General features: G+C 40.1%; 1 protein-coding gene across 3 annotated transcripts; it reads left to right on the forward strand.

Moving 5' to 3' along the window:
• Positions 1 to 20,644: 20,644 nt before the first annotated feature.
• Positions 20,645 to 179,318, forward strand: NOL4 (nucleolar protein 4; the record flags this gene model as incomplete). Of its 3 annotated transcripts, XM_082045154.1 has the most annotated exons (11): positions 20,645 to 20,731; positions 32,392 to 32,503; positions 33,007 to 33,119; positions 37,095 to 37,227; positions 98,366 to 98,649; positions 132,473 to 132,652; positions 133,395 to 133,586; positions 147,761 to 147,874; positions 168,012 to 168,192; positions 172,247 to 172,327; positions 178,546 to 179,318. In XM_082045154.1, the coding sequence occupies 11 exons, from the start codon at positions 20,660 to 20,662 to the stop codon at positions 178,737 to 178,739; spliced, it is 1,656 nt and encodes a 551-aa protein (XP_081901280.1). In that variant the 3' UTR covers positions 178,740 to 179,318. The 3 variants fall into 3 exon arrangements, with proteins under 3 accessions (XP_081901280.1, XP_081901281.1, XP_081901282.1); XM_082045155.1 differs by lacking the exon at positions 172,247 to 172,327; XM_082045156.1 differs by lacking the exons at positions 133,395 to 133,586; positions 172,247 to 172,327 and having other exon boundaries at positions 20,660 to 20,731.
• Between the last annotated feature and the right edge of the window lie 46,930 nt (positions 179,319 to 226,248).

A 226,248-nucleotide genomic window follows, 5' to 3' on the forward strand; every position in this document is an offset into this window, starting at 1 on the left:
TGTAGGCACACGCACACCCGCTCCTCGCTCCCACTCGCGGAAGGGAGCGGGGGATGGCGGGGGGGCTCGGCCGGCCACGGCCACCGCGCCCTCGGCACCGTCCCCCCCCCGCCGCGCCGTTCCCATGGCGACGGGGCTGCGGCAGCACCTGTGCGGCTCCCGCCCGGCCAGCGCCCCCTCGCCCGCCGCCACCCCCCGCCGCAGCCCGGGCTGCCCCCCGCGGGGGCCGGCTGCCTGCGAGCCTGCGCCAGCCCTCCAGAGAAAGGGCTGCTGGCGGAGGGGGACCCGCCCCGGCCCGCAGCCGCCATCCCGCGGGCCGCCGGTTAAACGTGCGTGCGGCTGGTAGCGTGGGGTGAAATGGCAGCTCCGGTGGGTTTTCAGCGCAGCGAAGGCCCTGTGCCTGCCCAGCGTGGTTGCCCCTGGCACTGGTAGCACCCAGAATAACGCTGGCGCTGAAGGCAGGTGGGTGATCTCCTTCTCTGCCCGGAGCAGCCGTGTGGGTGGGTTCCTACACCATCCTGCCCTCTCCCTGCAGAGTGTGGGTGCTGCCGTGGAGATGCAGCAGTATGGCTGGTACCCATTTAATCAGGGCGGGCCCGGACACCCGCAGCGTGCTTGTGCTATGGCCGTTCAACCCGTGGACATCACAAGCCTCCTGGTTTGGCTCAGGGAAACCCTTGTCTTTGGAAACAAGCTTCGAGTCTCTTCTAAGTAAATTCACCGTACCGTGACGTGATGCCACATGAGACCCTGCTGGCAGATGTAGGGCTGCCCAGCGGCACCGCAGCTACAAATACTTGCTGTGAATAGTGACATGTTGTGGTTGGTGTGACTCGAGGTGGAGGGAATGGAAATAAAACCCCGTGCTGCTGTCACTGCTGGTGTTCACCCTCTATTTCTGCTTTTGCCAGACCCCAGCACTTGAGACACCTCTTGCTTACCAGCCCTGGTGCTCTCTTACCGTGTGTACGTAGCTATACGGTATGTAGCATAGTGTATAGCTACAGCTATCTCTGAAAAGTAGCATTGCTCAACTTTTGGCCCTCAAGGTGCTGAAGTCGCTACTAGAGGCAATAAAAATGTTTGCATATGGTTATGAAGTGAAAATGTGGTCTTGGGTCCCTGGTGTGCAAATATCAAGCTGATACGTTTTGAAGCCAGGTCTGTCCCTCTGAAGGAGACCTGTAAGTCTCCTGTGTAGCTGAATGTGGCAGCCCAGGAATTGGGAAGAGGGGGTGGGTAGGAGGAATGTCCATAGCCTCAGGTACTAGAAGAAGTTTCTCCTTCAGCCATAATATGAGAAAAGTATTTTTTATAAGCTTCATTAAATGCTGGCTTGTGTGTAATTGAATATAGCTGGAGGACTCCTGTTGTCTTCAACAGAACACAGCTGAGACCTAAAAAGATAGTAATATACCTGATCGATAATAAGATCATCCATGAAAATAAAAATTGAATTCCTTTGTGAAGAACTAACCACAAAAACCGCATCTGTATTCTAAAGATATTAATGTAGAAAAGAGCAGGAAGGTTTATTTTTCCTTATAGAAGTTGAAATAGCTTAAAAATAGAGTGTTATCAACTGTTACAGTTTCATTGTGAGTCCCATGGTGTTTGTCATTTTTTCTTGAAAAAATCCATCTTCAGTCAAATGTTTATGAAAATTCTACTTCTGTGTTAAAAAAATAAAACAAAAATAACTAATAAACTCTATAGCTGTATATAAGAGATTGTCAGTCTTAGCAAAAACTCCTTGTCAGTTCTCAAAGTCTCTCAAGGACTAGGGGTATTTCATTATCAGCCTTTTGACTGATAAGTATATAAAATACTAGTGGTTAGTGTGGTTCTGGAGACTGATACTGTTGATTTATAAACAAGGAATGGTCTTGCAGGCTGCTGTCTGAGAACTTTCAATTTAAACTCTGCAAATGTCCCAAGTGGACCTGTAGACTTAGTTAGAAACCAGGAAACTGCGGTTTTTTTCCTCGATCATAAGTTTTTTCAGACTGATTTAGTGATTTACCATACACTATTTCATTAATTCAAATATCAGTTGAATAATTCTTAAAGGGATCAATATAAAAGAGGAGAAAACAAAGGATATAAATTCAGCAGAATCCTTTCAACATCATGCTTCATAAGCTCTTTGAAGAAAATTTCAGAAGGTGCTCAAAATAACAAAAACAGACTAAAATTTAATTACAGAGATAGGAACACTGAATATGTCTTCAAATATATAAAGCTTGGCTGCATAATAGGGGAGTCTAGAAGCTTCAGTTTCTGAAGTTCAGAAATCAGATTGTAAAAGCTTAATATGAAAAAACCCTGCATGAGTGTGCTGTACCATAAAGCATCTGGAGAAGGAGAGCATTCTAGTGAATGGCTTGCTGAAGATCATATTTCCCAGGTGACATCTCACCACAACCACGAGGCATTCCTTCTGCTGCAACACAGGAGCATGGGGAGCATCAAATGTGAAAGCGACATCAATGCCATTATTTCTTGGCCCTATAATTCTAAAAGGTTGACTTCCGTGGGGACAAAATGCAAAATAAGTTGTTGCAATACCTACAGCATCAATAACTCACAAGAAATAATTCAGAGAGTTTCTGTAGCTTGAGTATACATAGTTGTCCTGGTTTTGTTAAAAACAAGTTTCTCTTTCAGTGAATTTTGCCTGTCAGCTAAAGCCTTCATATTAACTGCATTTTCCTGGAGAACCAGACCCATGTTTTGGTAAACCTAGCAATGGAATGCAAACTTACTGATAAGCATGGATGGACATCTCGCGAGAGGGGTGACGAGAAACAACTGACTAAGAAACTGACCAACTGTGTATAACATTCCATTCACGTGAATACTTCATATAAAAGTGGGAGATCACAAGGATCTCGGCCCTTTTGCCCTTTTTCCCTTCTGCTTATGGCCGACCTTAGGAGAGGATCTTGCTGGTCGTCCCTGCGAACTGAGGCCTAGTGACAGACTGAATCCAGCTCCGCTTGGCTGCAGAGTCTAATCCAGGACTTTGGGTGCCGGCTCTGCAGTTGCTGAGACTTTCAAGATTGGTTTTGTATATTTTGTATTATTTTCTCTATTCTTATTAGTAGCATTAGTAAAACATCTTTAATTTTTCCAACTCTCTTCTCTCTGTCCTTCTTTCCCTCCCGATCGCCTGTGCTGAGTGGAAGGGAGGGAGATGGAGGGGCAAAGAGGGGGAACTGGGGGTGGAGAGGAGGTTAACAATACATCTGCCAGGGTTTTATTGTCACCCCGCAATCTTAACCCTCGACAATAGTGTAGGTTGAGTTGATCATAATGGTTCTTTCTAAACCATTATGATCATCACCACCATTGAAAGCAGCATGACCAGCAGCTCAAGTGAGGTGATTCTGCCTCTCTGCTCTGCTCTGGTGAGACCCCACCTGGAGTTCTGTGTCCAGCTCTGGAGCCCTCAGCACAGGAAAGACATGGACCTGTTAGAGATGATCCAGAGAAGGCCACCAAGATGATCAGAGGGATGGAACACCTCTCCCGTGAGGACAGCCTGAGAGCTGGGGTTGTTCAGCCTGGAGAAGAGGAGGCTCCGAGAAGACCTTATTATGGACTTTCAATATATTATATAAAGGAGGCTTATAAGAAAGATGGAGAGAGACTTTTTTATCAAGGCATGTAGTGACAGGATAAGGGGCAGTGATTTTAAACTGAGAGTAGATTTAGACTGGACATAGGAAAGAAATTTTTTATTATGAGAGTGATGAAATACTGGAACAGGTTGCCCAGAGAAGTTGTGGATGCTCTGGGAGTGTTCAAGGCCAGGTTTGATGGGGCTTTGAGCAATCTGGTCTAGTGGAAGGTGTCCCTGACCATGGCAGGGGAGTTGGAACTAGATGATCTCTAAGGTCCTTTCCAACCCAAAACATTCTGTCATTTTATGATTCTATGATTCTGTCTTTGTAACTCACAGTACCCAATATAACTGAGGTCTGGGAAGGATGAATGCAAACAATAGGATGCTGGACTGGATGCTGTCATCTTAATAGATTACTTTATTTCAGTGAATATTACTTTATTTCAGTGAAGATGTAGCTTGTAGACACTCCTTCTCCAGTGTAAGTGGAAACAAAAAGGAAAACCAAAAAAGACAAAATAAAAAGGAGGAGCTGAGGAGAAGATCTAATAGGAAAAAATGGAATGGAGCAATGCTTTTTGATTTAACATCCCAAATCTGAAGGAATTTCAGGAGGATTTTTTTTTTTTAATGTATTATCAGAAATAATAAAATGTGTTTGTCAAAAAGCCTGAAGAAAAAGTATTCCTGACCCCTGAAGAAGGAGAGTACAATTATGGCATTGTGTTGTGAAGTACCCTCAGATGGCAGGTTGCAGTTAAAAATAGCCGAGCAAGATGGGAAGTGGGCTGCAGTGATGAATAGATAGATGGGATAAAACCCCAGATACAGAATGAAGCCCCATCCTAAATGCATTGTACCAGCTGGTGAGAGCTACCTCAATGGTCTGTTCATTTTTCTTAGGCAATGTTTAGCCAGCTTTTCATGCCAGTAATGTATTATTGAATCAAATTGAATTTAATTTCACACACACTCATATGTAAAAACAAACACACATATTTACCAGACATGCAGCTGTGCCTGATGTCTTCCCAGAAACCAAATTCCAGGATACATGCAGAATATCCACAATGAAAAGTTATGCTAGAAATTATTTGATTTGATGGGAAATTACTGTGTCATTTCCTTCTGAGGACTGTAGCACTCAAAATATAGTACTGTAATAGGCTATTTGCACAGAACAGAACAGAGCTTGTCTGCGTGGTCTTTTTAATATCTTCTAGGTGATCTATGCTGATTTGGCACTTGTCAATGCAGGATTTTGAATTTAGAGCTTTCCTAGTGAAGGAGAACCAGCCTTATATGTGGCTTGGGTAGCAGGTATGATTCATCAATAAAGTAACAGCATAGTTCTCTTAGAGCAGGCAGGGCTCAAATGGTGTAGATTAAGTGCATATTCAGGCCCTGTAGCTGACTGTATCTGTTGGGGCAAGTGCTGCAAAGCCTTTTAGGTTATTTGGAGTTAGCGTTGCTATGAAGTACAAGCAAATGAGTGGGTGCAATGTATTTACAAATAGACAGATGTAATACAAGAATTCCTACTACACTGGCATCCTTGATTTTACTGAATGTTTCATGATACACGTGATCTCCTCCTGCAGTGTGCCTTGGGAAACGTAGTCCAGGAAAAATCAAGCCTGATGTGAGGAAGAGGTGAAGGTTTGGGAAAAGCAAATTGTGGCTTCCTGCAGGCACAGCAGCATCTCAGAAGATGTAGTTTAATGTTGAATTGATGCATAAAGAAACAAAGTATTGCATTTTCAAATTCAGTCCTTTTTAATGCCTTGTTCAGCAGAATTAAAATGCTGTCATTCATGCTGTCAGTAGGATGAAAATACATGTTGGCTCTCCTTGTAGCGTAGATTTGAAGCTTTATACCCTTAGCCATCTCTGACATGTATGTGAAACTATGATGTCTGTATCAGTTTTGCTGAGGAACTAAAACTGATGGTGATATGTCCCTAGTCCTTTGCAGGCACAGCATCATTTTTGAGAGAGAGCAGGACAATTTTGGAGCCTGAGACATAGTTTATTAAAATAAATGTGAGTCTTCAATGGGATTTTAAATTATGTTATTATTCATGAAGAAAGAATTCTCTGGAGGTCTTGGAAGGAAGCTGTTTCAGGCAGGAAGCGAGCAGGAACTGAGAGCTGTGCTGGAAACAACGTGGTGATCTGGCAGAGCCTGAGGGAGGTGATCACCCATCCCTCACTGCCACTAAGCGGCCCTTGCTAACTCTCTCTCAGCAGATACAATCTAGTGTGGCAGAGAGACTCTGTTCCCCAGATGAGTCCTAGTGAGTGTTAGTATCGTGTGTGTCTTCCAGGTGAGCATAACTGAGGAACGGCAGCACAGCAGCCTGCAAAGCTTGTGTGGCAGGCGGTTGGCAAGGGTTCAGCCAAAGATGCTGCTCTTACCTATACTAGTTGTAAAATAGTCTCTCAGAGGCAGTGATGGAAGCTGCCTCAGAAGAGTCATTTAAGAAAAGACAGAAGAAAGTACCTCATGAGGAACAGAAGACAGTCACTATACTGTCAGTGGATGGCCTGAGTGACCATTTGATTTTTCTTGCATCCCTGATTTTGCCATCCATTTCAAGAGACCCCATAGCACATTGCAAGCTGAACGGTGAATTATAGCTGGCTCTGGGATGGGTGGCTGTATCCATCAGCCAAACTGCACACTACATGTGTATGTAACGAGAGGAAGAGAAACATTATTGACGTTACTATTACTGAAGACATCCGAGTGCTATGTCCCATTATCTTAATATAGCCAGTATACACAGAGGAGTGAGAAAATGGGTGGGTCACTTAATATTGGTGAATTATGGTTTTGCTACTGTTCAAGAAGGACAGGAAACTGCTTAAGAGTGTCCAGCATAGAGCAATGAAGATGATTAAGGGAGTGGAGCATCTCTCTTATGAGGAAAGGCTGAGGGAGCTGGGGCTCTTTAGCTTGGAGGAGACTGAGGGGTGACCTCATTAATGTTTATAAATATATAAAGGGTGAGTGTCACGAGGATGGAACCAGGCTCTTCCCAGTGGCAACCAATGACAGGACAAGGGGCAAGGGGTATGCACTGCAACACAAGAGTTTACACTTATGAGAAGAAACTTCTCAGTGAGGGTGACAGAACACTGGAACAGGCAGCCCAGGGAGGTTGTGGAGTCTCCTACTCTGGAGACATTCAAAACCCACCTGGACACCTTCCTGTGTAACCTCACCTAGGTGTTCCTGCTCTGGCAGGGGGATTGGACTGGATGATCTTTTGAGGTCCCTTCCAATCCCTGACATTCTGTCATTCTGTGATTATGTGAATGCACTAGTTTAAACTAAGATATTAGGAGACACATCACTGAATTCTGATGAATCTGATGAAAAATATAGTCTTTATATTGTATGTAATAAACAATTGGATTCTAATGCTATGTTTCAACTTTTCTTCCTGTTCTGGTAAACAGCTGAGAAATTTAAAACTTTATCCTTTTAATGTAAAGAGAGAAAGTGCAAGTAAGGATACACATTCAAAGAAAAAAAATGTTAATAGAATGCTTGGTTCATGTTTTGAGCACAGAATTGTACTGATATTTATGAAGATTCGTATAGTTGGCGTATTAACTTTTGCAGATATGAAAGAATAATCATGAACTTTAATTATACAGAGCAGAATATTTCATCTGCATCTTTCCCTTTCTTTCATCAACTATTCTTTATGTATACTAATATTAGCATGCAAAGCAGTACTGTGTAGTGGTAAATTCATGGACATGCCTAGATTAAGGCAGAGACTTGCAAACATTGAACTAATAAGGAACCTTTAACTTGCAAATACTCTGATTTCCTATCTTCTATCATGCATTAGATGTTGGGTAAATCTGTTTACCTGCTTCTTCAGAACACCTATTTTTGCAGTAATGGTGAGGAAATAATATGTTTTCCGTCATTTGGCTGTTTCTTTAATTCTGTTAAAAAAAAGAAAAGGCATGGTGCACAGTGTTGCTAGTGATCAGAATTGGGGTGTACCTCTTCACTAAAAAAATTAACAAGCTGATATTTGTAAAAATTAATAAGCCAAATTCACCTGATAAAACAGCATTTGTGAAGTCAGTATTGTTATTTGTAACTACCATTGTTTTGAACTGTTAGCTGTTTAGGGTGTGCTTCAGAGTTGGTGCAGGGAATGTTTTGAGTACCATTTGTGTAACTGAAGATCTAACCTCTTTCTACTATGAATTTACAATCCAGACATCTATATCCATTTCAGTTTCAAAGCAACATAAAAAAGGAAAATTTTTTCTTTCACTCTGCTGTTTTATAATTATAATAATAATTTCGTGTGCACATTAGATAAAACTGCAAAACATTTAAAAGAAAATCAATATATCTTTTAAGTATAGGCTTTAAGTACACGGAAATATTTTAAGTGTAGGGTTTTGAAGAAGGGGATTGCTATGGAGTAAAGGTTTGAACAAAGGACACAACCAGCACAAACCCACTGAATTTCATTGCCAGTGGTAGAACAGACGCAGATTTTGATTCCCAGTGCTGGGTGGCGGTGCCTGAGCATGCCTGAGAGAACATGCAAACAGTCCCGGTGGAAATTACTAACCATAAATCCGTTTAAGCCTGGAAAAAAGTGTTTGGACTGAATCAGGAGCTGCAGGTAGACTGAGAGAGGAACAAGGGGAAGAAAAAGTAAAAAGTAGCAGGAAAGAAATGCATTTTATCTTACTGCTTCTGTAAGAAGAACCAATATCACTCCCACAAACAGTTGAGTATTCTCACTACTTTCAGAAGGGCATTAGGTAAGGTAAATGACACATACATTCTTATAGTGCTTATTGAAAGATTGATAGAGTTTATTTAGAGAAAAATTGGGTCTACTGGGTCCTCAGAGAACTTCAGAAGACTGTTTTAGATGGTTGTATAGTGTATAATGAATAGAGCTTGGTGCGCTTTCATGAAGGTTCATCATGTGTAACATTAGCAAGGGTTTTCTATTACACCAACAGCTTCATTTTTTTATTTGATACAGAAGTATTTTCCTTCTAAAGGAGATAACTGAAAGGGCTGGTAAAGGATTCTTTTTTCAATTGCCACCCCCAGTTTTCTCTTAGTTATTTAGATATATATTTTTATAGATAGATTTTTAGATATATATTTTGTTTACATCACTGCAGCAAAAATTAATTGGCAAGGCGAAACTGTAGAACAGTGTTGAAAATTTCTCCTAAGCAAAGTCTGGCTAATATTGACTTTAGTGTACAGTAGCAGCATGTTTGTGCTGAATAGTGACATGAACTCTCCATCTGCAGATGTCAGCCTCCCAACTATCACGCTGGTCAGGACTGAACATATGGTTGAGCAGTGTTTTTCAAAACTTGGTTCTGCTGGCAAGGATTGGCCTCTTCATGCTGTTGACTTTGTTTACGGTTGGGGAAGGGAGGAAGAAGAAGAAAGAAATAAAAAATGGTGTAAATGATCTGACTGTCTGCAGCAGTGCGTCCTCACAGAGACACAGGTTTGTGCATCTGGCACTTGTTCTTGCCTAGGTTACCCAGGACAGAGAAGTGCTCTTGTAGGACTGAAAAAAAGAAAAACCAAAACCAAACTAAAAAAAAAAAACAAACAAGCCCAGAATTAGGGAAATATAATTTAATTGAAGAAAAAGCCAACAAATAAGTTGTTAAAGAGCCCCACGTAAATCTGCTGAGGTCATGTCATTTTGTAAAACCTGGTATGTGCACACACATATTAACAAAATCAGTACCAAAAAAGCAAAATTCTTTCTTTACCAACTAATTTAGTTTGATGATACTTTTAAGTGTACAAGCCATCCCTCAGGTCTGAGATAGGATAAAATAACTTGTGTTTTTTAATGTGTTTTTGGAAGGGTAACTTTTGCACCCCTCATAATTCATTTTCCTGAAGAACATGGTTAGATATTTGGTTCATGGCGTTTGCTGGCTACACTGAAAATTTATTGCCAATATCTGACATGACATTTGCTGCTTCTGTTTCAGACCCGGTGGAGAGATTGTGTGTCCAATGTTTTGCCTGATTTTTCTAGGTAGCGTATTGCTTCATCTGAGGGCAGACACTTGTTCTCTCTATGGTCCTCACTTTGCTTATGTTCATAGATCATCAGGGCTGTAACACCACTGCTGCCAACACTGCCTGCAGGCAGAAGCACAGACCCATGAATTCAGTTTTGTACAAATCTGATTGCTGCATCCCCAGTGGCCTCTGTCCCTGGTCAGGTAACATTACCTGGTGCAATTACAGCTGGCCCCTTTGGAATCCCTGCCCATTTGTCCTTGCTGAAGTCTGAGGGACCTCCAATAGAGGCTGTTCATCATAGAGTCATAGAATGTCCTGAGTTGGAAGTGACCCTCAGGGATCATCGAGTCCAACTCCTGTCCCTGCATATGACAACCCCACAGTTCACACCATGTGTCTGAGGGTGTTGTCCAGTCTCTTCTTGAACACTGTCAGGCTTGGGGCCATGACAGCTCCCTGGGGAGCCTGTTCCAGTGCTCCAGCACCCTCTGGGTGAAGAACCTTTTCCTAATGTCCAACCTGAACCTTCCCTGGCACATCTTCCTGCCATTCCCTCGGGTTTATATGTATATGCTAGTTTTCACTCCAGGAATATTTAGTCGTGGAAGCAGCTCACTACTCCCTGCAGCGAACAGCTTTCTTCCAGCGTGGGAAGTATACTGGTAATGTGGTCAGAGAACCAGGCCACGTGTGGAGAATGGGGTGCCTTGGAGACTCCTGTCCCCTTTGGCACTGGAGCTGGGGACAGTTGTGCATTTGCCTTGCAAGTGAGGTTGCTGAACCTGCATGTGGGTTATATCAGCACCAAGGTTTTGTACGGGTGATGCCAAGCCGCTAATGTTTTCTCATCTGTTCCTACTGTAAGCTGCCTGCAAAGCACCAGTGCAGCTTAAAATATGATCCCCAGTGTCTTTACTGATGTTGCTAATGAGGTTACCAATTAATGGCACCTAATGGTCCATTGTAGCAGTGGTTTTGGTGATGGAGACAGCTGTCCTCTGGGAACGGTGCTGAGACCGTGAACTCATTTTGTATAAGCAAGTGAGCAGCTGTCGCAGGAACATCGATGGGAGAGATTAGGTCACACACTTCATCTCCTGCTGACCCCAGGGCTGGTCCTTGCAGGATGTGGCAGGTGGAAGCAACTTTAAAGGACAAAAGCCATGCTGGATTTGGACCCAGAGATCTAGACACAAAAGCTTTATAACCCTGATACATCCTGTTCACCTAACTTTTTGAAATATTTTATGAGTGAACTAGGATTTTGAAGCAATTTTTTATTTTTTTTTAGAAGTTTTCTCATTGAACTGTGTTGGTCTGTGGTGTGGTATCTTCCTGGCACCTGATTGCAGTATGTAACTCTTGACACTTGTATATCACATTTTTTATTAAAAAAAACTCCCTCTAAGAATACCCTTGCATCAGAGGCTTATGAGTATTTGGAATATAATTAAAAATATATATTTAAGTTCACAGGCAGCACTTTAAGGTAATTAATTCTCATTATTTAAGCTTCACTTTAGTGTTAAGTTACTTTTGGCGTACAGTAGTTGCATTTCATCAGTCTGAAAAAAGGTGGCATTATAGATCTACATTGCATTCCCCTAGTATGAGAGTTCCCGTAAAGTATAGCACACTTTAAAATATAATTGTGTAATTGTTTGTTTTTGGAACATGACAAGAATCTTAAGAGTTAATATTTAGTTAGTAGCTTTCCCATTTATTTTTACTGAACTTATAAAAATACCAGATACTATAATTTAGAAGACATTCCAAAACATGCGAAAGAGGTCTGCTCTAGGATTCACATTCATTCATTTTAAAATCCCCTACAGTCAAAAATATTTAAGGAGAATTAGTTGTTTTATCCTGGTAACCTTATTTGGGAAAAGTGAATCTTTTCATGCTCACCAAAGTGCTGTATAGATACAAAGAACTGTCTATTTTGAGATGAAAGTAAAACTAAGTTTTGTAGGTATAGTCATTGCTAGTAACTTTTAGAAACAAAGTTTCATGGAAATTAATGCCCCCTGCGCTGAGCTGTCAGAGTGGGGAGCTGAGGTTGCTCTGAAATACTCTCCAGGAGTAGCTGACCCTTCCCAATCACCTGTGAGACTGAACAGGCAGTTCCCTGGCTAAGCCTTCTGCTTATTATTGCAGTCTTTTCTGGGAAAGTCTTGGAGAAACTGCTTACAGCTTGGCAAATATCATTATCAGATAAAATGTTGGAAGTGTAAAAAGATGTGGAAACGTGTTTAAAGGGAATGTAATTTCAGTATTTGTACACTTAGTGGTCACTTGTGCTTCACTGAGTTGTTATCCTTCTGTTTTTTGTCTTATCCTGATGGTGTATTTACAATTTTTTGAACAAGTAAAGAAATCTGTAGGCAGAAAGGTTACCACCTCAGAATTGCTTCTTTGAACTTCTGTTCAGCATCTCTTAGTTAGGAGAAATCTTATTTTGTAGCTATCCTAATACTTACCTTTAGGTCAGTTTTACTTTCAGTAAAAGAATAACAAGTTACTTTAATGGGATGAATTTTCACACATTTTCTTCCTGTTTCATGGTAGGCCTGAAGTCTTGGCAGTTTTTTAAGCTTAGAATTCAGACAATTACAGAAAATTCTGGTACAAGTTCCTCATATCTAGATGAATCCTCTAATGAGTCATCAAGGAGGAATAAATGCAGTAAAACTTTGATCATGAAAGTGAGCTCAAACAAAAACTTCAGTGAAATCTGGCTATGTCACACTTTTCTGTCAGTGTCCTATCTGGGGTGATTAGCTCTCAACCGCTTACCAAACTGTGAGTTTGAAGCGGGCAAGTGAAATGTGCTGGATATTTTCAGAACTGTAGTGAGTATTTTCAGAAAATAGACTTCAAAGTCAGAACTTAATTATTTCTAATAGAAAACTAACCCACTAGAAAAGAGACAGTATCCTTCTGGGAATAAGAAATAACACAATCTGGTTATATAAAAAAAAATGATAGTGCTGCTTTTTTAAAATATAGACTTCTGAACAAACTATTAAAAATGGTGTAAGATCAGATATTATTTTTCCAGATGTTTTTCTAAAATGAATCTAGATTTTTTTTTTTTTGGTGTTGAAAACTGACCAAAATTGTTCACTTTTGAAGTGCAAGCTGCCATCTCCTCACAGGTGTTACATGTGCTCTTCGTCTATGTCTAATATAGCTTTGCTTTAATTGGAATTGTCACATGCTTTTCACTGAGTATCATAGAATCGAAGAATCATAGAAAGGTTTAGGTTGGAATGGACCTTAAAAATCATCCAGTTCCAACTCCCTGCCATGGGCAGGGACACCTTCCACTAGACCAGGTTGCTCAGAGCCCCATCCAGCCTGGCCTGGAACATTTCCAGGGATGGGGCATCCACAGCTTCTCTGGGCAGCCTGTTCCAGTGCCTCACCACCCTTGTGGTGAAGAATTTCTTCCTTATATTTAATCTAAATCTTCCTTCTTTCAGTTTAAAGCCATTACCCCTTGTTGTATGACTACATGCCCTTGTAAAAAGTCCTCCAGCTTTCTTGTATGTCCCCTTTAAGTACTGAAGGGCTGCTATAAGGTCTTCCCAGTGCATTCTCTTCTCCAGGATGAACAACCCAAACTCTCCCAGCCTATCTTCAGAGGAGAGGTGCTCCAGCCCTGTGCACATTTCTGTGGCCTCCTCTGGACTTGCTCCAACAGGCCCATATTCTTCTTATGTTGGGGCCACAGAGTTAGATACTTAAGTATCTTTCTTCATAGGTTTGGGTAATTTTCATCACAGTGTGCATGTGTGAGAATTCTGTCTTGTCATCTTCCTTAGTAAGTTATGGCTGCATGCACACTGACATTTTAGTTTGGAGAAGGAACTTGCCTTTGAAACATAACTCCTGTCCATACTGTTGTTTTTTCACACTGCTGTGTTTTTTTTCAATGCAGGAACTGGATTCCTTTCAGTAAAAGAAAACTGGCATTTGCTTTTGCTCTACCAGGTTGCAAACAGAAGTGGGTGTCCAGTGCAGGGGCCCAGGTTAGAGCTAGCCTGAAATACCTACGGTGTGGCATCAGCTCCTTGGTATCAACTGCTTTGCTGTGCAGATCCGCTGCTCCTGGCTGCTCCGCTTGCTCACACAGGTGCAGCTCATGGTGTTTGGTTTGTGTGCAGCAACAGACTTTACAAATGGTAAAATGTGGACTGTCTTGTGACCCATTTTTGTTCAAAATGGTTGTGTAAATGTTTAAACGCCTAAGGAATAAAAAATGTTCAGGTATTAGTGCACTGAGGGAAGACAGTATTCAGACCTCAGTTAAGAAGTAACTCTTAACTATGAGGAGTAAACTGCAAGTAGGGCTCTGCCTGTGCTGTACTTCTCACTGGGGTCTTCTTTGTCATTCCTTCAGGGCTCTGAGTGCATTTGATCTTTAGCTGACTTTTCAAAATTGCCCGTGGCCTTACGTACCCATGCTTATTTTCTTTCACAAGAGTCCATAGACACGCTCCACATTTCATTTCAAAGCTCTTCTCGTGCACTAACACTGATTATGATAGGTCTGCCTATCCATTCACACTTCTGAAGAAAGATGAAGAGAAGTTTCTGCCTATCTCCAATATGGAGAGAGCTTTAAATATTTATGTCAGAGACCACTAGCCAGTTCATTATACTTTTCACATCAATGGGGCCTTTGAAGGTATCTTGTCTATTGTGAAATAATTTCCAGGCCCATTTTACTGCACTTCAAGGAAAGAAAAGTGACAAACCTTCCCCTTGCAGCTTGGAGAGTTGGGTTTTACAAACCGTTATTTCTAATTGCCAGAGCTTAATTTAATAGATGTAGTGATTCACACCAGATGATGGCCTCACCTGAAATGGCTTAGTAGGATCGTTGTTGTAGGTTACTTAAGTGTCAGTCAGCATTCACCCCTTTATTGTTTGTGGACAGAGATTTGCTTCAGTGCTTTCCTGTCATCTGGACTAGTCCAAGAGATAAAGGAGAAAGGGACTTCTGATCAGTGTTGAAAAGGTGTTTATTTTCTTTACTGGGTATCTTGATCTCCCTCATCAAGACAGAGGACTTCTCACCTACAGCTTTCATAAAATCCCCAAATTATGTGTGTGTTGTTTAGTTTTAGTCTTTCATCTCAAATGGCATATTAATTTGCTGTTTTAATTAACTTTATTTTTTTTTTTATTTTCATTATCTATTTGCACAATTAGTTTGCCTTGTTGAAGCCATATCCCACCTTAGTGGTTTAGTCTTTGTAGGGTTTATTGCTCTAAAGGTTCCAGAGAGAGGACAGCTGGAAATGGTTCTGGTGTGTATCTGCCTCAATGCAACTCTGATTTTTCCTGTCTCCATCTGCTGGTAAAAGATGAGATTTGCTGCTCAAACAGATCCTATAACGAGCAACAGAAACTATAAATTTCAAATGATTAATACCCCTTTTGCTGTTATAGACACTTTCCATTAGGAACTGGATAGAAATGAACAATTTATTTGTTTTTAGGCTGCTTAATAATACCTATCGAATACTTATAACTTTTAATCTGCTGTGGATTTATATTGTACTGACAGGAATGAGTTAGATATTCAAATAGATATACTAATAACCTGGGAATTCAAATCAGTGTGCTGATGAAGCTAGATTTGTTCATTTTTATGTTAGTAAGAGACATTCTAAAATGGTAATCCCTCATTTAAAATATTAATATTTTTTACAGTTACTGAGCAAGAAGGTAAAGGAAATGCTGTATAACAGGATCTTCGAGCTGATAACTTACTTTTATCTTATTTCTGCGGACAGGTGTTTAAGGCTTGTGTTATACATAAACTACCACTGGTTCCTCCTAACAGTTACAAAACAAAGGGAGTAAAACACCTACATACAATCACATCAGAAGCTCATTACATAGAGGCTAAGCAGGTGGGGTTTATGTGCAAAACTTTCTGTGTGGATATAGTTAATTCAGGGCATGGTATTTTACTCAGCAAAAGACTTTGCTTCCCAGCCAGTGGAAACGCATTGGCAGGACTGCAGAAGGCAACAGGAGTCAGCAGAGGTGTGATGACACAAATGTGCTGCAACTCTGCTGTCACCTGAACTTGTATATGTCAGAAAAATGTTACATATTGTATTTCTGCATTCAAAACAGTCTAAAATCTGTATATGATTTATGTTATGTAATGAAACGTTTAGGGTGATTGTTATTTCGATCTACTCCTAGTGTTTTCTAGATGCTTCTGGCTTCGATGCTTTTACAACAGAGGTTTTTATAGACCTATAAAACCACCAACCAAGCCTTTACTTTTATTTTCTATTTCAGTCTATCGTGTAGTTGTAGGAATATTTTTCAAACACTGCATAGTTCTGATAGTTATATTCATTCGTGAAGCAAGAGGGTGTTTTATGAGACCTATTTCCCCCCAGAAATTTCAACATAAGGTAGCGTGGGTATTCTCAAGCAAGAAATTGCAAGCACTTTTGTTTCAGAGGCTTTAATTTTAAAGACTTGTATTAAATGTTGTTCTCCTCTGCAAAGTGACTGTAAAAATGACAGCCTTTCATTTAATAGATCTTTTTGCTGTCTTGGCTAAGAGTTTTATCTGTTCACTTGACTGGCAAACTTTTTTCTCTTTACTCCCACTAGCCCTGTAGGTTCCACCTCAATAAAAGAGACTGGCTCTCTTCTCAAGCATCCTTGTTCCAAGGGCTCCTTAGCACTTTCCTAGAGGTGCACAACTCTCTGAAAAAGTCATTTCTGTCCAGAAATTTATTCTTTGTGCAGATATCTAAAAGCAAACAAACAAGCAGCTTCAATGTCAGAGTACAAATGGAATTTGTAGGGCTGAAAATGAAAAGAAACATCTATTTCTTTTTATACTAAGAACACAGGAAGATCGCTGAATAAATGTAAAAACAAGAATAAACAGGAAACCCTGCAATGCAAAGGGTAAAATTAAGTAACTTCTCACCGGTAGACATTGAAACCGATCCAGCAGCTCTAAGCATGAATTGTATTTTGGCTGTGCCTGTCATGCTGTTGGCCAGAGAGGAGTCTGAGACAACTGGTTTAGAATAGGGGCATACCTGTGTGATGGCTGGAACCAGTGGGATGAAACTCAGCCTGAAAGATTGAAGAGTTTAAGTGCCATTCTTGAAGAGAAACATTTGGTGAGGCTTCCATTCTTAAGTCATTTTAGAAAGCGGGGCTTGGACTCTTGCCATGATGAATAAAAGTCCTGAAAATACCTCAGTGATTTATAAATATCCTCCTTGCTGTTCTAGAGTTGTTAGTACCAAATCACTTTGAAAGTGGCGTTTAAGCTTCTCAGTCATAAGAGTTATCAAGAAGGAACTTGATATCTAGTCTGTCCAAGACAGGATTTACTCAAACTGACAGATATTTGTCTAACCTGGTCCCAAAATCCTGCTGTGACAGAGATGCTACAGCCTCCCCAGGCAGACTGTTACTGTGCTTGACTATCCACATCAATAAGAAGTTTTTCCAAATGTCTAATGTAAATCTCCTGTGCTGTGGTTTAAGCCTATTACTTGTCCTGTCCCTTGTGGACATTTCATAGCCTTTCAGACATCTGAATAGCATTATCACATAGTCCCTCATTCATCTCTTTTTAGCCTTAGCTGAGGCTAAAAAAATGTCCCCTTAGGCACCGTGAACATTTTTACCCAAAGCCAGCTTATAAAGCTGTTTTGTTAATGCCTTTATCAGATAGCAATTTCAGGATAAAAGTGGAGTGTAATGGCATATGGCAGGAAATCCTGATACAACTGCATCCACTTCAGAGACTTTATGGTTTAATTGGAGATTTGGGGTTGTATCACTTGCCCAGGTTTTTTCTTGTTGGGATGTCAGTACTGGGATATCAAATTCTCTGTAAGCAGCTACCTTATTCTCATTCAAGTTCCTCATCTGGTGCCTTGCTTCCACAGCTGAGACTTAGGTCTCAGTGCAGCATCGCCTGTTGCCAGATGGGCAGATCAGTTCACTCGCAACAACTCGGCAACTTGTGCAGCGCTGCTGGGTTTCCGAAACAAGGTCTTCCCCACTGCCTGATGTGACACCAAGCAGAATGAAGGCTAGCCTAGTCATGTCCAGGCCCACAGACAAACTCATGATAATGTTACAGATGTAGATGCTAAGGAATAGTACTGTCTTCCCCTGAAGCAGTTTCTGCTCAGTGTAAACCATTTTTTCCCTACCTTTTTTGGCTGGCAAGATTTGGCAAGTTTGTATTGATTTTCTGGCACTTCAGTTAGGAGGGGTGTCAGGGAGTTTGTGCAGATCTTAATTCCCTGTATTTTTAGAAGTAGTAGCAATGCTTAATGTTTTTTTCAGCTGGATGGCAAAGTGCAGCTTCAAGAGCACACTCACATCATGCCTACCTACTTTTGGGTGTCAGTGTCCAGAGAAGGTAGAAGGACCATGACAAAAGAGCACTGCACACTGTGGCCACCGAAAGCTGCAGAATGAGTTTCTTTTTTGAGTTTCTTCTTTGAATATAGCCTTAATGTTTGCATGTGTCAGCTCCACTGAGGTGGCATCTCAGGTTTTAAATTAACATTGTTGTAATGCATTTGTCTTTAATTTAAAAAGAGAGCTCCCCCGTAGGAAATTTCCTAAACCAAAACTCATTAATAATACACAGATTAAATCTTTATCAGTTAATCAACACTATAAACTTCTGAGTGTTCAGAGAGCGGCGTGAGATAACACTGTCGTCATAGTAAGGGTTTTTGAAATCATTAAGGATCCCACCGTGCCGTTTGGGTGGTGAGAAAATAATGATTGAAGATAGGCCCCCCTACAGCGCTCACATGTGAATTCCTCTAAAGATTAAAGCTGCAAATATCTGGATTTTATGTTGGCCTCATCTCTAAAGTATTTTTTAAAAAATATTGGGCAATAGTGGTGGGCAATACCAAGTAAATTCTTAATGAATTAATTAACTCTTAATACCAGAACCTGTCACAATGCCACAAAATTTCTGAGCTGCTGGTTAGTGAAATCTTAGGGAGTGTTCATGGGATGAGAGCCTCACCACCTCCTCAGGACAGCTGTTCCCAGCTGATCTCTCTAAGGCTTTAGCTTGTGGTGGACACTGCACTGCAAATTCCTCATCTTCCCCCACCTTGAATCCTCAGCATGGTCACTTCCATCAGGCTCATGGCAATCCTCTCATCAAGCATGTGCAGTTCTGCTCCGCTCCAGCTGTGCCCTGGGGTTAAAGAGCACAACCTGCTGTGCAGATGGAAGGGACCACGTAGCTTTGGGCAGCTACCTCTGAAGAAGGTTGGGCATAGTGGAGCAGGACAGGACAAAACTTGTCTGGCTGGTAGCGTATCAACACCTCTTAACCCGATATTATTTGGAGTGATGCATATTTAGAAAGTTATGCTATAGAGGCACTGACATTTTCTCCATCAGTACTGAGAATGTGTCAGACCTCCTCTGTGTCACCCTGGGGAGTTCTTTGGAGCCATTTGGATTATTTGGGTTTTTTCAATGAACTCTATGAAAAATAAAAGTAAGTGGGCTGGAATTAAAATAGGAGCAGTGAGAAAGATAAATCATGTTTGTGCACTTCCAGCAAACTTACTGAAATGAGTTAGCAAGAAGTTAGGAGCAGGGGGATAGTGTCTGGGAGTCATACATAATTATTGCCTTTTTGTTTCTCATCTTTCATCTTTATTTGGTCACCGCATCAAGAATTGCATGCTTTTTATCACAAGAGGGTAAATATAAATCAGGTTTGTTGTGGCACTAATTACAGCAGCAGTAATGGCATGAATTACAGCAGCAGTATTATCAAATGAGTTAAGTTTGGAGCACTCTTTTCACCTAAAATACACATTGAAGGTCAGGTGACTCTGCTGCCCCCAGAGGTCTGAATTCAAATGCTGTCTTGGAGTACAAGTGACTTGGCCATTCTTATTTTATTCTTCATATATTGATGTTGTATTACAAAACACAGCCCGCTTGATAGATGCCTGCCCTGGAAAAACGAGAGTCCCAGTTCCTGCCCTTTCTTTAGGATTGAATCCATAGACACCTGTCAAATAAACAAACCTTGTATGGATGTTCCTGTTAAAAAGATGGGAAGTGAACTGCACTGATTAATTTCAGAGACATTGGGGACTGTTTCTCTTTAGAAGTCTTTAGCTACTATGGCACTATCACTTTTGAAAATCAGATGGTAGGTGTCCTCAGTTTTCTGTCACTTGTTCCAACTGGACATCTGTGTGCAAAAATCACAAATATTAAAAAGATCCCTTTTCCTCATATTGTGATATGTCTTCATGTAGTGTATCTTCAAGCAGGTTTTGCAAGGGTAAGTTGTTTGTAACAACTTCCTTCGTATTCATAATTACAGTCAGCTCTGTCACCTGTGAATTAAAACCTTTTATTAAATATGTTTATGAAATGCTAGGTACAGAATTACCGGGAGGGGAATGAGGGGATAAAAGTGCTGTTATGTTCTTATTAACAGTTGCATGATGCATTCCTGTGCCACGTGTTTGGGAACGCTTCTGCCTTGTTTGTGCGTTTGGAGAAAGAAACACAAATACTTTTTGTTTTGTTTTTTAAATTACTGGAGTGAGTGAAAAATCACTTGCTACCAAGAGACCAAATGCCCTGGTTTGGCAAAATGGACTGCTTGCAAGGGTCTGTATGATCCTTCTAATCATACAGCTTTCCTGCAACAGTGTTTCTGTCATTCACAGAGTGGGTGACCTTCAGATCTCTGTGGAAGGGTCTTTAACTCCCTGCTAAAAACGGAGAATGTGTCCCATGATTATAATAATTTATCTGTTCATCCCATCCTCCTTACTTTTTCTTTTCTCTTTTATTTTTCTTTTCAGGATGGAGTAGGTGTAGATGAGAAGCTGTCCTTACGGCGGGTAGCCGTCGTAGAAGATTTCTTTGACATTATTTATTCCATGCATGTGGAAACTGGGCCTAATGGAGAACAAATCAGAAAACATGCTGGACAAAAGAGAACATATAAAGCAGTAAGTAACAACTACAAGTGAGCATCAGTCTCTAAAAGTGTGAATTGAAATTTGTAGTGTATTTTTTTCTTTCAGAGATCTTTCAATAATGCATGAAAACATGCAGCTTAGAAATCACGAGGTCCACATTTTCTGTGTAATAAAGGGCCAGATCCGTTGACTTCAGTAGCGATTTCCTCATTGGTGCAAGCAGGGAATTAATTATTTCTATAATAGTTTGACAATTTCTCTAATAACTCTATCTTAATTAATTGTCATTAAATGGATGAAGTCTTAAAGAAGACTTGGAAGGTATTGCCACAACTTTGCTAAATGAGGTGCTGTACTTCAGCATATGAATGAAGCTGCCTTATAGTTTATGGCTGCAGACTAAGTATACTTAATGGTTTAATGGCATGAAAACTTGTAAATATCCTGGATTCAAAAGGCTGGAAAGCTAAGTACAGTGAAAGAAGTATTGAGAGGGCAGCTCTCACATCTGTATAAACCAGTTGAGTACAGAGAAATTATTATTCTAACAGTTTTAATTGCATGTTGTTGCTTGACCTAAGCAGTTCAGCCACTGCCTTAAAACAGCTATAAATAGCTTTTGTGGTTAGTGGTGCAAATATGACACTTTATTTTTGTACAGAGAACTAATGAAACATTTACTGTACCTTCCCAAGGTGTTGATCCACCTGCCCAGCTGTTTCCAGCTGCTGAAGCACTGGGGGCTCCCAGGGCGGCAGGACAGGGTCTCCCAACTAGGGCCCATCCCACCGCCCTGGCTGGGGTGCAGGGCACCCGAAGCTTCTCTCCCCATGGGCTCAGTGGGAAGAGGGTGGTGGGGGGCTGCGCACAGCACCCCGAGGTGACCTGTCACCCTGAACACAGTGTTCTTCACCTTAAAAAAAACCTGCAGTTGTGTCAGGCGTTTTTCTTCAAAGGTCACCAAAATGTGTGGGAACTCCAGGCTTCTGATACCCACGTCTTCAATTTTTGCCATAAGAAATAGCTCTTTTTCCATTACTGTTTTTTTCAGGTACATAACAATCTCTACTCTGTATCTATGAATCCCTTCACAGATGTTTTATTTATAGGCTATTTCAGACAGTTTGTTGTGGGATAAGCTCTTGGCAAGATTTCTTATAATTTGTTCCCAGTGGTATTGACCTTAAGATAGCTGTATGAAGAAAGGCACCAGTCATCTGGGTATGCTTTGGAAGGCTTGGGGTGATATTTCAGGGTGAACAAACACAAACTGTCTAAATTAATTTTAACCTGTCACCTTGGCTATTTTGATACTTGGTTTTCTCTTTTAGAAAGCATTAGAAAAGTAATATGTTCACTGACCTCTTTCTATTTTGTTTTACTTCAATATGCTCTTAAACAGTGTAGCTCACAAACATTGTAGAATATTATACCAGTATAAGGAATGCTGCCAACTATAAATACAATACTTCAAGTCAGCATCCTACAAATACATGCCAAGTACAATATTTACTGCTGTAAGAATCCCATGATTACAAGTCAGATAATAAATTTGTTTATTGTGAACAGCATGAAAGACAACTAGTGTCTCTTCTGTGAGAACTATTTGTGCAGATTCAATAGCTTACACAGTAGTTTCATTTGATGTTAACTTTTATCGTAACTGAGACCTGAGCTTATTATGTTGTTATGAGCAGAGGATAAAGATGCTCAAAGGTACGTTTGTGTTATTACTGGAGTCTGCAATATCTGTACATTCATTTCATTGCATATTTGTTTAGTAAGGGCATTGAGTCATATTTCCCAAGGACAGGATTCACGTATATAATTCTTAAAGATTTCCATAGATTAAAAAAAGGAAAAAGATTCCAGAACAAACTAATATCAACTCTCGCTTTCTGTCCCAACATGAGAATTAGGTTAAATAAACAGGCCTCAAACTCTAGCAGACTAACTGGGGAAATGCATTCTCCTTTACTGGACCTGTCCATGAAAACACCTTCACTAAAAATGGTGAGCTGTATTGTTGGTCTGTTCCAGCAAGCCATGCAGTGTCTGTCCCCTCTGTGGCTCTGCAGGAGGAAAGAGATAGTGTCTTGTGTAACTGCCTCACAAAATGTTATACCCTAAAAGCTTTATAAATCAAACTGATGTACTTTGGCGTGGTTTAATTTTATTAAGTGAATTGGCAACAAGATTAATTTAGTCTTGTTTCTTTATTCACATGTCAGAAGTGAATCATCCTTGAGATCTGCGAATGTATTTATCATGCATAAATATCCTCCAAATAGTTTGAATGAAGAATTTTTACAGGAAGAATGGTTCACAAACTGTGTGCTACAACTGCTATTTGTTATTCATAATTCATGGAATGTGATGATCACATTTCCTTGGCTCTCTGACTGGATAACTGAAACATTTTAACAGAGAAATGATGGGGAGAAAACCACCACTATTTCAGTGCAAAATGGCTAAACTTCTGAAGTTCATAAATATTGTCATGGATTTTCAGTACCTGAGTATTTCTAAAAAAACAATGCTGTAGCCCTGAGAATTGTAACATATTGATTTCAAGTAATTTATTTGCTTATGTATGTGATTTGCTTATGTATGTGTTAATACCTGTTTTCAATAGTGAACCTGCTTCACTCAAAATTTTTAATAGCATTCAAGCGTGATTAGGAGGGGAATGAAATTGTCAAAGATGGCTTAATTAACTGCTGTTTGCATTTATATGGAGTGACGAACTTGGAGTAGGTATGGCATTTTAAGTTTTTGATAGAGTCACCCCAGATGTTGGAGTGCTAAAATACATCAGTATGTTTCTCTGAAAGCATGTCCAGAACAGCTTACAGACTCAATTAGTGAACATGTAGTCTGCACTGACTTGTTTATGTTAACTGTGTGGAAATTAATAGGATTTTTACAACTGACTTCTGTGGGACTTCCTACAGCAGTGCTGCACAGCAAGATAAATAGGATGTGGTGCTTGGTACCTCAAAAGAGCAGTGTATTGGAAGGGGGCCTTTATATTTTAGTTGGGGCAGCAATGTACCAAACTCAAACTTTATGATTCCTTGGCACAAATCCTATAGATTAATGAGGAAAGCATCTGTGCGTCAAAATTTAAGCTTAGATAAGGTCCCATTTTCTTCTTCTCTGCACACTAACAAATGAGAAGGGAGTTGTACAAAGTCTGTGTAGATGATATGGGAGAGTAACCTTGAAAATGCTCAAAAAAGAGTGAGCTTCCAATTTAACTGGCAGGTTTTGTGCTCATTTCAAGTGCCCGACTTGTAGACAGTGTAAGATTGATGGGCTGGGTTCCTTGCCAGCATAACTGTAGGTAGATCTAAATCAGCAAAAAAAAAAAAGGACCTGACACATATATATAAAATGAAAACAAGAACTTTAAACCATATCTGGAGTATGCCAGACTGAAGGAATACGTAAGACGATGTTTATAATGTCAGCTAGTTCCCTGGTTCCCGGGCAGTTTACAAACAGGGAAAACGTTGAGGGCCTTGATATGAGAGATAATTCTGTGACAAAGGCAGGATATGTGACACAAGGCCTGGCCAAGGCGGTTGCTCAGCAGGGGGACTGGTGACTAGGAAGGTATAGAAGGTGAAAAGAGCATGTTCTTTGGTGCCAAGGAAAGCAGTGGTGCCCAAACAGGTTCCTGCTTGTTCTGCATTTCCTGTGGGTCCTCTGCCGGGCTCCAGAGGAGATGGGGTGAAATGTGCTGATGGAAGGAATAGGTTAATATAACAGAAAGGAATTAGGTTGCCCAGAGTGGTGGTAGATGCCCCATCCCTGGAGACATTCAAGGCCAGGCTGGACGGAGGTCTGAGCAATCTGATCTAATTGAAGGTGTCCCTGCTTATCACAGGGGGTTGGACTAGGTGGCCTTTGAAGGTCCCTTCCAACCCAAACTATTCTATGATTCTATAATTAAGGAGTTGGGAGAAAGTACAGAGGATCCTCCTTGTACGGGCGACTCTGCTTGCACTTGCTGCTGCAGCTCAGTATTCTAGAGGAACCACATTGCTTTGGGATAGCGCTTTTCACTCTCTGTCCTAAAGGACTTATTTTTGTATCAGCATCCCACCCTGAAAGGAGAACTGCGACGTCAAAGTGGAGATGGGGACACACAGAAGTGTTCAGGAAAAGAATCCGTCTGGTGTATTGGGAAATGCGTGTAACAAGTGCACAGCAGACTTTCTGTGCCTTTGGAGAGCTGAATTTCTTGATTCAAAATATTCAGCTGTGTCTAAAATTTAGATTCAAGTGCTGAGGGGGTATATCAGAGGTGGGAGTAACTGGGAAAAGTTGTGACTACAGTGGCAGCATAATGCAACAGGCTCAAGCTGTCAGAACAATTCTTGGTGATTCAGTGCAAACCAGGAAAAAAAATAGCCTTGTTACATTTTTTTCAAGAGACTCAAATGGTCTGTGATGAGTCTGGAGATGGAAAACATCTCTGCCTCCTCTCAGGCCCTGCTATGAGTACAGGTGGGCCAGGTTTAGTCACCAGGCCCCATATTTCAGAGTAGGTCTTCTTTACTTTCTTTAATATTCTTAAAAAAAGATGTTAGATTTTCATTCACTTTAATAACAGAGTAAGTGCCTCACCTCTGTATATTTTATCTAGACAAACTTTCCAAAACTAAGTGCATCATCTACCCAAGAACGGTTTGTGTGAGTCTCACAGTCACCTTAAGCACCTTAGATTCTATGTGCATATTCTACTTTAATATTCGTACCAGTAATGGATGATCTAGTATCTGCCTGTTGAGACTGTGTAGGCACCGTGCAAAGCCTTGAAACTTTACGGCAGTGAACTTGAGTTGTGAGTGAGGGTTGTGATGTCTGAGCAGGAGAAATGGCTCAGGTAATAAAACTCCCAACCCATGAATGAAAAAAGAGCACTGGGCTGATGAACTGGAAGAGAAGCAGGCTTGTAAAACATGGAGGACATATTGATGTGTCAAGGGAAAGCAGCTTGAGGCCAGACTCTGATCAGATAGGTAGTACATAAATATATAACATCTGAGGCACAAGAGGAGTCTGTTAGGTGTGGGGCAATGTCTGAGGTCCTGTGCGTCATCCAGGTGTTGCAGTAACCAGTGTTTCTTGGTTTGGGATCAGGCTGTTGAGTAGCCTCCCTCTTTTTTCTTGTCCTAAGAAAAACCTTACTCAGATTGTGAAATGTGCCATGTGTCTCTTCTCCTCCCAAAACACGAATGTGCTTGTGAGTCCCCTCTGAGCATCACAGTGAACGTGTTTTCCTCAGGGAAGAATTTTCTGACAGTTCTCACTGTGAAATAACATCGTGTCCTTCCAGTACAACTTCCCGGATCAAACAGGGTTAAAGCAGCTTTGGGGCCTGGCTGGTTTCCATCCAGGGCAGGCCTTGTCCTTGGGGAAGCAGAAGAAGGCAAGGTTTGTGCAGGGCCTTAACACGCTTAAATCCTTGCATTCGCACTGTTCCTGTGTGCATGATGAAACAGCTGAGTCCCGTGTGCTTTACTCTATGGACTTGTTCTTGCTTCTGTGCAAAGGGCAAGTGTTGGGTGTCCTGGCAGCGGTCCTGCTAGCAGGTGCTCCCCATTGTTTCAACTCACAGAATTAGTCTTTTGCTACGTGGGGAGAGCAGGGAAGGGAAGGGAGCTGTGAAGCACAAGTTTAACACAAGAAGGAACAGCGTTTTCCCCAATATAGCAGGGTAGCGAGCTCTTGATAAAACTCCCAGCAGTAATATATGTGCTTTCCTATGTCAGCCTTCTATTCTGACTTCTTGCTGAGTAAAGGAGAGGACTTTCCTTGGCTGGTTTGCCCTCCTGTCATCAAGAAACCAATTTCAACCAATTTCTACCACCTGGTTTGATGGCTGTGGGCCCAGGACAGATTATCATCTATCTCCCTCCCTCTCTCCTTCTCTCTCCCTCCCTCTCTCCCTCCCTCTCTCTCCCTCCCTCTCTCTCCCTCCCTCTCTCTCTCTCCCTCTCTCTCTCTCCCTCTCTCTCTCTCCCTCTCTCTCCCTCCCTCTCTCCCTCCCTCTCTCCCTCTCTCTCTCTCTCTCTCTCCCTCTCTCTCTCTCTCTCTCCTCTTGGAAGTCTTCTTTGGATCATCTTCCCCCTCATACTCTCCTTAATTAAAAAAAATATACACACATAACAAAAAACCTCTCTCTATTCTGACACATCGTATCTTCCAGACTACACAGACATTCTCCGTGTTAATGCTTGAGGGGTTAATAGGTTCACTTGTAAGATTTCACTCATGCTCCTCACACTTGTCTTTCCCGCTCTGCCATATGTGTCCTGAAATCTGCTTTCAGTTTGGAGCTTGTTAATTTTCCAAATAAAAATGTAGCTCTGAAAGCTACATCATCACAACATTCTGCACTTAAATCATCTGAATATTGGAGAGTATAAAGGAGCCCTTGCCCATTTTCTCTGCCTGCAGTGATGCAGTGGGAATGCAATATGCTTCTTATAGACAGGGCATGTATCACTTAGCACAAATGTAAACCAGATTACATGCTTAGGTACTGGATTACTTGCCTTGTGGTAGTTGTGCTCTTCATGGGATCCAGTAAACAGGATGAGGGTAAATTATGGGTCTAGAAGGCCTTTGTTGTTGGGCAATGTTTTGGATGAGTTGATATATGTAAAAATCTATTATATCAGGGTCTTTTTGTGAATGGTGAGATAAGATCATAAAAGTTTTGACTCTGAAGCTGCTGAAGTCAACTTTTTATTTTCCTCTGAGTTCAGACTTGAAATATGTGTAGGTGCACATGGACTGTATTGTTAGGAAATTTTTGCTACTTATTCTGTAACTTCTGAAGCTAAAACAAACCTGTGATTTTTGCACTCTTTGTTTAATGCTTCAGATGTCTAGTTTCTTCTTCATGTATTTTTTTCCCTTTACAATGTAAAAAGCATTCAGCTGTAAGAGCTATGCTTAGTACACAATACCTAAACACCAACCTGCTAGAATCTGCTTATTTTCTGCTTTGTCCATGATACAGAATACATCCAAATACAAGGTAACACATTTCTACAAGCAATGTGAGATTAATACTAAAGTGCAATAAAACCACTAGTAGGAATAAGGAATCACGTAAGGATACTTCTAAAGCTTAATTTTTGAAAAAAGTATACCCCCAATTTTATCGAGTAATTTTATCAATATGGTAAATCAGCACTGATTGTTCTTTGATGGGTACAGGCGCATGCATGAGCAGTTTCTTGGAAGTCATGCCAAAAATGTGCCTGTGTGCATTGACAGTGTGTGGATGTAAATAATGTGATATCCCCCACTTCAATTTTCTGGCTTTATTTTTACTTCAGATGTAGAATTGTGTGCGTTTTTGTGTGTGTGTAAATGCAAGAAACCAATATTGTTGTAGCACATCACTGAAAGATGAGTTTTTGTTAGCTAATGGCCTTGAGAAGAGAGCTAGGTGCAGGGCCACTGAAGGCAGTGAGAGCATAGAGTATCAGTGAGGACTGCGTCATTATTGCTTGCTTTCAGATGGCATAGAGGACAGAAATGATTTTTCCTGATGAAGTCAGGCCACTGTCTAAAGTATTTCTGTATAGTTACTTAGAAAGTGTCATAGGCCTCCAGGTTGTGCTCTGAAATACTCACATGAAAGCCAGCTCCAGGAACTACATCAGCTCGACCTTTTGCACAAGCTGGTAAGCTCCACTGAGGGGTGAAATACAGAATTTTGTGTTCGGCCTTGTGCTAATTTGATCAGAGATCTTCCTGGCTACAGCTGGTGCTAAGCCAGTTGGTTGGGAGCATGGCCAGAGCAAGCAAGGCAAACAGGAGTCTGCACTGTTGGGGGTCATGAGGTTGTGGGGTTTTTTTTGTAAGCTTTCTGGCATTGTAAATTGGAAAGAGCTTTTTGCCCATATTCAAGCAGCAAGAATAAGGAACTGTGGGTTATGTCCTCTGTGTATCTCTTTTAATGCCATAGTTATTGTGTTAGGCCAATTTATACAGGCTGAAGTCTTGGACTGTGATTGATTCAAATTGCAAAGTAAACAGGAAGAAATTGGTGAAAACTGGTGTTATTTAGGGAAGGGCATCCTTAAAATTGTGTTGCAGTGGGAGGCTGGAGACACAAGCATCTGCCACGTGGACAAATTTAGTTATAAAACCAGGTTCCCTTATAGTCAGTGGAGCATACCTATCAAATCTGGGACTTAGCTCACTTGCTTTCCATAGAGGATTTTCATCTTATTTGAGCAGGACTGGAATTTTGTCAGAGATGCTTGATTAGAATAAATGGAACATTCTTATCAAATGCAGGCTACTAATGAACCTATGGGTAAGCTCCATTAGTTTCAATACAGTGCTAAATGTGTTAAATGTTACGAGAGGTTTCTGCGTATGTACATGTAACAATTTTCTTAATGCTAAATTCTAGCGGATTTTAAGTTCTTGTTTAGATTTCATAAAGCATGCACATAACCAATGTTTTCATATTTAGAAAGGTAAATAGGCATCTGTTCCATGTTAAAAAACAGGAAAAATAATCTGAAAATATTTTTGGGGTAGGACTGTCCATTCAAAAATGTCTTTGTTTAGTGCCTTCATTTTCAGATAAATTTTTTCAGGCCCAGAGAAAATTTTTGCCAATTTTCATTGCAGAACGAATTTTGCTTTTATACTAATTCCCCTCTATGCCCTCAAAATCAGATTTTTTGTTATACAAATCAACAACAACAATAAACAGCCCAAGCAACAATACTATAAACAGGATGGCATAATTTGCATCTTGCATCATTTCTATGTATTTCCATGACTCATGTCACATCAACAAACAATAATTTAAACTCCACCTGTTTTCAAAAATACTGTCACTGATAAATTTGGTCCATGGAGTTTTAGGAAACATAGTTTCAACACAGCTTAAGTAGGTGACAAGCCAAGGAGAAGAGTGTAAGAGAGTTAAAACTGTCCAGTCCTCCTCCTCTTAGCACCCTTGAGAGGAACACGAGTGATTTGCACGGTATACAATCCCATTTACATCCAGTTAAAGAAAGTTATCTTGTCCTTTCTGTATCCACACTTTCATACATGCCACCTCCATTCTTCTGCACTTGCTATAGAGACTTGCATTGATGTAGTGCTTGATAGGAAATCAAATCCTGCTGTAGGTTTTACAATAAGAGAATACAAGCAGATATCAGTTGACTGTTCTTTTAATCTCTGTTGTGGCACTTTGTCAGTCTTTGGGGATTTTCTCCATTGCAAGACAATCACCTTGGCTGGTAAAAGAAGGGCTGGAGATTCCTTACAACACTTGCACTGTTCAGTGTACATACATCAACATATATAATGAATCACAGAAAAGCCATGGCTTTGCCTGGTAATGTCTTAAAAAGATCCAAGTGTGGAGATTCTTCCACCCATCTGGTAAACTTGCTCCAGTACATTGGCCTCCTAGAGAAGATGTTTTTCCTGATATCCAGTTTGAATGTCCCAAGCTGCAGCAGGTGGCTGCTGTCCCTGGTTACACCCTCTGAAGAGTTTCCACAGGTTTTGTAAGTCCTGGTCAGGCAGTGGCAGGCTGCAATTACATCTTTCTCAGCCTCTGTCACAGAGGCACCCCGAGGTTAGTTTAAGGGGCAACAGGGTCCAAAACAACTTTTATTAAACCGGTGAGAAACACGGTCTTAGCACTCCAAAAGTGACTTGAATACAGGTTCGGATATCAGTTGAGGAAAATTATTAAGGGGTAGCAACTAATACAACAGGAGGTCCACAGTGTGCATGCACGTGGCTTCACCAAAAACAATACTGGAGCCGTCTCTGAGTCCGGGAAGAGTACACGCTTGCCTGAACACGGTATGGGATTACTTTAAAGGGCTACATGTACTCGTGTTGAGTACGGAAAGTGTACCACTCGCAATCCTGCAAGGGTAAATTTATAATACACTCGCAATCCTGCGAGGAGAAATACACATGCAAATGTGCACGGAATATTACACGTGGTTATGTGGAAGCACGGGAGGAAAATACCCTCGCGATTATGTGAGGAAGTAATTTATACACGTGCCCGTATTGAGCACAGAAAGCACACGTGCAAATGTGCACAGAAAGTATAAATATATGTGCAAAAGTGCATGGAAAGTAAATACACTTGTAATCCTGCGAGGAGAAATTTTACTCACACGCAAGGCAAGCGGAGTTTCCATCCCTGGGGGAGCTCTCGGCGGCAGCATCTGGTTCGTGCTCCAAGAGATCCGCGCAAGAGGCGGAGTCTCGTCAAGAATCCCATTTCTATAGCCTGATCAGATCTGACTGTAGGCATTCCAGAAACTTCTCTGCACCCCCACACTGGCTGTGGGGCGCCCCTGAAGCTTCCAAACATCCCCCACACTGGCCATGGGTGCCCAGTGGTTCCCTGGCGCCTCAGCGCTCCCTTCTTAACAGCCCTGGCCAGGGGCTCTGGGGCCAAACAAAAGAAGCTGTTGGCCTCAAGCAGCAGAGAGAGAGGGAGATGTGTCTACTCCTTCCATATCGAAGGAGGGAGGGGGAGAGAGGGGGCTTGCATTCTGCCACAGCCTCATAATCTACTTTTGTCACATAGAACAAATCCAACACTCTCAACCTTTCCTTCAAGTCACCTGCTTTAGGCTCCAGCCACCGTGGTGGTCGGCCACAGATCCCTCTCCTGCTTCTTAGCAGCATTCTTGACCTGTGGAGGGGCAAACAGGACACATCGTTGCAGCTGCTGCCTTGCCAGCACTGAGTAGAACAGGGTAATAACTTTTCTTGGTCTGTTTGCCATACGCTTAATGTTGCCAGTATGAGATTTGCTTTATCTGTGATCGGAGAGTACACTGTTGGCTTGTTTTCAGCTTGGCACTGGCCAGCACCTCCAGGTCCTTTTCAGCAAGGCAAAATGTCTATAAAGACAAATGCGTCCTTGGGGGAGGCTGGAGGGAATGTAATCTTTAAAAGCAGCAACAACTGCTTCCTCCTCTCCCCTTTTGAAAAAGAAGAGAAATCCCTCTGATGCCTGCTTGTGTGTATGTGGTTGGAAAGAATGGTAGTGATGAAAGGAGGAAACAACCAAAAACCTGTCATTTAAAGATATCTCCAGATGAAGATCTCTAAGATCAAGTGGCCCCTAAACTCTGTAACTGTTACTAAAAATAACTTTTTTACCCTGTAGTATTAAATCACAAGCTTTCCAAGCATATTTTCCCAAACCATTCAAATACAAAGTTAAACTTAGCAAGGAGACTGTCATCACTGCTAGGGCATGTAAGCCAAGCATTTTCTTTTTTGGGATTAATTATAAGAAAAAAATTGCTTTTCATTTTTCTTTTTAGAAACATCCCACAGTCAGTTGCCTGTTACATACGAATCTTTTTGCTGAAAGCAAATTGGAAAAAACTGTAAACAGAAAACCAAACCCCTTTTGATATAAGTGGATTTTTTTTTTCCAGTATCGACTTTTACTAGCCATTAGATGGTAAGTACGCAGATTGGAGAGATGTTTCTTGGAAATCCTACATATTATGCAGAACGTGCTTTCATTGTGCTTCCTGGCATCATAAGGTAATATGCCTTATTTGGAAATCTAATGATCAGTTCTGTTAAATTATGTTCAATCGGTGTATGTAATAACACCTATATATTGTTATTAATTTCAGATTTCAGAGACCTATGCCTTCCTACCGAGAGAAGCGGTGACACGATTTCTAATGAGCTGCTCAGAGTGCCAGAAAAGAATGCATTTAAACCCAGATGGAGCGGATCATAAAGGTAGTTTTAGTGTCAAATAGTGGAATGTAAAGTCATTTTATTCCTAATACCCATTTATATTTTCCTAGCTTAAGAGAGAGTTCATAAAAATTTGGTAGACTGGAACAGTTCAATAAGTCAGATCATCTCATTTACTTAAGCTGGAAGGTAGTGAATCTTCTGCTTTCACTTAAGGATGGAGTGTGATACCATAGGCATCCTCAGTAGAAAGATGATTTTATCTGGAGGAGATAATTTATTTTGCTATGGAAGGGTTTATATGGGGGCTTAAACGAAAGGAACAGATAGGAGGTATGTGTTGTAGGATAGAAGAATGTATCACTTTTCATGATTTGAACTTGATTTTAATTTTTATTCAGGAGACTTCTGTCTGTGCAGCCTACAAGCAATTGAAAATGCCAAAGTTAGAACTAAATGATGTAACTGTCTGACTTTGACTGCAGAGTAGGCTGAAGTGGCCTCCACAATTAACATATAATGCATAATAAATATTTTTATTGCAGATAATGGAAAACCTCCAACTTTGGTGACCAGTATGATTGATTACAATATGCCAATTACTATGGCCTATATGAAGCACATGAAGCTGCAGCTACTAAACTCACAACAAGATGAGGTAAAACCTGAAATATTCCAAGTTTCTTTTTCTCTTCTCCCATGTTCTTAGGTGCTTGCCTTTGTGGTAGCCAGGGAAATGAACACAGATTTTGATCCCATCTTAATCAGTGCTAAAATAGTGAGTCTGAAACCAAACCAAGGCTGTGTGCAAGTAATCAGGTTGAGAGAAAATGTCGTGGCGTACCACCCTTACATGGTTGGGGGTAATATGCTTTACTGCCTCAAATTACCTACAGGTGCCCTTTTACTGTCTGGACCAGTGGGAAGGTTAAGGCGGGCAGTATGTTCACCTGAGGCTTGGTGCTGTGCTCAGCAGTGACTTCCATTGTCTGCTACCAGAAAGCAATACCTTCAACAGCTGAAATGAAAGCCATAGTGGTGTTCCGAGGGTTAGCAGCCAGGATACAACACATTATAGTCAGATAGATTGAAACCCTGACAACATCAGTTTAAATCTTCAAGGCAAATACCTTGATAAATAAGAATAAGGGTTGCTTTTGAAACTTCGAATAAAAATACAGAAAAAAATAAAGGAAGAGAAGTGGGGTGATACTCTGGCTTGTTCAGAGAGAACTGGAGTTGAATTGCATTTATTTTTTCCCCCAAATTATTTTATTTCTGTGTTTCATTCAGAGCGCTTAAGAAGTGCTTCAACAATTGGATGGCACCTACCAAATTACTTGTAATAAACTCATTTTGCTAGAAGTGTGTTCATTTACCATTTGAGCTGCCAAGTAGTTAGAAGCCCAGCTATGTGCTGGCAAAAAGCAGTTCTGCATGCTGTGTCCTTCTGCCTGACTACAATATACTTTTTTTTTTTTTAATAAAGAAAACCTTCAAAAGCAACCTTAGCAGCTGGGTTATGTTAAAGACCTTGACCAACTCCTGACTTCTGTGGAGTCAGTCAGATTTAGTTTCATAAGAAGGAGATATGGGCTATTGGTGGAGATTTCTAAATTATTCAACACCTCATGGAATGGGGATTTCATCACTTTTGTAGAAATGTCAGGATTCTTGTTTCACTTGTGCCTTTATTTTTTTTAAATTGTGGAGGATGTGGGGGGAGACTCTGCATTCCTCACACACAAATACATCCTGGTCATCTTTTTCACCTGTTGAGTCTCCCCTCTGCACGCTGCCCCTTTTCAGGAATGTGACAACAGGATTTTAACAGTGGGAGAGAAGAGGCTTTGTGCCTGAAGTAGCCTTAGGAGTTAAAGGATTCTTTAGTTTTTCCACTGCTTCCCTTTGAGAATTATTCAGAACAGGGTGAAGCACTCATGCAGGATCAGGGCCACCTGCCACAGTGCTTCTACAGCCTGAATGTTTTGGTGCAGTCTTTCTGGTCTGATGACTGTAATTTTTGTTCAACCAGTTTTTCATCTGCATGAACCAGTGGCAATGACACGGTGGCAGCAGGAAGCACCATTGCTTAGTATCTCCCTGTCTAGGTCGCTTTCGTCACCCTAATTTTACTGTGTATGAAATATTTGCAGCACTGGATTTAGGAACAGAAGCATAATTTTTGGTATGTTTTAGTAATCATGTGTTTGCCAGTGGCCACAATGAAATTTCTCAAGATAATCTTTATGTCTTTTCTCAAAGCAGCGTTTTGGTAAGAACTTGCTTTTCTCTGTGCTGTACATTTGCTGAACTGAGAAAAAAATGGCAGTGAAAACATAGTACAAAGCAGGAAGATTCCTGCTGCATGCATTTCACACACGTAAAAAACATGCTTGGGTTTGTAGGAAGGCTCTGTTTCCAAGGTTTCATCAATCATATCTGTATTCTTGTGGAGGGGGTGGAATGGAGACAGGAGTAAACTTGGATCCCACAACTAGCTTGCACAGTGACTGAAAGGCTCCTAATTCTCTGATCCTCATTTCATCATTTTTAAGCTGAGGTCATTGATGAAAGGGAAGAACAGGAGAACTAATACTGTGTGGGAATTTCCAGCTGTGCTGCAACCAGTGTAAAGATGCCAGTGGCTTCCACTCCTCTCCCCATGCCTGGGTGTCCACACACATTCAGAGAAATGGTTACACATCTTGGTGAGTGAGGTGGAGATATTCAGCAGAGTGCCATAGACAAACACAGGCATCCCATGTGTGCAAGCACTGGATAGCCAAAGCTCCCTTTCTGGGAGTCCATACAGGTTGCCTAACCTCAGAATTGGAAAATACAAGCTGCTGCTTGTTGGTTCCTGCAGGGATCAATGAGAAATACCACTGTGCCTTAACAGAGGCGCAGCCGTCCAGAAGTTCTGGGGGAGTCTGCGTTCTGACCTTGCTCTTTGAGAAAGCAGCATGTGTTTTCCCAAAACCTCAAAACCAGCTTGATGAGTGCCTTGGCCCTGTCTGTCTGGGGCAGGAGGCTAGTGGGCACCATGTCCCATGGTTCTTGTGCGAGGGCAGCGTTTGGGTTTTTGCTGCTCCTCTAGCTGGGGTTCTCCTGACTTATCTGGGCAGGGCAAAGAGGTGCCCACTAGAGAAGCCCTCACTCCTCCATTTCATTTTTTTTACAAAACTTTGATAACAAGGTATGTTTCTTTCATTATTTTTCATTGTCCTGGTGTGACAGTACAGAATAGCATCAACTTGTGTGTTGTCCCACCTTCACTCCTGAAATGCATTTGTCAGCACTTCATCATGGTTCAACAGGAGCTGTGACCACAGTGAACTTCCCTTCTGAAAACGAAAGAAACACCCATACAAGCTGGAAACATCACTGACACCCAAGAGAGGAATTGATTCAAGGGCCAAGTGCTCAGAAAGAAGAAAGCAGCTGTGTTAGCATCTGTAGAAACCAGTTCACAACAGATACACAGTGAATCATATTCTAAAGATTACTATTTTTCTAAGTAATTTCTGGTGAACAATCCAGAAAAATTAATCAGAATCCTGTCAGTTAAAGTTCAGTTTTTGTTTAAAAAAACCCAGTATATTAATTGGAAAAGTATTTTGAAATAATCTTTAGCGGATACAAAGCTATCTGGCTTATTTTTCTGTATGTTCTTTAAATGGCTTTTCTTCATAACAGGAGTAGTTATCTCAGAAAAATTGTCTCTAAAAAAATATCACCATAGGTTTTTGTGCTGCCTCAGCAGCTTACAGAGCAAGACTTGTCAATGCTTGATTTTTAATTCACAAGTGCAAGCATGAACTTCAGTGGGACTGAAAAAAGTAAAGTTAAACACGTATGTGAACATTTGCTGGACTAGGTCCAAAACTGGTTTGCTTTTGTAACTGGGGACAAAATATTTGATCAGGACTTTTTCTTTTTGCCTTCTGCTGTCATCCCTAGTAGAAACTCTGTAATTAGACTTGATGGATAATTCACAGTATCACATACAAAAGATGTATGAAGTAAAATAAATCTCAAGTTATTCTCAAATTATTATATTGCTTTGGTTTGCCATTGACTGCCGTATGATCATGCTCAGAACTTTTATAAGCTTTATCATTTAAATAGACGCTTCTTTAAACACAGTAGCAGTGTAAGGGTGACATCTTGTCAAGGAAATTTGGTGATGGTTAGGTCAAGTTTTCATTTGGAAACACCTTACCATGAGTGGTCGTCACGGGGTTATCAACCTTGCTTGAGGAAGGTAGAGGATTCAGGCAGGGAATGTGGGGAGCTCTCCTCAACCAAATTTAAATGACAAGAACTTGGTATGGGGTCTCCGGTTACTAACCCTCTTTTGCAAAATACTTCGGGAACAGGTAAGAGCGCAGTAATGGAGTATCCTCATAGCTGAACAAATTGCATTTGTCAGATGATCATATTACATCAATGCTGTGCTTTCCTGGCTCTTCTTTATGTGCTCTGCTTGTTTGCTTATATACACAAAGATTGAGCATGATTACACTCCACACCAGGTGTGAGTGAAAGGAACAAGGATGAGTAAACTGCACATGTAATGTGAACGGTATATGATGTTTTCTGACGCGACTCTGCAACTTTCAATTTGCAGGATGAAAGCTCTATAGAAAGTGATGAGTTTGATATGAGTGACTCAACTAGGATGTCAGCTGTGAACTCTGACCTCAGCTCAAATCTGGAAGAGAGAATGCAAAGTCCTCAGAACCTCCAGGGCCAGCAGGATGGTAAGGCTCTCGTTTCATCCAGAAAATGTGGTATTGCCTTGTCTTTTTCCTGTTCTGTGCCTTCATTTAGTACCTGCTGTGTCCTTTTCTTCATAGTGTGTAATTTGAAGTATATGTTCCCTATGTCTCAGCATGAAGACAATGAAGTTGGATTTTTTTTCAGGTTAATTTATTTGTTGCTTAGGCAACAGGTGAATGTTTAGACCACTATATGTGAAGTATTATTATTTTACTGTTTTTATATATGTAGCGTGACCATACACAGGCATAAAGAGAAATGAAACTCAAACCTTTCTGAGGCAGCACAGAAGGCTGAGAAAGTTGTTTACGTTGGATGAAATGAAGGAGAGGGGTGTGACAGAAGCATGGTTGTTTGAGAGCTAGGAATTGGCATGTGATATTGAGAAAAAAAAAAAAAAGGATAGAAAAGACAAATTCTAATAGGAAAATAGAGGTAAAAGAAGAGAAAACAGAAAGAGCAGCATTGTAAACCTGAATGTTAATTATTTCTGTGTCAGGTACAACACAAAGGTAATTTGCTGGTGAAAGAGGTGGAAGAAGATGCATAAAAGATGCATAGATGTGTACTCTGTGATTTCAGCACTTCTTATAGAATGAGTTAGATGGGCCTGGTTTGGCTGTGAAGCTCACACAGTCTGTCCACTATGGATTGTGACAGTGGCTCATGGAAGGCACACAAATGCACAATATCCAAAGTGCAGGTCTATTCTATCACTATTAGATACACCATAATGGTATTCTGCGTTTGTTACTCTGTAATTTTCAGATCTTGTGTGTCAATTCAGAATTGCTTCTTAAATTTATCCTGAACACTAAATATATAGAATGTGACAGTTAATCTGGATTCTTTCCACTTTCTGCGTCATGGTCAGTTGTAGGCTGGTGAGCTATTTGTGTGAGAGAGGATGTGCTGATAGGATCTGGTGATGGGTAGGACCTCCCGCTGTGTTGCTTTCTGCACAAATGAAGGAGGAGGAAGAGTGTGATGGTTTGGTAGGTCAGATTCTAACCACAGCTGCCTTTTGTCTGACTGTCCTCAAGCTATCACAAAATTTGTTTTGACTTAATTTCTCTGTACATATGTTCACTAAAGTTCTGATGCACAAGATGTAGGAAAGGTCAGTTCACTTTCCTGTTGACGTTTGACTTTTCAGGGCTAATATACGATAATAATACTCCTCAGAGTTTTCAGGGATACTTAGGAAGGTGCCATTTTCGTATATCTGGCTTTCAATGCAAAACTGTGCTTTAGGGCTTTTTCCTTACCTATATACTTAATCTGTTTCACATATATAGAGTAGTAATTGTATGCATGCATATGTCTGAACTAAAAATTATGGCTCAGTGTAGTAACCTGTGAAGAAATACCTGTCATACGTGTCTTAATACCTGCCACAACCAGATTCATGTGCCGCATCTAATCGTATTAGAACATTAGTACCAAAGATAAGATGCTGGAAAACTGTCACTTGCTATTTAACATGTATGGGAAAAAATGCACTGTGGTTTTTGAACTACAGGTAGCGTGATCTTACAGAATTGCTTTGAATTTCTCAGCTTTCTTTTCCTTCCTCCCAGATGGTACTTGCTCACCTTCCTAAGGCAATCCTATTTTTTGCTGCATCTTCTGGCTAAAGCAACTACTGATAGATCTGAAATAGCAGCTCTTTGTGCTTTACAGGTTTCCTGTGGTAGCTGTCGTCAGGTAGTGAACCTGAGTGTGGCTACTCATAGCAACACTGCTTTTTCAGATGTGGGAGAAGAGGCTGAAGGAGGAAATGAAAGGCATTAGAGAAAGAGGAAGAAAGAAGAATGATAAGAGAAAGCAGGAAAAAAGAAGGCTGAAAGAAATTAATGAGCACAGGGATAGGGGAGTGGAAGTGGGAACAGAGAGAAAGGGAGACAATAAGGAACTTAAATGAACTTAGTAATACAATCCCTTTTGCCGTCACAGCCTTTGCTGTAAAATTTTACAAATGTAATACTTAATTATCGTGCACATACACCAAAATAATCACCAAAATGTGAATTCATGTGTCTAAGGTGATTCCTGCCCACTTCCCTCTAGCCACCCTATATGTCCATGGGAGTTTATGTCAGTCACCACATTCAGTCTACAGATGAAGACACTTGGCATTTGGCTCGTCTGAAATGTCTTTGCTGTGTTCTGGCAGGTGAAAACTTACTGCTGTGTAAGGTTGTCTGTGCACATGCGGTTGGGAGTGGTATCTGTGGTGGAATGCTCTGCTGCACAGGTCTTCTGCTGCCCCAAGGATGCCATCACTGGGAGAATGATTTGATCATTAGGAAAACTGCTGCCTTGGGTGGATTAGTGACCGCTCTAGTGTACCTAAAGGTGATCCATTCTGTCACTTTGCCTACCTGGCTTTCCATGCCAGGTGGCATGAGAATATTTAGGGACATCTGTTGTTTTTTTCCATGGATTTCAACTGATTTGATACTAGGATATAAACAGAGTCCATGTACCCTCAAGGAGCATAAAAGTGAGCTGGGCCACACCACGGAGATATAGATGGAGCCTCTTCCAGTTCAGTTTATGAGAGCATAGTGGAGTGCTGATGCTGTCTGCATCAAAGGAATAAGATGCTTGCTTACTCTCTTCCCTTGGGGCTATATCTGCATCGTATTCAGATGGGAATTTGGCTTTGGGACTCCACTGCAGAGCTCATACTAGGAAGATTTGACTTGAGGTTTCTCATTGTCCTCCAGTCTAGTACTCTGTGTTTTTTATTTCTCATGGTTAGGTTGTTTGACCCTAAATAGAATAAAGGCAAATATGAGGCCCACAGTATGAGCTGAAAGCAGTAGACTCTTCACCCAGAAATGTCATGGTAGGTAGAAAAACTACTGAGAAGGAGAATACGGAGAGTGGATGTGTGTGTTTGCTCACAGTAGATGGCTGCTGGTACTGCACTGGGCTCTACAAATGTGCTGAGGCTTCCTGAGACTCCTTGTGTAAAGCATATAAGCTTGAAAAATAATGTGGATTTGAGGAAGAAATGAAAAGTGGGGAGAGCTGGTGAATTGTATCTGCAGTACTGAAGCTGCTACAATACTACGAAGGACAGTTCCCACTTTACATTATCCTTTGTATGCTTTTAAATAACAGGACCTTGAGTCACACCTGCCAGTGGTGAATAGCTGAAAATAGCATCCTGAGCACCTGCAGGGCTGCTGCAACGATGGGGGAGGAGTTGGAAAAGAGCTGCTACTCTTCCCTGGGGAGTTAGGAAAGGAAAGCAGCTCTAATTTGCAATCGGTTCACTCCCCAGCTGGGAATGGGGTAGGGCTATCTGGTTGCCAGTGCCTCAGAGCTGCTTTCCCTAGCAGCCAGCTGGATAATAGGGCTGCAAATTGCTGGTATATTCCTTTCTGTTTTGCTCCCTCTCCCGTTGCTTGCCCTTGTTTTCTTGCTTCCCTATACATGCTACATCTCCCTTGTCCTAAGCTGGTTCTTTGGAGCGAGCCCTGCATACCATTCATCTGTGGGCAAAGCTTCCACTCAAGAGCTGTCACTCATTCTCCATCCTCCTAATAATGCTCTAGGGACTCTGATGTTGCTGTATCAAACCCTTTTGCCCTTGTCTCAGACCACAGGCAGCAGGCAAGGTTAGCAAACTGAGTTGGAAGTAGGGGAGCTTGTCTTTTTTTAAAAAAAAAAAAAAATTAATGCTTCAACCTGCAAAGAAATGATTTTTCTAGTGAAAACTGACCTTTAGGTAGGTCTGTCAGAGGGGCAACAAGAGCTTCTGCCCTGAGGGAAAATGGGATTCTAGTTGCCATTGCCTGTTAGCTGGAGCCCTGTGCAGAGCAGCCGAATGCGTTTTCTCCCTCGCTGTGGTGGTTCATTAGTTACTAAGACGTGCGAGAGGTGTAGGGGGATGCTCTGATTAGAGGAAATTAAGAATACGCACAACTCTAGAAGTAACAAGAGTTAAGTGTAAATTTTATGATATTTTTTTTTTTGGGATTTCACTATGTGAGCTATCAAATAAAAATCAGGGATGAGACTATTTGACTGTAACTCAGTGCAAGATGCAGAACTCATTTATTTTCAGTATTTCTCATTGTACTGAGGTACACCAAAACATATCAGTGCTTTGCATGGGTTTGGTGGAGAGACTATGTTCTCTTCAATCTAGTTCTTAGAAAACGATAGTTGCATGTTTATACATATTTATATAGAACTCCCTCTCACAGGCACTGTATGGAGACTGTGTTTATAGCAGCTAGCTATGACAAAATATGTCACACTTCAACCTTTGACAGGAGTTGTGCTATCATCTTAACTGTGGAGATTAATAATAACCTTTTCATGGTTGTATTTTTTTCAATTTATAGAAAATTGAGCAATAGTAGTGTAATACAATGGAGGATTATTCATCCAGGTAGTTTGTGGTCATCTGGATGGTGCCAATTCTCTTTCTCCAGCATGTTCAATTTGCCAGGCTTTCCGTGATATAGACATAGGAGATGTGGCTGGTCACATTAACTGTTCCCTTCACTGATTTTGTGTTTGTGGTAGGTACAAGTGTTGGAGTCAGTAATCTAAATACCTGTTTTCTGCATCAAAGTTCTAATCTTTACTCAACAGCTTCACCTGAAAAAAGTAACATTAGCTGATTAAGTTAGTCAAAACTGTGCGTCTGTGCAGGGGTGCAGAGTTTGCTGTACCCGTGCTTGCTGTTGGTTTGTTTTCTATGAACTGAGTCCAAGCCAAGTGTTTAATCCATTTTCCCAATCTCAACTGGCTGTACTGTCATACTTCTTTCTGCCTTTGTCTTTATCCCACTAAAACGTAGACTCCCTGCCTTAAAACATTGACTTTTCTTTCTCCACAAAGCTGTGTAAGATGTATGAGTTGGACCATCAACTGCAGACCAAAGTGAGGACAGGTTGGTGGAGGAGCATACTGGAGTAAACAGTCTCTGCTGTGGCCTGTGTTTTGGCCCTGCTCTTCATATTGAGTGAAGCGAGTGGTAACAAAGGCAACATGAGAGCAGACGATTCCCAGCACTAAACCCACAGCAACCTTTTTGCTGCTTGTTAAAGATTTTCGGTGGAAACATTATTAATTTACAAAATTAATTTGCGTTGGTGGGTGTTGTGCCTTTAATTTCTGTTCATGCACTGAAAGGTTTTACAAATACATTTGTTCTCTGTGAGGTCTAAGTCCACTTGACCTCAGTAAAGGCCCACTGACGATTAGCTGAAATGTTGCAGAGTTTGGGTGTCTTTTACTTAAAAGCTTGACTTCTTTAGGCTTCAAAACAAAGCAGTGACATTTCTTTGATATACTGGAGTTAAATTACTACATGGAGTTGTAAAGCTTTAATATCAATATAAAAGTAAAATAAAAATCAGCCTGCCAGTTTTCCTACATGCAACCTCATATACTTTTAGAAAGCCTCTTCATTTTAGGGATTTTCTGTGGCTTGACTGGTTTTATTTGTAGTTTGTAGATCCATGCTAACACAGCTGTAATGCTATAAAAGTTGCAAGCCATTGCACATGCAAAGTTAATAAGTATTTTACTCTAAAGCAAAAGGTAATTTTTGCTTAATAGTGAGAGTTCGGGCTGATTAAGAATGAAGGAGTAAAGCTGTTAGCTTATAGAGAGTATAGAAAAACAATTTCAAACAATTTCTACCTTTTTTATTTTTTTTTGTGAAATAGCAGACCATTTAAAATGACATTTGAGATAAGGCCAGGAGAGCTGACTGAATTTTTTCATGTATTCAGATCTTCCAGTCTTGCTCGAGACAGTGAAACTTGCAGCATTTTGGGCAATAATCTCACTTCTTGTGACTAAGGATGGAAGAGTGAACAAGAGTCTTCTGAAAGAGATCTCAGATACCTGGTTGCCTCATGGCAGTGGAAAAGACAGGAGCGTAGTAACGTTCAGGCAATGCTGTAATAGCAATACAGCACCTTATGCATAGTCTTTTATGATCTTGCTCTAATTTGGCTGTCCATTTGCCACCCTTTGCAAGCACCAGCTTCATTACTGAATAAAGCAAAAGCCAGCACAGTCACATATACATGTTTCTGAGTAAGTCTATGGGCTGCACTGAAGCCCATCTTGCCCTTGCCAAAATCGCAAAGGTTTCTTTAGACAAAGGGTTAGTTATAATATATTGTTCTGTCTGAGAAAATTAGTATCATCTTCACCTTAGCACAGTTTAAGTGAACCTGACAACCTGGCATACAGTACTAGTATTATTTTGCTTCAGTGGAGCTACACCTGCGGTGATTTGGCCCATCAGATTTGCTTTGATGTAATATTATTTGCATAAACCGATAGACTTAAGGAGGAAGAAGGTTGTGAAACAATAGCAGAGAGACAGAGAGTTGTGGAAATCTAGTTTCAGTGGTGTTTTAATGGCTTCTTTAGAGGTGACAGTGCAAAAGGCACTACGAGTGACGTTGTACAGACACCTGAGCAGCAGCATGATGTCCGTGTTATGATGTCAGTGATAATGCATTGTACCCAGCCTGGGCAAAAGTTCGAAATGTTGGTGCAGCTGTGTTAGAAACTTTCAGTCCGTAACATCACTAAGGAGACCTGGGTGGAATTTTCAGCAAATCAAGTATTTTAATGTACTGGCTGCTGATGAGGCAGTGGGTATGGGCATTTTCATCAGAATATTGAGCTGATGTATAAGGAAGTTCTATTGTACCATAGATGAAAATCTTCCTTCAACTCTCTGTACAACTCAAATTCGTTAAGAATTATGTGTCGCTGTCTCTCTGTGGAGAGCACTCTTTCCTTCCTCCAGATTAGTGGAAAGAACTTCTAGAGCTTCACTAACTCTGCGGACTTGCCTAATCAGACAAGGGTCTCAAGCCAGGAATTGGACATACGCATCCCTCTCACTGAAGTGTAGCAAATGGATTACTTTTACAATTGACTTTTAAAACATGTAGTTACTGTATTTTCATTTGCAAGCATCTTGTGAGTTGGCTGTGCTGAATGTCTCCCCCCTGCTCCATTTTACTTGTGTGTGTCTTCTCTCTTAACAACTTGTGGGTTTTTTTTTTTTTTTTTTGTGACTTGGCTTTATTTTTTATCTTATACTTTAATTTGCTTTAGAGACTAAAATATTATTAGACATGAATTATGCATTGAGCAGACTCTCTGCTAGAGTCTGACTGGTCTGTTGCAACCAGAGAACAATCCCATTTCCCGCGTTGCCCTTCCAGCTGCACAACTGTCACTTGCTATTACTCTTGCCCTGAACAATCGAGTGTGGCTTGTAATGACAATAATTGCCTCAAAATTGTTTGTCATGTTTGCCTTGTTAGTAACAAACTATTGACTGTTGGTTACAATCAAGTTCTCAGCTATTACTCCTTAATTGCATCAGGGAATACTTGTGGCCAATAATAGCTGAGAAATTAGAATTCTCTTTTCACAAGTAATGCTAAAATGCTTGCAGACCATTCACTCTATTCACAACCATTCTTTGTTACATCAGCAATCTAGTGGTAAGTGAAGCCTACCCCAGTGTAAAATGCTAGCCACAGACCTCTACCTATTTGCACCTTCAAAACAGGTCTGTGGGTTGCATCGGTGTTGTCCAGGTCCTCTGTCAACAGACATTTCACTTTGACAATGATACTAACCAGCCACGCTATCTATTCCATACACAGGTAGTGAAGGGAGCCAATTTGCTTTTTATTTCAGTATGCAAGCCCTAATGTAACTAATCTTAGTGGGATTTCTGAAAACAATAGTTTGGTTTTGGTTGATTTTCTTTGCTCTTTTTCATTATCTTAGCATCTCTCAGGCTTTTACCTCCCATTTCTCTGTAACATCAAAATTAAGAAAGGGGCATTCTGGTATAGGGATTTAGTTTTGCTTCCCAATACAGGCGCTTTACCCAGTTTATTCTTTCATATGTACCAGTTGATTCTAGCAGGGTTATGTGCTCAGATTGCTTGATTTAATTTGATCTACTTCCTTATGGTATAGATTGATTTTTTTTTTCATAACTACTGTTAAAATGCATGCTAGACATTGACTACTTTTTTTTTCTTGTTTCTTATTACATTTAACATAGAATAATATAATAGAGCATTTTTATTTCAGTAAAAGGAATGTAAAATAATGTGCTTTAAAGAAAATTGAAATTAGCCATTAATTCTTCACTGTGTGATATTTTAATTAAGGAAGCAATTAATTTCTTTTTTTTTTTTTTTTTTTTTCTGAGCAGGAAATTCCCTGGAGACATTGAGCTGTCTCGTGAAAGATATTTTTTTAAATGGAAATTTCTTTAAAATGTTTCGTGTTTGATAAAATATTTGTAATGCTGAATGTCTAAAATTGGTTGTAAGTTTTTAACCAAATGCAAATATTTGATTACAAAAAGAGAGTAGTACTTTTTCAGCACTAGAGAACTTTCTAATATTTAACACATAGGAAGTGGTTATATGTATTTTCCTGAGATCTGTGAGGCAGTGTTTTTAAATATCTGTTTTAAAGTTGCCAAGTAGTAACAATATTTGTTATTCAGAGGCAGAGGGACATGCAATCTCTGGCACTTCCTAATAACAGAATGGAAGAAATGATATAATGATTCTGGAAGGTTCAGGATATGCTGGACTCCAGTGGTGTCCTCCAAGTATTCATGAATGCTGATATCTTCATTATTGTGAGAAAGATAGAAGTGATGGTTTCCAGGTTGACTGGAGACAGAAAGATAAAAGAATGATTACATTTAGCATGGACACATGGCATTTTTTACAGATTTATTTAGCACTTGGTAACTGGTTAACAGCTTGGGAGATGTGTGAGGCTCAAGCAGTCCCTCCACTGCTGCCTGCCAGGTGGACACTGACCAGTCCTGGTCACTGAAGGAACGCCCTTCCAGACAGACAGACTTCAGTAGCTACTCAAACCCACTCTGGGAGAAGGTGTGCAGGAGAACACCCTATTTAGTTGCCTTTGTGGGCTGGACTGTGTGTGATGCTGAGAAACCAATGCAGAGCCTCAGTTGTAGGGTTTGGCATTACCGTTAGAATAAATTCAGATACAAGCTAACATAAAGGAAGAATCCAAATTTTATATAATACACAATTTTCAGACTTAGGTGAACAGAAATGAAGAGAAATTGATGCCTCAGGACAGCTCCAAGAAGCTTTTCTCCATTTCCATTGGAAAACAACTCATTAGTGCACTGGTCTTGCAGCTGGAATGTGGTTTTCCAGCAGAAATATTGACCTGAGATCAGTCTCTACTACAGAAGTTCCTGGTCGTGGGGACAGTTGCATCTTTGTATCTTAAGTCCTTCCTCAGTACCTTAGATTTTACAAACCTGCTTGCTTGTGAAATCAAGCAAGGAGTCAGCTTAATGCATCTCCGAGAGAACTAGTGAGTGCTGTGGCACTAAACCATGTCCCTAAGAACCTCATCTACATGTCTTTTAAACACCTCCAGGGATGGTGACTCAACCACTTCCCTGGGCAGCCTGTTCTAATGCCTGACAACCCTTTCTGTGAAGAAATTTTTCCTAATATCCAATCTGAAACCTCTCCTGGCACAACTTGAGGCCATTTTCTCTCTTCCTATCACTTGCTACTTGGGAGAAGAGACCAACCCCCTCCATGCTACAACCTCCTTTCAGGTAGTTGTAGACAGCGATAAGGTCTCCCCTCAGCCTCCTTTTCTCCAGGCTAAACAGCCCCAGCTCCCTCAGCCGCTCCTCATCAGACTTGTGCTCCAGATGCTTCACCAGCTTTGTTGCCTTTCTCTGCACTCTCTCCTGCACCTCAATGTCTTTCTTATGATGAGGGGCCCAAAACTGAACACAGTATTTGAGGTGGGACCTCAACAGTGTGGAGTACAGGGTGACAATCACTGTCCTAGTCCTTCTTGCCACACTATTCCTGGTACAAGCCAAGATGCTGTTGGCCTTTTTGGCCACCTGGGCACACGGCTGGCTCATGTTCAGCTGGCTGTCAGTCAGCACTCCCAGGTCCTTTTCTCCCAGGCAGCTTTCCAGCCACTCTTCCCCAAGCCTGTAGCATTGCCTGGGATTGTTGTGACCCAAGTGCAGGACCCGGCACTTGGCCTTGTTAAACCTCATACAATTGGCCTCAGCCCAATGATCCAGCTGATCCAGATCCCTCTGTATGGCCTTCCTACCCTCCAGCAGATCAACGCTCACATCCAACTTCATGTCATCTGCAAACTTACTAAGGGTGCACTCAATCTCTTAATCCGTATCATTGATAAAGAGATCAAACAGATCTGGCCCCAATACTGAACCCTGGGGAACACCACTTGTGACCGGCCGCCAACTGGATTTGACTCCGTTCCCTGCAGGTCTCTGGACCTGACCAGCCAGCCAGTTCTTTACCCAGTGAAGAGTGTGCCTGTTCAAACCATAAGCTGCCAGTTGCTCCAGGAGAATGCTGTGGGAAACTGTGTCAAAGGCTTTACTGAAGTCTAACTTTTAGCAGTCCTGATGTCCTGTGTGCTTCATTGGGTAGAGGTGCTCCCAAAGCAGAAGGTTGAGTGATCCTGGTTAATAACCACCCTGGATCCCTGCTATAAATAGCTAAAACTTGTGTAAAACAAGTAAGTACTTCTGACTTTAAGGTGGAGTTCAAACCTCTGTGTTAGCTTTTCATATTCTGGAAATTTGGATTTCACATGACCTTAGACATTGGCAAGCGGTTGTAGATGAGATCATAAACCAGAATAAAGCATGTGGTTCAGTAGGAGCTTTTAAATAAGGCAACAGTAATAGGTCCTGTGGAGCAAAAATTGATTAGAAAATTTGATTTTGTACTTTGAGAAACACTGTCATAAACCCATGATATCAGCAGACTGGTCTAAATTCTTAGGAGTGATAATTGCTATTACTGGTTTCATGGGGAAAGAAATTAGGAGATACAGACAGGGAATAATTTTTGTTATTGTGGTTTTGTTTTGTTTTTTCCTCTGCAATAACAAAATAGAGAGATAACATTTCAGTTACATGAAGTTCCTCTTCCAGCAAGAACCAAAGTATGAAGCGCACTAAAACTTGAATCACTTAATTGGCAAAGACATGCAGTGATTTTGTTACGTCACACTGCTTAAGTGTCTGTTGGATGGTTATTCTGAAGGGAGCTGATGCTGCAGCCTGTCAATGAGAGGATGAAGAGACAGAACTCTTAAGATATGGAAACTCTTAATATGAATTATATGCAATGGGAGAAATAGGCTTCCTTCAAAAGGAGGTGGTATAAATAGCAAGACCAGCCAGGTGGTCTTGAGAGGTAAAAAGTAAATGGAAGCTGTCAATTCTCTTTTAAAAAAAGACTCCCTGTATGTTTACAGAGGATCTATTAAAAAATCTTGGAATAATTTACAGGCTGGCAAACATCTTCTAGGATTTCTGTCCATCTAAAAGCAATTGGTAACTTTTAAAAATATCCCTCTGAGTTAACTATCCAAGAACTGTATTTTTATCAAAAGTTTGAAAGAACCTTGACTTTTAGTGACTTGGTTTTTAGAAAGTGTGTCCGGCATGATCATGCCCCAAATTATATGGCTGCAGTTAAAATCTTACTAAATAAATGATAAGAATTTCTGCAGACTCCAGTGAAGACAAGATTTCATCCTACATGTTTTCATAATAGTTTCTGGGCAGTTGAACAGATCTTGCAGTAGTTAATGTGGGAGCTGAAATTCCTACTGGTTCTTTAATTACACCATCAATGCAGTTTATGCGGAGATGATAAGCTTTAATTCAGTGAGTTCCTCTATTTTCCTTCTTTCCACTACATTTCTGCAATTCTGTACTAGTTACGTGTGCTATCTAGGAACTGTGTGTCTTCCTGGAGCAGACTATTATCCCTGGTTATTCCTGTACATCTGTAGTCACAGACTTGCAGTTGCACATATTGTTAAATCTTCTGCAAATATGCCCTATTTTAATTAAAAGTTTGGATGTTACAAAGTCTGTTAGCAAGGACAAATATTTTTCTGTTCTCTGAATCAGCTACTCAGCAGTGTGCTTCCATTCACTCCCTTGGAAAAAAAGGCCAAAAATGATTGCTTGCTCAAGGAGATGGGAAAATGGTGGTGACGGCGTTAAAAGGCATGTGGGATGGATTGACTTCAAAGAGTAAGATGACAGCCTGGCCAAGATTTCCACAGTAATTTAAGAAAGAGAGTTCCATGGTGATTATTGAACTTAATTCTCTCTGTTGACATTGCAAAGTATAGATTTCATTGGAAGTTTACTTAAATGTAGCTTTACAAAGGAGAGGGTAGACATGATAAAAGTATTATTTTTCTGAGAAAGAATTTCTTCTCCACCTAGGAAACAGCATACACTCCTGTCCTTCTAGCCTTTTACAGGCAGCTCTGACTGACCATCATGGCCATGCAGAAGTACGGATTTTTTTTTGGAAGAGTTTCTACTGTATGGAAAATTTACTTGGGTGGGTGGTAGTAGCCTATTAATCTTTTTTGTTTTTTGGACCCCCTTCCAGTGTACCACCTGGTTTTGAGTAGTCCACTTGGTAGTCTGTGGGGCAATTCTGTTCAATCTATGGCTTTTTTTTTTTGTTGTTAGAATGGCTTTGATGCCTTCTAGGGAATATGCTGCTTTTTGTAGGTGCTTGATATGAGCCTCTGTGAATAGGAGAGGATGCTGCAATATGGCTACAGGGAGGACGACAACAGGGGTGTCCCAAGTCAGGCATGTGGCCCACCAAACCAGCATACTGTAATAGAACAATAGCCCATCGCTTCTTAGCTGAAGTAGGTTGTAGGACTGTGAGTTACCTGTGATCTGGCTGACACCTGGGCATGAACAGACTGCCTGGTAAGACCCCAGACCTAACTGATCATCAAGTACACACGTATGATGGAGAAAGCAGATGTTTGCAGTATCAGTATCTGAGGTTTTTAATTTGTGTAGAGATACAAGGGAAATAACTATTTGGTTTTTAAAGTGTTCCTGCCCAGCAGAACGATTTTCTCTCAATGAGTTTCTTTAAAGGTATTCCTGTCTTGTGGGTCGGGAAGAAATCTAGTCTCCCATGCTTTCTGACTGCCTCGTGGGAATACTGCAATTACACAGAATCACAGAATTACAGAATGTTAGGGATTGGAAGGGACCTCTAAAGATCATCTAGTCCAATCCCCCTGCTGGAGCAGGAACACCTAGATGAGGTTACACAGGAAGCTGTCCATGCGGGTTTTGAATGTCTCCAGGGAAGGAGACTCCACAACTCCCTGGGCAGCCTGTTCCAGTGTTCTGTCACCCTCACTGTGAAGAAGTTTCTTCTCAAATTTAAGTGGAAGCTCTTGTGTTCCAGTTGGAACCCATTACTCCTTGTTCTATCATTGGTTGTCTCTGAGAAGAGCCTGGCTCCATCCTCGTGACACTCACCCTTTATATATTTGTAAACATGAATGAGGTCACCCCTCAGTCTCCTCCAAGCTAAAGAGCCCCAGCTCCCTCAGCCTTTCCTCATAAGGGAGATGCTCCACTCCCTTAATCATCTTTGTTGCCCTGCGCTGGACTCTCTCCAGCGGTTCCCTGTCCTTCTGGAACTTAGCTACACTTTGAACCTGAATGAGAAAATGAGGAGAGTATCACTCTCCTGACTCCTCCATATTCCTGCTCCGAGTGACAACTGTCATTCTTCAGCACCCTTCGAGGCAGGAAGATTATTTGAAACTTTTTTGGCTTTCCTATGTGAGTATGTGGTGGATGCTCCCTGACTGTACACACAGATGTGAACAGAAATCAGTTCTGAGGAAAAAAACAGAGAGCAGAGGGTTAGGAAGGCTGCTTGGGGAGCAGCAGAGATTGAGCTTGCCAGCTTGACAAGATTATTTTTCCAGCAGCAGTTATTAAAAATAATGTTAGCATTGAGTTGTATGTTGGCCCTGTTTTATATTTCATTACACAATATGGAACAAGCACAAAGCTAATTCAAGTATACACAGAAGTATCTGTTACTATGAATAGATTTGCTATTTGCAGGTTTTCTAACAATATTTATAAATCTATATTTCTCTTATCACATATATGTCTCTTTCTATAGTCATCTGTTTATAAGTAAAATGAACTGAACACTGAAAAGAGGTAGAACTTTATGGCACGGGAATCTGTGATGAAGCAGATGATACAGTTTCCTGTGCTCTAGTTAGAGACCATCTTATAGAGTTCAGAAATACCATGGGCCTGAATTTGTACAGAGTCAATTCTGTGAAGGGTAAATCCAACCAAAGCAGGATACATTCCAATACCTCTTGAAGCTCCAGGGCAAAAAAAAGTTTGCGTCTCTTGCCTTCTTGTTGTCTTGGTCTGGGTGGAAAAGGTTTTGTTTGAATGTGTTTCAAACAAATCACAAGGTGTGTGCCATCAGAGCTACCTTGTGTTTTCTTCCTGTTCAACAGAAACAACAGCAAGGAGCCGTGGTTGTCAGTGTCTGTAGGTCCTATCTGAGGGGCAGCAGTGGCTACAACAGCTTAGCAGCATGTTCTTCTTCCAGGGAAGCAACAGCAAAAATAAATTTGGATGGCTGTCTCTTGTAGAAATAGGTTCTGTATATATACATCTGTGAAATCATAGTGAAGCTCTTTCCATCCTTCAAAGTATTTTCTTGATACAGGACAGAACCAATTTTAGGGGCTTCCTCTCAGAGCCATTTCTAGTGGTGCTTTGCAGGGCAGGTCAAAGATTTAGTGCAGAACATAAGGCTGGTGTGGACTTGACCATTGCTATTGATGAGTAAATGATCTCCTTCATTAGGTGGTTTCATTCTTAAGTACAATGATTGGCCATATCCAAAGAGTTACAGTCAGTGGCTGAATGTCCAAGTGGAACCAGTAAAAAGTAGTGTCCCTCAAGGGTCCATACTGGGACCAATACTATTTAATATCTTTACCAGCAGTATAGTGGGACTGAGTGGACCCTCACTAAGTTTGCAGATGACATCAAGCTGAGTGGTGCAGTTGATTCAGTAGAGGGAAGGGCTTGAGAAGTGGTCCTGTAGAAGCCTCATGAAGTTCAAGATCATCACGTGCAAGGTCCTGCCCCTGGGTCAGGACAATTTCCAACATCAATACAGACTGGAGGATGAATGAATTGAGAATGGAAAAGAACTTGGCGATACTGGTGAATGAAAAATCAGACATGAGCTGACAATTTGTGGTGGCAGCCCAGAAAGCCAATCGTATTCTTGTTGTATAAAAGGAAGCATGGCTAGCAGGTCGAAGGGAGTGATTCTCCCCCTCTATTCCACTCTTGTGACAACCCACCTGGAGTACTGCATCCAGCTCTAGAGGCCCCAGTACAAGAAAGACAGGGACCTCTTTAGAGTGGGTCCAGAGAAGGCCACAGAAATAATCAGAGGGCTGGGAACACCTCTGCTATGAGGACAGGCTGAGAGAGTTGGGGTTGTTCAGCCCAGGGAAGAGAAGACTTTGGGGAGATCTTAATGCAGCCTTTCAATATATAAAAGGGACTTACAGGGAGGATGGAGAGAGACTTTTTACCAAGGCCTGTAGTGACTGGACAAGGGTGAGTGACTGAAAGAGGGTGAGTTTTAGATTGGACATAAGCAATTTTTTACAATGAGAGTGGTGAGGCACTGGACCAGGCTGCCCAGAGAAGCTGTGGATGCCGCATCCCTGTAAATGTTCCAGGCCAGGCTGGATACAGCTTTGAGCAACCTGGTCTAGTGGAAGGTGTTCCTGCCCATAGCAGGGGGTTGGAACTAGATGATCTTTAAAGGTCCCTTCCAACCCAAACCACCCTATGATTCTCTGATTGCAATAATCATTAGGAGAACTCATACACTCCAGTTTATAAGGCTTTTTTTTTTTTTTACAAAAAAAGGGTCATTACAGGTGGAAGATTATTTTTATGGCCATAGCTGTTTGGGCAGCCAATAATGTAGCACCTTGAAAGGTCTCAAAATGGAAGAATGGAGTGAATAATTTAAAGCTGGATGTTCTTGTTATTGGAAGATGATCAGGAGGCACTTCCTTCCTCCTACAAACTTTCTGTTGTCTGCCTACATTGTTAAAATACTTTTTTTTTTCCCTGTTGTCACCTAAACATCAGGATGACTGGAGAATGACATGGACTGTGGAGTGACAAGCTTTTTGCATGGGTTTCAAGGTGATAAGGAACAGTTTTTTCCACAGGTTCATGTAGTTACTGGGAAAGAACACCGAGGCTTTTTTGTCTCTAAGGTGTGGGTTTTGTCAGGAGAGAAACAGCTTTTGTAATAATCCTTCATTCTCAGTCTAAAGAAGTCTGAAATATTGCTCCTCAATACTTCATATTTGGTTATTTGCCAGCTGAATCTATGTCATATCAGAGGAGAGTGGTAGTAAGGAAAGCGGTGCTGGTGGTTGAGAGGCATGTACTTCAATGAGAGTAGACTGGAGTAGCGTAAATAAAATGGTAAGCTATCTTCGTGCTGCTTTGTGGCTTGGATTCTGAGTATGAGTATAGAAAGTCAGTCTTAACAGCAAAGAAAAACAGTTTTCCAAGGAGTTGTCTGGCAGACAGGCAGAGAGGGAGCAGTGAGGGCCTGGCAGAGGCATAAGTGGTAGTTAGACCTCTAACTCCTGCAGAGAGGCAGCAGGAGAGAGGGCACTCTTCTGCCATTACTGCCTTTGAAAGTGCTGCTCTTGGTGAAGGTTTGCAAGTTCTCTTCTAGTCATTCCACAAAGAAGCTGCTTAAAAGAGCATTACTTGCCAGTGTGTGAAAGAAAAATGTCAGTGCAGGCAAATTTAGATGTCTTGCATCATATTCTCAATGGGCCTCCACTGGTTTATAGCAAATGAGGTTCTGACCTTGTTTAAAAGCAGCTGTTATTTTCTGTCTACAATATTGATTTCTGTGATAGTTGATAGTTGTCAGTGCATCCCTGGAAGTATGAAAAATATGATCTTAACTTCATTAATTATTAGGCACAATTTATAAGTCCAAAGGATACCTTCTGATGTCCACCCTCCCTCCAGTCTCATTTTCAAATGGTGAGGTAACCACATAGATATTTGTGATAAACACATGCCTGATCTTAATACAACAAACCTGTTTTGGAATACCAGCGAGTCAGTAACACAGCATAAGTGGTGTGTTGAATTATGTTGTCTACGTTCCAGAAGAGATGTTGTCACCTCCTCCACCCACCCTCTGCATGCAGAGTATCTTTTCAAAGCAATCTGAAGGTGTTTGCCTGTGCATTTAAATGGAAGGCCTGATTCAGTAGTTTTATTGTTCTAAGTAGTAACACTAAAGGAAGCATTTTCAATTGGGAACATTTGGGGGAATATTACCATCTTTGTTAAATGTACTCATCCATACAACAGGAATGACAACCGTTTCCAGTGACTCAGAGCATCATTAATCCAGAATGTTTAGAATTATTAGCAGGGATAGCAAAGCTCAGAAAGGTGACTCTCTCATCTCCCTATTTAAAGGCCAGTGGACCTGAGGAAATGAGGTGGGGATGGGTCTTTGACAGAAGGAGAATGTCTGTTGCCTTGAGTCACAGCAATATATATAATTTAGAAGCTGGAGGTATCAGAATTTGCCAGCAATATGAATGAAGGCCAGAATACAGCTTGCAGACTGTGAAATAAAGAAAACAAAATATTCCAAAAGATATGGTTTAATAAATTGAGTTACCAATTTGGTGATGCTAGAATTTATTGACAGCTGTAAATAATGTATCCAGGAACTCTGGTGAATGGGTAAAGAAGACAGAGGACATTACTGTCATATTCCTCCCATGAGCATGAACAGTGGTGATGGAGTTTTTTGGCAACTACAAGCTCTAGTGGGAGGGAGCTGTAGATTTAGTGGAAAAAATTCCACCTTAAGTTAAATCTGCAGTACTCTTTAATAAAATGTTACCAGCTTTTGGAAGGAAAGGATGGGTTTTTGGCTCTAAACACTGAAAATTATTTGTATTTTTTTTTTTTCCTGGATGTTCACACTGATTCAGCACTGACTATATATAGATCTTTTTTTCTTTCACCAATTCCACTCCTTTGATATTAAAGAGGAGCAGCTTTTACACTAAGCCAGAAATCTGGAGAGTATTTTAAGATCCACCTACATCTTGTGAGATAGTCTTTACTATGCTAAATTAGTTTCCCTAAACATGCCAGATATGAGAAAGAGTAGAGTGTATGGATTGGCCAAAGGTATCTGAAGTAAGAGCCCTTTCTTTCTGCGTGCTACATCTCAGCTCAGCCTGAAGTGTGACGGGCACTTTTAGTGACATGTTCGTGCAGGAAAGGAGAGGACAGCTGTGAAGATAGACCACAAGCATTCTCTCTCTTAAGAGCTCTGCTGGCTGCATGACGTGATTACATAAAAAGCCGCAGGGAAGCCGTGAGATGTTAAGGTTTTCAAGTTAGGGCCTTGCTTCTGGATTTTGGATCATGATGTATTTCTCCTTACACCTGTATAGATCCCATGAAGGCAAGCTTCGGCAACAACACATAACACCAGTGAGTTCCTTTGTTCTTTGCTTTAAACATGGTCATAAATGAACCCTTTAAAGTTTTTGTTTAAAAAAACCAAAGGTCTGTGATGTTTAAGTTTGAACCCAGGATTCAGGTCTTTGTGTTGGAGTCTCATGGATCACAGATTCACATCTTTAGCCCAAATGAGTTTTATATAATTGAAAAGTACTGGTGAACCTTGCAAAACACAGAGAATTTTGGTAGCAGAATTGGTAGTTTCAGTGGTTACTCTTATTCCAGATTTTCATTCTACTGCAGGGTGTGCCTTGGGCTGGAGTCCCCTCAGGATCAGCTAAGCCCAGAAAATGCCTTGAAAACACAGATTTTTCTTATAAGCTCTCAAATGTGAGCTGCGGACACTCTAACCTTTCTTGTTCCATTTCAGGACAAAATCAAACACATATGGAAGGGCGTTCAAACTTCATTCCCATTCAGTTTGCCACTCCATATTGACTTCACTCTAAGGTAGAGGCACTCATGTGCTTACTTACAATGAGAACTCAGTTAAATGAAGCTGTTCCCTATTTTGTGGCTTCCCACTGCTCTTTTTCCAAAGAGCTGGTACCCAGGAGCATATGGAAGAGCCAAGGTGGGCGAGAAGGTCTGGTTCTTCCCAGCTTCAGGCTCTGAGGAAGCTTCAGAGGAGCAGGGTAAGGAACAGGAATTTTAGCTGTTTGGATGAACATTTGTCTTGGCAAGATGTGTCAAGAATCATCTGAGCTTTAAGCTTATCTCATTTACACACAGTATACTTCCTGGGTTTGGACAAGAAAGAAAAATATCGTTTTAGTAGTAATTAAACAATAAGAAACAGTGCACTTTCATGGTATGTTTAGATGCAGAGAGGTGTTAAAAACTGGGAACTAACACACTTTTTCATTTCCAATTTGTAGCTGTTTGCTCAGCAATGCAAAGAATCCTCATAAATAAATCAACCAAATCACTTGGGGCTCTTTTTATATTAAAAAAAAATACATATCACTTTTTATTGCTCAACCAACCTTGCAGTGGCAGGTTATCTCTGCTGGCACATGGCAGAAAGTTTCTGCAGAGTAATATTGCTTTCAGTGTTATCCAGGTTGCTCAGCCAAACTTATCATTAACAAGTTTGGCAACACCCTTAGGCAAAGAGATTATTTGATAATGAACAGCCGTCATCCTATCTGAATAGACAGCTATTGGACATAGACTGCCAAGAGATCATCTGCTGAGCTCTTTGAAAGTATGAATGCCTAGCTGCAAATGTTTTAAACTCTTTCTTTTTGAATTTGAACTGCTCAGCCTACGATAATCAGTCAAGAATATCTTCAATGAGTGGGTGCTGGCAGTTTTTCCTAGAGGGAGAGATTTCTGCTCTGGTACACACATTTTACATCACTTCACTTCCCTGTGTGTGCTCAGCTCTCTTTACACTCATTTCCACAGTGTTTCTTTCATTCAAATGATCTGTCCTTGATGATGTAGGCCTTCAATTCTTTTTTTCAGATCTTGTGGCACAGTAAAGGTTCAACCTTTTGAGTGTGTTGTGTGTTCTGTCCTTATATACGCAAATATGTGTAAGGTTATGTACAGAAGATACTTTATAGTACAATTTATGTTCTAAACCTACATAGGTGGTGCAGAATTACATTTTTATGACCATTTTAGGTTGTGAAAATAACGTTGGTGCAAAGGTCCATCAGAAGGCAGTAGATTTCATGCATAGGGGCACATGATTGTCCTTGAAATAAGAATTGACTTTTCTGATTATACATATGATTCAGCATTTTTTTTACCAGCATATGAAGGAGGTCACACGAAAAATCTATTGAACAATTTTGATTTAGAAGAGATATAGTAGCTTTGTAAAGATGCAACACTATGTGGGGAAGACAAAATGATAGCTACTCTGAATTTAAAATATATCTGAAAGAAGTAGTATGTGCAAACTAACAAAAATGAAGCCTCTTAAATGGGCAAATGGGAGGCCCTTGGGCAATGAGAATTTAATTTTCCTACTGCTTTCTTACTAATCCTGTATGATTCTAAGTGTATCTCCTTAGGAGATAAAACCTTCCAATTTCTCTTGGATTCCCTGAGAGAAAATGATAGTTAATACCATCTGAAAAAGCCATTAAGTGTTTGTTAGGCCTAAATATCATGAAAGCCTTTTAGCTAGTCACATGGCAACAGTAAGATGGCCAATATTCAGACGTGTTCGTACAGATTGTCCTCTTATTCTCTGTGCCTTTCTGCATTTTGTTGAAAATACAACCCTTTCAGTCTGAGAAGTGTGAGAAAGATAAAAATTTTAAGTGTCTACCCAGGCCCCTGTACCACATTACAGATAATGGAGGGAGAAGTCATGTCACAACAAAAACTCTAAATAAGCAAACTAAATTAACAAAGGCTTAAACTTTTAGGGTTGAGTGTCCTATATTCAGGCATCCAATCCACATCTGATATAGCCAATCCAGACTAAGGTAACCTGATTTTTCAAAGGTCATCAAGACCTGGCCTTTACTGGTTCCTTTACTAAATCTTTGCAGCGAATCCTATTTGTTTTATAGCGGCTGTTAGGCACTGAAATGCGACCATTTAGCCAAAATGAATCATTAAATGAATCATTAAAATGGATATTTTCCCAAATACTGACAGTGGCTGACTCTAGCTATGGCTAGCACCATGTGTTCTCCTATCCCACAGCTCCCAGTCCACGCTGGGGATAGTCCCCAGCCCTCTGCAGGCCAGTTCTGACTTGCAGATCTGAGATCTGTCCCAACAATGAGGAGGGTGAGGAGGGACGGTGCCTGGGCAGGGTGAGGACATGTCCCCTGGCTGGGGAGCAAGGAAGGGCTTTCCCTTTTAAGACTCAACCTGTAAATAGCTTCTCCAGGGTGTTTGGCAAATATTTTTGAGTTAATCTCTGGAAATTTTAAAACATCCACTGCTGACTCAGATTTGGGTTTTGATGACTAGATTTGTAAAGGTATTTAGCTGTGTAGTTTTATTAAAAACAAGGAGAACTGGGCCTCTAAATACTTGCTGGATAACAGTTGTGAAATAAAGCCTTTGTTATGGTATTTGTATTCTAATAACATTTCGTTGCACTTTTGCTTCTGTGTTTTTTTTTCCCTGTTTTACTTTCTGAAGAGAGTTTTTTTAAAGTAACGTAGTAATCAATTACTGTAATAGCCACTAGAGGTCTACTGATATCAAAATTCTGCCAACATCAATTATTTCTGCAAGTATTAAAAATGCTTCATCCAAAAGAAAGTGCTTCTTATTAAACATTAATTGTTTGCTTTGTGAGGTGTATAATTTTAGTTATCTGAATTTTTAACCTCTTAGTGTTGTTTTTAATTAAGTAGCATTTAACTGAAATAGAGAAGAGTTACAATGTAAAATTCACAACTGAAAAGAAAAGTGACTAAAATATTGCCAACTATCTTCCCCAAATAAGTATATTATAATGTAATTCACTGGATAGAAAATATTTCTTAGTGGTTCACCTTTCAGCAAACAATGTTTTAATGAAATTGTTCTACAATAATGGCTTCTAATGGCATTATTGAGTTCCACCTGCCTTTGAGGATTATTTTTATTTCTCAAAAAAGAAAACAATTTTCAAACCCTCTTTTAAGTGACCTTAGTATGATGCTTTTTAAATTTCTAACAACAAGTGGGAAATAGATTACTGTATTTCCTGTAGGCCTAGTTATGCATCACAAGAACAGGAATATATTCATTGGGACAAAAAGGGGGACATGGTACATGAATGACTTTTTTTCCAGAAACTTCTCTGCAGTCAGGTGACAAATACTGCTTCTTGGTTGGAACAAACACAAAAACTAACCAACCAAAATGTGCAACTCACAGTTGCCTTGTGATTCATGAGCTCCTTACCTAGAGTTTGTAGGGAATCAGGCTGGGGCATGAGAAAATCCATTTGAGACCTGGCTGATGGTTAAACATGGCTTTATCTGTTCCTGCTCAGCAAAGTGTTTTTACATCCTCTTTGATGTGGCCTCGCAAGTCATGAAACAGTAGCCTGTCAGTCTCAGAAGAAGTGTCAGACTCCTCAGATTTCAGCTGACAGTGCTTCTTATTTGGTGTCTGACAAGCGGGGATACTTTTTTAAAATAATTTTTTGAAAGAAGGTGGTGTCACAAGTAGTTTAACAAGGGCAAGTGCCAGATTTTGCACCTGGGACATGGCAGCCCTGGCTGTACATACACTCTGAGGAACGAGATGCTGGAGAACAGCTCTGTGGAGAGGGATCTGGGGATTCTGGTTGACAACAAGTTGAAGATGAGCCAGCATTGTGCCCTGGCAGCCCAGAGGGCCAACTGTGTCCTGAGTGCATCCAGCACAGCATTGCCAGCCAGGCCAGGGTGGTGATTGTCGTGCTCTGCTCTGCACTGGTGCGGCCTCACCTGGAGCACTGGGTGCAGTTCTGGGCACCACAGAATAAAAAGGATGTTAAGCTACTGGAGGGTGTCCAGAAGAGGGCTATGAAGTTGGTGAAGGGTTTGGAGATGAAGCTATATGAGGGGCAGCTAAAGTCACTTGGTTTGTTTAGTCTGGAGAAGACTGAGAGGGGACCTCATCGCAGCTACAGCTTCCTCAGAAAGGGATGAGGAAGGACAGGTGCTGATCTCTTCTCTCTGGCAATCAATGACAGAACCCGAGGGAATGGCAGGAAAGTGTGCCAGGAGAGGTTCAGGTTGGACATTAGGAAAAGGTTCTTCACCCAGAGGATGGTGGAGCACTGGAACAGGCTCCCCAGGGAGGTGTCACAGGCCCAAGCCTGACAGTGTTCAAGAAGAGACTGGACAACACCCTCAGACACATGGTGTGAACTGTGGGGTTGTCATATACAGGGGCAGGAGTTGGACTCTATGATCCTTGTGGGTCCCTTCCAAACCAGGACATTCTATCATTCTAGTATCACTGAAATCAGCTGTTGTGCTGAGGATGCAAGTTCAGCACACTTGCAAAACTTCCCTGTGTACATAGCTGAATTGGGTGCTTTGTGGAACTGGGATGAATCTCAGTAGAAATATTGTGTATTTTGTCTTGTAATGAAATATTGTCTGAGTACTGACTGTATTGTGACTGCTGTACTCCCCCTGTCCTTAGCCTAGCACTAGCTGTTAACTTGTGCCTCGTTTTCTTCCCTCACTGAAGGATGAGGTCAGTGATAGTTTGATGACTTCAATTAATTGTGTGTGTAAAGTTAGAAGCTGATGTCTGTCTGCTTAAGAAAAGGAAAATCTATAAAGTCTGTCTTTTTTTCAGACTGTTTATTAAAATAGCAAAAATTCTGATGGCCACATCTGCCAACCTTAATATTTATGAAGGTGTCCAGACAAGCCCCTTTCTGGTCAGAGTGCTTGGTATGAGTATACCTCTTTAATAAGAGGGGAAATCATTAGTGTGATAGCAAAACAACTCTGGGTAAATCATTAGACAAAGGGATTTGGTAAACCCATGTCTAAATGGCCACTGTGTACACAAGTCATGCCCAAGATAGTTCTCACTCGTTGCCTCTTACGGAAATATTTTGTTTTTCTCCTTCTTCACTTTGAAGAGGAAATGCCGCGTGAAGAGGGCAGTGCTTTCCTTAAGAAAGACCTGTGAAATTAGTTCTTTTAAGAATATCTTTGCTTTCTTCATTGAACAGTTTGAGAATTGCTCAGGTCCTTTGTGTGAAAAGCAAAAGAGCAGATTCAGTCTTGAAAGTGCTGGGAGGTGTAATCACATCTTCCTGCGCTTGTCTGGATCCAGCAACCCAACAGGGATTCCCCTCTACGGGGCAGGAAGCTGCTCTGTCCTCCCTGGGGTTACAAGGAAAGGGTAATTTTAAGTTGCTGTCAGGGCTCCAAAGGAGCCTTGCCAGTGAAGCTGGATAGAGCAAAACAGATACAGCCAGAGTAGCTGACAAAAGCAAGGGCAAGGGCTGCGTTCTCCAGGCATTTGTCTGTCCTATTCATTAGTGTCCATTCACCACCTTATATCTCAGCTCCTGAATGAAGAATTATTTTATCTGTTTTCATCTAGTGTTGAGAGTTTTGGCTGAAAAAAAGCTATAGATTATTATTATTATTATTATTGTTGTTGTTAATCGTTATCATCATCATCATCATCTGTCTCTTAATAGTCTGTCGAGGGTTAAGATTGCGGGGTGACAATAAAACCCTGGCAGATGTATTGCTAACCCTCTCCCCCCCACACTTCCCCTTTTTTGCCCCTCCATCTCCCCCCTTCCCACTCAGCACAGGTGATCGGGAGGAAAAGAAGGACAGAGAGAAGAGAGTTGGAAAAATTAAAGATGTTTTACTAATGCTACTAATAAGAATAGAGAAAATAATACAAAATATACAAAACCAATCTTGAAAGTCTCAGCAACTGCAGAGCTGGCACCCAAAGTCCTGGATTAGACTCTGCAGCCAAGCGGAGCTGGATTCAGTCTCTCACTAGGCCTCAGTTCGCAGGGACGACCAGCCAGATCCTCTCCTAAGGTCGGCCATAAGCAGAAGGGAAAAGGGAAAAGGGATGAGATCCTCGTGTTCTCCCACTTTTATATGAAGTATTCACGTGAATGGAATGTTATACACAGTTGGTCAGTTTCTTAGTCACTTGTTTCTCCTCGCCCCTCTCGCGAGATGTCCATCCATGCTTATCAATAAGTTTGCATTCCATTGCTAGGTTTACCAAAACATGGGTCTGGTTCTCCAGGAAAATGCAGTTAATATGAAGGCTTTAGCTGACAGGCAAAATTCACTGAAAGAGAAACTTGTTTTTAACAAAACCAGGACATAGTCCCTACAAATTTTCTTGGTGCTAGGTCCCCTGTAGAGACCTCGTGATGACTGTAGCTTCTGTACAACCCTGAGTAGTTCTTAAAGTGCTGGGCAACAGGCAAAATATTGGGACTGTCTGGCTTTCCTCCTGAACATCCCATACTTGAGAGAAGCGAATGCTGAAAATGATTAGTGTGAGGGACAGAAAGATACAAGACATACCATGAGCATGGGCTATCATGTTTTTCATATTTAAGTAAAAACAGATGTAAACTATGTGAGGCTAATGGGGCATTACTTACAGAATCTCAATGTAGCAAGACTAATGGAAGCATTTTTTTTTTTTTAGCTCTGAAATACAGTGTTTAAATTATATGGCAGAAGGGGTGGAGACAGCATGGCATTTTTTCCAGATGTTTGATTCCTAGTTATCCTTGCCCCAGAAGTGGCAATTCACCTCTTCAGAGCTTTGTTCCCTGTATCTATTTATATGTCAGCATTATGTGAACACCTTCACAGCTTCTTTTTATTGTTTCTGCAATTAGTAAGTTTGAGGGGAAAAGGAATATCTAGACTTGGAAAAGGCACCTTATTTCATTTTTCCCTTCAGTAGAATACGGCAAATTTCTGTCCCCCGCCTTCCTTTCCCTGTGAGGAGAGGATGAGAGTCAAATGATAGTTTATTAGCACTTGCTTTGCTCACCACTGTCTTGGGCTGGGACCTCTGCCAGAAACACAATTCAGGCATTAGGAGTAAATGAGAGGGATATTGTTCACTACAAGATTCCCAGCCCTTTCTCAGGCTCACAGATATAGCCATCACATTTGACTGAATTCACAATGAAAGCATCCTCAGGACCATAAAAGCATTTTTTGTTTCATTTTTTGTTTCAGTTCTCCAGAAAATGTGGTTGATTTTTAGGAGAACTGTAAGCAGAAATGCTTATTCAAGCAAGACCCAGGGAAACACATAAATGAAATGCAAAAATCCATTTTGCTAAACAAAATGCAAATTTCAGGATATATCTATACCTATGTATATATGTATGATTTCTCTAATAATGTTGAGAATTTAGGGCTTCTAATTTGGGGCGCTTGATATAATGAATGCGAACCTTATGGATAAATAACTCAAGTTTCTGGAGTTCTTGTCACTTTATGTGTGAGATCAGAAGCCTTGGCAACTTAAAGCATTTAGATGCTGTATTCATATTAAATGCATTAATTAAGTACCAGAGACTCAGTGAACTGGATATGGGTAATACGCTGGAGAAAGCCATCTATGGTGCTGGTTTTATTAACTGAGTCAACATACTGTGTATTTTACTCAAGGCTAGGGTGTCTATAAATAGAATGGCCTCAGGCCTGTGGCTTAGAGATGGGACTGGGGTTTGTGTGCTGCAAGTTGGATGAAAAAAAGCCTTGGAAAGAGTTTCCTTCTGGTATTGAGTAATATACATTTAAATATGTGCAAGGAAAATGTGGCTTTTATATGTACCATAGATTCAGTGGCTGGAATACCAATATCCCTGTATCTGAAGCCTTTGCTTCCCACGACAGCCTAACGAGACACTGACAATGGCTGTCTGCTTGTCCTGAGTCAATGTCCTGCATGATGTTGTTTGTGTTGTGCTGAAGGATGCTGAAGTGAGGTTGTCTGACTGCTGTCCCCTTGGGAAGCTCCGGAAGAGATAGACTGGATCTCCCGTGAAGCTATCCTCAGAAACAGTTTCCTACCGAAATAAATACAGTCTCCTGGGGATCTTCTAGAATAGTAACCACTGCATGACTGCCAGTACCTTTTCATACTGTGAAAATCTAAAGCCTGAAGTATAACATCTGTAATATGGAAGCACAGTTAAGATGCATCCCATTTTTGATGCCTTATCATTTACTGACTGAACAACATTGGCTTCCTACCTGTTTCTGTGTGTAACTTCAGTTGTATACACTCCATACTGTTTGAGACCGAGTTTTCCTAGGGACCTTTGTTGTACCATACAAAAGCTGAGGTCATCTGTGATGTGTTCTCTGATACTTCTTATAGATGTGTGCTAAAAAGGGGAGGGAAGAGTTTAATGCATACTGCTGTATTCCTGAGTGGGATTTCTTAGCTGGAAATAAATATGTGTATCCTAAAAGCCTGTAGTGAGAGTCCAGCCCATCAGACCCACTGATCTGAGCTTTACAAACAGGTTGTATGTTCCTCTGCAGAAGAGTCTTCACAGAAACCCCTTGTGTTTGATGGCTTTATATGGGAGAGTAGCAGATTTGAACTTGCCAATCTGTAGTTCCTAATCTTTTATACATAAATGGATCACATATTTGTACACTTATAGAGGAATGTTAGCTGAAAATCTTTACTGCTTCTTCAAACTCTGTTTAAACACTATAAAGTATTTTACATACAAAGTACAAATTCATTATCATATGTTCTGTGTGCTTCCTTTAACTTTATTGCATTATTGCACCTTGAAAACTGACGTTATAAAACAGATACTAGCACAAGATGCTGTAGGCTTAGAGAAGATACCATGAAGAAAGATAGAAATAGAAAGTAACATGGAATGAAAAGACATTAAATAAACTCTTGGACTCTTTGGTTTGGAAAAAAGAAGATGTCTGAGTAAAGGATATGACAGGGGTCTGTACAGTTGTTACCAGTGTATAGCGGTAAACATGGTATTATTCTACACTGTTTCTCATGCTGTAGAAAGTTGGGACACTAAATAAAATGACCAAACAGTGTGATAATAAGAATCAAAAGACATTTTTTGCACACAGGATAACATTAAGTTTTGTTATTATTGTCACAGAATGTTGCAGAAGATGAAAAAAATGAACAATTCAAAAGTGGGGTGAACATAGTCCTGAAGCATAGGTCAACTGACGGCTATTTGAAAGAGTTTTTTAAAATCTTTACTCAGAGAAGATCATTAAGTATTGATTGCTGAAAGCTGCGAGGTTGTACTAGAAGGATCATCATATTTTACTGTTCTGATGCTCTTTTGCTCAGCATCTGCTTAGAATTGGGTTACTTGGCAAGATGAACCTTTGCTCAACCCACTGTGATTATTTGTGCTTGTTTTTAGAGTTCCAGGCATCACTTCTATATGTCAAATACTTGATGGTATGCACTTCATAGTGTCAGTCAAGCCAGTGCTGCAGATAGAGGCCGTGAGGGGTTTCCCTTCACTTAACAAAGCATCAGGGAGACAATCTGTAGCAAAACAGGAAGAAAAGGCAGTGTTCAGTTGGATGCTATATTGCAAACCTGCTGTTTGATTTTCAGTCTGCTTTCTGCTAATTGTTGTAATGAGCCAACAAAAAGGCTGACTGTAACCTGAATTTCTGTCATACATCCTCCAGTTGCCTGTTCCACTGGTTACACAAAGAAACAAATAGGCCAGATGAAGATGAAGTCTCTGAAAAATTTAATCTTTTTGGGGCTGTAGAAGAAAATGTCTTGGCAGCAAAAGTATCACTGTGGAAGTGACCAGAGTGCAAGACCTGCTCTGGTCATGAAAGGAGGGGATGCAGAACTGGGATTCAGTGGGTTTGCATTTCTTTCCTACTTACCCCTGCCCTGGTCAAGTTGCTTGATTTCTCTTTGTCTGGTTTCCTGTCTGGAGAATGGTGGTGATAATATTGCTTTAAATCCATTTATTTTTGTCTTGCTTAATTAAGCATTAGGCTAGGGAGTTTATTACTATGTGTGGGTACAATGCCTGGCATAATGGTGACCTGATACAAGTCAGGGCATGTAAGTGCTAAGGCACTTGCATGTGTGCATATATTAAGCACAAATACTTCAAAAAGAAACTAACCAACCAAACAATTCAAAGAAAATCTACTTGAGGGCAAAAAATAGGCAAGTTCTTGGCTCTTCACTTCTGCCTTTTTTTCTCTCTACTTTCCTTCTTGTCTCTGCCAACACTTTCTCACTTTCTTTTCACAGAATGTCACAGAATCACAGAATGTCAGGGATTGGAAGGGACCTCAAAAGATCATCTAGTCCAATCCCCCTGCCGGAGCAGGAACACCTAGATGAGGTTACACAGGAAGGTGTCCAGGCAGGTTTTGAATGTCTCCAGGGAAGCAGACTCCACAACCCCCCTGGGCAGCCTGTTCCAGTGTTCTGTCACCCTCACTGTGAAGAAGTTTCTTCTCATATTTAAGTGGAACCTCCTGTATTCCAGTTTGAACCCATTACCCCTTGTCCTATCGTTGGTGGTCACTGAGAAGAGCCTGGCTCCATCCTCGTGACGCTCACCCTTTACATATTTGTAAACATTAATGAAGTCACCCCTCAGTCTCCTCCAGGCTTAAGAGCCCCAGCTCCCTCAGCCTTTCCTCATAAGGGAGATGCTCCACTCCCTTCATCATCTTTGTTGCCCTGTGCTGGACTCTCTCCAGCAGTTCCGTGTCCTTCTGGAACTGAGGGGCCCAGAACTGGACACAATATTCCAGATGCAGTCTTCCTTCACTTTTCTCAGATGGCAAGAAGAATATCTCTAAAAGAAAACCTGACTCTGTTTGATTGTGTTCCTGAAAATAAAAAAGTAAACTGTAAGGGACTCACTATCTGAGTTGCATGTGTCTGCCTCCTCCAAACACGCGCTTGGACGCGATGCTCGGGCGTGCTTCTTAGTGGCTGCTCTGTGCTGCTGCTGGACCCATCAGCTTGGCTGCTGGTGCCACACTCATCTCTTCTGTGGCAAGAGTGATGCACTCGTACACACCTGGGAGGCAAAGCTCAGTGGAGACACAGGTGTCATAGACAGCCCTGAGAGACAAGCCTACTGGCAACATCCTTCCAGTTTTGCAAGGAAAAAAACCAGAAGCACACGTCCATCCTTCTGACTGAGGAACCAATACCGCAGGGTGCTGGCTTTAGAAAGTGGTTCCTTGCATCCGTGACCTTTAATGATATGTTGTCAGGAAATGTGAACAAGAATTAAAAAATAAAATAAAAGGTACTTCGTTCTTTCAGTCAAAACCTTCAAGCCTGAGATGTAAGGGAAAAAAGTTGTCATTCTCATTTCGATGTAATCAAAGCCTTTATGTAATCTGAGCGTTGGTGGGGAACAGTCTTCCTGAATTGTGCGTAGGTGGGAACTAACAATAATACTCCACTCATCTCAGTGCTGCGCTACATGGCTGGGGCAAGGCTGGTACCAAGACTAGCCATCAATATTAGCCTCACCAATTTTGACTCACGGTAGACTTGTTAGCATTTCTGTTTCAGAGGCACCAGCCATGGGATGGAGGATTGGGAAGGAAATGGCACTTGACTTCCTTAAGATGTAGTATAACTTTGCATATTCTTCATGTCTTAAATTAGAAGGTCTTTTGCACCGTGGGACCCTCAAAAGGTTTTGTCGCTGCTTGTCCCTATTGTTTGTAGTGAATGTCACATCATCCTCCCCATCTGTATCTGAAGTGCTTGGGCCCCGATGCAAACCTTCACGTCATCAGTGGACTAGATCTTCAGTAAGCAAGGTTAATCAAGGTATTCAGAGGTCACATACACAGAATTTATTTATGTTGTTGTGACTAGAGAATACATTTAAAAGCATGTCTTTGCTGTGAACAAACTGTTACCAGGTAGAGTACCGATGTTGCAAGATGTACCATTTCTCAAGACTGCTGAAGTCACAGCAGTAATTCCCACAGATTTTAATGGATTTTGCTGTAGGCCTTTTCCTTATTATAAAAGTAGTGCTTTATCTGGTAGTGTACTGCAGACCAGTTGTGCACCATCATTGGGAAGAAGCAACAGGGAAAGTTTTCACTTCAGCTGGGACTTAAAGACTATTTAATTTTTTTTATTTGATATTTTGGGGTAGACAGTCCATAGAAGTTTATTCAGGTAGTACTATTCATTCAGGTAGTACTTTTGTGCAGCCTATTGGAGTTTATTTTTCACAAAATCACTGATTAAATGTTTGTTTTTCTCAAAGCAGGAGAGGAAGAAAATATTAATCACCGTCTTGACATAGTCTTTTTTTTTTTTTCTGCTATCTTACTATCCATGTGGAGAATACTTTGCTTTGAGCATTAGAATACCCTGTGGATGTGATATCTCTTTTCCCCCACTTTCCTCCTCTACAATGAATGCTCTTAGATCAGTTTTATGGTGCCATCTCTGTTCTGTCCCTATTAGATGTTCCTCAGCTTTAATGTCTATCTGTGAGAATTAGCTAGCAGATGAAGTAAGCAACCAAGGTTATGACCCAGGTAATGCTCTCATGTCTCAGCTTTTGTTTATTTATCTGCAATATAAAAATAATTTACTGCAGGGTAGGTGTTCTTGGAATATTTTCTTCATATAATTCTTTGAGTCTAATGCCAGCTGAGATACTGAATCAGTCAACTGCTGTCTCTTCTGGTGAGAATTTAAATGACAGTTTCGTAATTGCCCTCTGGAAATTGAGTTTAGCTGTTGCTCCTACCAGGGCCAAAGAATTATTCTTTATGTACCTGCTGAGGAAACTTAGCAGAGCTTGAGAACTAGGTGGAAACAGTGAGAGGAAGTTTTCTTCATAGTCTTCCTCATGTCCTCTTAACATGCTATTTCTGCAGGATCTTGTGTAAGTTTTCCAGAGATGCACCTCATAGCAAAGCAAAGAACTGATGCAGGTATTCCAGTACAGATCAGCGATGCTTAGAATGCCTTAGATCTACCTGTCTAACTGGGTGTTTGAAAAACAGCTGGTTCACAGCTTGCACATTCCTTAGCTCCACCTTATTCTCTTCCACATTTTTCTTTCTAGCAGCCATGGGATAATATGGATAAATTTCTTACAAATATAGCAACATATACTGAACCAGAATGAAAACTTGAGCATTCAACTCTTTTCCCAAACTGTATGATCCTTGATTATGATGGTTTGTAAAGCCAGAGCTGGCTAACATATCTTTCTTACCTCTTTTTATAGTTATGAAAGAAAACATAAACTGCTTCACTTTTGATTTTGATTCTTTTGGTCTTATATAAAATATTCATCTGTAGATTTTAGGAGATAAATAGTTGGGATGCTTTTTTGTGACTTTGCTGGGCCATTAACATGGTGTCACTTTTCTTGTTCCTTCATCTTGATATCTCTGTGTGTCTGCCATAAATGGGAGCTCCTAGAGAAACATCATCAGCCAATATGGTTTATGTAAACTCCATTATTTTCTTTGATCTTTAAGAAAGAAATTACTTAAAACATGTTAGCCTGCTCTGAATTCGTAAAGCTCTTCAGGGAGCATTAAATAGAACTTCCTGCCTGGCATGACTGGTCTTTCAAAGCTTTCTGTTTACAGACCTTTCATTCATCATGTCTTGTTACATCGTATTTCCAGCATTTTAAAAAATATCAGTATCTTTCTCTTTGACAGTAACTTAAATTGCTATATGTAAAAAAGGGCTGTTAAATTCTAGAAACACCAAATACTATATAAGGGGAAATCAGACTTCATGTTACATTGAAAACAGACCTAAACACATTCAAACACAGAAATGCACGGTAGGTCATCCAAAGTACTGTAGTGACATGATTTGGAGTAATAAGAAGGAAATTTGATGCATCTTCTAAAATTAATTTAATTTGAAACCATGAGCACTATAAAAAGCATTTATCATACTGATAATATCTATTGCAATTGCATTATGCTGTGGGTTGGTGTGGTTTTTTGTTTTGTTTTGTCTTAGGTAATGGGAAATTATTTATGTATTTAGAAGACATATTCCAGTAGAGCTATTTCTGCTCCTAGATAGGAAATAAACAGGTGGGAAATAAGCACAGAAGACTGAGAGAGGAAAAGTAAGCCCTAGCATATTTACTGATTGTCCTTAAAATTAATCAATATCTCATAATATCATAAATAGCAGCAATGAAGCATAAATTACTTCTATAAAGCTAATTTAGACTAGGTTTTCTTTTCATGACTAAAGGTTGTATATTAATTTATTCAATGCTGGAACAATAAACACTTGGATTTCACTAAAACAAGAAAGCAATAATTACACTGGTCATCTTAATATTTTTTTTTTGTCTGATGCCAGCCTGCTCCATTTGGGTAGATTATGCACAAAGACACAAGTCTAAAGAGCAAAATTCACATGAATAAATCTAAATAAAAATCAATGAGCTTCTTTAATAGAGTTAAATGTATATATTAGAAGTAACAGATGTAGAAGAGAAATAAATTAAGAGCATATACTTTACCATTGTGTAACAGGAATAGCATTGAACTTGGAAAAACATCAGTTTGGAAATTGGCTCTGTTATCTCAGAGTGTGAATAGGTTTTACGTTGCTGAACATTTTCATTTGTCCAAATTTACATGGTGCTAAAGGCAACCTTTTTGTGATAGCACCCATATCATATTTAATTTAAGTATTTTAAGTGCCTGTTCCTTAAATTTTCTATTTGAGAATTTATAGTTTAATGCTCACACTTATATTTAGGTAGATAGAAATGATCTGACCTTTAAAGCATCTTGTATTGAAATGGAAGATAGAGAATGTGAATCTTTCAGTGTTGCAGCTGGTATCCAGGGAACTGCAAATGAAAAAAATCAGAGGTCTTCACTGGTCACAGTGGTAGAAACTGCCCTGAAGAACAGGGTTTCTATGCAGGAGCAAAATTCTAATTGTAGAAATACAGTGTACTGAGGAAGAATCAGGAGCTCAAACCCATTAAGGGTCGAAAGTATTAGCATGTTAAAGAGTCCCTGATCTTGTGACTGGTGTAGGGTACATCTGTGTGCTGAACAGAAGAGGGTCGGGGTCTGCAAGCTGGAGTACTGGAACGGCCAAACACCCCTCAGCTGAACTGTTAGCTCTCTGCATGGCCTGTGCGGGGCTATTCCCACTTGCTCCAGTGCAGATCTGGTGTGAAGGAGGGTAGGCCTCAGCAACAGGGATGCAGACTTAGTCCCTCTGGGTCTCCTAAAGGCTTTTAACAAGGCCCCTCCTAAAGGTTCTATAGTATCTGAGTGGCTGAAAAAAACAGAAATGGAGAATATGAATAAATATTATGTTTTCTCAGTGGAGGGAGGTAGCAGTGGAGTCTAAATGGATTTGCAGGAGCGTTTTTACTGTGCAAAATATTCATAAATATTTTGGAAAAAGACTGGAGAGCAAGCTGACACATGTTGTTGACAAGACTATAGTACTCAGTATCATAAAATGAATCCTGATTGTAAAGAGTTACAGAAGAATCTCATGGTACTGGATGATAAAATGACATAAATTCAGTTGTGGTGAATATGAAGTAATGAAGAAGTACAGTCCACAGTTTATGTAAGTGTACAGTAGCATCAAATGGCTGTTACCATCTTGGAAAATATTATCGGGGGGATAGTAAAAAGATCTAGGAAAACATCAGATCTATGCTCTGTAATGGTTGACAAACAGGTGGAGTGTTGCCAATTGTTAGAAATAGCACTAAAGATACAGGTTAAACAGAGTTTGTAGACAGATATTAGACCAGCTAGTGCAGTTGGAAAAAATAGTGTTATGAATTGGTAGAAGTAGCACTAGAGATATGGGTTAAATGTGATTTGTAGGTAGATGTCAAATCAGTTAGTGCAGTTGGAAAAAGTAGACAAGCTTTCTGGCACACAAACCTTGATAAGGTTGGAGATAGAAGGACACTTAATATAGATGAACAACAATTGGATCTGCTAAGAAAAAAGTGGACAGCAAAATAGGGAACAGTAGCATCTCCTTTTTCACCACCATCAAAGACAGGATATTGGGCTAAATGGACTTTCTCTGGCCCAGCATAGCAATTCTTATATTCCTGTCACATCCCTGTGTAAATTTATGTACCTACGGTGCCATTCTGCCCTCCCTTTTCTAAAAAGCATATAGAATAAAAGGTATGGGGAAAAGTGATAAGGAAGACCAAACATACAAAATTGTCTCTATGAGAGAAGGAACTACATTGTCTATGACTCTTTAACCCAGAAAAAGATAATTCAAGAGGACATGACTGATATTTGTAAAGTTGTGAACAGCATGAAGAAGATTAGGATGGACAAATTATTTGTTGTCTCTCATAATACAAAATGTGTGGGCCATCAGATGGAATTGACAGAGGTCAGGACCAGAATAAGTAAAAGAAGATACTTTTTTGTGCATTACAAAAGGATGTTGTAGATGCCAAAGTTTACCTAGGCTCAAAGAACAAAAAAAAAAAAAAAGAAAATAATGGAGCTCCTTGAAGAGCTTTAAAAGGCAAGAATGAGTCTTTAAGCTATTAATTGGCTTTTTGCGTTTTTCAGAACCAGGTCTGATGCCCAGATCATGCAATCCATGTCCATGGAGTGCACATTCCAGCTACTCTTGGGAACATGACAACCAAGTCCCTCCAAGGACTTGGACATTACAATGCAGGGTCATTGTTGTACTTTTACAACCGCTGCTGTGGAGGACTGTGATAGTCTGTCTCATGATTTGGTTACTTTGGGGTTACCAGGAGGATCATAGAATCGTTTAGGTTGGAAAAGACCTTTAACATCATCGAGTCCAACCATTAACCTTAGCACTGTCAAGCCAACCTCTAAACCATGTCCCTAAGAACCTCATCTACACATCTTTTAAACACCTCCAGGGATGGCGACTCCACCACTTCCCTGGGCAGCCTGTTCTAATGCCTGACAACCCTTTCTGTGAAGAAATTTTTCCTAATATCCAATCTAAACCTCCCATGGCACAACTTGAGTCTGTTTATTCTTATCCAATTGCTTGTTGCTTGGGAGAAGAGACCAACCCCCTCCATGCTACAACCTCCTTTCAGGCAGTTGTAGAGCCTGATAAGGTCTTCCCTCAGTCTCCTTTTCTCCCGGCTAAACAGCTGCAGTTCCCTCAGCTGCTTCTCATCAGACTTGTGCTCCAGATGCTTCACCATCTTGATTGCTCTTCTTTCAACACACTCCGGACCCTCATTGTCTTTCTTGTAGCGAGGAGCAGATGAGACAGACAGGTTAAGGGTTCTGCAGTGTGGACAAAGTTTGTCCTGCCCCGAGCAGCATGGACACAAGTCAGTCTGCTCTAGCTGTCCAAAAGTCAGAACCTACTTCCAAGTGTGGCCCATTATGTAGGCAACATATAGAAGGCCAGGTTTAGGAAATGTGGAACCTAAAGATAGCTGGGTGGTGGGAGGGTAAGCCAGGGAAACATGCTCACGCTGTTATCAGGCACACCTCTAGCTGTTGCCTGGTGTCAGGGGAGTCTATGTGTTCCTACCCTCTTGCAGGAGAGTGGTAAAAGCTTATTGCTGGAAATAACAACATGTATTTCAAAGTAATTGTTATTTTTTGTATATGGTCTTTTTGAATAAGAATGTCTATCAGACCTAAGTATGGTGTAATCTTTTCCTGTTGGTCTCACTCAACAGAGACTATACGGCCACAAAGTAGCCCATGTAACTCACAGAATCACAGAGCAGTTCAATTTGGAAGGGACCTCTAGAGATTTCTCATTCCAACCTCATTGCCTGTTTAAGACAGTTATAAAATTCAGTTTTTAGAAGATATATAAGCAGCAGACATTTGAAAGAGCATTTTTATCTTTGCTGTGCCTCTCCACCACTCTCAGTCTGATAAACTAATCTTACAGGTCTAGAAAAAAGAACATTTTACTGAGAACATCTGACCTAATCTTGCATTTATTATTTCAGTGTAGAAATAATTTTGTTTAACGTTGTTTAATATCTCCCATATCTCACAATGGGGTAGCTTATCCCGTCAATGAGTATTTCTATATTTGGCACTACATTCCCAAAATGCAAAGCATTTGCCTAAGAAGACAAAATGATATTTCAATTTTCCAAGTATAAGCTGGTTTAGTTTTTGTGTATGAATTACTTTGGCTGCTAGAATGAAATCACAGTAATTTTCATCATTTTGATTATTAAAAAAAATTGTATGTTCTGAAATGTGTCATTACTTAAAAATCATTTGATTAAAAGTTCCTGGACACTGATTCTGCTAATACCTACTCATATTTGTAAACCTTGAGTAAAGTCAGTGAATTGAGAGGAACCACAGGTAGAGAAAAACAGTCTAAGAGGTACCAGAAATAGGTCTTGATTGCCTATATGATCCAGTGGACAAAATTACAGGAGGAAAATGCTTAATTATGTCACACATTTCCAAAAATAAAATAAGATTATGTTGAAGAATAGTTTTATTACACTCTCGAAGTGCAAAAGCAAAAATTTTCTTTTTCATTTGCGTATTTAGGTGCATTCTAATTATTAGCTCTGCGCCATTAGTTTTGTGCTTAGAATGTGAAAACTGAGTGTTTGCTGTCAGAAGGTGGTGGTACAGCTTGTGCTGGTGTGGGCTTCTTGATTTACCTTTAGGACTGAAGGTCACTCAGTGTTTTGTACAAGGAATTAATCTGACAAAAGCAGCATCTGAGTTACCAAGATATATTTAAAAGAGAAAGGTAAAGATAGAGAATTAGGGGTTTTAAACCCCCAAATCACAGGTTTGATCCTATAAAGTACTGGGCACTGTTGCTCTATTGCAGCAAGACTTACATGTGCTTAAAGCTTTTGTTCAGGGCTCAGCATTTAGCACTGTTTAATCTCAAATGAATAGTTCTGAAAAAGAAGATTGATATTTCCTTTCATCCACCAATTTCAAAGGACTCTGTGAACAGCTATGTACAGAAACTATATAATAAAATGAGAATTCAATGGTGATTTCACAGGTAAGCATAGTAAAGAAAAAGATGGGAAATCAAAACAGAAACCTTCACTTTCTCATGTCAGCTTTTTGTGTTGAACTTATATGTAGTTTCATTTTTCTGTCTTTTTCCCTCCTTATTTTCAACATGAAATCCTCAGACTCCTCATTTGTGGCCAAAGGTGTGAATTCATGCAGAAACACAGGAGAGGATGTGTCTTCTGAGCTCCCACGCCTTGTCTTTAAGCTGTGGGTGTCCTGTTGAGCGGAAAAGTGGCTGTTGTGTATTCACCTCTCATCCCCCTCCCAAGCAAGAGAGTAGACAAAAGGCTAAATTCAGACTCCACCCTTCATAAAGGTAGAGTCTACCTTTGGAAAAGATAGAGCAGGCTTATAAGAGCAGTGGGAGCAGCTTGTTTCTGCTGAGGACCTGGAGCTGGTTTCTACTTGAGCCTTAGAAGTGTACATCTTTGCTTGCAGTATGTTACTTGTACATTGCTTAAGTAGACTGCTTAAATACATATCATCACCTTTCATTTTCTCTTATTCCTTGTTGTGGCAAGCTCCACCTGGGTACACCAAAACTGTTACCTGTCCCTGTGTATACCCAGGGATATATGTTTGCAGTAGGGATACCTGTGAGCTCTTGGATGTTCCAGCAGATCTCTGAACTTTGCACATTTAAAGTGCTTCTGTTTTTCCACATGTGTGTGGGAGAGTGTGTTGCTGCTGAAGGAATTATTTAGGTATTCATCTGAAATAAAACCCAAGAAGTGTCAGCCAGAAATGGGAAGGAGATAGTCAGGGTTAATTTGGACCCATTTTAGTAACTGGGTGCTACTTGTTTAGGGTGCTGGTATGGGAGTTCATTCCCGGTCAAACAACTAAGGAACGTAGAACTTATGTTTTGCATTTGGCTGAAAGACTGAATTTCCAGAAACACAAGATTCAGTATTATTAAGTGGAAGTTCTGCACATGAGCATTAGGAAATGAAAGTTTGCATTCTAAGGGCAACATTTACTGTTTTCTACAGTTGTAGTTTGTGAAACAAAAAAGAAACAGAACTTCACTTTGATTAACCATAATGGTAGTTTAGCTATTTTCACCGCATTAATCTTGCTGTTAACTGTTCTTTTCACATTATGAGGAGACAGCATATGACAGGAAAAATCTGTAACATCATTCAGCATCTGATTATATGCCCTTTTTCCTCAAAACCAATTTGCATGCCTACAAATATCAGTGTTTCCCAGTGGAACTGAAGGTGTAAAATATTGTCTCTCAAGCTGAAAATTATTTAGCCAAAGATTTTTCAGTATTTGGGAATTCTGGTTGGATGATTTCAAAAGCGAAACCATATGTCACTTACATGATTTGGCATTTCTCCAGTTGGATAGAACATGAGTGGAAAAGTGGAAAAAAATAATAGAAACCTAACATTGATTAGATGGTAATAAATACAGGTGCTATACTGTGTGGTGTTATTCATCTACATAGCAATCTGTGGGATGAGTCAGAACCAGCAGATTCGGAGGGACCCTGTTTTCTGCCTTTATATGCCCCGCACATGCTAAGACCCAAATTAAGGTAAAACCGTAAGGGTTGTGTAACACTGAGATACTTTTCAAAGCTACAGAAGTGCAATATTGCCTAGCCATGGAAAATAAATTGTATGGTTTTTGTTTGACTGGGTTTCATCTGGGGGCTTCTCGCTGTAAATGCAATTAGTGTAGTACCAGGAAAAAACAGTGATTTGGTGACAATTAGGAGACCCAGCCAAGACTTCCCCATTGCCCTGTTGCCCCACACTTCCTAACAATTTCCTTACCCCTTCCAGGCAGTGAGGTGCCTCCCTGAAATGGCACCTTCCCGCTCCAACCAAGGCCTTATTCCCAGCATTCTGGGGTTTAATGAGACTGTTAGTTGGGACTAACCTTCCAGCTCTACTGTATAACTTACTTTATAGGGAAAGCTGTTATATATATATATAAACTGCCCACTGTTTCAGCTGCCCCACCCCTCCCCATACCCACAGGAGTTCTGCCTAAGTGCAGCCACCAGGCTCTTTCATGTATTAGAGAGTGTAATGGAGGTTCTTTTCTTTTATGATTTCCAGAGAGAGAGGTGGATTCAGAGGGTGTAGATTTGTCTCATCTCTCGCTCTTGTAGTACTGAGACAGGGCAAACCATTACAGGTGCTGAGGGGACGGGTGTATCTTGCTGGCTGATGGGGTGTCCTGTGTGTAGCCATATGTTATATGCTCCAAAGTGAAGGCACTAAGGAGGAAGAAATCTATTCTGTGCAAATGGATGGTAAAAACATAATTAGAAACTGGCTTTACATTCTCAGTTGCTGCTGCTTTAATGTGGAAGCTCGCTGAGACATGCTTGTGTCTGAAATAACAGGAGACAGTCATGCTTCAGCCTCTGAGAATTCACCACAATACCATGTTGTGTGGTTTTGTAAGAGAAACTAAAACACAAAGAAACCCCTTTGCATTAACATTTGATTGAGCAATTAAAAATGTGTAAATTGTTGAAATGCAGAGACTGTAAAAGCTTTCTGTTATCTAGAAAAAAATATTTAAAGCATAGGAGCCAGACATTATTCTGGGGCCGTAAATAGCTGATATTTACAGTATGGATGACTCAATTTTCTTTTGCCTGATGAACAGGGCTCCCAAAGCTCATTATGGCTGTTTTGTCGTTTATATAAGACACGTGGCCACTGTGATTTGCTTTTTTCGGTGTCCCTTCCCCCATCGGCAGAAACCTTTGAGCTTCAAACACAGATGTTATACTGTGCTCTTTGTGTGCTCGTGTGTGTCTGAGTGTAAAGCCATTAAAGAAAGAGCACGTGCCTAATATGCTGGAAAACCAAAGCTGAAGCGCAAGACTTGGCTTGTGACTTTGCTTCTTTTTCTTATTACAGTGAGATGTTAGCATGGGCTAAGTGTAGGACTAATGTGTATGAACAAGTAGTGGTTTAAAAGCAGCCACGCTGCTTATAAAAATCAGCAATTTAACATAAGCGCGAATGGCAGCTTCATTAAATAACGCTATGATCTCTCAACCATATCCTTAACTAGTAATCTCCTCGTGGCAAAATACATAGCTAATCAGCCTCCCAGCCTGCCAGTAAACTTACAGGGGAATTAAATCCTGAAGGAAGAAGCCCGTAGTCCCGGAGGAAGGCTGAGTGCATGTTTCACTGTCGTCTTTTCAGCTCATCTCAGTGGTCTCACTGCTAGAATGTGCTCTGTTGTCATGGCAACCCCGTCTCCTGCTTCCTACAGGAAAGATTAGCTCGTACTGTGCACTGGAGAGAATTTAGGGGAAGTCAAGCTAATCCCTGGGTGCACTGCGAGAGAAAGGTTGGACCTCGCCTGAGGGATGCTGTATCTGCAATGATAGAATTGGCCTGCCACAGACACTGGTATTTAAGTTGAAGAGCAGAATTCACAGTAAGTGTCAGATCCTCCAGAGAGGAATATTGAATGAGGTTTTCTAAGTCTTGGTGAAGACTGTCCCATGCCAACAGTGGTATGACAGCAGGAGGCTGTGTGGAATACCAATAAGTTTCACCCGTTCAGGTGGTATTTCCAATATAGATTCAAAGCCTCAGTTCCATGGAAACTAGGAGATCAAATTTTAAAACATCGTTGTGAGATGCGCACCTAGAAACCTGAAGCATGTCTCATTTGATGCATAAAGCTGAGCAACTGATGATGAGCATGGCTTACAAATTGTGTGTGCACTGTGCAGTGTGCTCAGGAATTCCTGTGTGCTGAAAAATAAGCGGGAAAGCATGAGGAAACTGATCTGTGTGTGCTGCAAACTCAACTGCAAAAGTGCTGAGCTATCAAATTAAGCACGAAAATTTACAGCTACTGATTCAACCTTGTTTTTTCTTCATATTAAAGCCCAAACAGAGAAAACACGAGCTTTTTAAAGGTATAGTCATAATACAAGCTTTTCTTTGAGAAAAACTCATTTTAATGTAGCTAAATTAAGGTGGTGTGTGGCATGATGCAGCGTGTGAATTGTGTGTTTGTTTTCTTGCTGGTAGAGTTAAACAGAGGGTATTCTAGCTATTCCATTTCTGCTATGTTAATGCTCTGGCTTTCTTTGACATGGTCCTGTATTTCACTTTAATAGATACTCAAGGCTCCCAGCTTTAAACTAGACTGTTTGCAGTAAGATTTTCACTGTCTGCTTTTGATTACTGTGAGCTTTTCCTAAACTTATTTTTTTCAGCAGAGTTTATAGGTTCAGCCTATGTATTTTTCCATCTTTACTATGCATGCTTTTTCTGTTGAGTTTTAAATAAAAAATAACTTCATCATTATTTAATGGCTATTTAATATATAACAGTATTATCTTAGATATGTTTATGCATATATGTGTTTTATATGTATAAAATGCATGTATGCATGTGTTTCTGCAATACATACTTGCATATTCATATGCAGACAAATAGACTCTTTGTTTTAATGGGGCCCATTAGTGATTCATGCTAATACAATACCGAGGAAGTAAAAAATCTGTTTTCACCTTGAAGGATAGGTGTTTTTCTCATATCTAAAATGTTTATCGTTGCAAAAAACTAATAAACACGGTCCACTAAAAGAAGCAGCATATGTTGCATTTCTGTGTGTGTTTATAGAGTAAAAAGGGAAAGCATCTTGACTGATTTGATGAGAGAGCCCTGTGTTGCATTCCCAGAGACCTGGGTCCATGGAACAGGCAGTGAAGGGACAGTTGGTTTCTTCTCTGCCCTCCCAGGGCAGCACAGAAAGAGTCACACACAAGCTCCAGATTGGTTAGTACAAGAACGGTCTTCCCTGATTCTTTTGTTTGGCTGGTCTACCAAATAGTAACAGAACTGATAAACAAAGATAATGTCTATCTTCTTTGTATTGATACTTAAAAAACTCAGTAGCCAGTGTACATCTATTATGTGGAGGACTATAGAAATAAGCACAAAAGGTATGGAAGCTTTTAAGTCATTATTCAGGCTTGAGTCTGTGGTGGACATATGGGTGACAGGGAATACACACAAATGCCAAGCAAAGAGGGGGTCAGGGTAAGAAAAAATTCATCAAATGTTCTTCTTTAGAGTGAGCACTAAGAAATCAGTATATATTATCTGTCAAATTAAATTACTAATTAAAAATCAGTGATAAAATAACACAAGGACACATTAGTCAGAGAATTCATTGTTTATTTTCACCACCACTGGGAGGCTATGTTTTAGAGTGACACCTTTTAACATAGTTGTTTACACCTTTTAAAAACTTTTAAACAGTTAACTGCACAATTTTTATACCTTGTGTGTCCTTTTATTAAATTAATTATCTAAGAAGGTGGATTTTTTTATCTCAAGGTCATGATGTGTTTACTTTTTTTTTTTTCTCCAGCATTTAACTTGTGTATGGAATGATGCTGGCTGGTCAAATGTCTCAGCTTTTTCTTGTCTTCTGCAAAATGTTTGATTTTAGGAAGTGGGTCCAAGTTTTATTAGGCCTGAGTTTTCACAAAGAGACTTGAATTCCTCATCTGCATTTCTAGACAACTTTAAGCACCAACTGTAAACAGGACTAACTGAATGTGAGGAAGCACAGTGAGGTTCCAAGCAGGCACCCAAACCCATGACCTGTATTCCATTCTCCTCTGAGAAACAATGGGAATGCACCTGGTAGCAGTGGGACTGTATCACATCAGGGCAGGTACAACTGGTAGAGAGTGCTCACATCAAGGCCTCCAAACTTCAGGTAATTCCTGTATAAAATCTGTTTCAATTCAATAAAATTGATTTTCTTGAGTTATCAGTAACTAAAAAGCAGAGGTGACTCTGCTTGCTGTATAGAAAAACGTCAGAGTCCCTATACTCTTAAGAATAATAGACCTGGCATATTCTGCCAGGGCTCCTCCACGGCACCCTCCTGCTGGGAGAGCTGTTGGCTTCCCCATAGCAGTGGGTCACTCCTCTGCCCAGGCTTTTCTCCTCATTCCCTTTCTGACTAACATTCCTGCTCCCTACAGGTATTGTCCTCTCCTTGAACTGCCTTCTTCCTGTGTCCCTGAACTGCCTTCTAGCGTTCAGGCTGTCTGCTGGCTAGATGGTGAACTGGCTGACATTATACTCTCCGATGCATCTAAGTGTGACCAGCAGGTCGAGGGAGGTTTTCCTGCCCCTCTTCTACTCTGCCCTGGTGAGGCCACATCTGGAGTACTGTGCCCGGTTCTGGGCTCCCCAGTTTCAGAAGGATAAGGAATTACTGAAGGGAGTCCAGTGGCAAGATACAAAGATTATTAGGGACCCAGACAACCTTTCTCCTGAAGAGAAACTAAGAGTGTTGGGTCTGTTCAGCCTGGAGAAGAGAAGGCTGAGAGGGGATCTCATCAATGTTTATAAATATCTCAAGGCTGGGTGTCAAGAGGATGGGACCAGACTCCTTTCAGAGTTCAGAGGTGTCCAACAATAGGATGAGGGGCAAGGGGAAAAAACTGAAGCATAGGAGGTTTCACCTAAACATGAGGAGAAACTTCTTTACTTTGAGGGTGCCAGAGCACTGGAACAGGCTGCCCAGAGAGGCTGTGGAGTCTCCTTCTCTGAAGACATGCAAGACCCACCTGGACACATTTCTGTGCAATCTGCTCTGGTGAACCTGCTTTGGCAGGTGGGTTGGACTAGATGATCTCCAGAGGCACCTTCCAACTCCAATGATTCTGTGATTCTGTAAAAGTAAATGGAATGATTTAATGTATATACTGTTTCATCAGATCAAGGTTCTGAATTATGACACCAATCAGAAAAATATTGTTGATAGTGTGTCACTCTCTTTCCTTGAAACATTTGTCACTATTGCAAAACACTCTCCCCACCAACTTGTACAGCATCGCTTCTGTCTACAACCTCCCTTTGGAATTCGTGACTAAAAATTTGTCCCTCTTTCACTGAGATACTCATTCAGGAAAAAATACGTAAGGTGTTCAGCACTTCCTGGGTGGTATGCTGTACCTTACGGAACTTGGCTGTCTTTTTGCATCCACAAATATGATAAAATCACAAACCCAATTCTGTCCCAGCAGTGATCTTGCTGCTGGTGTTCTCATTAAATCAATAACAGAAATAACAAGTTCATACTATAGAATCATAGAATCATTTCAGTTGTAAAAGTCCCTCAGGATCATCGGATCCAAACATAACCTAACATAACTCTACCACTAAACCATGCCCCTAAGACCTCATCTAAATGCCTTTTAAACACCTCCAGGGATGGTGACTCCACCACTTCCCTGGGCAGCCTGTTCCAATGCCTGACAACCCGTTCCATGAAGAATTTTTTTCTACTCCTCATCAGACTTGTGCTCCAGACCCCTTACCAGCTTCGTCACCCTCCTCTGCACTCTCTCCAGTACCTCAATGTTCTTCTTATGATGAGGGGCCCAAAGCTGAACACATACAATGTATATGTCTGTCCATATCAGAGATTTATCTGTCACATTTTAGTAAGAAAAAAGTAATAGTGATGACATTTTTTATTGGTTGCAAGGCATTTTTTTTCCTGAGGTATCTCTGCCTCTGTAATTCCTTTGAAATGTTCCCTGTTTCCCTGAAAATAAGCCCTAGCATGATTTTTCAGGATTCTCCAAATATAAGCCCTACCCAGAAAATTAGGCCTAGTTACAGTTCCTAAAAGAAGTCAATGTAAATAGTGTCCAGGCAGCTATACATGTAAAAAAGTAAAATTAATTGGCAATAGAATGCAGCAGGACAGATAGACTCTTCACCAAGAAAAGCAGACACCTGACAGACACCTGACAGTTGTGTTGCCAATGCGCTACAAGCAGGCTCCATGGACAAGAGGTTCTCATTTAAGGAAAGCGCCATTGCTAGACATGAGAAATTGGGACCCATGGTTCTAAAGGAAATAGAGTCATAAGAAATTCATGATGGAATTAGGGGTTTGGAGAGTTATGTTGATGTTCCAGAATGTGAAGACATGATTATATTTGAATAAATGTTGATTTTTTTGTTGAAGAATAAATGTAGATTGTTGCTGATGGGAAAACAAGATATCCCCTGAATATAAGCCCTAATGCATCTTTTGGAGCAAAAATTAATATAAGACCCTGTCTTATTTTTGGGGAAACAGGGTAGGTATATATGTTGTGTTTCCAAAGAGACTATAAACGACCAATTTGAAGGTGGCAGAAGTGGCCCTCAGTGAAAGAAGTGTATCCTCAGCTGAAACAAGAAGTTTAAGTCTATTAAGCTCAAATATTTTGATTAATATTTGTATTTTTCTTCTGTTTAGACAAATAGCAAGGATTGAAAAAATGTCTTTTCAGATGACAGTTTCCCCTAATTTGGAACAGTAACAGCCAACCACATGGGAGTATTTTCATTATTTAAAACCTCTTTATCTTCCTTTTCTCCTCAAAAGTAAAACTCTGAAGCCACTAATTGTATGTAAATTTCATTAATGGAATAAATTATTCCCCAGGCTGCACACACTGGCTTCTGTTGACTCTAATGAGATTAAGATCATATGCATCTAGAGGTAGATTTCAGCCCTCTGAATGGTGTTCTTCTGGCCAGCTTTGTATGAGTTAATTAAAAAGTGCTTTCTCAGTGCTGTGCTGCTGGCATTTTGGCTTTCTGCGCCCTAAGTTTTTTATATTAGCTGAAGAGCTAAGCAAAACAGCAATGTGGTTTTTCAGCAGGGCCAAATACAAAGAGAGAGAAACCAAGATTTCCTGGAGCAAGCTCTCTGGTTCTAGTGGTAGTTGAGATACCACACGCTGTCTGGCTGACAGCCCAAATACTAAAAGAAGTGGAATTGTTCTTGTTGTAGCTCCATTATTCTAGTTTTGTATGCTTCTAGCCACAGCAAACTGAATTTTTCAGTCTTCTCCAGAGGTCATTTGTGAGACCATAAGAGAGGTGGCTACTAGGAGCATGAGGGATATACCTGCATCCTCTAGAACAATGCTGAGGTTTATTTTAGATTCCAAATATCAAATTATAACATCAGTAGTATCAAAAAAACTCTGCCAGGGGAAATTTAGGCTGGATATTAGAAAGAAATTCTTTACAGAGAGAGTGGTCAGGCATTGGAATGGCCTGCCCAGGGAGGTGGTGGACTCGCCGTCCCTGGAGGTTTTTAAACTGAGATTGGACATGGCACTTAGTGCCATGATCTAATAAACGGACTAGAGTTGGACCAAGGGTTGGACTCGATGATCTCTGAGGTCTTTTCCAACCCAGTCGATTCTGTGATTCTGTGATTCTGTGAAAATTGCACTTGTGGTAGGAAGTTATACAATGGGAATCCAGGGTTTCTGTCATTCTGTTGCCAGAAGAGTCCACTTGGAGTTTTACAGGGGCTATGAGAATGAACGTGAGCTGAAGATTTCAGTGATCAGTCTTTTCATGCATAGTGCATTTTAATTTCTCACCGCAACTTTATTACTGACAATAGTTTAGTTATTATATCTTGGTGTGGGCCCCTTTAATGGTCTGTCTTTAGGTGGATAATCAGTCATTTTGAGTTTGTCATTTCTCTAGCCATTATGGTTGAAATTGTTTTCTGAAACATGCTGAGGAGAAGAAGACAGCTGGATATGTGGGTTGATGGCAACAGCAGCAGCAGTCCTGATTGCATCTGTGATTTGTGAACACTTCCAGACAGCAGCAAACCAAATGTGATCTCATCAAAACTATGTTTTGGGTATCAAGTCCAAGGGCCAGAGTGCCATGTTATTCACTAATGTCCTTCTATTCTGCCCTTTGCTACTGCATAAACTACTGAAGATTTGTTTTGATGGCTCATATTGTGGTTACCACATGATGTAGAAATTGCATTAACACTACCAGTCCTTTTAATGTCTGCAAATGTGCTGTCATCCTAAGTCCACTTCCAAAACAAAAGCTCAGCCTTTACTCCCTGTATTTTACCTCAATCTTTTACAGCAGCATATGTGGTGTTGAGTTTGGCAGGGACTCCAAGTGTAGGAAACTCCAGAAACTGCAGATTTCAGTGCTGAAGTTAAAAAGAAGTGCATTTTGGGAAAACAGACTGCTTGAGAATTGGGTAATGACATCTACATAAGAAGGACTCCACACCAGTGATTTTCACCACACTTGTCAAGTGGTTTTTGCCATCTGTTGGAGATATTTCAAATTAGAGCTGTCTCAGGTATTCTTCAAGAATATGATGTTGACATTAAAGCAAAAATCTGCCAAATTTTTCAAGCACAAAGAGTTTTCAAGTTTTCCCATCTTTCATTTACACTTTTGTTCAATTGCAGTGGGAGGGAAAGTTCAAAACAAGAGATGCAGTGCTTATTCAGGTGGTTGGACAGTGAAAATTTCAAGTCCACAGCTCAACTGAGGAATAACAGTGGATATGCCAGGACTATCTGTCAGGTACTTGGGGCTTTGAGAAGTTTCCGGGCATTGAATCGTACTTACTTGGTTTGCCAGAGGTATTGTGCTGACAGACCATCTAGCAAAATCATTCTTTTTTGTCTTCCGATACCTCTTATTCCAGCCCATTTTTAGATGACGTGTGACCAAATGCTCAGCTATATTTTGGGAATTGTAAAACAAAAAAAATAAATTCATGTCTGTGACAAAAATAATTTCTGAAAAAAAAAAAAGTTTTATTTTTGCCAAAAATAATTTCTGAAAAGAGCATTTTTTAATTTTGCCAGTCACATTGGAAGTCAACATGTCTATTTGTAGTGTTATGAGGCAGTTGGGATTTAAGTGATGACTTGAATGAAGGCAGAAGAGGCCTTGCTGTAGTATTAATACTTCATGGGAAGTCTGCTATCTTATTCCTGATATCACCCAGTTGGTGGAAAAACCTCAAATCATGGCTGTTTGTGGACAGAGTTTCCAAATCTGTCATTTTTCAACCAAAGTTATATTACAGGATTAGGGATTCTTCTGTCTTGGGCCATGCAATTTTTTAGTAGGAAAAAGTAATAACTATTGTAAACTCCCAAGCTAATTCTAATGCCTGGTGTATGATAACACATGTACATTTCTCATGGCAGTTTTGACATTTGCTATGTGTGAGAGATTTTTCGAACTGATCAAAGGAAGACCAGTCATCATCACTATCTACTTTTCTCCCTTTTGTTTGATGCCTATAATTGTAATCAACATGTTAGGGAGACTCCCAATAGGCTCATTTCCTTCACATCAGTGGCAACATTTTTGTGTTCAGGTAAAGCTTCCTTAGCATTGATGACTGTTGCTACCTTTTGCATTCTTTTGCTGGTGTTTGGGCTGGTGCTTAGCCTTTGTAGATGCTGAATATTTTAAACTTTCACTAGATACAGTGAAAAATAAAATTAGGAAAGCATAATGGATAAAACATTCAAAAGTGATTGCTTGCCAGATGGAGAAAGGCCATCAAGTTTGTTATGGAGTGTTGCCCTGCGTGACCAGAATACTGTTTTCACTCAAGCAGTGAGGAGACACTGTAGTTACCCAAGGCATGTTCAAATCAGGAAACAGTAATGTATTATACATGCTGCCATGGACATCCATAAGCATTTTAAAGTGACAGAATAAAAAGCAAACTGAATTGGAAAGGGACATGCAATTTATATCCCTTAAAAATGTTGATTTGCTCAAGTTTATAAGAGCAGCGTTTCAAGCTCTGGAATTCTTCACTGAATTGCTAAACCCACAGTCTGTCTGTAACACAATCCTACACTTGACTCACTGAGATTCTGTCTCAGCAAAAACATTAATTACATCACAGTCATTAAATAAGGAAACAGCAACCCTAATGGAGTCCTAAACTTGGATATTTAGTGTTCTGACCTCTTAGATTCACTACCATCCACATTCCTAATGTATCAAGGAAATTTTAGGACACTGTTGATAATGCTAAAATTATGATGAAGTACAAAGGCTGTAAGTTCCTACTTCATAATTCATGTACTTTTCTTCTAGTTATTCTCAATTACATGTTTATTACCTATTTTTAAACTGAATTTCAGTATGTGAATGTTAGAGGCACTTACTTTACTCTCTGCTGAGTTCGGAAATTTTCCTGAAAGCCTTAATGTTAGTGTGAGTGGAGAGAACTGATTGGAAAGGATGTGACAGGATTGTTCTAGAGTGAAAACCAAACCTTTTGCAAAAAAAACCAGTTGATTTTACCAACATTATCAAATGAAAACTGGAAAAAAATTACAAAAATGGCAGGAAATGTCTTCACTTCTAATTATGAAGGATTTTTCATGTCCTAGCTTTTAATATACAGTTGCAAATAACAAAATGACTTTAATTTACTTGATACAAGTGTTTAAAGTATACTTTTCTGTGTAAAAAAATTTTAAAAATTAAATTGTCATTTGAAATCCCAAACTACAGAGCTACAAAATCGATGATTAAAGGTCTAATGAGTCCAAACTATTTGTAGAAATATTGTTACTGAGAGTTATGCTGTCAACTCGGATAAACTGTTTTCGTTATTACAGAGGTATCCAGAATATTGGTCTGACAGGGCATTTTGAACTTAAAGTTACTCTTTCTTTTATGCACCTAAATAGCTACTTTGTAGCCACTGAGATGGTGTATACATTACAAATATAAAGCAAAGAATGCTTGCAAGTCTTCTTCAGAATGGTTCTGAAATAAAACTTTAAATATAATAAGAGCATCTGTTGAACTTCAGCAGAACTCTTGGTTTTCTTACAATTGGGCATAGATTTTCCCAGTGTTGTTGTTGTTGTTGTTCTTTGGCGAGGGGGGCGTGTAATGTAAGATTTTTTCTTATTTCTAGTTCATTGTAGTCTTCTAGTGATAGGCAAAATATTAACAGACATATTATTTTTTTCATATTTCAAGGGGAACCTTCTGCTTCTTTTTCTAGTAGGACTATAACAGACAAGCAAACCCAGCAATTTGTACTAGGAGGCCCATGTAGGAGTTTGGGTGGAATGTTGGGAAGGATGTATGAAGCACAAAGCAGTAATTTTTGTTTGCTCTTAAGGCTTCTCCTTTCTTTCTCTCCCAGTTTTACTGATGGAGAGGGTCTAATGAGCCTGAGGTCATCTTCCCCAATATCCTTGCTGCCTTTGCTGACGGGGTGCAGAGCTGCTAAATGATCATTTGTCTTGGTTGTGTTTGGGGCTTCACCCTTCAAGAAGGAGAGACCCACTCAACACACCAAAGCTGGTAGGCTAAATTTTAGGCTTTAAAGGATTTTATTAAAAATGCCAGTATTTGGGGCATCCAGTCTGCAGCGAATTTCCTCTCCTGACTCCAACTTGACCTTTCCTCTTTGTTTTTATTTTCTGGCAGATCCTGATGAAGTAAAATATGACATCACACACATGCAGTAGGTTTGAGTGGCAGATAAGTTGAATATGATTCCTTTCAGCCCTGTTGGGGTTGACGCTTAGGCACCAAACATGAACCTACATGTTACTTTTTTGTCTATTGCTGGCATAGCACCAGATCCTTCTTGCTGCCAGGAATGGCAGCAGCTGCTGCTGCTCTCAGCAGCCTTTAGCTAGAGCAGCATAAGCCTCTTCCAGGCTGGGCAAGAAAGAGGAGTGGGTGAGATCTCTTAGGTTACCTCTTTTCACTTAAGGAAAAGACTTCACATTTCTCCTTAGCGTGTTGCCATCTCAAGCATCTTTGTCGCATATGTGTTCTGTCCATGGTTGGAATTTCAGTGAATCTCAAAACTTGGAGTTAGTCTGTCCTGAGCCCTGCTTTCCTGCCTGTCTGCCAGCCTTCCTCAGTTCCCAGCTTCATATCAACAAACTGTTCTGGTGTCCTGTTTGGGGTGAGCTGAAGGCAATACCTCTGGCATCACTGATACATTATCAGAGTGAGAAGTTGCTCCTGCAATGCTTGTCCAGAGACGGAGCTCTAAGCCACAATTCTCAAGGCCGGCCGACATGCAAACATTTAAATATGATCCCATATGTGACATAAAAACTTTTAGAAGAATTCCAGGTTTTCTGTATTGAGATCTGCTTGATAAAGCCTTTGCCACACAAAGTGCCCTAGAGGTTTCTCCAGAGTAAAGAGAAAGACAGAGATTTTTCTCCCCAGAGGCAGTGAGGGCTATGTCTGTTGAAGTGGAAATGCCAAAGCACAACTACAAACTAGAGACACAGTGATAATAAGATGATTGTGCACCCAGTGAGCTATTCAACTGGTTATTTCCATGTGCAGTACCCTCCTAATAGCCATTCTGCTTCAACTCCTTGTTGTATTATATATATGCAGGGACAGTAGCTCTGCAGGCAAAGTAAGCATGCAATCACTCATGAAACTTTATAAATGAGCCCTTCTATAACACTGTGACTGACAGCTCAGGATTATTTTTCTGATAGTTGCTGATGTCATGGAGTGGCAGTTGTTCACTGTTCTGTTATTTAATGTTATAATTGAATAAAATATCTGCCTGTTTTGTGCCTCCAACAAGAAGAGACATTTATCCATGGAAAAAACTGTGAATCGCCGGGGGTTTTGTTTAATAATGAAATAGGATTTACAGCGTGGCTAATACAGATTCCACTGTATATGTGCATGTGTATATCATGTTTACTGTACTCTTGTTGACAATGCTAAGGATTAGTTTTGTAGTTTACTTTGTTCTTTTTTCTTTTCACAAACACATGCAGTGATTGATCATATGAAGGAGCTCCTGACCTATTCCTCAACCACTGCAAACAACAGTGAGAGATTAATTTATTGGCATCACACTAAAACTGATAGACATGTCAGGTTCAAATTTCAGCGCAGCAAGGTCCATAGCTGAATTTTCAGAAGCCAACCAGGTCAGGAAAGCTACATGTATCAAAAGGAGAACAAGCATTGTTAATGTTAGTGAGGTTAGCTGAAGAGGACATTTAATGCATATTCTTGTAATGGAGCAAAGGCAGTCTCACTGTGAATTGAAGGGACTGAGCTCTGTGCACATCACCCTGCTTCTGTCCTCTGCAAAAACTCTTGCCCACCTCTTAGTTCCTGTTCCTGTTTCCTCGACACAGTACTGACTTTCTAGTGGGAACAGAAACAGTGGTGGTAACTTTTTGGAGGAGCAGAGAAGGGTGCTTGATGTTTACGCAGGTTCAAGGAGAGACGGAATATTTACATGGAAAAGAAATCTGTTGAGTGTCAGTGTGTTGCTGGAAACCACATCCAGCTAAGAAAGACCTTGAGCTGGAAATTATTAAGGGCTCAGCAAGCCACAGGAGGAAGAATTGTATGTGCTTGCCTTATTCTCTTCCCCAGACATCTCCTAATAGCCCCTGCTGGAGATAAAATATTGGACTAAATGGATTTTTAATCTGACCAACTATGGCCATTCTTATGCTTTACAGAATGGGAATAATAGAGGGTCTGAAATCACCTTTGTACCTCCATTAATTCAACCCCTGCTCTTTGTCATAATATGAAAGGGAATGGAGAAGATGAATAGATATAGTTGATTTTGACTGGCTTTTAAGTTATGTATTGAACTTTTGCTTGAAGCATCACTTGTGATGTAAATGAAGCATAACTGAATACATAACTGTGACAAATTGGGATTAAATGGTCATAGTGAAAAGTGGTGGGAGTGAAATGTGACCTCACCTTTTTACCAGTTCTTTTAGAAAAGTCTCCGTAGTTATTTCATACTACAGAAGTTTCTGTGAGTCGGCACTCTACATCACCTTGACAGCCTGCACTTGCACAGCCAGCAGCTTCAGTCTCACTCATCCCACTCAAGTCATTCACATCCAGCCTCCTCCTTTTAGAAAGAACAGTTACCCATCCTACAGTAGCTGCAGCTCTGAGAGATGCTCTGTCAACAGGCAACCCACTCAAAGTGTTCATTTAACCCTTGTGCATGCTGCCTTGGAGTCTGCAAACATCAGTGTCTGTTCGGGCTGCATATGTGCTCCTCTCCCATCTTCACCTCTTAGATCAGCACGAACAAAGTGGCCCCAACAATTGCCTCGTTCACTTGGTGTGATTAATTGGATTTATTATCACCAGGAATAGTTTTGGCTTGTGGGACACTCTCATGTGGTCAGAACATCTCAAAAGAGATGCTCAAAAGGTGCTGTAAGTTTAATTGCCTTTCCTTTGTTTCTTTTGTCTGCTTCCTGAGTAGACTATCTGCCTTGCTTCATGGCAAAATGGAAGCTATGTTAGAGTTGCTTCCATGTCATGGGGCTCTTACTTCATTCTTAATGTTAATGAGAGGGTTCCTTATCTCCCTGACCTGTCATCACGGCTGTCCTTTCAGATCTGAGCTTCCATGTGGCTGTAAGGCTGTTGGACTGAGCCACACTACTGCTGTTATAGCTGATGGCCAACATTATGGGTTACTGACTAGTAAAATATGCAGCACCTTTCAGGTAGCTGAAATCTCAGCTGTGTAAACTATTTAAGCATGCTCTAAATATTAATTGAATTCTAGCCTGAGAACTAGTTTGAGAGAGGGAGAGGATTTATTCACAGATCTGTCTTTATGTAGAATGGCTTGTTGATTCCTTCCTGATTTACCTGCAAGGAATATGAAAAGTCTAGGTTATCTGGATTATTTATAGTATGAAATAGATGGCTAACAGTAATGCAAGAGATCCTTTAAAACATCTGGAGATTTTTCTCTCAAGGAGACAAGTGAGAGTTGTATGTATGTACCTTGGTTTGAGATTCACTGTACTTCAGTGATCCTTATATCAAAGTTTAGATCTTATATTTGTGCTCTCAGAAAACTGATGTTTGAAGGACTTGTTATTCCAGCTAGATTTGATGCACACTTCAATTTGCTTTACTTTCAAAAAGCACTCTTACTGAAAACAGTGTTGAGCATTTGGCATATCTGGCCTGAAGTCAATTTTCTCTGGGTGGAAGAACTGTATTTTAATATATAACAGGAGAATCTCTAATTCTAGCAATATATGCTGTTTGCCTATTCATAAATCTAGATATTGTTTGCTAGGAGAATATAATCCTATAAATTAAAACTTTGTTTCCTGCTCTAAATCAGAGTGCCCTTAAACTATCAGCTGTCATGGAAATCACCTTGTAGAGTCCAAGGTGCTAAATACAGAGAAACTGGGTTTTGGCAGAAGTTTAGGCCATGATAATGTGAAATTCTGTGCAGATAATTGAAGTGAAGGATGCAGAATTTCTGAAAATCCAAATTCATACTCAGAGCATCTGTGTGCTTGGGCTTTCTTTGGCACTGTCTTCCACCATTTCACAGTTTCCTTCAAAAGCAGGAGGATAAGTTAACACTGTGGTGACTGCAGTGAGCCTGGAGAGTTCTCAGGCAGGAGCCTGGATTTCTCAAGTGTGCAAAAACAAAGCTGGTGTAACTTTGTGTCTGGTTGGCCTCAAGGTGATCTAGAACAATGAGCTGGAAGCTTTAATGCAGTGTAATGAATAATAAATGAACTTCAAGTAGGACAATCACTGCAGTTCCTGTTTTGAGAATTACCCCTAACACAGAGAATACTTGGACTAAAGTTGCCCAGAGGGCGTTGGTCAGAGCAGAGGATCAGTGCGGAGCTCTGTGCAAGGTGATAGAAAGAGGTCTTGGCATCAGATTTAAGAAGTACCGGTCCATGAGTGAGAAGTCCATGCCTAAGCCTAGACAGTGATCCCTGCTTCAGCAAGGAGGCTGCTGCCCAATCCAGAGATACCCTCAGTCTGCTCTTGGAGTGTTTCTCTGATGAGTGATCCCTTGAGAAGGATCTCTGTGTAGGTAAGGCACCAGCTGGGTGGTTTTTAGAAGTGAAACGCATATAAGTTTTGCAGTCAGAATCACTCTCCCTTTTCAGGTTTAAGTAACACAAACGGTTGTAGATGCACTTCTAGTCTTCCAGAGTGCCGGGGTAAGGGTTTGAAAACTGCACAGTTCCTGAGCATGTGGCCTCCCCGAAGCAAGTAGGCCATCACTCACTGTCATGGCTGATGCCTGTGGATAGTGGTGACCCTGGGAGATGATGACGATGCAAACTCATCCCACAGCCTCTTTTGTGACTGCCCTGACACGCAGTGAGGGGCAGGGAAGCCTTCTGCTCCCTCCCCTCACAGCTCCCAGCACCTGTGGTGTGCTCCGTAGAACCATAGAATCATAGAATAATTTCAGTGGGAAGAGACTCTCAGGATCATCAAGTCCAACCATAACCTAACCAAACTCTAGCACTAAACCATGTCCCTAAAAACCTCATCTAAACGCCTTTTAAACACCTCCAGGGATGGTGACTCCACCACTTCCCTGGGCAGCCTGTTCCAATTCCTGACAACCCTTTCTGTGAAGAAATTTTTCCTAATATCCAATCTAAACCTCCCTTGGCGCAACTTGAGGCCATTTCTTCTTGTCCTATCACTTGCTATGTTGGGGAAAAGACCAACCGCCTCCATGCTACCACCTCCTTTCAGGTAGTTGCAGACAGCGATAAGGTCTCCCCTCAGCCTCCTTTTCTCCAGGCTGAACAGCCCCAGCTCCCTCAACTGCTCCTCATCAGACTTGTGCTCCAGACCCCTCACCAGCTTCGTCGCCTCCTCTGCACTCTCTCTAGTACTTCAATGTTCTTGTGATGGGGGCCCCAAAACTGAATACAATAGTCAAGGTGTGGCCTCACCAGTGCTTCCCTGAAGGTCTTCCCATAAAACCCAACCTGTGGCAGTGGTTCAGACAAGAGGCATGTTTTGAAGATACGCTGTCCTTGCATCAGTGATGCGATTGGTACCAAGCACCCAGATATAAGCTGATCATGGTGAAGTTTGATTTTTCCCGCTCATCAGCCAGCTGTGGGCAGGGAGCCTGGGGTAACCATCAGACCGCGGTGATGCCAATGCGAGTCCAGGGAGGGCTGCTGTGGTTTGCTCAGCCTCCTGCGGGAGAGCAGCCCTGCATCAGGTTAATAGCTGCTGCTGATACTGAAAAGTCAGCAAAAAGGCTCCTTAACACTGTTTTGAAAGTGTTAAAAAGCAGGCACTTTTATTACAGCGCGCCGGACGCTCAGAGGATTGCTCCTCTAATTGAGCGTGCGTGTGATTTGCACTTCTTGGTATTTGTTACATATACCTATTGCATATTCATTTGTTTTTACTCCTTAGTTAATGCATTAAACATAAATTATTTCCATAACCCCGCCCTTTGCTGCAAGTCCATCTTTGGTATTTGAGAGTCTTCATCAGTGGTCTTTAGTGGTCTTCGCAGCCTGGTGCCCCCCCGGTGTTGGCTTCTTGACCTAATTTCTTGAGCATGGATATTGTCATGTTGTGCTGCTACTCAGCAAAAGTCATGTAGCTTTCTTCATTTAGTGGAACATTCCGCTTTCCCAGCTTGCAAGCCAAGGACATCCCTCTTTGCCTCATGTCCAGTCTCTACAGAGCTATTGTTTCTCTGTTAGGTTTCTGTTACATTATGCTTAGTCTTGCTACGTTAGACCTAGGAGTTTCTAAAATATTGTTGCTTCTCTTATCACTGCCCCATGTTAATGGCTGCATGCCCGGGCTGGGCCTGGCCTCCGCAGGGACTCTGGCGAGGGGCAGGGGCCGGGCCCAGGCAGCCCCAACTGCCACCATGACGTCAGCAGGTCCCAGGGGTGCCACTGTGTTCCCCAACTGCACTCCCACAGCCTTCTCTGCCCCAGGGATGGGTCCCCGGCCTCTCCCCCTCAGTGCCTACCATTAGTGGTGTCCCTGTCCTGACAGAAGAGCTGTTGGCAAGCTGCCCTGAGTGACCCTCGCCAGCAGCCATAGCTGGGCCAAGCCTTGGCTCCCCAAGGCTTGCACACAGCTCTCCCCAAACCGCCTCTGCAGAATGGAGGAAAAAAATTCTGGTAAGAGAGCAAGTTTTCTGTGTTAGCAGTTTGTTGTTGCTGAGATGTGATAAATAAAGGTGAGAAAACCGTATCTGAGGGTGAACATGCCTTTCCTCTCCTGGGCCAGACCCTCCTGCCTTTTTCCCCAAAACCAGTTGTTCCTGATGTGGTCCATGTTTCTGATACTTCAGAAACTCTTGCATTAGAGTAGCCTTATGCTTGACGAAAATAGACCAGCTGCCCAGGGATGAGAAATGTACTAAACCTTGTCGTTTAGTTACCTTGGTAACATCTGTAAGGAACTACCAGTGAAAAACCACTATTTTTCTCTCGATCTCTTTTATGGTAATACATATTTATGTTTACTTTGCAAAAGTGTGATTTATAGCCATTGTAGCCATTCTCCTGAACATTATCCTGACAGACAATAGTTCCCATTTCTAACAAGCAAGGTTAAATGACTACAAAAGCAGGTATTTGACTTTATAGTAGAAACTAAGATTTACCATCAAGTAACTAAGCTTTTGTTAAGCAAAGCTAAAATCATGTAAATACTGTGTTCTTTTTTCAAAGTATTATAATGCTTGTTCACATTTACTCATGTGAGGATTTTTTTCAATGGTTGTTTTAACATCTGTTTAATTATTTTTTTTCTTTTGCATTGTAGCAGTCTCACACACCTAAGTTTTTGTTGTCAACCATTCAACATACAGGGAAAAAAAACCAAAAGAAAACAACAAAACCAACCAACATTATTGCTTATGATTGCAAGCCAAAACCAACATCCTTGCTTTGGACTTGGTTTTTCCTGGATCTGGCTCTAGGCACAACTCTCTTCCTACTCCCTCGCTCTCGTTTAGCCCTCTGTGTCCTGGCAGTGGCTCCTCTGCACTGGCACGACCCGGGTGCCAGCACACAGAAGTTCCCAAAGGATCAGACTTGTGTGCTGCAGAGTAACCAGTGCCCCCAGATTTTAGGTGGCTCTTTGCATCCTCTGGTTCCTCACTTGTTTCTCTATGCTCCCAGCAGCAGGGAATTTCCTGAGCCCTTCAAAGGGAGGAGCATCTCTCACTCAGTGACTGATTTAGTAATTGATTTAATTAATTTGAAACTAACTGTCACTTGTTAAACTGATAATCAAGAAGCCAGTTATCCGTTAACAGTCCTAAACACAAATCAGCAGTAACCAAAGGATTTCTCTCTTAAATAAAGAAATCTGGATTTCTTTCTGGTATCCTAGAATTTTTAAAATTAATCGTAAATATGGCTATTTTTTAAAGACTCTATATTAGAATGCTATTTTCTAGTTCAGAATAATAAAATTTCATATTTTTTTCTGAAACTGCATTTACAATTTTAACCTTTTTAATGTGTTATGCCCTGTAACACATAACTCTCAGGGCATGACAGAAAATTTATTATGGATAAATCCTGCTCACCTTATTAATTTACGTAACTGAAATCCCTAAGTAGCCCCAGGTTTTTAAATCAGAACGTTTCAATTGTTGCAAGTTGGATTAGTGTACACATATAAAAGTCTTATTCTAGGAATGTTATGCCTTTTATTGTATATACCTTTGTATTTGTGAGAGGTAACGTGAAAGTGGTACATACCAAAACATAGCTTTATTTTTTATTGCAGCCATTAATTATAAAGCATTTTGTAAACAAAAAAAAACCCTGTTCCTTAAGTAAAAGCATTTAAATTATGATTTTTATTATGTGTTTTCGTGCAACTAGATTTTTTTTGCAGGTTTACAAAACAAAGAAGTTTTAAAAAATGCTCAGAATGTGTGCTCAGTTGTGTATACTTTATGACATAAAAGTGTTGAATGCATATAGCAAGTAAGCCACTGATGTATGATGGCTTGTCCATGGCTCTCTAAGTACTTAATTGAATTAGACCATTACCCATTTAAACAATATTTTCTTCACTTTTAAAATTCAGATCTGAGGGTGGTAAATAATTGGGTTGTTTACTGTATTAATGATGGAGAGTCAACAATTTGATTGATCATGTAGTTTCAAGCAGGAGTGTTTCTGAGCACATCCTTTAAAGAATGTGTCCTGGTGTTTTTGAAATTCCATGTGTATGTAAATGTGTTTGTTTCTTTTCCGTGGAAGTTGTTTAGAAGGGCCCAAAAGCAGATGGTACATTAAGGTACTAATATATTAAGGTCCATCTCATCATGTATCTCCAGTTTCAATCTGTACACTTTTCTGGTTGCTAACCCCCTGGTTTTGTTTCCAGCTTCACACTCTGCGATAAGCATAGGCTTGCAGAGCCCTGGGCAGGTGTTCGCACCACTGGCAAAACCATGTAAGCCAGCAAAGAAGAGGTGTTTTAGAGAACAAGAAGTAAGCAAATTGAGGGCCAAATTCTGCTGCCATTTAATCTATTGAAGGATGAATTATTTTACTAGGTGGCCTGTTGGCCAAAGGATTGTTTAGAAGTAAAGAAGGGCTGAGTAGAAGCACAGGTGGCAAATTGCAGTGCTGGCAAACACAGGATACACAAAACCATAAGCATTTGAAGACACGGTAATCATACATTTCAGCTGTAAAATCTTAGGGGTAACAACACCACATCCAGAGTTTTCAGATGTAGCTTTCAGGTTGACAATTTAGTCCTTTATTGAGCAGTATTTTTAAATATATTAAGACACACAATGAATGAGTAAGAAGTAGATGAAAACCTGAACGAAACAAAGATAAGATCTTAGTTTCTGGAGTCAGCTTTTCCAGTATAATCTCTACTGCCAGCAGTGAATACATCAGATGTATTTACATTGTATGTATGTGCAAGAGGATGTTTATGAATATGACATATGCTGCTCTGTACCCTTAGAACCTGAGAATTAGATTCTCTCACAGTACCATGTGCATCTCTGTTGATTTCAGAAATATGCAATACTGAAGTGATGAGCATGGTCTAAGAATCTAAATAGATCTATAGACATATGGACAGGCAGATGGATTAAGGAAGACTTTAACACTTTGTCCCTAAAATTCCTTTGTCATAATTATCTTTTGGTGTACAGAGTGACACTAAGGTGTCAGCCCAGATAATTTCCTTTAACTTAGTAATATTTTATGGATTTACATAAAGTTTTTGCTTTCAAACACGCAGGAATGTGTGTGTACATTTTGCAGAAATGTACTGGTGTTAGTAATATAAACCATTTTCATTCTATTTTGAAAAACATTGTGAAGGTTTAAATTATGTTTGAACTGGACAGAGGTGATGATGTGGCATGTGACTGAAAATATATATTTTTTAATAGATGATTCAGCCGCAGAGAGTTTTAATGGCAATGAGACCGTGGGACACAGTTCCAATGCTTCAGGGGGAACACACTGCAGGGAGATGGCAGAAACCAACAGTAATGGCAAAACAAATCTGGAGCAGGATGAGCAGCCTCTGAACCTGAGTGACAGTCCCCTCTCTGCTCAGCTGACTTCAGAATACAGACTAGATGATCACAGCAGTAATGGAAAGAACAAATACAAGACTCTCCTAATTTCTGATCTCAAGATGGAACGGGAGGCAAGAGAAAATGGAAGCAAGGTAAGATGCTTCCACATGCTCCAGATATGAAGTGTGTAGCTTAGAAAAGGAAAAGATTTGTGAGGCCAAACAAAAGGTTATTCCCAGCTAAGCACTTAATGCAATGTGTCTAATGTTTGTCACATCATTACTCAAATGCTATGCATAGATTTGTATGCTCTGTTACACATATATGATGCATACATACATTAAGTCTTTGTGGATGTACATGGGTGAATACATATATATAGGCATATATATTCTGCTGACACACTGACAAAAACCAGTGCAGTTCTCCATCATGCATGAATTTTATTGGTCCATTTATTGAGAACTGTCTGCATTATCCATTTGAAATATATATATTAAGATATGTATATAATGTAATACATAGATATATGTATGTATAGTAGGATACATATATCTATGTATATTTAGAGATGACCATCTCATTACATGTATTATGTATCTGTAGAACGAATCTGTATGAATGTTAAGTGTGTATGCCTAAACAAATTACTATGTGTGAATTACCAGTGTCTGAAAGGAACTGATTTGGTTCCTTCTTGATTATTTGTGTTATGCAGGCACCTAACCTGAATTAAAACTGGCAAGTTTGCTTTAAGATGCTGTAATCCCCCTAAAGGCTTTTCTCTGTAGTTTCCATTATGTGAGTAAGGAGAAGCAAGGATGGTTATATTGTAGATAAAGACAGATCATATAGATTAGATAGCTAGCTTTCTAGGAAGGTGTTTTTCATGAGAGTGGACTGAAGAAATGGCCTGACTTATCCACTGATCTTATTGGTGACAAGTTCTTGTTTTTTATCCGTTAACTCCCAACTGGATTACCACTTTTACAGTGGCAATAATAGGATGTTAATACTGGATCCAAATACTATTAATGCTAGCCACTAGCTTTCAGTAGCCCACTACAAAATAATCGGACAACATAGTTATACTTCAAATGGCCACATTTTTTTCAGGGCTTTGAAATAGGAGTGATACGGAAAATCACTTTTTCTAGGTATATCCAGAAAGGGATTGTACATGACTGATGTCTAGAGAACAACATTTATTTATGTTAAAGTTTTAACTCCTGTCTTCATTGCCTGCAGAGGAAAAATAAAAACTTGAAACATTTTTTTAACTCTAGTGTCTGGTTTTGATGGGTAGAAGGGAGACCAAATGGGAGATTGTTAGGCTTTCTCTTTCTTGGCCATCCCAGTTTAGCAAATCATGTGTCCCAAAACCTTCTCCATAAAATCTTTATGAAATCTGCATGGCATATTTTTGTTTCCACAAATTTTAGTTTTATTGGAAATGTTTTGAACAGCTCTGGTCTCAGAGTGTGTACACACTCCAGTGCTGGATTTACTCAGTACTTTAACTCTTGTACAGCGAGTCCCAAATTGGCTAATATGAACAGTATCTTCATTTGCTCCAGGGCACATTGTTCCAATGAACCTTTCATAAGCCAGTCACCCAAATACTTATAGACACACAGGCTCTTTTGCCTGAGGTACATTGCAGCTTCTGCCATTACTCTTGCAAATACACAAATAAGCTTGGTGAAGGAGGGGAGGAGTCTTAAAGTGGAACTCATTTATAGCTAAGACAAGAACATAACCTAATGTTACATTTCCAATTTTAATCAGTTACAACTCAGATGCAAAAAAAAAGGTATCAAAAAGTGTTAAAAATCTGTTTGTAATGAATGGAGATGACAATGAAAGCCACCTCATTCTTTATTTTTTCTGCAGATTCTAAGAGACCCGAATCATCCCCCACATTCATATATTCTTTCATCACTCACTGTCATCCTACCCACTCCATACTGCCAACAATATGCAGATTTGTCTCCCCTTTTTGTCCTGGTGAAATTCATGTTGATGTTTATAGTTCATTTAAGTATACCATTTATTAGGTATGCAGTAAAGATTGTTAAATGTGGAGTGAAGACCTCAGGAAGAAAACACTCATGGGATAAACGAGAAATTGTCAGAGATTTGTAAGCTGAGTACAGAGAAAAAGACTGTTTTTGTGGCCAATTTCATATTTTACAGATGAATTCTACTCTTTTTAAATTTTAAAAAGTTATAGAATATTTTTAGAAGGAACAAAAACCATCAATGTATTTGGGACTGTGCAGCATCTCAGTGTTTCATATACATACATATACACTCACATAAGTAATTACTGCTGTTTTACCTTAAGCGTTATCTTACATGCTAAAGAAATAATGTTTTACAAGCCCTAGGCCTGATTAAGAAGATACTCTTGCCTTCCCCTGGCAATTCAGGGCCTCTCCAGAAAAGTGTTCTGGCCATTACTGAGCTAATTAACTTTGAAAAATGCAGAAGGCCTAACTACCAGTTGGGTGCAGCACTCAGAAGATGCACTTGGGCTAGAGTACCACAAAGAACTAGCCAGAACTCTAATTCTCTGTCAAAGAGGAAACAAAATAAAGAATGAGTAAGGTTAACAAAGTTATTAGGAGGTAGCTCTCACATATCCTTTTTACTCAGAGTACACCAAGTATGTGGACTGTTTATAAAGTTGTCTACGGATTCTCCCAGTGCTCTTGGAGCATCTAACCTCCAGCCGTTCACTGTTTCACAGTTATCAGACACGATTAGACCTGGATAGTGGCATCATTGGTAGTGATGGGTAAGCAACAGTGTTTAGCGTAACCTCTAATCATGTTTTCATGAGAAAAATCAGCTGCAGTGTTCACTAAATATCAAACTGATATGCCACTTCTTATAATGTAGTATTCTTATGGTATCTTTATGTGGCAAGGAATTGAGAAAAGTTATGCGAGAAGTTAGTGAAGAAAATATCTGGTTTCTAAATGAAGGGAAAGATATTTTAACTGTTGGGCTAGCATTGCAGGAAGTAACATATTATACTTCCTTCAGTTTCTACAATGGCCCATTCAGTCTGCAGAAGATGTTACTTGCTTGAAATGGCCAGAACTCTGAAACGCACAGGCAAAGGGCTGGAGCTGGGAAGATCTATTGGCTGACATGTTCCATATGTACTCTATCTGGCTCTCCTTTTTGGGTATTGCATCAAAGATGTTTAATTAAATTTGAAACCCTACTTTCTCTGATGAACTTGCATCCATTCTGACCTGTCGCTAGATTTAAAGATAACACATCAGAGCTCAATCTACCCGGAGAGAGCCAAAAGATTTTTTTTTTTTTTTTTTTTTTTTTTTTTTTTTTTTTTTTTAGAAAATAATTAATGCATTATACCTCCTCCACAAAAGCAAAGATTTTTTGAGGGAGTTTTATTTTTTTTCTGGAAATAAGCAGTTTTGTTAAACTATGTTGTAGGTATTTGCCTGCACAACGCTGTTTACAAGAATGATATTTCCTTCACCTGTGTAGTGATGGGCTCCACCATTTGGGAATACACTTCTGATTGATAATTTTGTACATGCTGTAGAAATATGATCAGAAGAAGCAGTTGGGAAAGGATGATAATTTTTCCATCATATTTTCTTGTAAATCTGACAGCTAATAGGAAAATGGGGTGGTTTTTTTGTTTTTTTTGTTTTTTTGTTTTTTTAAATAGTTACTCCTTTGTGGAAGTTTGATTTTTAAAATATTCATCTTATCAATATCTATTTGAAGCAATTGTATGCTTATGCTATATGGAAAGTTTGCTGGATAGTGACCTCATTCTGTGAAAGAGCCTTGGATGTTGAAACAGGGATACTTAACACTTTCCCAAAATCAGGTCTCTCTAATGTACACAGAGGGAGTCATTAGTGATTTGTAAGAAATGTAGTTTTTTTAAAGAATAATAAAATAAGTTTTCTTGCCTGAGAAGACTCATGAATAACTGGAGATTAGGTAACCCTGTGAATAAATTTAATTTGACTTTTCAAACTATCAGAGTATTCTATTTAAATAATGCTCTGTTCAGTCACTTCAGAATATGACTTTTAAAACTGATGTTGATAACACTCTTTAAACAAGAATCACATTTCAGTCGACAATGTAACTTTACTCTCTGAATCCTCGTTTTCAGGCAGTGAGTATATGTGGTAACGTCTTATTTGTCTGAAAAGACCACATGCTGAGTGCAGTGGAGGGAGTTGCCAAATTGGAACATAACCTTAAAACCTGGTCCAAAATGTTTTCCCATTCACTGAAACAAATGTTTTGCAAGAAAGAAATGGGTTTTCATAGTCTTAAATATATATATGTAAGTATCTGTCTATATAAGTATGTATATGTGTATATATATAGTTTATATGTATGCTTTTGTTAAACTGATATTAGGAAACTGATGCGGCAGTAAGACTCATATGTTCATGGCAGTAGAACTTTCTGCAACCATTTAAGGCTAAACTGAAGGCAGTGAAATTTTTTATAGCTGCAAAAATTTGTGCATGAATTTACCTTAACAGGGCTAGGTCTTTGGACTACAAAAGACTATCTGTAAATTCTCTGCAAATGAAATTCTATGTATTCAAATAGTTAAGTGCACATATAAATTATTTTAGATCATTATATGCTTACGTGTGAGATTGCTGGGTTTCTGTATGACCATAAGTCTCTGTAGTACTGAGATTTTTGATTTCTGATTCTTGTGTTATTGCTTTTTCCTAGACCATATATTTTATTTTGGAAGATCATTATATAGTGTTATCTCTTCCACGTCATTTATTTCATGAAATATAGCAAGCCTACTTCTTTTAAATGAATTTATCTCTTCTGCATTTGGATGAGAAGGTTAATGTGATACAGTATGGGAAAGCGGGTTTTTGAGCTAACCAGCCATACTTATATTGCGCCATGTATTTTACCTGGTTTTACAAATACTTCATTTTGTCTGTATTGCAAAGGATGTTCCTAATATGCAAAACTTCTCTTTGGGTTTTCCCAGATAGAAACATGTGCTAGTGACCATGAATACCTAGGAGATGCATTAAAATGAGGTAACAAGGAGGACACACACCATGTGTCCATTTTGTCCAGATACCTACTAATTGCAGACAGTTGGCTAATGTTTTCTTTCTTTCTACCAGACAAAATTTCTAATAGAAAAATTGGACAACTTCAGGCCCTCTGGATGTATGGTAGGCTAAGTTAATATGCATTATGTTTAGCTCAAGTGTGTAATTGCTGCATGGAGAAGTGCACAAGATAAGTAATTTTTCTCTAAGTCTGATAAGAAAAGCAGTTTCAAAGGAGAGAACAGTAAATAATGATTGCTGCATACAATGACCTTTAATTATAATACTGTTTTCTAATGTGTATGTCATTAGAGTTACAGTGGTTCACAACAAGGCAGAGCTTTCATGTAGTTTGTAAAAGGGAGATTTTACTTTCTGTCACTCCTTTAATGCTGGGCTTTTGAAGTGTTTCTCAAGCTTTTTCTTCACCCTGATATAAAAAACAGTGTTATTGTCATGGGCCATTGCCAGGCCTTGCTTGCTCCCAACTGTTACAGCTTCAGACTGGGGTTGTAATGGATGCATTTACACCACGGTGGGTTGGCCTGGCAGACTGTCCAGTTTTAAGACAGGTCCTGCTCTAAGAAGGTATTTAAAGACTGTAACCTTGCATCTGAAAGCCAGAGCATATGTGAGATCCTGAGTGAAGAGTCATTTGAAGTTCCTGCACACTGCTCTAGTTAAAACTTAAGTCATCTTCAGTGGTTAGTCCAGAAGTAGAATCTTAAAACATCTGATTTGCTGAAGCTCATAGTTACTGAAGGAAACCAGGCAGAGCCATCCAAGCAACCCAACCTGAATAAACAAATATACAGATATCCTGTTGTAAGCTGATGGTACATCATGAATCCAGCTGGTTTCCAAAAATGCACATGAATTTAGGTACAGATGGACACCATCTTTGAGGAATAAGGTAGAGTTTTAATGTGTTTCTTTCTTATTCTCCTTTTTAAAGATATGATCATATCTTAATAAAATATGAAAGGTCACTCCTAATATCCAGTGAATATCATCACATCTGACATTGTGTCTCTGAGGCATGTGAAGTCACTGCCTAGTTCCCCTCTGCCTGTATTTTCATCTGTAGGTTTGCTTGGGGAAATGTTCAGAATGTAAGGGGCATATAACTTTTTCCACAGCAAGTGGAGTCCTCAGCAGTTACAGTGGGCTTTCAAGCAGACCAATAGTAGCTTATTGAGTCACTTATGAAGTAATTTATTTATAAAATGTCTTATTGAAATGTGAAACGGGTGTGCATCTACTTGAAGCAAGACGTAAAATACTGTGGGAACTGGGCATGTTGAAGAACAGTGTTGGAGATGTCATTAATTTTTTCTTCTTTTTTAGCATAAGAGGAAATTAGATTTTTTTTTGTTTGTTTTAATTGTTAGATTTTATTTCATTTCCATAGTCAGGTAGAAAGCGTTAAAGCAATGCCACATTTTACTAACTGGTGTTTTGTTAAAGCAAATATCGTCAGAGTCTGAAGTCCAGGTGTTTCACAGCCTTATTTTGTGGCTTAATTGTTAAGACTAGGAAGAGGTTTAGCATTAAATTCTGTTTGCTACTCTAATGAATAACCTATGAGTAGGGAAGCAAAGTCTGATGAAAGGTATAGGCGGGACACGTTACAACAGTTAGTGGCATACTAGATTTTGAGCAAGCAACAACATGAGTGGGGCAGAATGCAAAGCCAGCATGATACACACCCTGTGGAACAGCAAGACATCAGCACAGACTGAGCCTGCAGCTCCACAAGGGTCCAGCCTGCTTCCACCATTCCCACCACAGCACCAAAGAGATGTCGGTGACTTCTTCCAGCTGTGCCTTAATTGTTATCGGATGGATTCTGTCATTGCTGCTTTTCACTAAATTCTTGGAAATAGCCTGTACTGAAATTCAAAAGTAAAAATGATAAACAAAATGAATTGAAGCTGAATTTCACCCTTGCTGTCATCATGTGTAGGTGGTACAAGGCTGCAACATTTTTTGGCTTGCATCTCACATCTTTGGTGTGGGAAGGCAAGCTCAAATGTTCTGTTGAACTATGCATCTTTTTCTTTCTCTGTTATACTCGTATTTGTGCAAAGGTAGCAGGCATGCCAATGTTTTTCTAGCTCCTTGGGAGACAGATACGCTACAATGGAAGGAGATAGGTCCCTTCTCCTATACGTAGACAACATTAAAGAAAGGAGAGGAAAAAGTGCATCCAAGGAGTTTTATGATCTTCTCATTTTTTCCTACCCACTCACATCACAAGAGTGAGAAAAACTGGCCTGTTTTCACTTTCCCTATTCCTACGTCATACGCAGGGTTTTTATAGTTTGATCTCATTGTAAGGACTGAGCCCTTAATATTTTGCTTTACCATTTTATCGAAAACCTTGGCTTTACTCTCCCCTACTTCTAGAAAATAAGAAAGCTGAAAAGCCCACATTTTTTTTAGCTCAAAACTCAGTTTATTAGTTATTTGGAGAAAGCAGTATAATCCCATGAAGAAAAAAAGATCATCATCTTTTTTGCTGCTCTTTGATACAGGAATTGCTACGTGCCACTGAGGAGCTTTTTGGTGCCAAAAAATTGATGTTAGTTTAATGGTTTAGCAAGCCTTTTTCTTAAAAAAGAAGTTGAATTCATGAAGCACTGTTTTTCCAGACTTGAATCTTCTAACTTTGGGGGTTACTCACAATAAATGGCTAAACAGAAAGTTGTTTTGAAGAGGGACAACTACAGGTGCATGAAAAAATGAGAGCAGTGTTTGTCAGAAAAGATGAATGCTCTAGCATTCTCCAGCAGTCACATTCATCAAAGCTCTTTGTCTATGATAACATCAGTTCTATGTCTAATTCCTCCCATTGGAAGCACATTTAGTAGTAGATTTTCATGTTCATTGAAAGCTCTTGAAAATGAAATTGGTTTCCTGCAGGGCATTCATTACAATGATGTAAATCCAGAACAATTAAACTGAAGTTGATGAAGCTACTCCAGATTTACATATCTGTAATGGAGAATACAATCTGTCTCCGTATGCATATGAAATCCCAGCTAATGTAAAACTGGCATGGATGAGAGTAACTTCTAATGTGACCTTTTTTAAATTTCCTCAGAAGCTTTTTTTTTTTTAAAGGAACAACTGCATATTTGTAAAATATCAGACAGTGGTGCTGTTGATTCTCGATTGCGTGTGTATGACTCACAGATCCAGCTGTCTCTCTTCACTCACACTCACCTTTGGAATTGTTGGTCCCTCATACTGAAACAGAAGCAATTGTACCTGGAAGGGATGCAGGATTTTGTCCAACTTGGTTTTAGTGGCTGGACATCTGTTCAGACAAGAGAGAAAGTTATCCAGTGCATCTGCAATCCATGAGGTAAGGTGCGTAAATTTGCTGCTTCCCTCCCTATTTACAGCCAAGATGTTTTATAACTTAACAGCCTGGGGACCCAAGTCTGTACCTTTCAGGCAATTTCCTGTTGACTTCAAACAGAATTTTTTCCTGACAGGTACCTTCAAGGCTGGGCCTTGTATACAATTAATATCTTCAATCCCGAACTCTTGCTTTTGTGTTTTGGGTTTTTTTTTCTTAGGAAGAAAATTGAATTTGTGTTGAAGTCCTACCAGGTCAAATGGTTCACTGCAGCTCTTTCTTCTCCTTCTATTATTACATATGCAGCTCCTCTACTAACTAGAAAAAGACAGAGAACAAATCTTGCTGTTGGAATATTAAATACTATTTGATGTTAAATTGAGCAAAATATAATGGGGCAGCGATAATTGCTACCTACTGCAATTGTGTTTAGTCTTAATATTATTTACAGGTAATGAACTGCATTTTTTAATTATTTTTCAGATGCAGAGGTTGAAGAGCTGATCCTCAAAACTAATCTGTGATGAATAGCTTGATAACTGATCACTTTTTACCTGTTATACTCCTCCAAAACTATATTGTTATTCAAGAAGTTGATAATCCTGAAATGTTATCCCTAATTTTTTCTCCCTGTATTGAATTCTTTTCTATACACCAATCAGCTGCTGAAGAAAGGGAGGAAAGAAGTCAAAGATTTTTTATTTAATGACTTTTGTAAGAATACATTGCTGAAGTTTTAAAATAAATCCAATTTTTATTAGTTGTCTTACAAACATCTCACTTTCTAATCTTGTTTTTTGTTGAATGAATGCCAGTAGTCAAATGTCTTGCTGAATGCATGATACACCTTCAAACTGTGCTTTTGTGTGCTCTCCATTTTCCCTCTATAGCAATTGCTAGGAATAATTAGGTACACTGGAACACTGAATGCTTTTTTTGGATACTTATTCATGTAACTGGATTTGCAAGGTGATGTGAGGGAAGTGAACAGGTCAATAGAGGAAGGAAAGAGAAGTAGAATTCAGCTATTTTGTTCTCTTTCATCTTTCTTTTCATTGCTAGACTTTTAACTCTCCTTTTGCTGCTTCAGCTTTGCTTTTTCTGTTAATTCTCCTCTGTTGTTCTCAATTCTCTGTTGTGGTTTAAGCCTGCAGGCAGCTAAACATCACACACAGCTGTTCACTCACTCCAACCCCGCAGGAGGATGGGGGAGAGAATCAGAAAAAAAAGGTAGACCTCATGGGTTAAGATAAAGATAGTTTAATAGAACAGAATGGGAAAAAATAGTAATAATTATAAAAGAATATATAAAACAAGTGATGCACAATGCAATTGCTTACCACCCATTGACCAATACCCAGCCGATTCCCAAGCAGCAGCCCCCTGGCTGACTTTTCCCTAGTTTACATACTGAGCTTGACCTCCTACAGTGTGGAATAACCGTGGGGCCAGTTGGAGTCAGCTGTCCTGCATGTTCCACCTTCCAGCTCCTTGTGCATCTCCAACCTCTTGCTGGCAGGACACAAGAAGCCAAAAAGTCCTTGACTTGATATGAACATTGCTTAGCAACAACCAAAACATCAGTGCGTTATCAACATTCTTCTACTTAATTGAAAACACAGCACTATACCAGCTACTGGGAAGAAAATTAACCTTATCCCGGACAAAACCAGGACAGAATCCTAGGAAGACCTATCTGGAATCCTGTTTTTAGGAACAAAATAGTAGACATATATAATAATATCAATTACCATAAAAGAGGACTGTAAGGAATCACTTGAATTATGAGTTCAGTCCTCTGAAAATGGAAACCTTGGCAACAGACATTTACTCCAAGAGGATCTGCAGCAGTTCAGCTCACTAAATGTCGCAACGTCCATGAAGTTCTGATAAGTAACCTTCAGCCTTACAGGAAACAAAAATGATTCAGCTGTAATGCACCACAGAAAAAAGCGAGATACTGGAATTATCATTGATGCCCTAGATCCCTGCAACAACAAGGGATTTTCTAGGTGGATTTCCCAGATGGTCTCTAGCAGTATCTTATTCCCAGCAGAATATGGAGTAAAAAAGAACAGCCTCCAATAATCCCTATCAGTCCGCTTGGGGTTTTGTCTGCCATATGTTTCATCAAAACATCCTGCATTATATTTCACCTCTACCAGTGACTGAGTTTGAATACTTCAAAGACAAAATGAAAAAAACATCTACATTAGCTATGGAGGCAGAGAGGGGATGGTGATGTAGGTGAGCATTCAAAACTACGAAATGTGTGTTAACTTTACTGAACACAGTTGAAAGAGCGATCATATAATTTTGAAAAATACCTCTTAATGAATAAGCCACTGACCGTTACAAATATTACCGAACAGTACTCCTGCACACTCAGCAAAAGATCCTGGAAACTAGTATTTGAAAACTGTGTAAACAGAAAACATTTACTTTTCACTGGGCACTGATGAAAGAATATGAAAACATGAGTAAGTTTGAAAACACGCAGCCGAAGGCAGGGATCTGTAACTGGTGTGAGTTTTCAGTCCACCCATGTAAGTATGACATATCATGAAATGCTTTAATACTGGATGAATTCCATATGCATCTGTAGAGTTTTTACTAAGCTGCTGTTTCTTGGAGTTCATAGTGTTTGTTTGAAATACTGCAGCTGTTGCTTGGATCTTGGCATAATACAAATGAATATTTCCCATATAGATGCTTCTTCTCGTCAGTTGCTTTGGTCACAGGCTGTCATTCTCAGAGTCCCTTCACAACTGTTGTCTGTTTTCTTAATTCTTCTCCTCATTAGTATGCCACGAGCTGCTCCCAGGATCTGATGAGCACCAATATGTGCTGTACTCTTCATATACACACACACACACACACACTTTTAAATGTTTATCTATTTATTTATTCTTTTTTTCTTCTTGTCTGATGAGAACAGTCATTTCCAGTAGCCATGACCCAAACCTGATAGAATCACAGATGTGAATCAGGAGCATACAAAGAGCTCATATGTCTTGTTGAAGTACCTGCAATGACACATACATAACCTTTGGGTACAGGCGCTCCAGTAGACAAGAGTGTGTGATTGTCTTTCATGGTTGTTTTAATTAAAATCAGGATGATATCTTGTATGTTGCTTCTGATTCCTTTTTATATTTGGGTAGAGGTCATGAAGTAATGTGTTTCCTCCTCTTGTGTTTCCCATGGCATTTGGGAATTCTCTGACTCCATCAGGAAGATACCTTGCAGAACTATTCAGAATTTCTGCCCTCTACCTTCTGCCATTGAGCTCCTGGTCTGTGCTGTCTCAGGATGAATAGAAGAATCTGCGTGAAAAACAGGGAAAGGTGAGTTCGTTTCCTTATGTGTTACCTTGAATGGCCCCAGTATGGCTTGTCTTCAGTCCTCAACATTATACTGTGAGCTCTATATCAGCGCTCAAAAAGACATATGGGCCTTTTGTACTGAATCAGTGATATGTAAGTTTTTTTGGACCTCCTCTAAATGCATGTTATCTTTGTCTCACTTTGTACAGCTAGTCATATACTCTTAAAAATTCTTTTGCAGTTGGAACCCCGTGGGACTGGACCTGTATCAAAAACTGTACTCAATGATTGAGAATAAAAGTTTTAAAAATTCCTGTTTCCCCCAGTGTGTTGCTTAGAAGGAAGAGCTGTGTTTAGTGACACAGAAGTCAGATGAGTCTGGGGCACGTGTGCCACCTCGTACCCTCTTGGCTCAGCTGGGAGATGGAGTGATGAAGGAATGAGATCCAGGCATCTTTTGGAAAATGCTTCTTGTGTCAGTTGCACCTTAAAGATGACTGTCTCACATGATTGACGCTTCTGTGTTGGTTCATTAGATGCTTTTTAAAATCCATGTCTATATATAATGCAATTAAGTGTCCACCGTGCTTTCAGGAAACACCAAAAATATACAGGTGTATGTAATATTGGAAAAAGATGTTGGAAAACATAGTGGATTTGAATAAGTGACAAAACACCAAGAAGCTGGAAAACTTGCTACACAAAGACTTTGCTACATAAACTTGCTACACCTTGTTAGAGATAAAACAGTGGTGACTTCATCACAAATCTCACTGGTTCTTACCAATTAATAGATTGGCTTTTATTTTAGAAAACAAAGTTATTAAAAAACTCAGCAGATTAAACTTTCTTTTTTAAAGTTAGATTGAAATTGAGATAAAACATTTTTACAATGATTGTAACCAACCATACATATGAAAGTATTTAATTATATCACAAAAGTTTCTACATAAGGTAGTTGTTGTTATAAATATTGGTTCTACTTAATCAGCAAGTTATTTGGCATGAACATATTATTTAGGAAAATGGTGACAACTGTTCCATCCTGTTCAAGAGGTCCCAGGTGATGTTCTGCAGTGCAGGCATTGTCTTCTGAACTTATAATCTATGACTTTGTAGAAGTGTCTTGAATGCTTAAAGAGCCAAAAAGGCTTTTAGCCTCCCAGAGTGCCAGTTCCCAGGCATAAGCTGTTGAAAAACCTGGCCTACATGTCTATATTTCATAGTCTTTAGTATTTATCCCTGCATATATCCGGTTTGGGGTATAAAACCTAGGAGAGGGTATTTATTCTTACTGCACTCACTATGCCAATTCAAGATCATTCTTGTAAGTATGAGGTAAGTAGTTTTTAAGACTATCTCTAAACTCTGTTGAGAAACTCTGCTGAGATCACTTTTTATCTTCCTTTTTTTTAAAAAAAAATAATAATAGCAAATTGGCAGGGACTATGCTGCTTTGCTTTTCCTCTGTTTCTCCATTTCTATGTTTAGATTTTGATTTTTTTTTCCTATTTAATGCTCACTTTATAATGATGTTTATAGTACCAAGAACTTATATCTAGGACTATATATGCCAAATACCAAATTTTTAAAAAAATTATTTTAGGCTGTGTGAATTTACTGTTCAGCTGTGAGACACTCCGTTATCTCTACTTGAACTACTCTGCCCATGTGATATAGGTAGTGTCAGTGGTGGCAAGATCTTCAAAACTTTTGCTTCGCCTTTAATTATCTTTTCTTAGTTGAGAGTTATGTTCTTCAACCACATATGATGCAGCAGTGTTACTTTTTGCCTTTGTCATTTAACATCTGTAATTCATACAGTTAATTTAAATTTTAGGATATACTCTTTCTAATAAGAAAATTCTGTACATTATACAACATGAACGAGATATTTGCACCTTCATCAATATGTTAATTGTCAGAGGTTCTTATATCTTAATTCTTTGGATTTACGTAGCACATTTGGGATTCTGAAAACATCAATAAAAATAAATCAGTGTAATATTGGATCAGTCCCGTGAGGCAAGCATATTCCATCACTGTCTATTGATTAGTAAATACAGGCATGACATAATTCATTGACTTTCCCAAAGCCAAACAATCTACAGGAAAGCTGGAGATGTCATTTGTTTCCTGTGTGCTATACCTGAACATCAATCATGGTACTAATCCTTATCTCTAGACATTACTGTTCAGTTAGCATAAAAAGGCAGAGTCAACTTCAATTCAATAGCCATTGGAAAGTTTCCTCAGCTTTTATTAGCATAGATAGAATTCAAAGCAGTTTTCAAAAATGTTTGTTTTAATTTGTGCTTTGCTGGAATGATGAGGTTGACAATTTCACTGATTGTCTTGATAAATCTATCCAGCCCTCATCATGAAAACATGTATCTATATATACAAGAGATCCTGTGGACTACATTGTTAATACTTATGTGAATAAACCTTAAATTTAGTCATATAGTTTCCCTGTATATAATGTATTTACATAATACAGACATTAGCAGCTGTGGCATTTCATTTCGGTTTTAGGTAGCAGTTGGGATTCAGCTGCATAGAGATGGGCATTTGACATCCTTGTAGGGACTCCAGGGTAGTCTGTGCCAGTGTACACCTCTCTGGAAGGATGTCTCTCTCACACTGGCCTTGTGTCATATTTTCCAGCACTGTACACTCTTCCTGTTCCATCCTAAAATAGCAATGGGGTTCAGTTGCCTTTCACTCAGTCATCTGGTTCCTTTTCAGACTGGCTTGCACGTCCCCATAGCCTCCTCTCCTGACAGTCAAGTAAGTTCAGAGCACTTTGGTACGAACTGCAGTTAATTCCATTGACATTGATGCTGTAGTCTTTTTTATATTCCTGAGGATACGAGGCCAACATTTGGCCTCTGAACTTCTTTACATGTGTCTTAGAACATGGCTCTGGCCTTGCAGAGCTGGACTGGATACAGACAGTAATTTGCTGATTGGATCATTGATTGAGCTAAGTAATGAGTTAAGTAGCCAAAACTGAGAGAACTGCAGGATGCTGAGGCTGTAGAAGTGTCAGAATAATTGTCTGAAGCTATATAGCAGCGTGATGTCTTCTGCTTAATTATGAAAAAAACACTCAAAATTAAAATAATAATTGAAATCACTGAAGCATTAGACTTTAAATCTAGGTTTTAAATTTATGTACAAAATATGTGCATGGGCATCTGTGTATCTGTATCAAGACTTTGTCCTTAAATATTACTTCTTACCATTCAATCCTTGTTTCACAGTGCTGGTATATATAGCTTGCTCGGTCGAGTACTCTGCTGATTGCTAAATTTATGTCCTGCTTAATAGGCCTGTGTACTTTCCATGTGTTTCTGGCAAGTGCTTTTGACAGCATGCCTTTATACACACCTTTGAATTGCCAATTCATTTTCCAGCAGCCATTTTCTAAAACTTACACGCTTCAGCCACCAAAGCCATGTAACTAATGTTGACACCAACAGATCCTGCAGTAGCTTACACATACCACTTATGGGTGTTACAGCTGGGCATGGTGTTTATAATTTACTGCTTTTGGGGCAAGTATTAACTGAAACGTGTAACATGGAAAACATAAAAAGATTATAAAATTAAGAGCTTTTAAACTTTAAATAATAAGGAATATACACAGCTGAGGGCAAAAATTTACGTCTGCTAGCACTGCATCTCTTGCAGTGCTCTGCAAAGTCCTTCTGCTTCAGGTTAAAGGCTGGATGTTCAACAGCCTCCGTCTTCCTTCCTTCTACTTCGAAATGGTTTTGTAGCCAGAACATGAAATTTCCATTGCCATACAGTCATTTTAGGCCCTCAGTTCATCTGCCTGTTCACCCTAAGTGGCATAAATGACTTTTTATATTTTTACCTCCTGTCTCCTGTGTTGTTGGGAGCTATTCTTTAATCAGCCTCTCAAGTTCATCCAAGTCCCCTGTGTGGTGATCTGCTACATAATTACTTATTGAGAGAGTTCAGCACAAAAAGCGAATCCACTCTGTATGGTGACCAACTCTTCATACAGGATTATCCCAGCAGATGATCTCATGACTTTCAATATCTATTCTTACACTTGTGCTGCAAGCAGAAGTTTCCCCTGTTGCTTCCACTACAACGTATGAAGGCAAAAGTCAGTGGAGGAGTCACAAAAGGTGCCCATTCAAAACCCAGTTCACAGTCTGAGTTTTATGTTACCGGTGCCTTACTTCAGTGACCTTTGCTTGTCATTGTTCATTTCAGAAAAAAAAAGGCTCAGAAAGACAATTTATTGATTAGAACAAGTGGTGAGATTGGCAAGGATAGGAGACATTCATATCTGATCTTGGGAGCACACATTTCAGGTTATTGCTTTTACCTTTGCTAAAGTATCAAAAGGAGCAAAAATTCTGGAACTGTTGGAGGACCAGTGTAATGCTATGGAGATTTAATTGAGCAAGTAGCCTGCAAAACAAAATGAGTAATATTTTTACAGAGCTGTAGATTTTGTTGAATATGGGACTAGATTGGATGAAATAATACTTTCATGTAGTACTTTTGAAGAAGCTATTCCAAAAGTTTTTCTAAGCAGAGAACAAAGAAGGAAATAATCATGTGTGTAGCAGTTCAAAAGCAGAGCACTGAAGGGAACTATTCCTGCACATGGCATGTCAGTGCTTAGAGCAGATTTGATCATCAGCATTGTCAGAGAGCAGCAAGGCCGAGGCTCCTCCATAAGGGAAGGCAACCAGGAAGCCTGAGGGTGCCTTCAAGGTCCTGACGAAAGTATGGATTAATGACAGAAAATGTAAGAGGGAAGATCCCATGTGAACACTTGTATTAACTCTGCAAGGGCAAATTTCTATGGGCTGTGCTCAGGCTACAGCCACCTGTCTCACACAGTAGAGATGTTTACTTCTGTCTCTGCTGGAAATGCAGAATCCAAGATATGGGAAAGCAAAGGGGCAGCATTTAATTTAAAAATTAATGAGCCTCCCTAATCCTAACCTAAAGCCTTTCATCCTTCCAGAAGAAAACATGTTCTTACCTTGATTTAGTTAATTGAGGGCAGTGCAGTTTTCAGTGATCATATCAAGTGAAGAACTAACCAGGGTAAACCATTTCTGGTGCGCAAAGTTAACTCATAGAAAGTGTTTCCATAGCTCCAGTTATTTAAAGCCTGTGAAACATGAGCTTTACGAAACATGAGGCAGCAAAGCCTTAGCTTTGCTCCCATGATGCTCCTGTCAGCTGTAGATCTTCAGAGATGTGCCAAACCAGGGATTTTTCTGTGGTTATTAAGACTGACCAGTGCTACTTATTTTTTAGGATGAAAAAATCATTAAAAAATACAAAAATACGTTGGAGAAACATTACTCAAGAAGTGTCAGGTTGGAGAATGATTTATTTGCACAAAAAGAATAGAAAAAAAGATGAGATAAATAGGCTTCAGGTTTAAATCAAGGCTTTTTGTAAAACACCTACTGAAATACTGACCTTGGAAATAGTGGGTGTAGTACACAAAGCAAACCCAAGTGATGTAGTGTTTCCTCTTGAGAGGAGAGGAAGACTTTGAACACTTTAATACCTTCTGTGGTGTGTGTACAATTACACTGTATTTGCTTAATTTTAACAAGATAAATATCAATTATTTGCTTATTTAAGATATTACCATGAACATATTAGAAAATGTTTTGGGAGTGGTGGTAGGGGAAATAATACCTTGTGGTTAGTTTTCAGTGAGAAGCCTTTGGTAAGAAGTAGTGAGGAAAAAACCCAGAAAGTTCTCCAGGTCTTTGAAGTCCTGCAACTGGATGATTTTGCTCCATCTTCTTTGCAAGGTGAGAGTAGACCTGCCAGACTCCAGTGATATTTTCTGTAATCCCACTTTTGGCAAAGCTTCATGAAGAAGAAGGTTGAAGAAAAAGTAGCTTACATCATCCTCCCTTTGGAGTTTGCTGAGGGATGGCTCACAGGGAATTCTTTTGCAAATCAAGGAGTTTGAGGTAGTAAAAAGCGAGTGCTCTGGCCAAAAAGGTTGTAAGCTCTTCTGTAGTTTTCTCACACTGATAACGCTATTAAGGAGAGTAGTCCATGTACCTTATCCCCCGGCTTTTGGAGAGCTGCATGGTAAATGGTAGAAATTTTTACTTTCAGCTTATAAACTTGGGTTTTTGTGGTTTTAAAGAAAGCTGGTGGTGTCCTGAAGCTCATGTGAAACTTTGATCAAGCATATAATGCAGAATTTGTTCACAATTAAAAACTACTGGATGGTTCATTTGTCACACATAATGTCTTAAGAGCAGGGCTTTGGAAAGGCAGTATGTTGAAAGTGACTGTGTGCAGACATATTACTTCATACACTAGTTAACATCTCATAGGTTTGTTAAATAAAAGTAGCTACTTGGAAAGTTGATTTTTTTTAAGAACATGACCTTATCAAATCATTTTCATGAAAGTTATTTCATGCCTTCAACAGATTTTGCATAACCTTCACTTTACATTTCTTGCTTTCAGTCAAGCAGTGAGGTTAAATTATGTTAAATAGAGAAAAAAAAATTATTTCTCAGCCTTATTCAGTATTGTGAACTACATAATAATGCCACAGAGCTCGTTCATACTTGTACATATATCCAGAAAATAATAGTACATGCTTAAAGTGCTATGGAAGTGACTAATAAATCTGTGATTCTTCTCTGTATGGATACCTCCCACACACCACTTTGAAATTCGTTTTACCTAGGGCAAGAATTTGCAAGATAACTTGTTAGATCTTTTCAAAGTATGAGTTTCCATGAAAATACATTTAGATGCAAAGTGTTATTTGGAGATTTTATGCCAGACTTCCTGTTTTACTCACGTCGCAGGTAAGAAACGCTTTTTAAAACCTTGGCTACGAGGAAAATTTTATGCAGAAAAAATACCAGTTTGCTGTCCCTGTGGTGCAGTTTATTGTATCAATGTGAAAATATGTTCATGGCACTGATCATTGTTCTGATTTTGTTTTCTAAAAAAGTGTTTTATGCTCTGTCAGTTTGTCTGTCCCTGCCTAACCTTTGAAACTATCGACCAATTTCAACATGATGTGACAAGGTAGGAATATTGACAATGTTGAATTGCCACAAGTTCGGTGAAAATCTGCATTTGACTCAAGCAGGAAGACCCAGGTTACTGCCTTTCATTTTGAGAGGCAGAAGCTGCTTGGGCAATGAGTTCTCTCCCAGCCCCCAACAAGCCACAAACTGTTGCCCTGTAAGAAGAGGGAGAGACGTGGAGTGAAATGGAGAAGAGATGCTGGTGAGGACTTGGCCATCTAGGACATGAGTCAATAGGATGTCAGGTTCTTCAGTTCTACTTTTTGAAGATAAACCTGTTTAATATACTGGATATTTCTGCATAGGAATCACTGAGCAGATGTTAAAGCTACTCATTTACAGGACTTGTGGAGATGAGCTGTGACTGCCAGAGTGAGTCACATCCCTGTATTTTGTTTGTTGCTTATCACACTGTTGAAAGAATTTACTGCATAGAAAAACTCAATAACTTCAGCCCATACCATCACATCCATTTAAAAACAGTAGTATTGGAGTTGCTATTAGTATCCTATGCCACACGTGAACAGATCCTTGTGTTCAAGTAGAGCCCTACAATAGGGGTAGCAGGCTCAGGGTCTACAAAAGGAAATTTTTACTCTACAAAAGGAAATATTTACTCTACAAAAGGAAATATTTACTCGACTAGAAGACTGACAAGTAGTTTAGCAAGTTGGAATGGAAAGCAAAATATACAAAGTAATATTACAGGTGTTACCTTTCAGACAAGCGAACGTTGCTGGTTTATAAATTATGGCATTGCAAAGCTTGATGGTGTATATACCTTTAAAAATAGCACTGGTACATATGTGGTTTAGGAAACCTGTCTGGGGACTGTTTTCTCAGTCATAAAGTTTTCCTTTGGATTTTAGAAAATCTGCCTGTAATCCCTTAGCTACAAAATAAACACACTGTAGCCTTTTCAGACCCTCTACAAATTCCTTCTGGTGAGCTGAGTCACTGATTGAGAAATTTAGAGAATTTACATGAGTCTCTAAATTTACATTTAGAGATTCATGGCTCCTGATGTCCAGTGCCTAGCTACATAACCAGCTGAGATGCTTTCTAGATGCACATCAGGGGATCTCAAAAACTCTTGCATGCAAAAATCAATGAAGAGCAGATGAGTTTGTTTTCTGTTTTGTGCAGCTAACTTAAAATCCACAGAATTTAGACTGTACCCTGAACCTTAGCACACACGATGTTGAGTTAATTGATCATAAAGAACCAGTAAAGATCCTGGGATAAAAACTCTTGGCATTTTCTTGGCATATAGATCACAGTGCAAACCCTGGCAGCTAAACCCTTTTTGGGTATGTGGGTGTTTTTTTGACCCCACATGACCTTCTGCTCTATGTAATCAGCTCCAAGCTGTTCCTGATGCAGCTCACTAGGCAGAAAGCAAGTTTCATGCAGCAAAGTTCAGAGAGCTGCAGGGATGCCAGCGCCAGCTGCTGCTGCTGGATGTATGCAGCAGGTCTGGCGCACTAAGGGAAGCATAGTGCATGTGCGAAAGAGATCATTTTACATAGGTTCCTTAAATCTGGTTATTTACTAGGAAAGGGGAACTTCCCTAAAGTTATCCCTGCCTTTCAGTTTTTTAAATTAGCTCCTATTTACTGTTTTCCTTATCTGCAGCCCGCCCACATGACAGAGCAGAGTCAATGCTGCTTGCAGTGACAATGATGGGGGATGTTCACAGAATATTCTTCTGTCCTTCACATTCTGTGCATCTTGTATTTGGGTTTAGTAAAACGCAACACATGAGAGTTGAGTTCCCCATTCATACTCCAGAAGGATCTCAGCCTGCAGATCGCAGCACTGCGTGTCTTAAACTCAGGTGGAGCTCTGTGAAAGGGGAGAATGGGTGAGCATGCAGTGTAGGCAGCTGCACCATGAGAGGGGACCACTTTCTCTAGACATATGGATGACTTATTTTTAAATATATATATATTTTCCTTTTTGTTCTTTCGGTTTCCTCTGTGGAATCTAAGGATAAAGTAGTAGTCATATAATGTAAGAAATCAAAGAGAAGCAGACATAAATGCTTAAAGCTTTAGGCCAGTTCAGATCTGGATCTGAACTTTTCAGCTAATTCTTTTCATGCGATAAGCAGACTTAATATAGGATCAAATCCCTTTTTCCTGAATTTGGGGGGAGAAGATTAGGTCATTTGGTCTGGAGCAAGATACAAAGCAGTTTTTATAGTTGTTCACTGATCCATAGTCAGGCATTGAGTCATTATATCAGTATTAGAAAATGCACAGCCTACTCTGATTTATTGCATTTTTCTGTAATACTTCTAGCTAGTTTCTTCCCAGAACTCTTCATTTACAACAATGTGGACTGAATGTGTTTTTTGGAGGAAGCAGAGTTTTGCCAGATAGAATTTTCTACTTTGCATGGGGAATTCTCCATTGCTGGATGGTGATAAGAGCTGAGCCTTGTGCACTGATTTAGTAAGCTAAAGTGAATGCATGTAACAAAGCAGTCCCTAGAATTTACAACTCAAAAATACCTCTCCTACTAGAAGCTAAAAATACTGTTTGTTGTAAATGATTTTGAGCTTTTACAGTCCAGGTCTATTAGATCATCTCGGAAACTTCTGTGCTGCTTGATGGTTTCATGGTTCCCTCTAACTGAGCTCTAAGTACCAATGTGACAGAAACGTTTTACCGTAAACAAAGATTATGCAGCTACAAGAAATCACAGAGAGTACTGGAGCATGGATTCAAGTTCAGAAGTGCAGTTTCCTTTCCAAACAGCACCTATTCTGGGAGCTTACACTATGCCAGGCTGCCCTGGAGGGATCAGGATGGTTCTATTCTCAAAAGCCTGAGAGTTTAACAGGCTGCATATAAAATCCCAGGACTCATTTATAACCAGGCCACACGGAAGTTCTAGCTCACTTTTCTATCAAATATATACTAATGTTTGTACAAGTTAGAAAGTGCTGTACCATTTCAAGCAGGTCAACTTATGGATTATTCTGTTTTCTTCAGGATGGTACTGTGAGAGCTCTGATCCAATGGAGATACTTAATGATATCGGTAGGGATTTAGGAGGCTACTGTGATCTCTTTGATTGTTCTAGGGAAGAACATTTGCTCTTTAATGCAACTGTGTTGTAGTTCAGAATCGGTTCCCTGAATAGTTGTATCGGGAATTGCCTTTTCTTTTGGCAGTTATGTTTAATGCTTTTATTAATATTGTCCTCCATTCCCCACCCCCAAAATGTCAGACCGTGTATGTCTTTAGGAGGACCCCAGCCAGCGTGGCTTTGGGACTGAAAGGTTCTTTTATTGTTTCTGTTTCTTGGTGCTCTTTTCATATCAGTCCTAAGGATGCATCCGTCTGGAGGACTAATGGCTAGAGATTGCATTTATGTGTAATTCTCCTGCAATATTCTCATGGTTGCTGTCATGTGCTAACCTCAAGCAATACATCTGGCTTACTTACGATAAATGCTTTTTTACTTCTTCCCTAAACAAGGAGGTTCAAACTACTTGCATTTCTTACGAATCAGTCTAAAGATTTATTTGCGGTAGTTAAGTAGGGAACTAATCAGTAATCTATTCCATCAGCTTCAGCCATCTCAGCTGCTGCCCTGTCACTCAGACTGCTGCAAACCTGGAACAGTCTTCCCAGTTCAGGAGCCCTGTCATCTGTCCCCTCTTGATTTGTCTCGAATTCTAAATCTGCCCACCTGGCTCTTAAATGATAATGAAGGCAATTAGCCTCTGTCTCCCAGGGCTAGTTGCTAACACAGTCCAGCTGATTTACCTCCAGAGACATTTATAAAGCTCAGCAACAAAGAAAAAAAGGTTGCTGCTATAAGCAGATTGGGACAAAAAGCAGAAAGGAAAAGCAAGAACAAGCTAGACCTTCATTCTCTGCTTGTGCCCTATACTTCTCTGTAAGCAATATGCTTCTCTCATATTTACAACAAGTTTGTGTTTTGCCCTGTTGCATTCCTAGTTTTTGCCCAAGGACATCAATCTTTAATATGTCATAAATGGCTGTTCAGTACTGAACAGATTATTTTGCGTTACATGTATGTCATTAATCAATTTGCTTTGGTTTTTCGAATGAGTCTGTCTCTCAATATGCTGCCTCTAATCTGTACTTCTGAAGATGTAAATGATCAGCCAGACTCCCATGATCAGAAGAGGAGTGATGGGACTGTCTTCTCTCATCTGTTCTGACATATGACTGTGGTGACTGAGCAACACAAACTGAAGGAGGGAGAGCTTAAGTTTGTCCCAAATGATAGAGGCGGGTGAATTGGAGTTCCTTCCTCCACTGCTTCCACAGACTGATTTTTAATCTCCTTCCCAAATGTTTGCATTTTTGCCATTCTCAGTCTGGAAAGGAGAAAGGTGGGAGAACTTCTGAAATGCCGTTTTGTAGGAATGAAATAGGAAGAGGAAAATAGCACAGGGAAGAACTGATAAATTCAGAAAGAGCACACCAAGAAAGGTCTGCTGTTAGACCATTTTCCTTCTCTTGTCCCAGTCATCAGTTTAGTACCTTGTTATTTCCCACTTTTATTCTGTGCATTGTGTTTTTCTTACTCATAGGTGTTAAGACAAAAAAAGGCTGCTCCTCCTTTGTTATTAGAAAATACAGGTCCACAGCTCAGCGTGTAGCTATGTGTTTAATAAGTCCGGCTGCTGTGTAGCCTTTGGCAGGCTTCATAGGGAGTTGCTGAGTTTCTGGACCCCAAACAGCACTCTTTTACCAAAGTACTAGCAAGAATGGGACAGAGGCATCCTTCATTTTGTTACTCTCTTTACCTAGTGAAAACAAATTCTCCTTTCCCTTGCTGCTGCTGCTCTTGTGACACACAAACAGCTGTTACTCTCTGGAAGTTTCTTTTGAAACTTTGTACAACCTGAAGGGCTCTTGCATAGCTTTAATCTTCAGCTTTCCTGGGATTCACAGAGACAGGAGAGCAGCATGACAGTAAGCATAAAAAAAAAATCTTATCTCCTGACTTACTGATATAACTTGAACTCTTTTGCCTGTGAACGTGTTTGCTCCTTGGGACCATTGCTCTGCAGATGGAAGAAGTCTGTGTATACCTGAGCTTCTTTGGAGGAATAGAAAACTGTCATAGTAAAGAGTGAGAAGAAGAAAGGGTGGCAGAATAAAGGGGCAGGTACAAAGTCTTCAGATTGTCTGTGGCTGTAGTTATCTCAGCAAGGACCTGTAGCTGGCAGTCATATCTTCAATGGATGTTGTTCACAAGTAAGCACATAATTTCCCAGTTTAGATTCATACTTTGGGACTTGAGAAAATAGCCTTATGTTTCTTGCTTGTAGTTGAAGAAGAAAACAGGTTATTGAACGCTTTGGTCTCACAGCATAAATTTATGGCAAGAGGGAGCAGAGATATATCTAGGGAGGAAGATGTGAAGGAAATAGTGTGAGAGTCAAGAGAACAGCACAAAAGGAGAATGAAGCAATAAGAACTAAAGGCATAATGAGTTCAAAGAGAAAGAAAAGAATGAAAGATTTTAAGAGAAAGCAGCTTGGGAAAAATGGTTTAAACTAAACCAAGTGGCATGAACAGAAGCAATAGCAAAGAAAGAAAAAAATAACTAAGATTGTGGCAGTTTTCTAGTTCATCATAGATGTTTGACAAGAGGACCATGACTAAAGCAGTGAATTGCACGTGGTTTGCATTCCTCACTGCTAAAGTGAAGAAGATTCTTCTACTTAGGTTTTCCAGCAGCAGTACGATCAAGACTGAAATATAACATCTGATTATGCCATGTTAACGAGAAACCCTGCTCTTCCGTATTTATGATGATATTGTTTCCCCACATACAGATACCCCTAAGAAAGTAAAAATCTAGAAATAAAATGGTAAGCTTGGAACATTTAAACTACTACTCAATAAATTATTTCACTCCTGTATCTCAGTTCCTGCTTTTGTTGACAATAACGTCGTACCTAAGTCAGACTTCAGAGGCCATGACTGCAGGTGTATTCAGCAACTACTATTGTTTTGAAAGCTAGCAGCAGTTTGAGATATTTTCTAACAATAAGTATAGCACTATTGGCCAGCAAGTGGGCTCTTTGAAGGGTAGTTTGTATTTTGTAAGGGATTCTGCTGTTTCCTTGCAGGAGAGTTCCTATGAAACTCAGCTGTTTGTTGTACCCCTGCTGACGTGCTCGGTTATGTCTTACTCTTCTGTCACTTAGATGTGGACAGGCTGCAAAGAGAGGAATGAGAGTCTTGAGGCTTGCACTGTGATTGTCATTGTGATATTCAGGTTTATATAGGTCTTCTTCATCTTAGTTACTTCCTAATTGTGTTGCCTACATTAGAGGTTTTGTTCTCCATTTAAATAGAACAAGAATAAATTAATAGCCCAGTGTTTTTGCAGAATAGTTTGTAGCTCTTACCAGCCAATCTAACAATTGACCAGAGAATGGGTCATCAAAAATGCTCACTAGCTGCCTGTAATCTGAACCTCAGTAGTCAGTGACATATATTTTGTGAGAAAAATGTTCCTTGATCCTCATATAAACTGTCACTATTTCATTTAAAAAGGAACACAAAAAAAAGGAAAAAAACCTTGACAAATGGAAGACTCTGGAATCTGGGTGGAACCTGTAAAGGTTCTTGGCAAAAGGTCAAAATTTCATCAAAAATTAGAAATGGTAGTTTTCCAATAGTAGTTTTTGATTGATGCATTTTGACAAAAGCACAAGAACTACACTCTCAAGTGCTTGGCTTCACAGAACTATGGTAGTACCTGCAAGCTGTGCTAATGCTGTTCTTAGGAGACCACTCCTGAAGATTCCTTACCTTTGATAATAAGGTACGTTTTCTTTTTTCTGTAAGGTAGGCTTGTACAAGAGTATAACATCTTCATTCACATATTCTGGTTTGGTTTTGCATGTACTATAGGAAATGCTTAAACCCTCTGTTGGCTCATGGTTTGCAGAAATGCAGAAGTTTGTGGTGGAGCTTTCCTACATGGCAGCCTCTGTTTCTCAGATTCACAGAAACACTGTCAGATCCTTTCAAGGCTTCAAAATAATGGTGTATGATGGCAAAATTAATTTAGGCTTTTATTTGAGTCTGTCACCATTTAGCTTTGACTGTTCAACTCCCACAAAGGACATTGTATTTTTGCCAAAAACACAGCAGACACATTTTGCAATATGACCAGTAATGGGCATTGTATAACTAGGGTTTTTAGTATTTGATTGAAGATACCTGTCTTCCAACATCAGTGACAGGAGTTCTAGAAGTCATTAATAAAACAAATTTGTAAACCAGAAGCTGTGGGAAGTAGGCAAGTCCCCTGCACTGTTAAAACGGCTCTGGCTTGGTACCCTCGATATTGGTGGGCCAGGGAGATTTGGACATGCTTATTCCGATCCTCCAGGAAGTCTCTCCCTCCAGAATGGCTGGAGAAGGATTACGAGCCCTCCTGAAGGTGCTGAATCAGGTAATAGGAGATTTGTTGTAGATTAATTAGAAAGAAACTCATTAAACTATCACCTCTAAATACAATTCATTCATCTACTTGACTGAGCATTCTCAGTTACCTCTCTGTTTTTACTCTCTACTTAATTTCTGAGGTTATTTCTATTAGGGCAAAGTGATGTACTTCAATAATGTCAATCAGCACCAGTGGGAATAGACCTAGGCTAGACTATATTTTAGCTAAAAGGAGAAAGTGCGCCACAGGAAGATCTGTATTTCAGGGGGTCTTTCAATTATTTCTTATCTTTCAATTATCCAAGCTTCTATCTGTCCAGATAAATCCTGCTGGAATGAAAGTGTTTGGGTAAGTCACAGTTTACTCTGTGTATTGCTAATAATGTGCTTCTGTTGAAAGGAATATTATTAATATAAGCAAACAGATAATATGATATAGACTGGCTAATTACTGAGAAAGAACAAGTAAAGAGTCATAGGAACAGTCACTGTTTTCCCAGTAACTACTGTAAAAACAATGACTCTGGAGAAGTGACCATGTCGAAGATAATTCAGGAGAAAAATCTTTTTATTTCTTAGTTCCTATTGTAAATAACTGAACAGTTGTCTTTCTAGAGCTGACGTTGTTAACACAGATCAAACAGAAAAGATCTTTTAATATTTCGGTGTAATACAAGTTTTGTGTAAAAACATCTTTTACAATCTGCCCCACAACGCTTTACATGTTAGGTAACGTTTTTATAGAGTCAAACCTTTGAAACCCTAGATTTCAGCTCTCCATTCTTCCAGTAAAAATGCTGTTATCCTCATGCTCCAAATAGCAGAATTATACGCAGTGACGCCTTCACATTATCAAGGGTGGAAGTTTATGAAGGAGCTGGAAAGGCCAATTGTGGTGTAACAAGGGCAGCAAACTGGTTGTAGTCAGATGCAAAGAAATGGGTAAGATGAGCAAGTGTGTGACAAGTTTATAAAAATGAGGTTAATTGGATCTCGAAACAAATGGTGAGATGCTGGAATTGTATTTGCGACTTCAGAGTCTTTTCTGTATTGAGGAAAAATGATGGGCAGCAGAGTTTCACACACACGACAGTGTGATGGTTTAAAGGACCTGTGTAAAAAAGATAATAAGGGTAAAGTCTGGAAGAGAGAAAGGCATAGGATTTAAGAGAGACTGTAGAAAAAATGGCTTATTAATGAAAAATAATAGAGGGCTGGACTTTTATCTATAAAAACTGAAAGAGGAATGCTTAGGGTAATAGCTGAACCTTAGTTTTCCAATTATACCTCCTGCTTTACCGTTTGAATTGAGGAGAAAGAGATAGGAACGTTCTAATTCATAGTTTCATCTCTTTTAATACTAAAAAGGCATGCATGTCCCAAATGTATTTTATGTTTTCTAATGTGTTATTTATATTACGTATGTTATACATCTAATTTAAAAAAAAAAAAACAATAAAACACTACCTCCTGTGGTCAAGTTCCATGCAATATGAAAAATTTACAGTTGGCACAGGAAAGTGCAACTCTAAGAATCCAATATTCATTTCAAATATAACTTTAAGAGGAAAATATAGGACATAAATCTTCCCTTAACCTTACAGGCTTAACCTTTTCATTTTTTTTCTATGTCAAATAAAATGCATGCCTCTTACTCACAGTCAGTTCACTGAAAACCAGTGTTACACTTTTTTTCAAAAACCTTGTAATATTTAGAATCAGTTAAACCTGTAAATGTGAAAAAAAAATTAAAATAGATTTCTAATTTAATTGACAGTTCTGGAAAAAGAGAGTCTTCGAAGCAGTCAAAGCTGGTGTCATCATAGACTAATTTCAGTTGGAAGAGACCCTCAGGATCATCAAGTCCAACCATAACCTAACCTAACTCTGGCACTAAGCCATGTCCCTAAGAGCCTCATCTAAATGCCTTTTAAACCCCTCCAGGGATGGTGACTCCACCACTTCCCTGGGCAGCCTGTTCCAATGCCTGACAACCCCTTCTGTGAAGAATTTTTTCCTAATATCCAATCTGAACCTCCCCTGGTGCAACTTGAGGCCATTTCCTCTTGTCCTATTACTTGGAATATTCTGATCCCTTTCTGTATCATAGGAATGGTTTCTATAAAAATATTTATATGCAATACCACATGGGAAAATATGCACCCCTAATTTGCAAGATTAATTGCTGAAATCATAGACTTTTGTGTATTCAGCAGTACAGGGGGAAAGACTGAGATGTAGAAAGAAAAGAAAGAAAGGATTGGAAGTAGAACTGAGGGAATGAGTAGAACTCTGTCATCTTAAGATTGTGGTTTTATTTACTCATCAAATATTTTGTTTAGTAACTCTTATAAATATGGAGACTGATTTCTAGAAGAGAATCATGTATAGCCAGTGTTTTCATCTCTGCCTCCCTCACAACTCCTTTCCATGCAGTATGGAGGCAGCTCACAGGAATGCTGGCATTCACGAGTGTCTAGTGTAACAACGGAAAGAATTATACACTATCCAACTAAGTGAAAATGTAAAATGTGATTTAAAAGTGAAAAATGAAGCTTCATTAAAAAAGAAAAAAAAAGGAAAAAAAAAAAAAAAAGGAAGGAAAAAAAGGAAAAATAATCTGTTATGCTTCCTTCAGGGGCTTTTTTTCCCTAAAAAGGTGGGGTCTTTTGTTCCCTTGTGGCATTAAAAAAAAAAACAAAACATGATTTTCGAATTTTTGGGCATTACAAATAACCAGCCTCAGTAACTAACATCCTGTCACTGAATAATTTTTAATCCAGTAATCCATAGCCGTCTTTGTACACTCACTGAAATAGCCAAGTGTTTTCTGCTGTCAGTTGCTGGGGGAAACCTCCTGTGATGAGTTCATGTTGCATCATCCTCCAAACCATGTCTGATGGCCATATACCAGTGTCTGAGCCCACCAGGCACTGCGACACTATAGTAGACTTTATCTTTATTAATGTTCTGGATTACTTCTGCTTTATTTCTTACAAAATAACAGCATGACTTCTGTTGGCAGCTGTGGGGTTTCTGCATTACTGTCTTTTGCATATATGGGGTATTTTCTCTTGCAAATGTTAGAGAAGGATAAGCTTTTTCTCCTGTAAGCGTATTAGAAATCAGTCAAGCAATAAAAGAATATATTTTTCATAGAAAGGCCTCAAATGGAATACAATTTGGAGTTTTGGGAGTTACTCTTTGAGAAAGTTTCAGACCAAATAAAGAACATCCAGAGCAGACCAGTGATAATAATTACGAATCTGGAAAACGTGAGTTTCATGGCATGAATGAATTTGTCAGGAAGAGAAGTTTGAGGGGAGGGGACATGATAACGGTCCTTAGATGTCTGAAAGATTCTTGTAAATATGGAATTCTCTCTTCTCCAGGTACACCTGTCCTCCATTGCAGTATGTGGTAGATAGATGAAAAAGAAATAGTTTTAGCACTGTTTGTGAAAGTCAGAAGTGGGTGTTAAGAATATTTTGATAATTCCGCAGACAGTGGAACACTGATGCAGATTGTCTAGAGGACTTGGCATCTCTGTGACTGGAAGTCTTAAGGTGGACAAACAGTGGATGGGAACAATTTTCTGACCTTGTTCTGTGGCAGGAAGATGAACTACATGACCCTGTGATGTCCTCCCATGTCTTTTATTGTATGAATTGACACTTATCTTACTTCAGGTGACTTTTGTTGTTGACTTATAATGTATTGGAAAGGTGTTGATATTTCTTGTCACAAGCTCCTGAAAGCAGGTTGTTAGGCAAGAGCCTTTACTTTGATTTTTATAAAGCAGAAATGTCTAATACTTATTATTGCAAGCAAGATATTAAAATAATGAACTCAGAACCTTCAGAAAAGGGCAAGGACAAAGTGGCCAGAATATATCTGTCAACATCTCTCTATTTTTAAGACAACTTTATAATCACCTAAATGTTTGGGGAAGGGAATACTCTTGACCTTAGCCTGGGCCTCATTTGTTCTCCTTGAATAATTTCTCATTTTACATTGCTGTCACTTTCTTTGTCAACACACATTTGTTAAGCACAAAGGTTTCACCTGTGAGACATCTTGTGTTTATTAATGCTTTTACTCCATCATTGCTCTGATCTTGCATTGCTGCCAGCAGAAATGTGTATGTTCCTTCTATCCCCTCCTGCTCACACACTCTTGTCAGCACAAAGGTTTGTGCTCTCAGGTGATGAACTGAAGCCAAGAACTGATCCTGGTCTTAAATAGACTGGAAAAGAGGAAAAAAAGAGGGAAAAAATCACACCAAAAACATTTTAACTAGCATCACTTCTCCAGTCTAGTTTACTGCCAGACCATAAAAATGGATGTGATAGGGGCGTACAGGAATCTGAATGAGCAGGTTTCTGTCTGACAAAGGTGGGAGCAGCCTTTTGAAAGGACAGTGCAAAACATCAAACTGGGGAATGTGTACTGAGGAAAAGTTTTCTTCTGCTGTCCTATGCCATGTTTGTTTAGCACTGCAGCTGCTTAATAGAGTACCAAAAGAAAATGCTTATCAGCTTTTGCACAACTGCAGAGTCAACACAAGTGAGAGAAACAGTCTGTTCCTTCTCTGACTCAATATTCAACTGTGCAGAAATACAGAAAGGTAGAAATTTTATTCTTAACTGAGCTTTTGTAACATTTTCCCTCAGTTTGCTGATGCAACAGCTAGGAAAAAAAACCCCACTTTTCTTGTGGTACTGTATACCATCTTCAAATCCATAATGAATAAATATGGATTCCTGCCCTGCAACTTTCTCAGAGTATGTTACTCTCCGCGGTTCCTTTATGATGCTAAGGTTGTTCTTGAAATGAATATTTTGAAGACGACATTGGACAATGATCTTTGCAATGCTTTCTTAAAAAAAAAAAAAAAATCGCTATTACATTTTTGAGAGACATATCTAATCTATTTTGGCCTGAATTTATTTCCTTCACAAATGCACATCTCAATCCTGGTGCATAATTTATGGTCTTGGCATCTAGCCCAAACATATGTACATACTGAAATCAGTTTTGCATCTGTTTAGCTTCATGCACATGAGTAGTCTAATTGGATTTAGTCTGATGAAATGACTCATGTGAAATCCAGTGTTTTCAGAAGAAGAGTTTCAGACAGTAGGGTTCTTCAGGGCAGTAGCTTCTGCTTACTGCAGCTTTTTGTGGCACCTAGCATGTGAAGTGTTTTTTTCATTGTCTAGAAGCCCTCTGCATGCTGTATAGCTGTCGTACAAGGTGAAACAAAGAAGTACAGAAGAACAAGCCTTTCAGCCTAGGTCAGATTTTCTGCTGCATAGCACTTGCAGACAATTACAATAATTGTAACAATTAATTAATTGCAACTTTCTTCTTTAAAATTTTTCTTCTGGGAATTTCTTCAAGATCAAGGAAAATCACTCTTCTTACTCCTTCACAACAGGCTATGAGGCTGCAGCTGTCTGCATCCTAGTAGCCATTGGCCAGGTTAAATACTGATGCTTATATATGCTAGACACTCTGTGAAGTTATAGCCATTATCGGAATAGAGCCATGTTTTTCTGGAGCCTCATAATTCAATGGATTCAACACCTCCTGCAAGGAAGAGCTATCCAAATGGGCAGCAATGTAGATATTCATCATCTTTCCAGAACAAAATATCAGTGTGTCAAGAAAAAGAACAAGGGTTTTTTGCTGGTCTCACAAGTCTCCCCATTTCATCTCATGGCTGCCATCCTGAACCCTGGCTGATTTCTTGCCTTGTAACTATGCAGTCATACGCTGTAGGAAGAGTAGAGGTGATGCTGAGCTTGCTACTTGTAGGTGTTTGTATCCAGAGGCTGGCTCTTCTGATATTTTCTCATTCACCCTAAGTCTGCTATAAGAGTCCAGGGAATGGAGAGTGGTACAGATCAGGGGTGTCAAACTCATTTTGACTGGGGGCCACATCAGCCTTGCGGTTGCCTTCAGAGGGCCGAATGTAATTTTAGGACTGTATAAATGTAACTACTCTTACATTAATACAGGCTTAAAATTACATTCAGCCTTCTGAAGGCAACCGCAAGGCTGATGTGGCCCCCAATCAAAATGAATTTGACACCCCTGATCTAGAGGGTAAAGAGACTCAAGGAAGGGGATGAGAGAGGCTGCAAGATCTGATGTTGGGATCATTAGGGATTAGAAAGTGAAACTCCAGGGGAATTGTACTGTAAAAATATTGTCTGGGGAGGATAGATAAAGGAAAGCCTGGAGTATGAATGCTGTTAAGGCAAGGAAATGAATGTGAGTTAATGCAAAATGAAGGTGTATAGAGGACCAGCATAAGCTGAAAATGAAAACAGAGAAAGCAAAAAAGAAGTTGGAGTAAGAATATAAAGCAAGAAGTATACCTCAAAGATGAATGGTTTTGTTAGCCTTTGCCTCCTACCTCACTGCCCAGCTTCATCCCGAGATTCGTGAAAACACCCCTGAAATAAAGAGAATTTAGGAGGCTCAGAATGTTGATGAAGGCATGTGATTTTAAGTATTTGAAATGTATTTTTGGTTGAGGCTTTATGCTGCTGACTTTTGGTGACATTAAGGCAGGAGGCACCTAAGAAAAGCATATAGGTGAAGTTCACCATGTAGCACCTGATTGAGGACTCTCTGAAGTTAATAGACTACAGTATGTTTTGGACTAAGAGAGGAAAATATTGAAATATTACAGGACTAAAATATTATAAAAGTAAAGTTTTGCTCTGAATCTGTGAATCTGACAGCTCTGGTGAAGTTACTCTTCAATAATTTTGTGTGACTGGGGGAAAACTTTGATCTTAAAGTGTTAAGTTGTAGAGGGCTTTTTATTACTGATGTCTTTTTGTGGTCTACAGTTAGAAGTGTGTGCAGAGGAAATGCTTAACTGAAATCTTAATACTACAAGGGAAAATGCACTATATCGACTTTTGGTAATTGAAAACTTTTTGGTCCTAAAAGTGAATACACCTTAATGAGATGGTCATCTGATTTATCCAGCAAGTTGAATGTTCTCCTTGGGGGAAAATTGTGAATGCTCATATGCAAATAGAAAATGGGTTTACTATATGATTATCAGAAGATCATTCAAAATGTTAATAAAGCTACACATCTCTAATTCATTCTGGGATATTGCAAGTGAAACTAGGACATAATCATTTCCACATTTTGACTAACTTGTTGCAGCTCTTGATAACATTTCATATTGATTGGATTAATATCAGTGTTTCCTACTTAAATCCTCTTTGGATTAAAGTGTTAATTGTTAATCCTTTAGAGTTTTGTGCAAATCAGTTGCCCCGTATTTCAATCTTGGCTAATACAAAGAAGTTGGTATTTGAAAGAAACTTCTGTATGTAGTGCTTAAACAAGGCTGTATGGCAAAAATCTCATATTGACTGTAATTATTCTAGGTAATTCATTTGCTAATTACTGAATTTGCAGCTGGTCACATTTTTTTAAAGGACTGACTTGAATATTATTGTGAATTGTTTGCTCTTATGAGCACTTTATGTTGAACAAAGAAGAAAAAGAAATCATGGAATTCTTTAAATATTTATAAAGTTTTTTTGATGGGTAGACCTGATTTCCATGGTGAATTTTTACAAACATATTCTTTTTGTCTGTTTTCAGTCCCCTGCACATAGCTATTCAAGCTATGACTCTGGCAAGAACGAAAGTGTAGACAGAGGGGCTGAAGACCTGTCTCTGAATCGAGGAGATGAGGATGAGGATGACCATGATGAGCAGGAAGATCCTGAGAAGGTTAATGAATCAGATGGGGTAGAAGCAGAGCGGCTGAAAGCTTTTAACGTAAGTCCTCTTGCACTGGTTGCCTTGTTTACTTCTACTATTCCTTTTATATTTTTATTTATGGGTAAGTTTGACAATATTGAAGGCACATTAATTTAATTTGCAGGATTTATTTCAATTATTATTTTAATGCACATTAAACTCTTGCCAACAGACAACAGATTTACTGTGTTTTATTTAGAATTTTAAGGCAGAGTGCCATCTTTACCAGTGAGGAAAACAAAGCTTTGTTTTGTATGTGTGTGTGTGTGCTCCTGTGTGTGTGTGTATGTGGATGTGTGTATGTGCATGGTCACCCATTGAATGGAAAGGGGCTGTAGCTAGTTTATCAGAAGACCTTTCCAGTGGTCAGCTGCTTTCCCAATGTGTGTAATTATGCATGAAAACCCAAGCAATTGTTCAAACAAAGAAAAAGTGAGATTCAGTTCAATAAAATGATTAGCAATCACAGCTTATTGTTAATAATGAAACTTAAGTAGTGCCTATTTTCACAGTCTGTTCTGGTTTATCTCACAAGTTCTGTATCCTATAGACTCTTCTTTTCTTGTCTATTTTTTTTTTTTAATCAGCCCCCTAAAATAACCCTTTAAAGAACTGTTTGCTTAATATTTCTGGCTTCCCATTACAAAGCTCTTCACTGGATAGAAAAAAATGTCTTCCTATCAGTAATCAAGACAGGAAGCTAGAAAGAGAAGAGAGCCGCCCTCCAAACCCATCTCCTCTGTCTCCCTCTTGCCAACAGATGTTTGTCAGGCTGTTTGTAGATGAAAACTTGGACCGAATGGTCCCAATCTCTAAGCAGCCCAAAGAAAAGATCCAGGCTATCATTGACTCATGCAGGCGACAATTCCCTGAGTATCAAGAGCGTGCCAGAAAACGCATACGTACTTACCTCAAGTCCTGCAGGCGGATGAAAAGAAGTGGTTTTGAGATGGTGAGTTTTGATTTAAAACCCAGCCCTAGTTTCCATCAAAACCCCATATGTAAATCCATGGCACTATTTTGTTTTCATCTTAGTGTCTTTTTTTTCGTTTGTGTATTTTTTTGGTAATACCAGGTCAGAGGTTTCTTTTCCCCTCCTTCATTCTTCCTGAATTTATTCCCTTTGTTCACTGGTTTAAAAATGCTTTGAGACACCAGAGTTCATGAGATGAACTAGTGTAAATGTTTAGGAAAATAAGAACAAAACAAAGCATAAGGAAGGAGAACAAACGATGGCATATATAGTGACTTATTTCCTACTTTGTGTTACAGTTAGAGATTTTTTTGCCTGGAAAAGTCTTGCAGTAAGATGGATTATTCTTTGAAGTGCCCTTGGTAACTTGATTTCTGTGAGCTCTCTAAAAATTAGATCCTTCTAGAGAAATGCTATACCCAAAGCAAATGCCCAGTGTAGTAATGTCACACTGGCAATGGGTTTTTTTCTTGTACATTTTAGCCTATTACCCTTCAGTAACAGTTACTGCTTTGAAATCTTTCAGTTGACATATAGGTTTGCAAAACACATTAAATGGTTTTAAAACACAGACATCAAGCTTACAGTTCGAGCATCCCAATGGTTTCGTAATTGTAACTGAATCAAAGACCGTGAAAGCTATAACAGTATACAACTGTTGGTGTTTTCAGACATTAATATTTTAATACATTGCTCAGTAGCACACAAATGGGTAAATAATAAGTCTTCTCACCAATTGGCAGCTTCATTATCTCTAAAAAAACTTTAATATTTCCAATACCCTGGAAAGCTGGAAGCAACTAGGTTGCTACACGCCTTATATTTGATGTGCCTTAGCTATCTCTCTTGCCTTTAGATGACAGTAAAATCACCTCATCATTACAAATAGATATCATTTAGTGATTAAACATATCATTATTTTTTTTTTAAGTGAATCATCTGCAAACCCACTGATTACATTAAAAAATTACTGGAGATGATGATTGAATTTTACTGTTTCTCTTTCTCTCTGTCTTTCTCTTTCCTGCAGTCTCTGCAGAATACTTATGATTTCCATATGCTGTTTAAGATGTTAGCTGACCGCTTTAAGAACAAAATATCAGGTTTATTTGTAGGGCAGGACCACTATTGGCCAACACAAAAAGCAAAACCAGAAAATAATTTTTGTACGTGTTTGTAATTCTAATTGACTGCATGGTTTGATTGTTTGAAACACGGAGATAACACTGTTTCTGAACAATGGAAATGCAGATGAAGACAGACAGGTAGAATAAAGGACATCTGTACATACAAAAGTGCCAAAGATTGACTGGTGGTGTACCTGTCAGATTGTATCTCCTTCCAAAATAAAATAAGGAAAAACAGAAAGTAAATATTTTCTACAATACACTAAGTAGCCTGAAAATGCATCTACTCACCCTAGCTGAAAATAATGCAGTAACATCAAGCTCAGCTTTCATGGTGCCAAATATTTTTATTTTGCTGTACTTTCAATTGAAAATACTTACAAAATCAGTTGATACCAGCAAATGTCCTCACTGTTCCAATTTATGGCCTCATTACTGTCATTATTCACACTGATGAGCAGTTACGTAAACTGGCTCTTTTTTTGTCATCTGAAAGACTTGCACAACTGTTTTGCAATACGACCCAGCTGACCCATAAGAGCGAGGCTGGCTTGAATTCAGTGTACATTTGCAAACGTTACTTTCATATGAATAAATGTTGCAGGATCAAATTTATTCCAGGGAGGGGAAAAGGAGCAGAGATTACCAGGAACGTGATCCAAATAGGCAATCTTTATAGTTCAGAAATATTCCTTTTTTTTTTTTTTTTAATAACGTTCCATGACAGTTTATGATGGGCTTTATTTTTTTTTAACAAACAAATTACCCTCTAAAATATTGACTTTGCTGCCTGTGAATGGAAGTGACAAGGCATTGAAACTCATGCCAAAGTTTTCAGTCCTCTTGGGCCTGAAGGGAAATCTATCCGACTTCCCTGTTTACAGGTAGGCAAACAAGTCAAAGACTATCCAAAGTCTTTGGAGAAGCTCCCATTAACTTCCTAAGAGAATAAATGGTGGTTTAAGTTTATGCCTGGAATAATTCTAAAATGTAATACATATCCATTTGTTGTTTTAAATTATTTTCTAATTTCTAAATTACTGTATCAGTATCTTCTGCTTTGGCTGCAGCGACCATGAGATAATGGAGTTCAGGATCTCATGCAGCAGGAACAGAATACCAAGCAGAATTGCAACCCTGGACTTCAGTAATGCTAACTTTGACCTTTTCAAGTAATTGCTAGGGGAAATCCCATGGGAAGAGGTACTTGAAGGTAAAGGGGCCCAAGATAGTTGGTTAGCATTCAGAGACTGCTTCTTCCAAGCTCAAGATCAGAGCATCCCGACACATAGGAAGTCAAGAAAGGGAACCAGGAGACCTGCTTGGATAAACAGGGAACTGCTGGTCAAGCTCAAGCGGAGGAGGAGAATTTACAGATCATGGAAGTAGGGGCTGGCCAGTTGGGAGGAATGTAAGGCTGTTGGCAGAGGACAAAGGGAGGCAACTAAGAAAGCTAAGGCCTCCTTAGAATTAAACCTTGCAAGAGGGGTCAAGGACAACAGAAAAAGCTTCTTCAAATACATGCCAGATAAAACTAACACTAGAGACAATGTAGGTCCACTGATGAATGGGGTGGGTGCCCTGGTGACAAAAGATACAGAGAAGGTAGAGTTACTGAATGCCTTCTTTGTCTTTGTCTACACTGCTGGAGGCTGTCCTGAGGAGCCCTGAGGCCCCAGAGGAAGTCAGGACAATGGAGGAGTTTGCCTTGGTTGATGAGGACTGGGTTAGGGACCAATTAAGCAGTCTGGACATCCATAAATCCATGGGTCCAGATGGGATGCACCCGCGGGTGCTGAGGGAGCTGGCTGAGGTCATTGCTGGACCACCCTCCATCATGTTTGCTAAGTCTTCGAAAATGGGAGAGATGTCTGAGGACTGAAGGAAAGCAAATGTCACTCCAGTCTTCAAAAAGGGCAAGAAGGAGGACCCGGGTAACTGTAGACTGGTCAGCCTCACCTCCATCCCTGGAAAGGTAATGGAACGACTTCTCTTTGGTGCCATCTCAAGGCATATCAAGGATAAGAGGGTCATTAGGGGCAGTCAACATGGCTGTACCAAGGGGAAGTTGTGCTTGACCAACCTCATAGCCTTTTATGAGGACATAACCAGGTGGAGAGATGATGGCAAAGCAGTGGATGTGGTCTACCTTGACTTCAGTAAAGCATTTGACACAGTCTCCCACAGCATCCTCGCTGCTAATCTGAGGAAGTGTGGTCTGGACGAGTGGGTAGTGAGATGGACTGTGAACTGGCTGAATGAAAGAAGCCAGAGTGTCGTGGTCAATGGGGCAGAGTCCAGTTGGAGGCCTGTATCTAGTGGAGTCCCTCAAGGGTCGATACTGGGACCAGTACTATTCAATATATTCATCAGTGACTTGGATGAGGGAATAGAGTGCACTATCAGCAAGTTTGCTGATGACACTAAGCTAGGAGGAGTAGCTGACACACCAGAAGGCTGTGCTGCCATCCAGAGACCTGGACAGGCTGGAGAGTTGCGCGGGGAAAAAATGAATGAAATATAACAAGAGCAAGTGTAGAGTCCTGCATCTGGGCAGGAACAACCCCAGGTTCCAATATAAGTTGCAGAATGACCTGTTAGAGAGCAGCGTAGGGGAAAGGGACCTGAGGGTCCTGGTGGACAGCAGGATGACCATGAGCCAGCACTGTGCCCTTGTGGCCAGGAAGGCCAATGGCATCCTGGGGTGTATTAGAAGGGGGGTGGTTTTTAGGTTGAGAAAGGTTCTCCTTCCCCTCTATTCTGCCCTGGTGAGACCCCATCTGGAGTATTGTGTCCAGTTCTGGGCCCCTCAGTTCAAGAAGGACAGGGAGCTGCTTGAGAAAGTCCAGGGCAGAGCCACAAACATGATTAAGGAAGTGGAGCATCTCCCCTATGAGGAAAGGCTGAGGGAGTTGGGTCTTTTTAGCTTGGAGGAGACTGAGGCGTGACCTCATTAATGTTTATAAATATGTAAAGGGTGAGTGTCACGAGGATGGAACCAGGCTCTTCTTGGTGACAACCAATGATAGGTCAAGGGGCGATGGGTATGAACTGGAACACAAGAGGTTCCACTTAAATATGAGAAGAAGCTTCTTCACGATGAGGGTGACAGAACACTGGAACAGGCTGCCCAGGGAGGTTGTGGAGTCTCCTTCTCTGGAGACATTCAAAACCCACCTGGACACCTTCCTGTGTAACCTCATCTAGGTGTTCCTGCTCCGGCAAGAGGATTGGACAAGATGATCTTTCAAGGTCCCTTCCAATCCCTGACATTTTGTGATTCTGTGATTCTAAGTGGTTTTAAAAAAATGCTACCATGGACAGAGGCACTTGACTGGATGTTAAATGTACTTACCGCTTGTGACAGTGGAAAAGAATCCCTTTGTCTGAATAATAACTTTTGTTCAAAACAATCATGAAAGGACATGTTGGTGTTGATTTGAATCAGGTGCTGTCCTCAAATATAGCAAAACAGGATAATGATCTCCTCCGGAGCAGTATTGCTACCATCGTTATATTAAATAGGATGTCAGATAATAATCTCCACAGGATATGCCTTTTGCTGTAGACACATTAAACACAAATTTTTCTTTTTGTTCAGGTTCAGAATGCTACATTTTGAGCATCTGTTTGCAAGAGAAAAAGAAAATTATCTCATATATGGCATATGACAGTTCAGACTGTGCGTGGAACAGTGCAGCTACCTACAGTGTCGTGTTGTAAAGTGAAGAGAAAACGTAAACACTAAGATAAATTAGTGTAAGACTGCATGGTAAAGATAAAAAAGCATGCCTGAAGCCTCCTTCTGTCAGTTATTTGCCATCTGTAATCCAAATGACAGTTCTGGCTGCATAGCAGGCCGATTCTAGCTCTGAGGCAATGGGAAAGACTCAGTCTCATGAGTGTTCATATTGTTAGTTAACATGTTTCTTAGTATTAATATTTTTAAGAGGTTGCTTGTAGTTATTCTACTTCTATTTATGACAGATAATTTTCTGTGGACTCCGAGGCAGCTTGCATAGCTTCTTCTTACAAATATTCCAATGAAGAGTCCCCTTTCTACATTGAAGAAGCTTTCTCCATTTGACTGTTCAGCTTGTAATTATGCCATTTTCATTCTGACACAAGCATATCTCTCAGCAAAATTTTTGTCATGAATCTTAAGACTGTTTTTCTCCTCGCTTTGTCTCTTGCTTATGGGACATTGAGGATGTTCTCTTACTAAAGTCTGTGACCTTGCTCAGAATCTTCCGTTGTGAGGGAAGTTTGTCAAGTCCTGAAATCACTGACTTTTGCATGGGACCTCTAGGTTGTGCTTCCACCTGTGCTTTCCGGTAGCACTTTGTGAATTTCTTAAAGTTCTTGATGTTCTTAAAGAAATATTTTTTTTCCCTCTTCATTAGCTCATAAGCAAAAGAAAAAATATATTACTGCCTCTTTATCAAGGACTGCTATAATGAGAATTCCTTTATATACATTAAATGTTTTGTGACCTATATATGCTATACAAGAGGAATTTTCTCCCTGAAATGGTCAAACGACCTGTTTCACTAATGTTTTCAAAATCCATGCTTTAGCATTTTCCCAGCATCTGTACAGAAAACTACCAATTAAAAAAAGATAGTAGGTAGCTGCTTTGGTTATGTGGTATGTATTTATTTAGTTACAGTCCAGAAAAAAATTGGGTGCTAGAGATAATCAAATGAGGCTGAATTAACTTAATAATTATGTTTTCTTCCTATGTTCTGCTTCCGCCCATCCGCCATATTCATGTTCTCTTGTCATCAGTCTTACTGCATTCAGTTTGAAACTGCATCTTATAGTATCCTTTTTAAAGTTATACCATTTTTTCTATGTGTATCCCAATGCAAGAGCAAGGTCTTAAACTACCATTCTCAAAGAGATTCTTCATTTCATTTCAGCAAAAGGAAATCCCTCTTCCTAGGCACTACTGTAACACAAAGCAGCAGTATGAAAGGGCTAAGTGTTCTTATGTGTTGGATAGAAAAGACTAGTCAGAAATGTGTTTCCTTCTCCAAAGACGAATTTGGATGTGTCAGAGGAGTCACACTATGCCTGAAGGCAGTTCCTCAGTTAGATCCCAGCATTCTTCATCCCAGCTCCTTCTGTCCTGTCGCCAGCCTCAGTAACATATAACCAAGCTCCACGTGTTTTTCCTGCTTCTGCATTTGGTTGTGCCAACTGACTGTTAGAACCATTTTAACGATTTGCAACTGTGCACATGTTGATTTTGATGCTTTAGAGGTGTCTAGTGGCTTGGAGTGCTTCTATATGGTGACTGAACAACTTTGGTGGGGACTGGTTTTCAGAAGGGGGTGTGTTTTGTGAAATCTGCCGTGTTAAATTTTCTTGGGATAGATATCTCGCCTGTGTTTTTAAGTTTCAGCTTTAGAGAGAGGAAGCTTTCATTACTTATTGAATTTAGTGCCGAATGGTCCAGCCGCCCTTGCGGTTACATTGCTTTTCAGTCCTCTAGGCCTTTTATGGCCAGAAAGGTCATAAACATCTTCTGGCAGAAGAGAGTCTGTTGGTCCAGGGATGCATACCTAATCTTGATTAATAAAGTGGGAAACATTAAGAAAATTACCACAAGAACAGTTATGTGAAGATCTACAATTAATAATAGGTGTTGCTTCGTACTATACCCCAACCTCCATTGATGGGTCGCGTTCCTTTCTAAGCATCTTACTCTTGTTAGTGGTTAGCTAATGTAAGTCTGTTGGGCAACCTCATTGAAAAAGGTTAAAGTTTCTCTTTGGTCAACTTTGACTTTTTGCAATAGGTCTCACATATCCTTAAAAAATAATAATCTAGAAACAGCTTCCCTAAGGTTCTTAAATGTTTGTTTGTTTGTTTGTTTCCCATGGAACAGTTAAGTGCATATTGATGTGATTTTTCAGAACTGCCTTAAATCTGTCTCAGATACATTTTGCTTTTCAATAAATAACGTTTGCAAGTATAGGCAATTTTGGAAAAGTGAGTGGCAGAAGTTGTTACACTTTTTCTAGTGACCTTGGAAGTTAGCCTTGAAAAAGGCATGATATTTGGAAACAGAATGAAAACTAAAAAATTGAAAGCACCTAACAACCTGATAGTAATTAGTATTTTACATTCTGTGAGGGAGGAAAAGACAGGAATGCAATTTTGTCATTTATTTCACTTTTTTATTGAATGTAGAAGAAAAACAAACCACTCCAAAATGGCAGTAAGTTCTGATATAGAAAAACCCCCTCTTTTTAATGAAAAAAAAAAAAAAATCTAGGGTAAAAGAATGTTCATCCTGAAATCAGCCTGAAATCAGAAAAAAAAAGTAGTAAATATGTCAGTTTTTCTTACGCTGTGATTCTGACTTACACCAAGACCTCTGCTGCAATGTTACTTGATTAGCTGATTTGTGCTGGTAGCTTAATAGAAGAGGAGCCAGTTCAGTGTATTTGTTTAGAAGAAACAGAAAATGATGTTAAATCAGACTCAGTTTTACCTAGTCCTCTGGAGTTTTGCTAGTAAATTTTTGAAGTATCCAATGCAATCCCCACCTAACTCAGAAGGGATTAGTTCAGCATGACAATGCTTGGGGTTCTCTTTCACTCTGAAATACCAGATAAATTCATGACAGAGGTAATCTTACCTAAGTTTGCTAGAGAAATTAGTTGACTTGGGCTCTCTGAGCAATCAGTGAAGTGCTTAGACGAACCAGTCCAGAGAGATTCAGCCTCAGCTGTCTCCTGGGTAAACTTCTGGAGATACCTGTCTGAACGAAACAAAAAGGAACCCTAGGTGACTAGTTTAGACAAAATACTTGAGGTTTAGGTGGATGAAGTCAGATATTTTTTCTATTGTTCACATAAGTTGTTTAAAATTTCCACTAGCCCTGCAGAAACTGCTCTCAGATTAAGCCCTGGCTGTAAGCACAGCAGTGGCAGCAGCAGCAGAACAGTGCTTGACTGGAATGTGTCACTTGCGTAACATTTAGACAGGAATGTGGACATGTGAAGATATATGTGGATCTATTTAGGTGCTGTCATAATCAAGGTGCAACACTCAATGTTTCAATTAAATGTATTTTAAAGCTGAAAACTTGAAGAACTAGTGTGAACATCACTGAACATCTTAAAAAATTTCTTCAATTTATAAAATATTTCTAGTTACTTCTTTGAATTCCTTAGGAGGTGTTACAATTGAGTGTTTATTACAAGACCACAAGACTGAGCAAAATATATCAAAACCCTGTCTGAAACACAGGGCTACAAGCATTAAAATGCCAGTCAGGTTGTTCGGATTTCGCCATTCGGTTCTAACAATTGTAAAAGTACATCCAATAGAGTGCAGTACTGTACTTCAGTCTCTAAATTTAAAAATACTCTGTGGAAAGGTTTCTGAATGCTTTGTAACTGTGCCGTGTAGGACAGTTCTCTGTCATACATTTCACTGCATTACACTGATTAAAAAAAACTCATTTGAAGATAATCTGTACCCTGTCTTGTAAAGTATTTTGAATGTTTTTTATGAAAAACATGCCATTTAGGTATTGCATACAGTTATACATAAGTCGGGGATTTTAACACATTGTTAGATCTCAATAAGCTCTTATGAAAGAGCTGTGGCGTATTTGAAATATTTTATTTTGGAAATGAACTGGTCTTACGATACCTGAGGGAAATGCTGACGTGCAGGAGAGCACTAGGGTAGTATCATGTTGTTAGGAGCCCAACATGCAAAGAAGTGCTTAGTGGCACCTCTGGAAAAACTCAGTTACTGTCAGTGAGGCATCTTGGGCATTCATCTTCACCTTCAGGTGCCAAATCTCCTTGGAAAATTTGGAACTATTTTTTTTCAAGTGTGAGTAATAGTTAAAATATTTTCTCATTCCCACGTTTACCTTAGAGTTTGTCCATTTATATTAGGGTCTCTATGAACAAAATGAAGTAACTTGTATGTTTATGTGCTTGCTACTTTTATATGGAAAGATCTCTTTTTCACTGCTAATTGGCCTAAACTAGAAGGTAGTATCTGTGCACAAATGTCAGGTTATAAAGTTTGGCATTTTAGCAAGTGTGCATGTGTGTACATTATCTGGCATAACAGATAGCTCTATTTTTTTCAGAACTTAGTCAGACTGGTGTAACATGTAAGAGTATCTAGACCAAGCCTCTGTGTGACAACTTTGGCTTTTATTTTAAATAAATACTGGATTTCACAAAAGTGCCAAGGTAATGACCTTAGACACAACAGATCTCTAACCACAGGAGTACAGGACATACAGGAGATTACTAACTTCTTTTTGGTGAATATACTGCTCCTAGTGGTTTAGACTGAAATATAATTAATCTGTTATATCAATAATTGGTACATTTATACCAAAAATGTACATATGAAATTAGAACATCGCAGGTTTTTTAGAATCCATATAGAAATACAGAAATTTTGTGAATATGCCAAAAAGGGTATTTTATGTTTCGCATGAAGATACTGCAAAGGTACCTTGCTTTAAACAGAAGACCTGATGATACTGTATACAGTTGGTGTACTGCAAATGGGTATTTTACAGCATATTGAAAGTTCTACTCTCTTTTATGTTAAGGAATCAGAGATTATACTACTGGAGCTAATTTCTAGAAAATCTGGACAAAGGATTTATGATTTCAACTGCTAAAACGTCAGCTACCTTGCAGACCTGCTCCATAACTCTAGAAAGGCTTGTTGTAAGATGCTTTGATTGTTGAGAGCCAGATCTAGAGATCACCAAAGCCATTAAATGATCTTCATTGGCTTTAATTTTCTTTAAAGCAGACCAACAGTTATTTGACTACAAAGATGTATCACCTAATTTGACTTTTCATTAAGAATTCTGCAAAAATGTATCTGTCAATAATTTGCACAAAAATTATTTCCTTTAAAACCATGCAAATGTTCCTGTCCATTATGGTGGTTAAGTGTGGTTGTTGCTTTGTCATCATCATCATCTCCAAGGTCTGTGGTGGTCTCAAGAATCAGGTTTAAATTGCCTTGAAATGCAGTTTCAAATGTGAGAAGACTGGAGATGGTTGGTCATCTGCCTTGGGCTACTGAGGGAATTTCAACCTCTTCCTGAATGTCAGTCGCTTTAACAGATGTTAAAACCAGAGACTTGTGCATGTACATAAAACATAGCAAATTTCCCTTACATCTTTTGTCAAAATGCTCTTTGCCTACATCATGTTAGAGGCTGAATGGTAGTCGTGCGTCAGCTGAAGAGATGTACAAAACCTAAGAACAATGTGTGTTCAAAATGTGGCTGCTGTTTTAGTGCATTCACAAGCAGTATTGTGTTTTCAAATACATAGAAGGAATTCTATATACTGCTGCTGTGTGATGCACAGAGGCATATAATCTTCTCAGAAGGTCTGTATTAAGCTGTTTACCGGATTCCCTTTAAGTTTTATTCATCTCTTCACCTGAAAGTTTCTGTAAAATTTTCACATGCCTCTTTTCTATCTGTCTTTGTTTCAAAATGACAAAAACGTTATCCTGCCTTCTGATTTTGCCATATGAATCTCTCGTTTTAGTAGACTGAAGTTTAGAGGCTTGCTTCTATTGTTTTACACATGGGTAGTCCCAGTGTAGTTATTTCCTGCCTTACATCACTGTGAAGTGAAAAAATACCAGTCTGGGGCTGTGAACATTATGTATCAAACAACACTAGCTGCATTCTACAAGTTAAAGCTGGTCAGGTTTTAATTTTATAATGCCTTTTTCTTTTTTTTCTCTAAGAAATGTTAGTTTGTCAAAGGTTTTTTTTTTTACGAACTCCAGTAAAATGAAACCTGGTTTCCTGCTAGTCCAGTGGGCAGGTTGTGGATCCAAGGATTGTGGGGGGAACCTGGGAGCCCTTGGAAATGAGGGCTTCTTGGGTCCCACATTTCCTGCTGTAGTCCCAAACATGCAGGAACCAGCACTCAGCCCTCAGCTCTGTAAAAGTGATCCCAGGAACCCAGAAAACGCTGCTTTGGCTGAGATCTGCGGGCTCCCTTCTGCAGAACTGAGTGATGTTGTTTTTGCCATGTTTCCCAAGGCTTTGGATAGGGAGTTGAGAAATGGTCAGAATCCCATAGCGACTGGGATGCTTGAGCTTCTTACAGATGTGGTTTCATAGCTGGTAGTCATGTTAGAGATCATGAATAATTAGAAGTATAGAAGATGAAGAAGTTAAGCTAAGGCAGAATGGGCCTCTGAGCCTAGAAGTTGGGGCTAGTAATTCAGTTTATTTTCAAACTTCTGTTAAAAAGTGATTGTTTCAAAGTATTTTTTCCTCTTGGGCAAGGCTTTTCAAAATCGATCATTTTGACATTTCACAGATACGACATCTCATGGAACAGAAAATCTCCTTTTTAACAGCTCTGTTGCTAGTGACAGAGGACTGTGTTTGTCAGTGCCAAACTAGTGCTCTGCCTGAGTTAAGCTGATAGAACCTGAACCTTATTCAGGTTCCCTCTAGATGGTTTTCGACATGAATGTATCAACAGCCAGCTGCAGTGATGAGTGAGAGAAAGTATGGGTTAACACGTATTTCAAGAGGAAGATGCTCCATTACCTGAAGCTTTCCTCATTTTTGCAGGTTCTAATTTTGAGTTCAATATTTCAACAGTAAACACATAACCACTGCACTCCTTTTCAGATAAAACCATGTGACTGCTTGATTTTTATGGTAACTATTTTTTTTCTTTTATAAAACACTTCAAGAAACCTATTATCTCCCATAAACAAAGAAGCTGGAGGAGAACATGGGTTCATTTTACTTTTTGTTTAGAACGTTTCTTTTTTTGGCTCATACGTCACCCTCTAAAAATCCATCAATGTATAGGTATGGTTATAGCTCTAAATAAAGACCCGAGCTGGAGGAATTATTCAGGTGTTTACTCATAATTTTTCAAGAACGTCACTGTGTGGCCACTGTTAGAGAACCACACTGAGACTTCCATCCAGCCAAGGTGGTCAATGTACCTTGACCATCGGTAAAACAGTGGCATGTACAGTGATACTTGGCCACCAAATACAGGGAGGGATATAGCCTGGCTAAGTGATGCAACAGCGTGTTCAGAGTAACATCACCATTCTAGGGAGGCAAAATAATAAATATAGTGCTTTGTCAGTGAAAACCTTCTGCAAAGCCTTGCTCCCTCCTCTGCAGCTCTGAGGAAGGTGTTTGCTTGTACCATACTGTTAACTTCTGTAATGGCACCAGGGGTTAACATCAGTGTCATTCATCTCTTAGATCTATTTTTAAAAGTTCATGGGAATGTATTGTTGTACAAACTAGAAAGAAGTTCAATAGTTTGTTCTGTCAAATCAATCCTAGGATATCTCATTGTAGTATTGCAGCCTCTGATTTTCTTTCTTACTCAGCTGTTACGCTGGTGGCAGGGAGCTTGCTCTTGGATGAGTGGGGAGAAATAAGCCTATTGCACAAGTGAGGGAGACCCATAAATCCCTGTTTATTTCTAAAAGCTACTTCAGCTTCTGGTCCCAGACAGGCTCTGGTCCCATGCATTAGAGAATGTACAGTGTCAGGTAAAAAATCAGCATTCTGCACAGCACATACCAAGTCAATAAATGGACTTTAATTTTTAAAAGTAAAAATGGAATATTAGTAACGGTTGGCTCCTCAGTTTCTGGAATGTTGCAAAAACCATAAAATCAGTTCAGCCAAGATAATGAATCTGTTCTAAGCTTGTCTAAGAACTGAATGGGAATACTTTAAAACTTTCTTCCAAAAGCCAGTGACATGTCATAACAAGTCCTTATTTATGGTTTTAGCAGAAGGTATAACTTAAAAAAAAAAAAAAAACACAACAAAAAACCCCAACACCAACCAAAACAAAACCAAAAACCGAACCACGTGAAACACAAACAAACAAAAACCAACCAACCAACACCTAAAACCCCCCAGACATACAGCCAGTTTCTCAGTAGGTACAAATTTACATAGTACTTTGGAGTTCAATGAAGCTTTGAAAACTTATGGAAGTCCAGAACCAGTTCAATAAATTGCAGTCTCTGGAATGGGCTTATACGTGTATCAGAGTCTGGGTTACTATTCACATTTATTTTCTTGGCAGTTCAGATATATCTTTGCATACTAATGAAAAATATTAGTTTTATTGTGAGCTTCAGTTTTTAGAAAGAATGTTTTGCATGTGATTAGGAAAATAGGTGTGTCAATATTATTCTTAATGAACCGGTACGGAAGACCATATTTGAGTTCATGACCAGCAATGGATTTTAGCATTCCCTTGGTTTTTTGGTATTCATGGCACCTTTAACCTAAAACATGTAAGTGCTATGAAATTAATAATAAGAGGTTTTGAATTGAAAAAAATGAACTATATCTAGTTGAACCACAAAATATCTGCATTGTTGGAAGGCTGGCATCATCAAAAGAAAAACAGATTTTTTTTCTTTTTAAGTCTTTTTAATCACATCAGTCATGTTGCAGCAAGGAATCCAAATATTCATATACTACAGATTGTGACTGCTCTGAAATGTTCTGACAATCTGTTATGTTTTGAGTGATGTTTCAACCCTATCACTTGGGGTTTTATGTTTTGTTTTGGCTTGTAATTTTTTTTTTTTTTGTGACTATAAAAAACCACTACTCATCTCTGTCACATGCTGTACAAGATAAAAAGCCTTTCAGTTTTCTTAACAAGAATCAGATGGCCAGGGTGCTGCTGGAACGCAGAGAATATGCCACTGTCTGTTCAAAGTACAGCTTAATGAGCCCGACTAAACACTCTGGACAATAGAGCTGTGGGGGGAGAGGGCTCGTGGATCTGTGGATCAGCTGCAGCTTTAACATCTAACTAGTTTCATTTTTCATCTTTACAAGTTCCATTTCCCTGTTTTGTTGGTATAAACTACATTTCAATGAGCGGACTTTCCTGCCTAAGTGCCGGTATTGTGTGCTTTGAAAAAGGATACCGTGGATTATGCTAGAAATAATTTCTGTGTTTCTTTTTTCTCTCATAGTCACGACCTATTCCCTCACACCTTACTTCAGCAGTTGCAGAGAGTATCCTGGCTTCCGCCTGTGAGAGTGAAAGCCGAAATGCTGCAAAAAGGATGCGGTTGGATAGACAGCAGGTACTGTGTTGTTTGGGGGTCTACCACATCCATATTTATAAATGTACTGGACTCATTTACGTAGGATGCCATGCAGGAGGGTGGTGCAATCACTTATACGTTTCTTGCTAGCAAGAATAATTAAAATACAAAAGCCGTAGTTCTTTAAATGAACACACAAGTATGTCTTTGTCTAGATTTCCATAAGCTGTATGAGAGTGCCTACTATATTTATAATGTCCAGCTGGATAAAGCTATATATTTGCTTTTTAACGGTTGTAGATTTTGAGGGCAGATTGTGTACTCTGCATACTACAGTTTAAAGGGACAGAACATCCAGTATATATGATTTCCATAAAGAACAGAAATGATGCATATATCCATGAGTCAGTGTGTTTATCTGTGCAGATATTCTCTTTCAAAATGTGTATGCATTTCTAAATGTAAGGTGAAATAGTGTGTCTCTGAAAATACCTGTTTGCCTGAAACAGAAAAGTTATTGTGATCTAAGCCAAAATGCTGTCAATTACTTATTACTGAGTTTGTAAAGCCTATATCAATATTTCTTTTATTTTTTTTCTAATGTCATTATTCACTTGTTCTAGTGCATGTTAGGGTTTAATTATTTTTAATTTGCTGAGAATTGCATGATTTCTTTCAATTTTTTAAAATCAAACTGACAGATTGTTCCAGGCTTTGATAATTTTTGTTGCTTCAAGGATACAGTGAGTGTCTAACATTCTTATTGTAAAGATGATTATGCTTTATTTCTCCTCGTGATTTTCATAAAGTCAGATATCTCACTGGTTTCAAAATATGCTTCAGTCATGCTAGATGAACTTTTTTCTTTTTTTTTTTGGTAGAAAATAACATCTTTTAAAGGATTTTTTTTTTCTTTTATACATAGTCCACTGAGTTCTTTCAGGTCCTGCTCTGACTGAATAAAGATTCCTACTGCTGTTGAATAGCTTTTAGGAGCTGAGAGTAGATATTGCTATTTCTTTTTGCTGTTATATTTTTTGATAATATTGTCATAATTGTGGTACATTTGCCTTAATATTTACAGATTACATGCGTTATTGAAGTACTATAAAGTATGGCTTAGTTTAGAAGTGGTGCTCATACAGATTGTGTAGGTTTTATATTCTCTTATTTGTTCTCTGATTTTTCAGTAACAATTAAAAAAACAGCCAGAGAGCCATTGAAAGAAAAATAATTCTGAAACTATAGACAGAAGTAAACCAGCTTATTAAAAGGATTTTTCCTTCTTTAATTTGTGGTTTTACTGTCACGGAAGGATTTGGTAGCAGGTACATTTGAGGGGAGAGGTATATCTTTATTTTTACTTACGGAATTGAAAATCTGTAGGCAGAATGGCTCCAGACCGATCATCTTAATTACAGCTGTGATGTTAAATGAACAAAGTTGCCTACAAAGAACAGGTGCTGGGTTCTGCTTCCTTCAGCTCCTTCCTCTTTTTGGCAGTGAGTTCTGAGAACACTCTGGAGGCAGATGCGAATAGCACCAGCCATTTGATTTGGCAAGCAGTAAACTTGCTGGGTTGATGTGGCTTTGGTGCTTGCAAAACTATTTGTGAATTCAGGATAGATTTGCTGAATAGTTTTGGCTGGAAAAAAAAAATATGGGAATATGTGTAAGGTAGTTTCATAAAACTTGTAGTGAGAAATTTACCCTGCAGGGTGGAATAGTTCAGTCATTAGAGAAGTAAAAAATCTTGGTTCTATCCCCAGTTCCATTGAAATGGAATTATTTATTCTCAGTTTGTGACATTAACAAAGCAGATTGAGAGCAAAGCATTCCAGAATATTTCTGAGTGGTATATTGAACACACACTACTGTGCTCGGTTCTTGTGCCGAGATGGGAAGTGGATCTCTATTGTCACATCCAAGGAGAGTGCCTTATAGGTAAAAAGGCTCTCCTTCTCATCTTCCTATTTATCTCCTTTTATTTACTTTAAAATTTCCTTTACTTTTTGTACATATATCCAAAATGAAATATTTTATTTTTTTTTTTCTTAAACAGAGAAAGGTTGGAAAAGTTTGGTTTCAGTATGTTGTTTTTACAGTTCCATAGCTCTTAAAAACAAAAATGTAACCTTGTTTTCTTGTTAACATGGCTCTACTTTTCCTTTTTAAAAATAAATTTCCAAGATTGGGCATTATACCAGTGGGTGGACTCAGGCTTTGAGGAAAAAGGGTAACTCCAGTCTTGTATTTTGAGGGCTTTTTTCATGGCAACTGATAGAAAATGTAGAAACAGGAATTGGATTGAACTTCTATGACTTGCTTCATTCAGAGATAGAAGAGACATTATCTGAAATCTTAAGATCTCCCATGCTTCTGAGTGATATCTTGGGATGCTTTTCTGTGACAAATCCTTCAAGATCTTTATTACAACTCTAGCAACATTTAGGGTGAAGCACTTGCACTGAAGTGGAGGTTCTGGACTAGTATCAAGAAGGGAGCCGTGAAACAAATTAAGCAGAGCTAACATTCAGCCCATTTTACATGCACTCATTACACATGGTGAACAGGATTACTTCTTTTGTTGTGTCCTTTGCTTTACAAAGTTGTGTCTTGGTTGGGGAAAAGAGGAATGGTTAAATAAGTAGAAAAATCTGGGAAAATTCATCCAGCCGTTACTGTCCTGGGCAGTGAGCAGAGGCTGGGATGGCTGTTTTGTGGGCTACCTCGGCTCTGCTTGTCATCTGTCACAGAAGTGGAAGTTTCACTTTAAGAGCTTAACCATTGTTAGCCTCTGCTTCTTCCAAACAGGTGTGTGTGTGGTGGGGTTTTTATAAATCCTTATCATAGAACAGCCTGGAGCAGTGGTGGGCTGTGGTACTCTTTGGAAAGTGGAGGTGGATTAGGCTTGCTGCTGTCCTGTCTGAAATCAGAAAGCCCAATGAAAATTATTCAAGAGTAGATCTAAGAGGAAATAGTAGTTTATATATGTTAATATATGAGAGGACCTGCCCTTTGTTTTTGCTAAGGAAGATGAAAAGGTAAAATCTTTCCTTGGAAAAGCAAATAAGAGTGGTAGTAGCAAAAAATTGCCTTCACCCTTATTTGGACACAAGTGGTTTTTACAACAGCTGCCATTTGCATCATTGTTGAGTTGTTTAGAATTGATTCTTTTGCATGCTGTCATGTCGCAAAATTTACAAATGAGCATTTTTTTTCTAATTGAAATAAGAAGTTTTTGGTGATCAAGACAAAGTGTGAGCACCTGGGAGTGAGGATGAATATTGGAAAGCAGGAAAAGCACCGCGTCATAGAATACACGTCTGTAGAAGTCTATTAACCTTTTTATGTACGTGTCAGGTATAGTTAGCCAGATCGTTTAGAAAATAGATGTAAGTTCATTGGCACCATGTGGTTTTTTACTAGTTAGGAATCTGGGCCTTTGAGAATTCTTTATAGTATTTGTAGATAGGAAAGTAGTGGTCAGATATGACCACAAAGCTGTGGACTGGATTCTCTTCTGCACTCTGTCCATGTTGTTTTAGCAATTTGACCTTTATTTTAGCAAGCAATGTCATTGAAGGGCTACCACAGCATGCAGAATTTTTTGGGTAGTCAAAGGTGCAAGCTACATATACTTCTGTCATCCTTCTGCCCCAAGTAATCAGACATGCAATGTAAGATTCTCTTGTAGTTACATAGCAAATGACAGGTTGAGCCCAGAGAGAGCTGAAGCTCGGAGGAAAATGAAAGTTGTCTTACATATCTCCTATCCTAACAAAGGTATTTCTCAGCCAGAGCAGGTGCTTTTTAAGTTAGTAGGCTCTTCACAGAGTGCTTGTCAGTCAGTATTTTCTAGAATATACGTGATAAGAAAAAGGCTTTCTGCATTTCATGTTTTAAAAATGGGAATTTTAAGGATAGAGTTTATTTTCATTCCAGAGACTAGCTGAAAATAACAAGTCAGACAACTGTATAGTCTGACAAAGGTGTTGTCCTCATGCCTTCACTGCACAGACATCAGAATATAATACTTTTCTTGTAAAATTTGTAATTTCTTTAGTTTGATTTAATTCAGCTGTTTGTTATCACTATTTACAAGGCAAATGGGAGGCAATACAATGAAGCTATTAGGATATGTGTATGTCTCCATGTGTGCATGACAGACAATTTCCCTTTCACTGAACAAACTAGTTATATGCAGACTAACTTTAATTCTTCACATGAGATCATATTTGGAGATGGCTGCAAGACAACTTTGCAATTCCAAGAGTATTACTTGCTTCATCTCTATTTCTGCCTTAATTATGTCACTCTCTGCTAGGCATCTGAAAAAAGTTCCCTCAGTATATATGTTAAATGTCTTTTTGTTGTTGTTGTTTTTCTTTTTTAACCATAGGGTTAAAAGATATGATGTAAGATTAGGATAATTGTGCAGGTTATAGTTCTGAGTCTTATGGAAACTCCCATTCTTTTTTAATATAAAAGCTAAACTCAATAGAAAAAAAGTCTTTGATTATTTGAGCTTATCAAGTTGATAAGAACAAATCTAGATACTGTGCACAGACTAGCATGCACTATAACGCCATGAAGTTCTTTATGATAAACACTGAACGCATTATTTAAGAAACCTCTCATCAAGATGACAGCTATAATTTTTTTCCCTGCTGTGATTTGTAAACAGGCAAATTAAATATCAATAATCATCGTGGTGGAGTGAAAGATAATATCAAACCCCCAAGGAAGAGAAAGTTTAATGATCCCAGGTTTACACTGATGAACATAAATGAACATAATTTGCAAATAGGTACTTTAAACACATTCTTCACCCCCGTTCTAGTTTGAGGGATAAAAGGAAGACAAATGGGATAAAAGGAAGACAAATGTAAAGTTTTCAGTGCTTCAGTAGCATATGAATAGGGTGTTAAGAATATTACAACATTTAGTAATTCTAACAATATTGCTTTTAGCTGTTAGAGTAGTAGGGCTACCGTGGCTACTAGGTTTCTGAGAAAGCAATTATGGCCTAGGTACGTATGCTGGAAGCTGACCTGGCATTTGCCTCTGGATAGTTGTCATAGCAGCAACCTGAATAGAGCAGCTTGAAACAAGTGCCGGTTGCAGGCTGGATGCAGGTCCTGTGCTAATGCAATACCTCTGAATATTAATAAAAGTGCATATGTACTGCCACTTGGAAATCATTGCTACTGTGTTTCCTTCCATTTATATCTAATTCCTAAATGCTCATTTTTAAAGAAATTGGGATTTGTGAGGAGATGTTAATGATCTTCCTCCATACAATTTCTGGTGCTATTTCTCTGCATGTAATAGGAGGCTGACCTAAAGAAAGACTCTTCAAGTACAGTTTTATTAAAAAAAAAATTTAAGAAGTCTGGCTGTTGCAGACCAGGAACAGTTTGTATCTCTGTTAAGATGGAAGGAAATTACTGGTGGACAAATTACAGGTAACTATAAAACTGTTTTGGAAGAAACTAATTAAAAATCTGAATTGCAGTGAGGGCATGGACCTCCATTTCAGGATCACCATCTCTGGCTTTCAGCAGTGAGGGGGAAGAGACCTTAAACCTTCACATTTGAGGACAGAGAAGTTGTGTTTCAGCTGTGCCACTTAATGCACAGCTTCTACATCTTGACACACTGAGCAGTTGATTCCTGTATCACCCTTCATGCATCAGGAAAGAAGGAAGAAGGAGATACATTTGTGTCCCCATATGTGTGTTGTTGTTCTCTTTCCTGATCAATGCATACTGCAGCTCCCAGGAGGAAGGAAGAAACAAATTGTAGGGTTCTTAAATGCTCTCTTTATTTTGTTTATATGATGTGTTTTTGTATTGAGGGCAGATTTGGACAATATTGGTTACAAAGCAGGGAGTTATGCAAAAATATCTCTCAGAGGAGGCTGGAGAATGCCTTGCTGAGGCAGTGCTGCTGTGGCAGAAAGCTGCGAATTTAGAGGAAGCACGAAGAAGAGGTTTTGTTTCATGGAGATGGAGTCTTTGCCACAGCTATTCAGTATGTGGGAAGAGTATATCAACTATACATCCTTGTTAGAGGTTGAGGAGAAAGCATCAGGAGTCCCTTCCTCTTGGGTGTCACAGAGCCTAATTTGCTCTGGAGGATGGGAAAGGCACATCTGGGGCCTTGTCCTCTCTCTGCTATATATTTACATCAGACCTGAAAAATTAAAACTCAAAGTTATTTTGACTTCAGAATGAGAGGCATGTGGCGTCTTAGATGATATAAAACAGCAAAAGGAAGCAGATAGTTCACTTAGCATAAAGTAAACAATTAGAAACCGGAATCCCAAAAACCACAAAAGGCAAAAGTCATTTTAACTTGTAAAGAGCTCAATGCCTCTTACACTACAGAAGATTTATTAATAATAGCTTTTTGTATTCAGACATCTCTTTGTGATTTGGCATTTAATAGGATTTCTGTACATCAGTACTTTATCCTTTTTTATGTGTTCAAAATGATCACTAGGATAACTGCAATGTCCTTGGATACCCACATGCTAGTTTGCATTTCAGGCCTTGTTCACTTCCATCATTTCCCCACCTAATGATTATTTTACTTCTGAGCTGGTCTTTGGTTTGCTTTTGTGGTTTCAAATGGTATGCTTTAACCACTGAGGCACAAAATGTTATGCAGGCACCATTTAGCTGCTTGTGGATTATTGTCGAGAGATCAAATTATGTACTAGTATTGGGAAACTTTGCTTCCTACCCAGAATGCACTGGCCACATTGTCAAGGAGGGGAAAATAAGTGGTGTGCATTGTAATTTTAAATCCTGCTGCCTTTCAAGTCAGTGGTAAAATTCCTGTTTTCGGCAGTGCTGGCTATGGTTCTGTTATTAGCAGATGCAGCTGGAAGGATCTGCTGAGTATCACAGGGCAACCCCCTCCCTCCATGCTGCAGCCCAACCTACATTAAATTTGCTACGTCTATTGGAAAGGAATAATGTGCAAGGCATGCAATTGCAAATAATTTCATGCCTTGGATTTACAGTGAGGCCCTAAGGTGAGCAGCTAATTTTTCACCTCAACACAGAGATCATTAAATTAGAAAATGCTTTATTTTTCCAGGCTCTTTGTGCTGAGCATATATGGTTCAATTTCAAGCTGCTGGTTTCAGAGAACACTTTAAGCACTCTGAGCTGCAATAAGATCTTGCATGTGAAGTAAAATTGATGCCAGTGTAAGTGTTCTATTCTACAGTTTGATAAAGCTGAAGGCTCAGAAATAGAGTGTTGGGTTGTTTATTGGACAGGAACTTTTAAACAACCTTCTCCCCCTTCCTACCACAAGGGGAATGAAAATGAACAGGGACCAGAACAGCCTTCTTCCCTGTGTCTTTAATATCCATTTCCTGTAAAAGAGGCCGAAGTGGAAAGGCTGGTGGAAATGTAGATATAAAAGTTCTCTCCTCAGGTGTACGAGATGGAGGTTTTGGAGTCCGGGTTTTTCTTCTTCCAGCTCCCGTGCTTAAAGCCAGGAAAAGAAAGCATTTTGCTTATCCCTTCCTTTCATAAGGCAAGAATATATTGAATGGGAAGCATTTTCTTGCCTTTCAGATGTTTCTAGCCTAGAGACAAGCATGTTATAAGCATGATTTTGTCTTTCCTTTCCTGTGTTTAGCTAATGACTTGATTGTACACACCCTCCTGTGTACAGCGCAGGCAGGGAATAATGTTTCTGGTGAGTAAATCTCTGTTATAATGCCGAGTGTGGGCCAGTTTAATGAAATCAATGCAAACCCGGTGTGCATGCGCAAACTCTTATTTTTCAAGAGTGGCATATTTTTGTTGTGGTTAATGAATTAGTAGATTTAGAAGACTTTAAACAATCACAGATTACTCCCGGTTGCACAATGGTTTCAGATGTATTCCTCCGTTAGAACAGCGCAATTCTCCATGCAGAAAATGTATGTAGAAATGTATGCACAGACTGCCTATGTTTGGTAGCAGGAACATGTTTGTGATTCAACAACTGGCTTGATGTCTCTAAACTAAATTTAGAAACATATTTTTCTAAGAAAACAAAAAAAGAAAATGTAGCAAGCTGTGGGAGCAGGAGCCCGAGTGCATTGCCTGGGAGCAGCACCAGCTGCTAAAGAGGCAAGGCACAGGGCAAGGCAGCCAAGCAGGCTGCGGCTAGCAGCCCAGGCATTGTGCCAGAAGAATCCTCCCCTGAAATGAGAATATTTGGGGAACAGATTTGTACTGCAGTGCACAAATTTCATGCTTATTACTCATGGTATTTTGTATTGAACTTCAGTTTTACTGTCTCCATTAATGAAGCAAATCAGAAAGTACATCCTCCAAAGGCCAAAGTGCATTTCTCTGTTTCTTCCAATGGCTTGTGCTACTCTGGTTTGATGACTGGGGAATCAAAAGGCCATAACCCAAAGCATCACTTCTTATCTACTGAATCTTTAAAATGCAGAACCCTCACAGTACTGAAGTTAAAGGATGTGCACCAAGTTCTGTCAAAAATGTAGAGCAGATCTTCTTCAACAGCAAAACATTTTCTTCCTACTAAATGGTTTGAGACAGGGTGGGGAGGTCAGGAGTTTTTTAATATACCTTTTGTTTTTTAAATTTTGTTTGTTTGTTTGTTTGTTTTAAGCTGTAAAAGTCAAGTAGTACCTGGAGCAGTGTTGACAAAACAGACATCCTGCATTGAATTAATAGAAAGAATTTTGGTTTTGAGAAACCTGAAGTTCAAATTTTAACACAGATTTCAAATAAAATTATTAGCAACCAAATGTATCAAACACATCTTTAAAATATCTGAACCTACTGTTGAAAACAAGAACCAGTTATTAAGTGCATGCAAAAAAAAAAAAAAGTAATCACTAACAGACAAGAAAGCTGTTTGTTGTGTTTTTTTTAAAAGACAGCTATCTATAACTCCCACTAGAATTTACTTTTGGAAGATACACAGTACTATAAATACGGCAATAGTCTGGAATCTCCAGTGCACTTGTTTTTTTCCATTTCAAAGCAGAACACACAGACATTTTTAATTAGTTGGAACTGAGGAAGTTAATTCAACATTAACCTTAAATGCTTCATGTCTAGGCTATCATCTTTTGTTTTTAAATGAAGAAGAATTTAATTTAGAATCCAATATAAAGTGCTTTGGTCCATTCCCACTGCCACAGAGTCCAGTATATGTGATATTAACAGAAAATGTGTGGCAGAAGAGAAATAGGTAAAAACAGTCAGCAGTCCAAATTATACCCCATAATTTTCCAATGAAGTCTTTTTCATTAGTTGCATCTCTGCACCCCAGAACTAGCAGGTGTGTGGAAAGCTGTTTTGTGTCAAGAAAATACACTGTTGGTGGTGGGAGTGATATCAGCTGTAATGCAGTAGACGAAGAGACCTATAGTGGGAGGTTTAATTATGTTGACCGTGATGATATTGTAGTAATAAATCTGCAAAGCTGGCACAAGCATTGCTCTGATACTCCCACACACTTTCCTCTGCATGCTCCCTAAACATTTGATTCATGAGTTTAAAATTTTCTCCGTTGGTGCTCTGGTGCCATACTCCTCCTGCACTGAACACAGTGATGCTGATCCAGCCCATGGTAGTCACTAAAAAATGGCACGTTGGCAAGGGGGAACAGAAATGTTTCTCCCTATAGGAGTACCTCACTGACATAATTTCTGGAGGACAGTATACGTAAATATGAAAAACGCAGAGAAAAATGCTTGATCGTGATCATAAAAGTGGAGCTGCCTCAGGCAAATTATGGCTTGTTCTGAATGAGAGGAATACAGCGCAATGGAGGAATTTCTCACACTTTGCATCCTTGTGGTTCAGCAGTAAGTACTGTTACGCCTTTGTCATCATTTATCAATTTCAGCAATACATCGATTTGTTCAGCACCATCACCTGCAGGCAAAACTGCTCTTGGGATGGGAAAATATGACATTGTTGTCTTGCTGTTTATGTTGTTTCTGTTTGGAAGAAAGGTCAGATATTCCGATTCCTCCATTTGTACTGCCTGTCAATGAAGAAGCAGCAAAAACCATGTACCCATGTTCTGCTGCAAGGTGCTGGCCGCTGCAAAGAAATTGGCTTTGAAAGGACTAGAGGGGTTATGCAGCAACATAAAAATGAACATAACATAACCTGTACTTCATTTCTACTGAAGTTTTAACTTGATTTTCTTCAGATTTTTAGCTAATTTAATTTCAGCAGGGGCATCGTAGGTCCTGGAGTTTGTGATGCAGTCCTTCACTTTTGGGATCAGGCACACACCAAAGGAGCTCTCTTAGGAGCAAGCTTAGCCAGCCTGCTCCCGTGGTCCTGTGCCTTGAGCTGTCTTAGGCTGAGAGTTCTGTGGAGGTGGCTCAGGAAAGGGAAGGATCCTTTTGTATTCTCTGGCCCCATCCTCTGCACCAGGCTGAAGGAGTTGGTGATGCAGTCTCCCATGGGAAACTGGATTTTCTTGGAAGGAAAATCTTGGCTGAGAGCGGGTGGGGAGGTACAAATCGAGGAGGTGGGGATTCTCAAGGTTGGCTATTGAAACAAGGCCTAAATCAGTAACTTATGATAAGGCCCAAGGCAAGGTCCATGCTGTGCTGTTCTTTAAGTCAGAGTTAAAATCCACCTTTGTCTTCTGCCTGTTCTGACAGGAAGAAATTCTCCATGAAGCCTAGGCCCTGACAAATCTCTCTGCTGGTACAATGAGAAGGAGCAAAAGTTCTACCTGGCCCCTCTTCTCTAGTGTTCCTGTGCAAAGCAGAAAATGGTGGCCCTAAAGATTCTTCTGCTCTTTGCATGGTGCCTGTGTCCCTTTGTCTGAATTTGGACCACTTTCTTTACGAGAAATGTCACATATGCTTTGTGAAATATGCCATGAGCACAGAGGAGTTTTGCCAAAACTCAAAGACATTGGCACAGTTTATGTGTTCAAACCAGGTCCAATTCTGCCTCTTACATGCCGTAGCTGTTTGTAATCTTGTGCTGGCCGTCACTGGACACATAATTTAAAACTGCACTGAGGAAGTCATTGCTGCACATGTAATGTGCAGTACAGTCTTGCACTATGTGCCTCTCTTCTGTGTTGAGACAACTTTCATATAATAGTGGTGAAACCATTAGCTAACTAAATTTTTCATACATTAAAATTGTCTAGAAAAATAGGATCCAATATATCCAATATAACTTATGAAATATCTTATGAAGGGTGTTAGCTGCACCCTAAGGCAAGAACAGCAGGAGCTATAGAGAAAGTTAACTTGCAGGACACTTTCTATCATTAGTCCACCTCAAATGTAATTGCTACATTGAGTTACACTTTTCAGCATACCTTTGCCCGGGTGCAGAAAGGAACACCACAGAAAGTATATTTTAAAAAGCAGCTATCTAGAACATCAGTAAAGAACAGTAAGTTTATCTCAAGATAAACAGAAAAAGATATGTGCTATCCTTTTCCATTTGGACAGAGGGAAACATGATCCTTTACAAGAACCCAGTTTCTCTTTCCCCAATTACTTTGCATCCCAGTTATCTAAACTGTAGGAATAGCTCTTCTGTGTCTCCATGCCCAACCAACAACACCGGAGACCTCTAAAAGCTCATGTTGCTCTTCTGCTATCACAGTGGCTAATGAACTGGCTAAATCTGACAGGCTATGAAAAATGACCCCTCTGCTTTGCTATTGCTCCAAAAAAAATTATTCTCTGACAACTCCTCACAACAGCCATCTGAGAACCTCTTCCAAAAAAGTTTTCTGTTCTGCAAGTGAAGTGGCAGAGGTGAAAAAAGTAAGACTCAAACACTCCAATGTGAAAATGCTAACCTTTTATTTAAGGTTAACATACCCATTCCATTCCATAAGTAATGTGTCATTCTATCAGAAATGCAGAAGGCTGAAGTTCATTTTTCTCTGTTCTGCACAATAGCACCTTTTTGTTTTGATTTTCTTTTTCCATGTCAGTCTCATGCTTTCATTCTTTGTTGAACACTGGTTAGTGTCATTTTTGATGCCTGGTGACAGCACTGATGCTGGCAGTTAGTGTCAGTGTTAATAACCTGAAAGCAGAAGGAACCTACTGCCCTTCCAATCAGAAACTGAAGCATTGTTGTTTCTTTTCTTGGCTCTCTACCCTGTGTCAGAAGGACAGTTTGGAGATCCTTGAACTCTTGGCAGCTAACTGAATATTTGTATAGACATTCTTCAAGTTCCCACATGGCCATTGGCATTACAGGGATTTCAGATGCCTAACTGGACTCTGTATTACACCTGATTTACCTCAATTAGGTTGTATCAATATTTGCTCAACATCTAAAAAAATATTTTTTTTTTTTTCTAAAATATGAAAACTATTTTGATACTGGACTTCATAGCAAAATCAGTACCTAGACTTCTGGCAGCAACATGTTCAATACAGTTACATCTGCATGCTAGGAGCACTTTTTCATATAATGTTACATCTATGCCAGAAAATTCTGCACTGAGACTGATGTGCTCTCCATGTAATGATGAGATGACAGACAGACGCAAGGAGGGTGGGACACAGGGTGTGCACTCCTGGGTCACAGGCAGGGGAAAGGCAGAAATCTCTGGCTGTTTAAGAAGGGGACACCTTCCAGACCCTGCAATGGGAACCAAGAATCCCATGGCTCATCTTGTTTTAAATGCCCTGCCCTGTGAGGATGGTAATGGCCCCTTACCCTGGCAGCTGCTTCCATGAGCAGGAGCCAGAAAACTCTAATCTGAGACTGATGTCTCTCCATGTAATGATGAGATTATAGACTCACAGCTAAAGCATGAATGTTCAGCTTAGCTGGAATACCCAGTTCCAACTGAGCTACAAGTTCAGTAGTATGTCACCCAAGAACAGGCTTTCTCATTTTTTTACATACTTGATGTAAGTAAGGAAAAGTGAAGAAAATAATGCAGAGGGAGTGGCAGAGAAAAACATGGTCTAGATCTGATGACAGAGCGTGGGAAACAGGAAGTTCTTTACAAGAGGATAAATATTGTGCATGCCTGAGGACGGCAATTATGGCCCTCTTGATTTCACTGCTATGTCCACCACTGAATTATAAAAACACTTCCCAATCTAAAGAATATCTGGCGTTAGTTCTGTGATATTATTTGACTTTGACTTTGTGTTTTATTTTAGCCAGTTTGCTAAAATTTATTCTTAATACTTCTGTGGGACTGTCAATGTATGCATCATTTTAATGAATACTATGACTAGCCTGAGAGGTGGAGAAATACCTGAGGATAGATATCTAGATGTAAATATGTATATAAAAATATAGATATCTGTCTTGGAAAGTTATCAGATAATAACTTTGCCCCTCAAATAAAAGATATCTGTGGTATGTTTTAAATATTTTGCTAAACAGACTATCAAGATTCTAGCAATGGGTCTGGCATGATGAGGTAAAATCTCAGGTAGCTGTTAACTTTGGATGAATGATCCCTCAATATAGGAACCAGGAATTTTGTAGAACTTTATTCAAAATAGTTTTGAGGTATGAAAGCATGATGCAGCATGGCAAACAGGTCACATGAATTAACTTCTGTGCACAAATTTGCCAGGGAACCTGTAGCAAATGCTTGGCTTTTCTCTCTGTGAGTACTGAAACTCTGCTGACTTCAACTGAAAATCTGGCTTTTGCTCTCTGTGTTGTAAGAGAAATAAGGCTTGCTGGAGGAGGTCGTATCTTTTATTAGATCAGCTTTTGGGCACAGAACTTCTTCCCCTGATCTAAGAAAAAGTACTGCTTGTTCTACAAACCTTACCTTGCCTCCATGCTTAGATCACAGCTGTAAGAACACCTCCTGCAATATTAAAATGTGTTGTCTTTTTAAAGGGCTATAAATATTCAGTACTTTAAATATGAAGGTCAGCCAATTCAAAGGACTACTGTGAAGCTTCATTTGGATTCCAAACTCAGTGAATTATGTAGATCTATTTCATTTCATTCAGGCCTCCCTAGTCTTGAACAGGTTTTATTTAGTGAGTAGTAATCCCAGCACAAACCTTAGTAACTGGAGAGAGAAGAAAGAATGTGCAATGGAAAACAAAACTGAAGTGAAAACACACATCCATCATTTGCAGAAACACCATTTCTACCATCACTAAGCACACTGAGTCAACAGCCTTACTGCAGTGTTAAAGGAAAATTTAGCCTACTGTGATGTGTCAAAATAATGTTTAGCTCTCTAGGCTTCCAGGATATTGGTCACAGAATTAAAAGCTGGGTCAAATACTAGAGAATTAATTTAAAGTAATTAAAGCTAATGAAAGATCCAGTGTTCTGTCAGAACAATGTGTGTCGTCCAAACAGTTGGTAGTATCATAATTTATTAAGATTGCCTGACACTTCCCATTATAGTAGTAGGTATGCATTTTGGTGTTAAATTCGTGACCTTCAGTCCCCAGGGATTGCATTTACTGTTCTGTACATCTTCCGTCTGTTGAACTCATTCAGAGAAAACTTCAGCTATTTTAAACAGTGAGGAAAATGTTTTCTTTTAAGGGCAGTTCAATCCTTACATGTATTTATGATTCCTGAAAAAAAAAAAAAAAAAGGCTCTGTGTTTGGTCTTGAGGTCTTGACAATATAGAGCTGTCATTTATGCTGAGGATGTGATACTGGGTATTCATGCTTACATGGTCAAAACATTTTAGTTCCTACATTCTGAGATTATTTGAATTTTGGTGGGTGCACCTAGGAATCTGATCTCAATGTAGAAATGATAGGAAGAGGGCTGGGGCTGTGAACCATGGCAGGAGCAAAGATAAGAAAGGATGAAGGGGAAGTAGATTATGGGATGGGCTCAAATGAGAAAGTGAGTAGCTGAGGCTGGAGATACGAAGGAAACCACTCAGGTGAATTAAGGAACTAGTGGTGAAAGAGGATCAGATATTACTAGCAAAAAATGTGAGTTGAAAACAGGACCTGCCCTGGCTAATTGTGGAACCTGGCTTTGCTCCCTGTGAATTTTGGGGATTAAAAGACTGACAGGAGTCTGAGGAGGGAGAGAAAATCTTAGATGGGACCATCAGTGGATGTGACACTGATTAAATACAAATTAGGAAATGAAAGGGCTTGAGTTGCTGAAGCTGCTCAGGTTTCAGGCACCAAGAGATTTGTTTGGAAAGATTAGGATTTGCTAGGGAAGAAGACTGACATGTAGGGTAGAAGATGAAAGTGGAGAAGAAAGGAGGATGGGAAAAGGAGTCAGGGATTTTGAAGAGACAGTAAGAAATAAGTTCAAAAAGATGGAGCACAGGGTATACATGATGTGGTCATGGGCAGGGAAATGGCAGTCGTCTCCAGGGGCCACCATCTGGGCCCTGCAGCGGGAGTCAGGAATCCTGTGGTTCATCCTTTAAGCACCTTGCTCCATGCAGGCGATGATGGATGCTTATAGAATCACAGAATGGTTGGGGTTGGAAGGGACCTCTGGAGATCATCTAGTCCAACCCACATACTAAAGCAGGTTCACCCAGAGTAGATCTCACAGGAATGTGTCCAGGTGGGGTTTGAATGTCTCCAGAGAAGGAGACTCCACGGCCTCTCTGGGCAGCCTGTTCCAGTGCTCTGGCACCCTCACAGTAAAGAAGTTTCTCCTCATATTCAGATGGAACCTCCCGTGCTTCAGTCTGTGGCTGTTGCCCCTCATCCTATTGTTGGACACCACTGAAAGGAGTCTGGTCCCATCCTCTTGACACCCACCCTTGAGATATTTATAAACATTTATAAGATCCCCCTCTCAGTCTTCTCTTCTCCAGGCTGAACAGACCCAGCTTTCTCAGTCTGTCTTTATAAGTAAGGTGCTTTAGGCCCCTAATAATCTTCATAGCCCACTGCTGGACTCCCTTCAGTAATTCCTTAACCTTCTTAAACTGGGTAGCCCAGAACTGGATGCAGTACTCCAGATGTGGCCTCACCAGGGCAGAGGAGAGGGGAGAGGCAGCCAGCAGCTGCTTCTCTGTGCAAGAGCTGAGATGGTTAGAGAGCTCACAGCCCCACAGTCCCCTGCAGATTCAGCAGGCTGCCCCATGACAGAACTTCTGAGTTTCTTACCATTATTGTAAAAATTAAGTTACGCAAATAGAATCCCGCTCTGTTGTTATGGCTGCAGAGCTCAGGCACTTATATACTGGGCAGTGCTGGCTCAGGGTTGCCTTTGTTGCCAGAATCTTACCTTCTGAAAAGCGGTGATAAAAGTCCTATCTAGTAGGTGTATTGTGAGGATTAATTAGGTATGCTTTGGAAAGTGCTATATGGTTTTATCATCTGTTTCTATTTATTTTACTTTTGATTCAAAAATCACAGAAATACATTGGTGGTTTCCAAATGGGAAAAATATATGAAACATTATCTCATTTCTTCTAAAGCCATACTACAAGCTATTGAGGCTAAAAAAAACCTTCAAGCACATGAAAGCATGCTTTGTTTTTTCATGTGAATGAATTTTTTTCCTTTGCTGAAAAAATGGGAGACTGTATGCAAATATTGGGCCCCTGGCTTGCCTATCTGTTTGAAGACTAATCTGCACTTGCGTTTTCCTAACCTCAAAGTGTTATTCTTAGAGAAGTGTTTATTGACAAGAACAACATGCAATCCACATTTTTCAGCTTAACATATTAAAAAAGTATGAAGAAACATGAGGCAAAAATATGTTTGCCTTTTTGTCTCTCTTCTAATTGAGTGGGAAAACATCACCTTTACATAGGGGCAGTTAAAAGCTGGCATTCTCAGAGTTGTCAATCTGGTAGACACTTCATTTCATGAAAGCAGGAGTTAAATGCATGTCACCATCTTTGCCAGTTTGGGAACATTACCACTTATATACTTATTGGAGGAGTTTTGTTAGCTTTATGGTCACCTTGCATTGTCAACGTGAGCTGGTCTGTAGACACACTCCTTTTGGGATTTACATTTACATATTAGCAATGCCTATTGCCGACAGTGGAGTAATGGCAATAGCACTGCTCTCTCTTAATGGGAATACACAGCATTTCTGACATCAAAACTCAGTGCAGCACAGATTTGCCAGGGTTTTTTATGTTCACAGGCTATTACTTTTTTGTGTTATTTTGGTGGTGGTGAAGGAGATGGGAAACAGAAAGGAGTGATGGCATTGCTAGAGTTGCTTCCTCTAAGAGCAGACTTTTTGAAAAGAAATGTGTATACTGTCGTGGGGAACAGGAGACTGGGACACTGCTGGTGAGCCTTGCTCTTTGTATCACAGCCATGACATTCTGCAGTAGCATCTGTATTGCTGTGGATGGTATTTCCTCTTAAATTATTCATTAGCTGCTCAGAATATCAGTCAGAGCAGAGCAGGGTTTCTTCAATACACAGGTCATGCAATATTTCATGAAATCTTTTCTTAGTATGTGCCAGCACACCATGGCATACCACGGTGTTGCACGGGCCTGCGATTATTTTGATACAAAGCTCCCCATACGGCAGCGCAGCCCCAGCCTTGGATTCCCGCACTCAGAACAGCTTCTGAATTTTGTATTAGGGCGTAGCTAGGAGGCAGCAGGGCTAGAAGCCTCCCAGCACAGCCCTTCACTGAAAGGGAACTGAGTCATGCTCCCTTGCTGTTTGCTATCTCTGTAGCTCTCCGAAATGTGCATTTCTTTCCACACAGTGGCATAGCCTCAGCTGTGGCTCCCACCCAGTTTTGCTGTGAGCCTGGTTGCTAGGAGATGGCAGCTCTGAGTTCAGGCCCCCTCCTCACCACACCCAGCAAAGACCTTGCATCCCAAATTTTTCGCCTCTTCACTGCGTTTTTCAAGAAGCAGCCAGAACTCGGTCTCCCACTTTCTTGGCCACGTGCTCTGCCACATGGGCTGGTGTGCACCAAGGTGCACCCAGAGCCCTGGCCATGCCCTCCGGCCAGGCCCTGCTTGCTGTGCTCTGCTGGAAGCTCAGCGCATCAGCTCTGCAAGAAACTCACCCATAGGCTTTCAGTGCACTGACTGGGGAGGCTCTGGGGAACAAGTAAATTCAGGGACAGCAAATTTATGGTTTCCAGACAGTCGGGATAAGGAGACAGGCCCTGAGATACTCTGCTCAGCTGTAGGAGTTAGTCCTCTTTGTACTGCACCCTTGAACACAGTCCAGTCCTTGATAAATTTGCAGAAGATCCCTTACCGATCTTCGTGAGAGTAAAATGCAACTCTGAGTGAGTCTATGGCAGTATCATATGATTTTAGACATAAGGATGCAGAACATCTTGGCCTTGAGAGTGTTTAAGATTTGGACAAGGAGTTAAGCTTTGTTGCCAAGGTATAACTTCACTATGAATGAAGTTCTCATGAATATTTTCTCAGAGAAAATAATACATTTTCTCTTACAAGAGACAGCAATGACCTTTGGAGATAAAAGGTAAATGACATTAAAGTCGAATTCCTGGCAAAAATACACTGGGCCTTTGTTTAAATTATTATTACTTAAGAAAATGCATAGAAGTCCAGTTTGGCCAGCTCTCTTAAAAATGCAAAGCTTTGCCTTGGCTCATATTAGTGCCCAAGAGGCCTCATTCCGATTGTTTATGGAATTAATTATCTGATGGTTCAGTGTTCTGTATTAAATATTAACATTTCTGTTAATAATATATATACCTTCTCCTGAGTCATCTCAGTTGTGCCCAAGTCTCTTTCACCAACAAATATCTGCAAGACAGGGACAATTTCATCTTGGAAAAGTGGTTAGTGTCTTATTTGAGAGGTGGAACCAATGACAACAGGAAAGCAGCTTCAGAATCCTTTTTGCTTCGACACAGAGAGTGGACATTGTTTGAACTACTTGATGCCTCTGTGCTGGTATATACATTCTTATATTTAACTAAACACTGTAAGAAAGGTTTGATGTATTTTATAGCATTGTTAATAAGTTTGGTATATTTAGCAACCATAAAAGGGTTGTGTAGAATAGAGAGACATAAAATGGAGAAAATCTTGTGCAAATGGTAGATAATTCTAACAGATAATTTTTCAGTTAACTACTCTGAAAATGTCTGCAAACATTCTCACCTCTGTTTTCTAAATACTGATCTTCTGTAGATCCACTTTGTTTGAAATCACTGAAATATATTTTCATCAGGTAAGAGTGTAAAATCAGGCCTATTTAAAAAAAAAAAAAAACCAAAAAAAACCCCAAAAAAACACGTCTACACATTAAAAGAAATTAAGAAAAAGTTCAAATATATTTGCAGACTAAATCAGAATTTCTGGCACTCAGGTCCCTGTGGTGGTCTGAGCAGTCACACACTGATAGTTTTCCTTGTTTCCAACCACTAAAGCACATTAAATCTTCTCTAAATGCTTTTCTTTTTTTCAGTTGCATCATTATGAAAGTTGCCACAGGGGCATTCTGTGATCATGAGTGGAGCTGAGGTGCTCTAAGCAGTGGCTACAGAAAGCGCAGATGGGGGAAAATACACTTTCACCTGAAAGTATCATCTCCTTTAAGGGTAAACTGGAGGGCTGTTGTGCTAAATCCTGTTAAATATCATGCAAGCATCTGAGGGGCAAACAGGGACCACTGAGGGGAACTCATGGCATACAAACAGTTGCTAATTATACACAGATAACAAATGCTCAAAAGTCATGTTTGTAGAGGCATCCTTCCCACTTGGCCCTTGTGTGAATGGACACTCACTCCGCCTCTGCAAACATAGGAAATGCTGTTTTATTCCACTTCTCTGTTCCTTCTGTCATTTCTGAGTCTGATGCACCAAAAGAAGTAGTTGCTGCATTTTGTACAGGTTTGTCTTATCAAGAAAGATACAATGCTCTGGCTCCTGTACTCAGAAAGTAATGTCTTTTTTCTAGCAGAGTTGGATTTTGCAGGAGAATCTGAGCTCTTCAGAGAGGATGGATCTCCTCATTTGAGCAGCAGTATGGTTGGCTTGTGGAGCACAAATACATTAATATTCTCAGATTTGTAGGAAACCTGTATTCTCAGTTATTTTCATTGTTTCTTTTCAGCTGATATTGGGTCAATCAGAAATACCTCTGTGCTTGTTTAACATGTATAACGCTTTTTCTGAAAGCAATAGATGTGGAGTCTTACTGATGGAAAAGGCCCTCTTGTGAGAGGTAAAATGTAGCAATAATGCAAAACCTTTGTTTGTTTTTTTTCAGGACGAGGCAGCTCCAGCTGACAAGCAGTACAAACAGGAGCCAGCCCAGGTCACTTACTCAACATCAGCTGTTTCCAGCTCACAGGAGGTGTTGTACATCAATGGCAATGGGACCTACAGTTACCATAGTTACAGAGGGCTCGGAGGTGGGCTGCTAAATCTCAACGATGCTTCTAGCAGCGGTGAGTTTCCTTACAAAATGTGCCTGTGTGTATATGTGCTCGTGTGTATGTTTCCCCCTGTGGTACAGAAAGCCAGTCCAAGGAGTTCAGTATCCATAGGCTATTATCAGATAATGAGCAGGAGCACAATCCTGCAAATAGCTACTGCTGAACAAAAATACTTGCTCACTGCATGCTAGTCTCCTTCCATTTTCAAGGGACTAAGTCACAACAGGGTGAGACTGAGCCTGAAGTCTCTAACAAAGCTGAGTAAAAAAAAAAGCCAGATCTTCAGTCGATTTGCTTGGCTTTATGAGGACCTGCCCTGTCATTATTGTCCTCTCCTATACTGATCACAAAATGAGGCCGTTGGTATCTTTGTGCCTGGAGTTTGAAAACACTGAGCTCCATATTTTGTAGCACAAATGAATTGACCTCGATTTCTCACGTGGTCTCCAGCTACTTTAATTTACTTCAGATAATGATCTGGCATACTGAGTGTTAAATGAGAAATCAGCATATCCATCTATATGCTAAACTAAAAATGATACAGGTAATTAATTACGTGTCACTGTGAGGTTGTATGTTCCTCTGAAAAGGACAGTGGTGTCATTTATTTAGACAGCATTCCTTTTTTCTTACATGAGCAAGCATTTGTAACAAACAAATGTAAGCAAAGTGTATTATTTGTTTGAAATAGTTCCCCACGTTGATTTCATACAAATTCAGATCAAAAGAAAAGTTTTGCCCATTCTGATAACAAGGGTATCATCTGTCTGTCAGAGAAAAGTGATTACTCTGGAAGCCTGAGGGTCTCTTTCCTCCAAGAATAATCCCTGGATTTTAGTCCTGGCTGATCCCTCTGTGGCTGAAGAGGGTCCTGCTTCAGGTGTATGGGCTGACTTAGGCAAGATGGTACTTGTTCAGCTACAGCCTGTATATTCAACATGGTAAGGAATTTTCAAAATGCTGTCAGGGCTGCAGCCTGCAAGGAGTTATTGGTACGTGGTGTCCTGGTGACCTTCAGTCATGTCTGTTTCCTCAACCCCCATCCCTAAAAGCCTCGAAGGTCTGTGAATGATTTGCATTAAGTTTTTGAAAGGCTTTAAAAATATAATATTTTAGTTATCAAAAGTCTTTGACTTAAAGAGAGTGAATAATGATGATTACAATTGTTTCCATAAGCATGAAAAACACATCTGAGGTACTAAATATGATCTCTGATCAAATATTTTCATAAGAATAAGACAGGCCATGGAAATGTAGTTTCTTGAGAAAATGCACAAGAACTTTGAAACTGTCTTTTACATTGTAGCCAGAGAAGATCCAAGCCAGTTCCCAGGGAAAGCAGTTGGCATTTACTCAGTCACCCAACTAAGAGTAGGATTAAACTCTCCATTTGTTATTTGTCAGCAGAAGCCATCAGAATTGTCCTGTTTTACATAATCTTAAACTGTGAGGCACAGCAATTGTTTTGTGTACTTCCCTTCAAACCGCTTGTAATAGAATACATTTTCATAACTCTCATTTTCAGTGAATTGTGGGATTTAGGGAAAAGTATTCTATGTTGCTACAGCGTGCAATTTTAAAAAAGAAGAGGTACAAATTCCATATAATAAATTAGTGTTGCTTTCTGATTAGAAGCAATGTTTTATTTGTACCTTTAACATAGAGGAATCCAGTGGTTTTTTACAATTAAAGCAAAGGATGGGTTTTGCAGGACAAACAGTGGTTGTTCAGGAACTGTGGGATGCAGCACAGCTGTCGCAGCCAGGGAGCTGTGCAGAGCTCTGCATTGCCCTCTGTAGCATCGCTGGGCTGAAGAGACCAGTGGATGCTCACGGTTTGCATAGTGATGTATGCTCAAACATTTCTTCTTCCTTGCCTTTCTCTGCTTGCACTTGAAAAATTTGTCTGTATGTCCTCTTACTTTGAAAGAGCAGTAAACCATCGTGCCTCTCCCAGATGGCTGTGCAATGTTAGAGCATTGTGCAAAGGTGTCCGTCTTGTGCAAAGGTGTCCGTCCTTTCCACAGGTATCCTACAGGATCCAAAACACGTAAGCTCCACAAACTGAAAGCCTGTGTGCCAGCTCTTGGAAACTGGCTGTCAATGCTGACAGTCTAGCTGGCTGCTGGTTTGTGACCCACCTGCCATTTCAGGAACATCATTAGGAAAATTGTGCAAAGTCAACTCCATCACTTTCTTAGTTTCATTGACACAAAAGCAATCAGTAGCCAACCTAATTATCTCTTGGCTTTTGAGAATAAAGTGCTCTGGCTCCCTGAGCTAGTTTCCCTACTGGAAAAATAGGAGGACTTGGAGGCCAGTTCTTTGGGAACTGTCAGTCCTCTCTGATATGTCCATGGATATTTGCTTTTCAATTTGCAGACTAAGAGGAGCTGATGGAGTTGCAGTTGAGAGGGGTAACCATTGCCCTCCTGACAGACTTCACAGGACAGTTGTTTGCAACCGTTATTGTGTTTCAAGAACTCTTGTTCCAAACATAAGCAAGGCTATTACGATGGTTAATGAGTTTCCTCTCTGGAGAACAGGATATTTGCTTGCGAATTGTTTTCAAGACCTAAGAAGTAATTTAAGAATGCATTTCCTTTTCTATTTAGTAATCCATCAAATGTTCTTGTCAGATTTACAAATGTTCCCCTAGTGTTAAAATAAATATACACCTCAGTCAGGATGTATGTATAAACAAATATAGTCTGTTTTTGTGTATCTGCTATAGCAGAAAAAAGTTGGAAAAAGCTAGATAAAACTCTCTGCTTGAATATCTTTTTCTGGACCTTCCCCCACAGTAATATAATTACTATGTCCAATTAGCTCTCCTGTCTAGTAACCCAACTGATGCCTGTATTTTGTGTGCTGTGACTCGTTAAATTTGGTCATTTCCTCCCCTATAAAGTTCATCCCTACTCTGATCCCATCTTACAGACTTAGCTGTCTGCTTGTCTGTTTGGTGTCTCTGACTCAGGACCTCTCTGTGCCTGCTGTCACATTTGTTCCCTCCTCAGCCTGTCCTTCCACATGGCTAATTACAGAACTATAATTAACTCCTTACACAACTGTATGGGGCAAACCTTCATGCAACTACTCAGTATGAGCAATCAGAATGCAACAGCTTGTACAGTGACTCCTCCTTTATTGTGGGCAGGAAAAAAGCACAGCAGGAAGGGCTTACAGCACCAAGGTCTCTTTCCCCCCTGCTTTTAAAGCCTTTAGGCCAAGCCAGCTTGGCTGGAAAGCTTGACCCCATCACCAAGCAACCTGTGGGTTGACAGAGCCTCTGTCAGCCTGTACGTGGGCTGGGGAGAAGCCTTTGGGCACATTGTCCTTGATTCTTGTAGGTGTTAAAGGTGAGCTGCTCTTTGAGAAGGGTGGATTTTCATGCCTCTCTTTTTTTAAGGCTAGTACAGTTCCTGCTAAAGAACTGAATGGAGAATCTTGAGGATGTAGTATCCTAATGGGTGTAAACAAAATTTGCTTGCCAGCCCTTAGCCAGCCACAGGGGCTTCAGCTGGCCCTGCTCCATCACACCTGGACCAAGCTTGGAGGGACGCCCAGCTTGAGGGCAGGTGGGCGAGAACAGGAGACAAAGTGCTCTGTTGGGAGCAAAGTCCCTTGCTGCTGCCAGAAGCATCAAAGGCTCTGCATGCTGCCTGAGCCTCTCCCGACAGAGTGGGATCACCTTGTCTCCCCACGTGTTTTCTGTCCCATAGGTCACCGTCCACCCTCTCCCGATGACTATCAGCTGTCAAGCACTCTCTGAAGCCAAGGCGGGCTTGTCAGAGGCTTGCTCTCCACAGCCACTTGGTTTCCTGAGGTCCATTTTCCCTAAGAGTTGTGGAGAGTGTTTCTGCTGCCATTGCTGGGTTTCCTGGAGGTGATTTGGGGCTGTTTTTTCTGCATTCTTGCTTGTTTTTCTAAGCAGAAATGTCAGTCATTTCTCCTTGTATAAAAAGGGAAGGTGCTTCAGACTCGATGGCAGACTGGCCATGCAGGACATGCCCTCATGTCATGGTAAGATAAAGCAGCTGTTGTGTCTCTGTTTCTTTACACAGATCTGCAGCCTACCTCCACCACAGCTGCAACTCAGCACTGCATCCCAGGCACCACAAACGTCCAGTCCCCTTCCAGCTCAGGTGAGTCCTCCTGCCAAATACGAACATGTTCACACCACAGGCAAATCCTGAGCCCTTGCAGGCTTCTTTTTCAACCTCCTCTCCCACAGGTGGGCCCGCAGACCATGACCAATGGCCCCGTGGTCCAGCCAGTAGCTTCTGGACTGACACCATACCGCTCCCCTCTCCCTGCTGCTCCTTGCCAGAAGCCCACAATGGCTATGCTCTCCCAGCCATTCCCCGCTTTGGCCAGGCCTCTTACCCGTGTGCCTTCCTGGTCCTTCTGCCTCCTGGTCCTTCAGGCACTGCAGCCCCGCAGAACACGAGGGGGTAGCTGGGGGAAGCTCCTGGAGCTGATGCTGCTGAGCCCCAGTGACCAGCATGGCTGTGCTGCTCTGGGGCAGGGACAGAGCGCCCATCACTCTTGTCCACTTTCACATGTGACAGTAGGAAGGGTGCCTCACTTCTGCGCTGTGAATTTGATGAAGCTGTAACCTTCTGTAAAATCTTTGCATTCACATGATCAGTGTGGGCTTCTCAGCAATAGACTAAGGGAAAAAAAAAAGAGTCCAACTGAGAATATCCAGTATGTAGGTAATTCTTAAAGGTACCCACAACATGGCTGGCCGTGATGTAGGGGTTGAATGGGATTTTTGCTGTGGTTGCTCTCTCCAGCTCTTTCTAGGTCTGCTCTTGCACAGTCTTCTGTTCTCAGTGCTACCCTAATGACATCGAAGTGGAGAGAGAGAGTGGAGACAAAACAACTTGTATCTAACACAGCTGGAGCCTTGGGCATGAAGGGACACAGAACAAGAGTGATAGAGCTGGGAACCTGAGAGTGTGTGTTCAAGTTCCATTAAAAAAGAAGGGCAAAATGTGCGGTTGGGAGAAATTAAATGGTTTGATCTATGTTGTGGCAAAGGTGGGAATTTCTTACTGGGAAATACTGGCTGAATTCTGTATTAAGATCATTCCCACATTCCACTTCCCACTTCCTCCTCCTCTTCAAATTGTCAGATACAGGACATACGCAAGTGTTAGTCTGCTCCCACCATAGCAATGGTGAGGCAATGTCTGTGGATGTACTGCCCAGTATCTCACTTTTCCAGCTTTGCACAAAGCTCAGGGGACAGCCACCAAGGCAAGAGCGGTGTAGGCCACATAATTAATCTCCTGTGGTGGGCAGGAAACGTTACTGGAGAATCTCACATAATCATTTCATCACAAACCAATGTGTTTGCTGATTGTTGAGAAGGCATCATTTTCAGTGGCTATAGGCAGTTCTGTGTTTTCATGTCTCTTTCCTCAGGCGACCCAGCATTTTTTTTTTGTGCTATCTAAACTAACTAAAGGCATGTTTTCCAGAGGGAAAGTTGTAAAAGGGAGAAAGGAGCTTAAAAGTTCCAATTTATTAGTCCCCGTTTTCTTGATCTGAGATCTCCTGGCACTTGAAACAATAGTTTTAGGCACATCTGCTCTCTGTTTGAAGGCAGGAGGAAAAGAAACATTGGCAGATGCATAATATCACAATGAAACATTATTACAATAATAAATACTTCTGATTTGGAAAAAGTAGCATACTTTGATAGTTGTTTCTATTTAGTTCTATTGGAGTGTGTAAGAATTTAGTACATACTTCTTAAGCCACTCTTGGGGAAAACGGGGAGAGGAGAATAGCTGCAATTGAAATGATACACAAGAGAAATTTCAAAACATGCGCAAATGTACTTTTGTATAAATAAGTGCCACTTCTTTTTTCTTCTTCACTGATGAAAAAAGTTGCTTAATGAAAATGTAGAAGCATATATGCTTAAGCACATACAGCTTTTTAAAATTATTTTTGTTATTCTAAATTATTATCTGAAATAGTGATAACAATTTTGAGAGTCTTTGACACATTTATTATTCTTTCAGTAGTTGTTAATTATGCGGTTGGTAGCTACCCAGCGACAGCATACAATTCTTAAGGGATTTTTGCTGAGACAGTTGATAATGTCTAAGCAATCAGTAGCAGTACATCTACATCTGACCCATATTTGGGAGTTTGATATAAATCATGGTGCTAATGAGTAGTGCATGAGGCAATAGCTAGTTCCATTTAAGTCTTGCAATTTACAGAAAAGCCATTTGTCTCACAGTGTATTTAATGGCAGATATTCCTAGCAGCTAATTTGATATATGATTGTCTAGCACATGAAGAGTGGGTTTTCAGACTTCTTATATTCAGCTTGATGTGGCTCCAACAAGAACAATTTCACCTCACTGGGGAAATTAGGTCTATGTAACTGGACTGAGGTGGTAAATCAAAAATATTCCCGCTTTAAAGTGTCAATCAGGTGGCCTTGGCAAGAGGCAGAGGAACGATACTTCAGTCTTCTGAAAAAGTATAAAAGAAAGGATCTGTCTCAGCAATCTGTTTAACCCACTGCTTAAGAGAATCTTGTGCTCTTATCAAAACACAGGAGGTGACAATTGTGAGTTATAATAGTATGCATTAAGGGAAGTAAATAAATATCCTGTCTTCATCTCTGTGATATATGCTTAGTCTTTGCTTGCACACAGAGACATTGTGGAACCTGATGATGTTTGCAATCAAGATTTTTAATTGTTCTGAAGTACTCCAAGATAGTAAGCCGTATGCTAAAATGTGCAGTATTACCTTGGAGGAACCGGACACTGCAAAATTCATTGCAAAAATATTCTGATTTCTGTTTGTTTAAGGATACACTTACTTGTTCCTGTGAAGACTGGCAGCTTAATCAATAATTCTAAGTATGTTAATGATATAGTTCTATTTAAAGTAAGGGTAGTTTTAAAAGAAATGGTGGTGAAGGTGTTCAGCTTTCTCCAGACTTTGCCATCTGTAGTGATGGGTTCTGAAGACAGAGGTACATGAAGTGTCTACCTTAACCAGCTATTTTAATCCTTCAGAATATCTGTGATTTATTTGTCTGTTTCAAGAAATGTGGTGGATATTTATGAGTAAGATTGAGGTTCCGGTGTTTCAGTAGCTGATTTGCATAAAATTACACAGGAAAAATCTACACTATAAGAATAAGATGTATTTATTCCTTGTTTTCTGAACAACCAGTTATGACTCATGAAGCTATTGGTAAGTTATAGCTTATTTAGCCTATAGCAGCCAGGACAACCTTCAAGAATCAGTAATACTGCCAGTGAGTGTCTATCATAGCTATTAAAAGATGAGACCAGTGTAACACATGCTGGGGCTAGTCTGCGGGAGGTATTCTTCAAGATATAAAGCTTGGGCTGTCATAGCCAAGCTTTGGAGGTGAGTTGTAGTGCTCACATAAAATAATTAAAAGAAGAACTAAAATCCTTATCACCACATCAAGCATGGCTTGTTCTCATTCTCTTCACCTCTCTGCCAGCACCTGCAGCTTCCCTTCCTCAAAAAGCACGTGTGTACTCACTGTCCAGAAACCACAGCTAGGAACACTTGTGTGTGTGTGTATGCGTGTGTGTGTATGTCTTTGCTTTTTTGCTCAGGGGTCTTTGAGGGGAAGAAGGACAGCACTGTGACTTGTTAAGTACAAGACAGGAGTTGAGGAGTGAAGTAAAATCCTTTTTTTCTAGTGTATAGAAACTAAAAAAAATCAAGTAGTTTGAAGCAGCTGAGGTAAGTTAAAATCCAAGTTTTCTTATTTCTTCTGTATATAAGAACTCTGTATACAGCAGAAATCTCTTAGACCAAGAGAAGTTCTGGGACCTGATGGTTTCTTGTGTATGCAGGCTGCAGATTTGTACTTGCACAAAACTTTATTTCCAGTACCTTCAAGGATTCAAAGAGATATATTCCGAAGAGTTAATCCAGACATCTAGAAATACAGGGCCAGATCTTCAGTTTGTGTAAATCACTGTGACCCTATAGACTTGTGAGGAGTTACACCAATTTACGCATGCTGGGTATCTCATCTTCTCCTAGTTTTCTTTTCAAATCAATGCTTTTACTTTGTGTCATCAGTTTTTGTAAGGAAAACCTCAGAGCTATAAGCAAGCCCATTTCTGTGTATTTTCTGCTTATGAGTAAAAGAATAGTCTATTCAATCACTTAAAAATCGGAATTACCAATGAGAGAAGCTCTTCAGTTCTGTTTCAGAAAAAGACATGCTCTGCCGTAGAAGCTCTGTTCTGCAATATATTGTGTGTCTGGTTTTGGCTGCGACATGAATGAGAGTCAAGGAAAGAACATAAAAGTTAAAGCAGGTTCATATGGAGCACAATGCCCTCAATATGTCAGTGGTAGCTTTTTCACTACCGCCTCAATAAATATAGAAGTCTTTAATGGCTTCTTACAACCATTCAGCCCAGCTGGCTTTATGATTTGTATACCCTTCCTCCCTGTGCTGGGTTAAGATTTTACTTAGAAATATCCTCTGAGCTTCTTCACACTGTGATGGTTTCCCTGCAGCGTGCGGTCACACTGAAACAAATTCACTGAGCTAATTGTCCTTTTATTTATCCTTTGTACACTAGAAGTCATTTAGAAGTCAGTTCATTTATGCTGGTGAAAAACTGGATAATAGAGTTGTAAGGCTAAGTGCTGTTCATGCTCGTTGCATGGTAGGAAGTAGAATCTAAAAGGACCTTTCTGTTTGAGTAGTTTCTTTTCATAGTCCCAGCTCTGCTTTCATTCACTCAAGGGGAGATTTTCATTAACTTCAGTGAGTGTGGGGACATGGCAGTCTCCACATTCTTTGCCGTCTCAGCTGTAGCTCTGAATAAACATAAAAGACAGAAAAATAAGTAACGTTTATGACCAGACCTGCAGCTTCTGGAAATCAGTACATTTCTTTCCATTAGTGCTTAGGATAGTGAGAATCATTTTGAATCTTGTGTTTCTAGTGGCAATATTTAGGAGAACTTCTGCAGTGTGAGTTGATGTGTTCTGTATTCTGTAGTTCAATATGCTAAATTTTAAAGTATATTTTCAGGAAGCAAGGTTCATTCATTGAACCAATGCTGAGAAAGCTTTGGCAGTGACATACATTGTCCAGATGAAATTGAACAGTGATGTTTTTCTCATAGGAAAGCAAGATACATTGCTTTGGATAACCTGATCCCAGTTTCCAGGAGCGTGTTAAGACTGAGATCAGGCTAGTCTGATTTTCTGCCTGCCAGAAGCATAGGTTTGCTACACTGTCAAAATGAATGAGCAGTGTTTTTCCAGATTTGCACATAATAAACTGCTTCATAGGTATACTTGCCATCTGTAGCCTTCTATGTCTGAAAAAGTCCTCAGTCCAGTTCCACCTGTCTAAATTTACACCCAGGAAGAAAAAATGTGGTAAGTGGAAAATGCAAACATCAAAGCAACCTACATCTTAGCTGATTAATAACTATGGTCAAATGACCAGGGAAATTCCATGCAAAGCCAGACTTCATGAGGGCAGATAGTTTTGCTGATGGCAGTAACCTGCAGACCTCCCTCAGGAGTGCCGTCTTCTGCACGCAGCACACATGGTCTTGAGAATATTGTTTGATGAGAAGTGCTAAATGTATTGGTCTAAGCTGCCAACGCAACATGGTGATGGCTGCAGGTTCTCTTGTCAGTGTTCAGGCCTTACAAGGTCCTTGAGATATGTTGCCAGATGTATGCAGCCCCCGCAGATGACAGTGTCCTCCTCACTGTAGCAGCCAGATTGTCACCAGCCTATTTATCTAAGTGATCACATAGCGTCAAGGCTAGTCATGTGAATGGCCATTTATCTACATCTGTAAGGGATTCACAATCTGTCCGCGTGCTGATTGAAGCATAAAATGTGAAAATAGATGCCTTGGGAACATAAGTTTAAGATTCTGTGATAAAAACTGCAAGTGTGCAGATTGCCATGAGGGCTATGATGGCAGCTGGAGCTGGGGGAGGCGCAGGAGATGAACCTTCTGCCACTCACCAGTGTCAGATCCCAGGGCAGTCTTGGGGTGCGAGCAGCTTGCACTGTTGGGATACCACCAAAGGCTGATTTTCTACTGGCAGTGGACTTGCCCCTTGTGTTACATAAGTAGAACCTAAAGGGTGTCTGTCATATATAAAAATAAATTGCTGTGGTCCCTATCAAGGCAACTGGTAACTGAACGGTAATTTCTTGTCTGTGCTACTTCTGACTGACGCTCAGCTGAGAGCAGATTTTGCTAGTCCACATTTGTAGCTACAAACCTGTGAAACGTCTCTGGCAGCGAGTTCTGAAGCTTCTCTTCTTTTCCTTTGTTATCTGCAGGTCCAACAGATCTCAGTATGAAGAGGCAGTTAGCAACCAGCTCTGGATCCTCCAGTAGTTCCAGCTCTAGACCCCAGCTGAGTCCGACTGAAATAAATGCAGTGAGGCAGCTGGTGGCAGGGTACCGAGAATCAGCCGCGTTTTTATTGCGTTCTGCAGATGAACTGGAAAACCTTATTTTGCAGCAGAACTGAGTCATGTGACCTTCGCACTGGCCTGGTCTTATCTCAGAGTTTCCACTAATGACATTTTGATTTCCCAGAGCACATACTTCAGTTACTGCACAGTCTTTTAGGAGAGTTAATTACCATAATGCCACACTGTTCTTGATCCATAAAGTGATGTGTTAAGGTGCTTCAAGTGAACTACGACCTCTGGTATTTCTGAGGTACTTTACTGTGTCCAGCCTATTGCTTTTGTTTTAGTGTGTCAGCATAAATATCGAAAAAGTGGCTAGAAATTAACTCGTTCTAACAAGTGGAGGAAACAGAAGATGCTGTGATGGTTTAAAAAAAAATGGTTCAAGATCCAAGTGCAATATTAGTGGAATGTGATACTGACTCATTGGACTTAAAGCTGCAGTATATGGCAAAACGTTGCCAAATGTCCTGTTGCTACAGGGCACAATTGCAATTAAAAGGATCTTGTATTTTAAAAAAATGTAATTTTTATAAAAAACAAAACAAAAGATTTTTGTTTTCATTCAAGATTTTTTGTTTTTACTTTGGTAAACTTTTTCACTGGTCCTGAAAATGTTTTGAGGAACTATTGTAAGTCCCCCTTTCCTCTCTTGAACCCCTGACTGTGCCCTTCTCCCCAACTTCATATTCTTTCTACAACGAGTAACTCTTGATGCTGGATAATTCTTCCCCCATGTACTGTAACTTGTCATCTACAGAATACCTTCCAAAGGAAGCATGCATTTCCTGCATTCATACCATTCTCAACTCCATTCTGTAATATATTGCAGCTTTATTAGCAATTAATAAAGAGTTGAGGGGTTTTTTCTTAAAAAAAAAAAAAAGACATATCATTGAGGAAAAAAAAAAAGATAAATTGATTTCTTATGGCGAGCTCATCTAATTCCATGATCACTGCTGCTGTCCTATACAAGTCCCTCTAGTTGTGATTGGACGTGGATGATGAATGTGAAGAGGTTGCAAGTGACAATCTGAAAATTTGCACTCCTGCGTGTATTTATTTTGTTTTCCTTAATTTAAGCAAAATTGTTACGGAGGAAGGTCAATGACACTTCTTGGTATGATTTGTAGAGTTCCCAGGCCTAGCTAAAACCTGTACAAAACTGTAAATGGATGCAGCTGCAACTATAATAAAAATCTTCTTTCCCCTCCCCCACTCTTCCCAACCCCTCTATTTCTTATTTTATAATATTGATTACACATTAATGGTGTTTTCTTTGTGCACTATGGCAGGCTTATTTTTAAGTATATAGAAAAAGTACTTTAGTTTATGCTTACTGTACTATCTGTTCTGTTGTTTAGCTTTTGTTGAATAACAAGTTTCTTGTGCATTCCTAAATTTGCCTTATTTCATGTACAAAATTTTATGTAATTCCATTTTTGACAATGAGTTTAAGGCATCAGTGATATTTTATATCTACTTGTTACATATAGTTTTCCAAGTAATGACTGTGATTGTGACCAAGTAATGTGCACTTTTTCTTGTAACTGTGGACATTGCTATGCTTTTTTTTCTCTAGTGTTTCTAGAATTACTGTTGCTTACAGTTATGTAAAAGAAAAAGAACTTTTGTGATACTGTTGGTGAATATTAATGTGAAAAAGCCTATGAAATATGAGTATTTTGGAGGTACATAGATACACAAACATCTCTAAGTTGTGGACTGATGTTCACATATTTAAACGAGAATTCAAAACCTGAGGGCTGGAATCATTTCCTCTGTTTTGTTTGGGTAAATAAACAGATTTCTGTGTTTAAATACATGATTGTGAAACATTATAACATTTAAATTGATGTAGCCTTTAAAGCTATAAATATTATTGTCTTTAAACAGGAAAAAGGGCCTTCCGGTCCAATTCATGTGGACATCCAAACCTCTGTTCTCAAAATTAGTGAGTCAATCCATTAGGCTGATCTAGTTGGAGCTTCACATTAATGAAGAATTTCCTCAGTAAGAGCAGAAGTGGGTGGTCCATAAATCATGAGATCCAATCACTAGCATTTTATAATTTTAAGTTGGCTGGAGGCAACACCATTTTACCACCCTACATTTATTCTCTAGAAATCTATTGGATGTCTTTTTAAAGCCATTTGTCCTTGGTTACAAGAATATTGTTGCAAATTCTTGCTGGTTGCTACCAACCACCTGAGCAATGCATTTGCTCCTAACTTCTCACCATGCTTGTGAAAGCCTATAGCTTGTCTGTACCATAGATGTGTGGTTCCCTCAGCTTTTGTCTCACCAGGCATTCAAAAGTCTGTTGAGAACCAGGTGCCATTTTTCCTCTCTTCCACTTACAAACATCTACAGCTTCTTCTGTGTCTTGCACACCAGGAGGGAAGCAGGTACCTTGTGCCAGGTTACTGCTTGGGCCTCATTGGAAGAAAAGCTCCAGCATACATTTTCCACCAGTAAAGAGAGTGACAACTACGCCTAGGTTTCCAAGCTTGCTTAGTCCTGTTTTGCAGGACAATGTGCCTCAAACTGCCAAGTATGCAGCAACCAGAAGTTTGTCTAAGAGGCTGTTTGCCAACCAGGAATGTTTGTCAACTGGGCAGCCTCACTGCTTTCCAAGCTGTCTTGCTAAATCCAGGTAAAGACAAGAGACTAGAGTAAGAGGAGGTAAGAGATTTACTTCAGTGTTCTACTCTCTGACTCCTCTTTCCTCTTCCTCAGTTACTCCTCTTGAGAGAGAAGTAGCAATGTTGGGGGTCACCATATGACCTTCAAGGCCTATGATTAGTTTCCCCTTTTTCCTGCTCCACCCCCAGCCTACCCTGATAGTTCGCCAAGTATGTCTTCTATAGCACACACATCCTCTTCTTCTGACTGCTTCCTCTGAAATATTTAGGGCCACCTTCTGTTACAGGAGCCATTGATGTCCTTCTCTAAAGGCTCATGCAGTTACTTAGCTTTCAGTCCTGAATCTATAAAAAATTCCAGCAGACTGATGAGGTTTTTACTCTATAACTGTTTCCCCCTCTAAGCACTGGGTTTATTCCTCTCTTCTTTAGAACAATCATAGATTCAGCTGTAGTTTTAATTTCCTCTTCTAAGAGGCTACTGAAATTCAATCCCATTCTGCGAAGGAGAGACCATAGACATCAGTCCTCTTTTGTGTGTGCAAGTCTAGAACGAAGAATTGCAATTAAATTTGACCTCTTGGATCTAGAATAGGTCTCAAATCCACCTACTCTTTGCCTCCCTTGGACTTTCTAAGGAAATAAAGGTGCAGTTGGAGGTGGAGAAGTGCTCGCTCTAGCTATAGACTGAGTCAGGCATCCAGAAGTATCTTCCGAGTTTTTTCCCTTTCTTATCCATATCTTCTGTAATCAATGCCTGATCATCTCAGCCTAAGTATTGCTGTTAGGATAAGGCCAGTCCTTTCCAGCATGGACATGTCCCATGAGTATGAGTGCTTAAGGCTGCCTTCAGAAAAGTGTGATCCTTATAACCAGTATCTTTCTTGCACCAGCTCTTCAGATTGATTGTCTCACTACAGAACTTCATCAGTGCAGACTGATAGGTGCTGGGCTTCCTTGGGATAGTCTCAAATTTTCCCAAGTATCCTGGAGTTTCCTTGGGAGAGGCCCTCTAAGACCTCTAATACCTTAAGTCCTCAAGGTGTTCCCACCCAGAGTGAAGTACCAAACTTGACCATGATCTCAGTGGGCTGAGTCCCTTCAGGCTTACATCCACACTGGGAAGACAAGTCATTTATCCATGCTTCTCTCTTCTCTCCTTGATTTCCAGGCTGGATTTCATTGATAGGGCAAGAAACTGTGGGTAACAGCTTTAGATGCAACCGTAGGCTGTGGGAGTGGACAGTCTGACCAGCTTAGCAACTAACCAGATTTGTTTACTGCTTTCAATGTCAGCTGGGAAACTGGAGTCAGAACACATGAAAAGAGATCTGAAGTCAAAAGTTTTCTTCCACGTTGGCACCATGCTGCCTGTCATCAAAGGAGAACGCTGCCATATCAGCCATGGTGAGTACCAAAAGCTACAGAAAGACAATACGTAGGTAAGCAAGAGTTTGACAGTTTGAAAGCTGCCCATCCTGTATGGAGAATGAGTTTTCTGAATGGGGAAAAGCAGATGAACATGTACGTAACCATCGCTATAAAAGTTATTGAAAAACAGAGTTATACTGAAGGGATTGGATATTCTTGTTGTATATTCTGAGTCCATGCTGAGTACAGTTTAAGCGGAAGTAAGTTTTGTTGGTAAAACTCCACTGAAATAAGGAACAATTTCCTTCCTCTCAGGTTCCTAGCACTGTGTTGAAAGTTTCCCATAAATTTCTCAAAACTACTTTGAATCTGTCCTTTAGTGGCTTGTAAGGCGTTAATGAGGAAGGCATGTTTTTCTGTATGAAGAAAAGCTGATCTCAGTAGATCCTGGAGTGAGGATCTAGCCCTGACTCCAAGCACTATTGAAAAAGTTACAAGCACATGAAAATAAATTCTGAAATAGTTGCCGAAATCTAGCATTACCTCATAGATGGTTACTGGAGTAAGTATTTAAGAATATAAAATGGCTGTACCAGGCAAGACCGATTTTTTGCACAGCCTCTATCCTCGCTCTGTTAAAAATACAAGAGATAAATATGTAGCTGATACAGCAGAGCAGAAGAATGGAGCAAGCGTATAGGAATGCTTTCTAAATGCATGCCCATGGCCTACAGCAGCTTGAGGCTGTGGTGGGTTGTCCCTGGCTGGCAGGGAAGCCCCCACCCTGTCACTCAGTCACTCCCCACAGTGGCACAGGGTGGGAATCAGAAGGGCCAAAGCAAGGAAAAAAAAGAAGTGGATCAATTTTATAAGTGTTTAATAAGAATAAAAAAAGAAAAAGTGATGCAAAGGCGATGACTCACCACCTCCCACCAGCAGAATGATGCCCAGCTGGTCCCCAAGCAAGGGTCACTTTGGACACACATCCCGCTCCAGCCAACCCCATATTTTATTGCTGAGGATGATGTCATATGGTGTGCTGTATAAAAAAAAATATCAAACACGAAAGGCAAAGGAATTGCTTGAGGTCATGCAATCCATGAATGCCCAAAACAGGTATGCTGACTCCTTTGCAATGTCCTGCCCCTGTAAACTGCACTCCAGATGTGCCAACTGCAGGACATAAAGTCCAAGAATCAGATTTTTTTTTTTTTTCTACTATGCTGTCCTCAGGACTGGATCAAATGTTGGAGAAGATGGTGCAGAAATGGTTTTTTACTCTAACCCAAATAACCTACTTCAATCTCTTTTTCACCACTGAAAAGGGGAGCACAAAGGAGCTGGAAAGGCTGTAAAATTAATAACTTCTTTATGAATAGAGCTTTATGTTGTGCCAGCTAATTCAGTTAACTTCCCTGAGTGTGGAGAAAGATTTTTTTATGCAAATTTTTTTATTCCCTTTTCTAATAATGTCTTGAAACACAATGGAAATGAGTTCATATTATTGTGAATATATATATATATATATAATTTGTTTTGTAAGTACATCTTTGCTGTAGGAAGCCAACTATAAAGTTATGGTGGAAGGAGGATTGGGAGAAGGATCCAGTCTACCAATTGTGCACAGATAGGGTTGTCCTCGTTTTCCCTGAGAGCCTGGCAACCCTTGACTTAGCAGGGAGGTGGATCACAGTAGCTAATTAAACAAAACAAAACAAAACATTGTCACAGTGTTGCTGAATTTTCAAGGTTTCTAGAAAATAATTTTTAATTGAAGTTTTTCCTAATACTACTCCCCTGGGAACAGGGGAGTAAGGCTCCTGTTTTGTTATTGTAGGGTTGCTAATGAGTTCTTGTTGCTGGTTTGTTTTTTACACTCAGTCACGACATGGTGAAACACTCATAGCAGGAAAAACACTAGGAAAAACTGGCAAAAAATAGAAAGGGTAACTTACTAATTTTTCAAACATGTCTCTATTTCACTGTTTTGAATTAATATTATTTGTGATTGCAAACTCAGAGTGCTTCAGCGCCACAAGGTTGACCTATTTATTTCCCGTCATATTCTGTAGCAGTGAGCAAAAGATTTGCCATGCAGAGGAATAGCCTCTAGCTGAGAAAAGCCCAGAGTGCCCCAGCCAGCAGGCAGCCTTATCAGTGTTCATTGCTGCCCCTGATATTTGAAAACTGCAAGCTACAAGGCATGCTTTACTTGCAGCTCTGTTCTCTAATAATTAGAGGCACAGGCTAATTCTTTTTAATGTCTTTGTCCAATCTCATTTTTTTATTTTCAATGCAGACATTAAACTATACCAAAAAACCCCACAAAATTATAGGTTTAATATGTATCTTTAATTTGCAGCATACAGTTGAGGTCCACATTTGGAAAATTTTAATAGTCTTAGTGCTAAAGTACAAAATCATACAATTGCTCCTTTTTTTAAAAAAAAGTTATTATTAGTGTTGATTTACAGGATATAGAGTCCAGATTTCTTCTGCTATGTGGGGAAATCTTGACAGTGGAAAGCCACCATCTTCTTTGGACTAGGGTGTCAAAGACTGCGGCACACCCTGTCCATTGTCCCTGCCAAGTTCTTTGTCACTGTGTTACCTTACAAACATTGCTGATGGAGGGCTTGAGATCATGCTCAATTAAAAAACTACCGCATGGTTATTGATTAAAGTTCAGCGGTTCAAACAGCAAATCATGTAGATTCTGATAGAATCATAGAATGGTTTGAGTTGGAAGGGACCTTTAAAGATCATTTAGTCCAACCCCTCCTGCCATGGGCTGGGACACCTTCCACTAGGCTGTCACTACAGGCCTTGGTAAAAAGACGTTTTTTTTCTTATATATATTGAAAAGCTGCATTAAAGTCTACCCAGAGCCTTCTCTTCTCCAGGCGGAACAATCCCAACTCTCTCAGCCTTTCTTCAGAGGAGAGGTGTTGCGTCTTTCTGAACATTCTTCTTGTCCTTCTCTGCACTCTCTTCAACAGGTCCATGTTTTTCTTGTGCTGACGCAGTATTCCAGCTGGGTTCTCACCAGAGCAGAGTAGAGGGGGAGAATCATCTCCCTCGACTTGCTGGCCATGCTTTTTTAGGCAGCCCAGGATAGGATTGTTTTTCTAGCCTGCAAGTGCACATTGCCGACGCTTGTCCAATTTTTCATCCATCGGTATCCCATGTGCTTCTCTACTCTTAATCCATTCATCCCCCAGTTGTACTGATATCGGGGATTGCCCTGGCCCAGGTGCAGGACCTTACACTTGACCTTGTATTTTGTGAGGTTCACATAGGTCAACTCCTCAAGCCTGTCAAGGTCCCTCTGGATAGGATCCCAAAGGTATCAATGTCTTGACCCATTATTATAGTATGCAAAGGAACAGGCTGTTATGATTACTTATTATGCTACAGAAAAATTCTCATTCCTAGTGGCTTCTTGGCTGGTCATTGCATTCCTGATATTTTTGGGCTGAAGAATTTGTGGAAAATCTCTGTGAAATGCTGTGGCTCAGGTGTTGTGGGCAGTTTGGGGATGTTTCAGTAGTTCAGAAAACCTTTGAGTGGCACTTTGTTCTATCACTGTCACTGGGGCTTCAGACTGATATTTTAGAACTAGAAAGAGGATTCCATTGTCAAGAAATTGAGGGAGAAATGTGGTTATTAGCTGTCACTTTGTACATCATGCTAGATGCTACTTTTTATGATATAAAGAAGTGAAAATTAATCTTTGCGTAAGAAAGGCCATCTGCCCATCCTAGTCACTATAAAAGGCCACTTTTTTCTTCTGTTGGGAAGAATGAGAATACTAACACGGATACTGATTTTTTATTAGCCTTCTACTGCTCCCCACCAATGAGAGGATGTCATTGTTATGGTAATACAGTGTGAATGACACAATACAATGAAGGAAATCAGGAGGCATTAGGTGCCCTGATGAGCACCAAGTCCTGAAAGGACTCTGGAGACCCAGACCTGTTTCTCTTAGGTTACTTGAGCAAAGACTCAACTCGACACATTTTGAGTGGGCACAGTTTACTTGTCAACATTTTATTCACTAGATTTGCATTAGTAACTACTAGAAAGGCTAACATCAGGCTACAGGTCAAACATTGCAGATCCTGTCCCAGGCTGTGAATAACAGCTGTATTAGGGCCACTCTTTAATGGGAAAAGGGGTGGCCTTTGTTGAACAGAGAGCAGCTCTCAGGCTAAGAGCTTAGAAAATCTTTATAAAAATGAGAGTCATTAACCTAAGCCATAGCTTTACTCAGTTCAGGCTTTGGCAAGCCTCAAGAATAGGGTGACCCTATGACAAGTTGTGACTTCAGCTGTAACTGCAACTAAAACAGTAAGAAAGATATTCAGCTGAAACTTCAGACAAATCACATCATTTACCTGGATGAAAAGCAGAGTTGATTGCATGTCTTTCATTATAATAGTTCTTCCAGTGATCACAGCCCAGCTGGGAGGTCTGTGCCAAATACTCTGACTATACGGTGCTTTCTAGAAAGCTGATAGCTCTGAGATGAAGGTAAAAAGCCTTTTCACTACCGACTGATTTTTCACCAGTTCAAAAAAGAGTAAGCATTTGGTTTGGGTGCCAGAACCTCTGTGTTCATTCACTGAAACCTGCTAGCTAGTTTGTTAATATTTACTTGTAAAATTTAGTTGCCGAGTAGCAGACTTAGCATGAACGCTAATAAATGGTAAACCACTCTGAAGTGGTTGTTACTCATGACAAGCAGGTATACGGTGGTAGATTCTTCTTGTGAATATTTCACTTTATGTGAGAATATTGTTTTAAAACTGAGGCCAAAGTAGAGACAAGTGAAAAATTGGCCCAGTTTGGCACTGAATAACCAGACCTGTGTTTCTGCAAGCTGCTGAGCGGAAGCAGTTTTTAAAACCAGTCTGTGGAAGGGTCCTCAGAAGAGGGTAGCTACTTTTGTCTCTGTTTGGGAAACACCTGGGTAAGTAGGAATTAAGGTAAGTATTATCCAATACTGGCTCCTGTGTCACTGTCACTCTCTCTTCCCAAAGTGTATTTATGGTAGGAATTCAACAGAGACCGGACTTCTCCCCGAAGTGTTTAGAGGTACTAAAATAATGTACTGATCTTGTCTCATTTCCTTCAAGGATGACAATATGACATGGCAGAGCTGTGCTGTCTAAAACCCACACTTGCCAAACTAAAGAAGTTTTATTAACAATTAAGCAGTTTTTATTCTCTTCTGCAGGTGGCAGTGCTTATTGCAGTGTTGCTTTATATCCAACACTCAAGCAAGACCCAAGTAGTCAGTGAGTCTGAGCTAAAAGATCTTGGTCAAGGCTTGCCTGACCAGAGGTCACTCATGGGGTCCTCCTGGTTAACCCTCTACACTTCCATGGTGCCTTCTTAACCTCATGCTATATTTGTTCTCACTTCCATTTGGCTTCTCTACTGAATTTGTAGGGTTGGGGTTTTTCCCTAAGAGGAAATGCATATTCCTAAGTATTTTGCTTCCTTCTGTCCTGAGGAATCCATTTAATAAGACTCCATTTATTTTCTCATATTAAACTTTTAAGAATCCATAAATTCTGTTGTAAACACAAATGCCTTAAAACCACAACATTATCTTCAAAATATGCATTGCAAAAATAATAAAAAATACCTAGAATGGTTTTACATGATCCCTGGAGCTTAGAGCAAGAGCTTTGCTGAGAACATGAAGCAAGGCTAGACGAAGGAGGGTTTATATACTCCTAATAAGATGCTAGTCTCCGTTTTTTCTTCTCTTCCTGAACAATAACAGGCCCTTTCATGTAACATGATGTTGTTTGTTGTTGTTGTTTGTTTGTTTGTTTTTGCAACAACAGTCTTTAAGGGCTAAGATTAATAAATTAAAACAAACAAACAAAAACCCAAACCTAACTCAAAATATGTTAACAGCTGCTTTCATTGGGAGCAGGAAACATATTCAGAAGTCATCAGGCCAGCAATTGGATCAAACTTAAAATCACTGCTACTTTATTTTCTTTGAATTGCAACACATCTGTACAAGCAAAGGCTTGAAACCTAAACACTCTTATCTGGCATTTGTACCCTCAGCTTGCATGGATGTCCTGCTCTGCAGGCTTGTCATGGTGAAGATGTCACCCTGTAAGTTGCAGCGGCTCATCTCCATGAACACCAGTGTGCCTGTGCTAAAAAACTTCCCCGCTTTCTGGTCATTTACCCCACTGTGGAATGCAGACATTAATATGACATCCTTTTATGCTTATTTAAAAGCTTTTTTCTTTCACTGTCCTTGTAGCAGGGGGAAAGGGCAAGGAAAAAATGTGACATGCAGTTACAGTTATACTTTCCTATGATTTTTGTACATTTACAGCTGCAGCTTCAGTGGGGCACAGCAACCTGACTGAATGGAGATGATCCTAGCAAGCCAGGCACCTGGCTGACTCTCTGACATATTACCATTGCTTTTAATTAATTTCCCAGCCCAGACAGGATGAAACCAGGATCATCACAAAATGGACAAAGCTGTGAGTGTGCTTCAATGTGTGACAAAAAAAATCTAAGCGGACTGTTCTTAGATGTAGCAAATATTTGTGGAATTTGTTGTCAGTCTCTTCGAAGGAGAGGTTATCATGAATTTCTTCAGAGAATGTCACTCCGCAGTCACTTACCCACCTCCCTACTAGTGTTTCCCACTGAAGGACAATTTATTTTCCTGGAACAAGGGAAAAGGGTATATTATACAGGCATCAAAAAGGAAATTTTTGGGTAGTGACAGAGGTTTTCATTTGCAGGACACGCAAAACAAGGAGACCAGTGTCTGGGTGGTAGCATCTAGCAAAATTAACCACTGACATCCATTAATTTAAATAAAATCCTTAATTATTAGTGTTAATTTAACCACTTTAGCTCCTACTACACCAAGAATTTTCACAGGTTGCTGTATCATGACACCTACTGGTAGAGATAACCAAAATAAATAGAGGCAGCTCTTTCTGCACAATGAAAGAGATGTTTCTGTCTAAATTGAGGGTTTTCTTTCACTCTGAAGAGGTTACTGGTGTATGTACATTCCCATGGGCATCTCAATCACTATGGCTTGGAAAGGGCAGAGGTGTGGTTAAACACAACCGTGTCTGCAAGGGGCAGGTGCACCACAGATCAGGATGTCCCAGGTCCTGCATCCTCAGCTCCTGTGCCCGGGAGCCCAAACAAGCCACTTCACTTTGGGTTTTAACTTCAGTTGAAGCTATAATTAATTTCTGGTTTGTCCTAGTTAAGGGAGCAGAGTGGTCATGTAAAAGACACCATCCCTACCTCAAAAGTAAAGCTGCTGGTTTGGCCTAGGTTTTTGGAAACCTCATCGCTGAGAAGTCGCTTTTACAGATGTATCCTACACAGACTGCTGTAGGTAAGCTTAAATTCCTTTTAACTGAAGTGGTGTACCAGTTGATGGACTATTTTGAAGACACTAGGGATGGGTTGAAAGAGCTATGTTAAACCCTTTTGCACGGTTCTCCTTGCCAAGGTTTGGGGTGTTTTTGACTTGCAGACCTTCTGCCCTTATATCATCTGTCCTTTGTTGGGGCAAAAATATCCATATGAACGGATACAGAAAACAGATTTGTATGAACTGTAATCAGGCACTGGTAAGTTGAAACTAAAATCACAGCATCACAGAATGTTCAGGATTGGAAGGGACCTCAAAGGATCATCCAGTCCAATCCCCCTGCCGGAGCAGGAACACCTAGATGAGGTTTTGAATGTCTCGAGAGAAGGAGACTCCACAAACTCCCTGGGCAGCCTGTTCCAGTGTTCTGTCACCCTCACTGAGAAGTTTCTTCTCAAATTTAAGTGGAAGCTCTTGTGTTCCAGTTTGAAGCCATTACCCCTTGTCTTACCATTGGTTGTCACTGAGCCTGGCTCCATCCTCATGACACTCACCCTTTACATATTTATAAACATTAATGAGGTCACCCCTCCGTCTCCTCCAAGCGAAAGAGCTCCAGCTCCCTCAGCCTTTCCTCATAAGGGAGATGCTCCACTCCCTTAATCATCTTTGTTGCTCTGCACTGGACCCTCTCCAGCAGTTCCCTGTCCTTCTGGAACTGAGGGGCCCAGAAGTGGACACAATATTCCAGATGTGGTCTCACCAGGGCACCACCCCCCTTCTAATACACCCCAGGGTGCCATTGGCCTTCCTGGCCACAAGGGCACAGTGCTGGCTCATGGTCATCCTGCTGTCCACCAGGACACCCAGGTCCCTTTCCCCTACGCTGCTCTCTAACAGGTCATTCCTCAACTTATACTGGAACGTGGGGTTGTTCCTGCCCAGATGCAAGCCTCTACACTTGCCCTTGTTACATGTGATGAAATTTTTCCCCGCCCAACTCTCCAGCCTGTCCAGGTCTCGCTGGATGGCAGCACAGCCTTCTGGCGTGTCAGCCACTCCTCCCAGTTTGGTGTCATCAGCAAACTTGCTGACACTGCACTCTGTTCCTTCATCCAAGTCATTGATGAATATACTGAATAGTACTGGTGCCAGAACCGACTCTTGAGGCACTCCACTAGATACAGGCCTCCAACCAGGCTCTGTCCCATTGACCACAACTCTCTGGCTTCTTTCCTTTAGTCAGTTCACAGTCCACCTCACTACCCGATCATCCAGACCACACTTCCTCAGTTTAGCAGCGAGGATGCTGTGGGAGACTGTGTCAAATGCTTTACTGAAGTCAAGGTAGACCACATCCACCATACTTTACCATACCACTCCATCAATGGGTGCAGAATTTTCCAAAATGTTTCTAAAACAAACAACTTTTTGGCATGTTCACAGAGATAAATCATTTTTCCATTTCTCAGTATTGACTCCATTGGACTTTGAACCTTTCAACCATTTTATTCCAACTCAGACCCACAATCATACTTCTGTTACCACCTTGAAAGCCATCTGCTTCACTAATGTGTCTTGTTTCTTTACTGAATAGAATTTCCCTATTTGACAGCACACTGGCAGCACTTTCATTCTTCAGGATATGGTTTACCAGTGAGCTATTATCTATGTCTACTCAAGCTTTTGAGATCTACTTCAGGTTTTCTCCTCTTATTAAATTACCATAACAATGTCAGTTATCAAATTGTCATCCCTGTTAAGTTCTTCCACTGTGCATAAATCCATTTTCACACTGCACAAGGCAGAATCAAGCAGTTTACAAGCGGGATGTCTGGCCAATGCTTCAGCTGCATAAATCATCTCATGTCACATAAATATGAATGGGAGCTTAGGTATACGTAGAGAGAGGAGCAAAACATTAGTAAGGATGCCAGCATTTCTCATTTGTTGTTTGGTCTTTCCTTCTAGGAAGAAGCAGCACAACGAAATGAACTTTTTCCTATTGCAGCTTCCAAAGCAGTAAAACAGATGGCACAGTTTCCCAGTAGGAAAAGTACCTTTTGCTTTAACCATTTTTGCAAACTCCAGTTTGACATGTCAAAATATGTTTTCCCACATGACCATCCCTCTAAAAGCTGTGATTGTATTTTGGCTGCATTCAATTGGATTTCACCTGTAACAACTTTTCAGTGTGTGTTTTTGTATTAGATAGAGAGGCTCCCGAGCAGATATCCCCCAGTTTTGTCAGGGAGGAAGGTGCAGATCAGAATTTTGTGCTTATAACCCTTTTACTGCAGCCACATTGCCTCATTGGTGTGTGCACAAGAAAAAAAATCGCTTTCTTCATTTGTATTTTCTTTTTGCAAATGAGGACCTGCTCTTGGATGTTCCTTTCAACATCAAACTGCCTCTCACCTAAGATAAGAGAGTGGCAGGAGCCTTCACTTTAGATCAGCCTCTCCTGAGACCTTTAACTGATGTATTTACTGTGCATTGCAGCAAATAGAAACTGAGCCAGGAAATTTGTCTCCTAAAAGCTTGCAGAAAGAGACTGCTTTTTTCCATAATTTACACCAGATAAGGTGATAGCTAAGACACGTTTTTCCTTGAAAAAATCTTAATTTGCTAATTGTAACTGCAATGCCACTTCCACTGTCATCTTTCCTCCTGGGTAAAATTTTGTGCCAATTCACACAGACAACTTACTTAAAAGGGAGTACCTCTCCAAGAACCAGGTTCTCAGCTATTTTGCAGTTGTGAGGAATCCTTTGCCAATGCCATCCCCTATTGTAGTGCCAATTACAAGCTCTGAGGATGGCTTGCAAGTTCAGCGAACTGACTGTTGAACACATTTTTCACATCCCCATGCACTGGCATTGCACTACTAAGCCTTTACAAAAATGACAACTGCCACTTTGGATGTTCTGAGGGTCTCCTGAGCATGGAGCAGAGCACCTGCCTGGGCTTGGTGGTGGAAAAGGATTTAGGTATTAACAACCACTATACACATGCGCACACACAAAGAAAACAAATGAAACTTACACATCTACATTTAACTGTGTGTAAAGAACACAGGTTGCATTTACATTTGATTCACTAATCCTCCCTCTTCTTGATAGGGTTTTCTCTTCATAAGGTTAGTGTCCCAAATCCAACCCAAATGCACACTATTACTGTGGTCCCCACCCCCTCCTGCCCTCCCATGTCTGGGGCACGAGGGAAGGGAAAGAGACCTTAGGAGGGAGCCTCAGTTTTGGGCTCCCCACCTGCTTTTCCTTGGCCTGTGGAAACTGTGCCATTAGGGATCCCAGGCTCCTGACACAGCAACTAATTTTTCACCTCTGTTCAGGCAATCAAAACCGTAAGCTTATCCTGAACACACAAAATCTGGCGCTTCTTTTCTTCTTGTGCCATTGTGTGTGTAAGCAGAAGGAGTGTGGATCAACAGCTGCCTTTAGTCAACACAGTCAATCGGCTTAAGGATGTAATCATCTAGAAAAAGGAAGGGAGGCTAAACTGCTGTCACTTGCTGCTAATAAAAGTTATGGCATTAAGCAACAGCAGGAGACAGGCTTTTGTTCACCCTAAGTGAGCATTTGGCTCTCTGTGTGCCTTGTACTGTGGCAACACTGTACATTGAGAAGGGCTCTTACAACGGAGCAAACCTGGGGGAGACGTGTATTCAACGTGCTACTTACTCTGCCATTCATTTCCAGTGTCCCTGCTAGCTCGGTGAACATTAACGCTTGAATTAAGCTTCCCTGTCCTCTACCATCTAATTCTGCATTGTTAGGCACAATCCAGTGGTTTTGTTTCTTGGATTTTGGGGGATTTCTTTTTTAAACAGCAGCTGGTTGGGTTTGGCACAGTAATTACTTTTGTGTCACAAATTCAGCATAATGGCTGCACTGCAGGACCATGCAGACAAGCGGTGAGGCGGCAAGACCTAGCTTAAACAAGAGAGAGCTTTGATAAATAGTAATACTGGCCAGGAAAATTATTAAAAAAAAACCTCTTCAACAAAGTATGGGCTCAGTCACCTGAGAGCTACCATATTTTAACATGCTCTTCCCTTCAAATATATTATTTATCTCACTTATTCAGGATTGAGAGGTTTGGGGGATTTTAGCCACATTTACTTCTCGCATAGCAAGCACTGGGAAGGATGCTAGAGCCCTGTTCACCCGCAGAAGAGATTAACATATTAATTCAGACTTCTGCATTGCCTCATGTGACTAAGGAATGATACGGGAAATCAGACACCTTGGACCTAAGACTCACCTGATGATTCAGGTCTTTGTGTCCTTTCTCAGACCTTCAAGGAGCTTACCAGTGTTGCCAGTAACTGATGTCTACTGCAAACTGTAAGAAGGGAGTAAAATCAATTTAGACAGACACTGAATAGTTACCTGAAAGTGATTCCCTTTTTCAGTATTGTTGATGTGCTGAGATGAAGCAAGAAAACCAACTCATCAAGCCATGACAAAAAGTTCAATATCCAAGTACAAGGCATGAAAAATGAAAGCCAACATGTAAAAATGAAAAATAATCATAACTAAAACAACAATTCTCATTGGGCTACTGGCTGATGCTATTCAGATAAATTGTTTCTAGGAGGAATCCCAAATCTAATGAGTTTTTTACATACTTTACAAACTAAGTAAATATGAAAACAGTACTAAGCTGTCCATATTGTAAAAACTATGATTGCACTGAAGTACTTGAAATAGGAGAAAAAAATCTGCCCTTCCTATACAGAATGTAAAACAAGGAAAAATATTTTAGTCTGTCAGTGCACAAAGTAGGACTCCTAGACTTTAGTTTATCATTTCATAGAATCATTGAATGGTTTGGGTTGGAAGGCACCTTGAAGATCTTCCAGTTCCAACCCCCTGCCATGGGCAGGGACGCCTTCCACTAGACCAGGTTGCTCAAAGCCCCATCCAGCCTGGCCTGGAACATTTCCAGGGATGGGGCATCCACAGCTTCTCTGGGCAGCCTGTTCCAGTGCCTCACCACCCTCGTGGTGAAGAACTTCTTCCTTATATCTAATCTAAATCTACCCTCTTCCACTTTAAAGTCATTACCCTTTGTCCTATCACTACATGCCCTTGTAAAAAGTCCCTCTCCAGTTTCCTAGTAGGCCCCCTTAATTCCTTCTTTCTCTTATAGTCCTGTTTGTAACATCAATAACTGGGAAGCTTGGGATGACAATCTATTAAGACTCAGTCAAGCAAGTGTTTCTCTGCTCCTCTGAACCAGCTCCTGTACTCTGAATACACTGCACTTGGGATTAGTAAAAGCATGTAACAACAAGCATTTAATGTGAGCCAGTGTTAAGTTTAGCCAAGATGCTGGCATCAGCCCTTGAAAGAAAGCTAAGTGTGGTATTTCAGATAATGTCAGATGCTAATAGTGGGTAGATGCACACTTTAATTGTAACTCAGTGTGGTTTGCTGCCCTGAGCGGTGAGAAACTCTTGTCTGTGCCGGTCAGAAGGCATCACATGCCTCCAGTGCCCAAAGGGTGACTGCAAAAGCAGCAGCCAAAATCACCTCATTCGAGTTGTTTCTCACCACTCAGCTGGCCAGGTTAACACCACAGAGGCCTTCCTGCCAGCGGGAAGGACAGTCAGTGCACCCACCAGTAACACTGTGCTGGAGTTTACCCATGAGGAACATAGCAAAGCTGATGCCCACAGGGGCTCACGGAAGGGGCAGTTTCCCTTGTGAGGTTTTGAGTTTTCTTACCTGAGCACTAAGGTGCTCATGTCTGGCTGGGGAAGGTACACAAGGAAAGGGGTTCAGCAGAGGGCAGAGGTGAGGTGTTGTTCAGCCCCCAAGTCTGGTGCTTAGCTTGAGATCCTGAACTGGAAGTGACAGTCTGAGTCCCAGAGCCATTTGAGGAAGAGCAGCTTTAAGCCTGACAGTTAATGTGCCTCCCTGGTACAGTAATACCAGAAACATGTCATGGGAAGATTTAAATAGAAACCGTTCCATTTAATGGGGTTTGGTCACAGTACTGTGGATCTCTTTAGCAGCATAAAATGTACATGTGAAGCACTGCCCCTTTGCCTTAAACTTTGGTTCGTTTTTCTTTGCTAGTGCCTTAATAGTGGGCACTCTTTTTTCAAAGGGAGAAATGGTCTGCAACACATAGACAATTTGATGGCTGCACATATTGCACTGCTGGCTGCTGAAGGCAAAATACAAACCTCTGGCTCTTTGCTCTATCTGTGTTATATGCTAATCAATGTAACTGCAAGAAAAAGGAATTAATTATTGGATTGTACAGTTAATTTCATTGAACAAGAACACTACACAAGACAGCCATTATAGCACTCCTTCTTGAATCAGAGATTTTTTTTTATCTGACTTATCTTTCGCTTCAGCAAACCCCTTGTTAGTACACTGAAGAAGCTGAGCCTTCATGTGTGAGACCTGAGATATGGACAATAGAGGGGGTAAAACAGGATGAGAGAGTAACTGGCAAAGGTGACAGGGGAGGGGAAGGCTGATGGGAGGGGAAGGTTGATGGGAGGGGAAGAAGTACAGGACTGAAGGTCTCTCTCTAAATTGAAGAAGAAGAGCATCCTTTGCTATCATCTGCTCCAGTTTTAAGTGGGAAATGGCGTGATTCACTGAGGAGCTGCCCAGTCCCACCTGAGATAACCATGTTTCTTCCATTCAACAACATACTCTCTTTGTGGGGAGGATAGTGGGGAGGATAGAGTGGATACTGCTTTCAGCACTACTGCAAGATTCAAACAAAAATCAATTTGCACAACTTCAGGATATACAATTCTTCTACCACCAAGAATACACGTCTTGATTAAGTCCCACCTACTATCTAGAGCTCCTTGGAGGCACTTCCACCCCTCAGGCCAGCGGTGCACTCCCTCCCCATGCAGAATTCTGTGACAGCATATTCATTTCCCCTCTTTGGGCTGGTCACATAAGCAGAAAGAAGTCTTCATTACCCTAGTCCACTCCTTGGTTCCCCTTCAAAACTGAAGCTCCTTTTTCCTGTAGAAAGCCTTTCCTTAAACCTGCTTCCTTCTCTGCCCCCTCACTGCCCCCAGCCAGCAGCTTCTGAAGCAGAGGGCCTAATGATATCACAGCAATCCTCTTCCTCAACACCTGCCAACACAATCTTTCTGAAGACCCTAAAACCAGTACCTAGTTATCCCTCTGAAAACTTTTCCTGATGCCTTCTACTACTTCTGCACATCCTGTAAGCATTTGCTAATATTCCTGCCATAAACAAATAGTACACGGTCCAATAATTAAATGGTGTTTTTAGAGAAGCTAGTACAGGTGTTTCAAAAAGATGGAACCAATTTGAAATCACTACATCTCTGCCATCACCAGCCGCCCATAAACAAAACTCTTACCACTGGAAAGGGCAGGACGTACAGTTTCAAATGCTTGCTACTTTATAACTCATTAAACCACTTGTAAATTTTTGTGTAATTGCATCCTGTTGTCATTGTGAAATATACTGCTTTGAAATTGGGTCTAACTGTTTGAAACACCCTGTACTTACTAAATGTTCAATATTTGCTTATAGCTATAGCATAGCTGACATTTTTAAATGCAAGAAGAGAAACCAAGTGGGATTGGAATTTAAATAAGTAATGGAAAGCAAATGTGATATGCAAATTACACTATATTTAAAAAAATTATGGAATTGCTCCATAAATGATACTTTGCACAAACACAGACATTTGAGATTAAGGACAGGGAAAGTAATTCCCAGTTTCAAGAGGCCCATATGGTCTGAGACGAGAAACTACAGCTATCACACTCACCTCACCTTTTGTTCTTCTCTTACTTTCAGCATCTTGCTTCTACTACTTCTCATGCCAGATCTGTTTCACTTTCCCTCTTTTTCTAACCCTTCAGCCAAAAAGGCCCCTGTAAATGGTTTCCAGCTCAATGCATCATTGTGCACGCACGCAGCTTGAAGCACATCTCCAGCCCATCTCTCGCCAGCAAGAGTGAGAGGTCAGGCTCCGCATACCTGTCCATATGCAGGAGAAGGCTTTTAAACTGTATGGGCCTGTAAGGTCCCAGTTGAACCCCACTTTTGTCTGTTGCTTACAGATAATCTCATCCTCTTAGTCATGTTTGTTTTGTTCTCCTTTCTTTTCCAGGTCATTGTCTGGGAACTTGTCCATCCACCCAAAGTGTTTTAACACTCCTGATGAATAGGTAAAGGGCTAGGTCTCAGCTTTCTTGGGAGTTCTGAGCTTCCACTTCCTTCCACCCTTGGCACAATCCATATTCCAGGAGAGAGCGTTCTGTAAAGCCAGAATTATCCTTTTACAGGCAGAGTGGGAAAAAAAAAAAATCCTGTAAATATCCTATATACAAGGGCACTCCTCCTCATATGAAGTTCCCTCTTCCTTGGTTTCTTGGTTCAACCACAATCCATGCCACCACGTTCCTGAAAACTCTGTTTTCACAAATGTTTTCCTACATCCCAGCCCTGATCCTTTGCTCTGGCCTCAACAAGACACAGAACTGTATTGCTCAATAACTGAAATAAATATTATTACTTTGGGCTGAAATAAGATTATGTTCTCTGTATTCTGCTCGCTACACAAGGCATCGTGTTTTCAAACTCAGTGCAGGCATATTAGCAGCACCTTCCACTTTGATGTGCTGATAAGCCTCCTTTCTTCCCATTCTTTTTGATGCCTCTCTCTGCAAGACACCCAGACACGGTCATACTCCAAAGCATTTTGCGTGCTTGCCATGAGCTGCCCTATGTAGCTCCTCAGCTCCCCTCTGGAGTCCCAGCACCCTGTGGTTGGCTCCAGGTCCTCTGGCAATGGCTTGCCTGAAAAAAAGAGGTTCCCACGAGCCGCACTGCGTGTGTTTTGTGTTTGCAGCAGTTCTCCTGCTCTTCTTTGGGATCGGCAAAGCCCCAGGAGGTGACACTTGCCATTTCCAGTGGTGATGCTGTGGAGGCTCTTTGTAGGCTCAGCTTTGCAGCTGTTGAAATCTTTGTACTCACTTCAGTGGGAGCAGTTTTGACCATCGGAAAAGGCATGACTACACGGGATGTAGTCAGTGACTCAAGACTTCCTTCTCAGCAACATGCAGTTTACCCTCCAACATCTGAGACCCCCTCTGATTAGTTTTCCTATTCTACTTTAATCTTCTTGGTCATTGACCTTTGTTATTCTTTGCTTTGATACACCATCTACTTCCAAAGTTTCTCTGGCCTGTTACCCATTTTATTTTTTTCTTTTATCTCATGCACTTCCTTGGCCTTTACACAGGAGTTCACCTGCTGTCTCTATTTCAGAATGCTACTTTGAACATGCTTTGAAAAATAAAAATAGAAAAGTCACACTTCACAGCATTTGCTAACAGTGGTACTTAGTGGTACTATGTGGTACTTAGTGTAACACAACTCTTCTTCCCTTAAAAAGAGCTACCAGCAATGGACCCTAGCATCCCACTGAGTTATTGACTTTCTGTAGCTTAGGTTGTCTTAATTTATGTGTTGCCCCATCTTTCAGTTGAAATCTTGTCTCATTGCCCGTCTTCCTGCCACAACAAACAAAGGGATCATGTGTTAGAGGGCAACTAATAGCATGAGTTTTCTTGATTAAATTTTTTTTGAGTGATTCAAAAAGCCTTTTTATTATTTTAATTTTTTTAAAAACTCTAGAAATCTGAATTTCATGGATGAATGACAGGGCAGTATTTCTGAAGTGTAGTAATCTGCACGTTATCCCGTGAAGGTCCTGTAAGTGCTACCTTAATCACAAATGGTGCATATTAATGAAGGTACTCAACAGATGAAAGAGAATGTTAAAGAGTAGATGAAGCTTGATGGAATTAGTACAACCAACTCTGAGTTGTGCTCAGATTGAGTCAAACAGCTTCCAGCTACATTTCTGCAAGAGAGGGAGGGGGAAATCCCAAGATGGCAAATGCCGTGAAGAACAAAACCCTTTCTAAAGAAAGAAATAAATCATTTATGTACAGTATTCACTAAAAACTGCAGAGGGCAAGAGACTGCAGGTTTTCCTTTCACTAAGGAAAAAAAAATGCATACATAATATTTGCTCTTGCAAACTCACAGTAAGTGAGTCTGAGTAAGAGTCATTCCTTCCCTATGAAGGAACATGGTAAAGTTACTCGTGGGATACTCATCTTCTAATAGTATCGGGACTGTCCTATTGCAAAACAAAAGGAATCTCTAACTTAATTTTTTAATTTGTGAATTTCTATGGTTCAGCCGAACAGTTCAAAATGTAATTACCTGTATTAACAGGCAGGCACACGCCGACCACCTGCCTAAACATGGGAAGTGTTCACAGAGCTGCAAACAGGAGTGACTGGATGGGGTGTGCAGGAAGGGGGGGTTGCTGTGCTGCAGCCTGGCACTGTTAAATCACTAACTCAGTGAAGTCAGTGATTTAAGCAACTGTTGCCACGACTACATTCTGAGTAAGTTTTTCGCTTCTCCTTTCAAAAACACCCCACAATTCAGAATAGAAATCCACTGACTGTCTCAAACTTCATAATGCAAACCACCCATATTTGTGCTTAAGCACTCAGGAAAACTAAACTCCTATGGTCTACTCTACAGCAGTGAATTGCAAAGCCTTCTACGTATTGCTTCTCCCACCCCATGTTATGACTGCTATTACTTTTATTTCTGCAAGCTGCAGGACCCTCTTCCCAGCTGGCAAAGCCTCTCAGGGCAGGGCCTTCCCCGCAGACCTGGTGCCACAATTCCTGTGCTGAGGGCAAGAGGGCAGGGACCACATTGTGCTGTGAACCAGCCATTTCTGGCTGGGCAATGGTCCCTTGAGGGCTATTAGCCACAGACATTGTGTAGAGGAGCTCTGAGAGACTACTGATCGCTGGCTGAGTCACTTCAAATAAGTAACAGCCTACAACCTATAACCATTTTTGGCCTCTTTTCACGAGTTCTGCTCTCAGGGTGACTGCAGCAGAATATCTGGGTATCTCATACACTGAAGTAACAGAAGTACTGTTCCTCATATGCATTCTCAGAAGGGTATTAATCATTGTAAGACATGCTTTTAAATATTTCATAGATCTGATTTTTTCAGTAGTAGCATCTGTTCTTTGTTCTTTGTGACTAATGACACTAATTGTACCAGTCTCGGTTAACAGAGCAGAGATCATATACATACTTGCAAATCAAAGTGGCTAACCTAGAAGCCTGCCTGTTATGTATGTAAAGAAAGCCTATCCAAAACCCAGGTTCCCAGAGCAAAAAACAACCCCATGCTGAAACATGAGGCTACGGTGCCGGTCTGGTCCACACTAGAGCTCTGCCACGTGTGTGGAACCCCCTTTCTCCTGCCATCAGCAGCCCAGCGCCAGTTCACTTCCCAGACTGGGCCCCGTGTGTTTGAAAGGGTAAAGTCTGAAGTGGTTGTTGGAGTTGCTCAAACATCCTGGCCTCACATCTGTTGGAGGTAAGGAAACACTGGCATATCTTATCTCATCGAGCCCTTGCTGCGATAGCTGGCGTGCACATGTTGCTGTCAGCTAAACCCACAAATGGCTTAATGGCAGGTACATAATAGCCTGTTAGCACAGGTTTGCCTGGGATGCTGGCAGGTGTTTACATGAAATTTTGCCCTGCTTGTCACAGCATACAGGACAGCCAGCACCTGGCAACCTCCTACCGAACAACACATTCTTTAATTGCTCTGAAGCAGTAGCACCAGCTGCCACCAACCTTGTTAAATAAACAACAGGTTCTGCACCTGCCTGAACCAAATCCTGACCTGGCTCCCAGCCAGCCGGTGGGCAGGTAACCCTGCCTTCCCCCTGCACAGTGGCCTTGGGGATTAGTGGGAGCCCATCAGTATTGATTTTTCCTTCGGCTGCAGAGATTTTCCCTGCCCTTCTCTCAGGAGTATTTTACTGAGCTGGGAGATGTGAAAATCTCCCTAATTAGGTTTTTGGTTTATGGATGATTCTTGTCACACACACATATACACAACCCCCACACACATATAGACATAATGGTAATGAGAAAAAATGCCTATGGGACGATAGCCAAGTGCCTGACCCTTGTAGAGTGCTTTGATACAGTACAGAACAATTCTGAGTTGTTTCTGAGGATCCAAAGGTCTGGTATAGGACAGGACTTTTTATTCCCCAAGGAATGAAGCTGTGCAAAAAGTCAGATTTTTGTTAAGTATTGCTAGAGAAGACAAGAGAACTATATATCCTGACTTGTAACAGGTGAGTTTGTACGCTCAAAGCCGTAAATGATTATTTTATCATTCCCCTTTCTCTCAGGTTTAATTAAATCTTGGCTTCTTACTAGATTCTACAGTAAATATACTTGCCTGGATCCATAAACTTACCAAATCAGGAGGAACAGTGGGGAGGAGGAATTACCTGCTGCCAAGATAATTCCCATTTGTTTTTGTTTTTTTTTATTTTCCCTTCATGCAGTTGAGTGGCGTCTCTTCCAGCCCCCAGCCAGTGGCAGCTGCCTGAAGAAGCTGCACATGGAGCATAAGTAAATAGAAACGAAAAAATGCAAAGGTCCTTGTTATTGACAGGTAACACAAAAGCGGCTGCAAGAGACAAAGTGATTATGGCAAAGAGAGTGGAATTCCAGGTGAATGCTAGGAAAAAAGCAAACCAAATAACCACCCCCACCCCTCCCCCCCAACAAAACCAAACAAACACCTTCCCCACCCCACCCCCGCCAAAAAACAAAAACAAAACAAAACAAAAACAAAAAAACCCAAAACAGGTGACAAAAAGGTCAACATGGTCCATTTAAAAGCTCTGTGGGACCTATTTTGGGACAGTGCTCTAAGAGTAGAGCAGCATGCTAATTGGGCTCCATTCTTTCAATCCATAGAGCAGGATTTCCTCTGTTTACTTAGCTGCAGCTCTTATACTTCAGTTTTAACACACAGACACAGAAAGAACCATCTGTTGTGTGTCTCAGCTACAAGAGAGATGAAAAGGAAAAGGTGAAACAGGAGCACTGCATCTATTTTGTAGTTGTATATCCACCCAGATATTGGGATATATTAACTATGCTTTGGCTGCATTGAATTCCTGACAGGAACAAGCTCTTTACTACTAATAGTCCACAAAAACAAGCTAGCATGGCAAATCCCCTTCACACGGGGTATAGAACTTCAGGTCTGAGAAATCAGTGATGATTAAGAGACTGTTGTTCGCATTTGTTTTCCAACAAATTGCCATCAGCCTGCTTTGCAAACATAGCTGATACATACAGTAAATGCTGTCAAAGCACAAGACTGAAACATCTGCATGTCAGCTGTGACCACCATCTCTTCTCATCCTCTGGCTTACAAATGCCACGTCCTGCAAGCACTATCCAAGTAAAATGCTGTATTACAAAAAGCCCCTCTAATAATTACATATACAAGTGACAAAAGTGATTTTATTGAGCAGAAGTGCAGGTTTCAGCTAATGTAGCTCTGAGGGAATATTACCTTTGGCTGTTTGTGGGAACATGTTGCCTTCTAGTGGCTGGGCCCAGCTCCCTCCTACCAGGGAGGTTTCAGGATAGCCTTCCACAAACATATCCAGAGTGCAGGATCTTTTCTCAGTTCTTTCTAGGAAAGAAACAGCTGTCTGACAAGACTCATACTCTGTATTGCTTAGGAGGCGAGAATGAACAGTCCCAAGAGAAGTCCCTTTTTTTGGTACACATTACTGCTTGTTTTGAGTGTCTTTGTAGGAGTAGTTTTGAATATGTTTTAAGCTCTCCACAACCTGCAGCAAACCAAAACAATGGAAGTTTATCAACTCATGGTGGTGAACAGGCCTGTCCCTCCTGCATGAGTGCAGATAAACACAATTTTAAAAATCAATAAAAGTGCAGTAATGTCTTTCAAAATACTGATTGCACAACATCCACAAGAACTGGGGCTGAAGGAGAGCTCTGTGATGAGTTTTGCTTACTGGATTCTGATAACCAGGGTGGTCTCCATCTTAGCAAGTGGGGAAAAACCAGGTACTGCTGAAAAGCAGAAATAGGCTGGGGAATTATTTAAGTCAGTAGATTCAGGAATACAGAAAACAGGAGAGAAAGCGGGATGAGAAAGCCGGATGGGCCAGTCTCCCTTCCCAGATTTGCTAGAGGAAGAATTCAGTAGTGACACAGTTAATCAAAGCTTTTTTTTACCTCCGCATAAAACCAACTTCATCTGAAGTGGCTGCGCTTGAAAGGCATTGGCATCTTCAATAAAATACTTCTATGGCCTTGATGCTGGTGGTCCATGTTACCTTCAGGATCACCTGCAGGGCTGGATCCTAAAGACCTTATCTGCAAACTCAAGGAAAGTCATTACAAGAAAAGGAATTAGAAATGACTGCAAGAAAAGAGTGACTGAACTACATCACTAAAAGAGGGAGCCAAGTGAAAATGGCCAAAGCTCTAGACTGTTTAAAGAAATATAGAATAATTTTTTTTCTTATTATTAAAAAAAAGGAGTTGGATACAAAGAACAGAGGGAGAGGAAACAGAATTACAGCTGAAAATTAGGAGCAGAAGCCAAATCATTGAATGAACAAAGACTCAGAAGGTGAAAGAAAATGTGACAGTAAGTAAAATAAAAGAAGCCTGTTACAAGAGAGCTGAAGAAAATGAAAACAAAATGGCAAGAAATTTGAACGAAAGACTTTCAGCTGCACAGACTACAGGGAGCAAGTGGTCAATGACGGTTGCATGGGCCTGGAGAAGAATCCAGTCACTGATGGGGTGGGCATTTTTCAAACTTCAACACCCCAACATCCCCCTCTTGTTTCAACAAATAAAGAGTTCATTTTTTCAGGAGAAACAAGGCCCTCACTATTGAGCACTAGTTATTAACATAGCTGTGGCAGATTCACTGTCCACTCACGCCAAAGCAACAGAAACCTCTAGGCTGATGGACCACTATGGTCATGCACACGCCTCTTGGTGGATAGACAATGCCTTTGACTCTGGAAGATTAAGGAACAGACATTTTGATTTTTATTCAATGTGCTATGATGAACCTGAAGAATATTGAAGAATTTTTGAATCCTCCCTTGGCACTACTTCATCTAACTGAATCCCAGTGTTTCTGTATGAAATACAGAATGAAGGTATGAAATACCTTGGCTAAGAGAAGTTTCTAGAGCACTACCATAAATGACCACAGGTCAGATTCATCTAGGGTGTAACTGAAGCCCACCAGAAGCTCTTTTTGGGTTGGTCTTCTTTGGAGCAGTGGTCAACGGTTGAAGACTCTCCTCCTTAGAATAGTCATCTAAGGATCTTTCCCCAGGAATTGAGTCACCTTGCTGAGCTGGTAAACAACTTCTGGGTACCCTTGGGAGTTCTCACTTTGACACAGAGTGGGAAGTTGCACATTTTGAACCATCACTCTAGAGTTTTAGGATCTGATCCCTTGAGTTTGAACTGGCTGTGTAGTAACTGAACTCCTAACCAGTATCTGTACCTGTATTGTATGATGTTGTCTGAATGCTGAATAATTTTGGATAAACCCCATTTCTAGTTGGTTTCCCGCCAAACAGTTCCAGTTAAAATAAAGTCTGTTTGCAGCTTATCACCTGTGTAAATTGACTTTTGGGGTGCATCTGTGACAATAGCTAAGGAAAAAATATTTAAATAAAAATGGGATGCTCCCCCTCAAACTATTTCCTGCATGTACAAAACAACATTATATAAGAAATCAGATTAGACTGTTGCAGTCCTTCCTCTTGGCTCCATAATTTATGAATATACTTGCAACACTTCACTGTGTCATTCCCATCTGTTCTCCAAAACTCTGTTCATGGACACGTTGCATATGTAGTGCGGAAAAAGACGAAACATACATGAGCAGCAACTGCCTTCAGTGCAACCCGCATGAGATAAACATGACAGAGATGAGCTAAACACATGAATTCACCATGCAAAATCCAAGACTGTTTCTTCTATTCAGAGCTCTGAGTACCGACTCTTGGGGAGCTGCCAGTTTGAAGAGCATAGTTCATCTTCCTTGAATATCCAGGCAGCCGGACTGGTGGAGTTTTCATCTCCTCTATTCATTATATAACTGCAACTCTGAATCTCCTGCAAAGCGTAAGAGCATTAATCGGTATGCGTAGGTATACCTCTTTTTATAAAACCAAATAATAAAAAATAAGAAGCTCCTCCTGTGAATTTATATGTACTAAGACTGCATGACTTATTATGATCCCTTTCACAAAGAGATTATCCTCCAAATAAATTACGCACTTTGTAGAACATTCCTGTTGGTCCAGTGAAGGAACAGATGCATACAAGGCTCGATTTTAGCTACTAATTGACATTTTTTTTTTTTACAGCAAAGGCCATTGGCCACCTTTTTTTCTGGCTTGTTAGGCTCTTGGGCAACACCCCACTGCACGATAAATGCAGAATGATTTGAAACACATAAATATAGTCTTCTAAAATTGTCACTTGCAAATTCAGATCACCCAGAGACAGAGAAGTGTTAGAAAAAATGTTACTAGCAACTTACTTTTGGTGCTTTGAGAAAGTCGTGGCTCAGAACTTCATACCCTTTTCTTATGAAATGGCACTTAAAGTATTCAGAGAGCAACCTCTTGAAAAGAGAAAATATCCCTGGCTACTGTAATCACTGTCTAATGGGATAATCCTGAAAGTAATGTGGACCATAAACATTAAGCCCATACAAAGTATCTTGTTGAAGGAGACCCTTTCAAATGCAGCCACTTCAGATGAAATTGGTTTTACAGGCAGATAAAGAGTTAGTCTGTGGTAAACAAAAGAATGCATTTGGTATAGGATAACTAGGCACTATAACAGTCTGCTACTAACTGGAATACCACCTCATTCTAAAAACACTAAATTTGTCCCTAAACTTAAGAAAACCATTCAACTTTAAAAACAGCAATTCTTTTTTCTTCAAGAAAGATAAAAAAACCTTCCCCTCCAATGTTTTGATAAGCCTGATAAAGCAAAGGTATTTATATTTAATAATTCTACAATATGATCTTTCCAGAAGTTCACAGGGTAGGTCAAATTAACTGAATTCATTAGACAGATTGCAAGTAGAAAAGAAAGTGGTGATCAGATTTTAAATACAGAAACACTGGGATTCAGTTAGATGAAGTAGTGCCAAGGGAGGATTCAAAAATTCTTCAATATTCTTCAGGTTCATCATAGCACATTGAATAAAAATCAAAATGTCTGTTCTTTAATCTTCCAGAAAGGATTAATAACCAAGGTTGGCAATGTGGAACAATATTAGTGTTCCTGTCTATGAATTTAGATATTCACATGACCATTCTGCATTTCTAACTTCATTTATTTAATAAGAGACAAAAATAAATGCTGGTAGCCCATACATAGCATCCCCAGCTGTGCTTCACAGGTGCAAGAAATCTTTCCCTTGTGGATGCAGGCAAAAGCTTTTTATTCCCAATAAGTTATTGCTTATTTTCAGTATAAACAGAGATACAGCCACTGTGTAGCTTAGTGTGTATTTAACACTTCATTACAATTCTTCCCATATTGCCACCAAGACAAAAAAATCATTCTCCTGGTACCCTGTGCCTGGAACTGTATTAGCCTCTCTATTTGCAAGCAATGGGAAATTGATCTCAAGAACATAAAATTCCATCTTAGATTCAGGAAAAAAATGACAGCATGTGGATGACTGATTTCATAGGAAGAATGCTAAAACATCTAACAGCTTTTCTAGGAGGAATCCCATTCTGAACAGGGGGAGTTGATCCATCAGTTTGCTTCCTTTTAGTTAATCATTCACTCTTGAAGTGTTGAAAGAATATCATGTTTTTAAAAACCATGAGGAACTAATTAGTTCTATCTACATGGCATTCTCTGTACTGTCATTACCTTATTCTGCCCACACTGGGAGTCATTCAGCAGCAAGCACACTCTGAAGGAAAGCTGGAGAACTGTGCTTGCGTAAAGCTGGGGTCAAGCTAACAAGCCTTGCTGAGAATCTTTTTGTTGTTGTTGCTTCAGGTTGGCAACACATTGACATGGCTGTGTAGCTTCCGGTAAGGCTACAGCATCAGTGAAGTAAGCTCATGTCTGCTCGGGGCACCTGTAGACATATTCACAGACTGGGTGAATAAGAGAAGCAAAACAGAGGAGATTATTCATCACAAACAACAGACAGTGCCTGTGCTGGAGTCACCCCCAGCACACCAGTCAGCAGTCAATGTGGTGTTAGTGAAGAAGCACCAAATAATCCTTCCATGTCATGTCTTGAGGGAGCATGGAGCCATGTGACAGCTTCTAGAGTCATGGCTCCATTCCTGCTCTGCTCCGGAGACAGTCCAGCTGTACCATGACTGCCATAGGGGCCATGGTTTTAAAGCTAACAATTAGCTTATGATTAGTCTTAATTTTCCCTTACCAGCCATAGATTTGGTCTCTTCTTTTATAAATATTGTAATTAAAGTGATGTGAATGCTTAGTAATCCTGATTTACAATAATGACATATTATCCATTCCTAATTGCTATTCAATCTTAATTGTCTCCTTGGAGCGTGTACCTGATTAGAACAAGTACTAAAGGCAAGAAGCACAGTGACCGTTTGGGATCTCAGACCACTGTGGACAGGGCAGGAGAAGGTCTGTCGAAGCTGGTGGAGGTATCAGGGCAGGATGGTCAAGTACAGCTAGGAGAGACTCCATCGTGTCTCTGCTTCTGCCTGGAAACTACATAACTGTAACACCAGCTCTGCATCCAATGTTAAAAAAAAGAAAGTCACTCTGGAGTGTGAGACACCACATGTCAGAAGTGTGCTGTGAAACATATGTTCATGTTTTCCCTTTAAGATAGAGTATTTCACATTTGGGGTTTTTTTATATATATATATATACTTCAGATTACAGATGAATCTATTGTACCAAAATATTGACAGCTGCTTTCCAACATGAGAGACTGCCTTCCCTATTCAGTGAACTCTTCATGCTTTTGACTATAAAATATTTGAGCAGAATCTTGTATATTGATATTCATTACCTTTACAGTTTGCATAACAGACACGCGAGCAGCCCACTCAATAATATCAGCTCATATTGACTGGCTATTTCTACCCTGAAATAAGAATGCCAGGCTTTGATTGATTCACATTCATGCACTGTGTAAACATAATTTAAAATTAACATGTACGAGACAGAGCACATATTATTATTACCATGTGGAGTAACCCGGAGGATGCACCATAGCACAAAGCTGGTGTAGTAGACAGAACTAGTCAATAAAATGCAAGGTTTAATTTGCCACCTAAATTTCCCATAAGCTCCAACTGCTGCTGGCTGCTGCAAAGCCATAACAATAGTCCATTCTTATGCTGGTGGTGGTAACTGCCTGGCAGCTGCAGGAGGGTCAGTGAGAGAGGGTACAAAATACAACTGACCAAACTGGGGCTGCTCAGGAGGAGAAGCTGGAGCTCCAGCTAGAAGAAATCCAAAAAGGGATGCTCTGAGTACCAAAATACCTCTCTCTTACTTTGCTCTACGTTGCACCAAGGAAATAGGCTCCCACCCACCTTGTATAGCTTCTTAGAAAGAAAAAGTTAGCTTACATGACACAGTCTAAATATTTGTACATCTTCATGTTGTAATTGGCTTCTCATGCTGCACATGCTGGTTTCTGTGCTCATTATCCGTAGGAGTGTGTCTCAGTTTGGGGAAGTACCAGCTTCCAGTTTGAACAAGCAAGCTCTGAAGACCCAGGTAGACCCACTCACCCTCTGAGGACCACTTGTGCCACCCTTGCTCTTCCCTTCCCAGGCATCTGCCCCCATCTGGTGCCTTTGTCCTTCCATCGCCCCATGGAGAGAAAGAGAGAGGTGCACGGTTCCTTCTTTACTTATGGGCAACTGAGGCATAGAGTTTTAACCAACACACAGAAGAAAAGTGTGGCTGAGTTGTGCAGTCCTGAGTTAACTAGTAGAGCCCAATGGTCCTTCAACACACACGCACATTTCTGAACATCCACAGCACTTCTCTCAGTCCATGTGCTGTTCAGTGACTGATGGCTCACCCTTTGCAAGGCTTTGATGTTCTTGTCTCAGTAAGCAGTGCTGAACAAAACACCAAAAAGATGTTTTTCCACCAGTTTATATCCTTGCCTGTTACACTGGCAGCCTGGATTTGGCTGTTCTGGCACTCACATCACTTCATCCTTTCTCTTCTGCCTTGGCAGTGAGCTCCCCAACCTCTGTGTTCACAAGGTGGCCCAAGGAGGGATGTTGCAGAACAGACAGCCAATGTTTAGTTATGTGTAGAGGTAAAAAGATCCAATACAATTCTCTTTTAACTAAGCTACTATCAATTAATTACAGGGAGGAGAGAGAGAGGGGGCAAAAATCTCAGTATCTAGTGACCATAAAATAGGGCGTTGCTAAAGCTGATTTGGTACCGAAATATATTGTGAATCAAAGGACAGACACTAAGAGCTGCAGGAAGAATAGATTTTTCCTAGTCCTGAGGAACAACAATAATGACAAAGTATTCACTAACTCCTGTAGAGTTTTCTGCCTCTTTTCATGTACCACCACAGAACCTCTGACAAGATTTTCCAGCTATTTTCAAACCTGGGTTTACTTGCTTTTTAAGAAAGAAACAGCCCACTCACAAAAATAAATGAAGTTCCTTCAGCGGAAGACAAAAAGGCACTTCAGAGCTGTCTTCTTCTCAAGTCAGGACTAGATCCTGGTCCTTCAGTTCTCCAGTTCCACAAGCAAGTTTCACTGACACTCTCTGCTGGTGACGAGAGGGACCGTATTTTATCCACCAGCACCCTGATGCTGTGAGATCTCTGTGCCCTCATTTTTATCTATTGAGGGCTCATCATCTACTGTTTTCAAGGGAAAAAAAAAAATGAAGCTTAATTATGAGAAGAAAAAGATACCATAGAGCAGCTGCAGCTGTAATTGGCTGAAGGGCTAACAAATGACCTAATATTCTTCTAGCCAGGATTTATCCAGCTGCTTACTGCTCTGATTAAATAGGACTAATCCATCAGATGAAAAATTGCTTCGCTGATCCAAGAAATAAATTTACCTGTTTCTAAATTTTTCTTTATTTTTATTATTAGCAGATAAAGCTCCACTACTCTAAATCTAATGTTTGTTCTAAATTATTAATGGACCATTTCATAAATTAACACACAAACCTACTCCCATAGAGCTCTCTTATGGAGCTGCTGTACCTGGTCTTTGTTTAAAGCTGTGAATTAAAACAAAGCACAAGATGAAACACTAAAACTCCCAGACTTCTCTATCAGTCAATACGTTCCATACAAGCTGTAGTTTTTTTCTAGTATTTGACCTCTGAAATAGGAAGCTACCGCAGTTATCAGTAGCATTTGATTGATCACAATATATATGTATACTTTTTCCAGTTCTGATAAATGCTTTGCATTCCAAGATAAATATGCCCAATTAAATTGTAATAAATATGATTTTTTAAAGCCAATTGGTGCCCCTTCTCAGAAATAATATAAAAGGCATGTTAAAAATTATTGAGCCTTTGAGAGTCCTCACTTCCCCTGATTCAACTTCTCAGCATCCTGCCCTTAAATCCCTTTTCCCCTGAACACCTCAGTGTGACTGCACCAGCCACAGACCAACATCTTTTGATATTCTGCTACTGCAGTAATGGAGCATTTTCCATCTCATCACCATCTTTGCCTTCGGCTTCTTCATACAGAGGAGGATAATGATTCAAAGCCCTGAGTGTGCTGCTATCAAAAGAATGAAAACTTCTAGTATCAGATAGTGATATTATACACCTTTGGCTAATGTCACGGTGCTTCAGCAAACATTATGGGTTTAGTGCTAGTAAACATCACTTGATCTGCTACTGCAAGTCCTATCAGCAGAACACACACACACACACACACACACACACACACATATATATATTTTAAAAAAAAAGAGAAAGGGAGAAAGCAGGAAAACAGTACAGGAGCTTCCACTTAGAGGAGAAACTTGTCACGAATCCACTCAATGAGTGGAATGTTCCTTTTCCAGTGACATCTATAAAAGTGAATTTCCAACACTGCATGTTGTTTTTTGCACTGAAACACATGACAAATCTTCCCTATAAAAAGATCCGAGAGCTTAGCATGCACAGAAACAAACAAAAATATTCACTGGGGCAGCATTTTCTTTCTCCCATTGCTCAAGTGACCTCCATCAGTATCATGTGTCCCTTCTGCTCCATATGGCTGAGGTTGTGTGTCAGGATTGTGCTCCCTCCCCATCAGTGCAAACATCACTGTGGCTTCGGTTCTGGGACACTATTAAAACCAGGAGAGAAAATTGAAATGAAAACAGATTGGACTGCTGGAGTGGACCCTTAGAAGAATGAAAAGACCAAAGATTGAACAGTTTATGAACCTAAGTTCAAACTTCCAAGTCTCTCTTCATTTACAATAAACAATGTGTTTTACATACCAGAGAAATGGAATAACAATCACAGTTGTAACGTGACCGACATTTTACCACATGGCAATATCAGAAATAGCCTTTACAGCATCTAACAGGCAGATAAAAGATCAGATTTTGGTAGAACGCTGTTTGGTGGGTCTGACAGAGTACCTTCTACAGGGTGCATGTTTTACTCTGTTCAAATCAGTAATTGCAAACTCACAACAAAATTGATTGTAAGTATTGAAATAATCAAAAGAATAAAAGAAAAGAGTATCAAAATGTTTACTCTTAAATTTAAATTATATTCTTGTTAATGAATCAAGAGTATGAGTTTTGGAAAAAAAAACCCAACACCTGCAACCTTGCTTGGTCTGATTTCCCATCTGCTCAAAAACAAAGACAAAGAAGACAGCATTAACAAAAGCTACTACATATGTTATGTGCAAGTGAACATTTTTACTGATGGAGCTGTGTATAGATATGGTCCGTTAGCAAGCAACTTGGAGTTAAGCAACGTACTGTCTTGCCTGAGGGACCCAATCACCAGCCATGGGTTCATCTCAGCATTTCTGACATTTGGTCCTTAACTCCCCCTGACATCTGGGAGCCCCTTGGGACTGAGCCCTCCTGGCAGGATGGGAGAGACGGCAGCAGTTCCAGGGAGTGGGTTTCGTTGGGGTAGAGAGAGTGGTTTCTAGTGCTAGAAGGGGTGGCAGTCAGCTCTCTGCTGAGATCACTCCCCACCTTCCATTTCCACCTTGAAGCTTACGTGAAACCTGTGCTCTGTATAAGGCTCTGAAAAGCTGATCTAAAAGGCTTTTACCATCATAAGAAACAGAGGCTCGTAAAATTGTGATCATTAAGCCTCCTCAGTCAAGAGAAGCAGGAAAAAAAAATATCTAAAGGTTTTATTAAACACATCTGAATTTGCCATCTTGAATAACCAAGTACTGCAATGAAGTGCCAAGTAGAGACTAATACATACTTACATGCTACTAATTTCCTGGTTTCAATAAATCCAATATAGTAAAACTGACAGATGCTGTTTTACCTACTCAAGTGATTCACGAAGGGCCTGAAACTGCAACGCTGCAACTAGATACGCCATCTGCACATATCTTCTTGTCAAAAAAAATAAGAACAACTGACTGGCCAAAGAGTGGTGACAGCACATGATTTTTGCCACCTTTACCTATAGAGGTAAAAGAATTACTGGGCTTGGCAACTATTTTCCTATCTGCTGTCTGGTAATTTGCAGACTGTTATTTTGCAAATGCTTAGAAGAAATAAAAATAAATCAAAGAAATAATTGAAATTTAAAGCAAAATGAGGTATTTTCTCATGTCTCTTTTAAAAATTATGTTAATTGGCATGCATTTTTAATGACAACATTAGCAGCAAGTAATAAAAAGTCAGCAGGATCTACACATGGATAAATAACAACACACTAATGATAATTACATAAGCCTTCTGTGTACTGACATGTGGGTCAGGAATTGAATTTGCACTCTCAAATTAAATCATCTATCAGGTCCCCACATCATCAGTAATAAATGTCACTGGTAGATTTCATTCTCCTGGATTCAGAGTGCTCTCGTAGTTCTGGTTGTTAACATCAAAAAAAGGCGATGTTTCAAGGTCAAATTTTGACACCTGATGGTACTCAATGGGAGTGTTGATTGCAAAAGGATAGCAATATTTGAGTTTCAAAAAAGAGCTTATTCAGAAACTTAGAGAATGTAATTCTACTTTATATTATATTTAGATGCTTAGAAGGGTCCTTCTGATAAAAAAAGGATTGACTTAAATACATGTGTTTATAGTTATACACTGGCATAACTGCCTTGCTAAAATTAGACCATTTTTAAGCGGGTGACTTTAACAGTGAAGATTTAAAGACAGAGTGAAGAGTTTCTGAATTAGCACATTACTGAGATCAAGATAAACAGGGAATTATTGAAGTCAAAAGGAAAGTTTACCTTTAGTTTCTGAAAAAAATACACATTTTTACATCCCTTTTTTTTTCAGCATAAGGGAATATGCTTTCTTATTATTGAACAAGCTGACAAAATAGCTGAAAATAATCCTTATAAGACCAGAATAACATGGTGTTTTCAAACAGGACTTTATTCTGTAATACCAGGAAGCATTTGGCAGAATAAGTCACATAACACAGACTGTTTGGGAACCCCCAAAATGGCATCTGCTTCACCTCGCTTTAGGCACAGGTAGGACAATGGTTCGCTTACAAAGCCTGAGGTCCTGAGCTACACTGACATATGAAAAATAAGAGCTAATCTCATACCTGTTGTATTAGGCATAGCTGGCAGCACTTGGGTAGCTGGGGGCTGCATGGGAGAAGGTCGTGAGTTGCCCTGAGCAGGTAACAGGTACGTCCAGCCAGCTCCGAAACCGGTGTGAACAACCCATTGCCTGCCACAGCTTCGATGGCCAAGGAACACGTGGTGTCCCTGCTGAAACACATTTGAGAAAAAGTAGCAGCCACAAGGGACAGGGGATATGTGGGGCAGATGCTCTTGGGCAGATGCACGGGGGGAGCCACAGAGAAGGAAACATTCAGGGGCATAGAGGTGACCCATGTCAGACTGGGGACAACCTCAAGGGACTGCAGCCCAAGGTGACCCATGCCAGGGCAGGGTCACCCCTGAGGAACTGTGGCCATGGGTGAACCTCACTGGAGCAGGGGGAAAATGAACAACGAGAAAGGAGCAGCAGAAACAAACCATTAGGCACAAGACCTGCCCACAGGCTCAAAGAATGAGGAAGGAGGGACTGAGCATAATCCACAGCAAAACCAAGGTGAGACAACACTAAGAAGAAGAGAGCAGAGATGTTTGTCTTAAGATGAGCCTGGGAAAGAAGAGAGATAGTGGGCTACGTGGTTGTTTTCTCATTTATGTCCCCCCACCCCACCTGAATTGGAACATGGTGTTAATTGGCAGTAAATCAAATCAAGTAAAAATTCCCTCACTTGAGACTGTTATTTTCCATGACACCTGTGTCTTATCAGTTGTAGTTGTTGAAACAGAAAAGATGTAGTGAGATGTCCTGCCAAGCTTGACTTAAAAATTTACAATGAATGATGGAGAATTCACCACAACACTTGGTGCTTCAGGACCACTTTACCACTTATCAGTTTCTTGGTGGTGTTAAAAATGTATATTGACCCAGTTCAACTTCCAAACAATAGGTTTTGTTATACCTTCAACAAGTAGAGTGACCTACTAACAATTCATTTTCAAATCACCTCTTTAACTACCTTCAGTTTTTAGATACTATGAAACTTCAGAGTCTTTTATGCCCAGATTTTCTAGTTTTTAAATCATTCTACCATTATTTGGCAATTTCTTACCAAGTTTTCACTGTTATTCATTAGTTACAGACACCTGAATTAGTGGGGTTTAGTTGCAGATGCACAAAAGCCAGAGGTAACACAATCTCTACATTCCAATTTAAATGTAAACAGGACCATTACCAAAAATTTGTTAAACTCAGTCTATGAGATATGATAATTATACATTTCTAACCCAGCCTTTGTACTTGCAAAATTTACCTTGGACCAATATTTGTTGTGTTAATTTGATATGCTGTTATTCAGTTTTCATGGAGAAAATTTCCATTTATTTTAATAGCATAGGTAAATAGTAGTGAAACCACAGTTTCATGAAAGTCAGGTTATACTTTTGAAAGTTCAGTATGATTCTCAGAAATATAGAATTAATTACGTGTCAAAGTGTGTTATGCATTTGAAATCAAATAATAGGAAAATGTAGTCAGGCAAATATTGAAAAGAAAAAAGTAAAGAATTAGAATCTTCTTCCCCGAATAATTTCTCCACTTTTTTTCTATTAAAATATCTATATTAAGTTTGTATAGATCATTAATATAATGAAAAAGAATGCATAAAATCTAATAGTCTAATAGAACACCTCTCACCTTTTAGATATTTCAGGGCAAAGTTAGACCTCCATCAGAATAACTTCTGATTCTGAGCAGTTATTTTATCCTGAAATCCTAATTCCAAATGTCTTAATAGACTCGAGAAGTCAAAGTAAGATTACTTAGAGTGGACTAGAGAAAAACAGGTGATGAGCCAAACAGTGTGTCTATATATGTCTTTATACAGCTTCACATATCTGCACTTCACTTAAATAACTTCTCTGAGTCCAGTGACCTCTCCCAAAGCAATGATAAGGCTTCAAAAAGATGAAGAAACAATGAAGATGCTCTCCTCATTCAGCACTGTGTTTCAGGAGAGTCAGATTTAGAGTTATTAGCAATTAAAGCTAGGTGGCTAAAGGAATTTTAAGTTAAAATAATTCAGTCATAAAGTTCCGTGCCCTTTGGTTGCTTTAGAGCAAGTTTTATTGGAATTTACAGATCTCTGAACTGTGGATTGGTTTTCACTTTTACCAGCAAAATCCTATGCAAACACAGTATTTACAAGCATTTTTCAGGCTTACTTCTCTTGGATATAGTATATATTGTGTTCAAACAGATTATTTTTACCAGAAATGTCACCTGGGCTCTACCCATAGTTACCTCTTCAATGTATCAAGCACACCTTGGAATCCTCCTCATCAAATGTCCTCATCGGGTGTTTTTAGAGGCCAAAGAAGTAGTTTTGATGCTTTTGGAAGCCAAGATTTTCTTTCAATGAAAAATTTGCAGGTATGGAATTGGGATGTGGACAGGGTATGTATTCAGTAGCACTGGAACCAGTAATTTACATATAAATCTTGTGTTGACCAATATTGACAGATTATTGGTTAATACTCAGGAGAGCAACTCCACTGCCGTATATAACTTGAATAACAGAGTCCTGAGGAAAGCCAGAGACGGTGTGAGCAGGATGTTCATCAATGGAAGAATCTTCCTTTTTCAGCAGAAAGTGGTGGGACTGTGCTTTCACACGGCTCACATAAGCCAAGAATAAGAAGTGTGATGTTGGCACCTGTGAGACTGCACAAACAATTTTAGGTTTTTTCCCAGTTTGTAATTGAGAAGCAAACCAAAGGATGTTCAAAAGCTAAATAATAAAAAACAGAAGGAGAAGAAAACAATTATAACTGGGACTATTACTACTTATAAATAATACTAATTGATAACTAATAATACAATAATAATTCTTTATTGTATTAAAGATTCAGTTTAGTGTTAGGAGGATATTTTTTTACCCTATTTTTCTATGTATTTTTCCATCTGACAGCTTTGAGGACACAAAATTGCAGAAACAGATATCAAACAAAACTACTATGTGTTTTTTATGTACTGTCACATACAGAGGAGTCCTATTCAGAGACCAGCATACAGTGAAAAGTCCAAAATAAAGAAACACAAAATAAAAGGATAGTCCTCATGTTAGAAAGATGAAATTAGAAAAAAAGGATAAGACACTGTTCCTATTCAACGAGGAGGTCCCTGTTCATCCATGCAGATCTCCTGCCGTCTTTGCTTGATTTCCTATTTGTAGAGAAGGATCGTTCCTGAGCTGAGTGTAAGTCATCCTTGAAAATGTGCCAGCTCTCCTGGACCTGTCTTTTCTCTAGGGCTGTATCCCATGTGATTCTCCCAAGCAGATCCTTGGACTTGTGGATGCATAAAAGAATCACCCTGCATCTTAGACATATCAAACTGGGCCTCCGTTATCCATTGGAGATGAACATCATTGGGAAATGAGGACTTGCCTCAAAAGCCAGACACCTCCTGGTTCCCTCAAAATGTTGGCAGCCAACAACTGTTGAGCAGTTAAACTCCAAGGAACCAAAAGAATTAGAGCAAGGGCAGCAGAGGCAGGAGACACAGCACCACTGGACAAGTCAGAGCAGTAAAATGAGACTGCAAGCAGATATGGGGGAGAGACGGTCAGAGGGTTAGAAGAGGAACTGGAGAAAGGTCACATGTGGGAGGCAGAGGAGAGATAATGAAAAAGTGGGAGTGTTTACACTGGGAATATTCTTGCCTGGGGAAATCCATAATCCAGATTTTGCAGAATACAATGAAAACTTCAAAATGTTTTGTAAATACTAGAGAAAGGGATTATTTTCTCTATTAGAGCTCTCAATTTTTCTTTCTACCTTCTGTGAAGTAAATTCAGGCTTTCAGAAGTACAGTTGACTAACGTGGCATGATCAGAGACAGGAAAACAACCAAATTATACTGAAACAAAGCTCAGGTGATAATTTTGTGATGCTGAGCCCAACAGTATAATCAAGCCACATCTGTATTTCTGTCCCGAAAACAGAAACATGTGAAGCTGCTGTGAATAACTACTGGGAAGAACAACAATAAGGAGATCATGAATAAAATCTGCAACTATGTTAATCTTACAGCATTTCAGCAAAGCACAGCAGCAAATGACAGAAGGGAGTGTACATCCTTCAGATCAAAAGGCCAAAACAATTCTTTGCAGACTCAGCCACACTCTTAGGGTTACCATGTTACTGAGATTTTCAGGCTAGAAGTGCGTCTATAGTGCACATCCAGTGAGTCTGATATGCTCAGGATCCATCCAATTTACTGATGACCGAGGTATGCCCGTAAAAGTGATGCATCTCCAACTCCGTGTCTGTTTTCTGCCTTCACACATCACCCGTGCAACTCACATACAGGAAATAAATCCTGTACGTCCTGACGGACACCTTGGCTGCACCTGTGATGGTAAATTATGAAGAGTCCAGGACCCCTGCTAGCATTTAAATATGATTGCACCCACGTACTCTGGGACAGTTTATGTGTTTGTGCTGTACAATGCAGCTGAATTCCCTGTGAATACTGTGAATTTATGCACCATTTAGTGGGAGGATGGGAAGAGAATATGCTAACTTGGAAGGTGTAAGCAGGCAGACAACTAAATAGTAATAATTTAAAAAGATAAGAAAAAGGTGGTTGTGTAAAACCAAGTACTTTATTAATAAACCCCTATCCTTTAAGCAAGAATAAACCTACTTCTTCATACCATCAATCTTCAAAATAAGAAAATCCACATGTATAAAACCTATACTCTTTAATAACATCTCGTATCAAGCAAAATAAGGTTTATTTTTGAGGAACAAACAAGGAGTGTTTAGTTTTCAAAAATGTCTGATTAGCATTTATTTATTTTACACTCCTGCATCTGCTGAAGCTGAGACCTGTCCTGCTCGGCAGAATGACAGAGAATGTATTTATTTTCCGCAACAGCCGCTTCTTGGCCAAGTGACAGGGGGCATTACTGCAGCGGGCTGATAGCAGCAGCCGCAGCGTGGGGTTTGCTGCACTTCGGTTGGATGTTCAAATCTGGGGTCCTTCTGCATATGCATGTCAGTTCCAAACAAATCTCAATCTATTCTAAGCAAAAAAAGTCAAAACATAGATAATGCCAGTGAGTTTCTTTCCCCCTTTTTTTTTTTGTGTGTATGTGCTTTGAATATGTCTGTCTCCCAAACAAGAGTCTTTACTTCATGCATTTGTAATCCTTCTGCATGAGGTGGCCCGAACCCATATATTAATATTAGAGGAAATAGTTTCTTGCTCCTTGGCAATGACATCGGTAAAACAAACATTAAATTGATATAAAATCCTATAATTGTGAACTGGTACACACTTATATTTTCTAACACTGGAGCAAATAACAACAAGCTGTACAGCCACAGAAAATCAGTCAAAAAATACTAAATTCTGCAAAATGTGTAGTGCAGTAAGAAAGGGCAGCTAATTTTAATTTGCTATTTATGGCAGGTGAATTAGTGCTTTGAAATTATTTCTGTACAGTGTCTAAAAGGGACTTAATCTATTAGGCACTCCAGTTTTTAGATTATATAGACATTATGATCACAGAATCACAGAATCACACAGAATCACAGAATTTCAGGGATTGGAAGGGACCTCGAAAGATCATCCAGTCCAATCCCCCCGCTGGAGCAGGAACACCTAGATGAGGTTACACAGGAAGGCGTCCAGGCGGGTTTTGAATGTCTCCAGAGAAGGAGACTCCACAACCTCCCTGGGCAGCCTGTTCCAGTGTCCTGTCACCCCACTGTGAAGAAGTTTCTTCTCATATTTAAGTGGAACCTCTTGTGTTCCAGTTTATACCCATTGCCCCTTGTCCTATCATTGGTTGTCACCGAGAAGAGCCTGGCTCCATCCTTGCGACACTCACCCTTAACATAACATAACATAACATAACATAACATAACATAACATAACATAACATAACATAACATAACATAACATAACATAACATAACATAACATAACATATAACATAACATAACATAACATAACATAACATAACATAACATAACATAACATAACATAACATAACACCCTTTACATAAACATTAATGAGGTCACCCCTCAGTCTCCTCCAAGCTAAAGAGCCCCAGCTCCCTCAGCCTTTCCTCATAAGGAGATGCTCCACTCCCTTAATCTTCTTTGTGGCTCTGCGCTGGACTCTCTCCAGCAGTTCCCTGCCCTTCTTGATCATTATTTATTATTTTACTATAGTTAATATTTCAGTTCATTTTCTGATATTCAGTACAGACCCCTCTTTTTGTTTCAGGACTAGCTTTAGCTTGATAAAAGCATATGCTGTGTCAAAGTACTGTTTTCTTCATTATTTGTCTTTATGATTTTAATGTCATAGTTCATCTCTTGTATATTGTATATGATTTAGCTTGAAGATCTTGAAATCCATTTTTATCTTGAAATCCATTTTTAGCTTTTAATTTTCAGAACTTCTTAGTAATTGTTGGTAGGTATTTTAATCACAGAATTGTTTTGTCTGGAAAAGACCTTTAAGATCATTGAGTCCAACCATTAACCTAGCACTGTCAGGTCCACCTCTAGAACATGTTCCCAAGAACCTCATCTACACGACTTCTAAATACCTCCAGGGATGGTGACTCAGCTTCCTGGGCAGCCTTTTTGAATGTCTGACAACCCTTTTGGTGAAGACATATTTCCTGATATCCAATATCTTTTAGTTAAAAACTACTGTATGGGCTTGGATTGTCCAGAGAGTTCTCTTGTGTTTCTTTTTCAGTTCAACCAAAGTTTTGAAAGGGCAACTCAATTTTACTGCCTATAAGCAATGACTATAGCCAGGGAACAACTTGCAATAATGCTTCCTCTTCATGAGCACTTCTTTCCTCGAGGAAAGCTAGCACACAGAAAGTGATAACCTATAGTGCAATCATGTAAGGGTGAAATCAGAAGGGCCAAGCATAAAATTCGCTTTGACCAGCAAAGGACATTAAAAACAACTAAAAAAGTTGCCCTCGAAATACAGCAGCAGTAAGAGGAACACCAAGGTGCCTGCTGATCAGCTGCTTAATGGAGAGGGAGAGCCATCCATCGACTATAATCAGGTAATTAACACAATTGGTACTGGAGACAAAAGGGTACTATCTCAGCCTTGAATAGGTTGGAGAGCACTTGTATGAGCTATATGTTAGAAAAGGATGCTGGGCATAATGGTCGTCACTGGATAGCACTTGAAGGGGTGGCTGATACAGTCACAGGGGCCTCACAGGTAACACAGGAGTTACCTTCCAGAACTCATGAAAACACGCGATGCAGGGAAAACTGGGGAAGGATGAAAATAACAACCACCCCAATTTCCAAAGAGGAGGAGTGAAGGGAATTAGTATCACCAGCTTCATTTAACTCTCTGGAAAAATGTTAGTACAAGTGGTTTATAAGCACCCTCTGAGATAAAAAGTACTACGGTCAACATAAATTTGTCAAGAAGAAGCTGGGTCAGCCCAGTCTCGCTTCCTTCCATGACAGAGTAACAGGAACCATGGACTGAGGAGCAGATCTCATATCTTGATTTCAGTAAACCTTTTAGCATCCCTTCCCATGACATTTTCATAGGTAAACTGGAAGAATATAGTCTAGACAAAATTGTTACCCAGTTAGTGAAAAGTGGGTGGAAAACCATTCTCACACAGTCATAGGAGGCAACCATAACAGAGCCAGTTCTGGCACAGCTCCATTTCCTTCCAGCATTTTAGTTTATGGGATGGGTGATGGGATAGCAAATTCTGAGCAAGAGGCTGGGCTCGATAACCTACCGATGGCCCTTCCAACAGGAATTAGCCTGTAATACTGTGGTCCTGTTTTTCTGAATTTGCAGATGATATCTACCTGGGAAACACTGTTGTCTTGTTGACAGACAAGATCGGAATTTAAGATGATCTGTACAAGTTCGAGTTATGATTTAAAAGCTTAGGACAGCACTAAGAGCTGATAAATAGAATAGTCTACACTTAGAAAATTATTCAAATACAGGATGGGGAAGAAGCAGCTAGAAGCAGTTTTACTGGGAATGATGCGGTGGTTACTGGGACCAACCTGTCAAACAGGCCATGGACAAACGAAACACTGTTCTGGGACATGGGAGCACAATTTTAGCCTCTCTGGCTTGCAAACCAGTCCTACCTCTATGCTCGGCCTCAGCTGAGATAATATATTCACTCTCAGGACCTGAACAGCAAAAAGGATTTGAACTAACTGGAGAGAGTCCACAGAAGATCAACAAAAGTGATAAGAGGTTGGAAAACATGACCCATAAAGAAAGGCTGAATATTAGGATTGTTTATCTTAAACAATAGAAAACCAAGAGAGACGAATTAACAGCCTAACTATCTAATAGACTGCTGGAAAGAGGCAAGTAGAAAGTTATTTTCAGCGTCTGTGAAGTGTAGATAAGACTGAATGGGCTTAAACTGCAGCAAGGAAGATTTGGGTTGGAGGTTGGGATAAGCTCTGTCATGGTAAGGACAGCGAAGCGCTGAGAGCAGCTGTCCCTGTGTGGAGTGGGAGGCACAGCAACCCCAGCAGCAGCCTGAGCCTCCTGCGGAGCAGTGGGGTCAAGCTGGCCTTCAGATTTCTGGCAGTACTGTTCTTCAGATTCTATAATATATGAATAAAATCAGCCTTCTTTTTGCAGCACCAGAAATACCCTAGTATTTAATCCTGATTTAAGCATACTGTGTAGCCCACTTTCCTAGTCAGAGAATCACAGAATGATTGGGGCTGGAAGGGACCTCTGCAAATCATCTAGTCCAACCCAAATGCCTTACTATCCTTTGAGAGTTGTTAAATATATATATATATATATATATAAAACTTTTTCCTAACCACATCACAATCATCAGATGCCAGAGAGAACCCCTTGTGACTGACACCTCACACGTATTTCTTTCCATCCCTCCAAAGCATTATTTCATTTTCTGCCTAAGTCTGTACAAATCCTTTTTTATTAAATATTCAAGTACCGTTGGCGCTAGTATACATATAATTCCTCTTTACTGTTGCCTATACACTTCATAAAGATCTTGATATTATTTTTCTGAAAATTTAGAAGATGCAGAATGGAAAAGGTATGTTCCTCATGTCCAGTAATACTATACAAAGTCCCTTGAATCACATGGCTATTTTCATTGCTCTTTGATTTGATTTTAAAGGAGCTGAAAACACAAATGCAGATTTTCCCCACCCACATTAATTCTGTTATAGGTAGCATGACGTACTGAACAGAAGTAGATGATGCTGAATGTATTTCTAGATTACTTTTTCAACTGTCTGACATAGTGAAGAACATAAATCAGGCTTGCCTGGCAATGCAAGCAAGGACTTTTAGAATCAGTAAACTGAAGTAAGGCTCTGAAATTCCTATTTTAGGAAACCAAAACAAAGACTCTTAATTTGAAAAATGCTGAACATACAGTAACTTTAAAATTTTCTAGCCAGAGATACTGTAAAATACTTTCAAACAGCCATATTTAAGAAACTAGCCATCAAGTTGTGTAATTTTATACTATCAGCTAGCGCTGGATCTGACTTTCCTTAAATATTTACATTTATCTCCCAATTAAGAGCTACAAAAGATGTTCTTAATATTTGCAATTCCATACAGATACTAAGATTTTAATACAATTAGCAGGATGACTTATTCTAAAAACATAACTTCTTTCTCACTAGTCTTACACTGATTCCTTATCCAAGCTTCTTTTCGGTGACAGACGATGTGTGTTGGTTGTGTTTTCCTAATACTCTGAGGACATTTATTTGGACTTGTTGAACAGTAAATGTTTGCTTTTGGATGGAACCCAAGCCTATGGTCTATCCTGGCTGCTGTGGGTCAGCTCCTGCTCACTCTCATTAAAAAATCTGAGGCTTGGACTTTGCCACTCAATAACCTAAAGGAAGTCAGATAAACTATGTTAGGATTATTGCGTTTTCACAGCTAATTTCGTTCTTTTCCCCAAAGATTACATACTATGCTGCACAATGCACAAGTCAGGGGTGAAGGGTGAGGCACTGCGAGTACAGGTTTCCACCATCTCCCAGATTTGCTCCTGTAAAAGCCAGAAATGCACACATCAATAGGAAAGATTCTGCATGATGGATTTTGGGCTGAGAGTTCACAATCAGGGAGCATGAAAACGTGATTTTCAGGAAGACTTGAGAAGTTGGGAAAGAAGCAAATAAGACTCTTTACAGCAAGGCCCAATATTAAAAACAAAAAGTTTCTCCTTTATGTAATAACATCAGTCATTTATTTACTCAACGTAGCAAGATTTCCTATTAATAAAAGTCAATTATCCAATATATTCAGCTTATTTTCAGAACTGTTTTTCCTACAAGGGATCTTAAGCTGTTCTCTGCCCTGGTGGTACATGTATGAAGAAGCTCAGAGATATTGGAAATAAGTTCTCTGCTATTTGTTGGAATGACATGGAGAAAAGACCCTGAAGGCTGAACTAAGCTCTACAAGATGAGGACAAAGGCCACAGAACAGAAGAGCATTAGAAAGGTGACATATACACGGAAATTCACATTTATCCCAGGTGCCAACAGCTTCCAAGAAGTCCAGTCCAGGTATTTTTCCCCAATGGATTTGTGGAACAGTTGTCAACTTCATCACTGCTGGTGAGTCAACAGGCACTTCCTACGCTGGGAGCATGAACCTTCAGTACTTACATGTCTGTTTTTTAACTGAGAAATAACAAACTCCTCTCATCAGTATCACGTATCTGCAGAGTACCAGTGTCCAGGAGTCTGAATCATCTCAACAAATTCTGCTTTATATCTGTCTCTAGCTCAGTTTCCATAAAAAACAGCTGTCCCGAGAACACATGCTGACTCCACAAGCAGGTACCAGGAGGTATCAGTGCCTGTGACTCCATCTACCTTCCTTATCACAGAAAGCTGTCTCCAAGGTGATGGTGCACAAAGGTATTGCTGTTTGGTGGCCCTTCAACTGCAAGCCACGTCATCCGAGAAACACCAGGCTTGATAACAGCACACCCCCCGCACACCAAGCTGCGATAATACCTTCAGATTCATTTGTGAAGCGCCTCGATACAAAGAGCTGTCTTGCTGTCTCTCTTCACCCGTGAGTGGCAAAGGAAACAGCAAGAAAACATAAAAAAAATATGCCCTGGCTCTGGCCTGGGGAATAATTTTTTCCAGTGTATCAGTACTTCACTTCCATAGACTGCACGAGTCAGACAGCGCTTTCAAAGGCTGCCAGAGCTGCCAAGTGCAGGAAAGGCTGATGTGAGCTGCAGGGCATCATTTCTATTTGAAAGCCGAGTTCCAGGACTGGGCGGGGGAAGGAGGGCTTGTTTTCACTACAACTAAAGCTCCACACAGAGGAAAGGCAAACCCAGAAATGCTGTGTATTC

This window comes from Streptopelia decaocto (genome assembly GCF_964273445.1).
Source record: "Streptopelia decaocto genome assembly, chromosome: 2".
NCBI lineage: Eukaryota > Metazoa > Chordata > Aves > Columbiformes > Columbidae > Streptopelia > Streptopelia decaocto.